Genomic DNA, 288,358 nt, shown 5'->3' with positions numbered 1-288,358 from the left:
ATTACGCATGAGAGTTAGATTTATATTTTAAATAATAATAAAAATAATATTTCTGTCCACTTCACAGTGAGTACTACACTAAAAAACAGGTTTTATCTGATGCAGATTTCTAACTTTTAACAATGTAGATGATAATGCTTTAATTTATTTTCCACCTAGACTTAAAAAGCAGCACACTTCAAACTTCAAGGAAAACCTTGTATTCCCTTGAAGTGCAGGTTATCGAAGTACTTCATAGCTCTAAGAGTAGCCTTCTGGCATTAACAACCTAAAATGCAAATGATATCCACTGCCTATTGGTTCATTATGTTTTTTTAATTGCTTATGGCTACATGATTTCTTTTTATAGATGTCTGTTTTGGAAAGCATAAAAACCCCACTCTCTTATCCAGACCCTTTACACCTAAGACAGGAAGTCCCCTTCTTCGATATCATCTGCTCAATAAAATAAAACAAACTGCTGTTCTTCCATAATATATATGGAATATCCATGTGAATGCATGACATTGTAGGCCTCTAAGTTTTGTGAAACCATTTGTGAGAACTCAAGAAACGTGGAAGACTAATTAATTTGAGACAGCAGTTGTATGTAATGCTTTCATAGACTTTAATGTTCTGTAATCCTTCAGGAATAGGCTAGGTTCAGTTCAAAGGAATGTTTATCATACCTATCTAAATGTCTTGAGATTAGACTAAACTGTAAATAACATAAAGTGAGCTTTCTTACTAGGCGTCTATTAATTTCTCTTTTGATCACTCGGAAACAATTCAAGCGCAATCAGAGTCTGAGCCAAAACTTGGAAATGTGGAGCTATAACATTTACACAATGTTTTGATAATGACCACTGAATTTCAGAAAGTTCTGACAAAAGCTGAGGTTTGATTCGTTTTAGCTCTTCAGCTTTACTGAACTGACTGAATCAAAAGAAGTGCTGTAGGTATGTAAATTTTCTCCCCAGTTTTAGGACCGCTAAGAATGTAACACCTAGTCCATGTTACAGGAGCTCAAATATTCTGTCCTACCATTACTGTCGATCCCCATCTCTTTCTAACCCAGGAGGAGGAAGAGACACAATGAAGTACCTACTCCCCCATGAGTGTTTCCAATAGAAAATGTAAGATATATTTTGAAAAGTAAGAAGATGTAAATGAGAGCAGCAATGACTTAATCCTGAAAATGCTGTGGAATGATCTCTGTAGGAGATGAAATATTGCTACAATAAAACCAGATATTTTAAAAATTACTGTACTTATTCATAAGTTATTATAACTATGCTGTAAGTAATAATGATTAAATTAATTGCTCTTTTTGCGTAACCAGGAGTTAGCCTCTTAAGAAGCCTTATCCTGTTTTTCCAGAAATGTCCTTGAAAAGTATATACTCACTGCAGACACAAACATTTACATGTTGCAACTCGTGGTACAGATAAAAAAAAAATTCCATAAAAACATATTGCGTATGTATTGACAAGTTGGATAAGAATGTAAAGACCAATCCAGGAACATGTATTTACTACTTTTGGCACAGAATAAGCCCAACATTACACCTGCCCTAGCTAGGTGAAAGATTGTCTAGATACAAAAAGGCAGTACAAACACTAACAATGAAGCTTTCATGTGAGGAATTGGAGAACTATGTGGCAGGAGAGTTGGGCAGATCGAAACCTCTGCCCAAATGAGCTCTCCAAGGACAGAGCATCAAAGCTAGTTAAACACTAGGAGAGAGAGAGGGTGGGAAATCTACCATTGCGGGTTTTATTAGCAGGTTAGACAAACATAAATCTTGAATGTCATTGGCGCAGCTGATTTATCTTATTCCAAAGCAACCTCTACATACCTTCTCGAAATCTATTTTCGCTCCTTCCCACCCTGCCCATTTTTGTTCTAATGTCCACTGCATTTTTTTTTCTTGGTCAAATTTGCCTCTATATGTCATCTTCAGCCATTGGAACTCAGGGCAATAACTTTATTGATTCCTTTCAAGAGGGAAAAAGAATCAAGAAGAAACCTGGACACATTCAATGCAGAGGCAAAGGTCTTATTCTCCAGTGGCAGAACCCTGTATAAAACAGCTTTCTTTTCACAAACCAGGTGACAAAAACCTGTCCCCCTCTACCCTTGCCTGACAGTCTCTGCAGTGCTGAGTCTTGATGCAAGCATCAACACACCTCTTGGGCTTATGTGTCAGCTACCTAATTTCATAAACCTGAAGAACTCAGCTGGCCTATCTGCTCTTCATAGCTAGTAGAAGGAGTTAGGACCCTCCAGAGGGTGAGTAGACCTTGGCTAGGCCAGCTGCCTCCTAGAAGTGCTCTACCCACCAATTTCAGGCTGACTGTGGGAACCTCAGCTGGATAGGTTCATTCACTTCATGTAAATCTAGACTTATGTGCCTACTAAAATAATTTAATTTCCTCAGAGAATGGGATTGCAAAACTAAAGAGCTCTTGGAGTTAACCTTTAACTTGAACTGCTAATCCAGTGTTTTGTACTCTGAGGAGAGGTGAGTTCCTAGTGTTCCCGTAAGAAGAAGAGAAGGTACTTTGGCTCGGTCAGGATGCAGGATGTTGGCCCTGAGAGGCACTTCAGATGCGAGCTCTGGAAGAGACTGTTCTGTTGCTGTCTTTGGGCAATTCCCACTTCGACTAGTCCTGCAGTGCTCTCTATCCTGCAAAACTATCCACGAGGAGAAACAAGGAATAAAAGCAGTACATTTATATACAGAGAATAGCTCTTTACCTGCTAGAAGTAATGTTTACACTGGCAGCTTTGTAAGCCTGGTGGTGGGGAGCAAAAGAAAGACCTGGCTCTGACTGACTGTGGGAAGGGAGAGAGAGGAAGCAAAGGAAGAAAAGGAACAGCCTTATCCCATCAGGAAGAATGGTGAGAAGGACGAGAAAGAATTTTCCCTGTATCGTTTCACAAGTCAGAACACTGCTGAGAAAGCGTCTGTTTGGTTTAGTACTCTGAATGTCGTTTGCGTCCTGGAATCTTTGGCAATAATTTGATGTACAAGATATTTACACTTGTATTTACTGCGTATGAAAAAACAAAGTACAGCATTTATTTTGTGAAATTAGGAAAATGACAAATGACTGAGACCCAAACAGCCATACAGCTTATAACATTTTCGGCAAATATATATGTGTACTTGTGTAATTTTCTAATATTGTACTGCCTAAATCAGAGTAACTGTCATAGCTAACTCATATTTAACTAAAGAATCCCTACTTTCCTGCATAATAAATAAACAACTTTTTTTTTCACTTTGCATTTTCAACAAAGTTTTAATGAAAAAGTAGTGATGTTTTATCTTCCTTTTTCTTCCACAGCATCTATGAATTACTAGGATATGTTTCAGTTAGTGTATCGTTATGATGAACTTCCACGGGTATTTCTGAAAAATCACTGTTTTGAAGAAATCTTAGTTCATATTTAGAAAATAAGTCTTAGTAAAATAAAGCTGGCATAAATATATCAACTTACAGACCCACTAACCAGATTCAGAACAAGGCAAAAAGGTACCTACTAACAAATCAGTCTCCAAACCAGAGAATAATTTGAATAAAAGTTATAATATTTCATGGAGAGGGCAGGACTGAAATAAACAAATTGATAATAAATTTTGACCCTGAGTTTTGGGTTTTTTTTTTTAAAAAAAATAAAGAAGTGAAGGATTTTTGCATTATTAAATTTTTTATCAATTAGACTAAAAAAAGCAGCACAACATCAATCTAAGTTAGAACTGAAACAATCTTGCTACAGAGTAATGGAAAAATTAACCAGCAGAATCTATGTTTTATCTCAGTACTGTGTGTTTCCCAATGTCAGTTAAAAAATAGTACTGAAATTCGACCCAAGTTCAAGTCAGAATGCAGGTGAGGAAATCAAGAGTGCCTTCAGTTGTGTGTGTGAAATGTTTAATGTTCAATATGACATTAGCCAGATTAAAAACCACGAATTTTGGTACATCTGGATAGTACAGAAAGAGGAACAGTAACAGCTGCAAAAATTTAAAATGTATTATCTACAGTAACTTTTTGTCTTCGATTTCTAAACTTTCTCCCTTTGCCCTTGACCTTTCCTTCCTGTGCATATTGGATAAACAAAACCCAAAATTTGTACTGCAGAACTCTCAGTGAATCATATTTATAAGTCACTTATCTTAAAGGAATACAAATTCATACACCAAAAGTATACCATTTACCAGAAGAGTAATTTTCTTCCAGAAATGTAAGGACTACATTATGCCAAGTATTCAGAGCTAACACAACAGCTTTAATGCAAAGTTATTTTCTAATTTCATTGTCCTCATACAATGTTTTAAAGTCACCCTGGTTTCTTGGAGAAAAGTCATCCATTTTCTTTGGGAAGAACTGGATTTTTTTTTTTTAATTGAAAACAAAATTAATTACGAAAAATGATCAGATTATGAAATCAAGGTTCAGTTTTCACAGAGCACTGATAAGTGTAAGTTTTCAGATAATCTTACTAAGGAAGGCCTTTCTAGTGTCTTCTAAATATTTAATAATGCCTACACTTTAGTACCAAGATACCATGGTAATTTTTCATAAATTGACAAGACTGTTTATTTGTATATAGTTGCCAAATGCCTGACACGTCTACACTTCATCAATCTGTTGACAGGGAATCAACGAATGCATGGAGTGACAAGCACTGCCTTCCAAAATGCCATATTCAGCATTTATCTACTTGATTCCATAAAACAAGAAGACACCTGTCTCCTGTTGGAACACAAAAATTGGTACATCAATATTTTACCTATCTAGAAATAGTTGTCAAATTAGCAAAGTAATGGTTGCATCCATGTTCTAACGGAAGTAGCAATTTTGAAAAAAAAATTGTTTGTACAATATTATATTTCTGAACTAAACTGTATATTCCTCTTCACATAAAATATGCTATGTGTTATTTCCTGCAACAGCTGTAATTTGAATTTAAAATTTACCAAGATAATATGCAGAATATTTTCCTCTATTTAATACAAAAACAAGCCACAATGTTTATGGATGGACAGTTCTGTTGCACATGACAGTATATGTTCATTTGAGGAGAAGGAGATGGAGGGTGAAACAGAAAAAGCCTGTACAAATATTAAAATAATATTTTATGGGGCTCACTGTCTGTGGCTTACAACTAGGCTTAGTTGCTAGAAAAATAAATGCAGTGAAATTAAATTTCTGTTTCCAGTTTCTATTAAATATATTTCCATAAAAATCCCAAACAAACAAAAACCAAAACAAAACAACAAACACAAAACACACACAAAAAACCACCACCGCCCCCCCAAAAAAAAAACTCCAAAAAACCAAAATCCCAGAGCAACTAAATAAATAACCTCAGTGAAAACATTTAAACATGTCAAGTGACAGGTGAAATATTTCAATCTCAAACTCTAAACCTCCTCATTAGCTTGTATTTTTTTTACCTTTTTATTTTTTCCACTGTACCAAACCGCAAAATAACATTTAATGAGGGATTTCTTTTAGCAATCTACTTTTGCTTGACCTTAGTGGACCTGGACAAGTTTAATTCTAAATACACTCTTCAGTGCCTTGCTGAATAGCAAAGGAGACAAACACATACTTAGATAACTAATTTGGGTGTCTAGCTATGTATATAATACACCTAATTGAATAGCTGTTCAACTGAATAGCTGTATTATACATCCATTTATGTAAATAAGGTATAGGTCATTAAGCAGTTTTAAAAATTCAGTGGCCTAGAGAAGTACTGAAAACTATAATCTGGGATCAGATACCTTTCAGCTTGCTAAGATCCAAGCTATATTACTGGACAAAGGCCAAGAGGAAAGACAGAAGCAAAACAAGATAAGAAATCTAAAACAGAATACTAGCAATAGCTTTAGGAGAAACAATAAGACAGGGATTCAAAATCTCACTTGTAAATGAGACAAGGCAGTGATAGAATGGAGGCAAATTCTCTTCTAAGGTGTGTCTTTGCTATGGGAGGTAGCTGGTCACAAAAAGAACAGCCTTGGGAGGTTTGTCATTACAGGGCAAACCAGGAGGACAGAAATAATGAAGAATCAGTTATAATTTCCATTACAAAACAGAACAATTCTTTGATGAGATCATACCATACTGGGATAGGAGGAAAAACTACAGCTTACTGACAAAGAAATAATAAGAAATACTGAGCAATGCAAAAAGACAAATTCAGATATTACTGCATTTTGACATTCTAGATGAGGATAACCACAATTAGAGGATGTGCAGAGACAGCTGCAGGAAAGTATTTCTACTGCATTTCCTTCCAGTCCATTCTGAAAGATTAAGGAGTGCCTAAGATATTAATTCCCTTTGACATAAATGGGTGATGACAATAGACTGCAATGTGTGGGGGTGATGCTTGCCATATGTTTTTTGGCATCACTGAAGTAGCTATTTTTGAACCTGGATATAACAAATTTTGCAGTAGGACATGTGGGATAGAAATGAGCTAGAGTTAGAGCAGAAGTTTTCCCTCTTGGTCTAAATGAACTGTTTACAGGATGTTTTGAAATATGAACTGGTTACCCGATCAAAGTAGGAGCAAGTCAGTGTCTGTTTTGCTGGAATTTTACGTACCTTTCATCAAGAGAGAAGAAAATCGAAAGAGTAGATTCTCTTTTGAACATTTGTATCAGAATTGGCATCAGATTATAGCCATCAGTTTAGTTTTCCAGCATTTATAAAGGTACCTGATGACCACTTCTGCCACCAGATGCCTCAGAATAGGGGTGTTTTCCTAAGTGCAAAAGCCCTATATGGTGAGCTAATGCAAACATTATCTGGAAACCTGGTCTCTAATGGTGACCGGTGACAGGAGTGAGCATAAGGAAATTCAGAGTAGCAATTGATAAAATGATTTCGGGACAAATTCTTTCTATCCTTATTACAGTTCACCTATACTTTGACAGAAGCAAATTAAGATCTTTAAAATTTTCTTCTGCCTGAAAACTGCTGATGTTTCTGTTGGTCATTTGAACAGCTAGTCCTTTATTCTCACTCACCTAAGTCTATGGCATCTGCGTCAACAAGTTAATTATGCCATGTGTCATCACTTTTTAACTTAATTCATTGTCCCATTCTACTAGAAAGGTAGACTGTAATTCCCTGTTTTCTCTATTCAATTGACTTACAGCAATTTGCACACATCTACTGAGTCCCCTTCTATTTGATCTCTCTAAAGAACCTCAGCCTTTTTAGTCTCTCATTACCCCACTTCTAAGTATTTTTATTTCTCTGAATCTGGAAACTGTTGTCTATTGCTGTGTTGTTGTGGTGTGGTTTTTGTTGGTGTTGTTTTGGTATGTGCGTCGTGTTGTTATTGTTCTTTGGTTATGTTGGTTTTTGTTTTTGTTTTCCTAATCAATCAGAACTGTCCAATTTTGAGTGGAGATGAGTAACTGACTGAATATTATTATAACAATTTACTGTGGTTTTATCCCGTTTTTTTTTTAACTGCTGCTGTACCACGATGTTTTCATTAAGCTATGCTAACATAATTTACATTTTTTTTATTTGAATCATTCATGTTTACTTAGAAATATCATGTACATGCTGTCTTTTTCAGTGAATTTTCATCAACACTGGATTTCTTTAGCTCTCCAGGGACCATTAATTAAGTCACCCTGAACTTATCCTAGGAAAGGAGTTCAAATGTATTTTTAAGGACAACAAGAAAAAAAGTTTGGATTCTACTCTGTATAAAGACATGGGGCTACATTTTTTTATAAAACTTTGGTGTAATGCTTTTCAGAGGTTAGTGATAAACTCTTTGAAAGAATGCAGGTGAGTCACTATCTAAGCTTTTAAAGACTTCAAGAGCACATACAAAAATACCCCAAGAAAAAAGACTTGACCACAATATTTAGCATTGTTCAGGAATACAATAAATTATGCAGCAACCTACTCTGCCAACAGGATAAGCTTAAAAAGCTACACAAAGGACATACAAATAATATCTGTAATGCAATCTGTAGTTCTAAGATAAGTTCTAAGACTGAAAGCAAGGGAAAAACAAGTGCATTACTACAAACCTCTGTTTTCAGCTCCCACTACTTATAAGATTATAATGGATTTGACTGCCTTTGGTATTAGTAATTTCTCCAATGAATCTGTGGGCGGAACAAAAATGTGGAAATGAAAACTGAAAGGGTATTGTATGTTCAAAATATCCACCTCCACTCACTCACGCACAGTAGATTTGATTCAAGCTGTCATCTTTCCATGCCTCAGTTTCCCCTTTGTAAAATGGTTCAAGGCAGGATATGCTCTTTTACCACTATTAAACTTCTTCTTCCACCTTAGTTCCTTGGTGTTTCCACATTAATTTCCTCTTCTGAAGAAGCAAGGAGACAAATCATTATTAAAACTGCTTATGAGCAAGATGACTCAATTCCCTTGCAATGGCTGCGCTGGCAGGTGCGACCGTCCCGGGGCTGTGCACGTACTGGGACACAAGTCCCCCAGCAGCCAGCCTCAGCAGTGGGGTAAAGGTCCGTCTTCCTTCATTGGTCACCCAGGATCTTACCCCTTGATGCCTACACAACTTCATAGACAACCACAATTACATACCAAAACTCCCCAAGTGTTCAAATATGAATTAATGTTAAATGAGTAAGAGAAGATCCTGGTGACATAGATGGAGTGTAAGCTTCCTTTCCCATAACCTTAACCTCCCAAACACTTAAACAGTTTAAATTGTAACTCATAAAACAACAGGCAGAAAATGTATGATGAGTGCATAAATTTTATTTTATGCTGCTGGCATAGGGAAAACGTAGTTTGTCATATCAGAGGAGGGTATAAAGTTTTCTGTTCACACAATTAGACTTCTCCCTTCAGTCTGAACTACTCAGTTTTAAGTGGTTATTTTACTCTACTTTTTCAAATACCATTATAGCACCTACCAGCAAGTGCTTGGAGCAAAACTCTGCTAAGATTTCTAACCATCTTAAATACCATCCTGTAATTAATTGGTATCCATTTTCCTGGCATAAATTCAGCAGTAGAAAAGAATGAAAAAATCTTGCATTGCAGGAACACGTAGCACACAAGAATGTCACTGGCAGTGCCTACTCAGGTTCCCAGTCTCGTTAAAATGCATGTTAGAACTTCTGTGGATGAGTGGTAAATCTCAAATCTAACTCAATTTGACTTAAATTCTATGAGGTCAGCATACAAGATTTGGCAAGTTTAAGCTGCTGGAGTGCTACATTTAAGGAGACCACTGATTCCACACAAAGAAAGAATCATTGAGATATGACTGGGATCAAGTAACATCTTCCAGTAATTATGAAAAATTCCTTAAGAAATGCTCACGCTAGTAGTTATACTTTACAGGCAAATCATGACAGTTTGGAACATGAGAGGTAGTAAAATCATTTGAACAGCCATGATCAAAAACGAGTAAAATAAGTCTACACAAATCTGTCAGCATTATTTGGACTACCGACATTGTGAATGCAAAATGTCATCCTGTTAATTTCTGTACTTTCTGTATTGGATTATTGTTTACAAGTATAACCTTACTTCAGAATATTAGGATTTTCCTGTTTTCCTTTTACAAGAAAACTGTGCTATAATCCTCTAGAGGTATAGCAGTTGATCGATATTTAAATCATGCATTTGACTCATTTTTTTTCAGACAAAATAAAAATAATTTCAAACTGAAGAAGTTGCTGCCCAGAGCTGAGGAAAAGGTGGTGAGTGCAGGGGAAGAGCAGCTTGGGAGCCCATCGGATTTATTATGGCATGTTAGAGAGGAACCAAAGGTGAGAAAAGGGGGTTAAGGTGATCTGAGGAGGACTAGGCAAAATGAGGGGCAAGGGGGCAAAAGGGGCCATGGGCAGGTAAGTAGTTGGCTGGTGGGTTTGCCTGTCAGCTGTGCCCTGTGCCCAGCCAGCGGGCGCAGCGGGACGAATACAGCATAAATGATTGGTAACTTCCACTCCATTTTGATAACGTGAGCTTGTAGAACATGAAAGAAAAAAAAAAAAAGGAGAATTAAAAGGACTTAAAATTAATTGTATGAGTAGAATGTAGTTAGCTGGCTTGAGTTCCTGGAAATATTACAGACACCTTGTCTGTGGGCACTGGTGGGCTACTGGCAAACCTACTTCCTTAGGCTTCTTTATACAGGTGGATGTCCAAAGGACATCCATTTCAGAAGCTAATGAATGGGATACAATGATGTGGAAGTTATTTTCTCTTCAACAAACATGATTAAGTAACCAAACAAAAAAATATGACTTTGAAAAGGAAAAATGAGAAACAGAAAACACTTAGATAGACTCTTGAAGTGTAAAGCAGTTTTTCATCCCTGTATTCTGGGAAAGATACTATAGATGAAGAAGATGAAGATATGAGACCTGTACTCCCAGGATGTGACATGGCTATTGAAGTGTTTGATCTCCCTGGAAATGATGACATGTTCTCCCCCAGTGATGTGGAGAACAGCAAGCTTGCTCACAAATTTAGAGGTAAGTTACAGATGAGAAAATATTCCTGAAATATCTAACTGAAATTAGATTTCTAATCCTCTAATTGCGCAGTGCTTATTTTCTCTCTTGAACACTAGAGTTGATTTCTATCTGCTTGCATACTCAGTATTGTTGAATGACTCAAAATGCTCTGCCTATAAGAAGCAGAACTGTTCTTCAGAGTTGTTTTAACATCAGCTTTCGGGTGATTGCTGGATTGATGGAGACATGTATCTTTTACTTTCTCAGCACAAAAGCTATCAAGCCCAAACAGCAAATACTGGATTTCAGTGAAAAGGGACATGTGGAGCTCTTCCTATACCCTTACACAGCAACTCATCAGTGTACAGCACTGTCATATGTTTGGCCATTTGTATAGAGCTATATTATATATATGCTATATTGAGGAAGCAAGCACATTTCAAACTGTTTTTTTACCAAACCTATGTGGTCGTAGAGTCTGTGTGGCACCCACTGACACTGAGGCTTGAATCAGTGATCTTTCTTACGATCATTGAATTCATGTAACTTTAGCTATCAAACATTCAGGCTGGACATGAGGAAAAAAAAAATTTACAATGAGGGTGGTAAAACACAGGAACAGGTTGCCCAGAGAGGTGGTAGATGCCCCATCCCTGGACTCATTCAAGGCCAGGCTGGATAGGACTCTGAGCAACCTGATCTAGTTGAAGATGTCCCTGCTCATTGCAGATGGGTTGGACTAGATGACCTTTGGAGGTGTCTTCCAACACAAACTGTTCTATGATTCTATATATGGAAAAAGACCTTCACAAGTTTATGTTTGAGATGTCTTGCATGCAGTTTTAGAGGGCAAAGAGATGAATGGAAGAAGTAATCGAATCACACAAAAAAGACTTAGTTCATGCAGAGGTGCCAGGAAGAGGTGCCAGGAAGAAAGTATCAGAACAAGTTCCCAGTGCATGGAAAAATGAAATGAGAATCTCTGGTGAGAGAAAGGGTGTGACATCTGTCCTGAGCTACTTGGCTGCAATCTGCATGTACGGTTTGAAATCAAAATTAGCACTCTGTGGCCTGGACCAAACAGTTACTGAGCATTCAAACTGTTAAATTTCAGCAGTGCCTCAGTGCTACCCTGCAGTTTTGTCTACTATAAAATTCCTTAGAGACTGAGACACATAGAAATAACTAAAAGTAGAAATATAACAAAAAAAAATAGTGAAGAGTATCATTTTGCTTTCAAGATACTTGGACTGAACAAAAAGTCTGTTTGTTTGCTTGTTTGTATGCTTATTTATGTATATCTCTAAAACTGTTGCAGTACGTTAAACTATATCCTCAAGTTATTCTTGATGTAACAGCCTATGACCACAGCAGTTTAAGATAATCAACTCCATTTCCCCTTTGAATAATTTCTTCTTCCTAACACATGTACATACATACTACAATGTTCAAATGCTGGGGAAAAAAAAAAAAAAAAGGAATGAGTCAGATATTAAGTGCTCCAGATGATATGTGATAATTAAGCCCATAATTATAAGATCTTCATATTTTATCTCACTTTGTCACATGTAGACTTTGCCAATGGTTTCTAGAGCCTGTGAGGCTTCGCTGGTCTCAAATGGACTAGTATGGGCACAGGATGAAGGCAGCCTCTTGGATACTAAGACAACCAGAACTTTAAAGACAAACCAGCACCCTAAAACTAGACATGGAAACTCACAAACTCAGGACAGGGAGAAGTTGCTGAATGTCCTTCCTTCAGCTACCAAAAAAGCACAATATCTTACAAAAACTTCCATTTCTGGATGGACATGGCATATACCCTCCACCTCACTCCTAAGTAAATACATTGCTAACAGAGTACTAACATTGAAGTCCTTTGAAGAAGCTATCTAAAACCTACCCTGTATGCCAGTCTTCAAATCGAGAATGTTACAAATAGTCAAATATTATAAATGACTAGAGTTGTTACAGAGGTACTGTCATTACCACCAGGCCAATAAAAACAAGGCAGTGTTGTGCTAGGGCAGTGGAACATTATAGATGCACATGAACACATCAAAAGCATGGTCAGAACAAGAAAGGCCTCTGAAACATTGTTCCACCACCACATCTGGCTGCCAGCAAACAGGTTTCATTTCTGAGTGGCTTAATAATACGATTTATCTGGCAGCCTTTCAGAACTGTTGCTGCATTTACCTTTTTTTCTTGTAAGGCAGGATTAGTATAATACACATACAGGTAAGTTGCCACATGAACACACAGTATTTGTTAAGACTTCATCCAGATTTCTGGGAAAAGAAAGACAGTATTACTTAAACAGCAATGTGGATGAACACCTGGAATAATTATAAAGGGCATAATAAACAGCATGGTAGTAGTGCACAAATATTACCTGTGCCTCTGTCTGTTATGAATCAGGAAGGAAAAGAGATGGAAGGAAAGAATGTAAAATAAGAAACAAAGGAAGGAAAAGAAGAAAAAAAATAAGGCCGTGTGCTAACTAGGAAAATGTGACATGAGATCATGATGCAGAAACAACATTTTCAGATGTTAACAATGATTGCATCAAGGAGTAGGTGGTATATAAGAGGGGAAATAACCCTCATTATGGTACAAGCAGTGCACACACAAGTGCACACACAAGATCTGTTTCAAAATTTTAGCACTGAAAAACTGCACTGCAGCAGTGACTGCAACTTGCCCTGCAGAAACAAGAAGTATGCAAACCCTCAAGATTCAGCAGAACTATGCTCAACAGAAAAAAAATACGAAATGAGAAAGCTGGTGAAAGACAAAGCTGGAGAGGAGACCAAAATGACTTGGGTTCTTACAGGTGCTGACTGAGAAAAAAAAAAAAATCATTTTGGAGAGACAGAGCAAATTTATACCACCAATCAAGAATGACTTGAGAAAGGTTGAGAGAAAGCTGGCAAAACTAAATAGCATGAATAAGGAAAGTTACTAGAAGAAAGAAGTAATGCTTTGAAAAGCTGAAGTTATGTCCAAATACATTAAACCCAAACCAAAACAGATCATAAGCATGAGATGACTGCCCAAACAGAATACAGGGAAAAAAAAAAAAAGGAGCAAGAAATCATTCCTTACACGTATCTGGAACATCAAGCCTGTCAAAAGTCTGAGACCAATGGATGATGAAGATACAGAAAGACCACTCAGAGAAGCTATGGCCCTATTGGGCAGGCAATATGAGTTCTTATCATCTGCCTGAACTGCAGAAGAGGCAGGAGATGTTCCCCTGCTGGAGCCCTTCTGCAAGGCACGAACAAAAGGGATCTCCCTGAACAGTAACAAGGCAACATGTCCAGATGGCAGTCAGTTTCAATCTGTAGAAGAACTCAAGGATGAAACTGCTAAATTATTAACTCTGATGCACAGCATCTTAAAACCAGCTTTGTGCCTGAAGACATTTGTTTTGGACATGAGACACCTATTTTCAGGGTAGATCTTTGGATCTGCAGGCTTCTACATCTGGTGCCTGTCATCAGATGAATCATGACAAACTATAACAAAGCATAGAATTAGTGGACACATCAGCAAATATGATTTTTGGAATTTCAGCACAGCTCTTGCACATGGTAAGTAAACCAGAGTTTTCCAAAGGCATTCACAAGCAAGCAGATAAGCTTTAGCTGAAACCATGTACATGATTTTCTGAAATACTTGTGACAGGATCTCTTGCCAAAGGCTTTTAAAGAACCTAAGGACCAATTAAATCAGAGGTAAAGACTGTGTTTTGAGAAATGACTGATTTAAACACAGGAAAGAGAATGGGACTAAGTGGTCTGCTCACTTACTGGAAGGAGTTCCAGAGTGGACTCACAAGCTAAACACTGAGCATGCCTCTCAAACAAGATCTGGAAGAATCAGAGAGGAGCGAGGAAGTGTGGAATAGTGTCCATGAGCACAAGGACTTAACTAGAGTTCTTCTGCTTGGAAAAGAGGCAAATGGGATGAGATCTAGTGAAGGTCTAAATGGCACAATAGTCATAATGTCATTATGAGTATGGCCACAATAGTCATAATGTCATTAAGTGGCTGCATTTTCCAGTGTTTCATACTGGGTATCAAATGAGCACTATGGGGTATCCAATGAAGCTAGTAAATGGCAAGCTGAAACCAGAAAAAGGAGGCAGCTCCTCACACCATGTTTACACATGGAAGTTCCTGCCACAGGACATCGGGAAAGCTGCATAACATCAGGGGAAAACCAGACAATTAATAGGTAAGAAGACCCCTTGGCTCACTTAGCTACGCCCTAGCTGAAAAGTGTTGGAGGATGGGAAGGTCCCCAAGTCCTGTGCCTGTCGTGTTCTTGGACAGTCTTTCCTCAGTGGCTGCTGCTGCAGGCTGGTTACTGGACTAAACAAACTCTATGTCTGACCCAGAACAGCTGTTCTGCTCAGATCTTCTTATTTGGAGGTTCGTAGAGGTACTAAACTCCTTCTACCAATGCTGACAGCCATTCTCACAGATCCTTCTGATGCCCTCAGGTGCCAAAAGAATATGGTCACAAAATGTACCTCTGATAATGGTAAGCCATTGACCCAAGTGCATCTGATATTTTCTCCAGCATATGTATGCATTGTACATGCAATCAATATTATTATAAACCAATGTTACCAAGTTTTTAAACTACCAAAACCAAATCTGGAATTTTCAGTAGTGCTTTTGTATCTCTGACAAGAAACTCAGGGCTTTTCTGTGCCCTGTTTTCTTCCCATTAGCATACTCTTCACATCTAGTTCCTTCTTCCTTCTCCTAAGAAGGAACCACTTCTCAAAGCCTGAAGTGCAAGGGCTCCATCTGCCACCTGTTTTGCTCATACTGGCATTTTGGCCTCCCTCGGAATGAACAAGGCCAACCTGGTCACTCCCTCGGAGGATGCAGAATTGTGGGACAGGTTAAATGTCTGAGTGTTGCACTGCAACAAAGAAAAAAGGAACTGACATCAAGTACGCTGTGGCCCTCACAGATGTAGCCAATACATATCTAGGTGTGTATATAGGAAGCTGTTTGATTTAAAATAGCTAAGCATCATAATACAATCCTATCACCACCAACTGTACCAGGATTATGGGATTTCAAAAGCTGCTTTCCTCCTCTTTCCTGTCCTTACTTATTTATCTAGGAAACTAACAAAAATAAACATTTCCAAATCTAAATTGCTTCCAAACACTTTCCCATATGAAATTCTATGCAGGTGTTGATCATGCAGTGTTTATGTCTGCTTATGCAAAATGTACAGTGGAGTTCTTTGCACATCGTCCGCTGTTATAGTGCTGTTTGCTTTCAATTCTAAACCAAAATCCTTTATTCTGTCTTGTTCTCTATCATCTACTGTTTCTTTGCTCCCTGACAAAAGCAAACATCACCACAGTTTAATCTTTTATTTTCCAGTTCAGTCACAATTTTTTTGCAACTAAATAAGGTAAAATTGTTTTAGCAACTGCTGTCCAACTCTCCTGCTATTCTGTGACCTACTAGCTATATAAATCTTATATACCTTATATACCTATACCTATATACCTATAAAGACAATAAAAATACCTGGCAAAAAAGTTGGTGGATCCCTTTCTAATTTCTTACTGTGGAAACAGAAGGATTTTACTTGTGTCTGAGTTTGGTTTTTTTTTTTTCACAGCCTCAGAGCTAACCTCCCCTGCTTTAATGGATTATCCAGACTCTATGCTCCACCAAAAGAAGGGGAGTAGAACAATTGCATTTTTTAAATTAGGGAACCATGTATACTTTCAGAGAAAGAATACAGCTTAAGAGAATAGGGTCAAAGACTTACAACATAGCACACAGAATGACATCAGATCTATTATATGAGGAGAAAATTATTTTTACAGCACACTCGAGAGAGATCTGGAGGCTGTAAGGTGATAACAGCGCTCTAACGACCACCAACTTCTGCTCTCCTCAATTATTCCTCCTCCAGGGTACCCGTGGGCAAACACTCCTGTGCATCCCCGGTATTTACTGGTCCGCGCGTATCCGTGGGCACAGATCACATCTTTGCATCCAAGCCGAACCCTTTCACCCCCGGACAACGCCAAGGAGCAGCTAAGTGGCGTACAGCAAAGATCAAGATGAGGCAGCTCAAAGAGGAACTGGGGGTTTTGCAGAGTTGTGAGCGAGCGATGGGCCGGCGGGCTGGACGCAGCCGGCACCGGCGGACCCCGGCGTCCTCAGGGCTGCCCGGCCCTCGGAGCCCTGCGGCCGCCTCGCCTCCGTCCTGCAGAACGTCCCACGCCCACGAAGCTCTCTGGGCAACGGCCGGGGGTGATAAGGAGAGCTTGCAGCCGCCTCGCCCGCCATGCGGCCGGCGTGGGGATGACGGCGGGACGGCAGCGCAGAGGGCGCTCAACCGCCCCCTCAGCCCGCGGAACCGGGCGCGGCCCGCGCATCCCCTGCGGCTGGCGCTCTTCTCGCGAGATGTGGCGGCGGCGGCCGGCGGGCTGACAACAGGCTTGAGCACGCCGGCGAGCGCCGGGGCGCCGCGACCCCCCGCCCCGGGCCACGCGCTGCGCGTCCCCCCACACACCTCCCGGGCCGCCGCAGGGCGGATGCGGCGGCGGCCATAGTTGGGGCCGGGAGGAGCCGCCGGCGCCCGCCCCGCGAGCGCCGCCGGCGGGCCGGGGAGCCGCTCCCGCCGCCGCAGCCGGGAGCGGGCGGAGCCTGGGGAGCAGGCGGCGCCGGCGGCCCCCCGCATCTTGCCTCCGCCCGGGCGGTGAAACGAGCGGGCGCGGCGAGGCGGCGCTGGCCGGTTCGCCTCCAAGTTCCTGCCACCGCCGAGCGGGGATCAGGTGGCGCGGCCGGCGCGGGGGGAGGCGGGGAGGCGAAGGGCACCGAGGGCCGTTTTTTTGGCGGCCCCGCGCCGCTCCCTTCTGCCGCAGCCCCGGTGCACTCTGCAGGCGCAGCCGCTCTTCCCCGCGTGGCGCTGTCAGAGCGGCGGGCGGCGCCTCCGCGTAGCGGGCGCGCTCGGGAGCGGGACAGGAAGGCGGCGGCGGGTCCGGCTGCGCTGAGGGGCGCGCGGCGGCGGCGGGGGGCGGGCGCGGGGGGGCGGGGGCGCACCGGCGGCATCATCACCTGGCGCTGCGGCGCGGGGGGGGCGGCGGGGCGGGGCGCGCGCGGCGCCTGGCGTTGTTTGCGGCGCGTTGCAGCCCCGGGCGCTGGTTGGCGGTTTAAAGCAGCGGAGCCGCCGCCGCCGCGAGGGGCGTTCAGAGCAGTCGTTGCCGCCGCCGCGGGCAGTGATCGGCCGGCGAGGGACAGGCATGGAGGGCAAGCAGCAGCTGCCGCCACCCGGGCCCGCCGCGGGCGAGGAGCGGCGGGCGGAGGAGGGCAAGGATGCGGCGGGCGGCGGTGCGCTGGGCAAACCGCTGGGTCCCACGCCGAGCCAGAGCCGCTTCCAGGTGGACTTGGTGGCTGAGGGCGCCGGCCGCTCGGCCGAGGAGCCCCGCAAGGGGAGCGGGGAAGGCGGCGTGGCGGGGAAGGGCAGCGAGGAAGCCAAGGGAAGGTTTCGGGTGAACTTCGTGGACCCGTCGGCCGGCGACGACAGCCCTGGCGAGCCGGGGGGCGGCAGCTCGGAGGGCGGCAATGTCAGCTTCCAGAACGGCGGCGACACGGTGCTGAGCGAGGGCAGCCTCCACTCCGGCGGGCACCACCACTACTACTACGACACCCACACCAACACCTACTACCTGCGCACCTTCGGCCACAACACCATGGACGCCGTGCCCCGCATTGATCACTACCGCCAGACGGCCGCCGACCTGGGCGAGAAGCTCATCAGGCCCAGCCTGGCCGAGCTGCACGATGAGCTGGACAAGGTGAGCGGCCGCCGCGCACCCATCCCCCGCCTCACGCCCGTTCCTGGGCCGCCTCCGCGCCGGGCGGGGAGCGGCCCCAGACCCCGCTTGCGCCCCCGCCGGGGCCGCTCTCGGGGCATGCGGCCGCTCGGTCCCTGTCGGCGATGGGGGGAGGAAAGAGCTAAAAGCTCGCTGAGCCTGGAGGAGGCGCACACAGTGCGAAGGTATCGGGTCGGCTGCGTCTTTTTCTTTTCTTTTTTTTTTTTTTTTCGTGACGCAGTGGCGTTTTTGCCCCGTATGATTCTGGGACCTGGTCCCTATGATGTTAGGTAGATACAGCTGTAGGTCAGCGGGGCAAATGTTTTCTCCATAACCTGGAGAGGCTGTGTTATAGACACAGCCGTTTTCCAGTGCTGCTTCGTATTGCCTTCAACTGAGAGGTAACTCGGTGTCTGCGAGAGGTTTTAGTCTGGGAAGGCAAATGAAAATATTTGGAAGAGATGCTAAAAATACCCAATAAAGAGGGATGTGCTCGCTTTCAGTAGTGACAGGCGGTTTGTCTCCCAACCAGCTGAACACACATGCTGCTCTGCGCGCACACAGTGCCGTGCCAGACCGCCTTCTGGCGCGGTGCTGGAGGCTGCACAGATACCGCCGAAGCTGCTTCTCCTTCAGCCGCCTTTTCAGAGGTGCTGAGTATCCCTGCGCCTGAAGGCGTCGTGGTCAAGGCTTCACAATTTTTGAAGCTGTGCATTTCAAGTTTTCTTTGGATTTTGGACTAGTCAGTGTGTTACTAGAGACTAGTTACCGTGAAACCTTATTTTGCATTGTAGGCTCTCTATATTAAAAGGTGAGCTTTACTGAACCTGGAATTATTTTAATGTGTTTTTCCAGATCATGATTAAACTATCATGACTAAACTAAAGCCAGATCAAACTATTGCAATGCTGCTTTCTTGCAGTCTGAAAATTGCCTCTCAGTATTTGGCTATACTCTTAAGAAGTCTCTGTTCTAGTGGGTTTTTCTGCTGGGTTTAGGGAAATAAAGGAAAATGTGGGCCCCATCCTAATGAAGTGAAGAATATTCTGTTTCCAGAACTTTTTCCATCCCACTTTTCACTTCTTACAGATGGAGTTTCATGAGAAGATTTATGTTCTTTTGAGACTGTCTTGTTTCACACGATTGTTAGGCAGCTCAACGTGTCTGCACTGGGGGCATGTGGTCATTCTTTAAGTGTGTTTTTTGAAACTGACTTCATCTCTTCTCATAGAAACTATTGTTTGGTGTGCTTTAGAGATACTTCCTTGCAACATCGAAGATTAGATACCATAATAATTATTAACAGTATCAGCAAACTACTCTTGCCTTTCAGGTGCCTTCCTGATGGAGTTAAATGATGTTCTGTAGTCTATGTTAGTATGGAATGGAAGTAGGCAGTTACTCTCTTAAGCGTGCAGTTAGGTACACTATAAATAAACCACATAATATATGTGAAAACACACTGATTTCTGCTACCCCCCACTCCCCATTTTCTGACTTTTGGTCTGTGATGGGATGACCAGGTTGGTAGATACTCTGTTCTGTAAGCAGAACATAACTTGAATTTCTAAGCTTTGCTGATAGATTTTCAGTTTGTTAATCTTGCAGCAGTCAAGAAAGCTCTTTATGACACCATTAAGACATTTCAGTGTGGAATCTAACTTACTCTGGAACTGTTGTTTCTAAAAGTGTAATTTCTTCATATTTCATTACAAAGCATGGAAAGCAATTTTCTTGGTAGGTTATAGTATAGAGAAGCTTTAGACGACCTAATTACAGGATTGGTGTTTCATTGTGAGTGTTAATTAATTCAAATTATTAATTTCTCAAATGTAATGAATTTTTTTCTGCAGTGTGGATAGGTGTCTATGTGAAGAAGATTTTTTTTTTTTAATGTGATGGCCTGTCTGCTGACCCCCCTCCACCCAATAGAGGATGGAATGTGCAACTTCAGTTATTTTTCATATTATACTAAAGTATTAATTTTTAAAAACTGTCATAATATAAACTTCAGAAGTTAGGTTGAAGTTCTACATTGTAACTCAGCTGTTCTGTCACAGGATGTTTAGCTTCCAAAGCAATTATTAATGTATTAGCAAGCATTTAGGCTTGTATAAAGAAGGGAAGCAATTATTTTTGCTTCAGACTTAGCAAAACAGTTTGCAAGATAAAGTTGAGAACACAAAAGATTTTAATAAGGGTGTGTCATGCATACTAATAGCAACGGATACTTACAATTTTTCAAATCTCTGTGGTACAAAATATACCACGTCTACTATTATGTACTTGATTTCTAGCCCCAGAGCGCTGATGACTTTTAAATCATGGTGGTGCTGTACTTTTACATGAAAGATCTTCACAAAGCTATTGTGCTTTTTTTGGTTTGTTTCAGTGGATTTATTGTATCCGTTCCCAAAGTGACTTCACTTTCTGCTGACTAGTAGTAATGGTCTCTAGTATTGAATAATACTATGCATTAAGGAACATATTTCACTGACTTTTGAGAATTTGGAAAATTAAGCTAGCTCTTTAGCTGTGTTTTTTTGTGGTGGTTGTTGTTGTTATTTGTTTGGTGTTTGTTTGTTTGTTTTTAATTTTATTTTTAAACTTGTAGAGCATATATGTCAAAGACTTAGTAGGGCAGCTGGTATGAACATCCTAGTACCATTACATAAGATTTGCACTACATAAAGACCAATTGTTAGGCCACTGCTTCTTGACTGAGTACATCAGGGTTCGCAGTTATTTTTTAAGACTGATGCAAAAATGTGTTCACCAGCAACGTGGTTCACTGCTTTGAATGTAGCAATTTCATATTGCAGTTAAAGTTTATGCAATTCTTTTTTCCTTTTAAAAGGTAAATAAATAATTATGAGGTAGTGTTACAGTATTGTTGACGCTAGTTTCAATTATAGAACAGGTTGGGTTTTTTTGTCCTTAGTTTTGTTTACAAGCTTCATATGTCTAACTCTTCTACTGTTCCTATTATTGCAGAAAGGCACTGTTGGAGTTGAATGCACATATATGTACAGAAGAGATACTTTTGACAAGGATTTATCTTGCTGTGCTGGTAGGGTAGGTGTCTTACCACCTCAGGTTTCATGTGGTTGTTCCAACAGTGGTTTTCCTAGTAGAAAAGAAAGGGATTGTTCTTGAAACTGGTTTTAGAAATGCAGCTGTGTGATGCTGTGGTACTCTGAAGTAGATGAATTGTGTAATTCTGATCTGGTTCTATCATACTATATTTCAAGGGAAGGGTCTTGTCTTCATATGTCATTGGCTGCAGGTAACCGAAGTGATCAATCGGTTGCTTACCCCATTCATGTGCATTAACCTTACCTTACTTTAGAGACATGATACAGAGACTTTGATGCTGTTACAGTTGCTTACCTCATAGATAAGGTGATGCTTTTCAGGCGCATTAGTCTCGAGGAGTAAGGTTAGAGAATAGTTATTAGCAAAGAAGTGAGAGGGAAACAGCATAACATGATGCATAGATTTTTGTTGCAGCGGCAGTGGTGTCCCCTGCCCTCTTGAGGGGATCTACATTCAGACAGTAGTAAGATTTAAAGTGTCCTCACTTCTAGTATTTTATTTTTCTTACAGGAATATCTGTTTTGTATAGGTCAGCCGCATAGGTATGTAAAGGTATAGCCTGTAGAAGACATTCTGTCTGCCTTTGTCTTTCTCAATGTGAAAATTACCATGCCATAATGTCATAGAACTTATGGTTCTGGAAGGTGAATACTTCTAAATAATTCAGATTTTGGACTACTATGCATTAATCTATTTTTTTTTTTTTTTTCCTATATAGCATTGCCTTAATTGGGGAGCTTATTATTTTGGAAGAATAAGCTTCACAGTACGTGAATGATTCTGATTTGGTATGTCTTGCGTGTGGTCATTTACAACTGTAGTTAGTAATGATATGTGAATCAGGCCCCCTACTGGTAGCTTTGTTGTGTTGTTATTCAATACTGAGAGTACTAGTTTGTTCCTTTGAAAGGGTGATTTCAGACAAACATCTTTACACCACCCCCATGCTCAAATTAAAAACAAAACCAAAAAAATTCCAAAAATATTTAAAAACACAAGTGTGCTTTTCTTTCTTCTGCACAGAAAACCATACACCTGTCCTCTCATACACCTGTCCTCTGAATCTGGAGGCAGAAGTCAGAAAGATGACATTATGGATAGTATTGATGGAGAGAATTGAGGTTTTTTGTTTCCTTTTATTCAAGTTGGATGACTATATAATTTTTTTAAACTATCTTCCTGGCTTTGGTATGTATTGTTTTAATATTGCAGTTTTTCCTCTTACGTGGTAGCTTAAAAAGTTTACCTTAAGCACAGTGAAAGGCTGCTTATGGCGCTGCTTTTTAACGAAGAAAGTATTCTCTCTTGAAAATGTTAAACAATGGCTGCACTTCTAACATTTGTCTTTTTTGTTTTTCAGTTCTCATTTTGTACCTGCTTAGCCTGTAAAGAAAATGGAGCTTAGCTAAAGATGCATAAAAGGCTAAAAGATTATTTTTGATGATTCTAGACAATCAGGTTAGGTGATCATGTTATGTAAAGTCTATCTTCAAGAACTGCTTCCTGCCTTATCCTGCTACCAGAAGACTGAGAACCTCTTGCCGATAGTTTTTGTCATACCTTGCTGAATCTTGTTTGCAATCAGTAGGTCTCTTAGTTCTTGAGTCAGTGTGGTTTAATTCAGATAGCTTATTTTCCTTCTTGTTCTCCTTTATGTTTGTAAGCAGAATTTGAATTTTCATTCTGAACAGCATTGCACTAAAAAAACACAAGTGAAACTCTTTTAGTCTTGGTCCTTGTGCTCTTGGACTTCCTAGGAACCTTTAACTTGTAACTGCTGTTGTTCATCACTTTTGCAAAGCAGTGAGTTCAATGCACCTGTACTCAGATGAGGCTTTACTAGCATCATGCAAAGTGGCGTTCTTATGCTCTTTCAACCTGCATGGAGGATCCTCACTTTGCTTATCAAAACGTCATAGAATGGTTTGGGTTGGAAGGTACTTTAAAGATCATCAAGTTCTAGCCTCCTGCTGTGGGCAGGGACACCTTCCGCTAGACCAGGTTGCTCAAAGCCCCATCCAGCTTGGCCTTGAACGCTTCCAGTGATGGGGCAGCCACTGTTTCTCTGGGCAACCTGTTCTGGTGCCTCACCACCTTCATAGTAAAAAATTTCTTCCATATATCTAATCTCAATCTACCTTCTTTCAGTTTAAAGCCACTACCCCTTGTCCTAACCCTACATGCCCTTGTAGATTCCCTCTAGGTACTGGAAGGCTGCTATAAGGTCTTCCCAGAGCCATCTCTTCTGCAGGCTGAACAGCCACAACTCTCTCAGCCTGTCTTCATAGGAGAGGTGTTCCAGCCCTCTGATGTTCCTGGCCCTTCTCTGGACTGTCTTCAACAAGTTTTATGTTGGTGGCCCAGAGCAGGATGCAGTACTCCAGATGAGGTCTCACCAGAGTGGAGTAGAGGGGCAGCATCACCTCCCTTGACCTGCTGGCCACACTCTTTATGGTGCAGCCCAAGATACAGTTGGCTTTCTGGGCTGTGAGGGCACATTGCACATGTTAAGCTTTTTAAGAACCAAAACCCCCAAGTCCTTTTCCTCAGGGCTGCTCTCAATCCATTCTCCTCCCAGCCTGTATTTGTGCTTGAGATTGCGCTGAGCCATGTGTAGGACCTTGCTCTTGGCCTTGTTGAACTTAATCAGGTTCACAGGGGTACATCTCTTGAGCCTGTCAAGATCCCTCTGGATGGCATCCCTTCCCTCCAGTGTGTCAGCCACACCATCCTGATACCCCACTTAATTATTGTTATCTTCATCAAGGGAAAATAAATTAATGTACTGCTATGTTTGCAGCAGTAAATATTAGTCCTTCAGAGTTTGTATTTTGTGAGGACCACATGTACTTTATAATTTTACGTTGCTTGATGCTTGAATCTCTCTTACGTGGTCTTTGCTATAAGTCTTTAGTACAAACCACCTGTGGAATAGTGAAAACCTTTAATTGTCTTCAGCAAATTGCTAATATGGTTCTAACTGTAATCCTCTGGGAAATTATAATGCCTTTTCTTCTGACATGAGCACTCAAGGGGTTCACAGTGCATTGCAGTGGTCTCCAACAGGTGTACAAGACAGTTCATTGTGAGCATGGGATGAAAATAGGGTTTTTTGTAATGTTAATAAAGTACACAAAAGATATCCAGAAGCTGAATCTTTATCTCATCCTTTAATTTTTATTTTGTACTATACACAATATTAGTATGGTAGTACACGTATATAATTTATAAGTACATATATATATACTAGGGATGCATGCTCAAATTTTTTTTTTTTTACTGATACAAGTGTGCAGTCAAAAGACTGTGGAGACCACTGGTGTAATGGATCAGGGAGCTGATTCAGCACATCCAGTGCAAGATTTGGTAGTTGAGGGTGTGTTCGCTTTCTGTAAAACATACAAGTTCCCAGCTTCAAGTCAAAAATACAAATATTACCACAAGAGAGAGCACAGAAGTTTACCTCTTCCAGCAGGCCACACTTGTACTATCAAATGATACACTATGAACAGCACTCAGTTATTTCCAACCTCTTTGCAGGAAGGAAAAAAAAAACAAACAAAACAAAAAAAACCCCACAACACAATGAAAGAAGGAGGGAGTGAGTGCCTTTTCAGAGGGGTTTATTTTTTTTAATAAACAAATTTTAGTTGACATTGTCAATATCAATGGCTAATTCAAGGCCAGAACCTGAAAGAGTAGCAATAACTTCTCTCTAGCTCAGCAGCTTTCCTTTAAGCATAAGCTATTGCAGAGCTGGTTAAAGAGGAAGGTGCTGCAGAATTCATTTTCATCTTCAGATTAACTTTTTCCCTTTTGGTACTGGATTTGGTTAGACCTCAGATAATCTTCAGTCTTGAAGAACATTCTTGGAGAGGAGGTTGACAAGATCAATATCTCAGAATAATTCAAACCAGTGTACTATATCCTATGTTACATCCTTCAGAATTTTTCCAAAGGCCCCATATAATACTCATACATGAGCAATCACAAACCCTATTCCCTCCTCTTTTTGGTACAGGTAATAACAATCACAGTGTGGTCATTTTTTCACTACTAAGAATTTCTTTTAAATAGTTGACTTAGAATTGTTTGCCCTTCAGTAGCTATCCATAAGGTATCCAGTTCTTGCAGCTTGAGCACATGGAACGTCTTTGATTTACTTCTATACATCAGCATGCCGATTAGGCCTGATAAACTTAGTGAAATTTCTTTTTATGCATAAAAACTAAGATGCATTATCTATGCCCAATAAACTTAACTGACTTAAGGATACAGTGATTTAAAAAAAAAAAAAGTTAAAATTCCTAAAATCCAGTTGTGACAGGCAAGCATCTCCCTTTTATGTTTGTTTTGCTAGTGAACTTCTTCAAATTAACTGCTTCTGTTTCAGGTTACTTTTTTTTTTTTTTAATTCAAAGAAAATAGCAACATCTGTTTGAGCTATAAAGAAACTGTGATGCTAGGTTAATGTTTCAGCTTACTCTGAGGATTTACATGGTAGAGAAACTCATGAGGCTTTTCAGAGTATATTACTCTTGAGCTGTAGACAGTATGGCAACTTTGACTTAAATGTAGTGCTGTGCCAGTACAGTATAAGTGCTGGGCTGTATTTGTGTACCAACTCTGCTCAGTTCTGGCTCAGACTGTGCCAGTAGCTGCATCAAAAGGAGTGTGGCCAACAAGTTGAGGCAGGTGATTCTGCCCCTCTACTCTGCTCTGGTGAGACCCCACCTGGAGTCATGTGTCCAGCTCTGGAGCCCTCAGTACAGGAAAGACATGGACTTGTTGGAGAGGGGCCAGAGGAGGCCACCAAGATGATCAGGGAGCTGGAACAGCTCTCCTGTGAGGATAGGCTGAGAAAGTTGGGGTTGTTCAGCCTGGAGAAGAGAAGGCTCTGGAGAGACCTTATTGCAGCCTTTCAGTACTTAAAAGGTGGGGCCAGACTTTTAAGCAGGGGCTGTTGTGGTAAGACTATGTGTAATGGTTTTAAACTAAAGGAGGGGAGATTCAGGTTAGGCACAAGGAAGAAGTGTTTTATGACGAGGGTGGTGAAACACTGGCACAGGTTGCCCAGAGAGGTGGTAGATGCCCCATCCCAGGAGACATTCCAGGCCAGGCTGGGCAGGGTTCTGAGCAACCTGATCTAGCTGAAGATGTTCCTGCTCATTGCAGGGGGCTTAGACTAGATAGCCTTTGGAGGTCCCTTCCAACCCAAACTAATGTATGAGTGTATCATCTGGTACTTCATGGCACGATGTTAAAAGACAGTAGGGTAAATGTAATTTTTAATGAACTTACTGCACTTAGAACTAGATTTCTAATTAGGCAGGGAAGATTTATTAAGGTTACTGGTGCATAGTGTGGTACACTTGCTCCCTATCCCTCACCTCTTGAGTCAAAAGTGCATCATACTGTTTTGCAGAAATTGATGAAAACTGAAAGGTTTTAAAAGCAAGAATTCTTCATACTCCATGACCAAAAAAGGTTAATTTGGAAGCAAACTGGAGGATCTGTTGTGTTGAAAACAAGTTCTTGAGCAAGACTGAAAGGGATTATTTTTTGCACTTATAGAACATTGTATTTCTCAGATTGTATTTGAATATACAAAACTGCTTTGTGAAAGGCTTGTTAACAGGATTTAATTATCCTCTTATACAATCTAATGCTGCATCTGCTTAATTTTGGAAAACAAGAAAATTATATGAAACACTTAAAAGGTCTTTAACCATTATAGATGTATCAGAGTTCTGTTTTTCGGATAATCAGGTGAACACTACCTGTGTTTAGAGCCTGGATCCATTTTTCTGAGAAGTGTGATTTCTCATTTCATGCCAATGTATATCAAAATGAATGATGATCAATGCACAGTAATGAATAATTACTTTGATAATCATTCAGAGTATGGTGGTTCTTCTGGAAAGGATCAAATATACTGGTGCAATAGGGAAACTAGTAGCTTGGTTATGGAGAGGCCAGGAAATGAGTGATCCATCAAAACCAGAACTGAGGTGTATCCTTTGGGGTGTGAGATAGAGTACATGTATTTCTTCCTCCTAAGCTGGATGGATTGGTTGTCCATATACTTGTGTGGGATGTCATGCCTCCTTTTCTAGGACTAGATGTTAATGGTGCAACTTCCTGTTAACTAGAACAAGTGTAGAGACTGGCAAGTGAAGGTGTGGGGTGGGTTGTTTTTTTTTGTGGTATTTTGTTTTTGTTTTGTTTTTATGGTGACAGACGATTTTGACTGTTCCTCGACAGGAAGGTCTGACTTTACCTACAGTATTTCTGGGAGTGTGGAACATAAGCATTGTGGGTCTACCATGAGGTAGCCACACTGCACAGCTGCTTAACAGTGGTCTTTTCTCAGTTGTTTCTAATTCTCATGATCAACAACTTGCACAGAGTATTCATGTCATCCTGTTCTTACAGGGGGATGTATGAATCAGAACGTGAAGACATAGTGAGTTTTCTTTATCTTGATACTTTTGCAAAATGCTCTTGTTCTTTAAGTAATGTTTTTAGGATGGAGAAAAAAAATACTACTTATATCCTACTACAGATAGGATAGCACTCCTGCATACCTGCAGATGGCAACAAAACTTTGCTGCTATGTCATGTGTAAAAACTACTTGAAAGGATTCCATCTGATCAGACCATGCTGGCTGCAGGCTTTAAAATCTCTGCCTTTGCATGGCTACCTAGATTTCAGTGCTTTCCTCTGGACCTTTTCTTCTATAAATATGGCTAATTCTTCTCTGTTAGGAATGCAAATGTTTTAATTTGAATTTCCTATGCTGATGTTATGACAACTAGATCAAGTGGTGCTGACAGTTACTGTTTCCAGAGGCACTGATCAGTAATTTACCTTGAGAGACTTCATGTGGTGCTTACGAAAGCATTGAAGCATTTTCTTTGCTTATAAAGGGCTGAAAATTCAAAACACCTGATGATGGAGTAGAGAAAGCAGATAGAGGAAGGATGCGATCACCCTTGGAATGTTTTGCAGTAGTCTAATGCCTGGATTACTTAAGTGACGTGACAAGTTAGTGGCTGTGGAGTACTGCTATGACAGTAACTTCATCCATCAATTTTCACCAATTAAAGTACTTTTAAGTGTGGGCAGTTTTACTGTACTTCATTCTGAATTGATTCCAGACCTTTTCCTTCAAGCAAAAGTCTACCACATTGTAATTTGTATCCATCCCAAATTAGGAGGGGAGGATCGTAATCATCTCCTTAAAGAGAAAAGTCCATATCCTTCATGTGGTTAGTAGGCTTAGAGCTCAGTCAAGAAAATTGTATGCCATGTAAAATGTGGTGAGCTTTATAAACAAGGCTTCTGTCTATCCTTTGTAGGCATACTACCTTGCAAGAACAATAGTTTACTCTTAAGCTGGAATAAATTGTCTGAGTAAATTTCTTGATGAGTAGTATTGCTAGCATGATTAATACATCATACTGCTTGTAAGAGTTGAGAGGAAGAATGGATGATTCTCTATCCCTTTAAAATAATTAATGTGTAAATGATTTCTAAAATCAGAATAAGTATATATACATACATACACTTACAGAGAAAATTGCTTAATGTTTCTTTGTTAAAAGCAGTATTGAATTGCAAGACACTGAAATATAAGCTGATGGCAGAGACATGTAGCTAGCTAATTCCTCAGTTGACATGTTAATTGTAACTATAAATTTCTGGTGTTTAAAATTGCTCTGCTGTAATCAAAGTACAACAGACTTTAATTTGAGTTTAAGATAACATTAACATTCTGAGTTTGATGCAATCTCCTTTAAAATCTCTGAAAGTAAATACCAGAAGCATTCGCTGCTATGTTTTAAATTTGTTGTTATAGAGAAGGTAGCCAAAGCATTTAAGTTTTGGTCTCTTGGATGCAAATTTGAAAATTATTTCTTTTAATTCGGCCAATGATTGAAGCTGTTAATGTTTGATTCCAAGAAATCCTGAGTTTTAAGAGTACTTTATCTCTGTTGCTGTAGGTGACTGCTGTGTGACATGTAATGAATTAGTAGGCTTTTTTAGGTAATGACTGTAAAGATACTTGAACCACAGTATAGTATTAGTATTTTACATGTGTTTCAAACAAGGATTGGAAATGATAAATTCTATTAGCAAATGGCAGTACAGTACTTAATATTACTACCGAATTTTCCAAACTGCCATCAACGGCTAGCCATTGCACAATTAATGGCAATATTCCTCCAAAATGTGTGATTTTTTTTTTTTTTTTTTTTTTTTTAGTTTGTTTTTTAAATAAAATTATAAGAAGGCTTTTAGGCTGTCTGAGATGTCTTGAACATATCTTTTGCCATGTTTTGTTTTGCATGTGCTTTCTGACTCTTTTTTCCCACTGGTAGCAATACAAATCACCCAGACTTCCCATCTAAGTCCTGAAAAACCTGAACACCTGAATCTCTTTTGCTAATTTGACGAGTTTATTTGTAACAGATCAATTATCAGAAATTTGTAAACTCTTCTAGGTGTCTGTGGCAACATTTAAGTAAAAGGGTAACTGTGTTCTCTTGGATTGTCACCCTGTTTTAAATGCAAAGGATTCAGACTATTATGTCTCTTACTAAGATGTAGATTAGTGATGCAGTTAACATGTTGAAGGTAATAACCTTCTTTTAGAAATTTTTACTTTCACTGCTCTTTTATCAGGTTGAGGGCTATTAGGAAGCATTAATCAAGAGCTGGGCACACTAGTTCTTGCTTTCCACACTAACTCATGATGACCCTGTCATTGTCCTTGTCCCAACAGAAGAGTTGTGAGGAAGAAATTTAACTGCATGCAATATTTAATGTTCAGTTGTGCTACAATTTCTGTTTTGTTTTTTAATTTACTCTTTATGGAATTATTTTACTGAGTTTATAGTCTTTCCTATTCAACTGTTACTGTGTAACAAGGTGACGATTTTCTGAAAGTATTTAGAGTAGGCTAGAAATAGAGTTTTTCCAAAAGCGGGGAGAGATGCAGACAGCGTATGTTTTTTTCCCTTATTAATTTGCTTGCATAGGCATTAAGTTTCAGTTGTGTTAATTTCCATTTCCTAGGTCTAACAAGATTCTTCTGCATGGTTTGATAGGTCTGAATAGCAAGTTACCTTTCTTAAGAAGTAACTGTTCCAGGCAGGTTTGGATATTGGTATTTACTCTATAGTTCTGGGGTTTTGATGGGAGGGAGGCTTAGGTAAATGAAAGCAATGAGGATATCTAACAAAGCTTTAGGGTTAGCAGTTTGGAAACAGACCAGTATAGAAAAGAAAATAGCTGTTTGTCAACAATAGTATTGCTAGTGTTGCTAGTTTACAAAATATACTGTACCTGCTAGTACTAGCTGTTCCTTAAGAAAGTGTTACATGGAGTAAGATGTTTTAAAAGTAATTACTTACAATACTTGCTCCCTTTTATATCTGTTTATTTCTCTTACAGAAAGCACTCAAACTGTCAGACCTGGCAGAGATGGTTTTTAAACTTAGTATTAAAAACTCACTGTGATTTGTTGTTAGTCTGCAGAGCAAAGTTAACAACAGTACCTCAGCCATTTTGAAAAAAAATGATTACAAACACCAGCTGAAGTCAAAGACTGGTGAGAAGTTATTTTTCTTCTTGCATATTTAGGTACTGAAATACTTTATCAAGCAACTTGAATGTCTGACTGAGAATAAAGTGTTAATCACAGGACTTTCTTTTGTCCCTGGATCATCCTATTGTTAGTCACCACTGGAAAGAGTCTAGTCCCATACTTTTGACGTTGACCCTTGAGATATTTATAAACATTGAGATCCCCTCTCAGCCTATTCTTCTTCAGGCTGAACAGACACAGCTCTCTGTGACTCCTCATAAGAAAGATGCTTCAGACCCCTGATAATCTTTGTAGCCCACCACTGAACTCCCTCTAGTAATTCCTTGTCCTTCTTAAACTGGGGAGCCCAGAACTGGACGCAGTACTCCAGATGAAGCCTCACCAGGGCAGAGTAGAGAAGAAGGATAACCTCCCTTGGCCTGCTGGTCGCATAGGAAGCATGTTAAATGATGGGAGCACCATGTGCTCAGTATCAGAATATGTAAGTTCGAAGTAGTTTGAAATGTAAGCAGCTGTTCTCTTGATTAAATGTAGTGGGGTGCCATTTTTATATTTCCTTGCAGATACTGGAGCTTGAAAAGATGAGTCACTTTTCTTTAACATTTTGATAGTATTGATTATTTAAACCAGCTTCAGTACTGTATCCTACTAAGACAAGAAAAAGCTACTCTTGTGAAGCTTTTCTGAGGAATTCACAGGAGGAGAGGCCCATAGTATATGGCATGTGCTAAATCTGTAACTGGTCGAACTTTAAAGATGGAAAAAGAGCAGTTAAATGTTCTAGTCTCAGGTGCTTCTTTGGCCTCCTCTCTTTGCACATGATAAATGGTAATAGGAAGGATTAGCTAAAGAAGTTAGTTACTGCCTGGGACATGCCAAATCAGGCAGATTGCAAAGAAAGTGGTCTGCCTCAAGAAGAGTAGGGTACTCTTAGATACAAGCTTGCTTGTTGTCCTGTCCTTTACTTGGGTCTTCCATGTTGTGATACTTGAAAAAAAACCAAAAAAACAAAAAAACGAGTTAATGTGCGTTTATTCTGGTACCACCTCATATAGTTCAACATAGTCTAAGTATGGTGCCTTTAACATGGGATCTAGGTAAGTTCATCACAAATAAATGTGTTGCACGACATTAACCACTATGAAGAACTCTCAGTAAAACTAAGCAGCAATTTTTACTGATGAGAACCTTTTCCATGCACCAATGTATTTCAAACTATGTGCAAAATATCTCGGATGTCTTCTGGCTAACAAATTTTTCTCATTACTAATCCGCTTCTAATAAATGTGGAGGCTATTCACAATTGGCACAAATAACTTATTGTTATGATCCAGTACTGGAGATGAAATAGTATATTATCTGTACTTTTCAGTACACTGTGATACAACAATGTAAATTTCTGTGTAGGAATACAATTTAACTGTTTGTTGGCTAAACTCCTATCAGTATATGGTAGATTTGTCAACATGTAAAAGTGCAAGTGAGCACTATAACTCTGTTCTTTGTACCAATTAGATAAAAGATGTTATTTGCATTAAAAAGTTGTGTTAATAATAGTATTTCTGATCTGAAATGCTAAAACCTTATCTTTTATTTCCCCTTTTGTTACACCCCCTCCAAATCCACAGTGTGTTAGTGATTTTTACTGTTTATGAAGATCTTACCTTACATGTATTGCTGTTCTAAAATAGTACTAGAGCATTTTTTTTCCATTTAGTATGTTACTTGAGTAGAAGCATTGTTTCCTCATGAGCACAAGCATGAAAAATACTATGCCTGCTTTATTTACAGCTGAGGCCACAGTGGTGCTTTATTAATCTTGCATTAAAGGACTGAACTTGGAGCCTTGTGTAGTGGAATTCTTTTGTGCCCACACTCTGTAATATCTGTTCTCACTGGTGTTTTATTGGGCACCCACTAGCACTGATAACCAGCTGTAACCTTTCAGTTATTACATTTTGCATGTGCTTCAAAATATTTTCCTAAGAAATATTGCATAGTGTGGAGAGACAAGACATACAGAACAAAACTTTCTTGTGTTCATAGTGTGCATATCTTGGAGCTGATTTGGTAACTGATAACTCAAAATACCAATTGTGAGCCATTATCTCTTTCCCAGAATAAAACAGGCTGAATTATGGGGTTGTTTGAGCACTGTAGTAAAATAAATGTGTAGCTATGACATGATGGTTGAGGTTGGTGGTGAGCTCTGGAGGCCAACTTGTTCGTGTGTGCAGATTTTACCAGTACCTGGCCAGTCATGGTCATATGCGGAAGTATGTGTGTATATATCTATATATCTATATCTATATATATATATAGATATAGATATAGATATAAAATATATAATCTCCACCTTCTCTTAAAACCTAAATGTGCAGTAAACAAACTTGTAGCTTATTTAGAAAAAGTGTTGTGACTTGGTATTACAGCATTAACTACTTCAGTCACATACAATATTTCAATATTTTAGGACATGCAGATGTAGGCTTCTTGTAGCCCTTCCTCGATCCTCCCTGACCAGTATTTTCAAATAACAATTTTGTTGTTTCTTATTAGAGGCATGACATGCCTTTTTGCAATACCAGATGTTATCAAATGTTGGCAGCTTTCTAGGCCAAAACATAAACCTGCTTAGATAATAGAAATGGGACTCCCTTTATGCAATGCTTTAAATTGAGGTTGTTGCAGATATATATAATGTGATGTGGGGTTGTTTTAATGAGAAACAGGAATGGATTTTATATGAAGGAATAATGATATACAGTTACACTGTTGCATGCTTGATCAGAGGCTTTGTTATCATGGTTGTGAACGTGTTTATTAACCTGTCCTTTGTTTTAATGTATCTCTCTTTCTTTTTTCCTCCACGCTTCAGAAGGTGGGTAGGGGGAGAACTGGGGATAAACTTCTAGTAAGTGCTGCTGGAAACAGCAGTATCCAATGAGAGAGACATTAATATGTCACCTGAAAGTGTTTTGAGGTTTCTTCCTGCATATCTAGGAAAGTCATTTGAAGTAGTCAAGGGTACCAAGCAGGATGTAAGCTCTTTCTTTTCTGTCGTGATCTTCAGGTGTGTCCAAGTTGGGCAAGAAGCCGGATGTGTGATTCTATGATTCTGTGACAGGGCCTGCCATCACCTCAGTTCTGATTTAGGGAGGTCAGCTAGGCTCAGCAAATGAGTGGCATGTAGCTGTATGTATGAAATGAAAGCTAGTTAATTATTCTCTTTTTTTGACATAGAGATGCTACAGTTAATTCCACATAAAATCTTAAATGTAGCAGCATCATAATTCTCTTTTTTTGTTCTTGCTGTTTTTCTTGTCATTCTAAATGGATCACACATCACTACTGTTTGATTTGGTTTGAGTGTGTGATTACAAATAATCAGCAATTCAACAGATTCATCTGGTCAAAGGTGGTACAAATTCCCCAAGAAGTTACAGCCATTAAGTTCTTGTCTATCCAGAAGAGCTGCAGTTCAGCAAACCATGTAATTCCTAGTTAGGTTTATTGTTGTCCTCTGTCTGTATCATGTGTAACATACATTACGTATCTATGCAGACATACGTATAAGAATATGTACATATATATCTGTACTTTTTAGTCCCTTCTGGAGACAATAGAATGTACTATTTAAGATACCTGTTTGTTAAAGGTAAATGTGCAAACTGATTGTGCTGCTGCCTTGAGGTGGAAAGCTTATGCCATACAGGATCTCCAGATGTGTTGCAGATACACCATTTTTATGATCATTTCATAATGCAGAGTCAGTGAGATAAATACTGACATGAGTCTGTGCTAATGACCTTTGGTTAAGGTTGACTTTTTTTTTTTTTTCCCTGTTTGTTCTGTTTGCTTACTACTGATTGTAAGGGGATATGGATAATACCCTTAATAAGTGACAGTTCTAAAAATATTTTCTCTGGACTCTGTGTTGGTGGTATATTTGGTTTTAATGTATCAGAAGGAGGAGGAATTTAATAAAGTATCTCACATTTAACTTTCATAGTGTGTCCCTACAACACAAAACATACTTTTTGAAGGAATAATTTTGGTCCAATCTGTTTTGTGTCTTATTTAAAAAATGGGTGTTTTGGCCTTTGCCTCATTGGGATTGAACCTCTAATTGCTTAACTGTTTTCTAAGCCCTCTGGGATGCAGGCTGCTTCACAAATACTGCTTGAGCTGGTTTGTTGAATAGTGTTCTCTGAATGGTATTCAGGCTCTTTCTAGTATATTCATGCTTTATACTTGTTGCCTTGGATAACATACTTTGTTAGGAGTGTTTTCTGCAGATTTCTTACAGCAACTGTAGGAGATATTTAAGTTGAGTTTAAACATTTAAGTGTTTGGCTGTCTTGGCAAAACAAAACTGCCTCTTGAAAAGCAAGCATGCAACAAGTATGTGTATTATACACATACATTTTTAATATATATCAGACAATTAAGGTCTTCGCATTGTAAGGCTGAGAGTTGAATTGTAAGGAAAAGCCACAAGTTGGTCTTTGTCCATGGGACTGATGTTTTCTGCATCTGTCATCCTTCCCTTTTAAACAGGGAAAAGTGTTTGAGAAGACTTCTCTTGCCTCCTGCTTGAAATGCCTCTCTCCCACCCTCCATTCTAGAAGTATCACTTTACAATCAATAGTGGAATAGTTTGCAGGGAAGTGAATTATTTATGTCCTGAAAAACTGGTCAAATGACAGCTAAGTCTGAAGTACATGAAATGGTATAGAAGAGACCAGTACCTTGTGGTAGAACTTTCAGATTAAGAAGTAAAACTTTTTGTGCTGTGGAAGTTGCTGCATTTGAAATCTTGTAACTTTTTTTCTAAAAGACCAGGTATTTGTTTCTTAGGCCTGCAGAGCTGATTCTTAAAAATATTTCTCTTGACTGCTAACTGTTTGCTCTAATTGAAGCAGAATACCTAAATTGTCTGTGTAAGTTTGTTTTTTATTCCTTGAAATCTGTGAGACGTGCCTCATGCAAGGAACATAAAAGACAAGCTAAAACTTTTGCTGTCATTCTTTAATTTTTCAGTTTGTGCAAGTAGTCAGGGTGTTTTTTGCAATGCGAGTATCAAATGCTCTCCCTGTTAATGACATAAAAGATAAACTTTTCTTTTTGTTTTTTTTCCTAGGAGCCTTTTGAAGATGGATATGCAAATGGTGAGGAAGGCACACCAGCTGGGGAAGCAGCAGCCACTTATACTCCTGACAGCAAAGGGGTGGTTAAGTTTGGCTGGATAAAAGGTGTATTGGTAAGTTTAGTGTATTGTACTTCAGTTTCTTGCAGATATGATCCTTCTAATAACCTTTTATGAGAGGGGCTGTGATAACACTGTATAAGTAAAAGATTCTGTGTATGATAGATGTGAAAAATGCCATAATTTTAGGAAGGGTTGCTGTTACTGGTACTGAATTTTAAGTAAATACTTCAGGACTTCAGCTTTTGAAGGGATCATGGCTTCTTAGCACAGGTTTTGCAGTTTTGAAGTTGCATAATTTCCAAGAAATAAAAAGATAACATAAGTATTCATATGTAGTAGAGAAACTATGTATGAATCTCCAGTGACAAATACAAATACGAATGGGGAGAATACACTCAATGTGTGTTTACTTTGGATCTGTAAAGTTTAGGGCTGAAGCGTTAGACATCTGATTTTTATTTACTTATTTTTAGAGAAACAAAAAATACTGTGGTGATGAGAGTATCTACCAGTATATGGTAAAACTTGACCAGGATTAAGTATTTAAGTCTTGACGAACCTTTGACCAAAAAAAAAAAAATCTTCTCCTAAGCTATGAAATTCTTAACACTAAATACAGTATGGTCATGATGGAAAAAACTTGAGTCTGTTCCTGTTTTGAGTAGTGAAAAATTAAGGGTCACGTGAGGGATTTCATTACTAGAATGTATTAACTTATTTTTAATATTTTCACAAAGAGAAACCATGATTAATACATACTTAAAAGCTATAAGAGTTTATACTGGTGACTGCAAATGCAACAGTCGATTAAAACATGCTGAACTTGAACATTAGGAATACCTAACTTCAGTTCAGCGAGCTTCCACTGTATATTAGCAACTACCTGACAAGTCCTGAAGTAGCCATATTCTAGGAGATTGAGAGTACCTGTGGTACCTATCAAACAGGTATTGTGGATTTCTGTTATTTAGCCCAACAGAGAACAGTTTTTTCATTTTAAAGCAGGTATGAAGCCGACTTAGAATTATTGCTTACAGAAGTTGTCCAATACAGAATTTGAGTTTGGAGAAATTCCAAGCATTAAGGAGTCAGAGAGTAAATGTAGCTGACCATTTTCTTCCAAAGTCTATTGAAAAGTTTCAAGGAAGATGATCTCCTTTTCAGTTTTTTCAAAGTTGCAATTAATATTTACTAGTAGGCATAAGCCACGTGGGTGATTTACATTTTGCAAAAGACTTTAAATCTCTGAAAACTTTTTACTTTTGTGGTTTGGAGAGGTCCTTGTCTCCCTTCTAATCCTAATAACCAGCTAAGCTTCCTGTAGGACTGATATCACACGTTTTAGGTAAGAGAGTGACCTAGGACTTGCTATTAGTCTTCTGTCTAAATTCTGTACATTGCAGACTCTATTTTAGTGAGGATAAGAGTTTAAAAAACAGGATAAAAAAAAATGAATACCCCACATCCTATTAGTGTTCAGGTATGTTGTAAGATACGAAATTTCTTGTACTGGGAAGTTGTGGGGGTTATTTTTTAAAAAAAGAATAAATTATTTAATTGAGTATTGCTTTAGTGCATTTTTGGGGGGAGATTTGTGGGAGATCTGAACTGGGGTTTTAGACCTCACAATCTTATACTTAGTCATGTATTCTATAGCATGAATTTTGGATCCTGAAAGCTGGGATCTAAATTATTTTTATTGTTTGGTCAAGACATACTGCAAGCATCAGATATTGAAGTACTGTAACTTAATCTATGTTCAAGGTGGTAACTTTTTAATCATCTTCAGGTTCCTTTTATTTTTTTTTAATCAAACCTAAACTTGTCTAATTAAAAAAAAATCTGATACTGTGAAATAATTTGAAAGTTGGTGGGGGAAGACTGCAAGATAATTTCAACATTAAAAACTAAAATGAAGAATTAGTGGAAATGACAGCTGATATAAGACCTAACCTATGTAAAATTTCTGTTTTAGGTACGATGTATGTTAAATATTTGGGGGGTGATGCTCTTCATCAGACTATCATGGATTGTAGGACAAGCTGGGATAGGTATGTGTAAAAATGCTATATTTTTATTTCAGCAACTTTAAAATCTGATCCAAAAGAGGTGTTGGTGCTGAGCTTACACTTCAAAGAGGAGCAGAAAATGACCTTAATATTGGCAGTTGTTAAGGTGATTTACCTTTATCAAAACTTCAAGCAGTATGAAGTTGCTTAAACTGTCTCATTTAGCTATCAGGTATGCAAGTTAAAATTGTCATTTGCAAGTCTTTAGTGAATTGTAGAGAGAAACATTTGATCTGTGGTTATTATAATCTACTTATAGACTATGTAGTATATGAACAATTTTCTTCAAAGACTTCTTCTGGTGTTGGACTGCAGAAAACATCTCATCTGTAAAACATGAGTGTTTCCTTGAAACTCCAGGATACAGCTTTTACCTTGCTGATTAAAGAGAACATTTATCCAGTTCTGTTTGTATCCTGGAAACTTCTCTGTACTAAAAGGGAGTGAAGAAGCCTTTTGCTTGAATGTGCAGGACCACAAACAGTAAATTTGTGTTATATTTGCAAGACTAATTCTTTAAACCAAGTTAAGTTGAAGATTTCTAAGTTTTAATACTGCTGTACTTAGACCTTTTTTCTCCTTTTTCCAAAAGGTCTGTCTGTGTTGGTGATTGGAATGGCCACTGTTGTGACAAGCATTACGGGACTGTCTACTTCAGCAATAGCCACAAATGGCTTTGTAAGAGGAGGTAAATCTACTTTCATAAAACTTTTAAGTCTTTCATCACTCTGAAATGCACACCTTGAGGATGGAACTTCTAATTTATTTTTCATACTTTCAGCATCAGGGAAAAAGCAACATGGATTAAATGTATGGAAGAGTTAGTTTTCTGAGGAGCAGAGTCTTCCTTATGTACTGTATTTGATTAAGCAGTTGTGTAATTAAGTAAAAGTCAGTAATTAGCCTACTAACTTGATTTTACTAATGGCTTTTCCTTTGTGGAAAAACATTATCTATTCTTAATTTTTGGAATACAGATATTTCAAGAAACATGTATCCAGGAATGAATAGGGTATTAATATTATTCTGCATTTACACTGTTGGTCAAGAGTGTGCATTTGTGCTTGTATGTATTCATATCCTGAAATAAAACTTACTAAATACATCCTATGAAAGAATAAGCTATATGTATACATGAGAGCATATGAAAAGATCTGCTGTTGTTCTATCATGATTTTTCTACACATTAAAGAAATTCTCCAAACTCTTATCTCTAGCTTTCTTAAGAGTGATGGTTTTCATTCTCTTTCATGGTTTGCATGCTTTTGTCAGCAATTCTTACAAAATAGTTTTTGAGTGGTTGAAGCCTTTGACGTGCTCAAGCTGCTTCACAACAAGACTGCTACTACTAGAAAATGTGGTGGAATTAAAATAAAAGCTTATAAAATTATCTTAAGAATGAAGAGGAAAAACCTTGTTATCACAAAGTAAACAGACCCAACAGGAAGGGTCATCTAGGAAGCTTAGCATTATGCCAAGCATAGTTTCTAAATAAATGCCCTTTCTTTTTTCAGGCTGCATTATACATACTGGATTTTTCTGTTGTTATGAGAGCCATTTTTTTTAGGGTCACTGTTGCAAAATAATACTTCATTAGAAAATTTGAAGTGCTAAATGGGAAGAACCGTAAAATCAGTTGTTCCTCTGAAAACCTTACAGTAATATTTTTCTTATGTTAACATTCTTGTTTGCAAAGCTGGGTACCTACATAACTTTAGTACAAGAACTGTAATGCAGTGAAGTTAAGGATTTCCTGTTGCAAATTTGTAGTGTACACTCAATTGCTTTAGGCTGGAGCTGTAGGATATTTTTGCTTCTGAAGAGCTTAGCCTTAAATTTGGGGAATGTGCCTTTGCTACACTTTTAAAATATTTTATTCTTTATTGCTGTAGATACTCAGTGTTTCATTTGTCACATGTGGAACCTGAGATAGTGTATTCCTCGATCTCAGAAATACAAAGAAAAATACAGGGTGTTTCAAAAAATAGGACCCAATTTCAAACTGAAATTACTTTGAAATTGAGCCTGTCTTCTTGAAGCACACTGTGAAGTGGCTCTGTGATTGTTTGAGTCCCATTGGAGGGCAGAAAATTCCCTTAACAACAGAGCTTTAAGGAACAGGTTGCTGAGGTTTGGAACCTGGATTGAATTTACTACAGTCTGCTTTGGCAGTTTCTGGAGTTATAGCTAATGAAAATGTGTCGTAGTAGAACTAAGCTTAAATGCTTTGAATTTGAAATAAAAACCCCAGTACTACTATTGCTTCTGGCTTATAATTTGTTTTTTAACCATAGAGCTGGATGCATAGCTGAATAGTCTAATGTGTTGCATGAGTCAGGCAATTATTTTCAACTAGTATGTTTTCATAAAAACTTGAAATGTGTCACTCAAATATCAGTGTGCTTGTTCCTTAAATATTGAGTTTTGGGTTATTTTCTAATACAACAGAGAAGATGGAAAAATAAATTGCATCTTGTTCATGTAAACTTTAAATTGCTGATGACTGTTTATTTTTAGGGTCTTTCATGTAGTGATTTTTTGTCTTTTTGTGTTGCAGGAGGAGCATATTACTTAATTTCCAGAAGCCTAGGGCCGGAGTTTGGTGGTGCTATAGGTCTGATTTTTGCATTTGCCAATGCTGTTGCAGTAGCAATGTATGTTGTTGGCTTTGCAGAGACAGTTGTGGAGCTGCTCAAGGTACATGGATGATAGGGGTCATACTCATTACATTTTCCTTTATGCATATTGGAGCTGTCATCTAATCACAGAATGTTTTGGGTTGGAAAAGAACTTTAAATGTCATCTAGTCCACCCTCTGTGCAATGAGAAGGGACATCTTCAACTAGATCAGGTTTTGCAAAGCCCTGTCTAATGTGACTTTGAATGTTTCCAGAGGTGGGGCATCTGCCACTTCTTTGGACAACCTGTTGCAGTATTTCACCACCCTCATAATAAAAATTTTCCTCCTTATATCTTGCCTGAATCTACACCCTTTCAGTTTAAAACCATTACCCCTTATCCTATCACTACACACTGTAGTGTAAAAAGTCTGTCCCTATCTTTCTTAGAAGCTCCCTTTACATACTGAAAGGCTGCAATAAGGTGTCCCTGGAGCCTTCTCTTGTCCAGGCTGTGAACAACCCCAACTCCCTCAGACTGTTCTCACAGCAGAGGTGTTCCAGCCCTTTGATTATCTTGGTGGGCTCCCCTGGACCCTCTCCAGCAGGTCCATGTCTTTCCTGTACTGAGGGCTCCAGAGCTGGACACAAGACTCCAGGTGGGGTCTCACCAGAGGGGAACAGAGGGGCAGAATCACATGCCTTAACCTGCTGGCCACACTCCTTTTGCTACATTTGGTCTTCCAGGCTGCAAGTGCACATTGTCAGGTCACATCCAGCTTTTCATCCACCAGTATTGCCAAGTCCTTCTCAGCAAGGCTGCTCTCAATGCCTTCATCCCCCAGACTGTAGTGGTGATATCAGGGGTTGCCCTGACCAGTTCAAAGACATGGAATGCATGATTTGAAACTGGGCAAAAAACAAAGTACATGTGTCCTTACAGGGAATTTAAAATTAGTAAATCTGTGGTATAGAGGTTAACTCTACTAATAAATTACAGTCAGTAAAATGCTGTAGGGAAGATAAGTGCTTGATAAAGTGTATGATTGTATTTTTTTGTTTGTTTTGTTAGGAAAATGGAACGTTGATGATTGATGAAATGAATGATATCAGAATCATAGGGGCTATCACAGTGGTTATATTACTGGGTATTTCTGTTGCTGGAATGGAATGGGAAGCCAAAGTAAGGAACCATTACCTTTGTTTTTATTATCTACTTCATAATTTTGATTCCTTTTTCTACCTCAGCTGTTTCATTTATTTTTAATATATTTACTGTACTCTGTATTGCATGCATGGTATGTTAGAAGTCAGTCAGTGGGCAGTTTTTGCAGTAGCTCTCTGTCTAGCTCTAGGATCTGCAGGTCTGGACAGCATTTCAGACCTTAGGCCGCTGTGCTCTGCTGGGAGCTTAAGCATCGATGAGAACCTAAAAAGCAGCATAGTTTACTCTTAATGGCACTGTTAAGTTCATTAATGATATTAGCCCCTTCCTGGCAATTACAGCATAACAAGAAAAGGTTAGCATGACAGTTTTCCCTCACTGGGAACTTCGAATGAGCTCTGTGCATGGAAAATGGAGGCCTAGAGCCAAAGCAAATCTGAAGTTCTGTACTTTTTGCTTACTCAAGTATTCTTACCTTCCCTTCTGCTCTCTTCTGGTTTTGTTTACACTTGGAAACAGCCGGACATGTGAGGCAGACACTTGGCACAGCACGGCAGAGGGTTGTGAACGTTGGTGGTGATGAATGTGCAGGAGGCGGCACCTGCTTTCCTCATCTTCTTGTGGCTGTGCAGGCTTAGATCATAGAATAGAACAGAATCATAGAATCATTTCAGTTGGAAGGGGCACTGAGGATCATAGAGTCCAACCGTAAGCTAACTCTAGCACTAAACCATGGCCCTAAGAATGTTGTCTAGATGCCTTTTAAACAGCTCCAGGGATGGTGACTCCACCACTTCCCTGGGCACCCTGTTCTAATGCCTGACAACCTTTTCAGTGAAGAAATTTTTCCTAATATCCAATCTAAACCTTCCCTGGTGCAACTTGTGGCCATTTCCTCTTGTCCTATCACTTGCTACTTCGGAGAAGAGACCAACACCCTCCGTGCTACAACCTCCTTTCAGGTAGTTGTAGACAGTGATAAGGTCTCCCCTCAGCCTCCTTTTCTCAAGACTAAACAGCTCTGGTTCCCTCAGCCACTCCTCATCAGACTGGTGCTTCAGACCCACCACCAGCTTCATCGCCCTCCTCTACACTCTCTCTAGTACTTCAATGTCCAATGAGGGGCCCAAAACTGAACACAGGATTCAAGCTGGGACCTCACCAGTGCCGAGTACAGTGGCACGATCACTTCTCTAGTCCTGCTGGCCACACTATTCCTGGTACAAGCCAGGATGCTGTTGGCCTTTTTGGCCACCTGGGCACACTGCTGGATCATGTTCAGCTGGCTGTCCATCAACACTCCCAGATCCCTCTCTGCCAGGCAGCTTTCCAGCCACTCTTCCCTGGGCCTGTAGTGCTGCCTGGAGTTGTTGTGACCCAAGTGCAGGACCTGGCACTTGGCCTTGTTGAACCTCGTACACTGTGATTGTGGAAACAAACATGTACGGATCCTAATATACCTTAATTCAGACATTGCCTTATTAGTTTTCTGCTCTGCATTACTAGGTAGTGTCACTTGCTCACTGTTTTCTGCATGTAGTGGGCATCCACAGTGTGATCAAAAATAGAGAAGAGGCTTCCTTGGTCTCCTTTCACATCTGATACTTGGTTCACAATAATTCCTGTGTTTTGCAGTGAGAGGCAACTTGAAGAGTGTCTTCCCATAATTGTTATAAGTTTCTTATGCTCCTACATCAAAATTATGACGGTATTCATAACTGAAATGAGAGAGGATTTTTTTCTCATTGTTGCTTCCAGCCTTAGAGAGATAGGTATCATAGAAAAAGTGAAGTGCAATACTTGGACCTATCAGAAAAAGCATCTGAAGAAATTGACTTAGGCATGTATTTTTAAATCGAACAGGCATGTTTCTGTAAAAATTGTTGACCTTTCTCAGTAGTCCTTCACTGTCTTTAACTTCAGTTTGTAATATCTTAATGCACCTGACATCAAACAGTACTGTTCTCCTTAATCTCAACAGTTTACTTTTTCTTTTGAATGAATTAGTTGTTATTAACCCTCTGGCTACTGTCACTTGAAGTCACAAAAAATAACTTGTTTTTGCTTGGTACCATGAACAATTCTATAACATTAGCTTGCATAGAAATATCCCTGTTGTTTAATATTTCTATGTCAAACCTGACCTATGGTATCACTGTAGTGTCATCTTTATTAGGGAACAGTCAGCTTTCAAAAATCCTGTGCTCAATGCAAAAAACAAGGCTTGTTGGCTTTGTTTCTGAATCATGGAACGAGGCAAGTAGGAGTGATGATAAGCAGCTGAACCTCTCAAACAAGCACTTTATGTGGGTTAATATACAACTTAGCCTAGCAAAACACTAGTACTTACCTCTTGATTAAAGTATCTATGATGTTCTTGTATGCCTTCTTCATGACTTGGAGAATGTCTTGAAAAATGGGATGAGAGGAATCTATAATAATGCCTTTTAAGTAGATCTAGAAGCTAAGAAGGACCTGGATCCTAGGAAAGCCTGCTTAAAAATATCTTTTCAGAGTTTGTGATCTCTTACCATTCAGCTCCTCATGTTGAAGTCTTAAAAGCCCATTCTTTCTTTGATACTTTTGAATATAAGGAAGATATTCAGAAAGTGCTCTTAGGTTCAGGGAGAAGCCTAGGTTTGTTATGGGATAAATCCAGTTGTGGCAATTGCTCTGTGGCAACTTGATGTTGAATTCTCTAGGCTTATTGAAGATTCTTGAGGACCCAGCTGCACTGCCTACACCTCTCACCTATTTACAAGGCTTGGCAAAGGAGACATCTAGCTAGAGTGCACAAACTGGTTTCTTCAGGTGGTCTACTGACTCTGCTCTTGGCTCTTACCCTTCATTTATTGCTTTGCCATCCTGTTTTCTTGTGAGACTGTCTGAACTGAAAACTTTTTGTGATTATCAGCAATGCCACTGTGCTATTGTGTATTAAGTTCTGATCCTAGGGCTGGAAAAAGAAGTTAAACTACAGATAGCTTCTCCTAAGACACTGGCATATGCCTTTAAAAGGAATCAAATAACGCAGAAGATAATAGGCCAGTGTGGTTGCTTACTTCAATGTAAAATCTGAACATCTCTTCAATGCCTGGATTTATCTGTACTCACACTTTAGAGGCATTGGTTGGTTAAAAGTGCTTCTTATTCCAAGTGTAAGGTTTATAATGGTTTTATTGAACAGTGGCGAAGAATTTGTTTTAATGAAAATGTCTCAACAAAACTAGAAAGTAACACGTAATTGTGGTAGTCTGCAGTTTGATTTCATAAATAAAGGTTTGAGAACATGAGAATGTAACAAATTAATCTAGTCCATTGCATAAAATAGCAAATAAAAGCTGTTTGATTTGTGAGTTAATAAAACTCTTAGTAAAATAAATATTGCATGCTAAAGTATAAGGCAAATTATTATGAATGTGGTTAATAAGGCAATACTCCTAGGATTTGTGTATGTTTAGCTCTTTTTCTTGTGAATTTTCTCAAGTCTGCTCAAATCCATTCCTTCTGAAAGGCTTATAGTGAAAATAATTTGAAGTATTTTTTCTTTAGAAGTATAACTTTGAGGGGTACAGTAATAACAAATTCTCTTTTGAACAGGCATTAAACTTACAAATTAGTCCTAGTTTATTAAAAAATCCTGGTATGTGTTGCTTGCCTTAATTATTTGTGGAAAACAAACTGAGGAGACTAAGCTGAACTTAGAGTCAAGTAAATATTTGCATTTTAGAACACCACCTTGGAGCTTGAAACTGTGGAAAGGAACAAGTTCTTCTGTCTGACTGCAATCATTGTGTGTTTCAGGCACAGATAGTCTTACTGGTGATCCTCATACTTGCTATTGGAGACTTTGTCATAGGAACATTTATTCCTTTGGACAACAAGAAGCCTAAGGGTTTCTTTGGCTATAAAGGTATGTTGGAACAGCTAGTATTGTAAACAATATCTTTGCAAAGAGGGCACATGCTGTCATAGTTAAGTTAAACTTCTAAAATAGGTTATAGTCCTATTTAACTATAAAGATTCATTTTCCTTATTCTTTTTGACTTCTGCAGTTTTGTTTCTTAGAGTTATGGGGCCAGAACTTGGTCTTGCATACTTAATATCAATTATATTACATTTTTTAAAAGTTGCATGATACTGTAAGTACTTTTTCTATTTTTTAAAGGCCATCTAAGTTTACTCTGAATTTTATTTGAGTCAAAGTGATGAATTAGGACTTATATGTTCCACCCTTAATTTTAAGGTCATACAGCTGTGACTTTCAGCTTTTTCATGGAGCTAATGCTGGCTGGAATGAGCTAATACTGTATGAATATTGACAGACTTAAATCTTTTTCTACAGCTGAAATATTTACAGAGAATTTTGGACCAGATTTCCGAGACGGAGAAACTTTCTTTTCTGTATTTGCTATTTTCTTCCCTGCTGCAACTGGCATACTTGCTGGTGCAAATATCTCAGGTGATCTTGCGGTGAGTAGTGAACGTACAAATATTGTTCACAAACACTGAGTGTACATTTATCTCTGTCATCACTGTCTGCTGACATTTTTCTTTCAGGATCCTCAGTCAGCCATACCTAAAGGAACACTGTTGGCCATCTTAATTACTACATTGGTTTACGTAGGAATTGCAGTATCTGTAGGTAAATAGATAATATTTTTAATTTTATCCTTTTACATTCATTCTGAGGGTGTATTTTGGTATGGTTTATGCAATTAATTATGTGAAGTCATTATGTAATTGACTTTCATGCATGGGAAAGTAATAGCCAGACATTTCTAATTATTGTTGGAGGTTCAATTTTCATCTGATTTTTATAGTTTCCTGAAAGGAGTGCTATTTTTCTAAGAGTAGTGATTGTTTGAGACTAAGGAGGACAAAAGACTAAATACGGATGCTCGTTTATTGCAGTTATTTATTTTAAAATGTTTACAATTTAGTGGTGAAATAATCCCTGGATTAGTAAAGTGTGTTTTCAGAAAATACTCACTGAACAAACACCCATATTGGTTTGAAGATGGATGATAGTCAGCTACTTATCTGAAGGGAATTGTGAGGGGATCAAACAGCTCTTTGGTGAGGATGCATGAACAGTCTTTCCCTGCTAGAGAGAGGAGAGTTCATATTACCTTAACCTGGGTAGCTCACCTTCAGAAGTGTTGTTGTGTTCAGAAGCATTGTCTGTAATTTATTTTCAGGTGGAAAGAGAAACAATCATAGACTTATCTTAGTCTTGTATAACCTCTGTTTCTGGGCTTTCCCACCCTGCAGTGATTTGAAATTATCTGTAGAAATTGCCTTGGGGCTTGATGCTCTACTGCTGTTTCACTCTAGAGCAGCAATGGTCAACCAGGTTTTTCCCACCCGTAAAACAATTCTATTCTAGTAAACTTAAGATTGTAATCATATCTGACATATATCTTGCTTGTGATGGAAAATGTTTTTATTTCAGTCACATAAATTAGTTTCTGGCAGCAGTAATCAGTTTTCTTATGTGAGAGACCTTGCCTTATCTTAGCTGTAATGCCTTTTGCATGAAATTCTCTTATTTATAAGGGTGCCATTGAGCTTACCACTAATGGTACTTCCATTCCAAGTATACCAGTCTTGCTAGTCTGCCTCTGTTGGCTAACATTGTACTGTAACTCTGCCAAATAGTTGCTCTGTAGTGGTTGTGCTTTATGCAGCATAATGACCTTCACTTATTTTCTAATTAGATGGACCACATAGACCTTTGTTACCAAATATGAATACTTGAACAAACATGAGAGCAAAATTCTCATTAATACTCATTTGTTAATGGAATACTTTTATCATCTTTCAACATTAAAAACATCATTTTTCATATTACAAAAGGAATAGTTTGCAGAACCAACAGAACATGAAATTGGTTGATGCATCAGAAATGTCTTACCTTAGTTGCCTCCTATAAATTACACTTAGAATTCTGCTAGTTAGAAAAGGGCAGTGCTATTGCAGAAGTCAGAGATTATGATATGAGTGAAATCTAGCTTTTTTTTTTTTTTTTTTTTTTTTTGAGGCATTGGATCACGAATCAGACAAATACAAATATTTTTATTCCTTTCCCCACACGCAGTTTCCCACTGGAAGCTTCCAGAGTGGTGACAAGCAAGTCATTAAAACTGTGGAATGGCTAGTAAATGTCACTGAGTCACAGAATCATAGAATGTGCTGAGCTGGAATGGACCCATAAGGATCATCCAGTCCAACTCCTGTCCCTGCGTATGACAACTCCACAGTGTGTCTGAGGGCTTGTCCAGTCTGTTGTTGAACACTGCTGGGGCCATGACACCTCCCTGGGAGCCTGTTCCAGTGCTCCAACACCCCAACACCCTCTGGGTGAAGAACATTTTCCTTTTTTTTTTTCCCCCTCATGTCTGAAGGGGAAGATGATGTTCTCAATTTAGCCCAGTATTTGCATGCTCTGTAGTAAGAAAGAAGGTAAAGAAAGTGAATAGAAGAGGCTTAGAAGAGCAAAATTGCTAGTTCTAGTGCTAGACCTAGGCAGCCCTGTTTCAAAAAGGTAACAGCTGTAAGGAAAAAGTATGAAGTTTCATATTTTAGCAAGGGACTAATGCAGACTAGTGCAAGGGAAGCTCTAATGAAAACTTCAAACATCTGTGTAGGGTTATGACATGCTTTCTCTACATAGGGAAGTTAATCAATGTAGCCTCTCGTTAGCACTGGAGAAGTAAAGCGCTCTCATCTGCGGTCTGAAGGACTCAGGGTAGTATCTCTGGGATTCTTGCTGGTTGCATGGAGTTAGGAGATAGCAAGACTTACTCATAAATGCCTATGCAAAGGTGAAATCCTGTTTTTACAGGAAAAGAAGATCTAGATGTTCATAGTGAAGGTGTTGCCTCAGTCTCACAAATAAATACAATGTTTCTGAAGGAAGGTTAAATGAAATGTCTGGACTCATATCTAAGTATCTTCTGCTGAGAATGGAGCTTGTCCAGCTGACTTCTGTTTTGTGTTCTTACATATTAAGGCTCACATTAAATTTGCTCATAGTGCCATTGTCCCTTTCTTTTGTGCTTTGACTCCATGTGTGAAAGACCTGCCAGATAGTTGGATATGAACCCTGAAAAAGAGAATGAGGAAGAGGAGGGCTCTGATAGTGCACTCTAGCTATTTAATGTTTTGCTCAACTTAATGAGTCTGTGACTGCAATCTATTAGCAACAAAATGTTATATACACATAGTTCAACGAGTAAGTATTGTGTCACATCTATTATATACTGCTTGAATGGCTGGGGCAAATACTTGTGTAGTGGAAGATAAGAAACTTTTTATCATACAGAGGTTTTAATCCCATTTAAAACAGAAGAACAACAACAAAAACTCCAGCCTCTCTGCATACCCACAAGAAAAGCACAAGACAGGTGATCAACATAGGAAACTCCTACTGAAGTTTAACCAATAAGGCCTAATAAGTAACTGAAAAATAAATTTGAAAAGTGGAAGGATTAAGTAATATTCACCTACCAGGACCAGGTGTTATTGAAGACTGTTAATCAAGTTGTGATGGCTCAGAGGCAATCTAAATATGACATAGATATTTAGGAATTCATTTTCCCAATGAAAGAGAGACAAATTACGTAGGGAATAGGGATTGTTATTGAAGAAACTTAAGCTTGCGCACACCTGTGTCTTCCTTCTTATTTTGCAAGTAAGTAATTTACATCCTCAGTAGTTGCAGAATTCTGTTCCCAGGACCTCCTTGTCATTCAAGTTCCTAAAAGACCAAATTAAGGAAATTCTGTTGGCTGCTGCTCTGTAGTCTTCCCTCTTCTCTTCCCCATTCCTTATTTAATACCTGTTACTGGAAATATTTGCTGGTGTCTGAAAAATTAGACTACTTCACCTATTAAACCATAGAATGTTAAATAATACTTAGTCTGCTCTGGTTTGTTTCATCCTTTGAGACAAAAGATGTTGAGGTAGAAGACTTGTGGGCTTTACAGTACTTCTAAGTTTTTCTTAGTATTTAAGGGCTGAAATGCTGTGTCTTAAGAGTTTTCTTGACCAGTGAAACTGCAAGTAATCATAGATGAATACAGAAGTTTAGGTGATAAACTTAATTATAAGATGTGGTAGGAATGGGACTGTGTGGCTATGTTTTTTACCAAAAAGTCAACATACCACAGTTAAGTAGGAGGTGGCTTGTTCAGGCATTTGAAAATAGCTTGCAACAGGCTTTTGTGACAAATTACTTAATTTATTTTAATGTCTGAGCTATATTGACTGGAAAATAAGTGCAACACTGTGCTTACCTGTCTATGTACATCTGTATGTAGCACTACAAAAATGCATCTGTTTAAGATAATGAACAAAAAAAACCCTATAAAATCAAGTGATGGTGCTTCTGTTAAAGAGCTGTGCAGAAACTCATGATTCAGAGAAATAATATGTTGACCTAAAATTGTGCAGTTAAACTTTTGCAAATCTATTGACATTGTTTTCCTCTGTGCTAAAATTTTCCTTTTCGTATTAGACTTAGATTTCTTAAACTGAAGATCGTCTCAGGCAAGAGAACAATTAATTTGCTTGTTTCTATTTGTTCTTCATAGGGAAGATGGGCTTCATACTGAAATGTGTTAAAAAAGTAAATGCTATATTTTGACATTACTCTGTGAGAATATGCTTACATAGAAAGGGAATTGATCTTGACACGTATCTTTAAGTTCAGGTTCAATCTGTTAATGCTTTTTTTTTTTTTGTGGTTGTGTTCACTTTAGGTTCCTGTGTTGTTCGAGATGCCACAGGAAATGTTAATAACACCATTGTCACTGAGCTGACAAATTGCACTACTGCAGCTTGCAACCTAAACTATGATTTCTCATCCTGTCAGACAGGGTGTCAGTATGGGTTGATGAACAATTTCCAGGTATAAAACTTCCTTCTCAATCTATTTGTTTGGTTTGTGTTTATTCTTCTTTGAATTGCATATTGAGAAAAATCATAGAATAAAAATGCCTTTTTCCATAAATAAAAGGTTTATCTGGAATAGTGAAATGGTACACTCTAGCTAGTGTGAAGAACAACAACATAACTATGTTAAAAACTTTTGAGTGTTTATACACAGGCGGTATAAATATGTAATCTTCTGACTAAACTGCATAGCTTAGGTGTTGGGACTGCAACTTTAGATAACTGAATGTCATCATTCAGTGATGTAGATAGAAGTACTCATTGTTCAATAGTGATGCACAGTAATCATAGGTAGCCTCTGTCAATAACTTGTTACTTAATTTTAAATTTTCTTACAATATATGCTGACTTTCTAAGAATGTTTTTCGTATTTGTCACAGTATCCTCTTTAATGGTAGGAATGTTTTGAATTATCATAAAACCTGATGTTAATGTATTTAAAAATCCTATAGAATTAATGGAGTAATTCATAATATTCAACTTACACTTCACAGATAACAGAGATGTCCATGAACTATTGGTAAGGGTTTGAAAGAAACACAGGAAAACTACATATTTCCTAGTGACTTAAACTTACTTTGTGGCAGTCCATCTTTGCCCTAAGTTTTTCTAATAGGTATATGAAAAGTTGGCTAGAGATCAATCTGAAATCCACTAATGAAAAAGCTGTGTAACTTATGGGTTTTAATCAGAAGTACATGTGGTACATGTACTCCTTCCATGTACTGCTTCCATGTCAGGCTGACAGCTTTACCTGCAAAGCTGGGTGAAAAACCTATTTTCTACATGATGAAATAATGTTGCAGTGTAGAGCATTCTATTAGAGTAAAATACATTTTTATAGTGGAATAATTTGAGTATCTGTGTGGTGTTACTAAATTCTGGTTTAGAAAAAGTCTGTATTTAGAAACACTTCAGAATTGGTCTAGTGGGAATAATTTTTCTGCATTTGATGACATTGCTTATTTGTTTAAGATCAAAAGAAGCCAGATGGACAGCTGAGAATAAGTGTAGAACTGGTTTCCTCTGCTTGTATCTTTTTAAGTCATAACTTTATGAAGGTTGCTTACCATAAATGTTGCTTATGCTTCTAATAAGTTAGTCATTAATGTTCTAGTTTCTTACTATTTGTTCTAAAGAGTGCTTCTGTCTCACAAATTCTTGTTTCTCTCTGTAGAAAAAATAGTGTGTTCCAAATAGGAAAAGTTGCTTTCAAGGCCACAGGCTGCACAGAGAATGCAGGGCCCCTTGCACCCCCCTTTTTGTTGAGGTTTTGAAAACTTTGTCATGGATACTGCACAGCATCTCTGGGCAACCTGCTGCTGTGCTTAGCCATCCTCTCTGTGGAGTTTTGTTTTTCTAATCCCCAGTTGGACTTTGCTGTTTGTTTTTTTTTTTCTCTCATCCTCACAGCTGTTGTTGTGCGTCTCTGAGAAGAATCTGTTTCTCAGGAGATGTCAGAAGGAAATAATTTCAATAAGATACTGCCTACCTATAGATAAACTGTTGTCCATTTTCTAATTGAACTACCCTCAACTTAATAGCTCTGGATGGTAGCTGTAAGGAGAGATTTTTTTTTTTTTATGCAAGTCACAGTGTGTGTTAAGGGTGGCTCTAAGCTTGTGTACCTCTAAAGTTTTTCATACAAATCCAACTTATTTCTGTAGGTTAAATAACTGAGAGCAAACATTTTAAAAACATAAATTAATGCCTAGGTGAGTGAAGATTGCATGCTTACAGCTGTAAGACAAATACAACAGATTCTGGGCTTGAAAGTGCCAGCTTACTCATGTGCACAGCCTGATGACTTTATCACTTCGATACACTTTGTGCTGTATTCAGTTCTGGCAGAGAATTGATTTCAAGTTAATATGTGGCAGCTCAAGTTTTAAATGTGTTTGGGCAGCAAAGGGATGACTTGTAGTATGATTTACTTGTGGAAAGCTTAGATGGTACTAAGAAACTTAATATGAGAACAGTTGGTGAGACAGGCTTACTCAGACTTGCATAGAAGAACTATCTTTAGTTTCTGTTATAGTCAATGCAAATTAATTAGAGGTCTTCATAGGCTTCAGACATTTCTCTGTTCAGTGCCACTCACATTTCTGTGTCCAGGCTGTAACCTGGTTGAAGAGTAACTTCAGAAACTTGTTTGGGGCTTTGTAGCCTTGGCCTGGAACTTCCCCAGAATAAGTTATAGCTTTGGATAATTTAAATGCAGAATTTGGTCAACTTTGGATGGAAGTTGGAAGTAGCATGAAACTCCATTCCAGAAACAGTATAAAAGTTCTGCTAAAACATTCCTCCTACAAAGGAAGACATGTGGAAAATACTTGAAAAAATGTAGAGGAAGGGCATCTATATTCATAATAAAAATCTAAAGAGGCTGCTGCTTGTTTCCACGTCACATTTTTTTTCTGCTCCACAATGGTTGGACCAAAGAACTGAAACTGAAGTCAAGATACAATATTTCATTATCCCAAATGTTTGAAATTTAATAAACTGTCTAAACAATAAATGCCAAGCAAACATAATGAATCCCTTATCAGCAGTAACTATGTATCTGTCTCACCACACCAGTTATAACAGGGCCATTCTTACTTACATGTCTGTGCTTCCACTTCTATGGGTTCTTTCAAGGGTGAAAATTTCAGTGCTATAGCAACTGCATATGAGTTCTTCTTGGTTTTGTGGTCATAAGGTTTGGATTATGGTATATATGAGGGAGGGAGGGGAGAGAGAGGTGTTTAACACTGTGACATACTGGTTTTACTGGAACTGGTTGCCATTTTGTTCCTCTAGCTTAGAAGAAGCTTCTTAATATCTCTTAAATTAGTAAACTAAGTTGTAACTTACTAACTTTTAAAATGGACAAACTTCATCTGCATACATTTACTCAGATTTCTCTTAAATTTATAAACCAGATGTAGTATTAAAACATAAATAGTGTAAATAAATGGAGGCAATGAACAAAACCTAGAAAGAGTATGTAAAATCTGAGTACAGTGTAGAAACTAGCCTGCAAGACATTTAGGCAAGTGTAGTGAAATGAAGACCTCAAAATAACAGTATCTTAAATTGGATGGGAAGAAAAGTGATGGAGACACAGATTATGTCCATAGGAAGTCCTTCCAAGGAAGATTGATTAAGCCATCCTTGCAGGGAAGGAAATTTTCATACTTCTTCTACAAAGATTATTCTGTGCTTGTTCATTATGTTGCTATAGCAAAAGTTTCTTTCTAAATTATTTGTCAGTAAAGCATTGACACTCTAAACTTCTCTTCTACTATTATAGTGTAGGGTTATTACAAACTGCAATTTACAACTGCAACTTTTTCTGTTGATTATAGAACTAACTTAAACCTGGGTATGTGTCATTAGTTTTATTCATCTATGAATAAAGGCCTGTCCTACATTTTTTGTTGTGAACTACAAATATGCTTCAGGGAATTCCTTCATTTGCTATCCTGCTTGGCAGCCACTTCACTCTCATCTTACGCACCTGCAATTATTTAATTTATCTTTTTAGGCTAGGCATGCCTTGAACTGACCAATGAAACCTGACATAGTGTAGAGACTTGGTTGACAGTTTAAGTGACCCAGCAGTTTTTTGTCAGTCTGATCTGTAGAAAAACACTACATTTTATCAGTAGTTTAGCCTTAGGAATATTAATAAAAGTTAATCGGTCACCTGTATATGGTTTCCAAGAGCATGTCCTGCTTCGTAAGATTGTTTTAGACGGCTAGATTTTACAACTTCAGGTGACAGTAACTTAAAATCTGGACACTTGTGTGTGATTTCTTTTGCATTCAGTTCCTTTCCTGATACTCTAAGCAAGTTTCCGGGATGAAGAGGCAAGTAATCACTGCAAATGATGCAGAACCTCATTCTGACACATTGTGTTTGAAAGACACTATGCCGAGTTTGGTCAGTTTACTAAAAACGTAAGCTTTTACAAGATGGTATTAAATTCTTAAATGTTTGCTGTCTTCAGGCAGTTTAGGGTTTTGGTTTGTAAAGAGAAGTATTATATTAAACCACGATTTTTTGTTAAATACGTGGTTCTGTATCTAACTTCACTTGACACATGCAAAGCTGGATGCAGCTGTGTTACGGAAGTAATGAGTGAAATGGCAGAAGAGGGTCTTTAGGCAGTATGACAACTAGACAGAAACTGCTTTGCTTCTGATTTGGAATTATTTTGTTTTTAATGTCTTATCAACACTGTTCTCTTACACTTAACTTACTAAGTATTTATTTTGTTAGTCATCCAGTCTACCAAGTATAGTATTCCTGCATATAGGATTTTACTCACTGGGGTTACAAAGATGTCATAAAATATGATCCTGAGGAGACAGGAAGCAAGTTTTTCTTGTTTCCCATTCAAAACCACAAGGACAAGTTTAATTTAGAGTGCTGAAGATACTGAGAAAGACGGTCACCTTTCTGAAGATGTTCACTAATTTCAGTTGTTTTGTCACTTGGGCTTCCTGAGACCATGTTATTCACTGGTAGGCTAGTCAAAATATGTAACAAATTACAATGTATTTTGATTCCATTACTTACTTTTAATCATCTTATGAGCCCCTGGAGACTTCAGACGTTGATTGCTTTCACCTGAGAATTACATGGTTGGGACTGTATGTTGTGTGGGGAGCCACCTTCTCTTGTTCTAAAATTAGGGTCTATTTATATTCCTTGATTTGTCTCTAGTTCATTCATTGATATGAATGCATGACATTCTAACAGCTTTTAAGTGGAGGATACATAATATTTTGTTTTTCTCTTTGTGTAGTTAATCTTGCCATCCACTTGTATAGTATACTTTTTCATAGTCTTTAAAAAAGCGTGTATATTTTGCTTCCAGGTGATGAGCATGGTATCAGGATTTGCACCACTGATTACTGCGGGTATTTTTTCAGCCACCCTGTCTTCTGCACTAGCATCTCTTGTGAGTGCACCTAAGATCTTTCAGGTAAGTTTAGAAGCAAAGCCATAATCTTTTAAATAATAATTTCAATTAACTTTTGAATAAGAGTTTTTGGAAGGGTACTGTGACGTCTTGCTGTCATTATTCCTACCAGCTGACATCAGTAGGTTGATCTAGTGTTTACCTGTTGCGTGGAATGGGAAATCAGTGTGTTATTGTTGCTAAATATAGCTAGACTAGAATTTGTTCCAGATGTCATGTGTTTCTGTTTAGTGTAGAGTTTAGTTGTGGTGTAATTAACGTTACAGGAATCTACAAACTCCTTTAGATGTTTCTCGTAAGTACCAGTGGAGCACATACAAAGATAACAGATTAGTTCATTTCTCAAAGTAATCACAGAAGGAGACAGCATGGAATAGAACCTGTAGCTGTGGAATCTTTATCTTCAGAGAATACATTATCGAAATAATTGTGTACTAGCTCTTACGTAAATCATTTACATTTATTTTGTTGGTGTTCCTGAATGTATTTGCTTTATGTTCTTTTTAACCATTTGATCTCATTCTTTGCCTTGCAGTTTCTCTTTGATTGGGTAAAACTTTAATGTCCTCCAATGACCTTCTTTCCCGAAAGTTCAGTAAAGAGTCAAATGTAGAAGGGATTTTGTTGCAAAATAGAAGCACAAGTATTGATGCAGAGCACTGATGTGTACATTGGGCAAACTTTGCACTTTCTGAGAAACATTGTCTTTAAAGAAAGACTCTTTGTAAGACACCAGTAAAGAAGATTAGTCAATTACTTGCAGAAGAGCTAAGCTTGTTCTCATGGATAGAAATTAGTGAAGGATAGAATATTGGAAATGCCAAATGTCAAGATAGAAAGACAATTGAAAATATAAGTTGTACATAGTGGCTATAAACTTCTTTCAGGAAGATAATATGCAGTGGAAGACAGCATTAGTAACCATTAGTAAGGATACTTTTCTAGCAAAATGCATGCTGACTCTTGAATTTTATTTTTCTTAGGCTTTGTGCAAGGACAACATTTATCCAGGATTTCAGATGTTTGCTAAAGGCTATGGGAAGAACAATGAGCCACTGAGAGGATATCTTCTAACGTTTTTAATTGCTCTTGGATTCATACTAATTGGTTAGTTTGAAATTATAATAAATCTCAATATCATTTTGTCCTTTATAAAGCATTCTATTCCATATTGCAAACTGATGAGAGTGTTCTAGAGGTCTAATGCACAACACTTAATTCTAAGCCAGCATTCTAAATCTATGTATTCTGAGGTTTATGTTCTCCCGTCTTCTTGGTATAACTCTGTCTAAAACTACAATAAATTTGAATTTAACTGTAGCAATACTGTGCTTTTCTTAATAACCACAGATGTGTCTTTAGATACTATCAATCAATTAAAAAAAATCATTTGCTTGACACAGGTGTTAGAAATATGAAAATTTATTTCAGATTTTTAATAATGAGAAACAGCTTAAGTAAATGACAAACTTTCATGAATAATACTTTTTAAAGTGTGTTTTTCTGTTAAGTTACAAAGAGTAGAGATGCGTGCTGATGCTACTGTTGCTAAAGGTGAAGATAGTCTAGCTAGTATTACGTGTGTTCTCTGTAGATGGCATACTAATTGTGCTGTGTCCATCCATGAGTCCTGTACCAGTGCTTTTGAACTCCATTGCCCAGTTTGCTCTTTCATCATTGCCCCAAGTCTGCCTAAGGCATAGGTATGCCCATGATGTCCCTACCTCAGCATGCTGAGTGGAAGCTTGATTACAAGCAGAACCCTGCAGACCAGCACGGCAAATTCTTTTTTTTTTTTTTGTTTGGATGATGGCACACATATACATGTTTTGTACTGTGCTGCCTCAAAGAAAAGGGAAGATCAGGTTTTTCCGTCTCTTTCAGTAAAAACGTGTACTTGTCACTTTTGTAATACTATTGGTCTGTAATAAAGCACTGTACTATTGATACAACTTTTCACTTAAAATGCAGATAGTCGAACATATTTGTCACATTCCTCACACTAACTTTGTCTGATGTTGCCATTTACCATAGTCAATTGTCTCTAAGCTTATTAGTGTCTTGTGCTTTGCTGTTTGAGAATTGAGCTAGAGGTGTACTACAGGTGTATTAATGCTCTGCTGTTTCTGACATTCTTCAGAACCCAGAGTATTGGTGCACTGTTTGATTAAGGCATGCTGGAAAAGAAATTTTCTCTGTGACTTATTTTGAGAAAGTATGAAGTGCTTCAAACATGGCAGTCCTGGAGCACTTGATAGTGTGGAAAAAATATTTACATTTTTGAAACTGAAACTTACACTTCCCGACTATTAGAAGATAACTTGGTACATAAGAGACAAGATAATAGCTCTGTTTGTTGGACAGAAAGTACAAACTGATTCTCCTTAGAGTACATCAGAAAAAAAAAAGTTGTTTGTAGCAGAATTGTTACTCTGTAATCTTCAAAGCCATTGGGTGATATCTTTCATAGCAGCGTGCATTGTTTTTGTATTTACAGCTGAACTGAATGTCATTGCTCCAATTATTTCGAACTTCTTCTTGGCCTCATATGCCTTGATTAACTTCTCTGTATTCCATGCTTCTCTTGCAAAATCTCCAGGTAGGAACTACATTTTGAGGGTGAGAGTTTAGCCTGCAATTTCCTTACACATAAGTACAGTTTTAAAGATAGTAATATAAAGGAATGTTTAGCTTAATTTAATTACTAAATATCTATTTGACTGTCATGGTGTATCTGAATTACAAGTGTAGTATGGTGTGTACTTCTGAAATTTTTTGCTGAGGGAACACAAGATAATTCAGTGTTTTTTCAGAAACCCTAGAAGAAAACTTTCTTGCTAATTCAGTGTCTGGTGTTCAAGAACTACGCTTTTGTCTTCTTTAGATTTCTCTGTTAATGTTTCCTCTTCCAGTCCAGAAGAAACTGGAATTGCAGTGGTATTGATATATATTTATAGACTTTGGTGTGGGGAGCTAGTTAGATTATAGGAATATGCCAAAACTGAGTACTTGCAGAACAGATGTGTGTCATACCCAGCCCACTATGCATTTGCTCTTAAAAGTTTCTCAAGTTACTGGACTGGGAAGACATCATTGATTTGTCAGAGAGTGCATAACACTGTTTAGACAACAATTCTATATCTAACGCGCTTGTTAATCTTGGGTGTGTTAGCGGGGGTGTGCAAATGTATTTTTGCTTTTTTGGATAAATGTGTGACAAATAAGGATGTGAAACAGTGATAGTCCACTATTTTGACATACTCAAGTTCTGCTTGGATGTATCTGTCCTTTTTGTTTTCATGTGGTGAAAATTTCTGGCCATGTGAAAGCACTAAAAATACACAACGAGAAACATTTAGTAGAATGTGAGAGATGGAGTCACAAGCTGATAATTCGTGTTAGGCTAGCCTGAAAGCAAAAATCAATTGTCAGACAAGCTATTGTCAAAGGTTCCTGTAGTCTGATTCAATAGACATCGTGGCACACGCATCTTAAAACTTTCCTTTTGAGATCTGTGTTTAGACAGCAAAATTAGACACATTTACATATCTATGTAAGAAAGATGCAAATTTATTTGACAGGTGTTGAAAAATTGAAAGCATAAATGTGCCACAGTCTGTTTTGCACAATACTGAAACTGTCACAAATTTACATTAAAAGTGATGTAGAACACTAGGGAAGGAAAAGAGGACTATCACCTTCCTTCTCTTGGAGTAGTGATTAAACTTATTTCCATCCTCTTTTCTATTCTCCAAATTATATTTTGGCTAGGTTGGCGCCCTGCTTTCAAATACTACAACATGTGGATTTCTCTTGTTGGAGCTATTCTGTGCTGCATTGTGATGTTTGTCATTAATTGGTGGGCAGCACTTCTGACGTATGTCATAGTGCTTGGACTGTACATTTATGTCACGTACAAGAAACCAGGTATGTATAGCAGCTTCTGACTGCAGGGGGCGGAAATGGAATGTGCAAGAAAGGAAAAAAGTTAGGGCCTTTAGAAGAAAAAAATAAATTATTTAGGTTTGGCTGACTAGTTCAGCCTTCTGTTGGAGATGACACTTTCCTTTGCTGTGACATAAAGTAACTAAGCATGGCATTTTTTCCTGAACTGTTATTTTTTTGACTCTAAAGTTGCCACAGTCTTCAAAGAGTTGAGGAAAAAAACAAACCTGTAATTCTTTCTTCCTGTAATTGTAACATATCAAACTTCGCTTTGCTAAAACTGCTACAGAAATGTTATCTTTAAACAGAATTCCTGTTCAGTTGTGTGGGTTTGACTAGTGCTGTATAGAATGTATAAGATATAGCTTGAATCTTATGTGTTTTCAATTGATATTCAACATTCATTTTGTGATCATGTAGTTTAACAGTGAACAGCTTTAAAATACTGGAACTTCAAATCTTCCAACAGATGTGAACTGGGGATCCTCAACACAAGCTTTGACATACTTGAATGCACTACAGCATTCTATACGGCTCTCAGGAGTGGAAGATCATGTGAAAAACTTCAGGTAATGGTTAATATTAAAAACATAGGAAATGACTTCTCTGTATTCCATAGGATACTGTCACAATGTTTGTTATGATGGTTTCCAGTAAATGCCAGTTCATCTCCTGTGGATTGTGACAGCTTTGAATTTTACCACCACGGACATCCTCTGAACATTAGCATTTTATTTCTGATTACGAGTGCACTTTAGAAGCAAGTCTATGGATTATGTCTGCTTACTATTAGACACCTCATGGTTTGCATTATGAACTGTGAATTGTTTTCTTCTTTGAAACTGAATTGGAAGATATGCTGCAAACTGCTGATAGGCATTCAGTCCATGTGCTTGGGTTAAAACTGATCTAACTTAAAATCCCCAAGATGTGTATACTGTGAATGTTGCCCTCAACACTAGGTATTTGACATTAGACATATTTTCTCATTGCACTTCAGTTCAGTAATGGGAAAGAGGCTACATGATTGTTTTTCACACACTGAAGAGGAGAACTGATCTGTTGTCTGCCAACATGGCTACCCAGGAAGGTCCTACTCCAGAAGGCAGTTTTCTATCCTATGGTATTTATGCCACTTTTCTGGGATAAGCTGTCATAGAAGAAAGATACTTCAGAAAATTTTAACAAAAAGTACTGCATTAAACTAATTCCTCCAAATAAATAGAATGTGGTGTTATATAATCCCCAGCTCAACTGACTTGCCATAGATCTGGCTGCAAAGTTAGTTAACTCTTATGTTACATCAGATTTTTCAGGGCCTTATCCAGTCAAGTTTTGAGTATTTCCAAGGATGGAGGTTCTGTTGACCTGTCTCTTTTTAAACAGAGCAGTTACTTCGTACATAGTGCCTGTGCCCAGTATAGTGTCAACACTTAATCAAGTGTTGTAGCTGCAGCTCTGAGGGTACTATTCTGTTATGCTCAGCCTATTCGCAAGAGAATCTAGCTACTAAAATCTTCCATTGTGTATGAAGGGTGACTTTGAATACTTAGTGCAGCATTTAATAAGGAATGAGTTCGGGGGAGATTTTTGATACAAGTGCCATTCTCTGAGGTTAAGTTTTTCAGAGAAGAGATCTATGGTATTTCCTGTTAGTTAGGAAAATACTCCAGTTCTAATCCTTAGCCTCTCTTGGAAGTGACTAAATTTTCTTTAAGAACTACAGGATGCTTCCATTGTCTGTTGCATACATCCAGACAGTTGAAATTAGATATGTCAGCCAATCATGATAGAGGTATGAGCACCACCTCAAAGAATATGACAGTACAACTAAATTGCAGATGTATTAATATGAATATCAATGAGTTTTCCACTTCCAAACTTGAAAAGGTTGGCTGCTACAGGTATAAAACACAAAACTTGAATTAAAATTATGAAGCAATTCTTCCTTCTGAAGCCCTAGGTCCTAAAATGACATGAAAATCTCTGAGTTATTCATGAACATTTTATTACGTATTACATCAAGCTGCATTGTTAACATGAATTCTGTTAACAGGATTCTGTTAACAGGAAGTCTGCTTTCAGAAACTGGTGCTTAGGTGTCAAGAGCAGCAATTTTCAAACTTTCCCTAATGCAAATCTAAAGGCTGGCATTAAATGATTAGCAATACCAAACTGTGATTAGTGTTGCAACCTTACTTCTGTCTGCTGAGATTCTGTTTTGGGTTACAAACTCCAATGTAGAAACAGACTTTATAGGAAAATTCTTACCTAGTGCAACTTTCTGCTTGTGCGGATATAGTGAATGAATGCTTTGCTGATCAGTATGTATTTAGGATTGCATGGGAAATACTTGAGCTCTTTTGTTTGGGAAGCTAGTATATAGCTTTTTGAGTTTTAAACTTCTTGTTACCCTAAGGAGATCCAGATCTTAATGTTAAGCCAGTTTTAAGCACAGTGGCTTTAGGAGAACTGGTTTTGGCCTGATACTGGTTTCTAACCTATGGCAAAAAGTGTTTTGAGTTCTAGAGCTATATTCTAAATCAGAGAGCAGCTCAGTATTTATTTATTTATAATAGAGAACAGAGGTGCCAAACTCATTTTCACTGGTGTCCACATCAGCCTCACGATTGCCTTCAAAGGACTGAATGTACTTTTACGACTGTATAAATGTAGGAGTAGTTAATGTAATTTTAGGACTGGATAAATGTAGGAGTAGTCCCATTTATACAGTCCTAAAATTACATTTGTCCTTTTGAAGGCAACCACGAGACTGATGTGGCCACTGGTGAAAATGAGTTTGACACTTCTGTTATAGCTATAAAGTTCAAGGCCAAGAGCAAGTTCCTGCACATGGGCTGGGACAATTCCAAGTACAATTACAGGCCGGGAGGAGAATGGTTTGAGAGGAGCCCTGAGGAGAAGGACTTTGGGGCATTGGTTGATGAGAAGCTCAACATGACTTGTCGGTGTGCACTTGCAGCCCAGAAAGCCAACTGTATCCTGGGCTGCATCAAAAGAAGTGTGACCAGCAAGCTGAGAGAGTTGATGCTGCCACTCTGCTCTAGTGAGACCCCACCTGGAGTTCTGTGCCCAGCCCTGAGGGCTCCACAATATCGGCATGGGCATGGATCTCTTTGAGCAAGTCCAGAGGAGAGCCACCAAGATGATCAGAGGGCTGGAGGACTTCTGTGAAGAAAGGCTGGGGAAGAGAAGACTCTGGGGAGACCTTATAGCAGGCTTGCAGTACCTAAAGGGGACTTATGAGAATGCTGAGAAGGGAGTTCCTGCAAGGACATGCATGTAATGATAGGAAAAGGAGTAATGACTTGTAACTGAAAGAGGGTAGATTTAGATTAGATATAAGGAAAAAATTCCTTACCATGGGGCTGGTGAGACACTGGAACAGGCTGCCCCCACCTGTGTGCCTTTCAGATTTACTGGGATTTCAAAGTCTGGAACCATTTAATCATAGGTCTGCTGACAGTTGTGGAAAAACAGATCTTGATTTAATATAGACTTGTAAAAGTAAATGAGGTTACTACCTCTCCAGTGATTATGTTCTTATGGCAAATATTCAGAAGAAACTTCTTTCTGTTAATAAAAAACCCCACAACTCCAGATGAAATTAATTCCAACCTTTTTTTTCCTCATCTATTCACAATTCTAGACCTCAGTGCTTAATTATGACAGGTGCTCCAAATGCACGTCCAGCTCTACTTCACCTTGTCCATGCTTTCACCAAGAATGTGGGTTTGATGATCTGCGGCCATGTACATATGGTAGGTGTATTCTGTCTTTACTTTAAAGTAAGGTTTCTTCTTGAGGGTGTTTTAACCTATTTGCCTTTTTTGGGGGGGTTCTTGTTTTTATGTTGTTGGTTTGTGGGTGTTTTTGGTGTGTAGGGTTGTGTTTGTTTGGTTTGTTGGTTTTTCTTGTGTTTTGTTTTATTATTTTTTAATGAAAACATCATTAGACATTGAGAAGTGCAAAAAGGTTTACTGGTAGGATCCACTCGTGTGGCCATCACTGTTCAAGTTAGGTATACTGTAGGGGAAACTTTGCAAAATTAGTACCTCTGATCATTTGATGCCTAAATGCTGAGGAAGCTTTGTAGGAGTGAAGTGAACATTGGATTACAGCCTGGGGGTGTCTCTCTCCTTGTGTCATACAATCTCATGTACTCTTTCATTCTTTAGGCAGAGCAGTTAAGTCAAAGTGATGTGTATACAGCTAAATTTCCTTTCAGTGTAACTGTTTCAGGAAGATTGATTCCTGTGTTGATTTCTTACAAAGTCTGGACTAAAATAAAACTTCTCAAGTAGGAAATTCAGTATCAGTTTAGCCAATACTTAAAAATGGCTGTTAACATTTCTAGTAGTTTTTTTCTTCCTTCAGTTATCAGATTCATTTCATTGGCCAGTGAAACAGTAAGATAAACAGGCATTTCCCTTTTCTGTACTCTTTCTGCCCATCCCCTGGTATTTTGGAGTTGGGGTCTGTACCAAAGCTTCAGTTAGCTACAGAGACACTGTTGTATCTCTGATAAACACTGGAAATTGTATTTTAGCATACTGAGATTGCATAGTTTAGCCTCATGATTTAAGGCCAAAATTCTTCTGTCACATCACTAAGAACATTTAAACAAGTAAATGCAAAGATTGATTACTTTTAAACATCATAGATCATAGAATGATCTGAGTTGAAAATATGTTTAGATTTACCACACTTAGTAAATATGACTTGCTTCTAATCTAACGTAGTGGTAAGAGCAAATTGAGTTAACATTTCAGTAAGCGCAAAGGACAGAAACTGTGTAATACTAGAGAGGTAAGGTACCACATATGGAATTACTGCCTTTCAAAAGTAGGGCTGAACTGAAAAGAATAATGTAGTGTAATACTTATTGTAGGAAAGCAGTTATGATGAGATTTTCTGGGAGTGTATCCTATCTCTATTTAAAATTGCCTTCCTACAAGAAAGATGACACGACACTATTATTCACTGACCATTTAGTCAGGGACTGTATAGTTTTGCAAACCCTAATTTTACCTTGTCCTGTATTCTGAATTTTGATGTCTGGGAGGAGCACAATGATATGTCCTGATGGAAGTAATAAAAAGAAACTGTTAAAGAGGAGATGACTTTGACTGCAACATAAAACTGCAGAAGTGACACTACTGTGACAAAGTTTTTCTGATGAGGATTGTGTATGCACAGAGGCAAGCATGTACAGCTTGAAACAAATATTCCCTTAAAGCCTGATATGAAGTCATGCTATATCTGTGTGTTTCATGAAAAAGCCATTTCCTCTTAAAACTACTTTATGCTTTGGAGGACAAGTTTTTGCCACTTGCTGGGGAAGTGGGTTACGCTCTGCAGGAACAAGATTGCTAAAGCTTGAGCAACACTCTTTGTAAAAATTATAATCTAGTCTTCTCTTTGCTGCTGATATCACCTGGAATTTTGTTGTTTTGAGTTTTTTAGTAGTATGGAAGCATGTTTTGAGGATCTTCAAGTTCAAATTGGATTCCAGCAGTGAAATCAAGAAAGTTGGGGGGGGGTATGGGCTGTGCAGGCTTTGTTACTGCTCAAAATTCATATTCTCTCTGCTCTTTTAATTTCCTTACTTTGAAAGGGTCCTCGGAGGCAAGCAATGAAGGAGCTGTCGACTGATCTGGCTAAGTATCAACGATGGCTAATCAAAAACAAGATGAAGGCTTTCTATGCACCAGTGCATGCGGAGGACTTGAGGGATGGAGGGCAGTACTTAATGCAGGTAAACTTTTCTTTTTTTTATGAAAGTGATGATGAAGAACATCAAACTTGGAAGACTTTATACTTTGAAGTGTTTTCATTTGGCAAAGTTACATCAAAACTTTGAAAAATACTTTGTTTTCTGCTTAGAGAAAATAACAGAGCCTTTAGTTGTTTCAGTAACGTGTTTTTTAAAAAAAATATTTTTTGTTCTTCTTAGGCTGCTGGTCTGGGTAGAATGAGACCTAACACCCTTGTTGTTGGATTTAAGAAAAACTGGAGACAAGGTGACATGAGAGATGTTGAAACCTATATCAACTTATTCCAGTAAGTAGAAAACGTGCAGGTGTAGCTCTTATGTTCCATTTCAGTACCTTTGGTAGTAAGGCAAGAAGATCTTAGTTGCATCTCTTTCGGGTAGACTCAGACTTTACATATTGCTGATCCAGCAATCTTCCATGCCTTGTTTTTTTCTGATATGGAAATTAATAAGAAAATCTCTATAAACAGGTTACATTTTTATATATAGTAACTCTTTCTGCTTCTGGAAAGAGTTGTCACAGTGGTCTGAGGTTTGAGAGTTATTGTCTTTAGAGATGGAATTAGTGTCTTAGGTGCCAGTTTGCTGAATTCTTTAAAGCATAGTTTCTATAGAAAGCAGGGATTTTCGTGCACTTTTTCTGTATGGATTAAGTATAGGAGAGAACAGATCAACTCTTACGCTGAAGTTCTATCTTCACTAAACCTTACTTCCATACAGAAGAAATATTTTACTTGCTACTATGCAGCACTGACACCTAAAGTAATACAGTAGTCAGAAAGGAGACGGGGAAGGAAATGCCAATGTAATTTTACAGTACTGAAAGGCAAACCAGTTCTGATACAAAAATTGAGTAGAATTACTTGAGCTACAAACACTTAAGAAAACCAAAACTGGCTTCTTGCATTTCTATAGAAGGTTTTTTGTTTTCCTTATGTACTGTGTAATCCACTTCACTTGTGCTTTACACTTCTCATTTACTGTGCATTTAAAAGAGATGATAGGGGATTACAGGTAGAGATTAGAAAAGGAAAAAGATTATACTCTCCCAGCTGCTTAAGAGAAAAGCAGGAGCACCCAATGTAGTGAAAAATAAGGAAACATGTTGGTTAGTTCTTGTTTTTTCTTTTTTTTTTTCTTGTTTTACTTTGGAATGGCTCGTGCTGGAAGATCTGTGAAGGCCAACAAGTTATGTGGTTCTCCACATACCAAAAGAAACCTCAGGAAGTAATAACTGTAGGTCAAGCTTGTTTCTGGAAAAATCTCTGGAAAATTGAAAATTTCTGAAGCACACAATAGAAACACATCTAATCTGTACAAATTTAACAAATTAATTAATGAATTTAAAATGTTCACTAATGGACAAAATATTTTCTTCTGAAATCAACCTCAATTTTTCTTGGATTTATTATAGAATATTTTGATACTTTGCACATTTCTAATCAAGTCTTACTGCTTCTAAAGAGAAGAGTTTAATAAGTGAAATCTTGAGAAATTTTTGTTTAGGGAAATTACATGGGAGGGAGTTCTCTGATTTATGGTTGCTTGTTATAAGGTGTTTATATCTAATACAGTGATCAATGGCTAATGCAGACTGTATGACATGGTTAAGTTCATGTTTTTCTGTCTTATATCTTGGGGAGGGGGCTACTGCATTTTTACTCATCCATTTTATTTAGGCTTTTTTCTTGTTTTTACAATAATGAAGTTTTTCCTCTGTTTTTTAAAGAAGTGAATACCTTCCACATTATATACAATAGAATTAGTCACATTATGGCTAACTTATAGCTAATTTGATTCTAATTTACAACTTCATAGGTGATTTTAATACCCAAATTTTTCGAAAGATGTCAGAAATGTTAGTTCTCAGATCAAGGGTATCTACACAAAATAAATCCCTGTATCGATGCGGAAGATAAAAATTCAGATTTCTCAGTATGTCTTATCTGTGCAGAACTTGACTGACATGTTCATTTTGCTTTTCTTTTTCACTATTTACATAGGGGAGAGAGGGAGGAGAAGGAATAAATATGTTTTCTATGTGTTACTCTTCAATATGTGGTTGTCAGTTCACTGATGCAGTTGATAGTTTTGATTTGAAACTGAAATTGTAACACAAATTTATTTGGAAGTTTAAATGGCAGTGTTTAGTCACTGAAATTTGTTTGAAGAGGCTGGGTGAAGTAGGTCCTTTGGGAAATAAAGTGGTTTTTTTGTTTGTTTTGGTTTTGTTTTGTTGCTTTTGTTTAGTGATGCCTTTGATGTTCAGTATGGTGTAGTTGTCATCCGTCTAAAGGAGGGTCTGGACATTTCTCACCTTCAGGGCCAAGGTAAGATACATTTTGTTTTAGCTGATGAATAGCTGTTGAAATTCCCTTTTAATACCACTTTCTGAAAATATTAGATAAAGATAAGTTATTAAAAAAAACACAACAAAACTCAAACCATGTCTCGTAGAATAACATCACTGTAATTAATAAGTCTGAAATGTCAAGTAAGAATACCGCATGCTCAGCAACAGAACCTGGTTTTCTGTGTGTTTCAACTTTCTTTATTCATAGGGTGCACATAGTTGCTTCCCAAGGATTTACTGTTTTACTGAAACAAATTGAAGAGGCTGCCAAATTGGTATAAAGTATTTGGGACCATGTATAGAAATCTTGAAAATAACAACAAATGTTGCATGATCCAAAAATGCTGTGGGTCTGGTGTGGGTTGCCAACCCCTACAGACACTAGTTTAGAGACTTCAGCAGTAGCCCATCTCAGGCTTGGAAAGGTTTTCTATTTTCAATGTAGAAGACTTACTTATGCTTTGTAGGTAGTGGTGTTAAGCCAAATTGTATAATTTTAGTTAGATTTCAAGTAGAATAATGAAGGAAGCCTGTGAACTTTGACAGCAGCTGTCAACTGAATTGGTATTTCATTTGTTTGTAGCTTACTCTATCAAGGTCGATATAATGAGGAAGAATGCTGCAAGGGGGTCATCTTCCTGAAAGAGAGGAGGGTTGTTCCTTCACTGCAAACATAGGAATGTCTTAGGATTTGGAGAGAGGCAGAGAACCTGTCCCTGTGTGCAGGAGGGCACAGGTGTATAAGAAATGGCAAGGAGTGAACCTGCACGGTGAACAACACTGCCGAGAAGATGAGGAAATATAACAGTATCCACTGTTTTGCAGCCTCAAAGGAGTTTGCAGGCTCTGCCACAGCATCAGACATCCATAGCCTGCAGGATACTGTGGCCTCTGGTATTTTAATATGTTAAACTGGGCCTGCTTGGCCTTTACAAGAAAATACTCTGAAGATTGCTGAGAGGACGTCAGGCCAGGTTGCTAATGAAGGGCTTTGCATTTCCAGGCATCTTGTGCATCCTGTCCATCTCAGAGTGGAGAGAAACAGCCTCTTGGGAAGGGAGAGGGACCCCTGTGGGAAATTTTCAGCCAGACAGAAAGTCCAGTACATTAATAGGTTGCCCAAGAGAGGTGTTAGATGCCCCAACCCTGGAGATATTGAAGGCCAGGCTGGATGGGGCTCTGAGCAACCTGATCTAGTTGAAGATGTTCCTGCTCATTGCAGGGGGCTTGGACTAGTAGACCTTTGAAGGTCTCTTCCAACCCAAACTATTCTGTGATTCTGTGTGAGTTTGCTTTAACTCGGACAGTTACGAAATAGCATCACTGAAACCAAACCTGGAAAAAACCTCAGCTGTGAGACAGACTTGGTCTGGGCCTTGTGTAAGGCTCATCTTCCTCTTGGAGTCAGAGTGGAAATGGAATGTGGAAATGGGTTTTTTTCTTTTCCCTCCTGGTTGTACTTCCTCGGTATTAGCTCACTCTGTTTTATTTTTAGCCTGTGCTAATGCAATCAACATCCTTCTTTGCTGTAGTATAACAGCTGCAAAAGAGTGTAACCAACTGCGAGTGATCTTTGTGTAGTCACATATCTCTCTTGGTACCATTTGAAACAACTGAGTGGCTTATAATGTTTCTTTACTTTCTCAAAGAAGAGTTACTGTCATCCCAAGAAAAATCTCCATGTGCCAAGGATATCATAGTGAAAGTGGATTATAGCAAGAAAGCTGAGACAGACACTTGCATAGCTTTTGGTCCATCATCCGGTGAAAGAACCCCCACTCTACATAAAGGTAACTTGCTAGTTAGTGGTGAAATTTGAGTTCTTACTCTCTCTCATTTTCTCTTCAGTTCCTTTCTCCCCTCACCAAGAAGTTATTTATGGAATTTTTGGGTCTGTAGAACAGAAGCATGTCATGCTTTCCTAGCCCTTGATGTCAAATCACTTGAGTACTTTGGTTTAGGGCTGACCAGTATGTAAAATAATCTTTCCTGTCTAGTTGCCTAAATAAACCAGGTGGTAGGAAATGACCTACAGTGGATTTTTCTTTTTTAATGAGTTTGATGTGCATTAAAAATTGCTTGTCAATCGTGACGCATATCAAAATACTTACTAAGTGTGATTTGCAGGCTGCTAAATTTATGGAGGTATTTTAACTTGAGACTAGAATATTATGTGCATGTTAACAGACACACATAATTCAGGATACTCTGACATAACAATAATCTTTCTAAAGTAAAAGCTTGGAGTGACTTAATATTTAAGTGAGCAGTGTGATAAATTTTTTTTGAACTACAAATAAATCTCAGGGTCTTGTAGACTGCATTTGTGTGCTGCTTTTCTTTGTATGAAAATCCATTCCATTCTACATCTTTATTTTCTATTTTTTTAATATACATTAGTAGTGTTTTCATTAACATCATAAAGGATATTAACCTTTTTATTTTGTATCTTTAATAATCTTCCAGAGGAGGACGAGGATGGAAAGACTCCAACACAACCACTGTTGAAAAAAGGCAGGCATTTTCCACCTTTTTGTGTTAAGTCATTATTTTGCATTGTTAATTTCAGTTTTCCTTTTGTACTCCTTTCTACACATATGAGAGAGAGAAAAATACCAACCATGCAATGTTAATTTATTTCTTCATATCTGCTTTGGAATGTGTTTCATCTTTAGGGATTAGCCTATGGAAAAATGGCAACATCGTGGAAATTCTCAGAACAAGTTGCTAGTGAGAAAAGATTGTGCATATGTCTAAGATATGAATGTTGGAATTTTTTTCTTTTATTCTTAAGTAACATTGGAAATGTGTTCAGGAGCTTGCTTAATTCTTTGTCTCAGGTATTTGTCTGGGTCCTTACTTGATCTTGGGTGTAAGAGAAATACTATCTAATGGTATAGTGGGAGTGCACCATCAGCTTATTCAGTAGATCTTCTAAAGCCATAGTTGTTGCTCTGTTATTTGAAACTGTTCAATAGCGTGCAAATGAAGGCATCATATAGTCACTCAGTGAGATTAACATCTGAAAGTGGTCATTCAAATAAACAGCGTTTTGACAGATTAATTGAGCAGTTTTCCCTTTCTGGTTTATTTCAGACTTTTTTGAGTTAAGCAAATGTTTTTACCTTGACTAAGATTCATGTAACTTTTTAAATACTTTTTCAATAATTTCAACCGCTAGAAGCTGTTATGTTTTAATAATGGAAATGAGATTGCATCTTGAAGCACAAGATGGCAGTTTGGAAGAAGTCCCAGTATGCAGTGAAGTGGTGTATTAACATAAATCAGTCACAGATGTACTTTAAATTTAAAAATGTCTCGTAGAATAAGGACTGAGATGAATATCAAACTCTTGGCTCTTGTTCAAACTGAGTTTTTAATTAAGGGTAAAAGGGTGATTTTTTTCTGTAGTTTTAAAAATATATATATATTTACCTGTATTAATTTGCTTGAAAATGACATTGTTCTCTTGTTCTCAGCAAATCAAATAACTTCGCTATGCAAAATAGTCCACACTGTGTTTCAGAGCCTTACATGTGCAAAACGGTACTTGTTGCAAAGAATAAAATTCTAGTACACAGAAGTAGCTTTTCTTTTTACCACATACTTAAAAATGGATTTAAGAAGAAAAGTGCTTAGGAAATGGTATTTACTTGTAAATTAGTATCTACATGTTTTTAGGGAAGTTTTGTCATATGCAAGTGGTAAGCAGTACAAGACCTAATGCTCTAAATTATGTATGCAAGTTTAGTTAAATTGTACAGGCAAATGACTGTATAAAGATCTTACAGATCCTGTATTTCATAAATGTCTGCTAAATGACTTTGAAATTTAAATCTTTAACTTCTGAAGTTATAAGTTCACAGACTCCCTAAATACAGCTCAGTTTATCCAATCAAAATTTGGAGTTGGGGTGAGGGAGAAGAAACAACTTTTAAATAAAATTGTGTATATCACAAAATACTTAGAAGCTGAATTTGATGAATTTCAGGGTGATTAACGAAAACACTTAAAAGTCAAGTTTCATTATACTTTTTTCCAGATTCAAAGAGTCCATCTTCTCCTTTAAACTTGGCTGACCAAAGACTTCTTGATGCTAGTACTCAGTTTCAGAAGAAACAAGGCAAAAGCAATATTGATGTCTGGTGGCTCTTTGATGATGGAGGTAATGTGCTTTATACATTAAAGCAAATATTGAAAATAAAATTATTGAAGTGATTTTGAATTAATGAGTGTTTTTCAGTCAGCTCATATATAGATTTTGTACTATTTACCACAATGCTCTATTTTCTGAATCATTCCCAAATTCTGGTCAAAATGCAGGTTTGACACTGTTAATTCCTTATCTTCTAACAACCAAGAAGAAGTGGAAAGACTGTAAGATCAGAGTGTTTATTGGTGGAAAAATAAACAGAATTGATCATGACAGAAGAGCGTAAGTTGACCTACAAAAATTTAATTGAAAATGCTAATAGAGCATGATACACAGCAGATGACTTTCTCTTCCTAGTAGCCTTCTTTCAATTGTTCTTTGGTTGGGGTGTAATTCTATTTCTTTCTCAAAATTTACATTTTCTCCAGATTGTTTTGGATGAGATACCTCAAGTTAAATTAACTTTTCTGCATCATTGTCTCAGATAAACATTTTCATTGTCAAGTATTTTCTGAGGCCGTCTTTAAGGCACAGCTCTTCTCTTCATTTTATTATTTGAAAAAGGGGGGAAGAGGTGATGTTGTGGCTGGGTTTGTGGGTTTGTTTTTCTTTGTTTGTGGCTTTTATTCCTTGTTTGCTTGGTATGTTTGGTTTTTGTTTGTTTGCAAAGCATGCCGTTGATTTATAGCTGTATGCCAGGTCAGGTTTTTTTCCCCTATTAGATTTAAGTGTGTGTTTTGTTTGCTTGTTTGTTTCCTTAAAGTAGTGTTTTTATTACCCAGCACCTGTTTACCCTGTGAGATAACTAAAAACTCTGATAATGCATAAAGCCTTGTTTTTCTGATACAGGATGGCTACTTTGCTCAGCAAATTTCGAATAGACTTCTCAGACATTATGGTTCTTGGGGATATTAATACTAAGCCAAAGAAAGAAAAGTAAGTCTCAAAAAAACCCCATCTTGTTTGTTAGTTGAATTATTGATCCCTTCCGTGGATTTAGAATACTTCACTCTCCCCTACATAGCAGTTTTGGTAGAGTAGTTCCTGTGACATCCCTAATTGTTTGCTGACTTATAATGTCAGTGTATACAAATAGCTGATGTGATGTTCTAACTTCAATTGTCAGTGAAAAATACTCAGTTCACTTCATTTTTACATAGTAATAAAACTTACTTTCTGGTAACTATGGCAGTTATTGCTGACATATAGACTCATACGTGTTTTAATCTAGCTTTTCATTTAATCGTTCCAGTATCGCAGCTTTTGAAGAAATGATAGAGCCGTTCCGACTTCATGAAGATGATAAAGAACAAGAAGTTGCAGATAAAATGAAGGAGGATGAACCGTGGAGGATAACAGATAATGAACTTGAGCTTTACAAGACAAAGGTTCTCTGTTCTTTAGAGTGTTATTTTAAATGTTGACCTTCTTATCCTAATTCTTATTGCTGCTGCATATGTGGATGTGATATAAATGAGTAAATTCTTGTTATTCTCTGTTTTACATGGCTGTTTTCATGAAAAATTGATGGAAAGCAGCATCCAACACCATTTAGATGGTTTACCAAAAAATAAAAATTTCTCCATTTCTGTATGTGAGCTCCTAAATTACTTTCCTACAGTATTTCTGCAGTTAATATAGAAAAATATAGACCAGCAGCTGCTGCTGAGGTATCTTAACTGCATATTACCAAGGGGCTAGGGGAGAAGGTTTTATGAAGTACAGTTCCTTTGTAGTTGTTGAACTGCTTGATGCCTTACTGTTCTTCATGTCTACAAATGTCACCAAAACTCAGTTCAGTGAGATAACTGAAGTAATTTATTCTTTTGTCTGCTGATAACTTACTTATTTCTGCAGGCACTAGCCCACAGGCCAACTAGATTTCAGCTCATCTGAGAACAACAGGACTGTACAAAATGGTTAACTCAATCTGTTTGCTATAAAGTTAGTTGACATAAAAAAGAGAACTGAAAATAACTAAGCAAGCTATATCATATGTGAGGACAAGATAGGGTAGTAAAAAAAAGGAGGCCCATTATGGAGATAGCCTTACCAAGTAAAGATGGGACTTCACTTCTGTATGGCCTGCTCACTGTGAGCTTATAGAATATGGTTAAAAGAACCTTGAAGAGACCATAGGAGGCTCTTGCTTCCAGGAGGGTGGTGTTATTACTAGAGGAACTATCTTAAATTTAGCTTTCATAGTAGTTGGCTTATTTGCACATTTTAAGCTTACTGCTTCCTTCACTCCTAGGCTTAAAACCATGGGTATTTCAGAAAAGTGAACAAGTTGCCAAGCTGAGGTGGAAGTACATGTTTTCTATAAATTACTTAACCAATCAATCATAACTGGTTTTCATTTTTCTTGAATTTTTGTAGTTGGTTATAAAAGATCTTCTTAACATGTTTCAATTTAATTACAGACTTATCGCCAGATTAGGCTGAATGAGTTGCTGAAAGAACATTCGAGTACAGCTAACATAATTGTCATGTAAGTAAATGATTTGTACTCTTATCCTAATTAACATAGAACTGTAATTTGAAATACAAATATATCCAAATGCAGGCTAGAGAAAAGCGTGTGCCTTGGCATTAAAGTATAAAAATACTGAGAGGTTTCAATGCAGAAAGTATTTATTAGAAGTATGAAGCTACTATACCTATTAATGGCCTGTATAGCTTCATGCTTCCACACTTTAGGAGATTACTTCCACATTTGTAGCATGGCCCAGGATTATCACATTCCTTCCACTCTCACATGCCAACTATTCGCCTCCCTTTCAGGTCCTTTCTTTCACTTCTTTTTGTAGGAAATCTCTCTATATCAAGTTAGAACATCATTGTACTGATGGATTTCCATTGAATTACTTTTGGTGTAAACAAGCAGAATGCAGATCATAGGTTTTTTTGCTGTGTTTTTCTTCAGGAGCCTGCTTCCAAGCTTCATGAAGTAGTACTGTAAGTGTAGTTTGAGTAGGGCAAGTAGAGTTACGGTAGTTTTTTTTCAAAAGAAAAGTGTATGGCATGTTTTGGAAGGATTGTGAGAAGGAATATTAGACTGCACCATTGGCATCATAAGAAAAAACTGTATTTTAAAATCTCAGAGAGCCTTTCAAGAAACTGTCTTCAATTGAGGAGAATTCTCCGTTAAGCTACCTGGATACGAAATGGTGATCAGAGGCCAAAAGTGAGGGGTAAACAGACGTAAAGGCCTGTATTTCTTAAGATATAAGCTTATTAACTGAATTGTGATAGGGCAGGGGAGGAGAAGGGAACAAAAGAAAAAACGACCAAGCAAAAAGGAAATTTTACTTAATATCTACCTCTTTGCAGAGTCATATTTTCATATTTCTATGACATAACTTGTGTTCCATAAGGTTTTTCTAATCGTTAAATGCTTTTTTTTTTGCTTGTGCATTGTAGGAGTTTGCCAGTTGCACGAAAAGGTGCGGTTTCTAGTGCACTGTACATGGCCTGGTTAGAAGCTCTTTCTAAAGATCTGCCACCAATTCTCCTTGTTCGTGGGAATCATCAGAGTGTTCTTACCTTCTATTCCTAAGATTACTGCACATGGGACAGCTATGATGAAATTGTACTTCAGTGCCCAGGGGAGAGTGACTGACATAGTCTGTAGTTTATTAACATCACGAAGGCAAAAAGTGACTATCTTTTCACTATTTCACTGACTTCAAAGCACACAAGGAAAGTCGCTGTATTTCTAAAGTTGTGACATGTTCAGTTTTATCCTATATTTTCTGTAATTTAGTCTTGCTTAATGGGGGAGGATTCCTTGTTAGACTGATGAACAAGACAAGCTTGTTTTTTTTTTTTGCTATTTGAATAGCAGCAATAAAATGTTTTATTTTTGATCAATGAAAGGATTATAGATTTATAGAAGCCTTTTAGCCTTGAGGTGCCTTCTGAAATTAACCAAATCTCATCCATACATCCTATTTTGTAAATTTATATAGAATGTCAAAATCTGCCTTCAACTAAGAGTTTAGATCAGATTTCCTTTACTTTCTAGTCTCTTCCACATTACAATAAAAATGAATGCTGCTTTTCAGTCTTCCATTGAGCTATTAGTTCTTAGTACTGTATGTTTTCTATTGTCAAGAAAGTTTTTGGTTTTTTAATATTGTATCTGTTAGATTTAAAGGTGAGAAGTGGGGCAGGTCAGTTGAACTAAAGCAAATTCCTGATGTCATTGTCAAGACTTTGTGCTACTAGATTTTGTAACAGTTAAAACTAATTCTACTAGCAGAGAAAATATTTTTCTCAAATTTGACAATGTATGTTACTTTGGCACTAGTCTGATATACACAACTAACATAAGCTATGTTGGTAAAGAATCCTGGTCAATCTTTGCTCTCAAGCTCTAGTACGAAACCAGAATTTATCCTACTGGCTGGGGCTTTTAATCTTACCATAAATTAGAAGAAAAGACGACCTGTCCTATTTCTTGGCCTATTACTTTTTGGTGTCACTTTCAACTTACTTTGAAACAAAACTCAACTTAAGGCTTGAATGGGGATAATATAAGCAATGTGATACTATCTAACAGAAAACAGTAAACACTATGTGGAATCTTGCTATCCGATATGAAATGTAAAAGCTACAGTTCTCTCACATTTTTCAACAATTGGTTAAAAGGACCACTAGTTACTAGGGGAGATGTTTTTAGGTCAATTCATTCAATTGTCAGAAAATATAGTTAGTCTTATAATACTCAGGTTTGATCGTCTGGTAATTTAGATCTATTCCATACATCCTACTTTATACATTTTCTATGTTCAATAAAGAAACTGCCAATCGTCTGTGCCCATTCATTGTATAGTTTGAAAACTTCATAATTTAGTCTACTATAAACACCTACACAGAAATTTCACTTGAGCCTTTGTATAAAGGTTAGTAATGTGAACTGGTTTTTAAATTCCTAATATATTTTGGATAGAAAGGATTGCCTAAAAACATTTCACAAGCTTTTGATATTAGCATTGGACAAGCTATTAAATTACCAGTGGTTGAGTGACTTTCATTTAAGGATGCACAGCAAAGGTGTATTTTTATGCTAAGTACAAGATAAAATTGAAGTGTAACTATTCCTTTTGAAGAACAAAACATAATCATTGTGTGGCAAAGTAGAGCTTCAAATTGTTGTGATTAAAATAAAAAATACTCAGTGCAGTATACACTGTTGTCAAGTTCTGGTTAAACTGCAAAAATTTTTTTTTCCTGTTTCTGTCAATTGGATTTGAGACATTTTTTTAATTGAAATTATTCAAGAAGGAAAAACAAACATGCATGTTTTGCTGCTGAGTGTGAGATAACAGATTCCAGCATGAACCCAGCTTGTTGTGATAAACATTATAAGACAAGACATTTTGCAGTAGAAGTGCTGTTTCCTTCCAGGTGAGGGGTGGGGATCGAACTTACCAATGTATCTATTACAGGTTTTACAGTGCTTTGTAGGGAATGAGGATGCCACATTGTGAATATGGAATCGTTGCTATGTTTCTTCTTGTTTTATGGGTCACATTCTTTTGAACAGATGGACAGTAAGGCATGGATTTAGTGCTGCTATCTTTAAATAAATAAATAAATAGAAAATGTGCACAGGTACACTTACTTAAAAGGTGTTTTGCCCATTCAGGAAACCATTGCTTGTGATCAGTAACACAGAAACCAAATGAAGTGTGTGTATACATGCATATATGTGTATAAAATTATATAAAATATATCTAAATATGCATATGGGGATAGTTAAGGTAATGTCTGTGAGATAACATAGGATGCTTTTCACGTGCACTCTCAGAAGTCCACTAACACTAGGCATGAGATCAAGTTTAAAGATAATTTGCTACACTAAAATTTCAACAGTTAATTATTTGCAACAGATGCCAGTTAGTGGCAGTCACTCCAACTTCTGCTTTGATTTTGACACCAAATTTAATGTTCCAATCATTATTAATTACTTGAAAAATGAAATCACTTACACATGGCAATTCATACCTTCTGTAGATTAGGTTTCTTTGTATAGGTTTAGAAAGACAGTAGTATCTGGAGAAAATCAATTATTTATTTGTTCACTTTTATTTAGGTTTCCTTTTACATACATTCTTTTTATATGCTTTTTCTGACATTACATATTTAAAAACAACTGAAAATAATTTAAAGATTTGAGCGTCAGTGGGTAATGGCCCACTTGGTTTGAAGATGTAAGATTTGATACTGTACTGTAACTGTCACACAAATGCTTTTCTAATGTTTTAATGTAATTATTGCAGTTAATACTTTGTACCTGGGGGATGTCACTGCAATAAAAGGAAGTGAATTCAATACAACTGTTCTGTCTGACAAAGCCTTTTTTATTGGTGGGAGATAGGGAATAATGTTCGTAGTTAAATAGATTAATGCTGAAAATAACATTTGGTATGTGAATATATTTAATGGATGCACCTGATAATTCTGCAATAAAAGTAAATTGCCTGGGACCGTGAGTAGAGCTTAAAGCCATTCAGGTGTCTCATATAAGGAGACAAGTATTTTGTTCTCAGGAGGAATGTTTGCTGATACTGGGTTAGGAACAGTGGTGGTTGCAGAAGAAAAATAAACCTTGTTTCACTCACTAAGATTTTCCATGACTCACCAGACGATGCGGACCAATCTGCAATACTTGGTGTGTTAAAGCTGGAATGTTAGTATCTGAAAATTTTATCCTATTACATATGCAAATTATTTTGCTTCTGAATACAGTGAAGGATTGTCTAACACCTCTTTCTCCCTCAAAATAATGGTAGTCCACTGAGATATGAGGGAGTAGACTGGGAAAATACTTTAACTCCTAGTTGCAAAGCCACTTCTAAGCAAGAGACATTTGGCATTAATTCTACTAATGTACATTCAGCTAGAAACTAGTTGAAAGCTCTTGAGGCCATAATGAGGAGTGGCACCTTATTTTCTCACATGACATGATACCACAGAACTTTAAACTTGTAAATTTTGGTGTTACCTGGTGTGGCTGGTTGACAGAATTTTTGATACTTAAACTAGTAGTTTGAATTTAGAGTTTATATCCTTAACTTACTAAACACCTGGTGATTAAGTTTTTCCGTGCATTTAAATGTAGGCCTTGAGTGTGAGGTTTGGAGCCCAGTGGAAAGGGAACACTCATTAAAAGCGCACCACCAACTTTTATGGCATTGGCTTTAACCTGTTTCAGTATGTAATGGCATAGAGGAGGAGGAATGTAGCAGTTACTCTAGATCCTCTGATTTGCTGGAGATGTGGTTGATCTAAATAATGAAACAGTACCATGAGCTGAATTCACAGATAAATGGCTTCACATATGCTTTCAAAGCTAAAAAATGAAAATTGGATCAAGGTTGATCTCGTCACTTGGCTACACAATCAGTGAAGGTTCACACTGCATAGTAACCTGTTTTGTTTTGAAACAGGAAAGCAGGACTCCTTTCACCTGGGCAAATGTTCAGTGGTCTAGTTACACTTTTCATACGACTTCTGTGTGATCTTGCCTCTGTAACTAAAACCTAGTTTATGTTCAGCTGGAGTGGGTGCTGGGCTTTAGGACCGTGAGACCGTGGAGGCATTGAATGGTGTTCTGCTTCACTACCGCTGCCTTGCTTCCCTTTGGTGCAGAGTGGAAAATTCTGGGCACTTACCAGTTCATCATCAAATCTTTCTTGCTGTTGTGCCACTTGACAGCAGGGTGTGGAACAGCTTTGCAGGGTTAAGACTCTGGATTAGGTTGATGGAGGCTGCATTTAAGAAAGGGGCAAACAAGCAGGTAGAAATCATCAGTCCACTAACTTTTCAAATGGAAGAGTAAATGTTGAAAGACTAGCATGCACCTCCCAACAGAAGCAGGGAAGACATTCTTCTTGAAACATGGCACCTCATATGCCCCGAGGTCCGTCTCGCGATGGCAAAGGAAGCGTACACTAGACTTTGAGTCATATACATCAAATTTGCTGACAGGGCGCACAATGAAACCAGGCTGAAAGTGAAGTCCCTGCCGACTGGACGCTCCTGTTCTCATTGTCCCAAGGCATAGAATTGAGAGCAGAAAAGGGAACCTGAGCACAGTTTGTTCACTGCTCTTTCCCTTGATCTGCTCGCTCTCTCCCCTCTGGAAGGGGTTGGCTTTGTAGCTCCCTCCAAGAGCTTTACACCCTCCAAGCTTTACACCCTGCCTGCTGCCAGCTGGTCTTCCTGCCCACACTGCTGGGGCAGCCCCAGAGGCGCTGAGGGGCCATCGCTGCAGCCCACCCCGACGGGGTTACCAGTATGTCACAGTAACGGGGAGTGGGAAAATGGAGTCGTCCAGGGCTGAAAGCGTCAGACAGGGCTGGTGGGGTGAAGGCTGCAGTGGGGCCCTGGCTGTGAGGATCGTCATGTACCCTCCCTCCGCGAACAGCAGCCCTTGCTGGCTTACTGTAAGCCTGTCCTTTTGTAAAGTGCTCTGATGTTTACTCGTGTGTGGTGTGTGCTGGAAACATATTTTTATTGTGCTTCCGTGAAATCTTGGAAAATACATGGTAGTAGCACCTGGGCATGAGAGAGAGAAGGGACGCACAACTCTGTTCCCAGCTCGTAGGGATCTGGGGGAAACTGATCCTGATGAGCCGTAGCCAAAACTGATTCTAGTGTGAGGTTCTGGGTCTGTGAATCTTGTGTTCACAGTCCCTCAGTTCCTGTCCACAGAAATAATTACAAAATCCTGATAATAAAACATGAATTTTAGTGAAAGAAATTGGAAATATTTCATCTGCACGGTTTTCTAGAAATTCAAACTACAACAGCAACGCCAGGTGTCACTGTTGTCTTTCAGTATTCCGGGTAATGCCCAAAACTGCGTTGCCAGATACACTCTTCTTGCACCGTTCCTTCTGTTTCAGGGCTAAATGACTAATGCTTTAAACTTAACACACATCAGAATAATACTGTTCTTTTGCATTATTTTTTTTCATAATTTTAACCGTGAATTTGAGAAAAATTTAATATTCATTCCCCCCTCTCTGTGCAAACAGTATTCTTGTTTTGTTCTAAAGGGTGCAGGAATCTCCATGCAGATCCAGCCTGTTGAGTTCAAACTGCTTTTTTACCACTAAGGAACCATCATTTCATAAAGCACTGGGTGATAACTCACTTTTCTCAATGGCTATTTCCCGCTGCATTAGCCTTAGGGAACAGAAGGATAAATACTGCAGGCAGAGAGAGAAGAAACATTACAAACCAAAACAAACTGGTGTGTCCCATCTATTTTCAGAGTGATCCATAATATTTTTGCTTCATAGGTAACAAAGTAAACATCTACCACCATCTCCAAGTACAGAAGTAGAAGCAAGGTGATAAAAGCTTTTGTCCTCCCAAAATATCCAGGTACTGGCTATTTAAAATATTGGAGGAAACTAAATAGTGTTGCATCTTATTAAGCCTGAGTATATCACTATGTTGAAATGTTTCACAACTGATAAGTAAATCTTGGAACATCTCTCTGCAATTAAATTTGTCTCTGCAAAACAGATGGTAAAATGGAATCACAAGCAAAGGATTTCCACAGGCTCTGGCTGAAAATTAGAGTACTGGGATTAGCCTTGAAACATCCTCACTCCCAGCCCTGGATGGTCATTCATTCTTTCAGACCAAGCTGCCTGGCTGACCGATTTAAACATAGTGTTGCAAATTACAGGAACTCTTTAACAATTCCTTTGTACTACTGTTACTGATTACATAGATTAACTTTTAGAAGAGTATTTTAAAAAATTATACGTGAAGCAGGGGATGGGATTCATGTACCAAAGAATATGACAGATAATCCGATGTTAGCCTATGTGTTTTGTAAATATTTTGGCTGATTTAATGAAAATCTGACAAGCAGTGGGGATAAAAAAAAAAAAAATCAAAACATATGTAAAGTGCAAAAATTGTTGCTTGTCCAAACATTGTTGCTTGTAGTAAAACACAATAGTTTAAGCACTAGTAACCTAGAAATCACAGATGTCAAAGCGCAGTGCCTGCCAAGAGGAGTTTGTACCTCAAATCAAAAGATATTTTATGGAGACAACCAACAACAACCGTTCACAGTATTAGCATATGAAGTCAAGGCTAACCACAGAATACTCTGGGCTTCCACATGGGATTTTGGCTAACCTCATATAGAATTTCCTTTTATTTTTGATTGTACAGTCGAGTGTTGTTAATTTTAAGAGGTTTTATTCTCATTAAAATCTTTCTGTATTGTTCAACTAGCAATAGTAGTATTTCAGACAAGGTAGGATTTATTGGGAAAACTCAGACTTTGACAAGTACATGCTAAACCTTTGTAAGTACTCTTTATCCATAATATTTTTATTTTAATCTCATTGCAGGGTTTGTGGGTTGCTGCTTTATTTTTTCTTGACTTGTTTGTAAGCACCTAGAAAAATAAGGCTTGATTCTCAGCAGGGACCTGGGAGTAACCATGTTGCAAATAAGTCCTACCAAAACAAACAAACAAACAAAACCCAAAACAAAACCCAAAACAAACAAACAAACAAACAAAAAAACATTACTTGTTAAGTCTGAGAACTAAGCATCCACTCTAACCAGAGAATAGATTCTACTTTATCCATCCTGTACCATTGGCCAACCCTGAAACTCTTAGGTGATTCTAGAAAGCTCATTCTGTCCCAGGCACAAAACATTCCAGTATTAATTTATTATTTGGATTCCGTCTTTGCAAATATATCTGTGTGCCATCACTCCAAATGCATCATAATCAGGATGTTTTCTCTTTCCCAGGTTTAGGCAAGGTTAGTAATAAAAAGTGTCTTTTCTTACTGTAGCATTGACTGTAGGTAGTAAGCCTCTACATAATGTAAAGGGCAGTAGGTTCTGAGTTTGTTGTCTTGTGCTTGTTGTGACAGTAATTAACCATATTCTATGGCAACTTTTATGACAGTAAGTGACTTGGTGGTAGATTTGGAATTCAGATCAAATCCTGATTTCTAGGTTTTGCTGTGAATACTAAGAATATCCCCTCTTCCTTTTAATGGGAAACACTTCTAAATTAGTTGTTGTAATTGCTTCTAATTTTAAAACATTCCTGTGTTGTGCAATAATTTATTGTTACTGGTAAAGAAGAATTAAATACATAACACAGGTTTTTCCTTCACTCTATAAACATAAGGTAAGATTGAAGCTATCTACTTCCCAAATGCCATGTAGTTTCACTACAATATATGTATGTATCTTTGAAATTAGTCTGCGGTACATGGTGATTGAAGGAATGACAAGGTTCTTCCTAAGACTTAAGATTTTCACAGTGGCTGTAGTAATAGTGGGGCTGCCCATGTTATGTTGTTCGACAGATTTTGTGTTTTTCGTCCTCCAGATGAGGAGACATTTGTGGATAGGTTACAATTTCTTTATCTTAACTTTAAAAATTATTAGAGAACTTATTTTCCCCTCCCACCCACCCTCCTGGTCCTGCTTTAGTAAGAGAGCTGTAATCTTAAAAAAACCAGCAAGAACAGACAATGCATGTACCATTTCTTAAGAGCTGTTTGTAAAAAAAAGCTGCAAGTTCTTTTCCAGGATTAAGTAACACACAGAAGGTTTTTGGATATCTGGCTCTGTTTTTGAGGAGTTTTCATACTTGTACAATAAATAGTTTTGGGAGAGACCTGTGGAGGTTGTCTAGCCCAGTCTTCTTATCAGTGCAGCTCCAGATATATCGGATTGCACAGGGCCTTGTCACGTTGAGTTTTTAATATCTCCAAGCCTCTCTGGGCATCTAGTGTTCAAAGTATAAGTTTTTGTCATAAGGATGGTCAAATCAGACTTTCCCATGTTGCAACTTGTCTGTTGCCTTTCATATTTTTGTGCAAAAGAAATGAAAATGATCTCCCTACTGCCTTCTCTTCTTCAGCAGAAAATACTCTGTTTTCTGAATCTCCTCTTACATGTTGTGTGCTGCAGCCCAGTCACCAGTCATCTGTGTGACTATGCTAGACTTGCTTATTTTCTTAATATTTGACTGCAAGTGAATTGAAGCCCATTTCTTGGTTCTTCACATCTCTCACTGGTTTCAATTCCAACTGCGCTTTGGATTTCCAAACGTCATCCCTGTATACTTGCTCAGGGTACTGGTATCATCCACATCAGCTAATCCCTCCATCCACCTTCTGTGTACTTGGGTTTGATTGCGTGTGGCGGTTGTTTCATCTGTGCTGGCCTTCTGCTGTGCTTGCTCCACTTCCTGCACATCTGATTGGAAGGTTCTTGTGCATTTAAGAGGTTTTGGTTGAAGATCAGGTGACTTTTCTGGGTCTCTCTGCCCTGCAGAGCAGTTTCCTTTGGGAACCTGCTACACAGATCTTAAAAGAAGCCGAAGTCTGCTCTCCTGAAGTCTGAGGCTGTATTTCTACCTTTTGTCTTGCTTTCTTCTCTCAGGATTTTAAGCTCTGCTCTTTGTCATCTTCACTGCAGCCATGACTGATCTTGGCCTTCATATCCCCAGCCAATTCTTTCTTGTGAGAAAACAGATTCAGCAGAGAGTTTTTCCTAGGTGGCTTTTTAAGCAACTGCATCAAGAAGTTATCACCAAGACATTCAAGAAATCTCTCTAATTGCTTTCTGAGCTGTCTTGTGTCTCCAACAGACATTGCTGTGTTTAAAATACCCTATAAGTGCCAAAGCCTGTGATCAGGTGGCTTCTTCCAGTTGTGTATTTCAAGTATGTTCTGAGACATTTGCATATATGCCCTTAAGAGAACAAAAAGGAATACAAGGTCGCCTGCAAAGATTTTAGAGGCATCCCATGTCTGAACTTAGGAGTTGGGAGTTAAGAACATTTATATCATTCTGACAGTACAGTGGTTGTGAAATATGTCAAAGCCAGGTAGCAGAAGATGAATGCCTGTGAATGAAATCTTATGGTTCTGGGTTCTGTTTTGGAGAACATATTGTAAGTGTTGTAAGGGAATTTTAAGAGGGTGGAAATTTAAATGGAAACAATTACCTGGCACATTTTATTCACCTAAGGATGAAAGAAAAATAGAACATGGATTAGAGAGGTTAGTGGAGTGCACGATTTGGGTGTGAGAATCAAACTGGGAACTCAGAGGGTAAGAACACAAGGAATAGACTGAGATGATGTATGAACCATGGAGCAGAATTAGGGATAAACAGATGAGTCCCAAGAAGAGGAGGAAGCTCACATGTTGTCACCTGTTTTTTTCTCGCTCTTCTGGAAAGAAGATCTTGTGCAGAAAGGTAAGTTGACATAAAAATACATTGGAGAAGTGTTATAGGATACCTGGAAGTTCAGATTAACATTTTTAATTATTTTTCTCATTATTTCCATTTTCTATGAGAGCTGGTGTATAGAATGTACAAATACTGTCTGTGCATGCAATTTTTTTTTTAAAGTACAATGTACTATGGAAGTGCTTAAAGCATTTTGCTATTTTTTTCTCACTGTTTTTAATCTTTTTTTTTCTTCACAATTAACCACTTAGTTACAGAATACTTACTATTCCTTGCATCATTGAAAACTTTGGGTTTTGACAGCTTATGTAGACTCCTTCCTCTTGGTTTTTAACGAATCTTACATTTTGTCTCAGTCAGTTTAGATTATTTGTCCTTGGTTGCTTTCATAACCAGCTTTCATCCTTGTGTGCCTGTTTGATGTAGCCTGCGTTCTACACCTGAATGTGTAGTTCTCTGACACGCTACTACAGTAGGATGTGACGGAGTCTTTGCGTATTTATGAGTACTGGTGACGGGTGTACTGCTTTTGGAGATGAGACTTCTGAATATTATGGAGAAAAATATAGGAGAAGCCATGACACTAGAAAAATAGAGAAGATTTATATAAAGGAATTGGTGGCTGAAAGTGAAAAATTAAAATCAGAGTGGCTAACATGGCAGCGACAGGAAACAAAAGCAAAACTAAGCAGCTTTTCTAAGCAGCTTTTCTAAGCAGCTGATGGTTATTTCACAAAAGGTATTAGCCGATGCTGTTAATCTGAAGAGAGATAAAGGACTGAGGGAGTTAAGAGTGATTCTTTATCCTGTCTAGAAAACTTATCTATTATATTCATTTTAGAAAGTATTGTCTGAGCAATAGAGAAGGTAAATCTGGCACTATGACTGTAACATTTTTCATGGTCTGTGGATAAAAAAGTATGACCCAGTTTTCTGTGGATGTTGGTCTTGCAACTTCAGAAACATTAAAAAAACCCCTGCTTTCCACAAAGATTGGGTTTGTTGTTGTTTTGTGTGTTTGTTTGTGGTGAGGTTGGTTTCTTCCCTTTTGTTTTGTTTTTAAATTAACCATAACAAGTTATATACATTTTTGAGGCCCATTTCATGTTCTTGTTTAGTGGCTTCTTGTCTCAGAAACAGCAGTGTATTGGTAGGGTTTAAAGTAACTCTATGGGAACAAGTGCTTTTCAATTATTTGCTTTACTGGTGCTTAGAACAAGCATTGGTTACTGTCATTTGTTTTTCTTAGCTATTTCTTCTAGACTGTGCTTTCCTTAAGAACACATGTCCTAATGAAGGTTAACTTAGTTTTACTTTCACTGAAAGAAGCTGGGGAACATATAGGAGTAGAGAGGGCATTAAATACAAACTGAAATACACAAGAGCCAGTTCAGTCTGTTTAAAAAAAAAAGAAAAAAGTTGGATCATGTGTTACCTAGCTTGGTTTCTTTTAAATTGACCTGTGTCTAAGTGCATTGTTAATATATAAATTAGCTTATTTTTCTTCATAAATAACAGACAATTGATTAAATAATATACATTTGGAAGTAACAGAGGGGAGGAAGCACATAGACTTCCACACGAGCCTTACGCACTCATTTTGAAGCACTATTACAGCTGTGTAACGGGGCTGAGTACAGGATTTTACTTGGGAAGTGTTCACAGGACCTTTATTTATGGTGGTAGCAATGGTGCCATTATGACCTGTTCTCATCAACACTTGTATAAAGATAAAAAGGCAATAAAAGTTTATCCCAGGAGTGATGCATATAAACTGGTAGATTCTGAAGTAATACCTTTTTAAGCCTCCCCTCCAGAGTCAGCATGACTACATCAGTTTATGTAAGCATAGATGATATAAACCCTAAGTATTATTTTCATTGTGAAGAAAACATTTAAGAGACAGGGATATGTGTGGAAATTATGGAGGGAACCAACACAAGAGGCATGCCATAAAGAGTGGTTTGTACAGAAAAAATTAATGAATTAATGTCGGGCAATTCAGCTTACAAGGCTGATGACATTAATGTTCTTAAGTTTATAGCAGAAACAATTAGCTGAAACACCTGGTATGGTGGGAGATGTGACTGTCTACTAAAATGCAAGTTCCAAGGGAAGGAGGTTTGTTTTGTTTTATTTATAACTTCCTCTTTCTTCCACTCTTTGTTGGGATCCTCATAAAAAGTTTTTAGTCTCGGTAGGAAATGTGGGACATAGGGTATATTATTTTGTTCAGTTAACATTGCATAATGAGTAGAAATATAATTACAGTGTAAGGTGTTCAAATTATAGTGTTTAAAGTTATTATTTGCTATCCTGTAGGTTCACCTTTACATGAGCTGTTAAGCATTCTTTCTTTGGGTTGAAGACACTAAGCCCTAAACTGAAGCAGGACATATGGTGCTTGTCATATTGCAAGTTCTATGGAAACTGAGACTTTGCCTCACCTGTGTTCCTGCATGTTTTCTGAATAAATGGAAAATTTGTGCCTCTTGTAGTCTTATTGAAAAATGAGAAAAGGTTAACTGAAATTGAAAATTTAGCTGCAGATCCTATGAATATGTGCTTTTTTTCATAAAAATGTCAGGATGATGCTATTAGTGGAACTGGAGTTTTTCTGCAGATTTACTAGTTTATTTGCTATCATAGTTTGACTGTCCAGGTGGAAAAAAAAAAAGTCTTCCTTGAAAGAAGTGATCTTAATATGTGAAGTGACCTAGTCTATTGTAGTCTATTGGAGGCCTTATCTGAAATTGAGAAAGGGATTTGAGAAGACATTCTAGGGGAAAATAAAGACCAGAACAAACTCTTGAATTAATATATTAGGCTCTTAAGCTGTGTATTTGAATCAATGCCATGAAAATAAGGCATCCACCAACACTGTGCCAAAAAATAGCAGTCTTTTTACAGTATAATGGCCTTCAAAAATGTGACACATAAATTGTCGTTAGTGTTTGAATAGATTTTGAGTAATTTAGATGGAAAAAGAAAGGAGTTTTGTGGCTTCTAGATGGTATGGAACTGTAGACTTTGTTCCAGTATTAAAGCTGAAGATTGTGGTTGCCCATAAAAATAGGACCTGGAAATGAGTGCAGCTTGGATGTTGAGGATGTAAGAGGAGGCTAGGATTATGCATTAGGCAGTGCTGAGTCACTAAGACTGAGAAGGAGACTGGTGTGGGCAACTTAATCTTAGTTTTGAGAGTTTAAGCATATAATATGAGGGTTATATGATATTAAAAGCTAGATTGGAAGAAGTAGGAACTAGTGGGTTTTGCCACAGTTAATCTCAAAATTCCAAAGTCTCATCACTTCATCCTGGGTTAATTGTGCATACACCTGGGTAAAAATATGGGCACAAAATGGTGATATTAGCTTCTTGGCTCATTATAGCATACCAAATGTGTTATATTTGTATTAAACAATTCCTCATTGATGTTAAACTTTAATGTTTGCAGATCACTCAGGCCATAACTCATTTGGACCAGTCAATGTTGTGTGGGAGCAGTATGCTCAAATGCTTTCATTCTTTCCGGTCTCAGATGCTTGAAATTGCCTTTATTTCTGATTTGTAAGAAATTTTGCCCTTCAAAAATGTTATGTGAGTGGGAGAGAACAGTGCAATTACCTTTTAAGCTTGGGAGTGAACTACTTGGCAGGCTTTCTGTTGAATTAGTAACTTTTAAATCAATTATTTCTTGCTTACTTTCAGTCTTCTGCTAGTCTTCTGTGACCACCCATGCTGATATAAAGTTGCCATTCTTGGAGTGAGCTTCACAAGTCACATGAGGAACCACCTTTGTCATCAGTTTTGTGAGGCTGTGGCAGCAAAGAAGTTATCTCCTGTCTCTGCTATAACAATTTGGTGTCAAAAACATAAGCAGTTGCATTAGGGTTTTATTTTAGATATAAAATTATGTACTTCTGTCATTTCACGTTCTTCTCTCCTGCTTTAAGAAGCATAGATGTAGAGCTGTGAATCTTCATCCCCTCACAGTAAAGTTCATAAATCCAGTTTTGTTCTTGGATTTAAGGCATGTCTGGTTTGCAGCACTAGTTAGTTTAGGTGCTTAGGCTTCATTCGTAACACACGGCAAGAATTAAGAAACACACTTAGGGCAGTGAGATTTTTACTGTATTTAGTTTTGCAGTGCATTACCACTCCTGAACTCCTCAGTGGGTTTAGCCCAAAGGCAGGTTCTTCAGCTTTCAATCTGCAGACCACATTCATTACACCAAAGTTTAACTGGCAATTCCAAGTCAGTTTATTAAAGTCTCATATAAAAATAGTGCTTTCTAGAATGCTCACTGAAGAGCCTGGCATATGAAAAACTGTTACAGGCTCATCCTGTCAAAGAAGGAACATGAAATAATAGTGTCTGAATTGCTGTAGCATTACTACTGGTTAGATTAACAAGTGTGGCTATGAAGAAAGGAAATGATGTGCTCAGAAACAGTTACTAGATCCTTATACTCATCAATACCCAGCAATGTTCCATTGTCTATTGAATTGGAGCCACACTTCAGCAAGAAGGAAGAGCTCTAAAAAGCCTGCACACGTCTTAGATGCTTTGACACATACATGATGTTCAAACACTCTGGAGCATTTGAGGATAGAAAAGGAGGCATGCATTCTTTGATGAGCCTGGTAACATTGTGGGGTTATAGTAAATGGTGCTGAACTATGATACTGGCATGCTGGGAAAGAAGATGATTTGATCTAGAGCTGAGGGGCTGAGTCCTCGTGGTAAAGCTGGAAAGAACCAAAATATTTTCCTCAAAATGAAATTTTATGTTATCAGTTATTCATACATATAGATTTTTAAAATTTTTATTATGAGGAAGTATCACAGACGTGCTAGGATAGCTAGAGTGCACTGGTGAAGTCCCTATTGCCGAGTCCTAGTTTAGATGCTGTCTTTACCATTGATATTATATTGAGACTTCTCACTGTGATTTTTCAGTGCTCCTGGGTTTAGGTTGGACATTACGAAAAGGTTCTTCACCCAGAGGGTGGTGGAGCACTGAAACAGGCTCCCTAGGAATGTGTCATGGCCCCAAGCCTGACAGTGTTCAAGAAGAAACAGATGGTGTGCATTTTCTGCTTGTCCTACTCAGGGACAGGAATTGACTCAATGATCCTTCTGGGTTCCTTCCAACTCAGGACATTCTATGGTTCTATGATTTACTCACTACAATCATGCTTCAAGTTGCCAAGAGATTTATACTGCAGTCTTTCTTAAACAGCAAGACAATTTTCATTTTATTGTTAGCAACAAATTTCAGGATTTGGTACCTTTCTGGAACACTAGTCTTTCTGTGCATATGTAGTCAGCTTTCTCATTAAATGTTTAGATACTAAAAGGTTAGAATCTATTAAAAAGTAGAGTTTGGAGAAATGAGTATACAAATATATACGATAGGGTGGGTGGAAGGGAAGTGCATCCATTTCGGATTTCTTGATTGGGCTTTTTTTTCTTTTTATTTTTTTTTGTTTTTAACCTAAGATATTTTTTCATCTGGATATGAAGCTAAGGGTGATTTCTTTCTGGGTATTGTGAGTAACTGTCTTGTGCATTTTAAGATGACAGAGGATAATACTGACTTTCTAGTGAAGAGATATGGTATTATTTTTACTTCATACATACTTCTTGATTAGTTAATGCAGGTATTGTCTGATCATAGTTTCTTATTTAGAAAAAAGGCTTTAAATCTATTAAGTGTGCATACCATGTAGAAATAATTTCTGTCTACCAATAAAAATCTCCAGAACTTGTAGCCTCAGAGGAGTCATTAGTTAAAGTGTTGCTACTATTTTTTCACCTTTTTTGAGAGTTGGCAATGAAAGATTATGCTCCACTGGGTTCAGTCTGTTGGCGTTTCTTGTGGTAAGTAAGTGTTTCCTGGAAAGTTCTCATTTTGGAGAAAGAGTAGCCTTCTTGGAAACTAGCTGTTAGAACTGTTAAGTCAGTGCCATACTGGGTTTATTTATAAGAACTCCAGAGACCATTTTATTTCTGTAGATGTCAGTCATTTTACCCAGAAGGAGCTTTGAATTGTAATGAAACTTGCCTGGCCATATCTGAAGGTAATGTCAAAGTAGTCTGGTTCCAGGCAATTTCATACTGTTTCATATTGTTTAAACTGATGTACTATTAAATGTCAGATAAATCTGAATATGTTTGGAGGCTTCAGGGAATACCCAAGGCAAGTAACTCCCATGAAACAAATCAGTAATTATGAAAAGAGTCGTAATGCCATAACTCCTGATTGTTTTCTTTCTTGAGTGAAATCTAAGTGTATGATTCCTTTAAAAATTTGTATTTCTTTTATTACTTTATGAATACTTCAGGGAAGAGGAGAGAAACAGCAGGGTGGCAGAAGTATGTTGCCATGGATCTTTGAAAGCCGGAGGAAGATAAATTTTATACTGAAAAAAGTTCTCAAATGCTAGGTAAACTCATTGCTACTGCACCCAGGAATTAGAACTTCAGACCTGCAACTTGGCTTTTAATGCAATTCACCTATGAAATGCCACTCCTCCAGAAAAACAGGAGTAGAGCATGTAGGGCTAATTCAGCTGGTGCAGACTGTCAGAGTCTTATTTTCAGAAACTAAAGAGTATATCTGAAACAAGCATTTTGCATCGTGATTCAGTGCTTAAGCCAATATCTCCGATTTCCCTTTTTCTAGCTATTATCATTTTGACAAAAACATACAGTCATTATCGGCTGTTACTTAAAAACAAGCATCAGTTTAAGTTAACAATATAAAAAAGTGTAGCTTATGTGATGAGGTCTTTGCAGAAACCTTGCATACTTTAAGAAAAAACATTTTTTGCACTGTTGGGTTTGACTGTGTACCTAATGAAGGGCATTCAAGGTAGGGAACACTAGCAAGCAAGACTGCATTCATTGATGGTCTTGCCAGATTTTTACCATTTAGATAGGATGGAGGTTTTACACTCCTACTCTTAAATGTATGGGGATTTTTTTTTTTTAGAGCTGAATTATCAGACTTAAATTGTGATGGTCCTTCAGCCTTCATTACACAGATAAGCAAAAGCAAGGCAGGCCCACATGAACCTAACATATGACAGATTTTGAGAACTGAGACAGACGTTTAACTTTTTGACAGGATAATTCCTGTGTTTCAGCTCTGTCATGATAGAGAAACTAAATCAGCAAATGGTGTATAACCTCAAACATGAGTTAAGAGTTTGGGCCATACCAGCTCCTTTTTCTGCTCTGAAATCCTTCAGATTTAAAATTAGATGCTTATTTTGTGTAAATAACACAGACATTTCAAAGAAAAAAAAGTAACCCAAAATAAGCTTTATTGCAAGAAAAGTGTTGTCTTACTGATACAGAGCTTCAAACCAAACTTTTTTTTTTTTCTTACAAACATGTGATTAAAAATGTACAGTTTCTTTTTCTTTTCAAGATCCCCAAACTCAAAAAAAAGAAAAGAAAAATCACTGAGTATAACTTGATATAATCTTTGGTCAGCACTGATATGCAACTGAAACAATCCTGGAGTGAGCATGTGCTTTGACTATTTTCACATATGAGATTCTGTTACGTGACTACTTACAGGTACCAGCTGTCCAAAAAAAGCACCATTGAGACATACACTTAACACATAATGGTAAGACATAAAAAAAAAAAAAAAAAGACTAAAATAAACTAAATGTCAACTCATCATACAAACATCTTTCTTACAAAATAAGATATGATATAATGAGGCTTACGGTGTATAACTACAGTATTAATGAAACTTCTAACAAATGGATTTCAAATACACATTTTCCTTGTCTGCGCTGCAGAATTAGTTTGCACATATGGCAGTCCTGATGCAGCTCTCAGTTTTTAGCAAATGCACCATTAATTCAAGCCAGCACCAAACAGTATGACACATCACACATTCTCTTCAGAGAAAGACATCTTCTTCAGCTGCCTACAGTAATGCAAGTTTATAGAGCACCATTTCTGAGAATGAGGTGTGGTTTCATGTGTGGTTCCTTGAGATTATTGGAAAGAAGTACAGTACAGTTTGGTTCTGCAATTCTAATGGTACTAAAAGCAGTCAAGGTATTTTGCTACAGTGGTTGTGCCTCTTCTTCCATTATTTGATGTGGCTGATTCAGAATACAATTCTATTGAGCTGCTGTGAAATACGATCTCTGCAGAGATTGATATTGTAATTCTTGTCCTTTAAGACACTTTTTTTTTTTTTTTTTACTTTTTTTTGAATACTCAAAGTTTTGCAAGAGCACTTTAGAATATCCAAAAGATCAGAAGATGTACTGTGGTCCTCTTTCAGCTCTGATACTTTAAAAAAATTACTTATATACTCTTTGGATGACTGGCCCAAACACAAAACAAAACATCTTTGAATTTTTTTTTTTTTTTAAATGAAGAAAGTACCTCTGAAGTGTTATAGCTCAAATTTATAAATCTAAAGAAAAACAAGCAAGTTTCCCTTTTTGTTTACATAATTCGTTATTTTCTCCATATATTACTGCATTAAAAATAAATAAATGTCTATATTTTTTTTTAATTAGGAACTATAGCAAAATACCCAAAGTGTTACAGACTGCTAACAGGAAAAAAACCAGCTCATATTTTTGTGCCATTTAGTGCCATATGATGACTTCTAGAACTTTAGCTTTTTAATATACTTTTAATTGAGGTTATATAAAAGATACAGTAACCATGATCACCACTGTAATCTAAGTTTTGATCATGGCAAAGTTTAAGGTACCCTCCTGCAAGGGTGGTCCTGCAGTCTTGGCAGGATGGAAGGAAAGAGGTCTTCTCCTCTCCCTTCCTCCCCCAAAAGTCAGTGGCTTCCAAAGCCTTTGGAAAGAAGATATGCTCAGGTGGATAGACAGGTGAAGAGAAGCAACTCTGGATTCAGTCTGAGAGACGGTTAGTAGAGGTCTATCCATAGCCTCATTCTGAGAGCTTCCCCGAGCTCTCCTAGGAGATAGTTGTCCTCACTGCTGTCTTCCAGCTTCTTTAGCTCCTTTTTCTTATATAGAGGAACGCTGGTGATTTCTAGTGTGTGAGATCCAGGCACTGACTTTTCCTTAACTGTGTGCAAATAACTCAGTCCATCCCTCTGATGGATTTGAAAGATGCCATCATCGTTGCCATGTGAGATGATGTAGCGCACGTGGTTGGTTAGGGGCTCAATGGCTGGCATGAGTTCTAGGATGTGCTCCTTGTTGTCAAGTCTGGAGACGTTGACTCTCATCTTCAGAGGACTATCCATGTCTAGACTTTCCAGGCTAATCTGCTTGATCTGAAGTAGAGAAGGAAAGATTATTTATAGCAGGAGAGAAACAGATATTCACTTGCACTGAGAGAAGAATAATATATGATTATTTCTGCATTCGTCAAAATCTAGCTGTAAATCTTAAGGCTTCTCATACAGGCTTAACAGAGTAATTAAAGTTACAGCATGAGGTCTACAGAGGGGTCTCAGATTTCAGATCCTTGTCAGAATCCGTTTAACTTCATGCTTGCAAAAAAGTCTGTGTAAAGAAGAGGCCTATGTTTACTACTGCGGCAAAGACTGTATGTGAGGCACAGTCTTGTTCTTATGACCAACTTGAGTGAGGAACATTAGAGAAACACATATCACAACACTGTATGGGAATTTGCTGAAACTCCTAGTAAAACTGTTTTAATGAATCCAGGCTTCTAAAAACAAGCAGGCTCAGTATTTGGTGATAAGGAAGTACAGTGATTATAAAGAAAACTGAAGTAAGGAGAGAACTGCTGTATTGTTATCCTTCTACAGAAGGGGCTATTATGTCATGTTGTCCAATTACATCCTATTTGCACCACTGAAAGGAGTCTGGAAAAAAGTCCCAGCATTGTTTTTCTGACAAATCAGTGATGTGTTGTCTTTTAATGTCAACTTCTGTGTAGTTATGGTGCAGGTGTGAATCTGTCCGGAGTTGTTAGCTGTGAACACACTTGAGGGTGGGTGGGGGCAAGAATGAGTGCATTCCCAGGAAAATCATCTAACAAGCAACAGCTTTTGAAAGTGCTTCTAGAAAAATATGTAGATTTCTTTAGGAAACCTGATACTAAGTGTACACCTAGCCTACATTTTAAGGTCCTTTCATGCTTGTAAAGATAGCAAAGGATTTCTCTCTCTAAGGGAATTCCAATCACATGTGAGTACATATGTGTACTAATATGTAATGTAATTGAAAACACATAGTGAAAACAAGGAAAATTTGTGGACAGGAGCAAGTATTGTTGTGTATTAAATCCCGCACCCCATGGATGTCATTATAAATGAGATTATTTCTTTTTTTCACGTAGTTTTATGGATGTGAAACCTTTCACTTTTATGGCTCAGGTAGTTCCAGTATGAGAAACTGTAAAGGTTAATGCTATAAAGAAATCATAATTACAAGATATAACAATTATGAACGAGGTATGAAATTAACTATGTAATAGAAAAAAGTGCTTCTTTAAAGCATCCATGTATTTCTGTGGTGAGTGACCACAGAATTCAAACTGTCTCACCATACCCTCATAGGCAAGCTCAGGAAGTGCAGACTGGATGAATGCACAGTGAGACGGATCATGAACTGGCTGGCTGGCAGAGCTCAGAGGGTTGTGATTGATGGTGCAGATCTGTTTGGAGGCCTGTAGTTAGTGGGGTTCCCCAGGGCTCAGTACTAGATCCAGTCCTGTTCAACCTATTCATCAATGATGTGGATGAAGACTGAGTGCACCCTCAGCAAGTTTGCTGATGATACCAAACTGGGAGGAAAGGCCGATACACCAGAATGTGCTGCTATTCAGCAAGACCTGGGCAGGCTGGAGGACTGGGCAGAGAAGAACCTGATGAAGTTCAACAAGGGCCAGTGTAGGGTCCTGCACCAGTACAGTTAGGGAATGACCTGCTGGAAAGCAGCATTGCAGAGAATGACCTGGGAGTTCTGGTCAACAACAGGTTTACCATGAGTCAGCAACGTGCCTTTTTGGTTAATGGTATCCTGGGGTGCATTAGGAAAAGTGTGACCAGCAGGTTGAGGGAAGTTATCCTCCCCCTCTGCCCTGGTGAGGCTGCACCTGGAGTACTGTGTCCAGTTCTGGGCTCCTCAGTTTAAGAAGGACAAGGAATCACTGGAGAGAGTCGAGCAGAGGGCTACAAAGATTATTAGGAGGCTGGAGCATCTTTCTTATGAGAAAACACTGAAAGAGCTTAGTCTGTTCAGTTTCGAGAAGGCTGAGAGGGGATTTCATCAGTGTTTATAAATCCAGGATGGATGTCAAGAAGATGAGACCAGATTCCTTTCAGTGGAGTCCTATAAGTGAGAGGGGCGTATTTGCAAGGGGGGGTGCACAGAACAGGTGACTAAAATTGACCAACTAAGTATTTCATCCCATATATGTCATAAACTCTATAAAAGTGGAAGATCACAAGGGTCTCACTCTCTTCGAGCCTGCCTGTCGTGCCTGTGATCCAAGGTCTAGTTCTAGGCCCTGCATCCCTGAATCCAGTTCTGGTTTACTGCAGGATCCAGCCCAGGAGTTCCAGATACCTGCCCTGCAGCTGTCAGAGCAACGCCAGCTACACCAAACTGCACTACCGCCAGAAATTCAAGATTGCTTTTATATATTTTGTATTATTTTCTCTATTTATTGGTAGCATTAGTAAAGCATTTTTAACTTTTCCAACTTGCAAGTCTCTCTCCCTTTTCCTCCTATTACCTTTCCTTAGTGGGGAGAGCAGGAGGTTAACAGGAGCATCTGCCATGGTTTAGTGTCACCCAGCAGTAAATGGTGACATGCCCAACAATAGGATGAGGGGCAATTGGTACAGACTGAAGCAAAGGAGGTTTCATCTGAATATGAGGCTGCCAGAGCACTGGAACAGGCTATCCAGAGAGGTTGTGGAGTCTCCTTCTCTGAAGACATTGAAGGCCTGCCTGGACACATTCCTGTGTGATCTCCTCTGGGTGAACCTGCTTTAGCAGGTGGGTTGGACTAGATGATCTCCAGAGGTCCCTTCCAACCCCTACCATTTTCTGATTCTGTGATTCTATGAACAGGTCCTATAGGCAGCAATGATGTGAAGTCAAACAGGATGTTTGTGGGGAGTACGGATGTGTATGAAAAAAGGGATCTAAAAGGTGTAAATAGTAGGCCTGTCTTTTCATGAGTTTCTCATAACTTGTTTTTAAAAGCCCACAAAATGCAGTTAAAAAAACTTAAGTGTGAATTGTAATTCTCTAGTACCCTCAGCAATTCTGCAAATATTGGACTTAAGTGTATCAGGTGGGTCATGGACAAGAGTCCCCCCCATGTTGTCAGCTACTATGGAATAGACACTTAGAATAAAACGATCTGCAAGATCTATTAGCTGTCCCAGACCATAAAATGCTGTCCAGTCTCCTCATGACAGCAGGACAGATTGCAGGCATGACCAGTTTCCCAACTTTCTGTAGTCATAAGAAAGTTATTTCACTGAATATATTTTGAGAAAGTAGACCATGCCTTGCACTACAAAGGATTCTTAACAAGCTTTAAGACTTCACATGTTCATAGTCGTTGATGTCTTTCTGATTGTCACATCATTTCTGCCAATAGGACCCAAGTGCGAAAAACACTGAGGCAGGGGAAAAAATATTTTTGCCATTGAATGTGGCCTGTTAAAAAGTTTCCTCCCTTTACTGACAATGTGGGGTCTGGTATCTCTGAAAATACTTCAAAATACATTATAGTGCTATCCTGGTACGTACAGTGTCATTAACACTTCTCTTCCTTCTGTTGTCCTTTTTGGAATAGCCATTGATTTTGCACTCGTAACATGCTTCAGGGGACAAAGCATTCTCTTCATCAGCATCTCCATCCAGTGGTAGGTACTGCCCTTTGTTAAATCCCATCCCTGAGACACAGTGGCTGTTGAATAAAAACATCTGTTTTAGTTACTTTTTGTGGTTTTATGAAGTGTCCTGTTAAATGGAAATTGAGTGTATGTAATCTGTAACATGGTGTCTTTGTCCCCTTCCTTTCCTTTCCTCAGTAGGAGGTCTTCGAATTAATTTTCTTCACGGTAGTATGGCATACTGAATGAAATACCACTGTTGGCTGAAGGCCTGTAGGCTCTTCTAATTTTAATTTACAAGTTTTACAAAGACACAAACAAAACCAGCCTGCCATGAACTTTGGAACTAAACAATTTAGCCATTGTCATGTATCAGAAAAATGTTATTTTGTGTTTAATGTTCTGGGTTGATCAGTGTGTCTTAAAACCTTTAATTATGTCTGTACAGATGGTACCTATCCTAATACAGTAACAGTCCTCATTAAGCAGGTTTGTGAAGTAGTTCTTCTGCTGATACTGGGTGAGAAAGCAGAACTAATTGCTTAACATCACTTATATACTGGATTTAAAATGAGTGTCATGCTGCATGTACAGACATGTCTTCTTTTCCAGCTTGTGGATATTTTGTGCTAAGGGAGCATAAAGGATGACTTAGTAGCTTGTCCTTCGTTTGCACTTCCGCTCTTCACTCTGGCTATGGTGTTGCATTTTATGGCTTTCTGAATGCGTCTTGGTTGAATGACTGTGGAGATACTCACCCTTGTCCAACTCGGTAATAGCCAGGTGGACAGCCACAAAGATAACCTCCTTCAGTGTTGGAGCAACCATAATTGCAGGGGTTCTTGGTGGAAGAACACTCATTCACGTCATGGCATGCACTGGAGAACTGGTCATAAGAAAATCCAGATGGGCAGGCACACTTGTAACTTCCAAGTGTGTTGTAGCAAGAAGCAGAGCCACATGTGTTAGGATTGGAGCATTCATTTTCATCTAGTATGTAAACAAAAATATATTGATATCTTCTAATCTGATAGACACGTGACAAGCATGATGTAGCTAACAAATCAGAATATCTGCAAGTCCCACAGCTCTGCTAAATCCTTAATCTCATTACCCATAGAGACTTGGTCTCTAAAGAAAAAGTACATTGACAAAGGTCCCAAACACATATAGCTGGGCTGTAGAGGTATTTTAGGATACTGTTACTGTTCACCTTATATTGACTGAATGCTCCCCCATCCTTCAAAGTATGGCTGGTGTTTTGCTTATGGGTTATCTTTCTCCTGGCAGAGTACCCTCCTACCATATAAGGTCCACAGAGGAGAAATAAGCTGGAACTCCAGTCATACTGCCACCACAATAGTTCTCCTGGCCACCTAGCAATGGGGAGAAGTTAGCACATACTTGTGGTGGAAACCTGCAGACTCTGCAGGGGGAAATCCAATCTAAATAGCCAACCAAAATGGAAGATGTATTGTCTTTGCCTTGTGGATGCTGAAATAAGGTACAGAGAAGATGACTCCTCTAGTTAGTGTGACTGATTTGCTCCAGGCTATATTGTGAAAAATGAATTAAAAAAATAGCTTGTTGTATGGAGGATCATGCTTTTGATAGTTGGCATGTGTTGTCTGTTTTATTTCTCTTACCAAGGTACTGTTTTCCTGTAGGTGTTTTCCTTTCCAGTACCATTAGAACATGCTTTACCATTCTTGCCTGCAGTTACTAGGAGACATATAATTTTGAGGACTATCTATAATATTCAGAGAATGTAGCTGGTTTGGAGGTTTGTAAGAGTTGTTTGTTGTGTATTTCTGCCAGTTTCACTCCAGTTCTTTGCTTTCTTTGCTGTAGAGCACTATTAAGTAAGGAGCGATGATGGTGGTTGGGACTTCTCAAAAACTGCTGGTGTGCTACTTAATGTAAAATGGGTGCAATAAACTAATTCATATGTCTAGGATCAGGACAGTAAGATCAGCCTATAAGAAATGTGTGGCAATGCTCACAGCCATTCTCTAATTACAACACCATTGACAGAAAACCATGAAAGCAAACCTGAAAAGGTAAATATGTTGCTATGATGCCTTGTGAACAGTACAGAATGGGGTTCTTTGGGTGTGTCTTGCATTTTATTAAAAGAAAAATTCCCACATTGAGCCAAATCTACAATAAAACTGGTGAGTTGATATTTTTTGATATTTTTTCTTCCCGTTTACTATGGATACTATTCTGTAGTGTTCTCAAATTGCTAACGATGGTGATTCTTAAACTTTCTTTTTTTTTTTTCCTCCAGCAGTGGTATTTACATTGATAGTTTTGGGAATTCAATAAACATCTTTCTACCTTTCTAAGAAGAAGGTTTTCCCAAGGAGAAGGGAGTCAGAATTTAGGCCTTACTAGGAAAACTCATTGTTACACCATTAATTTATGTTGGGAGTATTAAGTATTAATGAAGGAGGGTGTGAGAGTTAAAAAAACTTCATGTTTGCATACCCTCTGACCTGCCCATTCTTGTCCTCGCCTTGCAGTTGTCACTATAAACACTATGACATTTTTGTTGTTTAAGTATATTTTGTGCTGTTTGTTTCCTTACCAACACATTGATTCCACTGGTAATGCTGAATATATCCTTGTGGGCATCCACATCTGTATCCACCTAGGATGTTTTGACAGCCATGCTGGCACCTATGGTTTCCATCACATTCATCCACATCTTTGCAATCAGGAGAGAAGCGGAACATGAAAGACTTCACAATTATACACATTGCAAATACATTACTCACTTTGATCATTATTATTGAAACACCAGTATTTCTGACAGAGGTCTACTGCTGTAAGATGGAAGCACCATTCAGGTTGGTCTTTTGGAAAGCCTGAAAGTAAATTAATGTAGTGTTGTTTCTGTCTAACAATAACCTGATTTTGATTTGAACATTTGAGTCTTTACTCAAATTTGGAGAAAAAAACACTATTCCTGGTAATCCCACATGATACTGCTTTGGTGTCATGTTTAGAATCTGAATGTTTTTTAATTTCAGTTTTCAAAACAACTATCTAGGACTAAACTTTCAGTTTCCTGGAACATACTGAAGCATTTGAACATGAGGAAAAAATACTGAATTTGGATGTAAGTGCTTACCTTTGCAAGTAAAAAGAAAAAGCTACCTAAAAAGTCTCTGAGTTATGTGTAAATAAAGGAGAAAGACACACAAAAAACCAAAATGTAAAACCTCAGTCATCTGAAATTGTGTCTGCTGTAAGAAATAAGTAGATGGAAAGCAGCCTAATGTGTCAAGTACAGTATGCAATTCTAGTAGAAAATAAAAAAAAACATGCATGCTATCACAGGTCCTAAGTTACACTCTAGTTGTCCACACTTTGAAACAAATTTAATGGAATTGTGATGTCCCAAAGCCTGAGGTGCAGAAAACCATCACACCCAGAACTGAAAGCTGTCATTTTATTGGTGATGGCATATACGGCTGTTCTTATGTGCCAGTTGTGTATAATTTAGTGATTTGGTTCATACGTGCTGGATAAAGTACACAATAAGGATGTATCTACTTTATGAGAACAAAGCAATCTGACAGGAGATAATGCTTTCTACAAGCTCTGGCTGCATGTATTCTACACTTTTACACTAGAAATAGGCTTTAAATATCAATTCCTGTTTTAAATGCTGTATCAAGGCAGCTGACATTTTGAGATGTCATAGATTTGTGGATATATAACTCTGCATTTCTAATTTTCAGCAGCCAGATAGCCTAGTATTGCTTTTTAGTTTCTTATTTGCTAAATATCTAAGGCCTACTGAAAAGTCTGCAGCTCTCAAATAGGGATTTCCTGACTGGGGCTCACTTTTGGGCCAAAAGAGAGAGATAAAGCTTAACAATACAATTTGTATTTAACTGTGGTGAATTATTTTTCTGAATGTGTATCTCTATGATAGCAGATTTAAAGTACAGAATTTAAAATCTAATCTTAGATACCTTCAGGTGGATGATTACAATTAGGTGAAACAAAAATTGTAGAGAGATTCTGTTTAGACTGTATGAAAATCAAAAAGAAAAAGCAACTAGAGTTTTAGATGCATAAATCCATGTGAAGTTGAAATGGCAGCCTAGAAACAGTCAGTCAAGAGTTCAGCTAAAAAGTCACTTTTTTATCCTAGTTTGTGTAAAAATCACTCAGGCAGTATGTTATTCCATACAATTATGCTTAAAATTACTCAAATACATTCCTATTTCTGTTTAGTATTTACTTTTACCTTAGCTGGTGTTCTGTTTTATGTCTTTGACATCACAGGATTCACTAGACACAGAAGTAAGGATTTGCACCATAAAAAAATTTGAGCTTTGCTAATTACCTTCACAGTTTAACCCAGTAGAATCCAGAGAAAAACCCCTTTGACATTCACAGGTGAAACTTCCAGGGGTATTTTGGCAAATTCCTTTTGATCCACAAAGCGATGGCTGAGAACCACATTCATTGTTATCTTAAAAAAGCAGAGGAGAGAGAACGTGGTTGGTATATCTTGTGGCAGGATTTTAGCCCATGTTCATGTAACACTTTTTAAGAGATTGAAATCCACAGAGGTGCAACAGTTTATTTTGAAAATGTAGCTTTTCATATTTAAATGTCAAGTGACCTGATGACTCATGCAGAACTATGAGTAATTAATAAATTGGAAGTGCAAGTTGTAATTCAGTTATGGGTGAAAAACCCAGGTATGTAATTGCTGACAGTGGCAAAATGCTGCATTTCTGTACTAGCTGAACTAAAATAGTTTCAAGTAGCAAGATTCATATATAAGCTTAGGGTCTAAAGACATCTGTATCTATTAAAAAGGCAGTCTGTTTTTGTTTAACTACGTTTTAAATCAGATTTCAATACTTTACCCCTTTGTCTCCATGTGGTTATACTTCGAATATAATAACGTATTAAATACGTACAACTGTTTACTAAGCAAGAAAATACAAATGGTGGATAGACTGATTTTTTTTTTTTAGCTACAATTGTTGCTTTTCAAAATCTTTTTTCTAGACTGCTGACATTATTGCTCTGTATTACTACTGTTTATACAGATTAAAAAAAAAAAAAAAAAAAAAAAGACTTGAGAATGCTGTTCTTCAAGAAAAACTGATGCAAGAAACCCAGTGTTTTCCTTACCAATACAAGCTGTGTGATGTTGTGTAAAACCAGGTGGACATTTGCATGTGAAGCCTCCAAGTGTGTTGACACAAAGAAACTGACAATTGTGTTGTTTAGTTTGACATTCATCAAGATCTGAAAGTAAGAGAGGTTGTTGTCTTAAGAAGAGTCAACAAAAAAGAGGTGCATTTAGTCTAACTTGATAAAAATATACACTTCAAAACTATTTCCTTTGAAGTTAAGGTACAACAAAATTAAAAGTTACTGTGTATAACTTTTTACCTTTACATGTCCTTCCATCTTCTTGAAGGATGTAGCCCCGAGGACATGAGCACTGATAGCTTCCTTCGGAGTTCTTGCAGATAAAGTTGCATGGTTTAGGAGACTGGGTGCACTCGTCAAGATCTAAACAGAGAAGAGTATCTGTTTTACTGATTTTTTTTTTGTCTTTGAAGGGTGTTTTCTAAACAGCACTATTAAGGGAAAAAAATGTTTGTATAAAAAGTCCCCCATTTACAGTTGTTCAGAGTTCCTACTTTCTTGATGGATGTGTTGCTGTAGAGTTTCTAGGAGGTTACCATTACAATGACAAACTCAGTGCCTTGAAAGAGTAATATATAGTGGCATTAATATTTTCATCCGAGGACTAAGTATTTCTTTTTGGACATACTATGATACACTTATATACAGCTGAAACATATTTTGGTGCTTGTTCTGCTGCAGGAATATTGCCAGTACAGCTTGTTTCTCAGTTTACCCAAATGAAATACAAAAATAGAAGTGTGTATTAAATAAAAAGATAGAAAAATGATATGAAAAGATAAAGAGAAAAAACTGCTTTGATACAAAGCTTTACACAGGTTGATATGTTGTTAGGTACCAAATAAAAATGTAACTGAGGATTAAGATCCTGAATCTTACCGATACAAGATGTACCGCTTATCTCAGTGGTGTAGCCAACTTTACAAAAGCATCGGAAGGAGCCCATAGTGTTAATACACTGTCCATTTCTACACAGATTTGGCATGACCTTACATTCATCAATATCTGTACAGAAAATATTAAATATGTCATATTTCAGTTTTAAATTTGGTATTTTTATTCTATTCCATTTTTGCGCAGTTTCTTGTCATCATGCTTCTGATGGAAACTTTACCCTTTCCTTCTCTTTAAAAACAGAATCTGCATTCCAAGTAAAAAATCCTTCAAACTTTTACTACTATTATTAATGATAATTATAATAATAATATAAAAACCTTCCTGCTATTTCATTGGGTAATCAGGTTGCAGTTTTGCTAACAAAACAGAAATCCCATAGAAGTTAATTTTTTTATGACCAGTGAAAGGATGTCAAAAATTTTTCACCATTATTTAAAAGAAAAGTTAGCTTCTGCTACTTGTGTGGAAATATTAATAGTAATGGCAAAGCATTAAGTGAGACCATTGTTAGAACAATTGTTACTATGCAATTTTTCAGCATACAAAACCTTTCAAAAAATGTCTAGGTTTCAGTTACCGGTTGGTACTTCCTGTTTTAGATCCCAGCCTCAAAATTCTGCACAGCTGCAAGTATTCTGGTGAAGTGACTGTTTAAAGATGTTTTTAATTTCTGGTCTCTCAGCAACATTTGAAAAATCAAACTCTTATTTCGCAGGAAATTCTTCAAAGGAACTTCAAAGACAGTTTTCCCCTTTTCTGCCTCTTTTCATCCCTGAAAATACCTCTTCCATCTGTAGTATAGCCTGGTCCATGTGGACACAGTTTCTTATACTGGGTGGTTCCAGGCAGCGGACAGAGCTCACACTGGTTACCCCAGCCCCGGCCTCCATCACAGCAGCATTCAGATTTAGTGACGAGGTTCCGGCTGCTTGAAGCCATCTGACACATTGTCTGTAAAACTTCGGCAAAGCAAAACCCTTGGCGATTATCTGTTAGGAAGAAGTAGGGAGATCAAGAAAGAGCAGGAGATAAGCATCTGATCTGGCTCTCTGTCAACACCTGCAAGGACTAGAAGATCATTAAGACACTAGTCTGTGAAGTCTATTTTGATTTAGCTCCTCATATTTCTTGTGTCTTCTGATAATATGCTACCATTCCCAGTGTATTCCAAATATTCCTGAGTTCAGTACTTGCATGAGCTGGATAGGAATTTACCTCTAGGAACAATGTGCCCTTGGGCATATCTGGTGAGCTTGCCTAATAGTAAAACAGGCTGCAGGCCAAACTGATTTTCCACTTAAGCTGCCTATGTTTGGCTAGCATTTGAACAATTTACTTGGAGTGGGGTTACAAGTTTGTTTTGTTTGTTTGTTTTACTAGGCAAAATAGCATATTAGTCATCTGTAATTATCCTGATGTGGTTTAAATGACAAAATTGTTACTACTTGAAAGTGTACATTTTCAATAGCACTCCTAGTTTTTGTTGGGGGGAAAAATTAGATGGACTTACTGTTGATCCGTTTCTTTCTAATGCTATTTCACTTAACCTTTGAACCTTTGTTTTAATTCCTGACAATTATGAAAGAGGAACAAAACCTCACCATCATTAAACCTCTACAAGCTTCTTTCGAACAGGCAGCTGAGGAGAGCAGAGATCCCACCTTCCAGTGCTAGTGGGAACTTTGAATTTCACAGAAATTATTTCTTCTAAATACGCTATGTCACCTGTTTTGTTTGTATGTCACCTGTTAGTTAATTAAAATGGAGACACTGTCAAGTATGGTCTGACAGATGCTTATGTTTTTGAATGAAAGATTTTATTTTTTTTCTCTTAAAGTTACAACCCTTCATATCCCTCAGAATGTGCATATGTATCAACACCCAGCTGACCTTCTCTTTTACAAGTATGAGGAGTAGAATCTGTAGATTTTTTACATGCATTAAGTAAAATGTGAACTTTAGCTTTAGGCAAAATGTACTTCAGGTGCCTGATAACTTAATAGTTTACATGAAATAAAGCTGTAAAGCTGTCCTCACTTAAAGTGCCTGTTGTGTGATCTGGCAGGTTTGCTGTAGCAATTTGCAAGACTCAGCAGATTTCTGTTCTCCTACATAAGTACATTGTGCAAGTCTTTATGGACACTGTGACTTGAAGAACATATCATGCTTTGTCTCTAGTTTGAGAGATGGAATAAATGTTAATGTTAACAGAATACAAATGTTTGCACAATATATTTAAAATAATATAATCTAACACTTCTTTTGTGCTTTAATTCTGAAGAAATATTTTGTTTCTGCCAGGCTCATTTTTGTTGTAATTTTTGACCCAGAAAACCCTAAAGGAAAAACAGTAATGAACAAACTAACCCAAAGCATAGTTTTTGGAAAATAATAAGAAAATCGTATATTAAATATAAAAAAAATAATATTGACCTCCAAGCAGAGTATTTCCTTGGCATTAATGACTGTCTGGAGTTAACAGACTGTGGCATCTTCTTCCCATCTGGTCTTAATCTTTAGGAAATACCCTACACTTCCAACATTATGGCTTTGTTATGAAGTCAGCACACTATTGATGGCAATTTGCAGAGAACTGGTTTTATAGTACTTAACATAAGATAACATAAAAGTTTTTTTTATGCAAGAATATTAATAAATACTCATACCATTTCAGTATTGTAAAACACTTTGAAGCATCTACACTTGAATTTTTATAATGAAAAAGCAAGGTTTTGCATTTGTTTGATTTCTAAAAAAGGGAACAATAATTTTATAATGTAAATTACAAGTATGAACTTATTGAAAAGGAAATTCAGGTTGATGAACATAAAACCCTCCATCAGCACTTAATGTGCAGGCCTGCCTCAAAACTTTTTAATATATCTTGCAATTTTTTTGTGAAATCCTAGTATTTTGTATCCATAATTACCGTCTGAACTAAAGGCACAGAAAATTCAGAAGGCTACTTGCAGTATCAGTGTGCTTATGATCATGTTCTGAATATGTAAACACTTAATTTTGCTCTGCATCCCAGTTTTTGATCTATCTAAGGTAACTAAATTCTGCTGCTTCTTTAAAAAAAAATGTCTGGATAGTGTTGCTCAGCACCCCATTTACGTCCTTTGGTATTTAGACACTCCTAGGTGAGGGCCTTAATTGCTAGGCTTAGTTGACATTTTCAAGATGCTCCTCATTCCTATCATTATTTAATATCATATCATTCTTTAACTAATAAGGATTGTTATTTAAGTTCTGTAGCTATGACAGCTGTTAGGTACTCAGAAGCCAAATTTACACTCCGCAGCCTTATACTTTAATGTAAGATAAAGTGTATACAAGAGAAGTATTTACCAAGACACTCAATGCCTGATGGACTTGATAGGAATCCTTCATTACATTCACATCGGTAGCTCCCAATAACATTCATGCAACGACCATTTTCACAGATCCCTGGCTTGGTATGGCATTCATTTTCATCTTTACAAAAAGAAAAAATTAATTAAATGAAAATATATAAATAAATATAAAATTAAATACATTGTTACAAGAAAATATTTCAGCCTTATAGAATACATGCATTGTTCTGCATAATTTTTGCAAAATATTTGCAAGAATTGGAATATCAACAACAGACTAAGCCTGGAAAAGACTTTCCTAATAACACTATCTTATTCCATTCCTTACGCACTACATCTTAAGATGAAAACTTTAATGTTTATGTATTCTTTGCAGCCTGTAACAAGAAAACACTTGCAGCAGAGAAACTTCTAATACTTACTCTTACCTGGCAGGTAGCATTTAAACAAAACTGGAATACATGCAAGATCTGAGTAACAAATTTTCACTTCATAATTAATAAGACTCTCTGAACGCATTTGATCTTTTCTGCAATCAGTCACATTTTAGTTCACACGTAATTTCCCTGAAACAGTTCACAATTTTAGTGTATTTTGTTCCATAGCTAATTGCAAAGATACTCTAAGCAATTATACATCTTCATAGATTCTTAAAGTAAAAACTCAGAAAAGCCTCAGGTGATTTAAAGGCAGCATGACATGACAAAAAAGGCAGAGTTCTTTTTAATAAAGATTATTTCCCCTGAAAAAAAAACAAAACATAAAGATCTGTCAAGGAGAGTCACTGACTTGCTGAAGGAGCACTGTTAGCACTGTTTTAAAATATTTTCCTTTAAAGGATTCACGGAGATGAATTTTGTTTTCTCTTTGTGTCAATGACAGCCTCAGCTAACTCTGCCCACAGATTAAAAAAAAAAAATGAAGGCCATTCCGAATTTATGTACCAGAAGAAAGTATGCTAGATATGTAGCTATCATTTCCACCTCAAGTCATGGACAAAATGATGGAGGAAATCTGTTTGTTTCCTTACAGGATAGAGAATTATTTTGAAACAAGGCAGTTTCCACATCTTTTGCTCTTCATGACTTTTTTAATGCTGTTTCAGAATCTTTAGCTTTAATTCCTTAAGGAACTGTCATACTATTTCTAAACAGTATTAATGCTAAAGGAAATATGGAATATAGGAATGCTAAAGGAAATGTAATTTTTTATTTATAATAATTTTGCTTCCTACTCATCAAATGAGGTCTCTTTTGTTCGGTCACTTTAATTTTTAAATCTAACAAGTGTCTGAAAAACTTCCTGATTTTGTTGTATAAAAGAAGAAACAAAACCAGTTTTTCTTTTGAAACATGTATTAGTTATTTAGAACTATTTTCAGATAAGGCTCAAGCCTTGAAACGAAAAAGAAAGTTTAAGATGCTGGGAATTATTAGCTATCCTAAGTATCCTTTATGAATTACTATTTCCTAGTTTACTGTATACATATGCAGATAATATTTCATTTGCTTGCTTGTTTGTATTTCAGTAATGTCTTCTTGCACTTCTAAGCTTTACCTGTGCAGCCTTCTCCGTCAGGTCTTCGGGTCATTCCAGGAGGACAAATGCACATGAAGGTACCAATCAAATTTTTGCACATCATGCCTCTTGATTCACAGTCATGGAGACCTTCAGCACACTCATCTAGGTCTGGAAAGAAGACATATTTTCTATTTGAACTTCCTTCCAGTAGCTTCAGTTACTGAATATCACTGGCACTTTCTCAAGAAAAAGGACATACAGAATTCCCTAACTCCAAGCACTGAAGAAAAATATGAGACCTATGCTTAATTACAATTGTCTTAATCTTTGTGAGCTGTATCATCTTGTCACGTTAAAGATGAAGTTCATCACTGTGACTTTCTTGGCTTCACAATCCCCTTCAAGAGTGTTCTGGTTTTGGCTGGGATAGTTAATTTTCTTCATAGTAGCCAGTATGGGGCTATGTTTTGAATTTGTGCTGAAAGCAGAGTTGATAATACAGGAATGTTTGAGTTACTGCTGAGCAGTGCTTACACAGAGCCAAGGACTTTTCTGCTCCTCACCCCACACCACCAGCAAGGAGGCTGGGGTGCACAGGAAGCTGGGAGGGGACACAGCTGAGACAGCTGATCCCAAATGACCAAAGCGATATTCCAAACCATGAGATGTTGTGCTCAGCATTATAAAGCTCGGGGAAGATAGAAAGGGAGGATATTTGGAGTTATGATGTTTGTCTTCCCAAGTAATCGTTACACAAGAGGGAGCCCGGCTTTCCTGGAGATGGTTGAATACCTGCCTGCCCATGGGGAGTAGAGAATCAATTCCTTGTTTTGCTTTGCTTTTGTGTGCAGCTTTTGCTTTACTTATTAAACTGTCTTTATCTCAACCCACGAATGTTCTTAACTTTTACCCTTCCAATGCTCTGTCCCTTCCCACCAGGAAAGAATAAGTGAGAGGCTGTGCGGTGCTTACTTGCTGCCTGGGGTTAAACCACTACAAAGAGGTGCACTTGATAAAAAAACCCACTAGATATTGGTCTGACATGAGTTTTGAAAGAGTAAATAATCATCCACTGTGGTGTTTGCTACATTCCACTGAGAGGATGAATGCAAGGTACATAGAAATATTTGGATTATGCTTTGGCCAGTACAGTGTGATGGAAGTTGCGGTTAAGTTCATAAATCAGTCATTACCTTTGCACATCTTTTGGTCTTCTCTTAGTTCATAGCCAACTGGACATGTGCATTCATAAAAACCGTAAGTGTTGATACAACGAAAAGCACACAGCAAGGGATTCTGAGCACACTCATTTATATCTGAACAGAAAGGAAAAAAATAGTTATTCTCCACTAAGTTTTAAAACAATCACCTAGGAAGTTTTCTTATACTTGTGCTTCTCTTGTCAGCTAAAAAGTATCAGATATGTAATAATTCAAACTAGAAACTTCTGGATGTTTGGTTTTGAGTAGCTGGAGAAAACTGAACAAAGCTCTGCTTAGAAAACAATTGCATAATAACTATGGAACTACCTGAGCTTAGTATGACAAGTTGTGACAGGCCTATTTCAGATTTCTATTCTATTCTATGATAATTTTTAAATGTATTTTTGTGTTTGTGTGTGTGATGAGAGATGTCAGCTTTTCTTCCAACTCTACAAAAAAGTGAATTCTTGCTTCAGAAAGCAAACTAATTATGATTCATAAAATACAAAACTTGTGAGTAAGAAGTACCCTGATCAGCATTCAATGAGAGCAGAACAGTTGTACACAAATCCTACACTATGAAAAATAAGAGGTACTTAATGAAACTAACAGAGGAAACAGATGAAAGAAAATAATTCTCTAAGCAGTGAAAGCAGTGACACTCTGGATCTTAGTGCCACAAGAGGCTGTGGAGGCAGATGGTATCAGCGATGCAAGACTGCACTGGACAGATTCTTGGGCAACAGAACCATTAGTGGATATTAAACCCACTCTGCAGAGATGCATCCCCCAGTTTACATTCCTCCTTACTTCCCCAACAAGCAGCTAAATAATGTGACATACTGCAATATGCAGTTGGAAAATCCTGTGGTAAGCTAAAAATACCACTTAAATAATTTCAGAACTTACTTTTTAATGACATATTTCAAGCAGAAACCCTTTTTTTCCTCCTAGTTATTATAGCAACAAAGGCCTGGTTTAATAAAATAGTTTGAATACTGAAGACAGGACAAAAACTAAAGAAAAAAAAAAAAAAGAGTACAAGTTACCTTCACAGTTCATCATTGGGCCTGGTTCAAATCCTTCCTGACAGTTGCACTCAAAACTGCCAATCACATTAGTGCACGTACCATTTCCACATGGGTTACCAATTGCACATTCATCTGTATCTGTATATAATGAATAAATGCATAGTGAAGAGAACTGTGACACATTTAAAATTGTGTTTTAAATTCGAGTGTTACAACTCTCATAATTCATGATATATGGACACACCGATGCAATGTACTCCAGTGTAATCTAAGTTGTATCCCATGGGGCACTCGCAGCGGAACGATCCATCAGTATTGATGCAGTGACCATTTGAGCAAATCCCTGGACTTTCAAGGCATTCATTGACATCTAAAAACCAAGAAGATATTAGCAACCACTTGGTTAATTTCTGTATCAAGTCTTAAAAAAGCATTTTCAAAAAACTATGCACCCTATTCTGTTTATCTCTAGCCATGTGATTTCAAAAGTAATCTTTTAACTACCATTTCATAATAGTTCACATTTATTAAAGGTCAGCTTCTTGGAACCTTGGGGCTGTGGTGAGTAAGTGATCACATTCTAAAATATCCAAATCTAGTTTTATGTGTAAAGAGATTTTTTTTTTAGATTATCTGGAAAAGGAATACATACCTTCACGTGTATCATCAATTCCAGGAATAGTTCCATGACCATATGGACACAGGTCCTGAAAGGCAACTGTAGAGGTATGTTTTAAAAAAAAGAAAAATGAGTGAGAGAGACAACCCTGACAGGCTTCCCCTTTCTGTGCTTGAAGAAAACCAAGAACTGAAGACAGTTGATTACATCAGGAATTCTTGGCACTGTCCCATTTTGCTCTTCTCTTTTGCCTAAAGCAGGCTAGATCTAAAGATGGAGACTACTAGTTCATTTCTCTACAAAGAAAAAGAAATAACTCAGTATACTCAGTATTTCCTTTTTTTTTTTTCCCTGTGTTTTTTTCTATTTAATTTTGTTCCTTTTGTTGACCTGAAAATCATTCTAGAAAGGGCTGTAAGAGAGAATGCCAAAAAGATCTCTCCTTCTAATCATCAAAAAGGTAGAACACAAATGTGCTCTTCCTTTTCTCCCACCTAAAAAGGCTTTATTTTAAATCTTGATGTGTACCTTCTTCTTCCTTTGGACAGAGCTCACAAGGGTCACCCCATCCTTCTCCTGGCATTTTACTGCAGCAACACTTTGCCTTTGTGGTGTTGAAAGCCTTTGGCACTGAGCATTTCCCATTCTCAAAGTTAGTGAAACAGAAGCTCTGTCGAGTATCTAAAAAAGAAAATACAGTTATGTGGAGCTATCACCTTGCACCTCCTACCTGGTTGAATGATGACTGTCTAGCTCTGAAAGGAGTAATGTTAGGCCTTTATTTTTCATACTATTTTGAAAGTACTTTCTACTCCTCATAAACACATAGATGGGACCTGCAGAGGATACTTTTTACTCATTCTACAGAGTATTTGTTATCTATTAGAATAAGTTATTACATTCCTTAATCATTAACTTACCAAAACATCTCCGTCCATTATCAGACAGCACAAAACCTGTAGGACAGATGCACTGGAAACCTCCTGCAGTGTTTGTGCAAGAGCCAAAGAGACAGATGTTGGGATCCTCATTACACTCATTAATATCTGTAAATTAAAGGAGAAAAGCTTCACCATAACTCCATTGGCTGTGTATTTCTCAGTTAAGAAAGATTGTTTATTTATTTAACTTCAGCAGGAGGTGCCTCTCGAAGAAAGCACTCAAGACGTAAAGCAGCCTGAAGATTCCACTAACTCTTTCAAATTAGAGCATTTCACTGGCATGTTTCCCTCTTCAAATACCATTCTCTGTTATTTGTAATATTTATAGTATAAAGTTTAAATAAATGCTTTCAGAATGAAGCAGAACACATATTTCTGATAAGTATTTTTGTGTAAACATAAAACATCCAAAGATTAATTTAAAAAAAAAAACATCTGTATGTTGGAGGTTCTTTATAATTAAAGGTGGGCTTTTTTCATGTTGATTGACAGATTTTTGAACAAAACTAGAATCACAGAACGTCCTGAGTTGGAAGGGACCCACAAGGATCACCGAGTCCAACTCCTGTCCCTGCACAGGACAACCCCACAGTTCACACCATGTGTCTGAGGGCTTGTCCAGTCTCTTCTTGAACACTGTCAGGCTTGGAGCTGTGACACCTCCCTGGGGAGCCTGTTCCAGTGCTTCAGCCTCTGGGTGAAGAACCTCTTCCTAATGTTCAACCTAAACCTCCCCTGGCACATCTTCCTGACATTCCCTTGGGTTCTGTCATTGGTCACCAGAGAGAAGACATCAGCACCTTCCCCTCCTCCTCCCCTTGTGAGGAAACTGTAGCTGCCATGAGGTCTCCTCTCTGTCTCCTCTTCTCCAGGCTGAACAAACCAAGTGACTTTAGCTGCTCCTCATATGGCTTCTCCTCTAAAACCTTCACCAACTTTGTAGCCCTTTTCTGGACACTCTCCAGTAGTTTTATATCCTTTTTATCCTGTGTTGCCCAGAACTGCACACAGTGCTCCAGGTGAGGCTGCACCAGTGCAGAGCAGAGCGGGACAATCAGCTCCCTTGCCCGGCTGGCAATGCTGTGCTGGATGCACCCCAGGACATGGGTGGCCCTCTTGGCTGCCAGGGCACTGTTGGCTCATGTTCAACTTGCCACAGCCAGTGATATTCCTGGAAAACTAAAAGCCTTCATTTTAAATCCATGATTTTACAACTGTAGGTGGTTTGAATTCATATAAAACATAACTGCTAGTATGGAAACAGCAGTTGCCAAAAGAAACAATGAAGTTGGCAGGCAAACTGAATGTGGTGGCATGATGCATGATACAAAAGGATGAGAGAACTCTGGGGCTTAGAAAACACATCCTATTGTTCAAGACAAAAATTCAGAAAGGTTTCTGTGATCCAGTTCCTGCACCCATACAGATTAGCTGGCTATAGGCCAAGTCTTTATGTCCTTGCCAGAGTTTTTGTCAGTTCATACAAGGACAAGCTGCTCGTTTATTATTGGGAGTTATTTGGATGAATGAGTGTCTGGCGTTTCATACCACCTAACTTCAGCCATTTAAGCTGAAAATCAGTTTTCTTAATGTAGTCACAGGGGAAGAGACCAGTGCTTACTCTGTCCTCTGACCATCCAGAAACCTAAGATATCTAGGTTAGCTACCTAAAACAAGTTGTGTGCACCTTCCTTGCCAGGTGCCTCAAACAGTCAATTTAAATGCCCAATAAATTCACAGTAGTCCTGTGCTTTGCTCTGTTGGAAAAGGGAGTTGTAACTTGGATTTATTTCTCATTCTCTGTCACACCAGTTTTTAATTTATTGTGGGACATTCGGCTCCTGAATGATATTCAAGGGTTTAAATGAGAATTCTATGAACAATCAAGAACATGCAAAATGATGAAAGGTCTGCTGTACTCTCTTCATTCTTGCGTGAATCTCAGCACTTGAGGGACATTATACAAAACACAAAATCAGAAAATAGTTGCTAGAAGAAACTAATTTAAGCAATTGTTCCCATAAGCTCCATAATTTTATCAAGATTTTTATACTTCATAGCCCTCTGAAACCAGAAGCTTAGTTCATGCACTGATTGCCAGTAATTACCTTTCTGTAAACATCAAATAAATCCAGTACACAGATTGGTTTGTTTTATGAATGATATTTAAGAAAAAAAAAAAAGTGAATGAAAGATAAAATACCATTTTTTGAAAAGTAAATATTTTTCTATTTGCATTAATGAAGAAGTTAATGTGCAAAATATCATTCAATACAGTACAAAATATATTGCCTTCCATTTTTAAAACCTCTTCTGAAGATTTTTTCTACTTATTTATTCTCTGTCACTATGATTTTAAGTCAGGCGACATTCACAAATATTATGGTATACAGCTAAATTCTACCAAATTAGAACTGGATACTTTCACTAATTTTTAGAGTGTTCAGAAGCAACAATTACAACTTGCCTTACCAATACAACTTTCACTTTTTACTTCATATCCTGGTGGACAGATGCATCTGAATGATCCTTCCAAATTTTGACAGGTACCAGGAGAGCATGAACCAGGTAGTGCCACACACTCATTAGTATCTTTGGAGAGTAAATGGAATCAAGAAAGGTTTAGAATCATGTAATTCTTATGGTAACAAAACAGGGTTATACATCAAAAAGTCTGTAGGTCTCTTTTCTAATTTTCTAAAGCATTTAAATGCTTAAAGGTCAACAATTATTCTAAAATCCAGTTACTTCTACTGTGTTTTCATTAAAATCACTGTCTTTTTTTTTTTTTTTTTTCTTTCATATTTAGATACTCAGACTGTGGTGCTTCCCTAGAGATGGGAGGTAATAGTTTGACTATTTCAGGTCACCAGTACTTTAACATGTCCTTGTGGGATCATTCATACCAATGCAATTCTTGCCATCTGGAGTAAGTTCGTATCCTTCGTTACACAAACATTTGAAGGAACCAATTTCATTGAAACACCGTCCATTTCTGCACACTTGACCAAAAAAGGAACTGCACTCATCAATATCTGAAAAAAAACAAAACAAATCAAAACAAAATAAAACTCCAGAAGCAAGTACTGAGTCCCAGCATAGTATATACTGTACGTTATAAACACACCCAAGTTGCAATATATATTTCTGTGGAAAAGGCAAATCTTGCAGCAACAAGAGAACAGATGACAGCTAGTGGAAAGTAACACTCCATTAAGGTATATGTTCTATATAAACAACACTTTTTTTAATAGGGTATTATAATTTTCAAACTTGCAGCATTACCTCAGCTACTGCATCTGGAGACATTAAATTACTGCCAAGTGACTATATGATACTAACTCCAGACACAGAAAAGAATATGTTACATGGAGTGTTCTGGATTTTATGTGGATTTATTTGTGCTTGAGTTTCCTCCTAAAACCTACTTGCCTTTTCCCAATTTTGGAATATGTAATTTGCTTTCTGTAGAATGATTTTCTCCTTTGTAAGAGTTCTGAAAATGAGGGTTGGAAATGCTTATTAGTTTGTAGAGTTACTTTGATAATGCAGACATAAAGGAGAACTGCATAAGAAAAAATGCTAATGAGAAAGTTTCAGAATAAATGAAAAGGAGATCAGAGAAGCATCATGGTGTAAGCACAACTTATACTTCTCTGCTTTAAAACACTTGAATTTAAATGATGAAGACTAACATCAGTTTTACAGGAGAGTTAATATTCTTCTTCAGAAGTACTAAGTACCAGCCCCTGAAAAAGAGGCACCTTCTGCTTCAGCCTGTACAGCCATGCTTGTGTTACTAGTTTATTCCATAACACATTTCTTCCATGTTACAGTTCTACAAGCAGAAATGCCTCCAAGGTATTAAACTGGCATGGCTAAATTGCCTTTGATTAACTGGGATTGCTTGGAATAAAGCCTCAAGACTCTTCAAGCTGTGGATAGGAGTGCTACCAAAAGGCCAAGTCTCTGATTCAGCCTGGGCTCCTTGGCCTCCCTAAAGGCAGCACCAACGGCAGAGGCGCAGGATGCTCCTGGCAGAAGATTGGCAGCTTTATTGCCAAAGGAAAGAACTTCCTTGGCAAATAGTGCCAATCTTTGGCAGAAGACTTTTCATACCTGAACAACTTTTTAATTTTATCTCTCCTGGAGAAGGTGAGGATTTAAAATACTTAAGTCAGATGTTTTAGTTTTTTCTTGAACTCAAAAGGAAAAAGTAGACTTTGTTCTGTCTTCCTTCTGTAGCAGGAAGGAATGCAAAGTCTTTCTCTCTTTCGGCTTATGTTCTGCACAAGTGAGAGGATCTCCAAAGGATTATGAGCCTGTTCTTCAGCCCAACAAGATTTTAGTTGCTTTATCACATATATCCAGGAATTTAAATTGTCCAAAACCATCAGATATTCCCATGCCCTGTGCTTTAGGAAACCGGAAATAGCAATGCCAGTATAAACCCTATATAAGCAGAGTTTGTCTTAGGAGAGCAGATCTGTTAGATTAGTTGTACTGGCTTTCTTCCTGCTGATCTGCTTCCTCTTTCACCTTGTGGACAAGTGTCAAGTAATACAGTGAAATAAATAAAAGTTTTTAAATTAATGAGGCAACATTGTTGACATATTTGCTTACTGTGAGTGGTCCCTATGGACTTTGCCAGTAGTCAAGGATGTGTGCTGTAACTACCCGACAAATCTAATGGAGGTGAGGGATGCATTAAAACATCGGTGAACTGAAAGGTTGCCCCAGCAGTCCAGAGATGGAGGGTTTACATTATTTCAAGGTGGCCAATAAAAAGTATTTTTAATTAGTTTAAAAAATTATAGTAATGATTAACCTCTAGGGCTGTTAACAGTATCAGTTACTGCAATCAATTAACTTTCTTAACAACCTGACCTGTCTTCTGTTTGAGTTTTAATTATATACCATCCTCCTTGGCACAACAAGCCAGCAGCAATGAAAATAAAGTTTGGATTACATCACCTACCCACACAATCATTATTATGAGTTAATTCAAACCCTGGATAACACAGGCAGTTATATGATCCAACTGTGTTTTTACAAGTTCCATTTCCACATGGATGGCGTTCACATTCATCAACATCTGCAAAGAGAAACAAAACTGTATCTGGGTACTGATTTTCCCAGGTATGTGTTAATGTGTAATCTGTGCACAATGACAATATTCTAAACCTCAGCCTCCCATATGTCACATTTTCTGTTTACACTACTGATTTTTACAGCTTCTGGGTAAACATAGGAGAAGGTTATATGACACATATTTGACATAAATTTTAAAAGAAAAGATACTGTTGCATGCAAAGATAAAAGTGCATGTGCAGTATCTCAAAGCATTCTCTCTTTTTGTTTCCTTACTAACATTATTAAATTTCTGAATGTACACTAGTGATCAGAACTTAGTACAAAGGATTGAGCATCACCGCTCTGGAACTGCCTCAAATTTTATGTACATATTTTACTCCTAAGCTCATGAAAACCTGTTGAAAATGCATTATAAAGGAGTTTCGTGTCATTGTTTACAAGTCAATTTACCTATGTAAATATACCATTTCAGTCCTACATCTGGAACTATAAAGATTGTTCACAAACCCTTGGGAATATCTATTTCTAAAAGGCACTAAAATTAAATATTTCCTGGTGTGCATTTCAGTAATTTCTGGAGTTTCATGTGGATCTGGAATGTAGTTAGATCTTGTTCTCCTAGTTCTTGTGGACTTTCTGAAACATTTATTTACAGAAGGTAAACATTTGCCATGCAGATAATTTCCATAACCTGTCATTGTCTAAGTTTGTATTTCATGCTACAAAATATTTAAAATTAGTTTTATAATTACTGAATTTACTGTTTTGAGTAACCACACTCTCAAAATTTTGCATTGTTAACAGAAGTCACTTTCCCAAATATCCTTCTCAGATTGTTTGACAAATGTGATTTAGTCCAAATATGAGAAGAATCAAGGCATATATGAATATGTAATACAATGTGAATAGGTTTTAAATGTCTTTTTAAGGTTGGAATTGGAACACACTGAACTTCTCTATAGCTTAGGACTGACATCTAGATGATAATTATTTCAAAATTCAAAATACTTTTTTTTTTTATATATATTTTTCTCAAAGAGAACTGCATTCACATATGCGTCACCTTTTCTTTTTAAAGCCCTGTAGAACTGATTATGAAACACTAATAGAACTGGAAAAACACTCCTATTTTGCAATCTTCTTATTTCTTATATCATCTCTATCATGTCATCATTTGAATACAAAATGAGTATAGATCTGTCACATTAAAGGTAGTATTCTGGTTTTTAAATGAAACACGAACACAGTAACTTTCTAAATAATTGAAAAATCTGTCTTTTTTTAATGGCCAAACTCTATCACTTTGTGATATCTCATATAAACTTCTCTGTCAAACAAGCCACTATGAAGTATTTGTGTGAAAATTGTGCTAATATATTCTTCCGTAGCATGGAGCTATCTGTGAGAATACTGTGATCTTTTTTCCCCTCAAACTAATGTATCCACTCCAAGGGCAACTTCACATACTTTATTCACAAAAATCTAAAACCACATGAATTAGTCTTTAATGTCACTATAATCTCCTGAAGAATTTAGACTCATCTCCTCCCAAAAACACCAAACAAACCATATACAAAATTTTCCATACCCATGCACATCGTCTGGTCTTGGGATGCCTTAAAACCATTGTGACATACACACTGGTAACTTCCTTGCATGTCCACACATAAGCCATGACTGCAAACATTAGGAATTTCCAGACATTCATTGCGATCTATAACAAAAATATAAAACAGATGGTACACATTATTGACTTTTATTATTCATTCATTTCACACAAACATGTTTTTACAATCTGTTACTGTTATTAAAACCAGACTCAAAATTATCCATAACTAAACCTGAATCATAACAAAACTTCACTTTACAGGAATGTCTTGCCTATACACCTCGAGGTCAAAACTACTGTCAGGATTTGGTTGATACATCAAGAATGCTCTTTAAAATTTTATCCTGTCTTTTCTTCCCTTCTACAGAGAACTCGGGCTATAAAGTAAAAACTGTTACATGAAACAGCAGAATATACAAAGTAACAGAAAATAAAGGATGCTGTTACCCTTTGGGAGAATCGCGCACATACCATTGATTAGGTACAAACAGATTCAAACAGACAAGAAACATCAACCAATTTCTTACCAACACAGGCGCCATTGGGTGAAAGTTTAAAACCAGCAGCACATTCACAGCGGTAACTACCAGGGCTGTTGATACAGTCTGCATTTCTCTGACAGAGATTGTCTCCATTGCTGCACTCGTCAATATCTAAAACATCAAGAATCATGGTTCAAGCAACAGAAACCACAAGACAGTCACTTCTGCCTAGAATTTTAGCTATATTGTCCATCTCATGCAAGACAAATCTTTTGTTCTCAATAAAGTATGAATATGCTGACCTCCAGCCTCCTGTGCCATAAATGCAAGTTAAAAGCAAAATCAATACTATTTCATCCATAACACACTTTTTGGATGAAGGAGGATCCTACAAATCCAACTCACTACACATTGAAGTGGTTTTGCAATTTCAAATGCCAGCCTGAAGAAATTAGTTTTTGTATTTAAAAAAATGTTCCTTCTTGCCTTTGAACTGAAATAAAAAGTATCACAGTTTGTTAGCTTTCTAAGGCGCACATCAGCACAGGACCCTTGAATGCCAATGAAAAAACTCCTGTTGACTTTAGGACACACACCATTTCACTATTAGCTTCTATGAATATCTCTTAACTATAGAACTGTACAACAACAGACACAAGACGGCAAAAAATCAAGGTAACTCTTCTCTGAGAAGTTTTAAGAGCAAGAATTCAAGTTCTTTCCCAAAATAAAATAAAATTAGATAAAAGCATTTCATTTACTTCCAGTTTAGGAGTCAGTGAATTGCTTGACACAAAACTACTACAAATTTTATTACATTGCATGTGCATATGTACTAAAGATAAATACATATAAATACATCACAAACTGATTTATAGACTTGAGCCCTACAAAAAAGATCAGAGTCTGTCTCTTAGATTTTGAAAAACATGTGAGTTTGATGTTCCCTTTCCCTTTAAGATAAGCATGCTTACAGGAGCTAAGTAGAAAATAATGTCATTTCAAATCACCTTCACAGACCAAGAGCAGGTCATTGTAGCTGAATCCAGTAGGGCATTCACAGCGGAAGCTGCCAATCTGATTGATGCAAACGCCATTTGCACAGATTCCTGGGATTTCCTTACATTCATCAATGTCTGAAAGTGAGATGAGTCAGTCAAAGTACAGTACTTCATGGCTTTAGCTATGGCTTAGATTCTCAGTTTCACTGTGTTTAATGCTGAGAAGATCGTTTTATTCTACAAAAATAATATACAGGACATAAACTTTAACACATGCCTGTTATGAAAGAAAATGAACTACGTGAACTTCAGGAAGTGATCAAAACAGAACAATACTCAATATTAGACAAAACGCAGAACTGTTACATATGTGCAGATAAGTTCTGCAACATTTTTGAAGCCAAAAGATTTCATCTTACCAATTAAAACTCAAAACCATGAAAGGTGAGCAAAACATCATAACAAAATGTTGAAATAAAAAAAATGTAAATCAGAAACATTTTACACAAAAACTAGTGTCACATTTTATGTCACAATTGTAGCTCCACAATTAAATTAGAATTTTATTATATGAGATGTTCATTTTGGTACCGTTATACAGCTGCAACAACCTCACACAAAAGAACTTTTTGTTCAAATAATTTTAGTGAAACTTACCAACAGCTTTTCCAGTATGAATGTCAAAAGTGAAGCCAGGAATATTGCCACATAAGTTCTTGAATTCAGCTACACCAAAACAGAGAACAATGCATTTTTAGTGAATATTTCTAGATCTCCCAATAATTACTTGTAGTCTTCTCAGCATTTCAAAAGCTAATACAAGCCAAATCTACTCAGAAAAACCATCGCCCCCTGTACCAATTGTATTGGAAATTCAGAATGCAAATAAATGAATGTAAATCGAAACACCAATTCATACTTCACCTTTTCTCAAATCTTTGCTGACTTTCACATGTGAGTAGATATCTGGTTTGAGAAAGCAGCACTTCAGTTCTTGTTTTAAACAGAACCCCTCAGCCTACCTTTTAAGGTTTCTTCCTGCTTTCTAGACATCTGTAAAGAGAAACTGCAGCAACAGTTTCAGATAGGAGAAATAAATGTAACTTAGCAGTATCTAGCGCTCTTTGGTGATACGATCTCTGTTCTTTTCTGCAGAGATTGCTGCAGCTTAATTCCACTAAACTGTAGAGCAGAATTCGCACTCTGTTTAAAAAAACCAACAAACAAACAAACAAACTCCAAAAAAGAGTTTTGTTTTAGAATGATCATTTTATATCCTCTTTTCTGGAGAATATTGAGGATCAGAACTGTACAGTAAAAAGTACAAAACCAACAAACCCATGGTTTGCCAGGCAAGGTGCATGAAGATAAGTGCATTTGAAACATATAGAGGAAAACTGCTAGCATGGAATCTATTAATTCTTGCAGGATGTAAGAAAAAACTACTTACTTTAAAAGAGTATTTCTTGTGAAGCATCTATGCTGGCATGAGATTTTACTAGTAAAATACTGCCTTGTATTACACATTTACAGTACACTGATAAATTTTGATCTATGCAGGAATATGAAAAATGACAGGCCTACAACTATAACTATGTCAAATTTGCAAAATACTGACTGTCAGTAGAACTGTGTACTGAAAACACACTTGTTTGAAGAGAGGAAAATACTTCCAATGTGAACACACCACCACTTTGAACGAACAATTTGCTTTAACTGTGTGTTCGCAAACAACAACCATGCAGCTGTTATTCAGCATCTTTTTAGATCAAATCAGCACTCAAATTTTCCAGAAAAGCAGTAATTATCTTTCAATAATAAGTTTCCTAACTGATATTAAGGAAAAATTTCTGAGATCCTCAGGATGATTGAGTCCAATCATAACCTAATTCTAGCAGTAAGCCATGGCCCTAAGAACCTTCTTTAAACACCTTTTAAACACTGCCAGGGATGGTGACTCCACCACTTCCCTGGCAGCCTGTTCCAATGCCTGACAATCATTTGATTGAAGAAATTTTCCTAATACCCAATCTAAACCTTCCCTGGTGCAACTTGAGGCCATTTCCCATTGCCCTATCACTTGCTACTTGGGAAAAGAGACCAACACTCTCCACGCTACAACCTCCTTTCAGGTAGTTGTAGACAGCGATAATGTCTCCCCTCAGCCTCCTTTTCTACAGGCTAAACATCCCCAGTTCCCTTGGCTGCTCCTCATCGGACTTGTGCTCCAGGCCTCTTACCAGCTTCATTGCCCTTCTCTACACTCTCTAGTTAATCTCAATGTCCTTCTTAAGATGAGAGGCCAAAAACTGAACACAGGATTCAAGATGGGGCCTCACCAGTGCCGAGTACAGTGGCACAATCACTTCTCTAGTCCTGCTGGCCACATTAATGCTCATACAAGCCAGGATGCTGTTGGCCTTTTTGGCCACACTGCTGGGTCATGTTCAGCTGGCTGTCAATCGACAGCCCCAGATCCCTTTCTGGCAGGCAGCCTTCCAGCCACTCTTCCCCAAGCCTGGGGTTGTTGTGTCCCAACTGCAGGACCCAGCACTTGGCCTTGTTAAACCTCATCCAATTGGCCTTGGCCCAATGATCCAGCTGGTCCAGATTCCTCTGTATGGCCTTCCTACCCTCTAGCAGATCAACACTCCCATCCAATTTGGTGTCATCTGCAAACTTACTGAGGGGTGTACTCAATCCCCTCATCCAGAGCATGGATAAAGATTAAACAGAACTGGCCTCCATACTGAGCCCTGAGGAACAACACTCGCGACTGTCTGCCAACTGGCTTTGGCTCCATTCACCACAACTCTTTGGGCCCAGCCTTCAAGCCAGTTCTTTATCCATCGAAGAGTACACTCATCCTGTGGCCATGAGTTGACAGCTTCTCCAAGATATTGCTGTGGGATACAGTGTCAAAGGCTTTACTGAAATCTAAGTATACAACATGCATGGCTTTTCCCTCATCTACTAGGTGGCTCACCTTGTTGTAGAAGGAGATCAGGTTGATCAGGCAGGACCTGCCTTTCATAAACTCATGCTGACTGGGCCTGATCATACAGTTGTCATGTATGTGCTGTGTGATGTTATTCAAGATCATCTGCTCCCTGACCTTCCCTGCCACCAAGGTTAGACTGACAGGTCTGTAGTTCCCTGGATCCTCCTTCCAGTCCATCTTGTAGATGGATGTCACGCTAGACAACTTCCAGTCAACTGGGATCTCCCTAGTTAGCCATGATTGCTGATAGATAATGGAAAGTGACTTAGTGACTACCTTCACTCACTAGCTCCCTTAGCACCCGTGGGTGTATCCCATCTGGCCCCACAGACTCGTGGGTATCCAAGTGGTGTAGTAGGTCACTAACCATTTCCCCTTGGATTATTGGAGCTTCATTCTGCTCCCTGTGTTCTGGCTCAGGGGGCTGGGTACCTGGAGCACAACTGTTCTGACTATTAAAGACTCAGGCAAAGAAGGCATTTAGTGTCTCAGCCTTTCCCTCATCCTCTGTTACTATATTTCCCTCTGCATCCATCAGAGCATGAAGATTCTCCTTACCCTTCCTCTTATTGCTAACATATTTATAAAAACATTTCTTGTTGCCTTTCACAGTGGTGGCCAGGCTCAGCTCTAGTTGGGCTTTGGCCCTTCTAATTTTCTCCCTGCATAACCTCACAGAATTCTTGTATTCCTATTGAGTAGCCGGCCCCTCCTTCCAGAGGTTATACATTCTCTTTTTATTCTTAAGTTCCAGCTGCAGCTCTCTACTTGGACAGGCCAGCCTTCTTCCCCACCGGCTCCCCTTTCAGCACATGGGGACAGCCTGCTCTTGTGCCTCTAAGATTACCTTCTCAAAGAGAGATCAGCCTTCCTGGACTCTTTTGTCCGTCAGGGCTCCTTCACAAGGGATTCCACCAACCAGCCTTCTGAACAGGTCGAAGTCTGCCCTTTGGAAGTCCAAAGTAGCAGCTCTACTGACCACCCTTCTAACTTCTTCAAGGATGGTAAACTCAATCATTTCATGATCACTATACCCAAGGCGACCTCCAACCAACATGTGGCCAATGAGCCTTTCTCTGTTTACAAACAACAGATCCAGTCAGACTTCTTCCCTGGTAGGCTCACTAACCAGCTGTGTTAGGAAGCTGTCTTCTGTGCACATGAAGTAGATAATTTGTACATTCAGGGCATTAAGCCAAGGTAGAATATCCTTCTAAAGAACATAGATAAAATTTACAAAAACATCCTGCTGACATAAAATTCAAAGGGGTTCTTGAAGTGTAATATCTGGAGACTTCCATGAGTGCTTGGTCCCCTGTCCATGCTGCTCAGGACCTATAGGAAGCCTACTATCTATGCAATGAGAGGAAGTATATGGAGCTACCTTTAATGCATTTCTAAACCTGAAATGCAAACAAACCTCTTCTAGCATCAGAAAAAGAGAAAGAAGAACCTTCTGATTTTCTCTAAGTAATGATCTTTAATCTAGAGCGGTGATAGTTGATTTCTCTACTAGTTGTAGTTTGAGTTTCTTGATCATCTACATTTTAATGGCAGCTCTTCAGTAGCTTATGTTTTTGTAAAGTTTAACCACTAAGTTTACAACCTGAATAATTCTTGTCCCTCTCACACCAAACAGTCTTATTTATTAAAACTTAGGCAGATGTGGTTGATTATTGCTCCAAATGAGATTCGACAAAATATTTTTCTCACATTCAAACATTCTTTGTTATTTCCTCTGTAAGTCAAGTATGATCCAGTATACCTGAACTTCAGCATTTTCTTCTTTCTTCTGTCATGTTCTTTAATGACTGCTTAAAACTTACTGAGGTTATTCTTTCAGTACAGGATACTGGACCATAGAGGTCCCTGCCACAGTGTTTTACGAACCAGAAATTTTCTGCTCTGTTATATTAACGTGTAAGATTTGAGGGTTAGAAAACAGTTCTCTTCTGTCAGGAGCATTGTGAATTCTACTGTGCTCTCAGTAAACTGGTGAAACACACACACTAGATAAAAAGAGGACCTTATGTTCAGTACCCTGTTTCCATGGGCAATGATAACCTACTCCTGTGACAACACCTAACACACCAGATCTGCAAGGATGAAGAAGAGGCACTGAGGATTGCAGGCCTTCTTTCATCTGTGTTATGCAACCTCCACATTCCATGTATTCCATTTAATAAAGTTTTTCCATATTTTTTTCAGTTTGTACTGTGTAGAAGAAGAGGCACGGGTTGTATGACAATACATTTATACGCAGTGCCAAATTATCCATACACAAACAAGCCAGAGATTTACTTTCTGAAAGCCTTTGTATCAATGACTTAAAAATATTGCAAAACCCCATATTCTTATGACTATGTTATTTTTTTAGGAAAATATTATATATCACACAACAGGAAAAAAACTCTCTGAGGTCAAGTACTTCTGAAGTGATCAAACTATGAAAGAGTTCTGTAAGTACTTGGTTAACTCTTAGCAGTGAAGCAGCTTTTTACACTTCTTTGGGTGACAAAAAAATAAGCAAACAAGAATGAGTTTCTTCTGATCAAAGTCTGCATGGTAGTGGCTATGATCTCTATAATATGTAAAAAGAAGCAATACAGTCTTTATTACCTAAAGTCATAAAAGAGAGATTGATTGTTAAACATAAATATATAAAAAGGAAGAAAGACCTCTGTTCACAATGGAAAAAAAAAGCAAACGCATTGGCATGTGAAGTTCATTTAGAGGAAAAACATAATTCTCATTGGAGCAGAATAATGCTCTTAATGAGCTACTAGGCTCAGTCTAGCAAACTGGTTAAGGTCAGTGTATCATAACCTCTGGCTGTGATGTGTAACTCCCACTCAGATCTCAGAACAATTGATTATACCAAATAAGTGCAGCTATTCAACCATTTACACTTGGAATTTGTGTTTGATCCCTCACTCAATTGCTTTTCAGGGTGAAAAAGGTTCAATCATGTCTCCAAACACAGTAAAGGCACTTAGAAGAGCTAACAAGGCAATATAGAAATATTCCAAGAAATATTTTAACCCCATAATTGCTTGCAGACTAAGTGGAGTTGTCTTAATAAATATTTAAAAGCTGTAGAAGTTTTTGAGAACTTCAGTCTTACCAGTTTGAAAGGAGAATTCTTTCTTCCATTCAAGAACAATAATTGCATGAACCCCTGCTAGTACTTTGCTGTATTTTTCTCATCATTTTGTCATCATGATGACAATTTTATTGCACTGAGATAAATCACTATGGGAAAAATTTTTATGAGCTCTCAGTGATAGCAAACATGTATTTCCCCTCTCATGATTATTTCCATTTCCCATTCCTGACTACTAGGAACCCTTCTTCATTCTACTTCCTCCTGATTAAGAAATAAAAGGAAGAGACTTTTTATTTTCAGTCCCATTTTCCCCCTCTTTACTGCCTGTGAGGGAATGTCCCTACATTATCTGCTCTTTCCTTTATATCACCAGGATAAACCACTTGGAATGAAAGTAATACATTCTTCACACTGACATCACAAATGATGCAGCACCAGAGGTACAGGTTTAGTGGCAGTAAACTTGGGATAAATTCAATTAAACAATAAAATGCGTTTGTACTAAACAGGCATCTGAGTTTTTTAGCTTTATCTAGGTACCTTTGCTTTTTTTCACAAGTGTAAGACTCTTTTAATGAAAGCCACGTGTTACTGTCAAGTTTCCAAGTTGGTGATTCTCCCAGCAATGATTTTTCTGAGTTCAGCTTTCAAGGGTATTTTGTTCCAGGCAAGGAACTCAATAAAGACTAATCGAAAAAGAACTGTACCTAATTATTCTCACCTCCCTTTAGAGAAGGGATTTTTTTATTCCTTTTTATAACACCCTGCTTATTGAGCTTTTGCATGCTCATCACCTTCAATAGAGGAAATATAAAAGCAAGTGAGAGGATCACACTCAGATGTGAGACACAAGTGAAAAATCTAGAAAGGCAATATGCTCGGCAATGGAACCAAATTTTTTATTCTGACTGATTAGGACTATCAGGATAAATGTACGCCCAGCTATGCAGTAACTAAATTGCACTATCCTAAATTAATTATCCTGGAAGACAGATGATGTAGCAGGTCTATCTTGACATCCAGTATCTTCAGTCCCAGTGTTACTGTCCAACGACTGCTTTTCCAGAAACCTCAAAGTGACAGCTTTATAGATGGGAGTTCTGTAACGATGCATTCAGAAAACTTACTTATGCCTACTGTGCCACACTGCTGGGTCTTACCTACACAAACACAGATCTTTGACATAAATCTAGATAACTGAAAGTAATTCTACATCCATACAAGACCTCTGAAAGTTTGGTATTTGTTAGAAAGAAGGAAAAAATAAAATAACCACAGTATACTCATTTTATTGAGCCACATGACCAAAAAAAAGGTCTAAATAATTAGATCTACCTACAGATACTGGTCTTACAAATATTCTTTTAGCCACTGGGTTGACTTACTCCTGGTGCTGATAGGAAGGTCAGTCTGTGTTTTCCAGGCCTTTTTACTCATCTCAGTGACACCTGACAGGGGTCTGTTCTCTTGCCCTTGCCTTCAGGGGTAGCTGGGAGAGAAAGTATGCATGTTCTTCCTGATTTTTTTTTTCATCTATGGGGAATGATTGGTGCCTTCAAATTATTCAAGCTATATCTTTCCATTCAATATGAAGTGATACTTCTTACACTCAAAAATATGGAAGAAATACCTATCCTTGCTTAGCACACCAAGACTTAATCCAGCCAGTGGCAGGTAGGCAGGATATTGTCACTTTGCTTTGGGAGTACAGCAAAGCTTTTCTGGGGGCTATGTAACTTTAGGTCAAAGGAGTAGCTGAGCAAAGAAAGTAACAAAATGGGATGGTTATAGTAGGCTTTACCTGTTCCTGGAGTTGGACATGGTTCACAAGGTTTGTTCCAGGCTTTCCCAACATTGTATGTGCAGCAACACATCCTTTTAGTCACATTGAAGGGCAGTTCGTTCTCACAGGAGGTTCCATTATAGCTTCTGTAGCAAAAGCTTTTCCTCATGTCTAGACGTGAGAAAAGAATCAAATTACAAAGTAACCAACAAATTAACTTAAGTAAATATTGGCCCCCTACCAACCTAGACAGTAGTTCATTAGCTCTGGCATCTGTATGCAACCCAATCATATGCATGGATGCATTTTAAAATAATTTAAGAACTGAAGTAATCTAGTCTCTTTTTTTTTAGACCTACCTGAAATTTGACATACTTTCAGTTTTCATTCAAAGACATAAAGGGGAAAAAGAAAAATTCCCAAGAAATCAGAAAGACACTATAGATGCTCATCAGATCCATCTCTATAGTAAACCCCACCATTTGGACATTATTAGTGAAAATAATAAAAAAAGATTTCTAAGTTCTCTTAAGGAATAAGAGCACTTGAACACTGCACGTGACTCATTGGGATTTCTTTCCTAGCTACATGACATAATTGTCTGGGAGGTAAAGTTAGGAAAAAGCAATACAAGGTTTTAGAACTGGCATGTCTAAAAGGAAATTTTAAGCAGAGTGTCTGGCCCTGAAACAGTCTGGTGTTCAGGCAGTTCTAGTAAAGATGACATTTTGCATACCCATGCAGTTATGTCCTCCATTCACTTGCATATATTCAAGTGGGCAAATGCAGGTGTAGTTCCCCAGTGTATTGTAGCAGGTGCCAGGACCACAGACACCAGGATGTGCAACACACTCGTCAATATCTAGAGACCAAGCAAAAACACTACAATTAACAGGAGAAAAGAGGACCAGGTCCTAGCAAATGCTTCTGAGAAATACGACCTTAATAAACTATGCTACGATAACAAAAAATGTTTCACTTAAAGGCCAGCTTGGAAAGCACAGCTCCGATTTGGGTTAAGTAGCTAGTGTAAAAGCTGCTGAAAAGTATTATTAATAGAATATTGCAATCTCTATTAAAGTCCAGCCAGTGAAGTACAAAAGAACACCCTAAATAAATTCACAGTTGTTGAATTTACCACTGAAGCTGGAGCACCTCCTGCCTTACCAGCTCCACAAAAGACATTCACACTCTCTTCTCAGAGGAATGTTACTGTCCCTTTTCAGTTCTGTTCATGTGTTTACTACTCCACTGAGGAAAGACCTTTTAAGTACTCTGTTTAGAAACAGGCAAAGTGAATAATCACAGTCTTGCTGCTCTAACTTTGGATCTTCTTATTTGTGGTATTTGGGATGTAAGACATTTTTGCCCATTCAATTTTAATTTCAAACTAATTTTAATTTCAAACTCATTTTGGTCAGTTTGTTTCTTTTTTTAATTATTATTATTATTTTTTTTTTTTTTAATTTTTTTAACAAATCTTAGCAAAGCCTCAGGATTCACTGCTACTCTGAAATATTGTGAAAAGAACACCTTTACTCACTTAAAATACATGGAGCCTAGTGAAGTTGGTGGGAGATATAAGGTGATGAATTAAGAAGCCAGAAATCATGAATAATCCTTAGTTTACTGAAAACACATAGCTGAGATCTATCATGTAGAAATAAACAGTAGTATATTCAAGTGTTGCATTTCAGGTTTTACATCGGTCATATCACTGATGCCAAAGATAATGATTTTTAGAGAAGACTTTAGGGAAAGGTATGAGTACCATATACGCTTATGGATTTAAGGCTAAAATTGAGGGTTTAAAAAATAATTGCACTGTGACAGAGAAGGGGGTTTCAAAGGGACGTAACCTTCACAAATTCTTGTCTCTTCACTGAGGTAGTAGCCTTTCGGGCATTCACACTGGAAACTGCCAAAAGTATTGATGCAATTCCCACCTTGGCAGAGACCTGGCAGTTCCTGACATTCATCAATGTCTGAAGACAGAGAGGAAAAAAAAAAATAACCATATTTTTATTCCAAAATGAAAAGAAACAAGAGATTTTAAGTACTCTCCTGAAATTTTACAACCTAGTAGCTTTTAACTGTCAAGTGGATTTTTATTTTTTTTTTTTTTTTGCTTCTAAATTGCACTGCATGAAAACATGGATGAGATGCTCATTCTCTTCCATTTAAATACCTCTTCAGGAGCAAGTTCCAGCTTGCTGAACCCATGGAGTTCAACTTCCATTAATATTTACAGGAATTTGGCACCTAATTCCTCATTCCTGCACACACATTGGAACCAAAATTTCTTTGCCCAATGAGTATTTCCTGAAACTTATACCTTCTACTGATAAGCTACAATTTTCATAAATTACTTATCCTTCAGGGGCCGATTTCAAAAGCCAATTCAAGTATGGAGGCACACAAAAGGTATGCCTCATCTTATTTTCCTACTGAAATATTGTTGGACTTCTTCAATATTCATTTACAGTATGCCTTTTCATCACATTGTTTTCAAATTCATATTACCATTAAATGCAATGATTTCTGCAAAATATAGTTACTGTATACATCTGTCTGAAGATGACACTTTTTTTATTAGCAGCCATCACAGTCATTTACAATAAACTCACCTTCTAAAATAATAGTGATGGGATTTGGTCTGAAGCCTTCTCCTCCTGGACAGAGAGTATTATATTCCGCTACAGTGAAGTATAACAAGAGAGAGCATATCAGTCATATGAAGAATAAAATGCTAACAATAAAAACATAAAATTTCATTTGTATTTTTAATGAGCCTTCTTCCCTACACTCATCAGTTTTCTGCTCTTCTTGACCTATTCATGGTACATAAAGCAAGTGCATTAGATTACTAGAAAATGAAGGTAAGAGTTCTGCTTAAAACATCATCAAAACTTCAGATATTTTTAAGGAAGGCACAATGTTGTTTCCTCCATACTGTGCTTCTATAAAGGCACACATTTTGCCTTTTGACTAGTTCTTTAATATGAAATATCAGTATATCCTTGATAAAGATAGGTATTAAAACTGGAGTTCATACTATTAGGAGACTTCAAAGAACAGCATGCTTGACCTTTCTGTTGCATCAGTCATTCAAAGGACTTCAACACTCTAAAAAAATGGATAACTATCATTGGATAGAAAGTACTTCAGACTGAACCAGAAATAGTTACCCAACAGTTACCAAAACTCTCAATAGAGAACTACCGCAGCTCTACATTTAAAGGCATGATTTGAATTCTAAGCATTATTAATTTATTTATTTCCCTACCAACATGGAGCTGTTGAGTAAAAATTCCTAGTAGATGCCTACAAACCACTCCATTCTTAAGATACATAAGAATGTGACACTGTAAGAATAGGAAGCAGTTTGTCACAGAAGACTAAAGGTCAGGTCTTCTAATACTTGGGTCTGCACCTCTGCATCACCCCTCTGATAGCAGTAGGGAGATTTTATTTGATAACTATGCCAGAACACTGCCTCATGTAGAAAATAGATTGCTTAAATAATAAATGTATAGCAGTAAGGTAAAACATTTCAAATACTTTTTCCTTCCCTTGTTAGAATCTTCTGTAATAAGAGGGTGGGTGGAGATCAAGAGAACATTTCCTTACTGCTGTTTACAGGGGGACACGTCTCACAGGGGTTCCCCCAAGCCTTTCCCAAAGAGCAGCAGCATGAGGAACGACTGACTCCGACCCCAATTTCAGTGTTGCAGGATAGGCTCCCATCCCCTCGTGGTCCATACTTCAGGTAGCAATTGCCAACACGGTTATCTACATACAAAACACATATGACTATGGCTGCAGACAATGATCCGGACAAAGAAACAGCAGGCATTCACTTTAACATTTTGTATCAAGAAGCAGGAATTCAGATAACATTGTGCTTTTGAAGCCATCAACAGGCTGAAAACACTCAAGTACACTGACAGTTACTGATGTTGAGAGAGACAGCAGAGAAAATGGGTAGCTAAGTACCTAAAGACAAGTTTAAAATGTTTGCACGTCTTTTGAAGTCACACCATACTCTAATAGCACATATACTTTTCCCAGTCTTTCACTCCAGAAAATATCAGAGAGCTTTCTGCTGTTTACTGTTACTATTTCTTCTCAATATTCTGACTGTGATTAGGCTATGACTCTTGTGGAATTAGAATTTACATATTTTTCTATGGAATCAGAGAATAAAGTCATCTCACTGGAAGAATTCTTCCATTGGCAACAAAATTCTCAAAAAGAAATTAATATTGAAACAAATAATCTACGTTTGAGGAAAATTAGTTTATTAGTTCACACAAAGTGTAACTTCATGATTGGGGCAACTGCTGGGATCAGTATAACGAGCAAGGAATCTAAGAGAAGTAAAGCTATGTGTTTCCTTACTCTTGTACATATTGTCTCCTCGCTCTTTATAAATGGAAAGTAACCAGCAGTGAGGTACAAATATAAGGACTTATATATTTCTTATTACAGACAAATAGTAAAGAGTAGTGTTGCTATTCTAAAGAATTAACTTGCTATCAAAGACTGCCTGTAAAGAGGCACAGAAACCCATTCAAAAATTTTTAATAAATTCATTGTATAAAGGCCACAACACCTTTTTGCATTTTCACTATTTCTGTTAATGATATGACTAAGAAACTTATAAATGAATTTTTGAGTTATTTCCCAAATGTATATTTTACCAAGAAATATGTTTTAAATTTACTGTTTGCAGCAAGTGCCAGATGCTATAGACTTTGTCATTTACATGGAGTAAAATGAGCACAGTAAGATAAATGTGGGTAGTTCATAGATTCAGAATTTCCAGAGGTTAAGAAATGTCTTGATATGACATGGGTTTTTAAGTTATCCTGAGGTTTGGGACATATCTATAAAAGAAACTTGAAGCCAATTTTCTGATTTGTTAGGAAATACTTTTTCTCAAGACCCTTTAGTTAGTTAAATATGTATAATATAAAACTGCAACTTCGTATTCATTTGAAGTCAGAATATTTTTTTAAAGATTCTTAACATCAATCAAGACAAAACCTTCAGGCTGTCCAAAGGATTTAAATTTATTTAAATTTAAGCATTAATAGACAAGTTTGTATTAATCTTTTTGTACAGACCAAACATACGTTAGCAGATCTTGTGAAAAAGGAGGTTATTCTTTGGCCCTACATATTTTACAACAAATTTCAGTATCCTACCATAAATGCACATTGTGGTAAAGCTAAAATACTCAGTTAAGAATTAAGTGGTAAAGGCATATGTGTTCTGTACCTCTGAGTTACTGATGGAAAGAAAAACAACTTCAGGCAGGATATCTTTATCTCCTTAGAGGCAAGATTTCCATTCGTGATAGTACAAGACATCTGTCTTTTTAAGAGAAGCCAGGAAGAGATTTGGCTCCATTCTTTTTGGTAGAAGTGAAAAACAATGACCATTTTGGAAGATGGATTCAGCCCAAGACCTCAGGCCAATCAAGAACAATAGGAAATGACAGACCTTGGAATGAAGGCAGATCCTGGAATTCTCTAGCAGAGTATCAATACTGAGTCCACCAAGAGTTTTAAGTTTCAGTTTACTCCCCACACGAACCATCTTGACACAGCCTCACGTTCCTCTTTGCCAACGATATTTCTGTTTCTTCTTAAAGGAACTAGAATTTAAATTCCTCTGCCTTTTTTTTTTTTACTCCTCAAGCGTGCAAGAAAGAGTGCTATTAAAGAGAACCAGAAGCTGCTGTTCTTTGACAAAAAGTTTCTGGAATATTTCTCAGCAAAACTTGTGCATTCCATAAGCAAGAAACTTTCCTTTCTCTTGGTGAGGTCTACTAGCCTCTGTGAGTTTTTTCTTCCAGATGAGTACAAGCCTAGATTGCAAACTAGGTAATATTTTAGCATGTGCCAGTGACACAAATGCCACTGCAAGTGAAGATGTAATTTGAATTTGCAGTTCTGAGACTATGAGATCACAAGGAAACCGAACTTCAGTTCTTCCCTATTTGGACTCCGTAATCAGTAAAGCAGACATACACAAAACATCCCAAATCTAGAACCAGAACTAGTATAGCTGCATTGGAATTGCAACTCTCTCTGTTTTCACTTCCCATGTAGAATAATTTAAGCCTCTGAAAATACTACAAAGGAGAACTGTTGGTGAAAGAAAAAAAGTTTAAAACCTAACAATGTCTATAAGAATATAAAACACATTAATTAAAGTTTTTTGTTGCATGTGGTGACCCATCTCTTCAAGGGCTTCTGAAAAAATGGGCACTAAAGTATCATTTCATTCATGGATTAGGGCTTTATTTCTATTAGCTTACTCTGTTGATATTTCATGAGAAGCAGAGGCTTTGCTTGCCCCTGTCAAAAACAAAAGTCTAATGTTCACTGGGTGTTTTTTGCACTGTCATAGAATCAAAGTGTAGAGAGATGGAAAATGTAGATCCGAGGCTTGCAGCTCCTCCCACAGACAGATAAATGGATTCCAGTTCTGCCACTATTTGAAATTGAACTTGAAAAAAAAAAAAACACAACACAGAATCAAAAAAGCTCATGTTTGCTCAGGGGGTTAAGTCTTGGGAATCTCTCTTTTGTACGATCAGTCCTTCTGAAACTGAAAATGCTTCTTACACACGGGAAAGGAAAAGAGTCTTTGTACCAGAGAGAGTGACAGCCCTAGCAGTATTTCCTCAGGACATAAGGAAGGGTCAAATTACTTTTCTACCATTCTCTTACTCAACACTTTTTCTTCAGAGAAGAAGAGCTTGTTCTCTCATTTGGGACTCTAGAGTTGTTAGATTTTCCCTTGAGTAGGCTCCCTTTCACTGTGGAAGGTTCCCTGAGAAAATATGGGATATCTGCCAAAAATGTCATTGGGACAACTGGTCCCAAGGTTGAGTGCCAACTCAAACTCCTACTTTTCAGTGAAACACAAGTCAGCTAGCGACAGGACAATTCGTTCACATAAGGTTCTTCAGAGATCACTTAAATTCTTCGGTCATAATTCAGTGCTTGCAGGGCTGGTCAAATATAGTATCTGTTTGTAGGAAAGAATGAGGATTTCAGCAGTTATATGCTGCAGAAGTGGAGCCAAAAAGGCAGGATTTCATAGTTTCAACTGATTCTTCAGATAAAGCCAAGCTGAAAGCTTAAGTCAGACTGCAGAAGAAAAATGTTAAGGCAGGAACTGTCAGAAGAGTCTATGGGAAACAGAAACACAGGTTTCCAATTCAATGGGAATAGATTATATAAAGTTACTCTATTTTTAAAAATCTCAGTTTAAAGTTTTAGAATAAATTTATCAAGACTGTGGACATCTAAGAGTTTCAAACAGGACTTGTTTCAAGCATCCAGATAAGCAACGGAGAATATTCATAGGCAGAAAACGGAGAAACATGGAAAAGATGAGCAATAAAAATTTATTCTGAAGGAAATCTGCTTTTCTTTAAAAATTATTTGCTTAGAATATATTTATTTGCCACCACACCGTAGTATTACTGCACACATTTAGAAAATGCATAGAGTTCTAACTACTAATTCAGGAGAACTGGAGTGTAACCAAGGTAATATAATAAAAAGGCTGTTTTCCAAATAAAAAGTTAGGAGGCTTTCCCAGGATCACACACAAATACTTATGGTTGAACCTTAGTCTCTCTCTCAACTTCCCTCTTCCCCTAAACTTCCCTAGGCTGCTAGTATATACACTAATCACATGACAGTCCTACTATCATATAGCAAGGGGGAAATAGAATGAAAATTCACTTGAAGTCTGTGTAACTCAGAGAAAACTATAAAAATTACAGTGAAACATTTTGCTTTTTATTTTGTCTCCAGCCAAATGAGTACCACAACCAGTTTTAATTCCAGTTTAAACTTAAGCTAAACACATAGATCAGTGCCAAGAGAAACTGAGGATTAAAAAAATCATTTTTTTAAAGAGAATTGTTGACTGTCAGGAGAATTGAAATGCAGATAATGCACATCTTGACAAAATTTAAAGATATGTATTTTAAACAAAATATAAACACCATTGATCAGTTAAAATAATTAACTTCATCTCTAGAAAACTATATAACAAGATATGCAGCATATGGAAGTAAAACTTTTCTATCTTACTACCCTTATTTGCATCAAAACAGTCACCTTGGCTGTGATTTCTAAATAGTTTAAGTAGCTTTCACTTACCCACACAACCCACTCCAGTAGGATTCAGCTGGAAGTCTGGAGGACAATTACACTCATACCTTCCAGGAGTATTTACACAAAGGCCATTAACACAATTAATGGGATCGGCACATTCATCAATATCTAAAATAGGAAGGTTACATTTGTAAATCCACTCACCAGACAGAAAATAAGAACAGTTTTACTTTTTAAAAGACAAAATAGTCAAGAAAATTTCAAATGCAGGTGAATTTTAGCTGGAATTGAACAAAAGAACTTCTAATAATTCATCAACCATTTAGGAATAACCTTTGTACAGCTGTATATTTAAAAAGCCATTCTTTTTGTTCCATTCTTAAACTAAGTCCAAAGCATGCAATCCTACACACTGCTTGTTTAGTGGAGAAAAATGCACTTTTTGTAAGAGAATACAATGCCTGTTGAACTCATCTTTAAATTAACTTGGTGTAATTAAAAAAAACCCCTAAGTCTTGACATATTTCTGAACAGAAGAGATATACCTGTACAGTTTCCCCCAGTTCGATCTAGTTCATAGCCATCATCACAGATACAATGAAACATTCCTGGCAGATCATTACAGGTACCAAATACACATATGTTCTGGAAGGAGCATTCATCGATATCTGAAGGAATATATTAAGGACAGAAAAATACACATCATTACCATATTAATATTGCAATAGTGTGTTGTACTACTAAAAGCAAATGAAGCCATGTGTAAAAAAATATTTTAAAGACCAGCACTGAGTAATCACTTTTAGTTTTGTGTAGAAGCCATAGCTAGGGATTTGTGACACATTCTCCATTAAGCCATGTGTTAGTTATTCCTCTTTTACATAGTGTGAAGTAAAAATAGTAAAACTGACTTCTCAGAAATCAAAATGAAAGCTAAGTCAAAAAGTCAGTAAGTTTCTTTCAAAATGTACATTAAACAGAATGAAGCGTAACACTGTACAAAGGTGTCACTCATTTCCTAGCTCATAGTTTGCAACATTTCTTAGTAATGGTAAGATTTTCAAAATACCATTCTCAGGGAAAAAAATATACTAAAAAGAAAGAGAAGGAGAAGGCATCAACAGTTACTTACATCTCCTTGGAGAAAGAATATAGGGAAAAAGAATACAGGGCATAAGAATTTATTTTCTCTATCCCATGTTAAACCAATTATACAATAACTACATATAGATGAGCTAAAATACATGTGAAGGACTGCCTGTGTGCTCATGTAAATTGAAGATGAAAAAAAGCTGAAAGACATGGACAGAGAATTAGATGACTTTGTCAACTACAGTGCTAGAAAACAAGTTAAATATTAACAATACAGAGTGAAAAGTTACAGTTTTAGACACAAGCTACGAAGGACTTCTGAGTTTAAGGTAAGTAAGATAAGAGGGAAAAAAATCTGTGCATACATTGTCTGATAGCAAGACTTCTAAGTTGCCAAAGTAAAGCAGCTGCGCCAAGGGCTAATCCACCTCTAGAATGTACTAGCGAGCTATTTTTAGCGGAGACAGGAAAGCAGAAAGCATTCATACCATCTCACAATACACAGCTAAACCTTCATTTGACATTCTGTGTACTGTGCTCTCATTAAGAGTGATGAACTAAAAATGGATGAGGTGTAAAAAATTAAAATCGTTAATTAAATGTCTACTTTGAATTTGGCTTACTTGCCTCCTTACAGGAACTTATATGAAGGGGTAACTTTTGAGGGGGAAATAGAGATAAATTTTTAAGGGAAAATGAAATTTAATATAAATGCTTAATATCTGACAGTCCTCAGTAAATTTAAAGTGAAAATTAGAGGCCTTAGAACCTCAGAATACAGCTATGGAATGACCTCCAAATCACGTCACAAATATAACTTGTGTTCAGATAAAGCTTAATAAAAAGACTGTATCATTGAGATGCTAATGGACTGACATCTCAAGGTGTTTCTGAAGGAACTGGATGAATTAATAATATCACAATTATTGTACTAAATCCAGGCTTTGGATTTTGTCCCTTGATGGCAGAAATCATCTAAGATTCACCTTATCAAAGGACAAACTAATTTACCAACTTTTTTTTTTTAAAAAAACAAACATACATCAAACATTCAGCACCCAGATCTTTTAGTTCTCCAACAGTACAATTTAATCTATGGAATGCTTTCAGATCTTTCTTGGAATCATAATAATATACCAATACACCAAATATTTTTCCCAAATTCTTCCATTTATTTTTTCAGAGCCTCACTGTGGACCAATTGAAAAGCCAAATGTTGGTGATCTGCTGTCACAAGATTCAGAATCATATTGTTTTTCAAAACTCTGATTGGCTGATACGTATTTTTGGATTTTTATTAGAACACTGGCCTGACTCTAATATGAATAACTAACTGAGCTGCTCTGAGTTCAGTAAAGATGATTGACACTAGCTGGTAATTGCTAACAAATCTGACCAAAACAGTCATAGAGCTAATTTTTCAGAAACATGTGCACTTTTTTTACAGCTAGAAGTCTGACTCATATATGTGCACCTCAATGTTTGAACATATCAAGTTATGGACTGAATTTTAGAGATGATATTTTGGAATCTGTCTTATCAAGAATTTTAACTTCCTAAGATCTTATGAGGCTTCTACCATTAAATATGAAATAAATTTAAAAGTTTTGAAGCACCAGCTAAAAATACTTCATCTAATAGACGGTTCTCTTACATGAAAAAAACAAAACAAAACAAAAGATGAAAGAACACAACAGGCAACAGGGACTGAATTGGACTAGAAAGACAGTAATTCCTTTTGCCATCCAGATGATCTGGTACAATATTAAGAGTGAAAGGGTGATGATAAAAAAATCTTCAGTATGCATTTTAAGAAGTGTTACAAACTTGTCAAATATATCAGTGATTTGCCTACTTCAATTTTCCTGAGAACATTTATTTTAAAGTGAAATCACAATGCAGTTTGTGTCTCCTATGTAAGTACACTAAATAAACGAGTGATGAAGACAGGATTTTCCACACACTATTCACTGGTGACAAAAAGAGGAGAAATAATAATAATTTTAAAAACCCCAAAATTACTGAGCCAAACCTCTCCTCTGAGGTTTTTGGAGCAAGGCCAGGAAAATGATGAAAGCTACCTTCAACATAAGTCACACTGCAAAAAAATCCTCACTTGAAGAAATTACTTATATGTGAAGCTTATGCTGAATATTCTGTTTCTGGGTTGAGGTCATTCCAGCATTTGTTGTTTGTTTCATAGCAGCCAATCCAAACTCAGAAAATGAACCTGAAGTAGCAGTGGCTTACCTTGGCATGACCTGCTGTCCGAGGCGGGAGTGAATCCCATCTCACACTCACAGCGATAGGCACCAGGGACATTCAAACACTGTCCATTTTCACACAGATTAACATTTTCTGCACACTCATCAACATCTGTGGGAGACAGAAAATGTCTTTAAAACTGTATGTTTCACTAGCAAAATACAAATAATATTAACCCGACGTTCAAAATAATAGTGTTGTTGAGTACTGTTGATATAAAACAAAATACATCTGAAGATGAAGTAATTTGAAAGAATGCAGAAAAGCAAACATTGTGTCACTTCCAAAAATTGTTCCTTTTGCCATGCCATGACTCCTTACTCCTTGCTTTTCATTAACAGATTTCATTTTTTTAAATAATGCAAGATTTTCAGATTCAGTAGTACTCAGCTTTGACAAATAAGTTGAATGCTTTGCTTGCCAATTCAAAGCTTCGTCTCCTAGTACATGTTGCTGTGTTACTTTGACATAAAATACATTCAAAAGGCACATCTTCTTAAGCGGATCATACATAGAAAATTATTTTCATATGCATTTTAGAAAATATACTTTGAGGATTATGAACATTGTAACTACAATTGGCACACTACTGAGGATTCTTCTAGTATGTCCCAAAAGGAAGGGGTTTTGTTTGTTTGTTTGTTTTTCTTTAAGAGCTATAAAAGAGCAGAATGACAAAGGAAGGCAATCACCACTGCAGTCATCCTAAGGACTCCTAATTTTGCCAGGTATACTTATGATTATTAAAAATATATATATATATATACTTTTTTCATTTTGTTAGTCATTCCCTAGTATCCCACCTGTTTTTTAAAAAACACAAGATCTGAAAAGTAGTATGTTAATAATAGGGATGAAAGTTCTTGTTCATTAACCACAATCTTGAAACAAATAAACAATAATACTTGAAGATCCTTATTTGGAAATCAATAAACTTACAATATTAATCAGAAGACTATCTAGTTAAGGTGTAAATTTATTTTGATTTCAAATTAGCCAGTTAGCTAATGTTGAATGTATTCACATTATCTTCTAGGTATTTTACTAGCATTAGGATGCATTCCTTCAAACCTTCAAATTTGCTGATCACATACAGGACTTGTTCAAAGTCAAGAGCAGAGATATTGTTGCATCTCTACTCTGCAAGTGACAAAAAAGACAGTAACTTAATGCTTGGCCATTACGTTTAACAAAAAATCTTTACACTTTATATGATCTTTTACACAGTTTATTTTGAATCACTTGATGTGTGCTAAACGATGTTAATTCTTAACAGTAAGCATTTACCAACATATTTAAATGCAGAGAACATGGGTAATATTTTTCAACTGCAATCTGTTTTTCTTTTTTAAAAACTCCCTTGTTAATCATTTGCTGTTCAACTAACATAGTGAGGGGAAAACAGATGATGCCTTCCCTGCTCGAGACAGACCTGGCCTACATGCCAGGAACCCTAACCCTGGGTTTTGTCCTTGACGGGAGAGCCTGCTGCTGCAAGCAGCACACGCACATACCAAAAAAAATGGTTCGAAGGAGCAGAGAAGGAGGAAGAAAAAGACAGGAACTTCACCTCACAAACATGCCCAGCAGGTCCAACTTGGCACACAAATCAAAAGAACAATCAGCAGATGGGAAGAATCCTGATCTTAAAAGACACTTTTACATTTATTACATTGCGGTTCAGGCTTAGATCTATTTTGCAAAGCTTCCGTACAACAGGAACAATCAGTGACAAGTTGTCTTTCACAGAAACTTCTTACCAGAACAAGTAAATCCATCCCCACTGAATCCCTCTGCACAGGCGCAGCGGTATGATCCTGGGGTGTTCACACACTGGGCATTCACGCTGCACTGGTGGGTCCCATTGGAGCATTCATCAAGATCTGCACATCAGGGGCAAAAGAGTGCAAGCAGTAACAGAGTAGCTAGTGTACCTGGCCTACAATTCGCTATCAAGATAACAAATGCAGCTACAAAGATGATTATGTTTCCATAAATACACAAAATTGTCATTAGAATATACAAGCATAATCTATAGTGATTTCATTTAAATATTTTTTTCCTTTAAATTAAAATGCATAGGATTTGGTAAAATGTTTCCAAGCAACACATGGAATTCAGCTAACTTGTTACTTGAATGCTGATACCGTGCTAAAGAACTTGAACTCAAAATGAGTTAAAAAAACCAATAAACCAAAGAAATACAGTGAGGTGAAAATCTGCTGTACATGTAACAAGAATCTGACAAAAATGTAACCCCATGAGAGTTAATGCAGGCTCACTTATTTATTTGCATGTCAATTCAGATGAAAAAGGGAAAAAGGAAGAGGAAGATAATTTACTTCACCTCAAGGTAATGTTTGTTGGGGTTGGCCATACTGGGTCCATGACACATGAGTCACACTAGCTGGTGCTATGGCGTGCCTGACAGTCCCTTCTCACCTTTCTGCAGAGTGGAAGAACACTCTATACTCAGGCAATATTCAAACTATGAAGATGCTTCTGGAAAATATTTTTGAAGTTTTCTCCTTCAAATGGTACTTTCTATTTTCTTTGTAGAATCTCACGTATTTTTAATTAAATGACAATAATAAAGACTAGGGTATGTCTCAGGTATGGCTTAACAAGCTTAGAAAATTTGGACTGCAGTAAAATCTCATAATATGGTACTTTTTATTTCACATATTAAACTAATAAAGCCTAATTCTTAAACGAAGCTCCTCTTCCATAGATCCCAAAATGTTCTGAAAAAAAGGTAAATACTACAATTTTTTACACACCAAACTAAAAAATAAAAGCAAGGGGACATGATGCTACTCTAGCGTTCCAACAAAAGTAGAATCAAGTTTCCTGTGCCTCAAGTCAAATCTTTTTTATATTAGGGCCTATTAACAAGATATACTACAGGACATTTCCTAATAATGTTATTAAGTAACAGAAATAATATCTTACTGGCAGGAAATAACAAAATATATTCCATTTTATTTTTGACCTTTTTTAAAAAATTTTGCACATTCTAGTAGTTATATGTAAACTTTGTCAAATACATAGTTAATTCAGTAAGATGTTACACAGAAAAGATTCTGAGATAAAACATTTTTTTTTTCTCAGAAGACCAAACGCCTGAAACATAAGACCCGCTTGTACTCATCTATCCACAGAGTGCAGCAGATAGAAGAATAACACTGTTTCTAAAGAAGTAACCACACATTCACGTTACATGATTAAAAAAAAAAAACCAAAAAAACATATATATCTAAAAAGGAGGGAAGCTTTATTTTCTGGATACTTACCAATACATTTAATGCCATTTCCAACCCATCCTTCTCTGCAACTACATTTAAAAATTCCTGGTACATTGACACACAAAGCATTCATGTCACAGTTGTGAGCACCAATTTCGCACTCATCCACATCTACAAGCACAAAAAAGGTATTAGTATTTACATTTGGAGCAGCGGAATATTACAAATTATGCTCCTTTTACATGTTGCTTATTTCCACTGTGCAGGTTTGCAGTCCTTTAAAAAGCCTAACTCAAGACTACAGAATAATTCAAGCAAGTTACTTCGTATTACACATTATTAAAAAATAGTGACAATTGTATTTTCATTTTGTTCTTTGTATACATGACAAAATTAGTCTGCTTTACTATAACTCCTTTTCATTTTGAAATTAATGCCGTTTTCCAGACACATTAAATATGCTCATCTTTATATTTCTAAAAATGGGATAAGACTTTTGGGCGCATAGGCTCACTTCAGTTACAAAAATGATTAGTCCAAGATTTTAATAAATGTAGAACAAATTCTTAATTCTAATTTATAGGAGAAAGTCTGCCAGCTTCCTCAAAAGAATAATTTTGGATGAACTTAGCTTCCTGAAAACAATGGATCCAGTTTGCAGAAGACAAGGTACTGCTTAACTATCATGGGAACTCACAGAGTTTCAATATGACCGACCATAATTCTTTAAAATCTGTTAGCATGGGTTGAATGATGGCATATACTTGCCCTTTTACATCGCCACTATTTTTAATACATTTCTTTTACTTTTTTCTTTTGTCCTGTTTATATCACAGAGACATTTCCTGAAACTTTAGTTGACTGAAGAGTTCATACTTTAAGTATATATGACAAATGAATACTCATAAAACACTTCTAATACAAATGTGGCTGTGGCCACCCAAGCTATATTTCATATCACAGATATTTCCCCAATCTATACTGCTAAAAGCTTTGCTTTTAAAATTACAGTTATGTGAGGGACATCTCATATAATATTGATACTGTTGAAGGAACATACCTTTTCAAACTCTGTATATGTGCTGATAAAAATAAAATACTTAATTTTATATTTACTATTATGCATAGATTACAATCTCTCACTTGTTTGTGAACACTCAGGCATTTATTGTACCTGAAAGTCAAGCAAGATATGTGCACACCATGATATATATGCTGGAAATTTGCTTTACCTGTGCATCCAGTGGTTCCTTTCTTGACTGAATATCCTAGCTGACAGTGACAAATGAAGGAACCTTTAGTGTTTTCACACTCCCCAAACATACAGATGTTGGAATTCAAATCACATTCATTCACATCTGTAAGTACACATAAAATCATTATTAGTGGAACACTACTGTCATTTCACAGCATACTTTGTGTTTTTGAAATACTTTCATTCAGGTGAAAATATCAGAAGCATGGTGCGCTTCTATGGCACGTCACATTTATTGATCTTCACCATAATATAACATATATTATAACCATAACGGCTTTTTCATTCTGTATTCTTTTAATTTCCTAGAAACAAGGATGAATGTGTAGTCCAAATACGGTGTTTTCTAATTTGTTTAGAATGCTAATTATTGGACTATTAAGTCAACTACTTCTTACAATAATAATTTTAAATTATTTTTTAAAAGCATGTTCTTGATCATAATATAGCTGTAATTTTCTTCCAAAGAAGAATTTTTACAATAAATGTACTTTTCCTGTACTGATAGTAAATACGGGTTTCAACTTGCACATTTTGATCACTATTTAAAATTGAATAATGTTATACAGAAATGTGTGTCGATACCTTTGAATCGCATTTGTCAAAATTATAAAAAATAATAAAGTAAACACCGTCAGTTTTTTTAATAGGAATTCAACTTAGTGAAGACAACAAATCTGATGAAACAATGCAACTGATATAACAACCTAGAATTGGGCACCTGCCACGTGGGTAACTGAAGAATTTCCTATGAGTGTTCTGAGTCGTGCTACAGTGGGGCCATATGGCCGTAGAGCTTTTAAAACGTTTTGTCCAATATTTCCATTTGTCCTTTGGCATGACATTAGCTAAAAATACTATACTATGACATTTAAGAAAGTCACTGTACTGGGGACGAAAAAGGCATTTCTGGTATTTGTAGTTGTCCTTTTGAGTGAAGCAAGACATCATGTACTGCAAAGCAGAGGTCCAAATCACATATAAATTAGTAGAGTATCGAGATATAATTAATATTAGCTTCCCTTAAACCGCAGCATAAGCATGCTAGAACAGTGTAACTAGCAATAGCAGGTAAGTATTGCATAATACTCTGATGGCATAGCCAGACACGGTTTTGCGTAAGGATGTGAGCAAGGAGACTGCCAAATGAACAAAGAAAGATGGATGTAGCTGCATGCAGGGCACATCAAAATCATACAAGTTGCCAGACAAAGGAAAATATAAGCACAAGGAATTGTAGACAGCCGGGAAACCTCATAGGTAGCAGGAGAATGACTAGCAAGACAAGAAAACAAGGTAAGCCCTACAAGGCATAGAAGGGAGTCTGCTTTTTTTGAGAGGAGTACTAAAACAAAGAAGACAGACACACTTCAATTCTGTCTTTTCTTCTATACCCACCTGGTCACTCTGACCTTCATGACTAAGCAGCACCAAGGCCTGGAAGGCAGTCAACACAAACTACCCATAACAGCTCTGTGGTATTGCATATAAATCAGAATGTGGTTGTTAAAAACTAACAGTTTTGTATGTGCAGTGATAATGACCAATATCGTGTAAGAACTGACGATTGGCAAATGTGTTGTTATTAAATGAACTTCGTAAAATTCAGTTCTGTATTTTAAAACAGGGCTGATTTCATCAGTCTACTAAATACTGCCATTACAGCAACCTTTATTTCCTCAGTATATCCAATTGTCACAGTACCAGGCAAAGGAAAGCTGCCATGCTTTAAGTCTTCTCAGTTGCAGTAGCCGCAGACTTCCCTCCCTATTTCTGCCTGCTCAGACACACCTGGAACATAAGAATTGACCTGCTTCTTTCAAAATCTCTGTAGAAAAGCCTGAACTATGAAGCATATCAAACAGGGAATGCTTAACACCACAAGGAAACCTCAAACTCTTCTTAGTAGCTCATGGCTATGAGTAGCTCTGGCACAGCCTTCCATTTATGTTTCAGAGAAAGCCTATAGCTCATTGCCACCTTTTTAGTACAGAACTACATCTATCACTCTGCTATGCCATTAGAAAATGGGCAGCTAGGAAATAAAGTTTATTACTTATCCCAAGAGTGTGTGTGTGTGTGCATGGTGGGGTGAATTCCTTGCTGAGAAGAAGCAAAGTCCCACTGCTTATGAATAAACTTAAAGATATTTCAAGAGAGAAAGAAAAATCAAAATGTCTATCAAGACTGAGGTTAAGAAGGAATGAAAGAAGAAATCAGTAACCATTGTCCTAATGGTGTTGTTGAAAGCCAGTTTTGGAGAGGATAAAGAGCAGAGACATTACAAGAATGCCCTTGAGAACTGCTTCCAAAAGTTACAGGAATCTCTGGCACATACAAAGGTACAAGGCTACCACAAAGGTAACATTCAAGGAGAATTCAGGGTGCAAGTGGGAGGATGACACTTACAGAAAGAGCAAACGATAAGTCATGACCAGGAAAGCTTTCCTGCAACCATATAAAAAATAAAATAGTCACAAGGAAAAACAGGGGAGGACATCAGATGTGCTCTTGTGCCATACTCCCTTCCTAGGCAGCTCGACAACATGACTGCTCAGCACTTGCTGCCTTGATGCACACTGAAGTTTCAAGAAAGAGGAAAGTTTGCTGCTGATGTCTCTCTGTTCTTTGTAGTTTCACTGACCATTGCATATATGATGAGAACTTTCCATTAGGAAAAAACCTCTCCTAAAGAATAATGTAGTTTGCACCTGAACTGCATTTTAGATTCTTATACTGCATGATAAATCTTCAATATATGCTTTCAATTGTAATTCAATGCTTTAACATTAGTCCAGAATTTTTGTCATTAGAGAGCTAATTAGTTTATAATTAAAAATCTGATTAAAAACTTCTAGTTAAAACATAGTCATCTTGTGAGCTATACCCCTGTCAACTTTTCTACTGTATTCAAATAGCTCCAATTTTACATTAGTTAAATGGCAAAGATAATCTAATTTCACATACTATCAAACAAATACAAAATACTGCAAATACTTCTGCTCATAAAAGATCAAGTACTTTGTTGAAAGTAGTGTTAGGTCCAGTAAGAACTGTAGTTACCCCAAAGTCTTTTTGGCAAACTGGATAATGTTAGCAAGGAAAGCAATTACCTACATGGTAGAAATTCACTCTTTCTCACTGTAGGTTTCTACATTAATATCAGATACTGTTTTCCTAAAGAAGAACATTTATGAGCAGTTATGTATAAAATTAAAAACAGTATTCTGATTTTACAGCTACTAACATTGTTAATACCAAAAAAACCCTGAAATTATTAGTTCTAAACTTTCAAGTTCATTGCATAAACATGGAATATGTGTGCAAAACTGAAAACAGGAACCTGGAGTAACATTAAAAGTGAGGGTGAAAAGAAAATTTTAAATGTAACTCTAACTATGGAAGAAAGGAAAAAAAAAAACAGTTCAGGACAACTATGCTCAGCAATACATATGACCAGTTTCTCCATAGTGAGTATGTCTGTGAGTGTGCATTTGTGCAAAGTGAAGGTTGGTTTGACAGACGCTCACAAAATATAAAATGATGTTACTAGTGTAGCCCAAATCACCTTGAAATATGGAACATAAGAAACTTCATATTTAATGTAAAATGTATGAACTTCATATGAATATCAAGATACACTAAACAGGTTAAGTTAATTTGAGGAGATAATGTCATTTTAATTTCCTTTATAAATACTCATATCTTTCTGTAGTTGAGGGTATAAACTAAAACATTTACAAGAGACAAGAAAATGTTGGGGCCCTCAAGTAATCTCTTCTCAACGAAAATGGTTTAGCAGAATCATATAATTACAATTAAATCACTCCTATTTTTGGAACAATGTGATTTGTTTCATCCTTACGGACTTTTCTAAAATTTTTCTACCCTTCTTGACATGCACATTGATAGGCAAGAAAGATTACAGAATCACAGAATGTTAGGGGTTGGAATGGACCTTGAAAGATCATCTAGTCCAATCCCCCCCTACAATTATTTTTTTTTTAATAATATAAATACTTTCAAGACCCACTTTCAAGGATTCATCAGAACTTCCTAAAACATTAGCTGAAGAATATTTAGACTTCTGTTAAATTTTGTGCATACAGCTACTCACCAATACAAGTCTTCATGTCCATAGAAGCCATAAACCCATCATAACAGAGACAGCGATATTCCCCTGGAATATTGGTACATTGCCCACCATCACAGATATCTGGATTGTTTTCACATTCATCAATATCTAGGGGAAAAAAAAAAAAACACAAAAAAAACAAACCAACCAAACAACAGATAGTAGTTCTGACACTCTCCTATGGTTTGGCTGAAAGAATACCATGCTCATATTGGCTGAAATGTACAATGGAGGAACTTTTAAGATATTAAAACCTACCTGCACATGTCCTGACATCTGGCATCAGAGCATAGCCGTCACTGCAGCTACATTCATAGCTGCCTTCTGAGTTAGTGCAGTGGGTGTCACATCCTCCATTCATTATCATACATTCATCAATATCTGGGGAAGCAACAATAGTACTAGTAAGTCTACTTTAATAAGGAAAATCCATCTTCTCTTGCCATTTTACTTAGCAGATGAAACAGTTTAGCAGTGACACAATTCTGAATTTTTATTCTCATTCTACTGTCTCTGATTTACATTTTCTTCAGCTTTCTCTCTTTCAACTTTATTGTCATTTGTGGGAGCAAGTGGCTACTTTTACTTGTTGCTTTTGTTAACATGTATTAACAGTGGATGTAAAAAAGGTGCAAAATACAGCATGTGGAAAGGAAAGAAAGAAAAGCCCCAAGAAACTTAGCTTTCATTAAAGCTTGAAAGGTAGCACAAATTTATATTTTTGCAAAAAAAAATAAAAATACAAATAAAAAAACTCTTAATATCTCTGTTCTCCTTACCAATGTGATGACACCTACATAATTCGATACTACATATATTATGTATACATATTATATACATATATTCAGTGAAGGATTTAAGAGATATATAGAATTAGGAGGAAAAATTAAAGAGAAGCTATCAGTGTGTGGGTCCACAATAGCTCAGGATATGTCTAATCACAGATGAGAAGATGGCCCTGCTCAGTTTCAAAAGGAAAAGATGAGATTAAATAAAAAGAAAGATAGATGAAACAATATACAATGGAGCATAAATACACAGGTGAATGTGTGCAACACTTGCCTATGCAGCCTTGTCTGTCACGAGTGGCCTGGTACCCAGAGTTGCAGGAACACTGGTATGTTCCAATCATATTCATACACTTGCCATTTCTGCAGAGATTGTCACTTAAGGAGCACTCATTTACATCTGGAAAAGAATAATTCTTATAAATTACTTCTTATTCAGAATGCAGCCTCATTAAGCAAAACTGCTTGAATGTCAGAGAAAAAGGGTGAGAGGTAGATTTTTAAATTAGTGGCTTTTGAGCTTTCTCCATTTCTTTCTTGTTCCTAGCACGTTCCAGTCCAGGGTATGGAGCTCTAAATAGTATGTTTAAGCCAGTGCCCAAAGGTTTACCTTTGTTTCTGGTCTGTGAGCACTACCTGCAGTAGTATAAAGCAAGTCTTGAAGCAATTATCAATTAAAGAGAGAGTCAAAGAGATAATATGCATTATGTTCTCTGCATTTTGTTTAGCATTTTGATTAATTATGTGCAAAAAGCAGAGCTGCATTTCAGCAAGAGACAATGCTTTTTTGTGACTGTAGTAACAAAGTTCCCTATGTGCTGGTATATATTTTTCTTGAGAGCTGCCAACATGAGTGGTACAGTCCTCTGAGTTGCTAAATAATTGATAGGAGGCCTCATAAAATACTCTTCTTTAAAGTCAACAGCATTAAGGACATCGAAGATTTTACAGGATCTGTTTTAAGGTTTTAATTTGAAAGTAGGCTTATAAAGAAGGAACATGAATTTGTAGAAGATATTCCTGAGACCCTATCCTTGCCATAGACAAGAAGTTTCGACAGCACAAATGAAAACTCTTATTAAAAAGCTGAAGACCAGTACTCTGACATGAAACTCACCTATGCATGCCTCACGTGATGGTGACAGCTCATGTCCCAAAGGACAGTCACACTGAAAACTCCCCTCAGTGTTCACACACGTGCCACCTCTACACAGCAGAGGGTTGCGTTCACATTCATCAATGTCTGTGAAGACACAATGATAAACAAATACAAAATCATTACTCAGGAGCAACAAAAAGAAAAGCAATTATCGGTGTCTGTATGTGCTGAAATCTCAAGGTCAGAAATAAAAGGACTGTTTTATTGAAGCAGTACTGCTCCTTTCCTCATACTGCATAATGGTGAATTAAAAACTATGCATTATGAACTCTAAAAATTAGTATCTTTCTCTTCGAGAAAACTAGAGATTCATCATTCAAAATTAAGTATTCTAGGAAAAGACAGCAACTGTTTGGATGGTTGCCATTTAGAACAATGTATTAATGTGATGAATTTTTTTTAAAAGTGCTTCTTAACGAAATTTTTGTCTATGGATGCTGTTAATGGGGCTGTATGTGTAAACTTTTACCTAAATGGCTATTCAGTTTGATAAATCCTGCATATGTCATTGTTTGGCTGAGAAATAAGCTCGCTGCAGCTTATAATGACAAACAATATTTGACTCCCAAACCTGATAAAAACAGCTAACACTGTAGATGCAGATGAAGAGAAATATGATCAAATTGTGTTCAAGGTGCAGGATGTACTTACACTTTGGGACTGCTGAGAAACATTATGGCTACCTATCTTTGAAACTAGAGACTTTTATTCAGATAGGCAGACTAGTGTTATCTTACCTCAGCCTGGGAGTTTAGCCAAGATATCACTGGGTTTTTCAGGTTATTCACATGAGGGGAGAAACTACCCAATGACAGAATTTAGCATCTCTTTGCTACACTCCTGCTTGGATAGTGCTTGCAGCTCAAAAATGTTTTTGTTGAACATGATGCTCTCCCACCTCTGCAAAAGGTGCTGAATAAGTAACGTCTCTTCTTGTCTCCTCTCTGCTATTTACCTGATATCTTGATACACTGTTTCTGTTTTATAGATATCATATCTCCACCATACGGTACTGATTCTCTGCATTTGTACTCTGTCTTTCCTGAAGGCTATTCAGCTCAGACAGTTTCGTGTCTTTGTCATGTCCACCTGTGATTCAGGCAATGATTGTTTGCCGACTTTTTGAGTCTAAAAGCATCACAATTGGCAGGAAATCAAGTAAAGGTGACAGGACGTTTGCATGGCAGGGACGTAGGACCACTTATTTGAGTTCAGTTATTAATACAAGCACAAAAGCTCCTGGCAAAACTCAGACACAAAAAGGAAACATAAAATAAGCCAAAGAAGGAAGAGGTGATGCAGGAGAAATACAGAGGCACTGAGTCTGCAGAGGTGGGGTTAGGAAAGCCAAAGCCACCAGGAGCTGACCTTGGCAAGGGATGTGAAGGGTATAAAAGCAGCAGCAAAAAGATGAGGGGAAAGGGTGGAAGGGAACTGCTGACAAAGGATTTGGAAAAGACTCATGAGTGCTGAGAGGGAGCTGGCCAATGTCATTTTGAAGCCACTCTTGACAACCTGTGAAAGGCCATGGAAATTAGGCAAGAAACTTTAGGGTGAGAGGAGAGAAAATGTCTCCAAGAAGGGCAAGGAGGAGGACCCATTTAGCTTCATCAAGATGAAAATCTAAGACTTTTCACTTTCATTATATATTTTGTGATATATTTCGTGAAGTACTGCATGATACTAACTCAAGAGTTTTTACAGTGGCTAGTAACTTTTAGTGTCTCCATATCTATTCTTACAACTTTAAAAAGATTAAAGAGATGTGATGATTTTTTTTTTTTTTTATGAAATGCTCTCAGAATTTCTGTAGTACCAGAAGAATTGAGGAAATATTAATCACACTACTTTTGAAACTCCAGCCTTCTATTCCTAACTTTACCAAATGTTTGGATACCTCATTAGACATTGTTAAATTATGTAAATGAATATTTGCTGCCATTCTAAAATGTCTATACAGAAATGTGTAAAAGTGATTAGCAAAAAGGACTAGCAAAGCTATATGCACAGTTCAGTTATTTGTCCTATAAACTGTATGTCTTGTTCAAGAAGTCAGAATAATTACACATATGAAATATTCAGTGGAGCAAATCTAGTATAGTACAGAGTACAGAGAACAGGTCAGGCTTTCTGCAGACAACGGACACACGCAAGGTCACCCTGGCAACACTTACCCATACAGTTCTTCATCATCATAAATCCACTTTCATAACCATCAAAGCACTCACACTCAAAGCTTCCAGGAGTGTTGACACAAGTGCCACTTCCACATAAGTCTGGGGAGATCCGGCACTCATCGATGTCTATTTCATAGTAATGGAGAGATAGAAAAATCAAACGGAGTTCAAGGTTATCCTGCTTTTCACAGAAGTGAACACTTAGCCATTATAAATTAACTCTACAGAAATAATTCACAGTATATCAATCAACAGAGAAAAATGAAATTAATTTAATATTTAAAGGAATTATGATTATGTGAAACAATTTCTGAAAGATTCATAATGCAATGCCTTCAGAGCTCTGAACTAAACATTACACTCTTTAACAAGCAGGCTTTCATTAAGTGTAATTTAAGGTTAGTTTTCTAAGTAAATTACTAGCTGTAGCAAATTCTAAGTTGTTATTATTACAGAGGTACTAATTGACTCCATGACTACAGTGTCATTGTTATTAAATTGCTTATTATCAAGACATTAAACCACTAATAGCAATATGAATTTGCATTTACCCTTTCCATTAGACTTCTCTATTCCTTACTGCACTGCCTATCCATTGTTTTTGGGGTGAACAAGGGTTCCATGCCTTAGTTTCACATTCTCCACTATAAGCTCTACCTTCAGCTTAATTCACTACTGTCATTAATTTCTACATATTAAAAAATCATTAAGCCTTTACTGGGAGTAAAAATAACAGAATATTTGAAACAATGAAGACATTAGTCCAGGATAGGGAATAGGATTGGTTCTGTCATCCAAGAAGCCCAGGGAGCAAGGAATCAGAGAAGAGCATTAACATGTGGATAGTAAGTTGGTGAGCTGGACAGTAAGTTGGTGAGTTGGGCAGTAGATTCACTTGTGTAAGTGATTGGGAAAAACTAGACAAGTATTGGTTTAACTAAAGAAACCACTAAAGATTTGCAACAGTTCTTTTTTCACAACATGCAGAAGTCTCTTTTGCCTCTGTGTCACCCCCCATGGCCAGGTTTTTGTCTGGTGAAGATATTTCCATCACACACAGATGTGTGGAGTTGTTGGATGGTAATCCACCTGTTGGGCCTGGGATGTTATCTGGCCTTCTGAAGGCTTCATAAAACATTTTGCTAATTTAAAACAAAACAAACCAAAATCTTCTGTTTAATAAAACCTGGCTCTCTACAGCTGCTCAGTGGAACATTTTTGTCAGAACAAACTTCCAATGGAAAACAGAACCAAAAAAAGCTTTGGGAGGGAGAAGTTTTCCAAATTATTCTTGTTAGTTTAGAAATAAAGTTTATTAAATGCATTTCTTATCAATGCAATCACTATAAAAACAAGGAAATCACCAGTTAGGGCAACATTAACATCCAGACCCACCTCAGTTAACATGCCTTACCACCCACACTTCATATTACGCTGACTCACTCATAGACGCCTGTGTGGTATAACAAAACCTCCTTCATTTTCAGCACAGAGCCACCCACAATGCAGGCATCCAGGTTCTCATAACAAGAAAACTATCAAGCTTATCTTCTGTTTCAGTTTTTCCAGGCAGTAAACAATAAAATATTAAACTTTTAAATTAAATGCACTTCTTGAGTTAATGTTGCACCGATGACAGAATTGCAGAGGTGCCTCTGAGTGTGCTTGGCTTTCAAATCTAAATGAAAATTAATCTGCAGTGGAGTTTCTAAGTTTGTTTGATATCACAATGACCAGAGAGTAAGCAATATAATATAAATTAATCTGTCTGTTTAAACACTGAACTTGTCTCTGCTGATGATTCTTATTGATTTTTCAGTTTATACTGATTGACCTGAGAATATTTAACATCAATTAAAAAATTCCTAATGTACATGTAGAAGAAGAATGTTATATTTATTAAAAAATCACTTTCTGAAAGGGAATCTCAAGACACCTGGTCACTCTGTGTAAAGATAAAGCTCTTAGAAACTGAAGGAATTGAATTACATTAAGTTACATTAAGATCACAAAGATATGCAACAAGTACAAGTTCCTTCAAAATGCCCTGAGGACATGGTGGACTCCCCATCACTGGATGTTTTCAAGATGGACAGGCAGCTAGATAATCTTATTTAGGCTCCCTGACACACAAAAGGTTGGTGAAGATGATATTTTGAGGTCCCTTTCAATATCAACCAACCTGTGATTCTAGGAAGAACTGGAGAAAATGCAAGACTTACCTGTACAGTTTCTTTCCTCCATATCTAAAGTAAACCCATTGTTACATCTACATTTGAAACTTCCAATTGTGTTTCTGCATTTACCATTCATGCACATACCAGGGAACACTTTACATTCATTGATATCTATGAAATAAAACAAAAGAGCATTCTTAAGCACAAATGTGTCTATAAATATAATCAGAGTTTCCTGCTTCTTCTTACCAGTTGTATTGGGTGTAAAAGGCAGGGTCTGAGGTATGGCCTCCTCCTACGCAGGTTAGGAGAAAGGAAAAATGAAACAAAGGAGGCAAACAGCAGGGGACATTGTTGGAAACATGACTGGAGATGCACTCTTGGAGGATAGAACTCCACATCCAAGAAAGAACCCCTGAGGGATTGCCGCCCCTAGAGGAACTATGCCAGCACAGAGAAAGTCCAGAGAAACCACAGCCTGTAGAAGACCCATACGCCATAGCAGGGACAGCCCTGAGGGACTGCAGCTGTGGGTGATCCATGGCAGGGCAGGGACATGCCTGAAGGTGTGTTGCCTATAGGTGGCCCAAGCAGGGGCAGGAACACCTGAGAGACAGTGGCCCATGCATGCTGGGGCAGAGACACCTCTGAGGGATTGTGACCCATAGGCAACCCTTGCCAGGGCAGGGAGATCCCTGAGGGACCATGATGTGTGGGTGTTTCCTCCCAGGACTAAGCACAAATGACCCACACTGGGACTGGGATATCCTGAAGGAGCATGGGCTGTGGACAACCCATGCTGAGCAGGAACACACCTGAGGGCCTCTGTCATGGAGCCCATGTCATGGCATAGCAAATGATCAGAAGGAAGGAGTAGTGAAATAAAAGACTAAGCAATGAGTGGTGACAAAGAGAAACCATTGCAGTGTCCCGAAGGCCCTGTGCTGCCAGCTGTCTCATCCATGGGACTGGGGCAGCCAGACACCAGGAAAGGTGGAGGAGAGATACTGGGCTGCATCCATGCCTGGCGGTAGGAGAGAAAAGATGTTTCCCTACCTGTTGATTTCTTTATGCTTTCTTTGCTTCTTAGTGTCCAAATCAGTAACTAAAAGTTCACATCAATCAGCAATGAACCAAATTCAGTGAAATTCCCCGAGCTGAGACTCTTCTGCCCATGATGCCAAAATGTGTATTGTCCTCTATTTTGCTTTCTAATACAAGGAACATTAATGCTGTTCCTGTGCCAGCTTGTAAAAGATGTAACTTTCACGTGGTTGATTGTTAGGGGTTTTTTTGTTTGTTTGTTTGGTTTGGTTTTGCTTTTGTTTTAAGTTCAGATTGCTAGAGTGATATCTGGAGCTCAGTTTAGAAAAGGTTAATTCATCTTTTGTTAAATATCAAATGAAATGTTTATCCTCTTCTAAATATATTTTGCTGTTGAAGTTTCTTGCATAGGACAAGAAAGGTTTTTCATATTTCAGCCTCTCTCATATGTATACCCCCAGCAGCACTTACAAACTTGAATGAGCTTTTCTTATATTCTGTCGTATAATTTGCTGGTTGAATGTCCCAACCTGAGAATCATCTTTTATGAAACAAAATTTTATCTCCTATGTACTCATGTGAGTGGGAGAAAAGTGCGGTCCACATACAAAACCAGAAACAAGCAGGAAAACCTTAAAAAATCTTGGAGTGGATGAGATATTTACTAGTATTAAATAACTAAGATTTTATTATTTCTAATGAATTGAATTTTAATAAAAACAAGCAATTATATTATTATTATTATTAAATTCCTTAATTTGTTTTAGTATATCACCACAGAATGTTCAGAGCTTTGCCTGAGAATAGTAACTCCTGAACATCAGACCTTATTTATATTTATGGGGAAGCCAAGGTCCAATCTGCTAAAGTTTTCTCAAGCAACTCAATATATTTCAAGATAAATGCTTCAGAATACATTAAAAAAACCCCAAAACAAAACAAAACCAAAACCCATACCTAAAGCATTTCTGGATCACCTAAGCTTCTGCACAGAGAAATTTACAGTTTTTATTCTCTGATCTCAATCAGCTAAAACATCTCAGATCTAGTTTCTTAACATTTTCCAGCCTCTTCAGTTTTATTTTTGCCCTACAGGAGTTGAAGGTAGTAAAAACTGAACAAAAGGCTTTTATTTACTTTATTGCTGCAGCTCCTTGTTATCATTGCCCTTGTAATTTTAATGCAATATTGGACACACTTCCCTTCTAATAACTTAATAATTCTGCAAGCCAGAGATAGAACCCATTCTTCTTCAGTATTTCTTTCAGAGAACCCTGGCCAAATTTTAGTAATATTTTACATTTACATCTCAACTCTTTGACCTCATGGAACATCATCAGACCCTAAGTTCACACTTTGAAAAGCATTGCCTTAATAAAGGTACACATTTTATGTTGTTCTTGTTATTGAGAGTTCCCCTTCCCTTCAGTTCTTTTATGACCATTTCCTCTTTCTCCTTACCAAATTTAAACTTTGCAGCTTTTTCTTTTAGGCTCCTGTAACTCTCTTGAGAACCAAGCAAACAGAGAGTTTCCCACCTGCAAGGTCAGCTCTTTTGGACAAAAGTCTTTATCGTATCTCTCAACTCAAGTATGTGGCAAACACAGCAACAAATCCTGGCATTTTCTTAGAATATTCACATACCTATATTTTAATTTTAGGCACAAGAATGAACCCTTACCTTTATAAAATGGCCTGCCAGTTAGAATATCTCCCTTGTTGGAAAAGCCAGGACCTCTGGGGCACAGAGCCTTGTATTCCTTGGTGCCAGGCTTAGGACACTCCTCGCAGTCGGAGCCCCAGGCAGCCCCCACCGCACAGCAGCAGGCATCCATACGGAACTTGCCAGGCACAGACTGAATGCACTCATCTTCATCCCACTTCAGGTAGCATGGCTCCATGCGAATATCTGCTCATTTTATAACGACAAACAGGCATTTTACCCTTTGCGAAAGCTTTTTGTTTTTCAGAAGCATATATTTCTAAGGCATGAGTACATGTGAGGCTCCGTTTCTGGGAGACAGATTTCTGTGCAAGACTCTACACTTCTGCACAATGTTCGACCATTTGAAGTTGCTAATATTACATTATAATTATGTTTCTGGATCTCTGTTGCACCACATAAAAGTACAAACACTTCATTTATTGTCTTGCGATATGAAGATGTACCACTACTCTAATATGAAAGTGCTTTTTTAGGTTCCTATGTGTATTTGATAGGACGGAGACATGTATTTCTTTACTGTATCAGGTATTCTAATTTACAAATTGACATGCATTCATGGCAAAAAAAACAACAACAACAAAAAAAAACAAATCCCAAACCAAACCTAATCCTACCTATGTTTATATTATTATATTAATTTATTAATAGAAGGAATATAGAAAAAAATGTTCATCATTGTTAGGCTTACTTTAACACCAGTTAGCAGGAGAAAACAATACAGCTTCCAGAAAAATTAGTTGTGCTTATATTCAAAGAAAGCAAGCAAGCAGGTCAAGCAAATGATATGTCAACCAAGTGTGCAGGCAAAATCTGTGCTTGCATACCCAGCTGTCAGGAAAAGTACCACACACTGGTCTGTACACAGAAAAAATCAGCTTTGCCAGTTCCAATATACAGTAACAAATAACAACAATAACCCATTTGAAACTGTCAGTACATTACACACTTTTCATCTATTTGTATTTTTGTAAAGAAAAATAGTTTAAAATTTTTAGAAAAAAAATTAGTGTTTGTTAAAATATAAAATTGGTATAAATATCGGTTGTTAAGTCTCTATATGCTAATTTCCACAACACAGGAAAATTTTTATGCCCAAATTCTAAGAATCTATCAAACAATACTAATAATCAGAGATGGACAGTATAAATTACAGTAGTGTTAGAGAAGATATGTTTGATACTATACAGAAATTTCTTGGTAACTTAATACTCTCCAGGAAACAAGAGTTATTTTCATTGTGTAAAGGAAGAATACAAGGACATACTGCATCTGACAAAACAAGTTCTGGACATCTTCTAGAGCCTTCTGACATGATTGAAATGGACTAGAGGTCAAGCTCTATTTTCAGGATAAATATTCATGTTTCATGTGATATACTGGACTGGAAGTTAGGCTTTAGCATGCCCGACAGGACTCTTAAATGCTTTGTGCAAAGAGCTTTGGAGAAGATGCAAGATTTAAAAATAACACAGATAAACTGCTGAACTGTTTTCCATACAAGTCCTTCAAAGTTGTGCAGACTTACAATATAAAGTTACCCTATGCACATCTGAAGTTAAACAAGCATAAGAACTGGAAATGGTTCAAATAATTGTCATGGTTTCCTGTAAACTATTCCACATTTATTCAATTTCCAGAAATTCAGCAAACATACTGCTAATAGGTATTTCTTTGGAATAAAATCACTATAGCGGGTCCTTCAGGAAAAAAAAAAAAACATATTTCAGACATATATGTTATGTGTAGCACAGGAGAAGGCTCATACCTTGTAATGTAAAATGATGCTTTTTCATTAAAATAAGAAAAGGGAACACAGCTTTGAGAGTAAAGGAATCGTGAATGTTGCTTGAAAATGTCTCCTTTGTTTCAAATTTTCATTACATCTATCAACCATAATTAAATCCACACCTGTCCTTATAAAATTTCTCATTGAGAAATAATACAGGATTGGTGGCCACGGACAGTGACTGCACCAGAAATAGTAAGTTTGGAGAAGTTGGGGCGGAGTGGAATATTAAGTAAAGCCTAACAAGGAAAACTGCGTATGATATGCACAAACTTAACGGATATGTGCATCTGGGCAGACTTGATTTTGAACTAGTGTGGCTTTTTTTTGTTTTTGTTTGGGTATTTTTTGTTTGTTTTGGTTTTGACTTTTTTTTTCCTGAGACATTTATACCAATTGTACACATCTGCTTCATTTCAAAATCCTGCTTATTTTAAAAAATAAGAATAGCATTCACATTAAAAGACCCCACAATCTGGTAACTGTATCAGTGATTGGTGAGGCATAGTGCAATTAAAGCAAAAATGTTTGCTTAAATTTGATTCTGCTTGAGGAACGAGAACACGCTTCAAACAACAACAAAAAGTTAGAGTAGGAGAATCCTTGACATGAAGCAAGGGCTGAATTTTTTGTTGTTGTTGTTCTGCTGCTCTGTTTTCTTTAAATAAATCAATGCTCTCAGTAATCATATTTTTACAGTCTTTAGAACTGTTAAGAAAAATTAATATGGGTTCCAGAATCTGTTCTAAACATGCAGGACCCTGAATTTATCTTTTTTCATCTCTGATCATTGATTTGTGAAGATGCAGATTAATTAACTTGCTACAAGATACTGGTGTTTTCTTGAACTCACAGAGAGGTTCAGCACTTTTGATACTTGAAGTTTTTCCTAGAGAAATGTACGCTTTCACAGACATCATGTTTTGTCAGTAGAATCTGTATAACAAAGATCAGGTCCTCTTTTTATCTATGCTCACTTTGATTAGTCTCAGACAGACCAATCTGCACCAGCGTATTTGTGGTACAAGGCAGTATCCAAGTTGCACAAGGTGGTGAGATAGCAGTAGGGCACAGCAGCATTCACGTCGCATTACAGCTGTGGGCTGAGCAGCTGGCTACTCATCAACACGTTCTAGCAAGTCAGACATTTCTATCCATGAGCAGGAGGCAGAGCAATGGCAGCACTCTAGCAAAACCTGCTGATTGCATTGTGGGCGAACCAAATACTAACACAAACATTCGTATTTCCCCAAGGAATTAATAGCTCTGCCCTGAGGCAGGCACAGGCATTTGATATCTAAGCAGCCATAAACTAAAACACAGCCTTAATAAACTGCCTTTGAATGAATTCAGAAACAAACCAAACATTCTTTCACATGCCTTTGAGAATAACTTTGGACAACTGATGGATACAGCTAAAAAGCTGGTGGAATCGAGCACACTCTTACCTAAACACACTCGCCCTGTTCCATCGAGTGTCAGCCCTTCCGGGCACTCGCAGTGGAATGAGCCTCTGCTGTTAACGCACCGCCCATTGGGACAAACCCCCGGGAAAACCTCACACTCATTTACATCTGTTGGGAAAACAAGAAGCTGAGTTATATTGCAACTGGAAGAAGACAGCTACAGCTTTATTGAGAATTTAAGCTACATGAAAGAAAGCAAGAGGCTTTCATCCATACTGTATTAGGGTCTGAACAGTGCTCTGAACAAGTGCCTGGCCTAGTCTCAAGGGACTCTTGCAAGATCTTCAAGTCATAGGGCACGAAGATGCCACATTCTCTTCTCTAAGACAAGATGATGGATGTGGCTGAGAAAAGCAAAATCTAAAGAGATCAAAGGTATTTTGAAGGAGCAATTCCATTTTGTTTGTATTATTTTGATATTCTCCAACAAACAGTGAAACATACCTTTTCCCAACAGTCAGTAACCGTTTGTGAAGGCATTCATCTCAGATTAACATGATTATGTATGACATAAACAACAACGTAATAAATCCCCTTTTATCTCATTTTGAAAGAAAAAAAAATGACATCAACAACTTCACCTTCACAGGTTATACCCTTCACTCTGGCAAATCCTCTTGAGCAAGCTGGGTCTGGAATCAAGCCAGAAAGATATATCACTGCTTTAGTATGACAGAAACACAGGAGTAAATAATTTAAAAATGAATGTATCTTCAGAATTCTCAAATAATTTGAAGGTACAGGGTAGTGAGTGCTCTAGCCTCAATCAAGAAAAGTACTGAGTCATATGTATTACTTAAAACAAGTGAATAGCTGAGGAAATTAAACAATTACTTTCCCATGTGCATTCCTTAGTGGAGATGAGAATCCTCAGCATCTCATTCTATCAGTCTCTGCACTCAGATGCAGCTGAAAGGTAAATTGCCTGTAAATTTGCCTGAAGATTTAAAACTTTAGTGATGCCAGTTATCACTAATGGCTTTTTTTCCCACTGCAGCTTAATAAAGGATCTGAGTAATAACATTATTTTAGGATATGCATGTAAAATGTAGTGTGATTTAGTGATATGAAAGATTGCTGAAATTTAATTAGTCAGAGAATATAAAATTAAATGGCAAAATGTACCCAGTCTGAGATAATTAGATCTCTAGATTACTGGGGTTTTATTAGTTTTACCAGTCTAACCTGACAGTGCTGCTTCCTGGAGTGCAAAGTAATATCTTGGCTTGATGCTGCGCTGCACAGTTAAGAGCTCAGTTGGATATTGTTTGCAACATGGTTGTTAGATGTGATACACGTGCCTAAAGTTACTGTTCCAATTAGAAATGAAAGGCTATAACATCCTGACACCGGTTCAGCTGCAAGTGGCATTATTCAAACCTTATGGGGAGAATGCATCACAGTATTTCTCCACAAACTAGAGCACACAGTGAACATTCCCGCTTCCAACTTCTAGACCTAACCTGTAATCTAATAGTAGTACTATTCTGCAATAAATAATTGTACATAATCTATGTATTTGAAAACAGATGAAAGAATTGTTAACAGCCCACAACATAAAAAGCCCTCAAGACTTTTACCAGATATTTCACTTTATTATTGTAAGTCTTTACTTCCCTACACCAATGCACAGTCCCTATGGAGATGAAACACATGTCATTAATAAAAGATTTATTCACATGTTATTTCCTAGTAACTTCAAAGCTATTAGAATGATCTCTGATGGTGGAGATTACAAATGATGCTAAATAAGAGAATTTTATTTTACTTTTTTTTTTGTGTGTCTGTGTGTGTTGTTTGTTTACTTGTTTTCTATACAGAAAATGATGAGAATCTATCTAGTGTTATTTCCTCTCTTCTTCCAAAAATGCAGGATATGAGGGCATACCTAATTCACACCGCTCACATGGGCTGCCCCAAGCTGCTCCTAAGGTAGCACAGCATTCAGATTTCAGTGTAGCACCATTGATGTTGACTTCACAGCGACTGTCTTGGATGTTAAGCCAGCAAGTCCCCTTCAGGCTATCTGCAGCGGAATAAAAAACGATACAGAATTGTCACAGCAAAACGAGTTGGCATACCATGTCCATGGCACCAGTAGACAGAGCACCAAGGGAGTGCAGACTTTGATCAGTGCAGTTTTCCATCAGTTATTTTGTACGTATTTTAGACTAGCAGTGGCAGAAAGAAATAGCACTATTACTACAAGGAACCAATAAAGCACACTGCTTGAGCCATTTTATAGCCCAGGTCTCACAGGTCTCAATGCTACCCAAGATCCTTCAGAAACTACAGTGTATTTATTTATTTGTTTATTCTGATAACTGATCAGTTTAAAATACAGAAGTTACAACAAAAGCAGGGATCATAACCTGTGACTCTCCCTTCCAACTGTCTACCTGAGCCACTGGTTTATGAAATCCAGGTGCTCTTGCCTCTCTCTCACTCAGGTAACCTTCAAGGAAAAAAAAAAAAACAACAAAAAAACCAACAACTTAAATATGTGGGGAATAGGGGTGTGCTATATTATTTTAGGGGTCTGAACATGCCTGTTAGGTTATAGTCGACTCTCTGTTCCTGAGGGCTCAGCTCCAGCACACCCACCTCGTGAAATCACAAACTAGATTGCCAGGCTGGGAAAGCAGACCAGCTCAGGGAAAATCCACTCCAGTAAGTGCCCAGGCACACCAGGCAGCACCTCCTGACTGACAGGCACTGAGCAGGGGGCAGATTTTCAGCCACAAGTGTTGTCTCTGCTGCCAGAAATCCTCTGGAATTCTTTTTTAGGTACTCAAATCTTCCATTCTTAAAACATGGTTTCAGTACCCAAGCCACTTATTAAAATGTTAGATCTTAAATCAGTTACATACTTTAGAAGTTGCACCTACAGCACCTCTGCTCTGTACCTTCACAATGTTACACTCAAATGGTACAGAATTTCTTGAAGCAGACAACAACCTTTGTGATCAGATAGCAAAAGCAGTCTGTAAAGATTTAACCCAGACTGGGACGTCAGCCTGGGTAAAGTTTAAATGCATGTGCATACACAGAGTTCAAAGCAAAGTAAGTGGCCCAGATAAATTTAATGAGATGACTAATGAAAGAGGAATAGGATTTGGTTTTAAGATTTATGTATAAGTACAAAAACCCAGACTATGTATAGGGTGCTGTTGATCAGTGTTACTAATACATCATGTTTAGGAACAATGTGCTTAAGATAGAATCATTTCAGCTTACTTTTTTCAAACAACTTCAACTTTTCAACAAAATTTTTGTGTTAGAAAATTATGTAGACTACAGAGACCATAACCCTTCTTTGGCTGAAGTAACTGGAAAAAAATTTGCCCAGGAATGTGACAGGAGCTGGCTCTAGAAACTCAGCAAGGTGCTTCAGTGTAAAACAGTTGTATTATTTAGGTTACTGTTGGTCTAAAACATGTAGGGCAGAACACTTAAGCAAGTGCACAAACTAACAAGGCATGTAGAAGCATGGAAAATGCATCTTTTCCACACCCTGATCAGCCTTAAACCAACATTCAAGACTTGGATTAACATAACAAGACTGAAGATGAAACCTCGACAGTCATTAGCTGGGTTGGCTCTTAACCAGTCATCAGATGGGCAAGTCCTTGTTCATCATATGTCCCAAATTCAGGGATCAACCTTGGGAGAAGGAATATAGGTTCTTCAGCTGCTCTTTTACACAACATCCAGCTTGTTGCCCATATTTTGATGATTCTGCTTTATGTTTTCAAAATGTAAATACTTCCATTGCTTTATTCACTAGAAGCTTCTTGAGCTCAATATTATTTATTTTTAGTAGCCAACTTTACAGGATGGAAAAAACAAACTAGTATCTCAAAAATCACTTAAACTACACAGATCAGCTGGTGACTTCTCTCACATCAGCTGCATCTATATTACCCCGCCAAAGTCTGCTTGTCTTATCTTTTTCAGTCCATGAGTTGATTTCCTTTATTTTACATAATCTCTCTTGTCCAGAAAAAAAAAATCTACTATGGACAGTAACTGTGACTTTTGCTTTGGTTAAAAAGCTATTATCCAGCATCAAAGCATTCTTTCTGGTTTTTGCATCTCTTTGATTCTGACTTGAAGAAGAATATATGCATTCTACAGGCAGATGGCAGCCTACTGATTATGCAATGTATGAATTCCACAAATCTTGACTAAAACATGAATAAAAAGCATATATTAAGTGCATATTTCAAAAAGCACAAATGGCAGTATCCCTACTATATGTGCAATTCCCAAAATGGCAACGCAACACTTGTATAACTGACAGATTATTTCAAAAACAATTTCACATTTTTCCTCTAAGGCTGCAGACTCAATACTGCAAACGCCGTCAGTGTGCAAGCAAAATAAATGCAATATACATCAGCATTTTTTGCTGAATGCTTTTATTGTAACTGCTGAACTAACAATCCTCATTTGCTGGAGGTTTGATCTTAAATTTGAGTGCAAATCTTGTGACTTGAATTTGAGCAAGTCATTTTTTCTCTAACTAGAAAGGTTCAAAGAAGGAGGCAAATGGTTCATGCCTGTACTCAACCTCTACAGATAATATGGATACAAATGGCTAAAGCCACCTGGTTCTCCAGCCTTGAGGATGAGCAGACTGAGCAAAAGAACCAGAGGAAGTGACAAACTGAAGTCTTCTGTCCACAAACTGTCTAAAGAAGGCCATATAATCTCTCCATATAAAAGCAGTCTGATATGTCCACAAGATGGTAAAAATCAGCAATAACACCAACAAACACATTGGAGAAATAAATTGTAAAACCAAATTAACAGTGATGTTATGTTAACCCCTTCTTATTCTAATATTGTTGTTATGTGCCTTTATTTTAAAATTTTGTGCCATTTTTAAGTTCGATAACTTTAATCATCATCGAGAGAAAGAGAGAGAGAAAAAAGAAAAAGCAAGAAAGAGAGAGAGAGAGAGAAGGAGAGAGAGAAAGAAGGAGAGAAAGAAAAAAACCTCTAAAATGTAAGACTGATTGTGATTCTGATACGAGAGCAAATCTGAAATTAAAGAAAAACTAGAGAAGGGTCATAATCTGTCATTACTGTACTTTGATCATTCTTATAAGAATGCAACACATGCCTGAAGTACAGCATTTATTTTAGCCATACATTTATGTTTTGTCATATGCTTTTCGTATCTGATGCTACAGGAAAGCTTTACAGGAACAATCTGCTAAAAAAGTAAGGCAAATACATTCAATCTAAAAGTCTTTCACTGCAGTGGTAATGGGGAAAAAAACCCTTGCTTTACTGTGGAGATGTAAAATGACTTACGCACGACAAGAGCATTTGCAAGATTTTCACACAGTAAAGTACCTGTAACTTCCAACCCCTTACTCACTTTTCAATAATCCAGTCTGCCCTCCTCTCTTCACTACCAATTCCAAAGGAAATTTTGCCAAGGTATAAAATCATACAACTGGGCTCTATCAGTATAAATCTGTATGCCTGGCATTAGCTATACTTCTGATCCTTCTTTCTTAACATATTCTCCCCTGTGGTACAGAAAACTCTTCCTGAGATAACTGTGGTCAACAACAACAAAAAAAATAAATTATTAGGCTTCCAGTATATAGATGGCTCCTATTCTTCACTTTTTATCTGATTGTTCAGGTATTTTTTTCTTTACATTTTATGTTACTTATCATTAATATTCAGGCCAAATGGAACATCTCGTGTGAAACATTCCAATGGAAATAATTTGCAAAGTAAATCCAGAACATTGTTACAATTAGGCCCCTAGTGAATTTGTAGCACCTTTGGATGTGGAAATACAAGGAGAATAAAGACAAGCAGTAGAAAAAACGTAAGTTAGTCTAGTCAAGAAATACCAAGATATTAGCACAATGCAAAAAAAGAACAAAGCAAATACAAAATTTTACTGGCTAGTGATGCTACAAGGAAATCTAAGAGAAGACCTAGGCACAAAAGTAACATTCACTTCAAAAACATATTGGGGCATATATGGGCTCAATTGTTAAACGGGAACTTGTGTCTTTGCATTCAATTTCCTATCTAAGAAAATCTTGGCAAGGCAAGAAAGTTGAACCAAGGACACCAGACAAATCCATCTTAAAATAAAAGAAACATTTAAAATTAGCACCATGCAGTTACGACACTCAAATCCAATTTATCCCACATATCCTACAATGACTTCAATTATGTTACACATATAAGATGAAACAATGGCAGCTTGTGATCACCTGAGAAGTACACGTCTCCAATCCTTTGAGCTTTATTGGAAAGGCAAGAAAAAAACATCAATGAATGGTTTCCAAAGATAATACCAACAACATCTTGCAGACAACTGTTGCTGCTAGTTCTAGTAAAATCTGCGCAGTGCTTTGCTGTTTTTTCAATGCAACAGATTCCTCAGAGGGTGCTAAGATTATTTATTTATGTAAATATATATTTTGTGTATGTATATATGTAAAACCAGGACAATACTCATGTGTTTGCTCCAGAGGCAGTGATCTGGAAAAACTCAGATCTCTCTTACCTTTACCAGCTTCCTGCAAAAGAGGTAAAGTAAGAAATTGTGCTATAATGAAAAAGTCATTAATGTCTTCTTATAGCTAGGGAAGTCAGTCTTCACAATCCATGAAGGGTGTTCTGAACTGATGAGATGTGCTTTCCTATCATTATTTGAGTTCATGTTCCTCCAGATTTACTTGCTTTCTTGTCCCAGATTTAAAAGTGGCCAAAGAACCGAGTGACAATTTCAGCTTCGGAGTTTTTCAACTACCAGGCTAATCACCTTCAGCTTTACTCAGAATCTCATTCTTCCAACGGACAAGATAATTCCTATTAAGACACTCTTTCCCACCAATTGATACCTGCATTTCACCACTTTTGCCATCATTTGGACATCCTCATGAATTATGCTTCTCTCAGTTTTTTCCTGCTTCCATGGAAATAATTAAATGAGTATGTGATTCTTTAGTCTTACTTACAGAACCAGACATATTGTCTGTTATCATGGGGAAATTATCTAAATGAATTCTTTTCTTGCTTTATTAATCAATATGATCAATGTTTTCCAAGTTATTAAGAAAAGGGAAAATAACGTAAGGAAACACTCACCAATACATATCAGTCCTGTAGAGTCCAACTTGCTGCCAGGTGAACATTCACAATTGAAAGATCCAAGATTGTTCCTACAGGCACCATTGACACATGGGCTGCTTTCACATTCATTTATATCTACAATCCAGAAACAAAAGACACTGTTAGAACTACAATCTGCTTCTAGAAAATATTACACAGTATAAATTCCACTGTGGACCATTATTCACCAAGACTGCCTGCTATATTAGTACCCCCCCTGCTCCTCTCAGCATAATATTCAAAAGATATAGGGAAAGGCAGGTAGTATGTATGTGCGTATGTATAGGAGAGCATATTGTGAAAGTGTTAATTAAATGGCTCTTTTTTACAAAGATAGAAATTTCCAACAATTAGGACTATAAAGTTTTCCAGCATCAATTATAACTGTCCTGTAAGAAAATAAAACGCTTTTTTCGTAGAATGCAATGCCTTCCCATCCACAACATGCAGTGCACTAATAAAAGCCTTATTGTTTCTGTCATTCATGGCTCCATGTAGGCTTTGGAAGAATTCATAAAACCCTGTCAGAAGCAAAATATCACAAAGCTGGCTGTGATTCTCTAGTTCTGGAATGCATTCAAGAAGTAGGAGTCAAAGTTGGAACACTGTAAATCGTACTTCCGTCTAGCCCCTAACTCCTTCTATTTATTACCCTTGTGAATTTTTCAAGCCTGTTCACATGTAAGAATAGGACCTCTGAAAACAGTACTATTTGCTGGTTATTTTCTTTTAAAGTGAAATTGATTTTAAGGTTAAAACAATAATGGCAAATTCGTTCAAAGAACATTTGCAGATGCATATCCACCATTTCTTCCTCAACTCAACCAATTTAACTTTTTGATTTGGGTCCTGAACCAAGCCATACATTCTAATCCAACTTGGTAGTTCCTTTGGTAGCCCAGAAATAAAACTGGTTAGTGCTTGCTTATATTTTCTAGTAGTGCTTGAGGAATAATGTCATATCTATAAACTAAAACAGTGTGAATTAAATTAATTATAAATTAATGCAGGATCTAGTTAAAACAAATTGGTTCTTTACACAACAGGCAGAGAAACTGGGAACCCTTGCCCTGTGATGCTGAAAGTCTGCACTAATCAATGTTGGTCTGGAAAAGTTCATGGAAGATAAATTCACTAAGGTCTGTATAAGGCAAAGATCCTACTTCTGGTGTCAGAGGTCCCTGGACCACAGCTGTTGGAGACTGAAAAAGTATCTTTGGAAAGCAATGTTGTATACTTGCTCTGCTGCGGGTCAGAATGATCTTTGATCAGTATCTGCATTTATGTCTTTGCTTTTATGCAGATATGATTCTCTGTCCAGTCAGCTGCAAGTGCTCTACCCTGCTTTTAGCTAAGATGCAACTTCAGAGAAGTTTCTGTGAGGGACCAGGCATAATCTGTGCCACAGAATCTTCAAGACTTTTGGACACGAAAAATAGTCTTTACTGAGCAAAATCAGGCTTCCAACTTGACCACACCTTAGCACATTTTCAGAGTAAAGAAGCACTATCCTGACACAAATGCTACTCAAGAAATTTCAAGCTGCAAGAGCAGAAAGGACCATCAGCTTTTTAAAGAAAAAAAGGTCACAAGGTTTGCATGTTTCTAAATATACAAATTAACATTTTATTGGAAATGAACAAAAAGCTTTGTCTGAATTTTTTAAAGGCAAAATAAAAATCTAGTCTGTCTCAGACACCCAATGAAAAAGATTACAGGTGAAGTGCTTGAAGATTGCTGCAGCTATTTATAGCTGAAAACAAGGGATTTTCATGTCAAGTGTCCCACAGTTTTAACAGCTGGCAGCCCAATCCCACACACGTTCACACATCCACAACCAATGTGCAGGACAAGACACTGTAATAAGGAGATGCCATATTCAGAATATTAAAAAAAATGCATTAAACTTAAAATACAACACATTTATAGAGGCAATATCATCTTGTAATTCCTGTATTTAGTTCTCATTGTTAGCAAGTTAGGTTTAGAATTTATTTTCTTCTAGGAAAACACATCTTGTATTTCAGGTTTTCAGAGTTAACAAGAAACCCAAACCTATCAAAAACTGGTTGAGGGCTACACTTGGACAGTGTCCCCAAAGCTACAACCAAAGATAAGTGAGTAAGTGGAAACTGAGGGGCTAAGATATCTAGAGGTCAACACCTCATGACGACTGAAGCAGCTCTCTTGACTTCATGGGCCATGTTATCCATTCTCTGCCCAAAGACAGTGAAAGAGGAGAAAAAAACTCAAACTGAACGCACGAGAGAGCAAAAACAGGGAAGAACAGAAAGACGATACATCATTGTCAGAGCTGACCACTTTCTATACTGCGAGAACTGCCTGCCAATTTCAAGCCAAAGTCAGATGATCTAGTCTAAATCTTCACTCAAATTTGCATCAAACCTTATTTGGCAAAACAGCTGACTCAATCTGCCAGGTTGCTGCTGTCCACAGGGGACATTTCTCTTCATCCTTCCTCCTCCTTCCTCTCCCAATCTCAGTTTCTACCATTATCAAGCACCAGTGACAGCCCCTCACTGATCTCACAGACAAATAGTCACTTTCTGTCTTCTGAGATGAGAACAGCAGAAGCTGGTCGACAAGACTGTGGGTGAGGGAAGATGTATCACAGAACCAGACTCTTCCACATTTCTCTTTACCCTAGTGCATGGTAAGGCATACTCATCCCATTTCTCTCTACAGAGCAGAAAGAGGGAGAGCAGCTTTCACTGAGGATGGGGTATCCATATCTGGAGGCATTAACTTCTGGTCATCTATAAATCAACCATGTGACTATGCCCTAGGCCTCTAACCCTGAAAAAAACAGTTTGTTACTTTCTGCTTTTGACAGGATTCAACACTATGCTAGGAAAAAAAGAAACAAACAAACAAAAGAAACAAAACCCAAATCAAATTATTTTGGGCATCAACAAGTTTGTAATATTGCATTGGCTTCTTTTCCAAAACTACCATTCAGGAAAAAAAAAAAAAAGGATGAATGCATTTCAGCATTAGTGCTCTGCTGAAACAGTGAAAAAAGTATCATATGCACAATTTAAACAAACACCAAAAATTGTTTCCATGCACCTTACAAGGTAATTTTAACAAGAATGAGAAAGAAATCAAATTGATTTTAATACTGTTTTATATTTTAAAATGAAAGCCAATGTGTTTGAAAATATTAATCAGGGTTTTTTTAAAAAACAATTTCTTAAGTGAGTGTAAGTTGTAAATATCAGAGAAACAAAAATTGAAACAGTCCACTGTACATTCCTGGAAATGAACTTCAAAGCACATCTGGTTTATGTTTAGCTAGTTATGTCACTGGAAATACAATTTAAAACCACAGAATTTGTTGTAAAAATATCAGCTTTCACAGCCTCTGGAGCTTTGAACAATGCCCCGACTCCCGACAACAAATCGAAAAAAATTTCAGTTGAGCTATAAATGGGAAGAGTGAAGAGTTTTCTTGTTTCTTCACAGTTACTAATGAGAGTCATATTAATTACAAATATATGTGTGAGTAATAAGCATCGGAGCATTTTCAAAGCACAACACAGAGCTTCTAGCCATGGAAGTTTTTTACAGCTAGTGAACTTCTAACTCCAAACCGAATTACGTAGTGCTTCTTTGAAAGCAGAATGTGGACAGACAGAGAAATTTATTTCTCTACTGCCAACCCACTCAACATTAGAAAAAATGTAATACATTTAATAGGTTCTATGCACAGTTTTATGCCAAACCTCTCCTGATAAATTTAAGTATCATCTAAATATGAGATTCAAGATGACAAATCCTTCTTGATCTATGTATACAAGTTAATGTTGACAATAATATTGAAAGGAATTGAAAATCCTTCAATATTCTGCTGTACAGACAACAAAAATTTTAGGGTGATAACAATAAACTATGCTCAGAAACAAAATAATCTTACAAATCTGAAGTTTCAGTTATCAGTTGTTTTTTGTTCTTGTTTTTTTCTAAATGAGAAAACAGCATTTTTTTCCTTCCATTAACAAAAAGCTTTATTATTTCAAATATTACTGTGGCATTCACGCCCAATCACAAGCTCATTGTTCAAAGTTCAGCAGACATACAGAAATATGAAATACAGCCAAGAGAAGCACAGCCAGATTTATTCTATGAAGGTGGCCATGTCATAGAATCATAGAATGGTTTGGGTTGGACAGGACCTTAATGATCAACTGCCATGGGCAGGGACACTTTCTGCTAGACCAAGTTGCCCAAAGCCCCATCCAACCTGGCCTTGAACACTTCCAAGGATGGGGCATCCACAACTTTTTTGGGCAACCTGTTCTAGTGCCTCAGTGCCGTCATGGTGAAGAATTTCCTCTAATCTCAGTCTACTCTCTTTCAGTTTAAAGCCATTACCCCTTGTCCTATCTCTTCATGTCCTTGTAGGTTCCCTGTAGGTACTGGCAAGCTGCTATAAGGTCTCCCTGGAGCCTTCTCTTCTCCACGCTGAACAACGCCAACTCTCTTTGCTTGTATTCACATGAGAGGTGATCCAACCCTCCTCAAGTCATCCTCAGAGTCCTTCTCTGAACTCGCCTCAACATGTTCATGTCCTTATGTTAGCAGCTCCAGAGCTGGATGAAATACTCCAGGTGGGGTCTTATGAGAGCAGAGTAGAGGAGCAGCATTGCCTCCCTCAACCTGCTGGTCGCACTTCTTTTGATGCAGCCCGGGATACAGCTGGCTCTCTGAGCTTTGAGTGCACATCGCTTGGTCATATTGAGTTTCTCATCAACAAACACCCCCTTTTCAATCACAAGCTAAACCTGATACCACCATGAAAGGGAGATAAGACAGGGACAGATCTATTCTTTTTTAGGATCTTTTTGAATATCAAGTAATACTCCTTCATTAGTCTTTGCAGGAGTCACAATACAAATACTGCAAATACGTACAGAAGCGTGTTCTTTTATGTATATCTAAAAAGAAATGTTAAAAAAATAAAACAACAGTAAATGCATTAATTAAAATCTCACCAAACCCACCACACAGAAACCCAAGCAGCCTTACTTAATAAGCCTGAATGATCACCTCAGTAATTATTCTTTCACAAGAAAATAGATTTTAATTTATGTAATAACTAGCTTAAATAAGGTGTGTGTGCATTTTCTACCTCATGCTCAGGCTGGCTTGAGTCGTGAAATATCTCAGTTCCTGTATTACTGGATGACTGTCAGACACTCTAACATGTTAGTTTGAGTAAATCATACTGGTTCTTTATTAATATTTTTAGAATTCATTCATAAATTGGTAATTTGGGGAATGCATCTAATTCCCTTAGACAAAACCTAAAAGTAGTGACATTACTTAGAAAAACGCACTAAGGTGCAATTAGGAGGGGACATGCCTGCCATTTGGATTTCTGCAAGTATCTTTTCTTCATATACTTTCCTGTGAACCCTATTTTATCTTAACTGTAACTTTTTTTTTTTTTTTAATACTATGGTTTGCAGTCAGTATCAGCTGGCAATGCTATCTAAAGAAATCACCCTCTTCTCAATGAACTATTAATTCAAATGAACAATTAAATTCATTTCCATTCTAGGACAATAGTCCCTCATTCTCTTCTCCACTTACAGCCTCCTCACAAACAAAACGAGATAAGATTTGGTTCACTATATCATGATCCCCAAATTTCTTCTAGCACAAGAGAAAACACTGCATTGATGATAAAAATGTCCAGAAGACAGGAAAGATCACTTTTTTCCCCAAGGCTGTGGTGGCTCAATGAGACCATGAAACCAAATTTTTGTTGTTGTCAAATCCTAATTTCAAGCCTTTATATTAATATTACTCTTATTATTATAATTAAAACAAATTTACATTTTATATTTGAAAAGCTATATAAATTTTATTTCAATAATTTTGGCTAGGTTGTTTGAATTCTGGCATCTCATTCGTCTACCATTTGGTCAGTCTTATGCTTTGAAGTTGATGGCTTTGTCATCCTAGTAATGAACTCCTATTCTGTTTTTTCTATCTAGAAGAATCCTTAAGACACGTGCAAACTAGGACACACTGCAAGCCTTTTTCACAGCTAGAAATCTTTGAGTGCATGGAAACTTAACATATAACCAGACCCTGAATAATAAATTTCACCTGTGCATTGTGTATAAATACTAGGCACTGAGACAACTTCCTAGAGAGAGCACTATAAATCCATGAGCGCATGATGTAAGAAAAGCCCTAATCTGAACAAGTGCTACTGATTTGTAACATACAGGGACAGAAAGAATTTTAACTTTTAAAAGTGACCTCTGAAACACACATGTACTAAAATATAAAGGAACATAATTTCTTTTGAACAGTAAGGGTGAAGAGGTGAATGAGTTGATACTGCCAGAATTTAAAACATTTCGTGAGATGTTTTGAATGCAAACACATGTTAACTTTCCAAACAGTTGGACACATTCAAACCACTATTGCCTCCTCCCCATGTTGCTTGGTTCCCCTTCTCTGCTGAAAACGGGCAAAGAGCACAGGAGTGCTCCTCACCTGTTTCGGTGCAAAGACAGCCCATCCAGCATGTGCTGCGGAGGAGACGGTTTCAGTTAACCTGACTGATCTTAAACAGCAAGAATGGTTTACAGAGTGCTTCCACTTTCCTTGCTATGTGTTTGTTTAGCTGTGTGGCAGCAACTTCTGTCTGATCAGTAATAACAAGCAGCTGAGGAAAATAATGTCTTCCACTGCTTCAGACAAATCTGGATGAAAACATTTGTTCACATAATAGTTATTCCATAGCAAAGAAATACAGCTTCCCCATCGCTCACTCAAATGCAAGAATATTTACTATGAAAACTTTCTAATGATAACAAATATTGAGATTTACAGATCATGGAACCAAATAGAAAATAAAGCAAAGACCAGTGAAATTCTACTACACTAAATATTAATTAAAAATTGAGGCAAAAGCTAACGCTTCTATTTTGACTTTTTCATACAGCCTTAATTTTTTTATAATTAAAACTTCTCATTGGTTTCAGCTGTGTAACATTTTCATTGCCTTAATATCTGTGTTCATTAGTAATATAAGAAAGCAATTTTGATTATACTGTAAAAATAATGGACAATTTTAGTACCACCAGGCAGTAATATCCAGATCCTGGAATTCAGGCATCACATAAAGCATCGCAAATACCAAAATTTGATCTAGAATTAACTATTGCCAGAGGCTGAATGGAGAAAATAAAGCAGAGACTCTGTGATCAAAGCAGATACATTTACCTAAATGACAGACTAGGTGTCCCTGCTACATGACCAGAAGCAAGAATATATTCATGTTTATTCCAGCTTAAATATGTTTTATCTAAGGAAATGAAAACATTTTCATATAAAAATGAACTGATTAATTCGAAAGAAATTCAATGGCAGGACCCAACACTAAAAATTACTACAGAGAAATTTCAGAGGATTTACACAATATCTTAGTTCTGTCTTTTCCTCTGATATTCGTCACCACTCTGAATCTCTTGTTATCATTTAGCTTTAACATTAGTTAATAAGCAATAAAATTCACACAACTTGCAGATTTTTCACCTTCACATGTGTCTGTCTCAGCGCTGAATACATAACCCTTTGGACAAGTGCAGGTGTAGCTTCCAGGGGTGTTTCGACAGAGACCATTATCACATAGCAGCCCGTTCACTGAACATTCATCAATGTCTGCAAAAAGATGAAGTAGGACATATCAATGAATGCAAATGCCAAGAGATGTCTTCACCTCAACAAGAAGCCCATGTTGCTTCCTGGAGCAATAATTATGTTGCTGGATATGCAGTTTTCTACAACAGTGACTGAGCAACGAAAAATGCCAATTCTTTTCAGATTCTCTTTACCAAAAAATCTAGTCCGCTTCTAATTTTTTTTCATTAGCAGCCTCTAAAAATAGTTCATGGTTAGTTCTAAAATTATAATTACATTTTCCTAGAAAGTCCTTGGGATATCTGTCAGTTGTGTGACTATGTCACCATGACAACTTCATGAAAGTCTATTTGCTTTGAAACCAGCATTTTTTTAAAACAATCAAATAATGGTGTTAGATTACCATTCTAGCCCCGTTTTATAGGCAAACATTGATTTTGTTATCCATGAAGTGAATGTAAGTGTCAAAATCAAAATTGTACAGTGAATGTGTGGCAGACATCTCAAGAGTACACATGTATCTCCCCTTCAGAGGTATATTGTAGTAAAAAAACCCCTATCATTAAGACCAGGTTATCAAGCACCCTGCATAGGGAAGCCACATAAATTAACATCACTCTCTGAACTTCTCTTACGCTAAGTGCAAATAATGCTAATATAAAGCAATCAGTCTTCCTCATTGACCTACTGTTTATTTTTTAATAGGAAAAAAATATATTTTAACCTACTTTCCTTTAATGCCCACCACATGGCACAAATACTTAAGTTTATAAAAGAATATTCACACGATAAGCCATGATAGACCTGGCACTGTCTTCTTTTTCAGGGTGCCTCCTATATTTTGAGTACTTGATTTCTCAAACTTAACCTTGCAATTGAAATCTTGAATCAACTAGATTTTTTTAGAGAGTTTATGTTCAAAAATAAAAAAGAAAAACAAGAATGCAATATAATTACAATCTGGAAGCTTTTGGTTTCTCAAACACATTAGATTTTGCGAGCTATGCTTATAAATTCCTTTAGGATTCGGACAATAAAGTCTAAATTTCCACAGATGATGAATCTGATCTTTAAGTTTGGCAGCTGTAAAGAAACTCCTCTAAATTAACTTGTCCTTAATCTAGCTTCATCTGATTTTAACCAAGTAAAGGAGGATGGATTTGGAATTTGACATTTTCAATGGCAACAGACTTTAATTTTGAGCTTGTTGTCGTATGATCCCTTAACCCAACTAGCAGTATTATGAACATATTATTTCCTTAGGGTCTCACAGAATAACTTCAGATTTGGACTGTAACTTATTGTGATATGCACTGTAGAAACAGAGAACGATATAGTTCATTCTCTTGAAACACTTAAAACTGACAAAAAATACTGTCTGTCTGATGACCATTTTTATTTCCTGGCAGCTCAAAATCTTTAATAAAAGGATTTCAACTCTTTATTTGTGAGTTCATTATTTTTTTTTTGTGCAAAGGTTCTACTAGCTAAAAATAAATGCATCTTCACAGTCAGTATGCTGTATTTTTATTTAAATAATTAAAGAGACATGTACTTATACTAGCACTTACATAATCCCAAGTGTAACTAGATAAATATAATCCCTTGCCATAAAATCCATTTGGAAAACGAATATTATGCGAAGTATTTAAAAAAAAACACCAACAGTTTTTGGCAGCAGTGGCTTTCCTGCCAAAAGGTCATACAGGACAGTAACTAGCTGCAAAATTCCTTAAGTCAAGTAGATGAAAAGAAACACTTTTATTACTTTATGTTTGCTTTGCATCACTAGGTAGGAATGTTTAGTATTGAAATAATACCACAGTTATATAGTATAGGTTTTTCCCTACCAAAAATGGTGGTGTTTTGTTGACCACAAATACCAGTGATAGGTCAGTATCAACTTTCAAGTGTAGAGAGAAATAATTATCCAAAATAAACACATCAGATGGCAGGATGATACTTAAGACTTTCTAATGGCTTCAGATAGATTTTCATTAGCTTTTAATATAACCAAACTTCAGTTTTCTGTTTAGAATTACAGGACTATAACAGGACTATAAGCAGTATTACTGTACAATGTACCTGTGGCATAATACACTCTTTTTGGGTGTAAGAATTCTTAAAAGAAAAAAAAAATACTGAGTTTCATGTATGACTATGGATAATAAAATAAATTACACAGAGAGGGAAATGTATAACATATGTATCTTCTGCTGGGTATACTTAAACACTTGCAGAAATCTAGATACTGTAACAACAGTCTCCTATAAACTCAAAGTGAACCACAAAGACAAACAGAAGTTTCTGAAGTGAATAATTCCTGTATACTGGTGGCTTGAAATTCTGAAGATTAAAAGAAGAGCTGTTGCACTTGAGCTCACTGTTCAGACATGATTTGTGAAATCCTAAGAGTGGGTTGTTGCTTCTCATGAGCTGAAGCTTTCAGAAATTAGACAACTAAGTGTGGAGCAATACAAATTGCCGGATTTGTGTAACTTAGGGACATAACAAATAGTGAAGAAATTGTGTACATATACCACCAGTTATCACCCATTATGACAATGATAGCAATCTGTTACATTTCATCATGCAAAATTGTTACCTTTAGCTCTTGATAAATTATCATCCAGCCTTGAAAGAAACCCATTTTAGGTGGTCTTTACAAATGTATGACATTAAAATGTAACGAAAACTGATACATGCTTTTGAGAAAATTAATTCCTAATCTGCAAGGATATGTCCTGCTTACACTTCCCAAACAGTAGTAGCCCCCACCAAATAACAGAAAAATACACCTGTAAGAATATTAGTTATGCAGTGACTGAGGAAAGCAGTTTCGTTAAAGAATTTTTGGATTTTTATTGTAGCTTTATGAAGCAGATGTCTTGCAAACTAAATTAGGCCAAATTAGCATCAATATAGTGATGAATTATTCAAATTATTCAAAAGCAATAAAAAAAATTGAGCAACTTACCCACACAATTTCTTCCAGAAGGACTAGGCTCATAGCCACTGTTACAGTTACAACGATAGCTGCCACGTAAGTTTTCACAAATTCCATTAGAGCAAATATCAGGATCCAATGCACACTCATTAATATCTGTATTAACACAACACAGAAGATAACCAGATATTGAAAGATATGAAAAACCTGATTATGTGATAGATGTGGATAATATCTCGACTTACTGGATGTTGAGGCTGTCATTCAGACCAAGGGTACAGCAACGGTGCAGCCAGAAGGCTAAAATAAGTGATTATTTCCATCTATTTGACACTAGTGAGGCCAAATCTGGAATACTATGCCCAGTTTTGGGCCATTTCATGATGTTCACATGGGCCCACTGCTCAAGACTGTCAAGGACCCTCTGGATGGTATTTCTTGACTCTAGCAAAATCAACCATACCAGTCAGCTTGGTGTCATATGCAAACTTGCTGAGGGTGCTCTCAATCCCACTACCTTGTCATTTATGAAGACATTAAACAGTATTGGTCCCAGTATAGACTGCTGAGGGACATTTAGTCCTTGGCTGTAACTCTTTTCACGTGATCATCCAGCCAATTCATTACCTGTATAACAGTCCATCCATCAAACCCATCTATCTCTAATTTAGTGGAGAGAAAATAATGTTGTGGGGGACGGTATCAAAGGCCTTACAGAAGTCAGGGTAGATTATATTAGTAGTTCTACCCTTGTCCACTGGTTCAGTAACTCCATTGTAGAAGGCCACCAGACTAATCAGGCACAATTTGTCTGTGGTGAAGCCACATATGTTGTCATAAATCACCTTTGTCTTTCATGTTTTGACATAACTTCCAGGAGGATCTGCTCCTTGATCTTACTAATCTCACTCTTTCCTTGATCTCACTGATGTGAGACTGACTGGTCTGTAATTACCAGGGTCCTTCTTTTTACCCTTTTTTAAAAAAAATGGGTGAGATATTCCCTTTTCTGCACTCACTGGGGACTTCACCTGACTGCCATTCTTCAAATATGATACAGGATAAAGTGGCTTAGCAGCTAATCTGTCAGTTCCCTCAGGACCCTGGGATGCATCTTGTCATGTCCCATGATCTTGTTTATGTTCAGATTCATCAGGTGGTCTTGAGCCTGATCTTCTCCTATGATGGGAGGGACTTTCTTTGCCCATCCTTGATGCCCAGAGACTTGAGAGAGATGAGAAGAATGATTACCAGTGAAAACTCTGGCAAAAAATTGTTAGTATCTCAGCCTTCTCAATGTTCATTGTCACTATTTCTCCTATGTTATTTATGGTGTTTTTTTGTGTCTGCGCACATTTTATTACATTCTTTCTTTTCTGCCTCAGGTACCTGTAGAAGCCTGTTGTATTCTTTACATTTCTTATCAAACTCAACTCCAGCTTTGGCCTGGCTTTCCTGATTTCATCCTTAAACATCTGTAGAGCATCCCTGTTTTCTTTCCATGATACATGTCCCTGGTTCCATTGCCTTTGCATTTCCGTCTTACACTTTAGTTTGACCAGGAAGTGCTTACTCAGCCTTGCTGGTCTCCTGACTTCCTTGCCTGATTTCTTACATGTGGGAATAGAGAGCTCCTGCAATCTATGGAAAATGACCTTAAAGAGCTGCCAGCTCTCTTCTGTTACTTTATCCCTGAGGGCAGTTTCCCAGGGGTCCCATCCACTAATTTCTTAAACAACTGAAAGTTTGCTCTCCTAACATTCAGAGTCCTGTCTTCACTCTTTACCTGGCCCACATCGCTCACAATCATGAGTTCCACCAGGGCATGATCATTGCAGTCCAGGCTGCCATCAGTCTTGACCTCATTAATAAGTTCATCTGTGTGGTAAGCAACAGGTCCAGTAACACTTATCCTCTGGTCAGGCTATCACATGGTTTAAGAAATGATCCTCAGTGCTTTTGAAGAGTCTCCTGGACTACATACAGCTTGCTGTGTGTCTTTTCCAGCAGATGTCAGGATGATTGAAGTCCTCTAGCAGGATGAGTGCCTGACATATGAGAAAAGGTTGAGGGAACTAGACTTGTTTAGCCAGCAGGGGGGAAGATGAGAGGGACATCTAATAGCAGTCCTCTGATCTTAATAGATAGCTGCAGAGAAGATGGAGCCAGACTCTTCTTTGATGTACACAATGACAGGGCAATAGGCAACAGTTACAAATTATAATGCAACAGGGGAAATTTCAACTGAACACCAGTAAAACAATTATTCCCCCTAAGAGTGGTTAAGTACTAAAGCAAGCTGCTCAGAGACGCTATGGGAACTCCATCCTTGGAGATTTTCCAAACTGCACCGGGTAAGGCCTTGAGAAACTGATTCAACTTTGAAGATACCCGTGCTGTGAGCAGAAGGTTAGGGTGGATGACCTCCAGATATCCTTTCCAACCTAAATCAATAGGGAACTATGTGTTTGTAAGAATACCTTGATGCAAAATATCTAGCCTGTACACTCAGTGCCTGTGGTTTAAAGATCTAGGTAAGAAGCTATAAATTATTAGGAAACACAAATACTTTTCCTAATACAGAACTAATGCATAGGTCAATACCACAACAGCCATAGAAATCCTGGCACTTGTTGGAAATTCAAAATTTTTCTCGGATCAACAGAATAGCATGATGAATGAGATATATTCCCTGAATTTACAGTCCCATATAGAATTTCTGCTGTAGTTGGAAAGTTCCAAAATATTCATATTAACTGTAAGAACAGGAACAGGCTAGTTTTAATATTTTTTTTTGTCTCTGAGGAAAAGAAGTTTTTTCAATATTAAGTTATTTCTTCCCATACGGTAAACCCATTACTTTAAACAGTTCCCTTTCCAAACCCTGGAAAAAACAGTGAGGGTGCTGGCCTAGCTCTGACTTCATAAAAAGCTTGTTTTGTACTAGTACTGCTCAACTTTTAATATAGGACATTTCCTCTTCAATCATAGCGCAGTTTAGATCATGATGTACATATACTCAGATATGCATTCGGAAAAGTCATGCTATCCCTGGGTTAAACTCAAAGCTACGAGACATCTGAAAATTTCATGAGAAAATATGAATTGGCATAATATTTCAGCCTTACGCTGTCTTTTGAACAATACGTTTTCTGTAGTTTACTAAAGTTGTTCATATCTTGAAACAAGCCACACAATTTCATGACTCTATCTCTCCTTATCAAATGAATTATTTCAGAAGGTCCACCCCTTCCTGTCACTTTTTATATTGAACCAGATCACAAAATCTCTGTCCTCACCTATGTCAAGAATTCTGTTACATGAAGACATAAAGGTTTTTCACTTGTTAATCACAAGCTGAATGAGAGGAGTAGTGATGTGGTGATGGACTGCAGTCTAATTAACAAGCTCTGTATCAGCTAAAAGTCAAATAAAATCTCTGTGACAAGAGTTTCACTGGTAAAATGTATTGACTCTCACTCTTGATAAGGAGAATGCATGAGGAACACAGTAGAATTTTTATTGGGGATTGAATGTGGGATCAGTGTTCCTCTTCCTTAGGAAACAGAATTAGCAAACAAAGTCCCTTAGTATGAGCAGTGATAGGAGTAGCAGCAAGGAAATTTTCTGCAAGGTCACTGCACAAGATGTACAGACAGTGCTAGGGTTTTGTCTAGAGCTCTAAAGAATGAGGGACTTTATTTGAGACACGAACCCCCAAGAGATTAGTCTTTATCATGCAGTTGGTAGAGACCCCAGTTGGTTTTATGTTTTTAGTGACTAACTGTATGTTTTCCATATATCCAAAATAACATATAAACTCCCTGCCAGAATACATGGAAATTCTCACGGTAGGATGCTTGTTGGTAAAACAACATTATGGTGCACTGTCATTATTTCTCCAAGAGATTTAGATGTCCTTCAAATGGACCTTGTATAATTCACTGAAAAGAAAACTGAGAGAATTTACAAACTCTATGGATTACAAATTACTTGTAAGCTTGGCAACATGTTAAGAAATGAGCTTATAGAGAAGAAAAAACTATACATATACACTTGCAGTATTAAACAGAAACTGAATTTATTTTATTATAGTACTATTTTTAAAAGTTATGTAGGCTGTTACTAAGTATAACAATCAGAGGGCCTCATTTTGTTCGAGCTGAATGGAATAGGAGCTTTAATGCTGACAAGGATAAAAGCTATACAAATTAAATGACTGGAAATGTTAAATGTACAGTATCTGCTTTAATTTGGCTGCAACTTTATTAACACATCAGGGAACTATCTCGCAAAATATCATAATACTACATTCCACCATTTCTCTTTCAACCTGCTCTACTTGGCAGCTGCAGCATCCATCACCCCTACTTCAGACCTGGCTCAGTTATTATTTATAAAATCCCTCTCTCTGCAAAATCCAGCACTGTAGAGAATTAATTCTTGTGTTTTCTACTTTGACAATGAAAATACTAAAATCAACATCTTAATATTGAGGCAAAAAACTCAGTAAATTAATGAAAAATATAAATCTCAGTATATATATTTTTAACCATGAATCATATGCATTAAATAAAACGTGTAACATACCTCGTCCATCCACAGTAATACCAATTCCACTGCTACACAGGCCATGGAATTCAGCTACTCAATTGAAGCAAGTTGTTGGAGAAAAACGAAAATGTTATTTCTAGTGTTTCATCTTTGTTAATCCTAAACCAAATCCACCTGATCTTTTTTCAAAATAATTTTTCAAAAATGTAACTAAAAAAATGGCACTGTTCACATCAAATAACTATTTATAGATAATAAAATATGTCAAGTAACATTCTACCCTGAACTTTCACATATAGACAAAACCAAAATCTGCTAGCAAGAATTAAAAAGTCAAGCGATTTCATTACAGTCTTGACAGTACTGTCTCAAGTTACTACTTTCAACCATAATGCCAGTTTTACTTCACTTCTATCTCAGAAAATGATACTGAATGGAAATACTTTCTAAGATACATCATCTCAGTTCTATATTTAAGAGATTATTTTTTTTTCGATCCCCAGGTTTATTTGGAGAACTGATTCTTATAAAATGAAAAACAGATTTCTAAGATTAACATGAGTTGCTCTGTTAAACTGGACTGATTTGACTAGGAAATCTACAGATTCATCAGAGAACTCTGCTTATTCTCTTTGAAAGTATTATTTCGTATAGTCAACACTTAATTCAGGGACCCATCTTGAATTTTGTCCTTCATCTTGAATTTTGTCACAGTCTGGCCAATTCTGGAACTAGGTTCAGTTCGAATGTTACAATGCATAAAAACACAAGCACTCACCATAAAATACCAGACAGTTTTTCTTTAAAGAAGAAACTATTTCCAGAACAAGTGTACAATTCCAATAAGTACTCTATTCACTTCTCTTTAAGGCATGGAATAAATAAACAACCTGATCTGAACAAGATTTTTTAACGTCTGTACGTTCACTTTAGTATGCAAAGAAACACAAAATTTTACCTGAGTTTTTAGCAGGGCAGGGGTGACACGGCTCTCCAAAACCATAGTCAGGACTGGCACAGCAACATTCAGACTTTGTTACAGCACCAGGGAAAGGACGAACACATGCTCCTTTTTTGATGCCTCCATAGCATGTGCTACGCATATGAGTATCTAAGAAAGCACAAGCAAAGAAATAATTTATTTCCTCAGGCTGAGAATGAAATGTATGTATACTATCTCAATGAGGGTTAAAAAAAAAATAAAAATTTCAACAAAATTGTTACATTGGCTACATCTGCTCTACTCTGCCACAGCAATCCTGATGACATCAAGGCCAATTCTCAAAACTATTTGCTCCTGTTTTGGCTTTTGTTATTGTTTCAGGATTTTTGGTCATTCCAGGGTGAGATGCCTTCTGCATATTTGCTTATAGGATAATTTTGGGGATCTTCTAACAAGCATGTGAGTGGACAGTCCAACTAAACACGTGGTTGAGATCTGCAGGATCCAGATGGAGTAAATAGCCTTTAGTTTTAACTCCTATACTTCTACTAACACTCATCTGAGCTGTGGAAATACTCTCTGTTTCACACGTCCTTATGGATGAGACCAGAACATGGCTTTAATTTATGTTCCTTGTCATCTTCCAGTAAAGTTACCATACATACAGGCACATGAGCCTGAGTGCATTCAGAAAGTAAGCAGGTTCCAGACAGTTACCTATTTAACAGATGACCGTAAAACAGCAAAGAAAAGTTGCATGAAAAAAATCTTACAGTGGATGTTGAATATCCTGTCTGTGCCAATTGGAATAAGAACTTGCAATTCCTTATGTGTTCTGCCTGCTCTTTGAGTGTTGTAAGCTGGCTTCTATAAAACAGGACATAAATGTTTTATGTTGCTTTTGGTACCCTATGGAACAGACAGTTCTGGAGCACAGTTAAATATGGCCCAGATTTCAGGGCCTATTCCTTGCCAAGAGTCTAGGTGAAGCCAGTACAATTTGCTTGCACTTCACAGCAGGAAAAGATTATTACGCTTGACAAGAATTCTTCCACAAGAAATGTCTGCTCATGTAGTCTGCAAAATAATTAGTTGCATCACATCCTTTCCCTCCACATCTAACAAGTCCAGATGCCACTCTGCCACAGTCTGGCATGAATAAGGGGCCTTCGATAACTGCCCTGTCATGGAAGGGAAGGCTTCCCCATAGCTATGTATCTGGGAGAGAAAGGAAAAGCTATTCTAGGGAAGCAAATGGCACCAAGGAAAACTGCAGGGGGAGAAAAGATTGGAAAGTGCTACTAATTTTAGAACACTAGAGAATTTACTTTATGCCCAGAATCAGACTTTAGCATTCGTTCTGCTGTAACTGTGTAGCTGTTTATGAGAAACTCTGCTGGCATTTCTAAACTCTTAAATAGCAGGTCAAATAATGGTATAACAGGGACTTTGAGGTATGGTTCTGCAAAATAACCAGGGTAAAATAAAACTTAGCTAATTTGTCCTGGATGCCTATAGCTTTTGGCAGAGATGTGACCTGCAACCTGAATTATAATTAAAAGTGTCTCAGCAGAAAACAAGAAACTTTACTTAAAGCCATAGTCATAACTCAGCGTAAGTTCTGAGGTGATGCACAAACACACACACAGAGCCAGCAGAGGTAACCAAGCACAGATCTGCAGTTAGTAGTACAGCCAAACCTGATAAGCCTGCAGATAGAAGTTTGGCTCTGTGTATTTAGCCAACTGTTCCTTTTCCAAGCATTTGTTCCCCATTGCTGTATTTTTGTTTCCCAGCTTGTGATTTTGTGATTGACTTTGCCACACTTATTAGTACTAAATAAAAAAGAAATTTATTCTTTGAATAGCCTTACCAGAATCAATGTCATGATTCAAAAGGAAAATACAGCTCAAGGTAAGAGTGAGAGAATCAGACTGTAGGCTCTTGGACTTTATAGTTTTGCTAACTGCCTAGCACACTTGTAGGAGTACTGTTAAAAGGAAGACCTATGTAACTTACTAACTTTCAGACAAACACTCTTCTAGCAGCCAGAATGTCTGAAAAGGATTATTTAGCTCATGTAGTGCATGGGACAGAATAGCCAGACAGAGAATTCCTGTAGTTAACACAGCATGTATATGTATATATAATTACATATACGTATACACACACATAAAATTCTGAACAGCAAATTGGCTTGCAAATTCTATTCTAAAGGTCATGTACAAGAACATTTTTGTTACACAATATTTGAAATTTCCTATGTTACTTTATGCCTGGAATAATTACATCACCTTTTTAAAACTGATTTTCTAAATAAATGATCATTCTGCCTAACAATTTTTGCCATATTAAGGATATTTCCTGTTGAAAACTTAAGCATTTATACTAAACATTAAAGTTATGTGACATGTAAAGCTGAATATTTTCAAAGAAAAAATAGTGTTCACAGCTGATGGCCAACTTGGGAAGCATGTAGCTGCTAGAACTGTGGTAGCATTAGGTAAATGAAAGGACAGAAAATTGAGCACTGCATTGATTCTTTGCAGCTGTATCACTGACAGGGCTAAAGACGAGGCCAACTTGGACCACAAAAAAGGTACTGAACAGTTTGTACTCAAATCTAGTTTTGCTGCTGTGCTACTAAACAGTGAAATTCCTATATTAAAAACAGTGTACCCAGCCTTTCCTCATTGTTTTATCTTTTAATCTCTTTTCTCCAAATGTTTATTAAACTTGGCTACTGCATAGGACAGAACAAACCTTGCTTATGTCAGTTCATTCTTCAGTGTGTAAGCAGTTTTCCTTACCAAAAAAAAAAAAAAAAAAAAAACCCTCACTTATTTAGAACAACAAATATTTGGGTTCCAACTAAAAGACTGAGGAAGTAAGTGTTTTAGCTTTCTATTAGCCTATTTTTAAAGCCATCCTGAGTTTTTATTGTGCACTTTTTAAACTGAAGTCTTAACAGAAAAGGCCAGCTTGCACAGGCAGTTGATAGGAATGATTGCACTAGATTTTATTTTAAAGAATTATGAATTTCTGCACAACTTGAAATTTTATTTTAAATGACTTGACAATAGCAATGCAAGGGTGTAGTATCTCACATCCCTTTATGTGCAAGGTAACCTCTAAATACTGTGATGAAGTCTGTGTTTCCTTTATCTGGACACATGCAGATAAGACATAGGTAGAATCCATCATAAAGAACAGTCATAGCACTGATTAATATATGTGACTATTACAGAGCAAAGCCGATGCTTTCCTCTCTGTCTTTACTGCTTTATGAACTTGTCAAACGTCTACAAGCTGGCCTCATCTTTTCACTCCAAGAGGCCTCATCACAGGCACATTTGCCTGGTGAAGCTTAATGCCACACCTAGCCACTAACTGAGCCTTGGGTCACCAATGTGTTGGATGACAGAAACATTCGTAAGCTAGGAGAGAAGGAAACTTAGGGGATACAGAACTGATGTTCTGATATGTGGAAGAAGGGAAAATGGTATCTCCTGTGGGTTAAAGTGGTTTAAGGAACTTTGTAGTATTGAAATCCCTAGTACATGTAGTTCCATCACTCTCAGAAATTTCTAAAAAATGCATATTCCTCTCCCTGCTCTTCATCAGTGCCCAGTACAAAACAAGTGACTTAATATCTCTTGTCCTTCACCCTTTTTTATTCTTCATCAGATTGAAAATGCTCTATTATTCTCCAGGCAACTTTCTGAAGCTACACTAGAGTTTCTGGTGGAGCTGGGTAAAGAATCTCTTAACTGTCAAACAATAACATTTGAGGGGATAAGAGGCTGCAGTTCAGATTATATGACAAAAAGATTATTCATCAGCAGACTAGAAAGGATATGGCTCAAAAGGAAAAAGATGTCAGGAAGAGTAAATACCATAAGTTTGATTTATAGGAATAACACGTAAACAAGAGTTGGAGCCACTCCAATTCCACAGCAGATTTTAAGCTTCTTGTCTTTTAACACTAAGTTTATGGGAGAGCATAATGCAAGGTTTTCTAATAATACTAATAATGATTTTCAAATTCACAGAAACAAGTCTATCTATTTGTTACTATTTCTCCTGCTAGAGCTTTTTCTTTTCAACATTATACTACAGGATGAATAAAATGTTTTCAGATTAGAGAAAGAGATTAAAAGGGGTGTGCAAAAATATCAGTGTCACAACTGAGTTATGTACTTGTTTTAGTGATTTGGAGTGGATCACGCACAACTGAATATAAACTGAATATACATCTACATATAGTGCACATACGTGAACACAAACACATAGCAGAATGGAAGAAGAATACTCCAGATTATCCTATAACAGATCCTCTATGGTAAGATGTCAACATTATCTAGAAGGATGTCATTTGATGCATTTCTTTAATTTGAAAACCTGATAATTCCACTTGCTTTTTAATGAAAACAAAATCTCACTTACCTACACACACACGACCATCAACCCCAACAGCCAAACCAGATGGACACTCACACCGAAAGGATCCTTCAGTATTTATGCAGTGACCATTCATGCAAATTCCTGATGTCTGACATTCATCAATATCTACCAGGAGGCAACACAATTCATCAATCTATTTGCTGCTTTTAAGCAAGATTACAATTAATATTTATAAAACATTACTAAAAGTCTTTATGATAGCAGATGAATCATCAACATGTTCTTGAGAGTTTCTAATAAAACTCTGATATTGGAATTGCACTAAATAATCAAACTTCCCCAAACCAGAAAAAATGTAGCATTAGAGGAAGTTCAGATTCTACATGAAGCAAAATTAATGATACATTTCCTCTTTGTCCATCCTATGATACTATAACTTTGCTTCAAAGTGTGGTTAAGGAAGTACTAATCACAGAATATTCGTATGATGGTAAATATGAATTTCAAAGAACTTTTCAGAGGTCATCAATTCCTATCTAAGTCAACAGCCCAGGAGCATGTACATCAAGAAAATCACAATTATTAGAAATGGCTCAACTTCAAATCAGAAAAGTAACAGTTTAGATCATTTTTCACTTACTAGAAATGACTCAAGTTCCAGCATATTTCTACTGGCACCAACAGGTATCTTCCATTAGTTTACTTAAACTGATGGTAAATCAGACTCTCTTCTTAAAATGTTTAATATGAGTTTTCAACAACCTCAGTTTAAAAAGTTTGTAATGCCATGTGGGAAATACGATGTCTTAAGCGTTATGCACTCTGAATTACCTGAATAATGATGTGGCAAACACAGTTGTGTGTGTTCACCAATATAAAATCTTTTAAACTTCACATATTGTTACACACTTCACTATTTCATGAAGGGCCTGCACACTTCACTGCACCTACCATGCTCAAAGACTTATCAAAAGCTAATTTATCATCTGTTGTAGCTTTCACAATACTATTAAATACCTCGGTTATTTCTTTCTGCAAGTTAAAGACCTATTTCTATTCTAGTTATCCTAAGAAATCTACTGTAACGAGTTAGTAAGGTATTAGAGTATGATATTAAATCCATGTGACAAGATTGCCATTCTTGCATGAATGAATGGACAGGAAAAGCCATTTTCAACCAAGACTGTCTTACTGCATTACCCCTCAGTTCTACATACCAGTACAGTAACGCCCATTTGGAGCCAGAATAAATCCCGGTTTGCAGATGCATTTAAAACTCCCATCCTCATTTATGCACATCCCATTTAAACACATGTTTGTAGTGGTGCACTCGTCGTGGTCTGCAAAACATCGCAAAGAAAACTGCTTATAGTTCCTTATCTTCCAAAAGATGACATAGTAAAAATAAACAATCAGGACTGATGTGACATATGCCTTCATTGAAGATTAAATTCTACTCAGAACTCTGATTAAGTGTCTGAAGATTATTCATTCTACATATAAAGCAGCATTTTTTTTTCCCTATTGTGATCAGTTATTTTGCATGTTTCAGGAGACTGTGTATGGAAGAAGGTGAATCTTTCTTTTTTACATGAAAGGATAAAAAGCTTCAGTTGCCTGACAGACTAAGAGCTTGTTGTTTATCTAGGAAGACTTTTTGATGTAGTACAGCCCAAATTAAAAACAGTTATTTCTTCAGCAGCACTGATATATGGAACACTTCCTATGAAGCTTTACGGAAAAATGTTATTCCTGGCACTGAGTTACCTGAGACTCTTGAGGAAATATGTGGCTTCAAAATGAAAAATTACCTCAAGTTTTCTTTGAAATCATGCAGTTCTGTAGAATAACTATTGGAATGCAGGGGCTATAAGTTCACCTCAGGTTGTAGCTTATTTTAAAAAATGCAATCCTTAATGACCCTTAATTGTAGCATGAAGTACAATTTCTAGAATCATGGAGCTAATGCCTACCCCATTACTTAGAAGGGTTCTTACCCACACAATTTTTTCCATCTGTAGTTAGTTCAAACCCAGCATTGCAAATACACTGAAAACTTCCATCTGTGTTTACACACCGGCCATTTTTACAGAGAACACCATTCTGGATGCACTCATCTATGTCTAAGACAAAAAAAAAAAAAAATAAATCACACAATCAGATAATTACTCCAAGATAAAAACATATATAGTGACAATTGTTGCTTTGATAAATTCTGACATGTTAGTTAAATATTAGGTAGAAAAAATTTCCAAAGACAGATAGGAATTTACTGTCATTGCATCAGAGACAGGCAAAACATTATTTTACAGATTTGCACAATGAATTCTACATTTTGTGATGCTCAGCAATTACTTTATGAATATATCAAAATCTTCTCACACATTCATCTGAACACATACATAAGCATACATCTGTTGTACTAACAGTCTATTTCCTGATTTTATTGTAGAACTCCTGGCTGTGGACTTCCCTGGCCAAGTGACAGATATTCCAGAATAATGAATAAACATTAAAAGACAATAGATCAAATGGAATGGTAGTCCAGAACTAGAGCTTCAATTAGTATAACAACTGTTAGGATTTATTGAAATAGCATTGCTCACTATTTTTTTAATTCAACATGATCTGACATAAGGGTTCAGAACATATACAATGTCAGTAGATGTGAAGCAAATTTTCTTACCGATGCAAGCTTGCTTGGTAGGAGTTCTCTGGAAACCTGCATGGCACTTGCAGTAATAGGAACCAGGTGTGTTAACACAGTCACCATTAGAGCATGGGTTTGATGTGCATTCATCAACATCTGTTGGCAGCACAGAGAAGCATTAGTAACTTCACTATGTATACAATTTTTTTATCAAGCCTAGAAGACTGTAAGTGTAAACAATGGTAATTAACAGTCAAATGCTAAATACTAGAACTTGTTCTTGGAGCAAAATCATTACTTTCCTAAGAACACAAAGCTATTTTTAGTCCAACGAGGCAGACATTTTTAAGAAGTGAAATATGACTACTCATTTATACACATCTTGAAAGACAGAAGTAAAAATAGGTGTGAGGATTTTGCGACATGGGATCTGAGAGTTGCCTATTGAAAGCAAACACCACGTTATTCAACATAATTTTATTTAACAGAATGACCATTCATTCTTCTTCAGAATAAAACTAAAAGCAATCAAATCTGCATTTTAAAATCAGAGCAAATCATAGCATCCAAAAACCTTGCAGTATTTTACAGGTTTATTGTAGAAATGTGAGAGGTGCCACACAGCAGCAGGAGGGATTCTTAATGAGACCACAGTCTGTGCACCACATCTCAATTATTTATGCCCCATTTCATCCTCAACCCCAGTGTTTGCATTTGAGTAATGCCAGACTTAATCTAGCCCTTCTCTATAGTGTCCCTTACTCTTCTTTCTGAAGGTTTTTTGGTATTTGTAACCAAACCACCTTAAATCTCAGGTAACTACATAGAAATAACTCCCAGTTGACACAAGGCTCTGAAAAGTTTAACTCCGTTCAAGCACCTTTCTCAGACTTGGTCCCCAGTGGTTAACAATGAGTCAGCTGTGTCTTTGGCCGAAGACAGCTATTCCCAGCTCTGAAATAACACTGACTGTTCCTCTCCATTATGCTCCTCTAAACCCGCCCAGGATCCTTGCCCTCTGTGATCCAGGGAGCAGAGCAAGTGCATCCCACTGGTCTGGCAGACAGGACTGCTTGCTGAGCCTCTCCTGCAGCTACCAGGGGATAAACTGATCATCTAGATTCACAGGTTACAAACTGAATCAATCTCTTGATTAAATCCTGTTTTCTTCATCAATCACCTTTGCTAACTTGACTTTCTCACCTTTAGCTATGCCCTCCACTTACAGGTTTGAAATTACCCATCTCTTCATTTAGGTAGGTTTGAACACCACAAAGCCAATGCTGATTTGTGAGGGGTTTGTTGTATCTGGGTGCAAGCTGCCATAGGAAGCTGGGGCTAAGTAAAGCCATTGCTGATCAGTTGTTAGTCATGATGATTTGCCCATGCATTTTGCAGTGTATGCTACCAGAAATACCAGGAAAAAAACAGGGTAATTTTGTTGATTGTTTGTGTTTACTCTTTACCAGGTCTAGTTCTAAAACTTCATTCATTACATCTTGGAACTAATGGGATGCAATGAGAAACTAAATATATAAGCAGATGTATATGTTAAATAAATATATACATCTAGAAAGTGTTGTAACATGAATGACTTGATTCTAAAAATGGCAAAAGGTTACTTTTTTTTTTATTTAGCCATAAACAAGACCATAATTTTCACAGAATTTACTGTGTTAACATATACATATCTAAAACCAATAGCATCTATGTACATATCAAAGAGATCGGGGTTTATCCAAATCACTGATTTAATGGGCTGGTTTACATCACTCCTCTTGCCTAGATACAATCAGATCGTTAATATGGATAAACTGTTAAATGAATAAAGGCAAAGCAAATGGAAAAATGAAATACCTCCCCTCATGAATATTTAGCTCATTCATATTTGCATAGCAGCTCATAACACCACTCCAGTAAAACTACAAGAATGAAGCAAAGTAAAGAAAAAATAAATTCAGAGCATTGAGTGTAGTGAAGAAAACAGTAACTGTATCCTTATACTGCAGTAGACTTCTATGTAATTATAGTAGTTTCCTGCTCTCATGCTTCTCTATGGTGCCTAGCTGTTGGGATGCTCCTTGTTAGAAGTGCTAGATAGGGTATTTTTTCCTCAGTGCACTGCTGATATGGGGGCTAAGGAGGATTGGAAATAATTCCTCCAGAAAAAACTCAGCTACCTACAAAATGTCAAACTCTAAATCACATTTTCACATGAATGTTTTGTCAAATGTCTTAATTCAGATGACTTTACTGTATACTAATCTTACTTTATTATAGGGGAGGACAGGGGGAACTTATAAATAATAGATATGGCACTCGTCTGTTTTTTTTTATTTTCTTACAGGCAATGATATTTACGACTTTATTACAGGATTCAACTTGCTTCATCTGTTTAAATAAAAACCAAACATGTTCATGCTAGGAATGGATATCACTGTAAATTAATCTATAAATTGTACAGCAGGAATACAATGTTCCTCTATGAAATAGTTTACTTAAGCTTACAAAATCCTTCCAAAGCCATATGCTTCAGTTGATTTCCATATAAAATATGCATCTTAAGATGCTCTTATTTTTATTAGCTCCTGATAAAAGAGGGAGATGGTAAATATATGTTAATATAAAGGAGTTGTGGGCTTTGTGTTTGCATTGCAAGTATGCATATTACAGCACTATAAACAGGGAACATCTGAGACAGAGATATTTAACCCATTTATTCTATCTCCCAGTATACTACTCTTCGGTGTTCAATATTTCTCTATCGCTACTTGCATCACACTTATCTCCACTTTTCAGTATTCCGTCCATAACACTTGTCAGAATTTCAGTAGACACAGTATGGAACTTCCAAAACCCCATTAAGAATTACTGTGATGACTTTGAAGATACATCACAAAATTTAAAATACGAAGATTGGTATTCACAAAACAACTAAAACTGAACACTGCACAGCTACAGACTTACTCCTGCTTTCAAAATCTCCACAGTTTTATCAAGAGGTTTTATAAACAGAACAAAATAAGGAAAGGTAATATTACAGTCGTCTGTCATTTTTGGTAAAATGACTGGCCATTCAGGGTCAGATCACTTATAACACACTTACGGCCACTGACTCATCAGGCATGTTCCGTCCTGAGTTCAGCATCATACAAGTTTAGGTCAGAGGGCAGTACGTAAGGCCATTATTTTCTTATTTGTCAGCATAATTTTCAAATAAGACGGCTCTTTAACTCTATTAAAAAAAAAATGAAGTCTAACTTTTTTTATAATACAATTTGAAAGTAACAGCAAGCCAAAGCTGTGTTATCTAAGAAAAGTATTCATAAAGTAAAATCTTCTGAATCCAAGAAGCTACTCAAAAGGCAAACCACTGAAGAGTTAAAATAATTAGTAATGACTGATTTGTTTCACACAGAAAAAAGCCAGTCAAAATGGCACTTTAATTTACTGGAAGCCATCACTGGGTATTTTTGCCTCACTTTCAATGTAGGATATTACTGTAGTTGGCACACAATCTTCTGCTTTTGTTAAGGCAGCTGAAATTTTTCTTTTGATCTCAGTGCATGCAAAGTTTCCTCAGTTTTCAGACTACTGTTTCATGCTGAGGTGTGCATTACAAAGTTCCTTAAGTGAATATACCTTTTTTTTTCTGGGCACATAACTGCTCATTAGAGAATTAAGGTAAACTTCCCCCCCCCCATGCACCTCTCAATCTATTCTCACAGTTTTCAGGCACTTTAACCTCAAACTGAAAATCAAAAAACTTCATTATTACCACAAGCCTGGAGTGAAAGGTGAACAGCAAGGCTGGTGGCCTCCAGGGTGACCTCACAGAAAAGAAATGGACAGAATGCCAGCCAGTTGTTAAGGACACGTTATATCTTTCTGTCAATCAATTCCAGCACTCAGACATGTAAATCGAATGGACCTTTTAAACTACAGGTGATTGTCCTACTTCATTTTTTTCATGCATTATTTCTTCAATGAAAATTGAAAATAAAAAAGTTCAAATTAAATCCATATAGTTTTGCTTGCTGTAACCTAAGTATTAATAGCTCATACATAGCTCAGCTATGTGCTCTTTCAGTATATTTCTTCATGCAGAATAATTCTTCATAAGCATAAGCAAGCATTTATCATAATCATGCTCTATCACAATGTTATCACTGCTTTTTTAATGATTCTTACACAGCATGGTTGCCTCAAAAAGTACAGTTTAGAAAGACCTTTCACTGTTTTCAACTGCTAGCTTTGTAACTACCATATATTCAGATTTTTATCATTACTCACCTTTATTTCTTAATTTGAACTTAAAAAGCAAAAAGAATTAAAAAATAATAAATAAAAGAAACATCTATGTGCTTAAGATGATATTTTCAACTTGTCCACCAAGTTACAAAGAGTATGAATATAAACTCTGAACTAGATTTCATCAAGAAACATTAGTTCAATACACCAACTTTCAGGTGCTGCTCAGCATGTTTCAAGACTTCCTCAAAAGTCAAGGTCCACCATGGTTAAAAATATTATTGATTTCAGTGACGTAAAATCTAGTGCTGGGACTGAAAGCGTCAGGGCTCTCCATACACTATAAAGAAAGAATAGCCAAGCAAGACAGATTTATAGTAAAACTACCACTCGCCATTAGAATGCACTTATAGCTCTGAGGACCAAGGATGCAGCATGAGACTAAGATGCCTGAATCGCCCAGACATGGATTAAAGGTACAGAAAACTCTCACCCAAACAAAAAAAGCTGAAAAAGTAGGCCTTGCTGAATCACAGAGGGCAAGTTGGAAGAAGAACGGTAACGCTCCCTGTGTACACAAATGTGCAAAGCTAAAGGTACTGAACTGCTTTCCTTATATACTATGGATAAGACAAGAAGACAAGAAACAGTGAGATTTTTTCTTTTTCTTTTTTTTTTTTTTTTTTTTTTTTTGCAAAATAGTATTTACATTGGATTAGACATTCTGAAAACTTTCTGGAAGTTCGACTGCTGGAGCATGAATCTGCCCAAGGAAGTGATGGAATCTCCATCAACTGACATTTCTTAAGAAGAGGGTGTACAAGACAGTGGTCAGGAATGATGTAGCTATAACTGGCCTCTCTCGTGCATGAGAATGACCTAGCTAAGTGGACTCTCTGACTTTTAGCCATATGAGAAAGGAAAACAGAGAGGTTAAAAACAGTAAAAAACAGGGATATTACAGGAAAAGTACTATTCAACAATTGTCAAATTTCACTTTTCCCAAAGGCATAGTGCCAAGACAGGCAGGTATTAACACTCAGTTTGTAATTCAGTGGGAGGTGGAAGAATTTGCAACAGAGACACGCAGTTTCCCCAGCTCACCTTCTGGCTGATACCCACTCTGCTGCACGTAGGTCAAAATCTGTCTTTACTACTTTCACTTGTGTAAGATAAACTGCACAGTCTTGGATTAGAAGATTTTTTAAAGAATTCACGTAGCTGCCATTTTCTGTGTTCCTTTTTTTTTTTCCTATATTTTCCTCTAATTCACAGGCATGCTAGAAATTTATTCTAAAAGCAGTTACAGTGAGAAAAATCTATTGCTAGTAAGCTCTTGTGTAAATATTTTTCATTCACAGATCTCAAATCTCTTTATAAAGAATCACTAAGGAAATGTTCAATCAGAAATATAACCAGATCTTTCTGTTTAGGATCCCATATGTTTAGTAAGTTGTGTCCTGCATACAGGATTCTCCACACAACTACCCCAGAAGAACACCGAAATTTTGTATTTTCACTGAAATACTTAATGAGCCTTTGACATTGAAATAGTGAATTCCACAGTGACTGAATAAAAGTGCAGAATCCCAAATTGAGCTAGTTATAAAAAGTTAGCATTCAATATTTTCAAATTGACTGAAATATAACCAGAAGTTAATAAATGCATTCTTTAAATGACTTGATAACCTTAAAACTGTCATTCATCCTTACAAGTAGATTAAACACAAATTCTACCCATTGTTATTTTGAACATAATTCACCACTACCTCCTGTAGTAAAAACATAGCTATATGAACATAAAAAAGAGAATGTGGAATAGAACTTACTTTACTGAATGTGAATTAAAAAATGTACAATACTCATCAATACAGAAATAGTCAATATCAGTAAGTAATATCATGGTCTTTGCACTCTCACAAGAGCAATATCAAGAAAATTAATATGTATATGAGGGCAAAAGAATACAGTTTTTTAAAAAAATCTGATTTAAAGCAGAAAAATATTAGCATTTTAGAAGTGAATAATGGATTTTAGAAATGTGTGCTTACCAATACAATCCCCATTTGTGTCCTGCTTATATCCCATGTTGCACTCACATCGGTAACTAGAAAGGACCGGTATACAACGCCCATTTAAACAAAGGTTGGGATGGTGCTTACAGATGTCTATTGTCCGATTGAGAATTGCTAATAAAAAAACAGAACACAAGACATACTCGTATTTTCAAACTCTGTTTTCAAATAGAAGTAAATACAAAGATTATGCTTCACTTCAGAAAGTATGTTATCAGGTGCATAAATATATCCATCAAGCCAAGTATTTTTTCCAAGCACTATCTATTGACACAACAGTAAACTAACAAAAACAAGTAGCTCTCAGAAACAAAACATAAGACAGTCTTAATTATGATTTACCCTTTATCTGTATAGCCTGATGAGTTTGCCAGTGACTTTATTAATAACCCACAATTCAAGTGAAAGATGAAGCAGTCTGTTCCTATGTGTTTACTATTTTCAGTGTACTTGTCTTAATAATACCTCCTGCATTTTATTAACTTCATCGTTCTGATGCTAGAGATGTGCTTACACATGTTACAAGCAACTTTACATATACAAGAGTTCCCTCTGAATATTACTCATCTCAGGCTTTAATTCAAGGCAGTGCTCCTGCAGAATAGGCAAGTTTTACATTTGGAAGAACAAGAAAAGAGAACAGTTTATTCTAAAATCTAGTGGCTTTTTGAAAACATTTAGAAATTTGGACTTTTATTAGTGTTGACCAAGGCAGATCAGCAGGCACAGCATGGGCTTAAGGACTTTATAACTGAAGTGAAAAAAATCTCTAAATCTGAACTCTTGTTAGAAAAAAGGGTCCTGAACTTCTTAATGTATCAACTGAGGTCTCTTAAATGTGCTTGATAAAAAGGCATTTTTATGTGTTAAGAACACCATGTCATTTCCAGACTAAAGGCTACGCAGAAAAAAAAGGAGAAATCAAAAAAAAGGAATAAAAAAAAGAGAGAAGTCACAACAGCGCAAGTACTTACTTAGCCCTGTAATTACTGGGCCATTTCCAGTGGGACTTTGACTACCTGTCCCTAGCTCTGCTCCACCTACACCTGGGGAGAAACCATTGCTTCCAGGGAAGGGAATGAATCCTGCTCCTCCTGCGCCGTAGCCATGGCCATTGCCACTGGGAAGGAACCCATTTCCTCCTGTCCCGCCACCTCTGGAACCACCTCCAGCACGAGCAGCATCCACACAAAGTCTGCGGTGTTCATCTGTCAAACAGGAACACACAAGAAGCAGAAAGTAAATCAACTCTTCAGAGTCAGCTTATAAGGAAGATACAGATCTTTGTATGCTACAAAAAACAGAACACCAGCTCCTCGTTTCTTTGATGTTATGTGTTCCCTCTCCCACTCCTAATCTCAAGCAAATCCCATGATTGTGACAGGTGTTATTTAAGGAAGGACACTAAGAATAATAAAAAGAAATACTGTAATGTACAACTATTTTTTGAAACATTTTTGTTGATGTGTTTCCAGCAGCACTGTAACTCCCTGGTCACTCAAGGATCTTGATACAGATAAACTGAAAATACATTTCACTACAGATGGGAACCATTGTTCTGTGACCAGAGTTAAAGGAATAAATGAAATACTGATGCATTTCTAGTTCAAAGTAACCCCAAATTTAATGCAACAAGAGAGCAGCTGTTCCTTTAAATCGAAATGAACTATGGACCCTCAGAGTCATTTCCTCTTTGAGACTGACCACAAATTCTTTCCCATCTCCCAAGAACTATTTCCAAAGTCAACAAAAGGATGTTAAAAAAACTAGTCCCAAACAGTCATGGACCAGAAAAAATGGTTCACAGATGGTAACATCAGTATTAAAAGCATAAGAATGAATAATAATGTAATTCCTGACTTTCTTCAAAGCAGTTTAAAATACATTCCAGTGACCTCCATCCCAACTAGAAAGGACAGCAAGAAGTGGAAACAAACCAACCAGTCAACAAGCCACTCACCAGATCCTCTGACAGGACACATCTCTGGAACAGACCCAATGGCCCAGCACTGGCCAGACTCACAGCAGCACTGCCTTTTTGTGAACCTACCGGGAAGCTCTTGTGCACAGTGGCCACTCACTATGCTGGAGAAACATGTACTTGTCCTCTGATCTGGGAATTAATTTAAGAAGAAAATAAAAAATAATAACGCAATCTCTCAAAATTACTTTCCCTTATTAAATTCATGCAAGGACCAAATTATTGAAAAAGTTGTATTAAAAACAAAACAAAACCATCACCACAACAAACAAAAATAACAAAACAAACACTCCTAACCACACCCAATAATAATCTGAGGTGATCAGCACCAGTGCATTTTACAGTTATAGTGACACTAGTCTTGCATTAACCCAACACGTGATCTTAAAGTCTGCTGAAGCTAACAGGAAATATGGATGATACAAAACATACAAAGCAATACAAATAGAAACTAGACAGAATTATATAAAAAGCCTAGTATGGCAAAAATTGAGACATTTCACATAACAACAGCAACATCAGTAAATTAATTTAATGGATTTTTCCTTGGTGTAGATGTATCTTGACAAAAGAAATGCTATCCAGTCTGCTCTGCTCTGCTCAGTAGACTGAATGCACAACAGTAATTTTAGTAGTGCCATGTGAAAACTACTCTACATAGATATGTCAGTGTTCATTATATTCTAGTTCCTTCAAGAAACCACCCTGTATCTTTTATTGTCACACTCCTGCATGCTGACTAGGAGAAACGAACTAGGAATTTGGAAAGACATGGCACTAATTACAATAAACAAGCACATCCTGCTATTTTGGCTAAAAGCAAATATTTATCTTAAACGGGGAAAAACAATTTGTATTAATGAGGATTACATTTTTCACTTTTCTCTTAGGTAAATGAAAAATTATACTTCTAGAGTATACAAATTATATTCCAATACCATAAAGATTTGAGAGCACAAGAACTTTCAGACACATGCTCACTTAAGCGAAGGAGATTCTGTGACTTAGGGCCTGTCTTGGCGGATTAGGGCATTTGGTTTGTGTGTAATTGCTTTTGGGAGCTGACTTTTGAGACCAGATTGCAAAACGTGCTAAAACCCATGGAAATTTTGATCATAATAGAAATCATGGGTTCTCATTATTCCTGCAGCCAGCCACAACATACTTGAAGTCAGGCATTTCTCATATGAACCTGGATAACAAAAGCTGGCTACATTGTGCAAAAAGTTATCCATGTGAAATCACTTTTAAATCTTGTATTGTTACTGGTTTACCTAATTTATGTGTAATTCAGAAATCCCTTCAGGATTCGCATCCCTTTACGAACATGAGAACAAAGTGCTTTGAGTTGTGGGAAATAGAAGAATCACATGAGATCTAAAAAATAAACTATTATTATAAATTGTTAATTATTTTTACACATGATATGCAGTGTTTTAGTTAATTAGAATAGTTTATAACATCTATTTGACATATGCAGCTGTATACGAGAAATCACCTCATGTGAAAACAAGTATACATGTTTTTTTGTAATATAGAAACAGGTTTAAAATAAATTTTCCCATAAAAGTGGCAATCTACTGAAATATAATATTTGGAGTTTTTTTAATTATCTGTTCCAATCAAATTAGTGGCACCTCAGCATACACTACTTAATGCCTTCTGAGTTTATATATGTTTTTTTATTGATCTCTAAAAGTTAAATTAACCTATGTCAGATAGAACTTGAAACGCAAAATAAGGATAAATGTTTGCTCCTTTAGAACCAAAGTGAGCTTAGCTTTTGGTTTCATCAGATGCAGCTTAGAGAACAAATATAATTAACATTTTCTGTGTTTGCTTAACAACAGAGAAACAGTAACTGCTTTTATCCTAAGAAGATTCATATCTCAGGCATGAGTTCTCAGGCTACAATACCGCTCACATAGAGGTATCTACTGTCTACATAAAGAGGGTTGCAGTGGCAATCATCATCAGAGGAGGGTGTTATGAACTTTAAGCAGCTGGATCAGAGATACTAGTGAGTTAACATATAGTGAGCTCCTGGGGCAGGTGAGAATCAGTGCTAGATGGCTGGAGCAGAAGGTCTTATGCTGCTGTGTAAAAATTGCCTTAATAACCTTGAGAGCTCTAGAAGCCTACAAGAGTGGAATACCAACCAATACAGCGCAAGCCATCCGTGGATATCACATAACCCCGTGGGCAGATGCAGAAATAACTTCCCACAGTGTTAGAGCATTCACCGCCTTCACAGATTCCTGGGATGATGCTGCATTCATCAATATCTATCCAAAAAGGAAAGGACATAGGATAACTAGCAGAGCACTTGAACACATCGTATAAAAAAAGAAGGAGGGGTTTCCTGAAATTGTCATTCAACTTAAATTGAGTAACATATTGCTAGTGTTTGCATACTGCAAATAATTTTGTTTGCCATCTAATGGAAGCTTTCCTTATACATTCAAGCAGTGCACCACTTCAAGTTCACTGATTATATGAGAGCAGTCTTGGATTTCCTCTAAATAACACATACTGAGGACCATCTCAAGGAAGCACACAACAGCTACAATGCAATACCAGAATACACCTTCTGCTTCTGAGCTGAAGGAAGGAGGATGGTACAGCAGCCAAGTGTGACAGCTCTGGGCTTCTGTAACTACACAAATATCGCTCATCAGATCTGACTGCTTTCTGGCCTTCTTATTAGAAGTAAGCAAGAATTTTGGCCAGGCTCTTCAAATGTGACCAAATGTTGCATTTTTCTTATTTTTCAGGTATTTTTAATCTATCAAAATGTTTCTGCTAACTAAAAGCAGTGGTCTCACCTGGACACTGAAAAAAAATGTATGTAAATACATATAATGTGAGAAGTTATCAAACTGACGAATGAACTTTTGTATGTAACAAGGGGCTGCTAGGGCATTTGGCACCAGAACTGAGAGCACCATGTGTTGTCCCAGAACAAACTGGAAGCAAAATCAGGTGCTGAGGCAATGAGAAGCAACAGGAGAAAGCAGGCTGACTGTATTGTTACAGCTGTGAAGCACAGCAGAGTGAACTGGAATGGAAGAACCACAAGCAGGAAAAATAATATGACAGTAAAGACTATGTCATGACCATTTATACAAATGACCCGTTTTAAGTAGCCACTTCATTCTACAACTGTGATAATCTGTAGACATATACATACTTGTAGGTTCATTTTAGTCACCTAATTTTGCTTTTAATTGACTTCTGTGCACTAGCTTTTCAAGTGGCTTTCAGTGAATGTGAACTGTGGCCCTCATTTAACACAGGAAGCATTCTGGGAAAACATTTTCTAACTAGCTCGAGCTGTGTTTTCCAGTTGGAATGGTGTGATACCACAGTTTTTGCACTGTTTGATTCCAAAGGTACAAGACTATGCCTTAGCCTGTTTGTAAAAATCTGTGTGCAGTATTAACTGAAAGTAGCTTTCATATGGTGAAACAAAAATCAGAACGGTCAGACTGTTGAACCCAGACTGTCTCATGTCAATCAATGCAGAAGAAGCATAGGAAAGAGTGTGTGATTGAAATTATCTCGTGATTACAATGTGAAGGTCTTCACATCCCTTCTAAGAAAGCCTTTGACCCCAAAGACCATTCCTTGCACTTTTACACAGACCTATCATTTCCTTGGACCTGTCACTCTAGAAATTCCCTTGAGACAAATAACTACTTGAGAAATGAACTTCAGTCGGTGTTATTTCTCATGAAGCTTTTATGTGATGAGTACTTTGCTCTCTCCTTTGCTACATTCTCCACACCGAAAACTCAAACAAAAGAAGGGATACCAAAAAGATCTGGCGTGCACAGGGACTATATCAAAAAGGTAACTCCCCACTGTGGTAAGGCCCACATGTGAAGAACTCCCTTTAGATATTAATCTAGAGAGGACATTTAAGTACTGAAAGGAAAATTAAGTTTTGCCACAGGGCCACTAAGAATGTAAAAACTGGTTTTTTTTAAAGTGAAGATAAGAAAAAACCACTCCTCCACCAGCAGGTCATTTGTAGTGAAGTTATAGAAAATAAAATTTGTCTTACAAGTAACATGGTTTCAAACATCCTAACTAGTCCACACATATAAGCATCCTGTTGCCTTTGTCGGGTTTTTTCGGTTTTGTTTTGTTTTTTCTCTTCAAAGCAGAATCAGAGGAGGTGACAATTTGGGGCTTTTTAAAGAAGGTTATTTAAACATTTCAGAGGATACAAAAAATTAAATTTTATATTACAATATTTATGAAATTATGACAACTGTTCCCCACATTTTTTGACATCTCCTCAGGTATGTACGAAAAGAAAGCATTATTTATGCTGAAACAAAACTCTTCTAAGAAATAATGCTTTCACTTAAGACTTCATAGTTACCCACTGCAGAGACTCCAGAATTCTAAATGATGGTATAAATCAAAACCAAATAATTCCCTAGAAGCTCTGAAATCTTGCCTTAATTTACTGTATTAAAGACAATACATAGAATGTGGTGAACTGCTAACCATCTGATTTAACCCAATGAAATGAAAACATATGTGTAAATTAAAACAGAACCGGAACTGGCTGCATGCTTTGATTAGATTTTTTATACAGTACAGGTCTTTCACTACCCATAAGCCTTTTAAGCATGAATATTGTCTTCTGTATCCACACACAGTCTGAAACATCATGACAGAAAGGCAAGAAAATTGGATGAAATTAGGACTCTGTAGGAAGAGCTTTTTCTGGAAAGTGACACCTTCCTGTTGCTAGAGTCACTGGAAGGTTACGCAAGAAAACTCCCTTATTTTACTGTTCCTTGATGCATATCTTAAATCTCAAAGAAATAATACACAACCCTTTTTGCATCACTACCATAGTGGTTCAGAGCAACCCAAACTTTGGTAAAGATAACACCAGCATGGTGATCATGATTTACCAGCATGGAAATACTGTGTGAAGATATAAATGCTATACACACAAACAGCATGACACAAAGCTGGTAGCACCTGCCACTAGTGATATGTGAACAAGTTAAATTCAAGAATCCATGTGCTAGGAACAAATTACATACCATTTTCAAAACACCTGTTTCATTCAGTCACTCTCTTAGAGAGTGGGTCTTAAATCTTGTAAATTTTTTAATTGCTTTTGTTCTATTTTTTTTTTTTTTTTTTTTTTTAATACCTGAAGTCCAACTGCAGCTAATATACAGAAGGGGAAAAAAGTACACAAGTAAAATGAATCAATAAAAATCAGACTACTAAAACCCGCAGACACTTGAAAACTGAAACCCTTTGTTTCCACCCTGTCTAGCACAGGTACCTGCTACTTTAAAGGCAGTAATCTTAATTACAAGAACATAATACCTGATCTTTTACCAAAGGAAAACAAATTACAAACTGCTAGGTCATACAGGCTCAAAGCTCATTAAGGTAAACAGCAGGTGGAGTTTGTAGTGCTGGCAAGTGAAAGACAAAGATGTAGTTAGCCACTTCTGCAAAGCCGCAAGCTTAGACTATTATTCTCACCTGGCTACATGCACCTGAGTTTAACACTGTAGGGGCTCTCGTCCAAAAATGACACAGAGCTCAGAAGGGAGGAAGTAACTTCCCTAAAATCTGGGCAGTGACCAGAATGGAAGACTCCACAGTCTTCTCCATGTGGAGAAAAAAAGATATTTTTTTTTTCACCAATTAACACAGAGGGCCCTTGTGAAAGAATAATTCTCTTACTTACTGGAACAGTTCCAAGTCAGTGGATTTTTTGTTCCAGTAGTTTTTGAGCTAAATCTCTGTCTCTCCTTCCCAGTCCCTGGTTCTTGCATGGGCAATTCTTTCAGCAAGATCTCTGTTACCTCTGACTGGAAATTCTGAGACTTTACTTCAGGAAGAGCTATTTTTAGGATGGCTGATTGAAAAAGTTACTCAATTTCCTCCCTTCCTACTCCAAAATACATAAATTAATAGTCTTAGTGTAAATGCTCCAAAGATATTAAGAGAAGATGCTGTCTTAAGGGTGAAAAGAATTGGTGGCATTAATGGCTGTGGTTCCAATGTTGCATACAAGATGAGAAAGCGAGTCTCAATGTGAAAACCAGTCTTAAATGTGTGGCATAAACTTTGCAGGTGTGAGTATTAATAGCTGAGCTTCTGCCAAAAAAACCCAGCCTGGCTACCTGTCATCCAGAATTCATGACTTTTACTACTACACTAAGCAGAATTTTATGAATAACTGAATTAAAAGTACCAGAAAAGGGGATCTCAACTGCTGAGTTCTGAAAAAAGGTTCCTCCAAATTAGTTTTAGTCTAAAGTAATACCTGGTAATATCAAATCTGAATAACACACAGTGTAATGAAATGTCATGTTAAAGCAGGAAAATCAGAAATAGAATTGTCTCTTCTGAAAGGTTCTTTGCATTTCAGTGCCACATTTTTTTTAAAAAAAAAGGAGTTAGCCTGTGTCATGTGTTTCTAGGCCTTTGATGGCAATAGCACAGCAACACATATTTTTGGAAGAACATCAGATGCATCCTATCTCCTAGAGTATTTTGGTGGTAAAGGGTGTCATAACTAAATACATTTAGTCAAGGAGAGTGATATATTTACAATTTTAGAAGAGTAAGTAGAACACATTTATTAGGTTCTCGTAGTACTAATAAGTAGTACTCCACTTTGTATGTAAACCAGCAGGCACAACTGAAAGCTTATTCCTTCTCTCATTTTATCTATATACAATCCCTATCTGAACAACCTATGGATTTAAGTTACATCAATTCTGCAAGATAACATCCTAAAAATGAACATAATTTAATTCCTAAAAAGACAATGAAAATGCAATATATTGTAGATCAAAACTATTAGGCCAAAAAAAGAGAAGGGCTTGGGGTTTTCTTTTGTTTAGTTAAGAAATCATACCAGTGCTTCAGATATTTAGAATTTGGTACAACCCCTGTACTGGTCTTTTCCAAATTTTTTTTCAGGTCTCTGATAAAAAATCCTAACCCACAAACTAGATTTGGATGTTTCAGGGCAAAGGATAAAGCCTCTGAACACTGGATCCTTGCCTGGTTACAAGGTCCAACTTCAACTTTGTCATCTGTAGCCAGCAAGTAACATTTGATCTGGTTTTCCATACTTAAAGAAGGGAAAGGAACAGCATACTCCATTTAAAAACTTCATTAAAAAAACACTATTTCTATTAAACCATTTCTCTGAACACAGGTTCTAACTCATAGGAGACTGATTACTTAAATCCTTCCCAGTGGCCCAAATCCATACATAAGCGATGTAACTTTCCTCAAATGATCAATCCCTTGTCCCACTAACTGAAAGTGTAATTCTTTGGAGGTCTGGCTATAGTTTTATATGAACTCTCAAAGCCTTTGTTAAAAAACAAAACAAAATAAAACAAAACAGTCTGAATAAAACTATGGCTTGGCTTTCATTCTCTGCTCCATTCCTGGAACAATATAAGAATGGTATTATGCTGGTATAATTTGGCATTACCACGTTGGCTGTGAAGCATGGAGAAATAGACAAATACTAGCTTCATGATATATTTTTTTTTTTTCTCAAAATAGCTGGTACAAACTGGGCACTGCAGTTTGTTTTTCACATTATTCCCTTTGTGGAGTTATATGACAGGGGAAGCTGTGACCAGGAACTAATTAGTACCTAGCTTCTGCCACAGACCAAAGTGGCAAGGGCTTAGATGAAACAAAGTCATAGCATATGACCTGCTCTGCAGCAGGCTGCCAACAAAGCAGGAAATGAAAATCCATTGGTTACTGAACTATAAAATAACAGTAAATAGTTCAGACTGCAGACAATGTTTCACTTCTATTATGCACAGTTCCATAAGCACCAAAGATTTTAAAGCAAATACGTGTTAAAAATACTTTCACTTTTTCCTGTTGATACTGTCAGGGAGAACTATTGAACACAACTTTTAACAATTAATGCAGAGCTTTAGATAGGTTAAAGCATTAGAATGCAAAGAATGCTCACAGATGCATTTGGTGTATATGCAGCCTTTTTGACAAAGGCTGAACAGCATCTTGGTCCACAGGAGTCAGACAGAAAAAAATTTAATGCAAAATATGAACAGCAAAGTAGAAACAGGCTATGCTATGAAGAAAAAACAAAAAACATAGTAGAATGATGTTATGTCTGCTCAGATCATACACGGCAACTATTGAGAACCTTTTGTTTCATTACTAAAGTGCTCTAATGCCTTACTTAACCACTTTTTAGGTGTGTTCTCTGAAAACATGACTTACCATCACATTTTTGAGTTGCCTCATTCTGTTTGTGACCAGCAGGACACCTGCACTCATACGAACCTACTGTATTAATGCAGTTTCCTCCTTGGCAGACTCCAGGGATAGCCTGGCATTCATCAACATCTACAAAGACAAAAAGGAAGGATTACTTGACAAAAGACACCAAATTTCATCATGGCTCTTGCTAATAGACAAAGAGCTCTGGAATTATTCTCAAAAATAACAACAGCAAACCTCAATATATTGCTCCACTTCAGAACAAATTTAAGATACGGCAATAACAGCAGTGACAGGACTCAGACCTTCATGTGTATTGTATTCAGCTCCATATTAGCTCAAAACATATTACACGTATTAAATAATTAAAGCTATGTAAGTCATAGAACCACAGAATCATAGAAACATTGCAGTTGGTAGAGACCCCCTCAGGATCATCAAGTCCAACCGTAACCTAACTCCAGCACTAAACGATGTCCCTAAGAACCTCATCTAAACACCTTTTAAACAACTCTAGGGATGGTAACTCCACCACTTCCCTGGGCAGCCTGTTCCAATGCCTGACAACCCTTTCCATGAAGAATTTTTTCCTAATATCCAATCTAAACCTTCCCTGGTGCAACTTGAGGCCATTTCCTCTTGTCCTATCACCTGCTACCTGGAAGAAGAAACCAACACCCTCCATGCTATAACCTTCTTTCAGGTAATTGTAGACAGCAATAAGGTCTCCCCTCAGTCTCCTTTTCTCCAGGCTAAACAGCCCCAGTTCCCTCAGCCACTCCTCATCAGATTTGTGCTCCAGACCCATCACCAGCTTCATCATCCTCCTCTGCACTTTCTCTAGTGCTTCAATATCCTTCTTATGATGACATGCCCAAAACTGAACACAGGATTCAAGATGGGGCCTCAGCAGTGCCAAGTACAGTGGCACGATCACTTCTCTAGTCCTGCTAGCCACATCATTCCTGATAGAAGCCAGGATGCTGTAAGTCAAGAAGTGTACTTAAGTCAAATCTATACAACTTACTGTTGGTATTCTAAGCACTCAGATTGTACCTTATATTCCATTACAAAATACAGATTCTTATTTTGAAAGGATCACTACCTGTATGTATGGACTACCTTACTGTACAACTTAACTAGATATGATAATTCTTGCAGGATATTCTTTCTTGACAGAAGTAAAACTTCAAGTCAATAGAAAACAGATGCTATTCAGCCAGTATGCATTGTATGGCAAATGATCCACATAACTTTATTTACTGAGGTAATAAGTAGGACTAGAATTTCATTGATTTATTTAGGCTAGCCTGTCAATGTTAAATAAATGCTCTTAGAAAATGCAGTGTTGTTTTTGCTTTACATCTTACTTTCGGTAACATCCTGTTGTATTTAATTATGTGCTATTTCCAGTTCAAATTGTGTCAGGTTTTTTTGCTCCCCACTCTTGTTTGTTTATACAGAAAGCATCCTGCATTTCTGTAGGTTTTTATACAAAACCATCATGACTCAATGTGTAATTGCAAATGGGCAGTTAAAGTAAGACCAACGATCACAGAGGCCTCTATGAAATAACCAATGCTAAAGAAGATTGAAATTCTTTGTACACAAGGAAAGGAAGAATAGGCTCTAGATTAGTGCATGACATATGACATGTGGGTATTTAGCTTATCAGTAGCTTGTTTTAAAAGTTAATTTAATCTACAGCTATCAGAGAGTTCAGAATTAAGCAACCATACTACTTTCTTCACAGCAAAATTTCACATGTATCCAAATGTTCATAGAGGAGAAAAGGTTTGGAAGCTTTGTTCCAAAATTTGCAGAAGCTCTTCTGTAAGATTTCAGGTAAAACTTCTTGTCAAACAGTTTGCCCTTTCACAGAAGAGGCAAAAATCAACTGATTTTGTAAGTTCTCCACACTGGGAAACAGAAATATATTGTCCTTTACAGGTTGTAGAAAAGAAAGCGACATGGCTTCCAAAGAGTTTCTCCTATGCAGAGGCCAATTTCATATCGTTTTTTTATCTTGGATTACAATTAAGTATAGAATTCAATTATATGTAGAGTTAAAGCAATCCCTATTAAAAAATCCACAATAACAACAACAACACAAACAAAAAACCACCAAAATACCCACAAAATCCCCATAATTTTATTTCACTCCTTTCTCCATTATGGTAAAAATACATGCTTAAGATGATTATATATTTAAAGCATTTAGGATTTTTTTTTTATTCTTTTTTTTCCCCCCACAGGTTTTTCATTAGTGCCAAATAAACAAAGAATTTTAACTGTTATCCTATTTTCCATTTTTAGTCAGTTCTCCTGTTAGCTTGCATGCATTATTCAACGAAGCAGCTGGTAAACTTTAAGATGCAGAAGAAAATATCTCTTTCCTCTTCATGTTCATGTTCATTTTCTTTCTCTCTACTTTTTCCCTTCTACAACCAGCTCCATGCTACTATGAATGTAGAGAACAGCAAGATACAGATGGGGTAGGACAAACATACTAATAGTTGAATTCTACTTTTCAGGAGGATGTTCGTTATCTTGAAGCCCTTACAAGACACTGAAATTCCACCTGAGTTTGTGGGTTATAGAACTTAGTTTTGGTTACTCTTGGTGTTTGTACTATAGATGAAACCTATGATACATGCTTTGCCCATGCACACATTTTTTCATTTAAGCAGTATAACTGCTTTATTAAAAAAAAAAAAAAAGAAAAAAGAAAAAAAGAAAAAAAGAAAAAAAGAATTAACTACTGGACTTGGGTTTAAGTATATTTGCTGGAGAAATTTACATCTAGTTCCTGAATCTGTGCTGATTTAGTCAGTGCAGTCTGATGTCCAAATGCAACAGTTCGATCGTAAATGGATCAAGGTCTTTATTGGAGTCATAAACTTTCTGGAATCATTTTTCTTCTAAATAACCAGTACTTGGTGCAATCTAGTTTACTTAGAAAGCAAGATTTTCTACTCTGAAGTATTTTTAGCAATTTGGACATGATTTAGCAACATCTAGACAGAAGATGGGATCCATCATTTATTCATACCCAGTCCACCCAGTAGCTCCCTTCCGAGGAAAACTAATACAGTGTTTGTTTTTTGACCCCTGGGCCTCAAAATGCCTTTATCACATGCAGTATGCCTGTGCCTTGTGTCACTTATTAATGCTTATTTAAATTAAGCCAACTGTGTCAGCAGATCAGCGGTTAAAAATAACCATTGCACATCTTTCGCAGTTTTGTAAGTCAAAGATGTCAAGTAATAAAAAATTAATGGCAGTAGCAGCAGGAAACTAATACTTTCCAGAAAGAGAGAAGGTAACATTGAAGCCTTGACGTTAACACAATTTAAAGGCCTATTGAGTCCCTTAATTTCTTTCAATTCCAGTCCTGTGGTTTTAAAAGGACAAATAAACATCAAGCTCTGATGAAGTCTGAAAAGCTGATCTCAATTATGAAACAAAGTGTAGTACTTGTCCAGTGAAGAAAACAGAAATATTATCACTATGAAAGGTGAGATCCTGGAAATCTTTGAATCACATGCACTTGCTTTTCTGTGCTAATATCAGTCTTAATCTGTGGGTGCTTATATGCTAACTATCCTAAGTCTTATTTAAATGTAATGATAATAAGTATATTCAACTTCAGTGTTAGCTTAAAAACATACATACACACTATAAGTCTGATGCTTTTTTGGTCAGTATCACATTTTGAGGAAAACCTAAGTTTTTTTTTCAATATATCATTAGTGTTTTCAAACTGAGAAAAGTCAGAAAGGACAAAAGTATTTTCTTGAAAGGGCATATACTATTAGAGGCTTCCTAAACACAATTTTAAGATATAAGAACATTTTTTCCTGAAAATACAACAAATCTGAAATTAAGCATATTTTTATCTACTTTTTTACAACTTTGACAGTCATGCTAAGCTACACGGGAGTTTCAGCATTATTAATTATCGATTCATTCACACTTTCAAACCCCAACCACATTAACACAAAACCATAAACAGAACATTAGATGAGTAACTCTTTAGATACAGTTCTGTATACAGAGTTTCAATAGGCTACACATTAGGTAGAATGTTCATAGGCTTGATAATATCTCGCACGTGAAAAAAGGTTCTCTTTTGCAGTTTTCTCTGCAAAATGCCTGTGGGGTTTGCACAGCTAACTTTAAACACGTACCTTTGAAAACACAGTCAGATTCAGCTTCCTGTCTGATGAGTGGGCTGTTTCTCAAAAAACTCTGAAGAACCGAAAAGCTCAGGAAAAATAAATCCTCTCAGGTTTTAGAAACAAATTTTGGATAGCGCATGTTTTATTTACAATGGTAGCAATAAGAATTACCCAAATACAAAGTTACTCTTGATTTCTACCTACAACATGTATGGGGAGTTTATTTGCAAGGGATGTGCCATGTGGGAACTAAAAAGTAAACTGGTCATCAGTATAGAGGAAAATGTTGGTTCTTCCTCTGCATCCTAGATAACAGAAATACTACAAACACATAATAAAAAATACTGAGCTTATTTTTTTTTTTTCTTTCTGTTCTAATATTTATTTTCATGGCAGCAGAATGGGATGACACTGTTAATATGGTCAGTAAACCAGACAAATTAATCCCAAACACTAGATTATCTATAAACTATCATCTATCACTCTTCGTTGTGAATTTGAACCTTCACCTATCTTCTCTCTTTTATTCAGTACATGTCAGTGCCCCTAATATTAACTACAATATATTCCTTCTATAGAACAGATTTTGGGGGTACTACCTCCTATCAGGGCTGTATATACTTAATGTCAACAAAGGTAGCAGGAAAAAGAACCTTCTTATTTTCAGCAGCAATTCAGCCAGGACTATTTTTCTCTCCTTAGTGCAAAAAATTGACTATCTGAAGGGAAAGAGCTGAGAAATGGACTGTTGTGGAACGTAGGCAGGAACTGAGGAAATGTCCACTACAGAATTTCTGCCATTATGCTATCCCTAAGGCCATGTAGCAATGGTAATAAAGTTCTTTCAAGTGGAGCATTTAAGTTCTTGCCTGAATTCGTGGGAAGAGTGATGTCTGAACAGCTACAATTCCTGTTTTAAGCAATAACTGAATAGAAACTGCTGGAGGTTAAAAAAGAAAAAAAAAAGTTTGATTTTGCTTCTTTAATTTTTAAAAAGCTTTTCACGGTAATGATGAAACAATACTACCATAATGCTCTATACAAGCACATTACTCTGAGAACATAATCAATCCTTAAAACATGCTAAAGAGCCATTTAACACACACTAAGATTGCAACGTGTACTTCCTGTGAAGAGCATGAGCAACTTCATATTTGGTAGTTAAATCTTGTCACACTCTGACATCTAGCACATACTGAAATTATGACCTATTTTCCAATAGTAGAGCTGGCAAATCCCAATAATTTTGACTTGTTCATATCAGCTCCTGGACTAGGTTATCTCCTGATATAAGCATTCACTTGACAAAAATGTTAGGCATTCAAACTATGGACTGCGTGGGTCTGGTCTAATTGATATGTGACAAAGACAGTATTACTGAATAACAAGGGGCTTTGTGTTCCTTTAATAAGAGTCTCTGTAAATCTCATGTCCCCAGCAGAAAGAAAAGCATTAGTCCAATATCTGTATTTGTTTCTCAAAGACTCAGAGAAAATATTTAATACCAGTCTCATCTGACCTTTCTACTTCACGAAATGAAGCTTCCTCTGAGAGGAGTTATCACACCTGCACAACTGTTTCCGGAATTGCTAATGCTCTTATATTATTAAATTTCTGTAACGTCTGCCCAGAGCTCAGTCTTGACCCCTTTATTCTCTTCCTTACAGTTTACTTCTGTACAGTCATATACTATCATTACTGCAGCTTCTGTCTATGTACAACTCACAGATCTACCACTCTTTACTCCTTTATTTGGATTAAGCTCTCCATTCACTTTTCTCTGCCAGGTTGAGTTTGGCACAGAACTTTTAAGAGTTTATTACATTTCGTTGCAGTACCGCAGTGTAGTATTAAGTACCTCAGTCCCAATTTGTCTGTTCCTTGGCTCCCTCCTGGAGTTTCTACTTTAACCAACTGCTGAAGGTTTCTTCTGAGCGCCTATGAACAATGCTGCTGTATAGCTTTTTTTCTAATTTTTTCTAGCTAGCTGTAGCAAAATACTACAACCTGTTTCAACAGACAATGTACGCTAACATGGAGTTCAGAAAGTTAAACAGTTTCTCCACACTGTCAACTACTACATCCAGTTCCTTCCTATAGCAGCGTGGTCTGGTAATTCAGAACAGAGTAGACAACATGTTATCAACCTGCAAACACCATAGAACTTTGATCAGGAGGAATCACCAGTACTCAGGGCTTAAAACTGATTGTTTTGACTGTTGGAAGTAAAGGCAGTGACTCTGTGGAACATGTAAATTCTTTGTCTCTCCTTTTCCACACAGAAAATCTAACTTTCCCTCATCTGTTTGTGCCTCACATGATAATTCCTGTTAACATAAATAAAATCAGATCTTCACATATAGTAATAATACACTAAAACAACAGCAAAAATGATGGCTGTTTAAACTTCCTTTGTTCATCTATCACACAAAACAGACTACCACATTGTTTCTGTGCTTCCCAGGGGAAATATGTAATGATGTTAACTGCATAAGTTTAAAATATTTGCCACACAGCATAAGCTGGCAGAAAAAAAATCCACCATATTATGGGCATGGGTGCTAAAGAGCTCTACTGATTGCTCACATAATTTAAATGAAGCCCCAGAAGCTATGCCAGGATTGGTTTGGCAGAGAAGTTTTTAAAAGTCGTTATATCTGGCCAACATCTTTGTCATACAAAGGAGTTTGACTTGGAGATTGTAACCAACACGCATGCCTTCAGTACGCAGTTTCTGTTTATGACATTGTTACTAATAGAATGTCTAAAACACTCTAATCACTTCAAGATGAACAGTAAAACATAAGCTGTTATACACGGAGGCCTATTTCTGACATATAAATAGATGTACTATTAAATATTTCTCGTTAGTGCAATATGGATGCTTTAAGCAGTGTAAGAATAAAAAAAAAAAAAAAAAGGAAAGCGAATATTTGAAGTTAAGAAAAATGAAGGGATTTATTGTCGCCTAAAACTAACTTAGTTATTTTAAAGAAAAGAGATGCCTTTGCTAAGATAATGCTGTGAGGAGTTCCACAGAAGTGAATTCGAGCTAACAGCTTCAGTTGTAGTTTCAGGTCAACCACATCACTATGTGAATAAAAACTAAGGAAGAAAAAAAAAAATTATCAAAAAAAGGTCCATTTTCTGTCTGTATTGCCACTCTGATGACAGCTGAGAGCTCACCTGTATAGCTTTATGCACTGACATATCAGAACTCACAGAATCATAGAATAATTTGGCTTGGAAGACACCTCCAAAGGCCATCTAGTCCAGCCCCTCTACTGGCCACCAGTGCCAGTACATCCTTCATGTTGGTCAACGCACAATTGCAAGCCACCAACAATATGACACTATCATACAAGCCCGACTGGTGCTAGATGTCCTCTTGCTCAAACAAGGTGGAGTGTGTGCACTCATCAACACAATAACAGTCTGTTGTACCTTGGACTCTGAATCTTATTCCTTCAAGAGGCAGATAGCAGTGTAGGGTCTGACCACAGCAACTACTTGGTTTCCACTGCATCTTGGGAGGTTCTAAAACAGCACATCCTGCAACCTGACCATGTGTGCCAGCCTCTACCAGAAAAGTAGTCCATTATCCTTCAGGAGTTCTAGTATCCTCTGTTATTGCAGTCTTTATGCATTTTTTTCTAAAACTTAGCAAAGCAGCTACAGCAGAACTGATACCTACCTTTCAGGATAAGTGGATTGCAACAATCACAAAATGGTGGAGCAGAAAGTTCTTTAACATCATGGAAAGAGACATTGGATAAGGCAAGAAGGCTTTCCCATTTCTCAAACATTTTATTATTCTAAACATATAACACTGAAGTCCTTCATTATTCATGCATTCTTCTAGCCCTGTACAAATAATCCAAACAGAGCATCCAGAAGGTTCACTATGTACTTTATCTAAATGATGGGATTAAAAAAAAAAAAAAAAAAAGGTCTGTATCTCAACCACTTCAGAAAGAAAACAACTCTGCAGCAAGAAATAATGAATTTTTCAGTAGTATGAATGAAATATATATTAATTAAGGGCTACAGCAACATAAACCAGTTGCTTGACTGGTGCTCTACTGCAGTATCTGATGACTGTGCTCAACAGACATTTTGACCTTTTCATGCTCCATATTTATGGGTTGTGGAGTGACATTCATTTTTTCCAGGCACTTGAGTATTGTTCTACATGTACACAGCTAAAATCTGGAAGCAGCAACTTATATCTGAATTTTATCAAAAGTAAGACACAGAACACACACAAGGAAAACGGCGATTTTTGTCTTAAGTCAAAGCAAGGTTTTCAAGATGCATATCAGCAACACCACAGTCATGAACTTTTTAAACCAGAAGGCTTACCTTGACAAGCTCCAGTGCGAATATTAGGGATAAAGCCACGACGGCATGGCTGAGGCTGAGCAGGGCACATTTCACATGGGTGACCCCATGCACGCCCAATGGTTGCACAACAGAGGGTTTTTGTGCAAACAATTCCAGTTAGCTGTCCCTGACACATCTGGTTGTTAACTTGTGTGAAACAAGGGCCTGTTCTGTAATCTGGAAAAAAAAAAAAAAAGAAAGATCACTGTATTTTACAAGATAGTATACTCCTGACTATAGAAGGAATAAATTTTGAACCCAATGAATACCTATATGAAGAAAACTCCAAGAGGACCTTGAAATTCAAGTTATATTGCTTCTTACAGAAGGAGCATGACACTTTCCAGTGCAGGTAATGATTTTCACAAGGTTATCTTATCTTTCAATTTCTTTCTTTCTGATAGATGCAAGTAATGAAAGGCAGCTGGGCCTCAAACTGATCTGTACATTGACAATGTAACCAGTAAAATCCATAACAAGTGAAGGAATTTTACAAGCAAACAAGCAAGAAAAGAATCAAAAGAGCAGATCAGATTAAGCAAACAAGGACTGGGAATTGGCTTCCTTGTTCCTAAGCTACATCACGGTGATTCATGGGAGGGAACTACAGACCACAGCAGCCACACATTTGTTCACTCCACATTGATCAAGGTCCATGCCAGCAGCCGTCACAGAATCAACATTCCTGCTGGAATGCTTAGGGCAAAATAGTGTTACCTACTGAAGACTAATTGGATTTTCAGAGGAATAACATGAGATAACACAACCTATTCAAGCTATATTGAGTACATGGAATGTAGCACACAAACTATTTGAAAATATATTCTTAGTCAAATTCCTGTAATTAGTTAACTCATTAAGGTTCAATCTGTATAAAGAAAAAGATTTTTTGACCTTATGAGGCAACACAAACTGGGAACAAGAATTAACTGAAATTCTGTAGGAACGAATGAGAAACAGATGGTTGCTCTAAGCCAGACTTCATATCCTTATGGAAACTTTAAGAGGAGGAAAAAAAAAAGACAGAAAATGCAAAGCTTCCACTCAGACCCAGTCGCATGAAACAAGGCAGAACAGTGGGGTTACAGCTGTTCTCTGCTATCCTGTCCTATTCTTTTTTTCCTGCTGAAAACGTACTCTAAAACTGCTATGTGGGTCACACACTGCCTTCTACACACTTTCATTGGTCTCACAACCAAGCTTACAAATAGGACAATTGATGTCGCCTAGAATTTGATACTTTCACCCTGAAGAATAAAAATAAGAGCTCTGACGTGCTTGGAAAGGGAGAAAATGGTCTTCCCAGTGATACCTCATATTAAGCTTTCTTTGCACTAAGACACAAAGCTCTTAAAAGCTGGCTCAAACGGAAACAAATGTTCTGCTCTCTATCTTTCATACAGTTGATACGGTTCATTCAGGTATGACTGTGGGAAGATGTCTGCACGTTACTTATATGCATTGGTAGTTCATTTCAATTGGGCTGTTCACTTTAAATAAAATTAAGCAAGTATGTACGTATCCATAACAAAAATACCTAACAATAAAAAGAGATTAAAAGATCTTAAATACTTGGTAAGGACTGTGGATTTTGATATTTCTTGATTTTCATTAGAAAACAATCTTCAGATTCCCCTGTGTCTATCACTCCACAAAGACAGTACTTTTATTACATAAATTATAAAAAATAAAATCCTGTCCATTCAAAAAAAGGTTTCAGTGATCTTTCAACATCTTGGAAAACAAGCAGCTTTACAACAGTCTCAATTTAATTGCATCCAAGGCCCTTACCGAATTAGAGAGGGCTTAGTTTTTAATATAAAATACAGATCATGATGACATAATAGCAGAAGAAAGTGATCTCATCAAGCTATGGCTTCACATGAGAATGACAAATAGTTGAAATACAAACTCCAACCATCAAAGACTCACTGTAACGCACTGTAATCTTGTCTGGATCTCATCTAAGGGGTAAGAGTAAGGAAAAGACTCCATCATAGGTTATAACTGTATACTTCTTTCATGTTTTACTCTGGTGTCAACTCTAGTAATGAAAAGTTCATTTTGGGCGGTGGGTTTGAAAGAAGGATTGGAGAGTATAACTAGTCTACAGGGAGCATTGGTGCAAAAGAATATGAATGAGTTAGATATTATACAAGGAGTGACACCAATACACCCATTGCTTAATATATCCTATTAAATAAGAAACATATGCCTGGAAATATATATATCTATGTGCCTACCCACTCAGGTTCTACAATCAAGCAACTTCTATCAGTGTAAGTCTGCAACAGGGCATAAAAATACCTGACTACTGTAAGTTAGACAGTAGAAGAACAAACAAACTGCTATTCAACTTTCAGGTAGATTTAGCAAATTAAAAAAAAAAAAAAAAGAAAAAAAAGAAAAAAAGAAGAATTCAACCCAAAATGCTAACATCCTGGATGATATTTCAGAATAATGACATTAAAGCAACAGATCCTGAGCTCCTAACAGAATGTGTGGTTGGTATAACCTCGTGCTACAGAAGCAGAAACCCACTGGAAATAACATACTGGACTTCTAAATTCAACTATACTACAGCATTTTTGTTGTTTCATAGAGGTGTCACAAGTATCGCAGTTCTTGGGATATTTTTCATTAATTCCTTTTTAAAAATTATTAATTTAAAATTTATACGTCTATTATAATTTTACCAGTAATTTTAAAAAGGCTATTTGAAACAGAGCCTGCCACACAAATTAGAAACAAAAGAATTCTGATATTGAGTATGGTCCAATATCCATCTATTTTGTTTTTCTTCCTGTACCTCTGGCCAAAACCAGATGATTCAGACGAAGGTGCAAAAAACCTGCTGTAAGTAGATAATCTGTCTGGCACGTTAGGTTTCCTCCTGGTGTCTAACACATAGTAGCTTAAGACCTGAAACATAACATTTAACATCCCAACTACCATTGTCATTCAGGACACAACATTAAAATGTTTTGGTACACATATAAGGATTCAATTTCTATCTGAATTTTGTCAGTCTTAGCTGCCGCAGTTTCATACTATGTTAATTAACTACTCCTGCCTGTGAAAATTTTACCTCTTCTCGGGTAACTAGAAAAAGTGAGACATAAAGAAAGCTAAAAAGGCATCTAGGCATGTTGAGATGGCCAGTGGAAGTTATCTGGAAGAATACAAAAACCTGAACAGTACTATCCATGGTACAGTGGCAATCTCCCAGATCTGCCTAAAGCTCCAGAAGGGTAAAAGAACATAGACTGCAGTACTGAAGCAGAATATTATCACAGATCCTGTATTTCATGTCTGTGAGTGCTAGAGCAATTAGCAGGAACTGTCAAGTCTCTTCCATCATTTTTATTTAAACCAAAATCCATAGAATCATAACTAAATAAGGAAGCAAGGTGTCTGGAAGTAAATATTTTTACCTCTACACTATTTGGAATATTGATATCTCTGTTACCAAAAAATAAAATACTGAGATATGCCCTCCCACTCTTGTCAATTAAAGAACAAAACTTAACTCTTGATAAATGTCTTTCACCTCCTTACAAAGCAAATTTGCTTTTCATACAGACATTTTACAGAACCTCATAAGTATGATTTAGCAAATATTAATGAAGGGAAGAAAAAATAAGCCATTTCAACTTCTACCACCTCACTTGCAGGCTCAAGTACAGTAAACAGATTATTACTATTACTATTATTATTATTATTATTATTAATTATACCTCAAAAATCCATCTCATACCTAAGCATTATTAGCTAAACAACCTAATACACAGGACCTGAATCCTGGAAAGTAATATCTGCTGTTACCAGGAACTTTATTCCTTTCCAAAAGAAAAACTAGCACAGTGAATGAAAGTCCAAGAGACCGGACTTCATGTCAGGGAACATTCAGAGTGGAGAGATTAAGTCTATATTGGCAAAGATCTGAAGTTAAATTCATCTTCCTAGAATCACAGAATGTTAGGGATTGGTAGGGACCTCAAGAGATCATCTAGTCCAATCCCCCTGCCGGAGCAGGAACAACTAGATGAGGCTACACAGGAATGTGTCCAGGCAGGTTTTGAATGTCTCCAGTGTAGGAGACTCCACAATCTTCCAGGGCAGCCTGTTCCAGGCTCTGTCACTCTCACCATGAAGAAGTTTCTTCTCATATTTAAGTGGAACCTCCTGTGTTCCAGTTTGCACCCATTACCCCTTGTCTTCCCATTGGTTGTCACCGAGAAGAGCCTGGCTCCATCCTCATGACACTCACCCTTTGTATATTTATAAACATTAATGAGATCACCCCTCAGTCTCCTCTTCTCCAAGCTAAAGAGACCCAGCTCCCTCAGCCTTTCCTCATAAGGGAGATGCTCCACTCCCTTAGTCATCTTTGTGGCCCCGCACTGGACTCTCTCCAGCAGAAGATGGTCCAACAGGAAACATGCTGGAGAAGCAATTGTCTTTATTACACCTTTGGTAGGATTTTGTGGCAAATTTCCCCATAATTACCACTAACAATAAGAGGTGTCCAAAAACCTGAAACTGATTTTAGCTGGTTGCTGCAGCATCTGCTCCTTGATTACTGATGAGATTTTAAAAAGAAACTGTATTTGAATTTTCCCCTTTGCAATGTGAAATCTAAATGTTTTGATAATTAAAAGTGTAACTGAGCTCTTCTTGCAATGGGGAATCCCAGAATGTGCAACTCCTACCATTATATCAGCAGGACTGGAAGAGTAAGGTATATACCATTCTCCAATTGATTCTGCGTAAATGACAGCATTGCCCAGGCCTTGCATTTCCAAAAAAATAGCAGAACAGGGCTTTTCTTGATTAACTTTTCATTAGGGTATGAAAGGGTTGGTAATATGCATAGTTGTACTTGAGTTCAGACCACAAATCCAAAATGAATGCATATGCAAATACTATTCTTCATGTTCAACTCCAACATCTGCAGATCATAAGTCACAGTATGCAAAAAAAAATATTTAAACATTACAAAAGTACATGTTTGTTTTATTAAATATTATCTAAAATTGTTTTTCCTTCAATAATTTTAATCATTCTAGTATGGAAAATTGTTCTTTTTGCAGTAATGCTTAGTTGCCAGCACTGAGAGTTCATTGTAAGGGAGGTTTCAAAGATAACAAGAAGTTAGATGAATTGTACTGATTCGGGTTTGATATAAATAAAAAGCATTTTTTTCAAAGGTGACATCCAACAAGTTATGGAAAAAAAGATTGTTGGTTGAAAATGAGAGCTAGTCTATTGGAAAATGAAAGAGACTTGGCAAAGATATTAATTTCTCTTGGAAAAAAATAGTCTATGGGCAGTACAGCTATTTAGACTAAGATGTTCACATAAACCAAAGCCTGAATAGTCAAGTCTGCACCTCCTTCCTCAATTTTTTTTTTTTTTTAATGTAAATTCATGTGCCAAGTCCTTAATGAAATATTTAAAGTAATAAGTTAATTATTAACGTAAATAACAAAGTCTCAAACATTTTAAATTGTGGATAAATCAAAGTTGAGACATATCCCCAGAAGGTTCTTTAGCCCTCTGAAGCAATGATTTTTATAACACTTATTTTGATACGTAATAGTGGAGAACAGTTTAGTTGAAAATATTTTGAACACTTATGTTAAATATATCATGAAGTTTTGAACATTTTTATACAGCTGACAGCTTTTGTTTACAGGTTGAATTTTTACTACTGTTCTACAGGTCCCACATGACCATTTCTGACCAGCTCCTGCAAAGCAATACTTTCCATCACACAAAATCCTACAATTGATTAGGCAACTTAATATATACATAGCAATTAAAAAGGGAGTGGAGGGCAGCTCTAAATTAAAGAAAAAAAAAAAAAGCGTGTTCAATGTAGCAGTCTATGTGGGCTTTGTAGCTTTTAGCAAAATTCCAGTTTCCACCAGTACTGCTGTCATGTCCATTCTAGGTACATTCTCATTTTCCTCTTTCTGAAACAGTGAAAGCAGCTCTTTTCCAAAAGCAACATTCCAAGTTCTGCACATCCATTTTAATATAATTGAGATTATGTCAGTTTTAAGCAGATGAAGTATTAATATAGCATTATCTGCAGATCTTAAAACTCTCTTGTTATTACCATTATTAAAAATAATTCATTCTTACACACCTATGCACATGGGAAAGTATGGCAAAGTACCCGATAATCAACAGATACCTGAAATAAAATGCAATTTTCTGTAATCAGTGTGAACATTGAAGACAATGTTTCTAATATTTTAAGATACAAAATATCCTATAAATATACACACAAAAAGAGCAGGGAAAATTAGAAACACAGATATTTGCTGCTTTTGTCATTTATGGAATTTGGTAGTTCTTACAATCTTGTTGGAAAAAATGGTTGCCATGTGCAACTGCAGTATCATACTGCTACAAAATTTCAAGTGTAGAATGAAAGCTGGGAAATAAATATAGCTGAACTTTGGTTCCAGCAAGGTCTCCAATTTTGATTCATTTGGAGCTTCTTGTAAATCTATGTATTTCCTTATATTTCTACAAGCTCTACTACTATATAAAGCTTACATCTGAGTTTGAAAATTGGACTCTAACAAAATACCTCTACGAGCAAATACCTGAAACACCACAAAATATTAATTGACAGTTACTATAGGAAGTTACAGGCTGAATTACCCCTGTGCAAAGTGTACATAGAGATAAGAAATCACAAAAAAAAATTTTGCAAGATTCAGCAGTTCTTTCTTACTACTCTAACATTAGCTTACTACATCTCTACCTTGTTGAAATGTCTGCTAAATTCAAAGCAGTGAAGTAACTCCATATCATGCTGACTACTGCTCTCTCCTTTGAGTCAGAGGAATTCCCAGCACCCTGGCATTCTGTTCCACAACTAGGCTCCTTCAGAACTACAACACAACAAATAATAACCATACCCAAAGCCTCAAACATCAAAACTTTAATGGAAGTGAAGCCAGAGATTTTCCTTTCCATTATACAGTCAAGGGTAAGACCTAAGTCCACCAAATACCAGAAGACCAGAGTAAAGCCAAGGCCACTTAAATCCTTACCAGGAGAGCATGCTGCACCACGAAAAAAGCTTCATAAGTGGAACAGCGGTGTGCAGAAATATTTTCTGTTACAGCTTGACAGTTCGATGTTTGATTTACAATGACAGAAGGGATTCTCATTATCTGTGTTGAAACTTGGTACCCTTCACAAAACCTTGTATTCCAGTTTCATTGACAAGACAACATTTGCTCATATGATGAAAATAAAAAGATATTACTCATTAAAATTTGGCCTCTGGAAAAAACAAACAAATACACATTATGCTCTTCAATTCCTTCATATCCCAACAATTAATAAGTCAATATCTTGCTATATGCCTGCAAAGAAAATGTGCTACTTTCCTGAACCATAAAATGAAAATTTCAGTTATATTTTGATTCCCCATCCCAGGAAATCATTGCTATTCAGTTTAATTTCAAAGGAACAGAATCCCTTGTCAGCAAAGAGGGAATTTAAACATTCAGGTCTACAGATATGAAAAACTTTTAAGAGTATCAGTCTAGAGAGTACAGTGTAGACTCCCTCATCCTACTCCCACCCCTCTACTTTGGAGTTCAGTGTCATTACTCATGCCAGCAACCAATCCCACTAATCAAAGTGAGGCATGTGACACTGGTTACGAGTAGCCACATGGAGAGGGTTTGCAGAACAGGTCCACAGCAAATACGTAATAATCTTCAGAAACTCTGACCTCATCATGGTATAGAAACATAATTCAGGTAGCTGAGTGTGAAAGAGCAGTTAGGACAACTTCAAGGTGCAAATGTACAGTTTTTTATAGCTGCAAGACTTAGAAGTAGCTAAACGTAACTTAAACTTTCATGCTGGGTGGAAAAGTGGTCTAATTTTTTTTTTTTTTTTTTTTTTTCCAACCATCTGCCAATCTGCATACTACTTGGTGAGGTCAAAAATAAGAAGGCAGACATAAAAGGAGATTATATTTACATGTTAGCCCCATCTGGCCACAGCTCAGAGCCAGAAAAGTCAGGCACCATAAGGCACCATGGAGCCTCTGTGGAAGGAGGTAACAGTGAATGACAGAAGCCATGAAGTCTCTCTCATTAACTGTGTTCTTCTTAGTAGCCATTTTAGGAAGGCCTTCAAAATGCATGCATACTCTCAGAAGGAAGGGAGGGGGGAAATATTTTGAAACCAAATTTCCTGCGTAATTTAAGAAGAACACGCAAAAAGCCTCAGCAGATCAGAAACCCTATTAAAAACACAGACAAGCAGCTGATTTTCATGTTGTTAATTGTTAAAGAAAAAAAAAAACCACAAACCCAAACAAACAAAAGAAGAACAAAACCAAAAACCCCACAAAACCAAAAAACAAACAAAAACCCCCTGTTTCACACATTGCTCTTAAAAAAAATAAAATTTAAAAATCACATTTAGCTTAAAAGAAACATCAACCCCGATGATTATCCAGACTATCCTGATACTTTGTTTCAGTTGATAATAAACTAAAAAGCAAGCCAAGTACCATGTGATTGATGGTTTTGACCAGAAAAGTATCTTGTAAGTATTTGTACTATTATAGCTTTTTCAGTTTAGATACATAGTTTTACCTAAACTGTATGCAGAAGGGTAGGCATTTTTTCAGATAAAGCTGAAATAGTTGAGGAAAAATGGAAAAGTAATTTGGAACGGTGTCCCTTTATCACACCTGAAAAGACCCAGGCTCTATCTGTTTTGTTGAACTATGTAAACCAGTCTAGTGAGGGGTATCTTTCCCTCCATCCCTTCCTTCAGAAAGCATCTCCATAAGTGCGTTTAATTGGTGTCTGCATGTCACTGTGTTTTCAGATGTTACTAGCAAGCAGCGTAGAAGCAAAAGCATATCACATCCATTCACAGGTTTTTCCTTTCCCCCTTGGGAGGCCTTAGTTAACCTGACCGAAGTGAAAATAAATCTTTCCACTAGATTTCAATAAAGCTGCATTTGCTAGAACTTTCTGGCTTAGCCTTCTTCTACTTCTTTCATAGGCAGTTCCCACCCCTTCCTCTGCTAATCCTTCTCCTAATCCATTCTATGTATTTACACTTAAAGAAGAAAAAAAATAAATACAGGAAAAGTGTGAGGAGAGGCAGAATGAAAAGCATTACACAGCCGTATTTTTTAAAGTACCCACAAAATTATAACAATCTATTAAATCATCAAAAATATTGCTTGTTATGGTGTTACATTTTAGAAATAGGCACGCATCACAAGTAACTGCTTTTGGTTCAGTTCACTGTAATTTTGAAGCTCATATGTTTGATTTACTCAATAAGCAGAGTAACTTCAAGCAGATGGTTGGCAATAGAGACAGATAGGAATTGTAAAAACATAACACTATGAAACAACAGATTTACACTTTTATAGTGTAATAGAATTAATTAAAAGGAAAATACTAAAAGACTACTACCCCAGATGAAAACTAGTCTACTTCTTCAAAAGCTACTGTCTCCGAAAATGAAAAAAAAAAAAAAAGTAACTTTACTCAAAGTTTTTGCTTAACTAACGTGAAGATCTGTAGTTTAAATACCTTTTATATTGTTTTATATTGTAAAATACTCATCTAATTATAAAAGTTTCCATCAGCTAGGACAAGCTAATACAAATGAAGTGAAATGATCCTCTAGGCAGAAAAGAACAAAGAACTTCAGTTATTCCTAGTGCAACACTCAAACTGTGTTTTAGGTGCCTTGTCAAGAGGAGATAAAAAGATTGGTTTACTCTGGCTCATAATGCTGGCCAATTTGGGAGCAACCTGGTGCCTCACAGAGTTAAACCAGCATTAATCATCTTCCCTATACTGGTTTATGAGTGAAAATTATTTCTCCAGCAAGGGCTAGAAATCACAGACATTACTTACACTTCTTCCACCTCGATCAAACACCTTTACTATGGGCAAGATGTAGGGTTATTCAAGAGCAATATCAGTCACTTCACAGTAATAAAACAGTAATTGCGGTGTGCTGTGAAAATTCTTCCTCTGGCAGGATCTTGATGGTGTTGGGGAGCCTTAAAGCTCTGCAGTGGTACAAAGTGGCACAGCTAAGTCTGCATTTACAATAAGCAAGTTAAAGGGTCTGAAAAAGGGACTGAAAAGAGAACCATTAATTTGTGTTCTACCAAATCTCAGTAACAATGAAAATTGTATGCAATTACATTGAAATTAAATGTTTTTCAGTAAAGAATTTTGCATTATGTGCCTTAACTCTAACATGGAGAGGAAAAATCTTTTCACATACTTGCCTAAATTGTCACATTTGCACAGAGCAGTCAAATAACAAAAGGAATTCTTTACCTAATGAATGCAAGATTAGCTTCTAAGTTATACCATCTGAGACTTAACTTTGTTGACACTGATCTCCAACCCTCAATTGGCCGGAGTTTAAAAACTAAAAAAAAAAAATTTCTCAAGAAAGAAAACATCTTACAGTTTCAAATGATACAACTTATATACTGGAAAATGTCTCTTCCATTGTTACATTTTATTATTTTCAGATGTTTTTGGTTTATCTGGGAGGCCTTGCTTAAACTCTCCATTTGCGGTAGATACTGCAGACCAAGCTTGCATTCTACAAATATTCAGAAGCAATTAAACACTAAGTGTAAGGCAGGTACATGATGTCTCTGGTAGTACAATGTCTAGAAGTCACATTACACCACAATTCATCTACTAAAATAGTTGAAATGAGGTCAAAAATTAACAAGGATTCTCCCTCTATGTTTTTCCTGCCATTTATGCTATAAGGTATAAAGGCTGAAAAGATCTGAAAATACTCTCTACATCAAGCATATAAACCAGGTTTTTAGATGCAAAGGGGAGACACAGCTCAGGGTCTTCAAGCAGATGAAGAGCAAAATTTTAGCTCACACATGAAGGTCACTCACTGTCAGTCCTAACAAGAAAACCGCAGATTCAGAGTAATGCAGAGTAAGGCACTGAGGAATGATATACCCACTCTGGAAACACACACCTGCACTGAAAGTATAGGGGGAATAACAAAAACAGCCTGCTGTGTCTCACCCAGACATGGGAGGATAATTAGGGAAGAAGAACAGAGCAGAAAAGAAAAAGTAGGGTACAGGGATGGATATCACAACAGTAGGGAGATGCATCCTTTTAGGCACAACAGGGAATTGTAAGCCAGAGGTTTATAGAAACTGACAATAGAAATATTCCTGCGTAAGAAAAAGCTTAATCTGACAGTTTTATGGTGTGAGGAGGTCTGGACATCAGTTACAAACGTACTTTTCCTTGATGTACTGAAAGCACAATGAACTGCAGGTATTTTGTGAGCCTTTTAGTTATATTAGTGCCTGAGTTCCAAGAAGTACCCAGAGCTCCTAAAAAAGTCAATAAGAGAAATATTGTTCATGACCTTTGAAAAATTAGGACACTTAATCACTTCTTGCAGGCAAAGAATCAGTATAATGCAAGAGAGTTGTAAAAAAGCTTTTCTTGGTAGACAATGTTAGCTACTGTAATGCTGTACTAACATTAAAATAGTATTATACATCTGCCTCCCAAGAGGAAAAAAAAAAAATCAACCAGATAAGAGACTGGTCATCAGACTGCAAAATTCTCTGTCCTTCCTCAGTCCTGATTAAGAATAGCTGCCCATGTTTATTAAGACATTAACAGGAATGAGGAAATCTTTTCTCATCATTCAGCTTTTTAGGACATATAATGTATGCCATATCCTACTTTAAAAATCAGCTCAAAGTTCACAAAAAATACAAAGCTGTGCACATATGGGAAAAGTCTGCATTGCATGTTGAGTTGCATAGGCAAAATACAATCCTTTGGAAATGTTCTCTTAAATCTGAAGATGAAAAAGTGTTCACAGTAGTGATCCATCCAATAACCTGCCACACAAGTAGTCAATAGTTTCATTTTTGAAAATAAATTTCACACCACAATGGCAAAACACACAAAGACAGTAAAAAATAGCAAGATTGTCACAGTACCACAAAGCCACATGCTGAGGTGAGTGTCCTTAATGGGGCACACAGAGCAGATGAAGATTTAGAGAAGAGCAGGCATATCTGTGCCACTACTCTTCCAGGAATATTTCCTTTATAAGGATTATTATTATTATTAGCTTTTTTTTTTTTTTACTTGATATTTAAGATCAGTAAAACCTGATCTTTGTGATATCCCTCCTGCTTTTTCTGAAATTTATCCATAGTTCTTGTTGCACGGTTTTTAACAGCTCAGTGAGTTTAGCAGCTTATCAAGATTTCCAGCCAATACATTACCACAGCTTTTTCAGTTACACGTGGTGTTATAGTGTGTATAGCTCCACTACTGTGAACTGACAATGTGTTGAAACTTCGCTATATACTGATCTTAAGCACAAATGTCTTCATTTTCCACGGGGCTCATCAAAACGTTTTTTGTCAATCCCTATCTAATACAAATTTTACCATTTACCCATGTTGCTTTTATTCTATTCAGTTTCATTTCTGACTGTTTTTCTTCCACTGTTTCCAGCACCTCTTTTCTTCACAAGGAATATTTTGACTCCTGTTTGTTATTTCCACTGACTGTTCCTTTGCTGCTCTTTTGGACTTTTCATGCTTTGAACATTTAGCATGCCACTGGCTATTGGTTGGTTAATTAAAGGTATCAAATAACTAATGAAAAATCTTCTCTATAAAAAGCCATCTAAAAAATGGTCAGCAATAGGCTTCTACAAACCAGTGTTCCTAAGGAGGTATTTGCCTGAAAACGTCATCAATTACTTCTATCTTTACCAGACCACGAAAAGTCATTAACTATAGTAGAAACATACATAACTTTGATCCAATAACACTTCATCTCAATATCAGTTACAATTAAATCACATTTTATTGTCATCAACTTAGTTAATACTAATAAATTTAACTATTTTAGATTTCTGCTAGCACTTTGTGTTGTTTTATGGAAAGATAGATATTTGTCATCTGTGTCTATCGTTTACAGAATTTCAATTTCTTAAGTAAGAAACCTGAGCAAATAACATCCTTCCTTCCTTGCATTTAGAACAACCAGAAAAAACAGACCACTAGCACCTTCATTGGCTCTTTTGAAGGAACTATAGAGCAAATTAGCCTGAGCACACAACTGCTAAAGGAGGAAAAAATAGTGACCTCCCAAAGGACTCATAGCAAATCTCTTAGAATACATTCCTTTTCATAATTTTGATGAAAAATTTGTCAGTTACATGCTTCGTGCAACACTTTCTTTCAGCCATGTTCTTGCTTCTTCACCAATACAGTGCAGTTAATTCCTGTTTTTCACATTATGATGATGATTTCTGTGACTATACAAATTAACTAAATATTTTCAAATAATTTTAATCTCAGTATGCAACCACACACTTATTTGTTCTTGCTATGCTATTCAGCTGGTTATATGTTATTATTCCTGTTCTGCAGGTTGGATGACTCAAACATTTTTCAGACAGGAAAAAGACAGAGGAAATGCAACTTTCTAGGTTAAAAAATTACATTCTTTAAACAGCAGGAATAATTTGCAAACACACAAACCATGTCACAGCAGCCAGAATGATTGTATGAGAACAACATTAAGTTAAATCTGTTGTTACTATAAAGAAAATATGCATTTGTTTCTATTGAAACAACTCTATTGAATTATTCATACATTTCCTATATTGATATAAGGCCACATTTGCATTATGGCCACACATAAAAATGGTGACAAACATTCACTCAGGGCAAAGAGCATCACACCATTCTGGTATGCCAAAAGAACAAGAGGGCTCATGATGCTTCAGGGTAGTTATTTATCAAAATTTGAAGTCATAATAGACAGGTCATAGACCAGTCAACTATTTAATTATGTAAGTTGAGCAATGTACAATAAATGCTCTACAGATCGTTTGGACGTTGTTATGAAAATGTCCTGCGTATGGCAAAACCCAGAAGGGCCTCTAGGCACTCTGGAAGTTAGAGGAAAGAGAACAGGTCCAGTATGACCTCATATGGCCTTGAAAACTTGTAAAAATATGTAAAATGCCATTATTTCACCATTGTCAGAACAGCAGCTGACACTGTTTTCCCACTGTTTCCTCACCTGTTTGTAGAAAAGAACACAGATGAACTGCCATGTGGTAACAACTGGAATAAAAAGCGTACACAAATACACACCCCATTCAATAATTCATTTTGCATATAGAAGTATGACAAATCACGCACACAACAGTATTGCATTTGTTGTCATGACACAAGTTGAAACTGTGAATCCAGCATGAACAATCCAGGACATCGATGCTTAACACAGTGGAATCACACAAAACTGTGGTACAGAACTTCAGTGAGATCCATCTGTCACGGTTTATCCCCAGCCAGCAAGTAAGAAGCACGATAGCTGCTCACTCTCTCCCCCTCTAGCCCCTTAAGCAAGGGAAAGAATCAAAAGGGAAGGGAGAAACCCATGGGTTGAGATAAAAAGAGTTTAATAGGACAACAAAAAAACTAACAATATACTACTACTAATAATTATATATATAAAATAAAATAAGTGATACTCAGTGCAATCCTTGACAACTCCAGACATGCCAGTCAGTCTGGAAAGGAAAGCACCCTGGTCTCGAATAGCAAATCTCAGCAGGAGAACAAAAAGGCAGAAAGTCCCAAAGGCCAACTGCAAAATGGCAAAAGGCTGAACTAATACCAAATTGCCAACAGAATGGAATTCCTAAACTGAGCTGACCAGACAGAAAACTCAAATAAAACACAAATAATGAGCCAGAAAAGCCGACTCAGATTATATATGGAGCATAATACTAAGTGGTAGGAAATATTCCATTGATCAATCTCTATGTCAGTCAAAGTGCTGTCTTGTTTGTGGCGCCATCCTACCAATTTGCACCTGTAGCTGGATGGTCAAAAGTCCTTGGTCTCCCTGAGAACTGCCAAGATATCAGTAAGTTCTTATATTCTTCTCATACCAACTCAAACCACAACTAGTTACTGAAGGAAATACACATTAACTCCAACCCAGGGAAAAGCAATGTTATCTGACTATTCTTAAAGTAAATCCCAAACAGAAGATCATGCTAGGTACTGAAAAGTTTCTAACCACAGGAGGAAAATTAACTCCATTCCAGGTAAACCAGTTCACTGTCCTATAGTGACTGCTTTATAGTTTATTTTCATTTTGCTGCACCAATAATTACATTTTTAATATTACTAATTTGAGTTTCAAAAATTAATGTTAATTTTAATTAAAACTGAATTCTGGAAAATTCTTATCCATTCCTTTGTTTTCTTAAATGAAAGGTCCACTAACAATCTATATTGTCTGAGAAACATTCTGGGAAGTGTACTGCATCTGGCTGGGATGGAGTTAATTTTCTTCACAGCAGCTGGTGGGAGTGCTGTGTTTCAGATTTGTGACTAAACCAGAATATACTGGTGTTATGACCATGTCTGAGGAGTGCTCGCACAGTGTCAAGGTTTTGTTTCTGCATCCCTTTCCTACTCTGCTCTCCCCAGTGAGTAGGCTGGGAGTGGACCCAAGCTGAATCAGAGGGATATTCCATACCATATGACTGCATGCTCAGCCAAAAAGCAAAACAAAAAAACAGCCTAGGGGAGAGAAGGAAAGGGGAAGGTTTGTAGCTATGGCATTTGTCTTTCCAACTGTTACACATGCTAAGACCCTGCTTCCCAGAAAAAGGCTCTGCAGCTACCCGCTGATGATAAGTAGTCAATAAATTCCTTGTTTTGCTTTGCTTGTGTGCACCACTGTGCTTTACTGACCAAACTTCCTCTTTACATTGACCCAAGAATATTCAGCTTTTGTCCTTCAGTTTCTTTGCCCCATCCCACTGGAGGGGAGTGAGCAACCACCTGTGTGGAGACTTACCTGCCAGCCATGGTCAACCCACCACAGGAGCTGACTGGCTCCTTTTAATCTCTCATATACACCAAGACTGCAGTCTGAGGCACTGGATCATCAGAGTGACAGCCTCTGTCCCATTCCCATATTTGCAAAAATTGCTTTTTTGTGGATGTTGTCAGCATGCAGTCTAATGACTAAGGGTGTGAAACAAAAATACTTTTTGATTCAGTCAGCAAAGACTTGAAAATCTTCATAAAGCTTGAAGTGGAAAACCATGAAAATCTTGTTCTTGCATTTTCATGCTGTACTCTAAAGACAGTTAAAACTTTCCATTTAAAGACTTATTTTTGAAAGTTGATATTAATAACAAAACATGTCATATAGAAGAACTGGAGGAAGAGGAACATTCACAAGAAGATTATTTGTTTCTATACAAAGAATCCATGACTGCGGATTAAAAACCAGAAGACTAACATAAGCCAATGAAGTAGATTAAGTCAGAGGGTAAAAGGAAGACCTAGGCCCCACAGAGTCAGAGCATGACTTTAGTTCAAGGTTTACAGAAATTCAAGTATCTTCACATTAAAAAAAAAAAAAAAGGCAAGAAACTGGAGAATTCCCACGGTTTCCATTTCTAAACCCATCCCCACACTAATTTAAATTAAAAAAAAAAATTCAGAGTCAAGAAGCATCCTGTAAGCCTCCTTTTTTCAACAGCTAAGTTTTTAACTGATGTAGGAATACTGATACGTATAGCATTGTGGAAGCACCAAATTGGATTTTGAGAAAGAAAATCAAACCCTATGTGACTAGTGTAGTTTCTTAATGAATCAACACAGAATCACAGAATGTTAGGGATTGGAAGGGACCTCAAAAGATCATCTAGTCCAATATCCCTGCCGGAGCAGGAACACCTAGATGAACTTACACAGGAAGGTGTCCAGGCAGGTCTTGAATGCCTCCAGAGTAGGAGACTCCACAACCCCCGTGGGCAGCCTGTTCCAGTGCTCTGTCACCCTTACTGAGAAGAAGTTTCTTCTCAAATTTAAGTGGAACCTCTTGTGTTCCAGTTTGTACACATCTATTAGGTGGAAGCAGACACAGTCTAGAGAGATACCCAAAGGACCTCAAGCACAGGCTTTTCAAGAAAACAAGGCACAAAGCAAGAAGGAAGTTCCTTACATGGCTAAGAAACAAGAAGGATGAAAAGGGGAGTGTGTGACTAGTTTTCACACTGGAAGGAATGCTGGGACCTGCACTGATCCAGTAATCCTAAGTGATCTGGGGAGTGAGGAAAGGCATAAAGTAACTTACAAGTATATGCTACATATCATTAGTGTTCTAGCATAAAGTGACTTCGTTTGCTCTGCCCATTGCTAGATAGTTCTATAAAACTGTCTATGCCAGTGCAACCAGAGGAAAAGTGGGCAAGAGGGAGGCAAATACTAGTCATCACATCCTCAAGTCCCCAAAAAACGGAAAAGAGGGAAGAAAGAGAAACTAACTGGGATTATACTACTTTCCTAGTCATTATTACCAAGGGCACGTACAGAGTTATCCATGTTGGCTTTAAATTGCAAAATGTTATATCTTTTGCACAGATAGGAGAAAGAAATTTTCATCTACCGGCTGATGACAAATAAATACATACTCCGTAGACATCTTGTGGGGTTTTCAATGCTTAGATAGTATTTCTCAGCTTGTGAAAGTTGAGGCAAGGAAAGTCTGAAAACTTTGTTACTAGAGATAACAATGGATGGCAAAACCAGGTCATGTATTGCCAGAATCCTCTAATCCTACTAGCTATTGGTATCTAAGAGCACGAAAGTAGCTTTCTGAATTTGCTCTTCAGAACTAGTGTAATCCATCAAAGACTGATATATGCAAATATCTACAGGTCTGAACCTGTAGAAGAAAAAAGGAGTTATCTGGACAAAGACTGCACTTAACTGTATGTATTACAAAAGTCTCCAAAAGAAATGGGAAGTGTGGTTTCTTATATTAAACAGAAGCCTTTTTAAAAGATAATACCACCACTGTGGCATTTTGCTTATAATCAACTTTACACTACATGTAGAAAAAAACTGACAGAAATGTTTTTAACAGAATAGTTAGAAAATAATGTAGATAACAATGGTGAAAATTGAAAATTTTAGGAAGAATCACATTTTGCAGAGCTTTAAACTACCACTAACTTATTTTGAGTTACATTGATTAAACTAAATTTATTTCAGGTAAATTAGTCTTCGAGTTGATGACGTAACTCTTGTGTTTACCCCAGTGGTGATGAACACCCTGTGTGAACCGGACCATGTAGCTACAGTGTGTCACAGTGAACTAATTTTTTTTTTTTAATTCAAGAAGCCCAGAATGACTTCTTTACAAACTTTCAGGAAATATCTAAAGACCATATGCTCCACTTCCCAGTGGCTAAAAGCAGACTGAAAATGAATTAAACTAGTGTTTAGCAGGCAAGCATTCCATTTACAGCGTACTGAAAAAAAGACACCAGGACACATGGCCCCATGGCAAGAAGAAAAGAAGACTGCTGGTTGATATTTAACAGCAGCATTCAGTAATTATTTTTTATTTACTCCTATTGTTTTCCTTTCTTCCTGCCTTCTCCTAAAATGCCTGCACTTGCATTTATACTCACCCCTAGAACGTACAAAATTCAATAGTCTTACACCACATTAATATAACAGGCAGGATGAGCCCCTAGTTAAAACCTCAGCCTGAAACTCAGGATATTGGGTTGATTGCTAAGCCTGCTGGAGCTTCCCTGCTCAGCCTTCAACAAGTAACAACCTGAGGTGCCTCAGCATGTCTTGGGGGCAGGGAAGAGAGTAATAATACTTCCTTTGTCCGATTAGCTCTTGAGCGTGGGGACCCACTTACTCGTACACATTCTATTCCACATAAAGAACCTCTTTTTTAGTTCAGGCTAACAGTAGCAACTATAAAGCAAAAACCAGCAAAATTAAAAAGTTACATTCCCACAACTCGTACAAAAAGAGAAGACATCAATGATCAAAAGAACATTTTGCTGTTAAGTATCTGAATAAAGTTTACAATCATTGGGGAACAGCTAAAACAAACCAAGAAACTTGAGGAAAAAATACAGGTCCTTTTATAAAAGCTCATGCACAGCTGGCAGACAGAAAACCTTTTGAACACAACCTGTCACAGTCTTCATGGCAAGTTCTGCAGTTTACGAGATTACAGGGGTAAGACCAAATACACAGGATCTGAATACAACCCCAAAAAGTTATCACTTCTTCTTCTCATGACACTACTGCCATCAACAGATACAGAAAAGTTGTGTAATGTTAAAAGATCTTTTGAATACCTGTCAGAAGAAATTCCCTCCTTGATTCATTTACACATAATCACTGTCACTTAAGCACACACAAGCATCTTAAGCAGCACTACAGACTAAATGTGAACTGTAAATTTTCTTCTTAATAAAAATCTATTTGATAAGTATAGAGTCCTATCTAAAATTGTCAGTTTCCTACATAAGTTGAATTTTGTTCAAATGTATAATCCCCAAATATTGTTGTAACTTTTTAAATGTCAATCAGTTTCTTCTGTACAGCTCCTCTTTGGTTCTGTTTTCTTTGTTCATTCCTTTTTAGCCTCAGTCACTACACACCATTAACACTTTTGCTGAGAATCTTGTTTAATTCCTCCTGCCCCTTCCTCCGTGCTGTTAATTAGCTTCTTCATCCTCTTCCCAGCTTGAAGAATACCTAATTTCTTTTTCTTTTTTCCTTATTTTCTCTTTTGTTGTTGTGTTTTGGCTTGGTTTTGTTTCGTTTTTCAGTTTTTCTTCTATTGTCCTTAGACACAGGATCATCCCTGATTATCTTCCTATAAGGAAGAAGGGTCAGATGAAGGTAACTGATCTCAAATGTTAGTATGCTCTCCTATCCCACAAAATGAACCCTTTATTTCAGTTGCATCCTCTGCCTCAGACCTTTTTCACTATCCTCTGGAATATCCTGTTCTCCAATTCAAGGGACATTTGACTTAATCTGTTGCTGTCCCTCATATGACTCTTCAATTACATGGGCCAAGTTCTTGTATGCACCGCAGAATTGGCCTATGAATTGCTGCCTTGCACAGAGGAGGGTTTCTACTGAGTTTCTACCTGACTACATCTATACAGTTTTCCCTATTAACCCAGCAAGAACCTACAGGGTGGCAGCTGCCCTGATCACTGTTTTACTGTATCTGTCATGAGGTACAGGCTCTCAAGTCCTCTGATAGACAGATATTCCAAAATTCAGACAGTCAGAGAAAGCGGCCCAATACTTGTACTGCGAGTATCAGGTGCAACAAACACACTGGGCTAAGACACATTAACAGCAATATTCCTGAGAACAGCTCCAAAGCTCTCCACTTTCAGAAGTTCTCATGTTATATTGAACTACTACATTTCTTCATTTTTCCTCTTTTTTCATCTGCCCAAGTTCAATAGCTTTATCTAAAATCCTTTCCTGTCTTCAAAAGGATATTCTTCCCAAGCTGTGCATTTCTACTCAGTACATACCCTTTTCCTTCTCATTATAAGCTACTTACATACAGAGTAAGAAGGCACTGTTCTTTCTCCTTCTACATGGAATGAAGGCAAACTAAGATCAGTGATAGAACTCTCCTTTCAATCTGCTTCTTCCTCCCTTTAACCCAGGATAAAGAAGTAAAAAAACAACACTGCTTTTCCACAACATCATCCCTCTACAGATCATCAATTAAAAAATAAAATTAAAAAATGCACAGGCCATAAGCACTCATACAAAAATTATTTGCTCAGACAGTCTCAAGAAACCAAAGGAACTGGTCATGAAAGAAAAGCTGCTCTTATATGTTTATCTGAGAATGAGGACTTAATCTCCCTCTTTTATTCTTTCAATTATTTTCACTGGGAAAAATTCAACAGCAAAATTTAAAATTCTATTTTCTTTTCAAAAAATAGCAAAAAAACACACAACAGAACAGACAAAATCAAAAGTTTGAATCTTATGTGTTTACAAATCAAAGACAAGAAGCTGAAGAAAAGAGCAGACATTGACAGTAAATATGAAAGCTCATTGTAAATATCAGAAAGAGGAAAGTACGAGGTCTCAAACAGGTTCTGCTTTCTTGTTAATCCAGCAGCAAGTCTCAAGTTAAATACTGTAATCATGCCAGTCATTAGTTACTGCTCAGCCTCCTGTCTCCAGCCCGGAAATTAGTCCGCTCGGGGCCCAGATAGCTGAACAAGCAGTCACGTTTTATCATATAACTGAGGCTGGAAGGCCAGTCTGAAGGAAAGATACATGTGTTCTATATTAGGAAGAAAATACTTAAAATAATTTACAGAAAAATAGAACGCATGAATTTAAAGTACAGTGATGTAAAAACTCAACAACAAAATCTGCTATAACCCTGATGTGATTTGCAAAGGAAGTTCACATAACTTTAAACTATAAAATTTGAGTTAAAGAGCTATGAATTGTTGCTAAACTCAGTTTAAACTACAGAGGCTTATCTTACTGTAAAGTATTATGGGCAACTACTGCAACCAACAGATGAAGAAATCATAACCTTTTGCATTTTGTTGGAAATCATAAATTTCTTATTAGGTTAAAAGCATATATTACAAATTACTATTGAACAGAATAGGCATTAATGTATTTTTTTTTTTACAGCTTCTTCATGTACTCCCGCTCATATAAAGCATAAAAAAACCAAAATCACATTTACAGTTACTGTATTAGAGACTTTCTACATTCATTAACAAGATATATTGCAGGCGTCATCTTACTTCAGCTGAATAATAGTACAATAAATTAGTAACAACTTCTTGTTTTGAATATGAGAAAGTCTAGGAATCAAGGAAAGATACTATGGGAAATGTTACTTAGCCAGTCCACTGTTGTAAAAGCATGTTATATTATATTAGATATGCAAATTATATATGCAACTATATACACATCATATATATATTATATTTTTGTGACAATGACAGAAGCAGATTTAGCTTCCTACATCCAATTTCAAGTAAGGTAATTTAAACTCTTAATTATAATTCCATTTCCAAATAGCCACCCAATATAGCTTAAATCTTGTACAACAATAGCATTCTACACATAGAACTGAAAGGCTAAGATTTTAAAGGACAGCAAAGAAATATAGATGCCAAAATAGTGGTGCTTTATTCGTTTACGTGGCTTGAATTCTGCAGCTTAAAGTTTCACAATTAATTGTAAGAAAGCAAACTTCAATGCTCTCATCACCACAAAAGCTAAGTTACAATACCCATATGTACTAGAACCTTTTAAACAAGTCAATCTATTTCAAATATAAGCACTGTTATTAAAAACCATGAGCCATCATCACAGCTGGAGTCTGTCGTATGTATTAACATGATTTTACAGTCCTGAATTTGAGTCAGAGAACAGAAGCAAATCTTAAGCAGGAATAGTTGTCTCTATCTGAGAGAAAAAAGTCAAGTTTACCAAGTTGTCTGGCAATAACAACAAAAAATATTGATATCTGAATGCAATCAATTAAAAAAAGAAAGAAGAAATAAATTTACAATATTGCAGTTCTATCACGTTAAAGTTCAGCTGTAGTTATCATCCACCTTGGATACACAGCTCAGATAGTTGAATTTGGACAAACAGAAGTTCCATATGAACTAAGGCTCAAACTGTAAAGCAATCTGACATTGTCCAATCCCTTGAAACTCCATCCTAAACTGACAGACTTGGTAGTCTCTTAGCTAGAAGGCAGGTGTACATTCTACAAAGACATAGTTCTGACAATAGCTGTAAATATTAATAGAGTTTTTAAGATACAAATGCTTCCTTTTTCCCCACTAACCAAAATATAGAAGATTTGAGTCCTCGTGCTTGGCTCATAAGAAGCAAGTACAGAGAATGGGCTAGATGTAACATGTGACAGTAAAAACCTGAACAAACAGCAATGAACTGAAGTCTGTAAGTCTGGTTTTCTGAATCAAAGCGACAAGCAATTAGAGACAAATTAAAAAATTTATCCTATATGTTTCACTGTTGCTTGTGATATCTAGCGGGTATACAAAACCAGCCTGGAATAGCAATTAGAAACTCCTCCTTTTTCAGTGTTTCGTTTAGTTATTTCCTTCATCTACATGGAAATTATTTCCATTTGACAGTCAACAAATGTAAAAAAAAAAATGGTGCAAGAAGATCTTGTCACAATTTATATACAACTTTGAGCACTTCAGAGCTGAATTTCAAACAGAGAACTCCACAAGATTCCCTTCAGAAGCTGTTTCTAAACACAAGAATGACAAGGTGTTTACGGGCAGCCAGCATGGGTTTACCAAGGACAAATTTCTTCACTGCTTTCAACCCGGAGGTCACTAGTGCAGAGGACAAGGAGTGGGCAGTGGATGCTGCTTGTGTTGAGCAAGGTTTTTGAGGCAGGCTCACATAGAGACTATGCTCAGTGAGATACGGGCTGAATAAGGGAACAATAGGTTAGGTGAGCGGAAAACAGGCTGGACTGCTGGCTCAAAGAGTTGTGATCAGCAAAGTCCAGCGAGAGGCCAGGAAACCAGTGCAGTCTCTCAGGGATGTGTACTGGCATGTACAACAGTTCAATGTCTTCGTTAACAACCTGTGTGATGGCACAAGAGTGCACTTTCAGCAAGATTGCAGATAACACCAAATCTGAGCCATCAGTCAATACACTGGGGGGCAGGACTACCACTCAGAGTGGTCCAGACCACTTAGAAAAAATGAGTGGACAGTTATCTCCCAAAGTTAAACAAAAGCAAAGGAAGTCTCCCCACATGTGGGATGGAATAACCTGATAGAACAACACAGGCTGGAGGCTAAATGCCTGTGAAGCAGCTCTGAGAAAAGGATTATGGGTGGCTGTCACTGTTTATTGCAGGGCAACAATAAACTGTTGCAGATGCTCTCTGTTAACTCTGTACCCTCCCTGCTAAGGAAAGGGAATGAAAGAGACTTACAAGTTGGAAACTTAAAATATTTTACTTATAATACTAATGATGAGAGAAAGATAATAATGCAAACTATAAAAAAAAAAGAACTGGATTCAGGGATGCACAGCCTAGAAGCAGGCCTAGGATTGCAGGCAGAACTGGCAGAGTACTCTTCAAACGCCCGCCATGTGAGACCCTCGTGATCTCCCAGTTTTATATGGTGTACGACATGGAAGGTATGGAATACTTAGTTAGCTAATTTTGGTCATCTGTTCTGTCCACTCCTCTCCGCGAGTATACCCCTCTCGCTTATGTGACGTACAAAATTTACCAGTGACCTTGGCTGCCATAGCAATAAGGATATACCTGGGCCTTTTCTGCATACCATTCCTACCATTATCAGCTCTGGAGCAAACAATATCCAAAAAACACGCAGCCAACTTCAGAAAAATACAGATACTTAAAATAACTTAGCTGAAATGAAAATTCACTAAAAGAAAATTGGTCTTGTTTTAAACAAAACCAGAACAGGGTCATTCCTAGTAGACAACAACTTGAACATGAAGCAGCAGTGTACCCTTGCAGCAGAGATGACCAGCTGCATGGGCTCTATCAGGATGAGTGTCGCATCCAATCCAGGGAAGGGGTCCTCCACCTCCATTTGGCACTTGTAAGACTGCACAGAGTACTGTGTCCAGTTTTGGACTCTAAATACAAGAAAGCAATGGGTATATTGAAGAAAGTCCAAGGGAGGGACACCAGATTTTTCAGGGACTAGAGAATTTGGTCAGTGTGGAGAGGCTGAGGGACCTGAATTCATCCAGCCTTAAGAAGAGAAGGTTTCAAGGGGACTTACTGCTGTCAGTAACTACCTGTTCAAAGGATACAGAGAAATTGAAGCCAGACTCTTCCTGGAGGCTCACAGCAATCAGCCAAGAGGCAACAAATACAAGATAGAATATGCAAAATTGGTATTAGTTTATTTTTACCATGAGGTTCAAACACTGGAACAGGTTTTCCAGAGATGATGTGCAATCTCCATCCTTGAATGTGTTCTGGACCTGGAACATGGATCTGAGCAGGCTGATCTGATTAGACCTGCTTTAAGCAGCTATTGATCTAGATGGTCTGTAGAAGTTCTTTCTGACTTAAATTACTCTATGAATCTAAGAAGTCTACTTCTGCCCTGAGTGGTTGTCTTGCCCACTCCTAACGCAAATTAAGAGTGTGACTTTTTATTTTCTATTAATGTAAATGATTCCATCCCCCTTTTTAATATTGACAACCTTCTAAATATTTTAAACGAGAAACTGGTGTTTAGTATTTCCCACTATGGTTGCTCAGTTCTTCAGTACTCTTTTTGATGAGAACATGCATTCACAAACATGCCAACTTGGAAAAAGACAAAGAATAATATTTCTGCTAAGCTCTTCAGCATCATCTTTGATAATTCTTGAAAACTTCCTGTTGAAGGATGTACGTTATTGTTTTGGTAAGCAATCCTCACTATATCTGTTCCACAAAAATCCATTCTAAATAGGCAATAGTTTGCATTACATTTGACAGTCTGATATAGACTGAATACATTCTACAATTATATCTATTGTTGAGCAGTTCTACATCACTATATATCCACAGTCTTGCTTTTAAAATACAAGCAATGTTCCAATTTATTAAAAAGCAAGAAGTATACATTTCTGAGAGTGGAAGCAGGTTTATTCTAAATCATTACATATGGACTTAGTGCCTTGATTATTTGTGTGTTAATCACATACTGTAATGCTAAAAATGTTTCGTTCAGCATCATTAAAACTGACTTTGATAATACGTCTAAGTCTATAAAAGAATGCTGAGGGATTTCTCCAGAATTTAAAAATAAAATCCTAGTTCAGTCCCCAGTTCATTAAAGCACTATAAATTAAGCGATGTTTTAGATGGGTTTTTGAGTAAAAAGAGATTTAGGAACTGATCTCAGTATTACTGTAATTGGTTATTTTTTCACTCCATCTCTTTCTCCTACAGCATAGAACTAACCAGAGCAAGTTCCCAAGTTTCTCCTCTGAAAGAGGTGTTATACAGAAAAACAATCCTTCAGTTAGCAACATTAACAAAATTCTAACATCATCAGTAATTCTGTTGTAACGTTATCTCACACAGTTGAGAGCAAAAGACGCCTGATCTATTAACTATTATACAAATAAAATAAGCAGGCTAAATTAGCTCAAATCCCTACCAATTGTGACAGTTTTGTATTTGCCAACCTGAAATTTGGCTACCAGATTAAAAAAGATGACACTTTCTAAAATTACAAATAATTAGTGGTTTACTGGAAGCTTATTGGCTCAGCCAGAAAATGCACAGCATAAAACGTGCACATACATTCTTGCATATAACTGCTCATAATTTCCTTCATTATGTATTTCTTTTACCTCTTTCACACTGAGGGCCAGTAAATCCATAGACACATGCACAGCGATTAGGTCCAATACACCGTCCTCCATTTTGGCAGCCATTTTCACAGACAGCTTTAATTAACAAAACAACAACAACGAAGTTTTAAATGTTATAGCAATGATATTTCAAAGATTATCATATGCGGTATTTAATTTATTTTTTCCTCTCAGCTAAGTGTTTCTGGATCTGAAGATCAAACTGATGTCCTTCCTATCCATCATTACTAACAATAACAATCATTCAAGTCAAATTGCATTAGCCCCAAATTCCACTAGCACCTGTTTAATGCTAATTGCAAGCAGCTGTTTAATTAATCATATTCACCACAGACTTAGCAGATGGTTAACTTCAGTATATTTTTAAACAGCTTTGCAGCTCTAGTCACTACTCATAACATCTTACATCCATCACCAAAGTTAGCAGATAAAAATTCAACTGTTTTGAGGGTTTTTTGAGCATAGTAAGTTGCGCTATTCAGTCACAACAGCAACAAGCCTTTCAAGAAGGGAGGCCTGGGGAGTCTGAGAGACAGATAATTCAGCTCTCAGAGTTGATACTGCAGGCAGAAGTGATGTTTATGGCAAGGGAAAAGAACTACTGGTTTAACTCCTCTTTAAGTACCGTAAAAAACTGTGGTGCCTAAAAGATTCCAACAAGAGATAAAAGTATTTTTGTGGGTTATAAATCCACAGTATATATAGATGGAGAAGGTACTTTACAGTTGTGGGACCTCAGAGCACTCACTCATGCTATTTATCAATGGCATGATTGAAGAACAAAGCCTCCTGCCAAAGCACTGAAATCTCTTCAATTTGAAAGGAAGACAGTTCTTCGGCAAGGTTGAAAAATACCAGTAAAAGAGCGCTTTAATCAATGCTGTCTGTTTTCAGGCTCATTGCTTCCAGGACATACAGCCGTGTTCAGAATTAGCACACATTACTAATCAATGCATTTCACCTTAAAAGACAATCCCACTGTTTTCAAGTGCCTCTGAACAACAGTGAAGAGATTTCAGTCTAGAAGTCTCTAAGGTGCTTTCCTTTGAAGGTCTGCCCAGTTTGAAGGTGGCATTTGTAACATATTTGAGTACCAACTGAAAAAGACCCTCAGCAATCTAGAGAAGGTAAATTTGTTAAACTGGAAAAAAAAAATATACACATGCCTCCTATATCACAATGGGGAACATACACTGTTATGTGGAAATGTGATAAAGCCTTGCTTCTTACTAAGATCTATAAAACTGAATTACTTTTTACTGAGAATGCATGTTTTATGCATAAAATGTAGATGCTTCTCTGCACGTGTTACATTACTGAGTTAATGGTCAATAACACTTTAGTGAGGCAATTAAATTCAGTAGATTTAAGACAACTACATTTTACTAAAAAGAAATAAAGACGTATTTACATTTTCATACATTTATTTCATACTGTTTCTAGAAGACAAATACTTAATCTTACTTGAAATTTTAAGTATCTTAAACACTGAGATCAGTCTCCACAGTTTGTACAGATTTTCTGAATTGCTTTAGTGTTGCTGCTTGAAAATTTAATCCTCTATTCATTTATTCAGTGGAAATATGCCCTGCCTGAGAGCATTCAGGTGTTGACCCAATACTTCTTCAAAACGAGCAGAAAGGGGCCAGCAGCTCTTAAATCTGACTGTGATGAGGGTCACATTTTAGGATTACAATTATTAACTAAAATTTTAGATAATTGTTTTCACGTAGAAATTAAGCAAGAACAAGACTGTTCTCCAGGATTGCAAAAACTACTAAGACAAAAGGACACTATTTCCACATATTCCACACTATTAAATCTAACTGTTCTTTGCATAGCTGCCTTCTGTTTGTCTCTGGTTCCTTCACACAACCTCAATTTCTCAGCTCATTAGTAGCCAGCTGGCCTCAGAATACACTTTGAGTCTTTCTTCATCATTGTAGCCTTAAGTGATTTCTGTTGTTAGCTAAATTTGCATAGCCTGTAAACACTGCACTGTGATAAGTAGAGCTGTGCAAATAATTGACTTTCTAGCTTGCCTGCTAAACCAAAAAGGTATCCAAAAGCTTGAACAATATTTCATCTTTTTTTCGCAGTTAAGTAGAAAACAGACAAAAATGTTTTAACTTTGCAGTTAGGCTGTTCTTTTGAGATAGAGAAACTTTGTCAAAAAGAATGGAAAATTAGTGATCATCTGGTTATAAAAGGAGAATGGGATGTATAATGCCATTGCTCCTAAAGGATTTTCAAAACTACTTGGTGAATTCAACCCCCAATTTGAATTTTGGGGAACACAGATACACTTCATGCATGAACTGACTTTCAGCTACACACCATACCCCAAAACAGCATTAAATCTCTCACTGACATTTTATTATGTTTCAGCATACTGGCTTTCTTTTCATACTTACTTTCTACCTAAAGTGAGAAAGATAACTTGCAGGACTTAGGAGGTTTTAATTTTAGCTGCAACAAAGCAGTTACTCACGCTGCCCACAGTAAGTTCCCACGTAGCCCTTTTGGCACTGGCAGCGGTCATCTGCACACGTGCCGCCGTTCATGCACCTGATGCTGCACTGTTGTACTGCAGTGGAGAGACAGCAGTGTTAAGCAAAAATATCACATTGGGAAGCAAACATGGATAAAAATAAAGACACCAGAAACTAGACAGGAGCTTCGTACAATATATGCTATGTAATCAAGTGTACACTCAGGTGTTCTCGTAACCAAAGCCATCCAATCCGTAGCTATTAGTCAGCCTTCATTTTAAAAGCAGCCATTAAGAGCTTCTTTAGAGTTTTCCATGACTATATTTAAAAACTTATAAGTTTTAATTATCTTCAAGGTTGTATAATCTTCATTCTTAGAATAATGGACTCAATGAAAACATTAATACCACACACATTTGTATTTAAACTTGCTCATCTCTTTAAACACATTTTTTCTCCAATTTTCTCAGACAGAGTAAAAGTGCATACATGGTATATCAAACTTTTCAAAAACTAGAGACACACCAAAGTGTGTGTCTGCAGTAATGATAAGTTATTTTTAAAGGATTTACACAGTAGATATTTTTGAGTTGACACCAAAGATAATTACTTAAAATTAAATCTCTAAGAAAAACAAATATAGTAAGTCCTTACTAGATTTTGATCCACAAGTAGGTGATATTTGTCCACTTGCACAAGTACACATGTTAGGACGGGAACAAAATCCATCACCACAGCTATTTCTACAAATGGCTGAGGAAGAAAGCAATTAAAAAGACAGTGATTAACAGTAACCTTAGTCTTAAATGACACACACACACAAAAAAGTGAAACCTAAAAGGATGTTAACAGCTTCTTTTAAGAAGAAAACAAAACTACAACAAAATCCCACTCACTCGAATGCTTAGTTCATTAGAACAGTTAATATACATGTAAAAGTAATTTTAAGTTAAATAAAGCAAACAAAATTTTGGTATAATTGGTATCTCTGACAAATTTAAAGAAAAACAGAATTAAATATGGCATATTCAAACACTGGTCTGACCACTGAAACCAGATAACCAACTCTTTCCCTAATTAGAAATACCAGCCTACTACACAAGTTATGTAAAATTATTAAAATTATATGTTTTAGACCACAAGACCTGTAGAAAACTTCACCAAGAATCCAAGATTTGAATGAATATACATAATATAGATCAGAAATGCCAATTTATGGTATGGCTTCTCTCTTACAATTGCTATTTTAGAGCCTCTTTTTCTTCTAAGACTATACATCCTTTACACACAGCCATTTCATCGGAAGTCAATGTGCAAATGCTGGTCTTTGCAGATTTTGCATAGTTTCCCTTAATATAGTTTTCTGTACTCAAATATTTCCACATTGTCATTTAGAAACTAACAGGGAAGCCTGTCCACACCCTACCACGTGTCCACAATGTGCACACCATTGTGGTATCCCCTGATGGATCTAAGTTGCATCTTCCCTTCTCACTCACCAGCCAAGAGAGCTCCATTGCACAAAGGAATTACAGAATCAGAAAAGAGTTAAAGGCTAGATCCAGATTCTAAAGGAGATTCAAATGAATACATCTAAATAATCTGTTGGACTGGCAAATGCATCAAAAGGGTACCAGAAGCATTAAGAGCCAGTAGGGCACAGGAGGACCCCAAAAACATGTATCGTACAAGAGACTGCTTGTAAAGCAAAAAAACTAAATGAGAATCAGTTTCTTTGTAAATAACTCTGGAGCTTTGAGATAATCAAATTATCTGGAAGCATATCTCCACTGAAGGACTACAAAAGCAACAAATACTTCTGCTAGATAATCTGGGAAGAACACACTGACTACTTAAAAAAAAAAAAAAAAGTCTATATACTTTAAAAGGAAAGAAAAACAAAACAAAACAACAAACAAACAACAATAAAAAACACCTGGCCATATACATAAAAAAAGAAAGCAGAGACAAGACCTTTCCCAGAGTATTTGTGCTCCACTTCTGATTTAAAAAAACATGCAGAAATGAGACTCAGCTCCCACAAGGAAGCAAATTATTTTCTTGTCCCACTAGAGAAGTTCAAATACACCCCTCGGTAAATTTACATGCTCCCTTTTATCCCTTCTCCACCAAATCAGCTCTTTACTGATGCCGAACATGACCAAATCAGACCAGATTTTGTAAACCAACTTCCTCTTTGACATACTCCAATGAAGGCCACATTTTCTTTACAAGTGAGTAGTAGACAAAGCCACATTAGATGTCCACTTACACCACTTTTTGGGCATCAAAAAGATGCAACGTGCACCATCAACATTCATAATCAAATTCCTTTACAACTGTGCTCTAAATGCAAATGCATGACAGGTGAAAGAGTTTATGGAATTTCACCATTTAGTTGAAATTGCAGACACACCACTGACTGACAGGAAGTACTTCTTTTATTAGCAGACTCTTAAGTGAGAAACAGGACCCAGACTTAGAGCACTTTTAGAAACATGGGAACAGGACAAAAACAGGGAACAGCATTTTCCTTATATAGCTGTTTAGTTCATCTTTATACGATGTAGCTCAATCTCCTGATTAAGCCATTTAGATTTTAGACCTGATGTAGACCATTATTGTCTGTTAGGAAATAATTTTTTATCAACTGAAATCCCTATAGCTGAAAGCATATACTAAATATGCTCTCATCAGTACAGTTTATTTTACTTAAAGTAAACACAACCAGACTTTTTTTTTAGATAAAAGATCACTTCTAATCATAAACCTGTCACAAACCACCAACAACCATCATTACATTATCAACTAAAAACACCATTAAGGTTAGAATCCTTTCCTTTTAACCTACCATGGGCTCATTGATGTCTCTTCATGAAATAATACTTTAAAATCACCATTTAAAATCTGCACTGATTATAATCAACACATCTCCAATAAGAACTTTGCTAGCTTGCTGGTGATCCTGTGCAGGAGGCTTTGTCTAGCTACACATCTAGCCTGGGAGACCACCATGTCAACAAACATTCAGTGTGAGCATAGAAGACTCTGCTCTTAAACGTTCACCACAAATACAAGTATAACAGCCAGTCTTACAGACTGTCTGGCAAAATCACTCACCCTTCAAACATGTCAGAGAGCTGCAATCAAGTTTCAGTAAGCAAACAGGAGTTAAAAGAGGTCTTTTGTGCCGATAAATTAATAGTAAATCAAAGATTATTATGGATGTGAAGAGACTTGAGACCAAGGTGTTTAGGAGGCTCCGGAAGTCACAATTTAATTTATAAGGATTTTTGAAAGCATCTAAATCATTGTCTTTCACTGATTTAATCTGAGCTAGATACCCAGCTGAATTCAAAAAACCTATCAAGTAGGCAGGCTAATTCTATTTTAAAAACCCAAGTTTACATTTAAGTAAGCCAATATCATAAGAGATCATAAATGTGAACTGAAAACGTTGAGAAACCCCCTCTTATTCCACACTGACATTGATATCAGCATCTTCCTCTGAATGACAGTTAAATTTTGCTTGGAAACGCTTGGTCAACTTTAGATAAAAGTCAGTGATACATGGCACAGTTACAAGAAATCTTACCAAGGCAAATTTACTTACGTAAAACAAATAGATATGAGCAGGGTGAGAGTCTCAAATCATAAGGCAACAGCCCAAAAGTCACCTTTAAGTTTGGCAGATCTTGGCTTACCACCCATTCCTTCCCTTGTTTAGTCCTGGATGCTGTAGTTTGTTAGCTAAGTATTGCAAAGACTTTCACTGCTTACATAAAGGATATTATGTTCTTGAAACTCAGTCCTGAAGTTGGCTACACTTATTAGCATAAGAGATGGTGACAAGCTAGGATGTATGGAAGGGTGTCACATTAAAGAACTGTGCATCTAATACCAGCTTTTATCTATCAAACAGAATATACCTTAACTCATTTCCTTTCTAGATAGACAACATTCCCTAACCAGAATATTGAACAAATTTCCCTTTTTTAGCCTTTTTTTTTGTTTCTGCCAAGCCATGTCAACAGCCACATGTATCAGCACATTACATATTATGACCAGGCAATAACCTGAGTCTATATGCTTTATAGCTATTAAAACACAACTAAAAATGACAGAATAAGCACCCCAGATGTAAAAAAGTTTCCCATTTCATTGTAATTCCATGCCTAGCATGGAAGTTTCACAAAACTCCAGATCTGATTTGTATTATTATCAAGATAATTTGAGGGGGTTTTGTCTTCTAGTTTGGGGTTTTGTGTGTGTGTGCGGTTTGTGTGTGTGTGCTATGTTTGGTTGGGGTTTTTTGTTTGTTTTGTTTTGGGGGTCTATTGTTTTTCCTTCTCCTGTTACTCTAGTTGGTCATTTGTCTTATGGAAGTATTTTTCTTTTTTCCTCCCTTGTTGTGTTCTTTAAAAAAAAGAATAAAAAACTAAGTGGAGACATGCCTTTTATGAACACACGAAAGAAACTACAGCAATTTTTCAGTCTTTCAATTACAACAAATGTGGACTTGTAAATCCACCTTTTTTATTATTATTTTTAAAAATAAAGCAAAAGAGATTAATTCCCTTTTCTCCTACTGAATGGAACAGTAACTCACAGATGAATAATTATTTTTATTATTTCCTCTAGGGCCATAGAAACTTGAAGTCAGACACTTACGAACAATGCACTGGTTTCCTCCAGGGAGTGTTTTCCATCCAGGGCAACAATAAGAATGGAATCTAGAGCCACACACATTTGGCCTGTCACATAGACAAACAAATAAATACATATACAGAAGTATAAACCAGCATAAATAGAATCCAAAGTTTTATGTACACACAAGGAAAGAAACCAGTGGCATGAAACAAAGTGTATAGCAAAGATGTCAACGAAAAATCATTCCCAGAGAAACAAAATCTTCCTCCACTATAAGAAGTTCCAAGGAACTTTATTTTGTATAATTTCAGCTGGTTAGTATGAAGAGGAGAGACAGACAAGGCACCAACAGGACACATTCACCTCTGGTGGAACTACTGAGGATATGCAAGGGATGAGTTTGGCTCTGCATTCATATACAGTCTTAGAAGTCTTGCTATAAAAATTGACTTCATGTCGCCAACTGACACAAAACAGAAGGGGTGACTGGTCATAAAGATTAATAAACTGATTCAAATTACCAAGAACTCCCCAAAACACTAGAAATAATAATAAAAAAAATAAAAATTAAAAAAAACCCCCACACAGCCCAAACAAAACAACAAAACAAAAACCCACAAATTTTGCACACTTTCTCAGAAGCCAAAGAGAATATTTAAGTATCTTAACATGGTAACATGTTTGAATAAAAAGCCCAAAGTGGTACATCTGTTAGTTGTAACATAGCCCCACACAATGTCTGTTTTCAATATAATCTCAATAATTAAAAGACCATATTTTGTTCTCAGCTATGAAATACGGAGTTCAATTAACCACAACTACTTAGTCATATAAAGAGGCTGGAAGGTGAGATGTACCGAAAGCAAAAATGAAGGCCACAGGTTGGGGTTGAGGTGGGGGGCTGCTCACTGGGAAGCGGGCTGCGCGACGCGGGGTCCGCCCGCCGGGGCTGGGGACAGCAGGGAAGGGGGTTCATGCTGCGGAAGGTGGAGGCCCGAGAGCGGCGCGGCGCATCCCTACCCGCGGAGCACGTCCTGCTGTCCGCGCCTGCGGACCCGGCCGGCGGCGGCGGCGGCGCTGCCGGCCCCATCGTGCCGGTACGCGGCAACAGGGTGGATGCCGCCCGCTCCTCCCGGAGGACGGACCGGCGGCGGCGACTTTTGTTGCCCGGCTGCTCCCTGCGCCCAGAGCGCCAGGCAGCCCAGCCACAGGAAGCAGAGCTGGACCCAGAGCCACCGCCGTCTCCCCATCCTGCTGCTGTCGCGGTGGTAAACGGCGGACGCGGCGGCGGGCGGGGAGCCGGGAGAGGTGTGCCTGTCCCGCACAGCCGGCAGCGGGTACGGCGCCGCTCCTCGTGGGGGAAAGGCTTCAGCCGCGGAAACTCAGTCTTCTCTCCTCCCCAGCCTGCCCTGTCGCCGCAGCCGTCAGCGGGACGCGGGGATACCAAGAGTGAGGTCCACGTTGCATCCCCCTCTCCTCTCTCTCCAAAGAGAGGAGGGAAAAAGAAAAAAAAAAAGGCAAAAAACAAGAAAAGTTGTGTTGGTTGTAATTTTCTTCCCACCTCCGAAAAAGAAAATCTAACAGAATCACGCTGAATTTCCCTAGAAAAAAAAAAAAAAAAAAAAGAACTAGATGATCTTTAACAATAGCCTCGTCCAAAGAAGTGTGTAGACATGGACTGAAAGGAGAGCAAGAACCCTTGCCCAGCGCAAGGGGCGGTTTTACAGCTGGCGGCGATGCGAGGCCGGGCAGGAGGCGGGGCCGGGCAGGAGGCGGGGCCACAGCCTCCCGGCCGGTGCTGCTCCGGCCCCGATGAGGTGAGGCGAGCGGCTCCCCGGTGCTGGGCAAGGATGCGGGGTCGGGGTGCGGCTGGCGCTGCCGCCACTGTCACCACGGGGCTGGGAGGGGCGGACTCGAGCGGGCCGGGGGAAGTGGATCGCGCGTCCTTGCCGCTGCACATGGGGGCTGCGGCGGGGGCCGGGAAGAGGCAGCGTCGTGGGGGAGGAAAGCGAGTGGGCGGGCGGCTACTGGGGGGGCGGGCGCGGAGCACATGGAGCCTGGGCGGTGCAGGTAGCGTTTCTCCAAAAGGTAATTTTCCCTTTTCCTTCGGTGCCCCCTCCCAAACCTCTGGGAAGTCTACCACTTTTATGTACGCTGTCCCGCGGACTTGTAAGTAAAACTCCTCCATGGAAGAGTACTCGGGGTTCAAAGGAAAGGTCCAGGTAGAGCCGCAGGATGAGTCACGTCCCAGTGAAGGTTGGGATGGACCTCACTGGGCCTCGCAAGGGCTGGGAGCCGGCGCGGGGAGGAGGCGGGAGGAGGGCAGCTGCACCCACCCTGTGAGAGGCCGCGGGGCCCCGCTGGGGCCGGGCGCCGCAGTGCCGGGCAGAGGCGTCGGAAGCTCGTTCACAGTATCACAGTATGTTTGGGATTGGAAGGGACCTCAAAAGATCATCTAGTCCAATCCCCCTGCTGGAGCAGGAACGCATAGGTGAGGTTGCACAGGAACATGTCCAGGTGGGTCTTGAATGTCTCCAGAGAAGGAGACTCCACAACCTGGGCAGCCTGTTCCAGTGCTCTGTCACTCTTACTGAGAAGAAGTTTTTTCTCAAATTTAAGTGGAACCTCTTGTGTTCCAGCTTGATCCCATTGCCCTTTGTCCTATCATTGTTTGCCAACGAGAAGAGCCTGGCTCCATCCTCATGGCACTCACCCTTTATATATTTATAAACATGAATAAGATCACCCCTCAGTCTCCTCTTCTCCAAACTAAAGAGACCCAGCTCCCTCAGCCTTTCCTCATAAGGGAGATGCTCCACTCCCTTAATCATCTTGGTTGCCCTACGCTGGACCCTCTCCAGCAGTTCCCTGTCCTTCTTGAACTGAGGGGCCCAGAACCGGACACAATATTCCAGATGGGGTCTCACCAGGGCAGAGTAGAGGGGAAGGAGGACCTCTCTTGATCTACTAACCACCCCCCTTCTAATACACCCCAGGATGCCATTGGCCTTCCTGGCCACAAGGGCACAGTGCTGCCTCATGGTCATCCTGTTGTCCACCAGGATCCCCAGGTCCCTTTCCCCTACACTGCTCTCTAATATGTAATTTCCCAACCTATACTGGAACCTGGGGTTGTTCCTGCCCAGATGCAGGACTCTACACTTTTCCTTGTTAAATTTCATTAGGTTATTCCCCGCCCAACTCTCCAGCCTGTACAGGTCTCCCTGGATGGCAGCACAGCCTTCTGGCGTGTCAGCCACTCCTCCCAGCTTAGTGTCATCAGCAAACTTGCTGACAGTGCACTCTATTCCCTCATCCAAATCGTTGATGAATATATTGAATAATACTGGCCCCAGTACTGACCCCTGAGGTACTCCACTAGATACTGGCCTTCAACTAGACTCCGCACCATTGACTACCACTCTCTGGCTTCTCTCCTTAAGCCAGTTTGTAACCCACCTCACCACTCTATTGTCTAGACCACACCTCCTCAACTTAGCTGTGAGGATGCTGTGGGAGACTGTGTCAAAGGCTTTACTGAAGTCAAGGTAGACCACATCCACAGCTCTGCCATTATCCATCCACCTTGTTACATTCTCATAAAAGGCTATGAGGTTGGTCAAGCATGACTTACCCTTGGTAAAGCCATGCTGACTGCCCCTAATAACCTTCTTATCCTTGATATGCCTTGAGATAGCACCAAGGATAAGTTGTTCCATTACTTTCCCAGGGACAGAGGTGAGGCTCACCGGTCTATAGTTACCTGGGTCCTCCTTCTTGCCCTTTTTGAAGATTGGAGTGACATTTGCTTTCCTCCAATCCTCGAGCACCTCTCCCGTTTCCCAAGACTTGGCAAAGATGATGGAGAGCGGTCCAGCAATGACCTCAGCCAGCTCCCTCAGCACTCGCGGATGCATCCCATCTGGACCCATGGATTTATGGATGTCCAGTCTATTTAATTGCTCCTTAACCCAGTCCTTATCAACTAAAGCAAGCTCCTCCATTGACCTGGCTTCATCTGGGGTCTCAGGGGTACAGGGCTCCCCAGGACAGCCTCCGGCAGAGTAGACAGAGACAAAGAAGGCATTCAGTAATTCTGCCTTCTCTGTATCTTCCGCCACCAGGGCACCCACCCCATTCCTCAGTGGGCCTACATTGTCTCTGGTATTAGTTTTATCCGCTATGTATTTTAAAAAGTTCTTTTTGCTGTCCTTGACCCCTCTCGCCAGCTGTAATTCTAAGGAGGCCTTGGCTATCCTAGCTGCCTTCCTACATCCTCTAACAGCAGCCTTATATTCCTCCCAAGTGGCCAGCCCCTGCTTCCATGACCTGTAAACTCTCCTCTTCTGCTTGAACATACCCAACAGATCCCTATTCAACCACGCAGGCCTCCTGGCTCCCTTCCTTGACTTCCTACGTGTGGGGATGCTCTGATCCTGAGCGTGGAAGAAGCAATCTCTGAATGCAATCCAGCTCTCTTGGGCCCCTTTTCCTTCAAGCAGTCTTGCCCATGGGATTTCTCCCAGCAATTGCTTGAAAAGGCCAAAGTTAGCCCTGCTAAAGTCCAGGGTTGCAATTCTACTCGCTATTCTGTTCCTGCCACACAAGATGCTGAACTCCACCATCTCGTGGTCACTGCAACCCAGGCAGCCCTCAACCTTTACTGCTTCGACCAGACCCTCCTTGTTAGTGAGGATGAGATCCAGCAGTGCACCTCTCCTAGTCGGCTCCTCCAACATCTACATGAGGAAGTTATCATCAATGCACTGGAGGAACCTCCTGGACTGTGGCTGGCTGGCTGAATGGTCCTTCCAGCAAACATCAGGGAAGTTAAAATCACCCACAACAACCAGGGCCTGTGACTGCGAGGCCACTCTCAGCTGCCCATAGAAGGCCTCATCAACTTCCTCAGCCTGATCTGGTGGCCTGTAACAGACACTCACAACAGTGTCACCCCTGCCAGCCTGCCCCTTGATCCTGACCCATACACTCTCAACTCGCTCATCATCCACTCCTGGGCAGAATTTAGTACATTGTAGTTGCTCTCTCACATAGAGAGCAACTCCACCACCACGCCTGGCTGGCCTGTATTTTCTGAAAAGGACATAGCCATCCATGACCACATTCCAGTCATGTGAACTGTCCCACCATGTTTCTGTAATTGCCACCAGATCATAATCTCCCAACCGAATATAGGATTCTAACTCCTCCTGCTTATTCCCTGTCCCGCGTCAGTCCAGCCGTGTGCGTTGGCATTATTGTCAGCAAGTTGTCAAATTTCTTCAAACCACTTGGAAAACACCGAGAGCTAAGAGATTTTGGAGTATATTTGCGGTTTCTTTCACGACTGGTTTTCGCTAGTTCACACCTTAAGGTTTTACTTGTTTTGCCCTTGCCGTTTCTCTCTACATAAGCATCTTAAAACGAATGCTTGGCTAATTCCACACTTTTTTAAGGCCAAACCCATGCATTTACCTAGATGTGGTGGATAGTTAGCCATCAGTAAAAAGCAAACAAAAGCAACGAAGACATGCCCCCTGCTCAAAGTCCCAGAGTGCTCCCTGTGGGTTATTCTGATAGCAGGACACAATCTGGTTTTGTCATCCAAGATGGATCACTTTGATTACAGCTGTAGGGTTGAGCACCTCACCATGCATACCGTGGCAACCAGGAAATATTTTTTTATTTTTTAAAACGGAACAAAAAAACATATAGCAGCTTCTTTTAGATTCATGTGCATATTACATGTTACTTTTAATTCAGGAATGAGAAGCAGGAGCTATGTTTTGTTGCCAAGTCACTGCCTTACTTTGATGGTCCAGTGCCTCCATTTACACTCCATTTACAGATCAGGATTCTGACTGATCAGAAGTTAATTTTGTTTAAATTTGAAAGGTTGGTAAAAATAATTTTGGGTTAGAAAATCTGAATCTTGAAAGGTAAAACCTTGAGAAATTAAGATAATTATTTAATGAAGGAACTATTTAATGAAGACAACTAGGTAGAAAAATTCAAAAACCTTATGGGCATAGGTGAGGTTTGGAGTTTCTTCAAAACAGAAGCTGTTAAAGCTGTCATGTATGAGATAAGCCTAACAAAGCCAGGGAAAGAGAAAGATTCAGTGCCTGTTTGGTTGAATAACTATCTGAAGAAAAATGCAAAGAATAAGGAGGGAGTCTACAAAGAATAAAAAGGAAAGAACTGTTCTGAGATAAGCTTAGGGCCTTGGATATCAGGAATCACAGAGATAAAGAAGTAATTCCTAGAAGTTAAACAGAGCTACATCTTGAAAACGACAACACATTTCTAGCCCACTCCTGAGTCTAGAAATCAGGGGGGATGTAGGGTGGAAGTTACGGTTCAAAACAAAGATAGATATATATACTTCTTATTGTGCTTTGTTTTGTTTTGTTTTACTTTGAAACTGTGAAACTGTAGATATTGAGCAGAGGAACAAAAGCGACTGGTCAGCAGTTACCAGTGATTCATGATTTATAAGGCTCAGAGACCCTGCACTCAAGCCAGAAGAGGACTAGGTAGCACCTTTCTAGAATTTTAAAAGGAACTAGCACACAAGACTATAAAACCTTCGATAGCAAGGACTCTTAATTCTGATATGATTGTTGTCCATGTAAATATGCATACAGATTAAGTACTTACCAACAAAGCTATCTTCGTTAGAAAGGGAAGCATTAGTACTTCTCTATGAGTAAAAAACACTGATCAGACATCATCTAAAATAATTATTATGTTCTGATCATTCATGTTAGAAACAGATGTGTTAAAATTGGAATAGCTACACATAAGCCACTTGTATGATCAAGGGAAGAAAACCACTGCTAAAGTGTTTGGGTTCTTTAGCTCACACCACTTCTCATTAAAAAATAGTGAAGGAAAATATATAGTATAAGAAAAGTATAAAGTGATGATCATTCAAATTAGTACAATTAGAAGAATTTATTAAATAAGATGGGAATACAGTTCTGCATTAGAAAAAATAAAGCCTACAACTATAAGTACTTTTGGGATGAAACTAGATTTATCTAGGAAAGATGTTGTAGGGTGAGTCCCTCAACTTCTAAAAAGCATTTGAATTCAATGAACCCAGAGGCTCCCTCCTATGCTATTCCCTAGCTGTTATAAAATAGAATAGTTTATTTCACTGAGGATGCCGTGATATAGTGGCATTGTATGACTGATGCAGAAGGATGAATTATGTCTATTTTGCTCTAGCTGAACTTCAAGTCTGACCAATTCTGATAAAAATAGTTCAAAATGTTATATATAGTGGATGTTCAGGAAACATGTAAATGTACATTTACATACAGAAAATATTCCCGGAGAAAAACTTGTAATGCAGATAATTTTTGGATTCACACTTGTCCCATGTGGTTGACTTCTTTCCTTCCCAAAAAAGAGTGAGAGTTATTTTTAAGTAAAGGCATTTCTACTATTTTGGTATTTGGAAACAAAGTAAAAATGTGGGCTACCACTTTGCTAAAGCAGGATGCAGTTAAACTAGACTTTTTGGATGTAAATTGTTTATTTTAGTCCTGAAAATCATGTCTCTCAATGTCCACATTTGATCATCAGTTTTAACCGTTCTCAGCTATTCATTACCCCGAATCATTAAAAGCACCCAATAGTGGATGTCTAGATCAGTACAGGTATTAAAAGTGCAAATGACAAGAGAATCTCAGGATTAAAAAACCAAACAACTTTTTTTTTTTTTTTTTCCCTCTTCTTAATGCTGCTATGCAAACTACTGTCGTGTTGTTTTCCTTCCACAGCATCAAGGGGAGTTTAATCTATTGTAAACTGATCCTGTCCTATGGAAAATTTTCCCTTAAAGTTAATGAAAGAGACCACAGGATTGGGCTCGTCTGTTTGCCCAAGGCCGTAAGTTGAAAGTGTAAGTCACATAAATTAGAATTCATACCTAATATAAAAGAACATACCTGTTTCAAAGGGTTTTTCAGTAGGATAGTTTTGAGGTTTGTCGTTGTTGTTACCTTGTTTCATGGCTAAGACACTACTGTAAGAATGATACAGTTGCAGATGTGCGAACTTGTTTTTCCACACATTTCAGGACCACAGCCCTATCTTTTCATTATTAAGTGCCAGGCACCAGTTTTAGGACCTTAGCACACCGTGGTGTCCTGGTTTTGACTGGGACAAAGTTAATTTTCTTCCTAGTAGCTGCTGTAGTGCTGTGTTTTGTATTTAGTATGAGAAGAATGTTGATAATTCATTGATGTTTTGTTTGTTGCTAAGCCTTGTTTATACCAAGTCCAGGACATTTCAGCAAGGAGGCTGGAGCGACACAAGAGGCTGGGACCAAGCAGAGACAGGGTAGCTGAGCCCAACTGGCCAAAGGGATTTTCCATACTTTGTGACGCCACGCTCAGCATATAAACTAGGGAAAAGTTAGCTGGGGGATCACTGCCTGGGGACAGGCTGGGCATCAGTTCAACAAGTGATGTACAATTGCATTGTACATCACTTGTTTTATGTGTTCTATTTTTTTTTTTTCCTTTTTGTCTTATTAAGCTGTTTTCATCTTAATCCATGAGGTTTACCTTTTTTTTTTCTCCCAATTCTCTCCCCCATTCCACTGCAGATGTGGGAGAGGAGCAAGTGAATGACTGTGTGTGGTTTACAGCTTCCTGCTGGGTTAAACCACAACAGGTATGGTACGGTCACCAGCTGACATTTCTAAGCACATGGATATATACAGGTACAGGATGCAGTTTGCTGGTCCATCCACACAGTTATACTTGTAGCGAGGGAGGTATCTGAGTGTTTGGCCATACCAAATAAAACAGGAAGCATTCAGGTTTGGGACATCATGAGTAGTATCTCCTGATTCTTCTATGGAAGAAAAAGTGCTTGAATAATGCTTTAAAGATGGTCTGGTTTCATTCTAGATAAAATTTGTTCAAGTGACAAAAATTAGTTAGAAGTGACCAAAATAAACTAAAAATAATCCAGTCATTCAAGAATGTGTAAATATTTTGCTTTTTCTTTCTCCTTTTCTATTTACGTATCAAGTTCCACCTACACAGTATCACACAGTATCACAGTATGCTGACTTGTTCTATAAAAACAAGATACTTACTTGCTAAATATATGTATCTTTTCAGTATAATTCCAGTATACTTTATTTTGAAAAGAGGGCAAATGCTCTCACTTGACTTCTTACTGCTACCTTTTGATAAGCATTTTTTTAAATGTGGCAGGGCACACTGAGAAGTAGAAAATACTGGAAAATGTTAAATTGTAAAGTTATAAACATGTTGAATGGAATGCCTGTGAAGTGCAGTTTGATTTTTCCTCTTTCTGTTCCACTTTTAATAAAGCAAATTACAAAATACCTATTGATTCTGAAGAGACCCTGGCCTTCCGTGTACTAAAGCCTATAGAAAATGGGCGAAAGTGGAACTCAAGCTCCGTAAGAATGGAGGCATTTGAGTGAACTCCTGCCTGTATGCTGTTGATTTGTAAATACCACTCATTCCTGAAAAACTGTTTCCCTTCAACAAGTCTAACATGTCATCCTTTCTTTCTGACATCTTCCTGTGAATGTTTAGTTGTTGTGTTAAAATAAACATTGTAAAAATTGAGGTTTTGGACTTGTCCTCTTAAACTAGTCCTCCTCTTCCTCTGTGAAAAAGCCCTAAACCAACACAACTCTTGTAAACTTTTTGTTGCTCAGTTTTGTAACTTCTATATCATTCTTTACTACATCCTCTCTCTCCTCAGAAGTACATGTTCAAGATGTAATGTTGTCCTGGTTTTGTTAAAAACCAAGTTTCTCTTTTAGTGAATTTGCCTGCCAGCTAAAGCCTTCATATTAGCTGCATTTTCCTGGAGAACCAGACACATGTTTTGGTAAACCTAGCAATGGAATGCAAACTTATTGATAAGCATGGATGGACATCTCGCGAGAGGGGCAACAGAAACCAGTGACCAAGAAACTGACCAACTGTGTATAACATTCCATTCACGTGAACACTTCATATAAAAGTGGGAGATCGCGAGGATCTCATCCCTTTTTTTCCCTTTGCCTTTCCCTTTTCCATTCTGCTTATGGCAGACATTAGGAGAGGACCTTGCTAGTCATCCCTGCGAACTGAGGCCTAATGAGAGACTGAATCCAGCTCTGGCTGGCTGCAGAGTCCAATCCAGGACTTTGGGTGCCAGCTCTGCAGTTGCTGAGACTTTCAAGATTGGTTTCGTATATTTTGTATTATTTTCTCTGTTCTTATTAGTAGCATTAGTAAAACATTGTTAATTTTTCTAACTCTTCTCTCTGTCCTTTCCCTCCCGATAGCCTGTCCTGAGTGGGAAGGGGGGAGAGGGAGGGGCAAAAAGGGGGAAGTGGGGGGGGAGAGGAGGTTAACAATACATCTGCCAGGGTTTTATTGTCACTCCACAATCTAAACCCTCGACAAATGTCTACCTAGATAAAAAACTGATTTCATGGGTCTAATTTTGCATTTAACTCATTGCTGTCTCCTCCTTTCTGGCATTTGTTTGTATAAACCTGTTTGAGATTACAGCTGATAGAGATAACTCTAACTACAGAAGCTCACTCTCTCTGACTCTATTCAGCTGTTCTCTCTTCCCCACTGGATCTAGTGCATGCTCCCTAGCTTCACCTTTTCAGGGCCAAATCTTCATTTGATGTTTTTCTCTAATATCTTTACCAGAGAAATATTTTAAAAGTGTTTCTGGAAAAGACCTTGGAAAGTCATCTGGTAATCCTTTCTGCTGTAAATTAACAAAAAACCAAACAAACAAACAAACAAAACAAAGATTAAAAAAAAGCCACAAAAAACAACACAAGCCCCCAAACCAACCAAACAACTACAACCTGTATCGTAGAAACTGACCATTTAACCTGTGCCTCAAGTACAGGAATTCTGTAGGGCTGCAGGTGATCTGCTACAGATGCCATTGATCTACCCCTAAGGTTTCCCAAACATCCTATAGGAATACTGCTTTCTGCATTTTAAACACATCTTCCCAATTCACTTGTTATTTCCAGCATCTTCTTAAATGCTTCATGCTTGAAGAATATCTTTCTGTCCTTTTTTTTGTTCTTCTCTGACTAAACCAGTGTATGTCTTTTTTCAGGCTTTCCAGATCTTCAGTTGTTGTTTCAATTTGTTCTACAGAGTCAACATCCTTCTGTAGTGGGCTACTCTAAGCTCAAGACAGTTCTCTAGCTCAGATGTTGCCCAAGCTGATCAGAGAAGAGGGAGTAATTAATTGATTTTGCAGCCTAAAATCAATAATGTTTACAGACTACAGGGTGCTTTTATTTTTCAAAACAGTACTGATGTTATTACTCACTTCAGCTTATAGTATCCTATAAAACTCTAATCTTTTTCTGCAAGAGTGTTACCTAAACAGTGAAAACACAATTTATTGAGCTACATACTTTTTCTTTTTTTTTTTCATTACCATTTTCATTTTTATTTTTTCCATGTATCTAATTTATCAAACCATTTTAAATTCTAATCCTGTCTTTCACTCTAGTTGTGCTCCCTCCAGGTTGGCATTAATCTACAAATGGAATAAATTTTCAATCATCTGCTCTTTAAAAGAACATATTAAAAAATGATGTGTCCAAGCCTATCTGAAAATGACACATAGTACTTGCCTCCTCTTTGGCAATATGCTATTGATAACTGCTCCAGTATGTTTTCTTTAATCAATTATATATTCACAGAGTAATTTAATCTGGGCTGTGATTTCTTGCTTGTTTTGGAGAATGTCAGTTGAGACTGTTTTGAAACCATTACTAAAATGAGGTAGACAATATCTATTTGTTTTTGTTCTATCCATCTGTCCTGTTATCTGACCATATCTTCCTTGCTTTTGACTCACTTGATTGTTTTTGATGGTTTTGTTTTCACATGGAAGCTTGAATTATTTCTTTTCAGCATTATTTGAGGCCAGGAAATTAGATTAGTTGTTCTGTCTTCCTTTTTCCTATCTTTAAATATATGCACTGATTTGTTATATGCCTCTAATTTAGTAGAAAAACAAATAAAAACTAATAAGCAAAAAGAGAGAAAACAAATTCATTCCAACTCTAAATTGTAAATGAAAAAAATAAGTAAATAGTTCTGATCTCTTCCATGTCTGTGCTCATCTGTGAAATTTCAATGCATATAAAGAATATTACAACCATTTAAGAAGAAATTCCGATTCATATTTTTGACTAATTTATTTATAGTTTCTCTGCAGTCAGAACCTCAGATATTGTCCCTCAACATAAAGTCCCTTACGTTTACTACAGATAGAAAAATCATCCCACAGAATTGCAAGTTTATTATTTCTAAAATTCAAAATTACTTTAGCAGTGGTTTCAAAGTAGTGCTTTCACTGAAGATGAGAAAAATAAAAAGTATACAATAACTGAGGCTTGTTGAAAAGAAGAAATGAAACCATTAAGTGGAGCTTATAAAATAAAAACAGGAAATACATAAGACTTCAGACAACAATTAGAAAAAAAGCAAAAAAGCTACCACAATACCGTAACACAACATAAGAGTTCCATGCAATTAAACAAAAAAAAAACCCTTTCAGTGCTAAAAATCTTCAGCTACAGGAATATAACCTAGTTTTGAATGTCTGATTCTTTAGCTTTATGCTACTTCACCTTTATGATACACACAAAAATGTGAACACAGCAGAATATCTCAGCACATCCTTCCAGGACTGATTTGACTATTTTGTCTGTAAAACCTCACATTATTTGAAGGTTGTTTGTTTGTTTGTTTTGGTTTGTTTTTTATGTGGGTTTTTTGTTTGTTTGTTTTTGTTGTTTTGCTATTGGTTTGGGGTCTTTTTGTTGTGGTGGGTTTTTTTTAAGAATGGAAGAGGTAGATATACTCGTCTGTACTGATTTTCCTTTTAAGTGAGAATAAACAAAATGAAATGTTCCTAATTAAACATCTCAGATACCAGAAGTGGAATCCTACTTTAAGCTCCAAAATCTGTCATTAGAAGGAAGGAGTCAAGAGAGGATAAAAAATATATATATTAAGCACTCACACTATGTCTTCTTTTTTTGTTGTTGTTTGTTTTTTGTTAGTAGATGCAGAAAAGATTAACCAGATTTTATGTGCAAGAATTAGCAATGGAAGTGGGATCTATAGAATGACAGAATATCCTGGGTTGGAAGGGACCCACAAGGATCATCAAGTCCAACTCCTGTCCCTGCACAGGACGACCCCACAGTTCACACCATGTGTCTGGGGCGCATTGTCCAGTGTCTTCTTGAACACTGTCAGGCTTGGGGCCATGACACCTCCCTGGGGAGCCTGTTCCAGTGCTCCACCATCCTTTGGGGGAAGAACCTTTTCCCAATGTCCAAACTAAACCTCCCCTGGCACATCTTCCTGACATTCCCTCGGGTTCTGTCATTGGTCACCAGAGAGAAGAGATCAGCGCCTGCCCCTCCTCCTCCCCTTGTGAGGAAGCTGTAGCCACCATGAGGTCTCCCCTCAATCTCTTCTTCTCCAGGCTGAACAAACCAAGTGACTTTAGCTGCTCCTCATATGGCTTCCTCTCCAAACCCTTCACCAGCTTCATAGCCCTATTCTGGACACTCTCCAGTAGTTTTATAACCTTTTTATCCTGTGTTGCCTAGAACTGCACACAGTGCTCCAGGTGAGGCCGCACCAGTGCAGAGCAGTGCAGATGCACCCCAGGACACAGGTAGCCCTCTTACTGTATGTATGTCTTAAATGAAAGAGGAGGTTGAAGTCATCCTTTCACAGTGCTAAAACACCTCAGTGTCTATATTAAAATGAATCAGGTTAAATAAAATACAAAACACAACAGAGATTCTTGCATATTCTGTTTTGTCTATGAAAAAAAAACATGTAGATGCTGCACTACTTCACAGATTACGGGAAGATGTCTGTAGTTATAATTATTTTGATTTGTCTTTGCTGTCTACCCAGGGGAATGTGTAGGTGAAGCACATAAAAGGGCTTAGTTATTCAAGAGAAGTTTTGTCTGTCATTACGCTCTGGACTACATGGTTTTATTTATCTAAATACATTAGTAATTTTATAGATGTATGATTTAAAATAGTTGTTATTTATAGGTTCCTTTAAGCATTATTTTCTGACTCAGCTTCTCTTTAACAAAATCTTTAAAAATAGATGATTCAAGTATCCTTGATCTCACTGAGGTGACATATTCAAATACACATTCCTCTAGCTATTCACCTAAAAGTATGCATAAAATATATTATGCAGTATATGAACACCTCCACAGTTCATTCACTGAGACAAGTTTTCTTTGTTCAAAGCAGTGGTGTGGTTCTAGGAGTTGCTGCTACAAGCACGTAAGTGTTGCACCACAAATTAGGAATCTGAAAAACCAGAGATCATGTTTAATGTGATCTGTACTACATTTCAATGCTTCCACATGTCCACATGAAGATAAAGTTTTGACTAAAGATGACAAGGACAAACTGAGAGAGTATTTAAGAGTTGCAGCCAAGTGTCAGTTCACCTGAATTGCACCATTTATGTAAATGATGCAATTTTGTACTGACTGCTATTCTGGCTGCACCAATGCTTAAAGCCTATAGTCTCTCTCTTTTTTATTAAGTTTGACTTCATCTATGGAGTCAAAAAAGTAAAGCAATCTTGACAGCAGTGTTTGTTTGGTGTTCTTCCTATCCGATGGATGTGAATTAAGATTTTTTTTTGCATACTAGAAACAAGCTTTATTTTTATGAAATTAAAATAGGTTTATGGAATATAAATACGGGTAGACTTTGATTAATTTCTCTCTGTAAGACACATGCATGTGTTCTGTTGCTAAATTACTATTATGGCTGTTTCTTTATATGGACACATACCTATGAAATGCAAAGCTGGTAATTTTCACTCAACTACAAATTGAAATGCATGCCAAATATATGTATGGTTCAAATCAGCATGATCTTGATATATAAAACTCTGATCATTATTCAGGAGATTTTTAAAAAGGTCTATGCTCCAAACAAATGGAGAAATAAATGTCTATTATATGTTACATTATAAAACTCTAACATATAATATTATATAAAATATTTTTTATATATGTTGCCATTATGGAATGCTTAAAAAATCTGTGATGACGTGACATATACTAAGAGCAATTCAAACTTTGTATTAACTTACTTCAGCAGCATTATGCCAGCATATTGTAATTAGACCATGTTACATACAGCATGGCTTTTGTATAGACTAACGAAAGGAAAACAGAATAGGTCATACATCAGTGTAAATTCCATAAAAAAACTGGCAGTCAGCAGAAAAGTTTGTAATGTGGCTTTCCAATAAGAAGGATTTGTCTGAGTATACTGATGGTCTCAAATCCAGCTGTAGTGCCTGCAAATATCGGTTTGGTATATAGCCGGCTACACACAGTCTCTTAAATGGATATCTGAAGATGAAAGTGCTTAACAATACTATGAAACTGTCTGCTTTTATTTTTATTTTCTTAAAAATATAATTGTAGTCTTTTTAAATATTAGACCCTAAGGTACAATCAGTCCTGATATTTTTATTAAGTAAAACAAATCCAGACTCAAGATTATAGACTCTAGATTTGCAGTCACATGAATCTGAATGTATTGGGGAAAGAAGCCATGCTAATTCCATACAGATGTGCTGTTGCATTCCTGTAAATTTTCAGACTGAAAAGGAAATGCTAGTTACACCCCTTTCCCCTTCAGCCTACAGTAGAACATTTCACAGATTGCATATGTGTTTTTCATTCAGAGAAAAATAGTCATACATCTTTTTGACCAGATCCTCTGTTTTTAACTTGCCATTGACATTTTAAAATTGAAAACCTGTGCTTGCTAATTCAAGCATTGTGAAGGGGTCTTGATAGATAAAGATCTGTTGCTGAATTAGTCAGGCTCAAAGGAGTCTCAAGGCCGCTTCGAGAAGCTGAGAACAGAATCTGCTGTGAGAAAGAGGGGCGTTCCACAATCACCGGGGTCCTGGCGTGGCGTGAATCACCCAACGTATCATCAGTGAGACTCCAGCTCACGGACAGCCCACAATACTCATTTAGCGAATCCATGCTTGGAGCGTGGACGCGTGATTAGAATATAGTTGCATATATAAGGAGGCTTGTTTCTGTAAGAAATGGCTTTAGCGTGATTCACATTGAATCGACTTGTTTTGCTGAGTTCTTATCTCGTTCCAACAAAGCATCATATCTATGATAGATATATTTTTTAACAATATAGGAAACCTAACCTTTGGGCCTTGAATTTTTTTTCAACATGCATATACAAAAACATGAACAGCTTTCTTCTCTTAGATGTTCTACTTGCCTAGAAAGAAAACATGTTTGTATTTTTGGATATGTGCAAATACACAAATTTTTTTCAATATATGTAAAATGTAAATTTTTTTAGAAAGACTTAGTACCAACTTCCAAGTTACAGCTAAGAAAACTGAACAAAGGAAATGTGATAATACTTACCTTAGCCTAGAAAGTACAGAATAAGAGCAGAAGATAATAGAACACACAGAATAAGAGAAAGGACTTGTAAGACTACCATGACAGAGCTTTTCAGACCAGCAGTTAAAACCAAGAGATGTTCTCCACTGATTTCCATTGGCACAGAACTTAAAGAGATTTTCAATAGTGGAAAATATATGTAAATGCGACAGTAGAAAACATCCAATATCCATCTTCCCAGCCTGAGAAAATTTGTAGAAGCAGCTAGAGATGGAATGACTAGAGTAAAAGCAGAAGGGCAGAATATGCTGCCTTGGGTGAAGCCTTTATAAAATTTTCAGACTTAAGAGTCACCTTTGGACATCACAATCCAGTTTTAAAAGAAGACAGATTTCCAAGTGGTTTGTTTGTTCAAAACATCCTTCTGTGCTGCATACTGGATCTTGCCAGTGACAGCTATGCTTCAACAACTAGTACTGTGATTCCAGTTTGTAAACAGTGTAGCAAAACTTATCTTAAATCACTGCTCAAGAGACTCATGAAGGTCTCTTGCCAAACAGAAGTGGTCTTAACAAACAGTCAAACAAAATTAGTACTCGAACACACGAGGATAATTCAGGCCACTTAGAATGTGCTTGGGACCAGGATGGACACCAGCTCATGCAGCAGACAGTCTTTGTCATCATAGTCTAATTCACTGCTTTGTAAAATAACTTTTTGTTATGTTACAGCTCAGGTATTTTATTAAAACAATGCTGTCATGGAAGTGATTCTTGAACCTTCTTTTTAGCCAGGTAATGCCAAAGGCAGAAGGAACACAACCTCTGTGTAATATTCTTGAATTTCAACAACTTACAAAATGTCTTTTTTTTTTTTCTCCCCAATCTGTTGATTAATATCCAGTTACTGGAGTGTCATTCAAGATCATCCTAATTGTAAAACAATTCGGCTACTGTTTACAATTGTTACTGGGTTTTATGTTATTATAGTGACATATAAGGGATTTATTAATGGGTCAGGACTGTGTTCTGCAAGTTTGAGATGAACACATGAATTAAAGTTTCTTATTAGCAAAATATTACAATCAATACAAAAGAGGCAGGAATTATCTATGGGAGACTGCACAGAAGAAGTATTAGTAAGCTTGACAGGTGGATTCATTACGCATGTGACATAGCTATTTACTAAAAAACCAGAGATATGAGTGAGGCGGGGAAAGGATGTTTTACAGATATATGATTTATTTTTCCAAAGAGGAAATAGAGCAAGATGCAAAAACTTATCCCCTTGTTAAGCATGCTTGTCCATGAAGGTTTGTTCCGCAGGCCAGACAGCAGTCTCATGATCATAAGTAAGAGTGGCTGCAAGAGTCTTAGAAAGTAAGATCACAGAAGCTATATTTGATATAATAGAGACTGTGGAATCAGTGAAACACTCAGAGACACTTCCCTTTCTAGTAGCAATCCATATATGTACTGCATTTCAAAGCACTAGACAAGGAGTGGTCATCACTGACACGTGAGATGACAACCAGAACAAGACTTTTAGTCATACAGATGGAACATCATGTTCAAATGATGCAAATGGAAAATGATAGTGAGAGCATGGGCCTGAATGACAGGCAGAATGGCAATCCTACTACAAAAGGTTAGAGAAAAGAGGTGGGGAAAAATATGGAGCTAAGTTTTATTTTATCCTTGCATATCTTGTACTAACAGCCTGAATTCCAAGACAACAAATTAGAGAAACAGGCCCAGATTAATTTAGAGGACAAAGACTTTGATAAAATGAGGAGACTAGAACCATAAGGGAGACTATAGTTCAGTTCTTTGCAAAAGTAATATCTGTAGATAAAAAGGAAAGCATGGAAAAATAAGAAAGGCAGAAACAGAATTCTGAGGTTTTAAAACAAAGCTGGAGCACTGAAGAGTGTATTTTATCTCATCTCAGATATCTTAATTGCAGAAATTTTAAGATTTGTGTTCACCAATCATTTTGCAAGTCAGATTCAGATTTTTTTTTTTTTCAACAATCTTAAGAGTGTAAATGATGCCTGTTTCCTGTAGCCAACTCTCTTGACAGACAGCTAATTATTCTAAAGACCAGAACATTTGACACCTGCTCTATTTGCTATTTCAGCATATTCTCAACTGCATGAATGTAACATCAAATGCTTTTGTCCCATTTTGACAACACAATTAGGAAATTAACACTAGGAAAGAGAGCTTACAGTTCTTATTGAAAAGTTACTTTAGTCTGTAAATGAGCTTCAGTAATGGAAGATACATCAAGGGCAGTATGCAATACAAATTTCTATTGTAAATTTAGCTGTGTGGCTTCAAAGTTAGATGCCCAGTTTAAAACAGTCTTTTATGCCCTTTCCAGTACTGAGGAACCAATTCATGGCTCTAATCTTAGATACTTCTCAAAGGAAAGTATGCCTCTTGTCTCCCTCCCCCATCCATATGCTTTGCATCTTGTTACTGGCTAATTTGGAACACACACTTGAGAAAGAGCAGATTAGTCCTCTCCATACTTCATAAACAGTCATTTAGAAAAGCATCTCAGTAGATATATTGGAAGATAACAACAATAACAACAAAAAGTAGCTTCTCCCTCCCTTAATTTGCTTTCAAGATAACAATGATGCAGCCACATTTTTTAAATCCTATTAACAGGATTGCATCCATAGTCATCCTACCACAAACAATTGTCTTCCTATGCATGGAAGTATCAAGAAAATTGTAAAATATCACTTTATATACTTTTGCTGGCAAGAATCCTAAACTAAATTAAGGTTTATTTTTCATTAAATTAATAAAAGGGTGTAATTTTTTTGTGTGTGTATGTGTGTGTAACTGCAATGTAACATGTTCCTTTGGAAAATGTCACTAATTTAATTTCCAGATTTTCCTGGAATTTTAAAAATACACTACCAAGACCTTATGAATTCTCTTAAGTGTCATGTACCTAAAATAGGTAATTTGAAACTCCAGAGAATGCATTTTTTACTTCACCAAGAAGTAGCTAAATTGCTAATGTTAAAAAAATTAAACCCACCACACAAAAAAACCTGCCACCACGAACAAACAAATAAACAAAACCCAACGACAACAAAAACAAAACATACAAGAGTTTCAAACACAGTTTTGTTGAATCAAATTTACATTGGTACCAGAAAAAAAAGTTACAATGATCTACTGTCAGTAGTAGTATGGCACTTGTGATATTGACTGCAAGAGACTTTTTGAGAAAAAACTTCTTCTCAGTGAGGGTGACAGAGCACTGGAACAGGCTGCCCAGGGAGGTTGTGGAGTCTCCTTCTCTGGAGACATTCAAAACCCGCCTGGACATGTTCCTGTGTGACCTCACCTAGGCGTTCCTGCTCCAAAAGGGTGACTGGACTAGATGATCTTTTGAGGTCCCTTCCAATCCCAAACATACCATGATACTGTGATACTGTGATACTGTGGTAGAAGAGTGATTTAATGCAGAGTGCTGTCACTTTCAATTATCTGTTTTAAATAAAGAAAACAGCCAGAATTTGGACTTCCCAGTATTAAAAGTGGATGCATTTCCCATTAAATGTTAAATCAATTAAATCACCTTTAACACAAAAAATATTACATTTCTTTCTACACATTCTCATCAAAATTAAAATAACTGAAAAATTTAACTAGCCCCAAACCTCACTCTGTTAAACTATCATGAATCCAGGTAGCATAACTTACTTTCATTGCTTTCCTTTAGACTTTCCAACACTATCAATACACACAAGGATGTATTGGAGAAGGCAAAGTCCCTTTAGCTTGGCAAGACTTTCCTAAGGACTGCAGGGATGCTGCTGGTCAACTGCTAGATAAATAGAGAGCCGTATTCCAACTATGACTAAGACAAGACTGTCAGACTTCTGAGGGAATGTAAATCTATTCATATTCAGACCCTGTGTTTTTATATAATGCATCTTTCACTCTCTACTCATTCTTCTCATACTTGGTATATAGTAAACTGTTTGAGTAGTTGTATTCTTTTATCAAGTTGACATTTAAACCATTTTCCAAAAAATGCATTTAATTTCAGTCACTAGAACCATTCTGAATCTCTACCCTTTTTTTTTTTTTTTTTTTTTTTGGTAATTTTAAAATAATATCTTCATGAAAAAAATCTTCCTAATTAAGCACATCTAAAAAACAGCTACACCAGATTAAAGTGACTACGGCAAAGTAAATACATTAACTACAAAATACCTAAAGGATAAAGTAAATTGTCCAAAAAACATAAACATTAACTCATGGACAGTTTAAATAAGCCCATTATAACTTGCATAGTTACCTCAGAAAAGGGAAATTGCACTCTATATCCTGGAATATTTTCTGCCCCACATTTATAACATTGTTTGAGTTAATTAATTAAACTTTTAGCCTCATTCAACACTCTTTGTGCTTTTTAAAATGAAATTATGCAGTACTATACTACCAGGACTCCTCTCAGCTTTCCCTTTGCTAGGCTGCTTAAATTGCCACAATTTTGTATGCAGCGTCACACAGAAAGTTTATACTTACATGATTACCTCCAATAGCCTTTCTGATTTCTCCTCTCCCAAGCACAATTCTCATACTGCTATATGGTCTACATGCTTTGTATCTAAACATTATGCGGCATCTGACTACGTGAAATTCAGGCTCTGACCTGATTGGCTGTGAAAATATCAGTACCAGACTGTAGTAGATACTGGTCTTTTCAGGGCTTCATTAGAAAAAGTAAACTTCAGAGTAATATTCAGTAAAAAGTCCCATTAACACTGAATTATGAGATCCTTCAGTTGGCCAACTTCACACCATATAATATGCTTTATGGATACTACATTTTCTTATATCTAATCAGTATGACATAGTATGATATTAGATGCCATGTAGATGCTAAATTATTACACATGCAGTTACTTTTTTTTTTTTTTTTTTTATTCATTCTGCAAGATATAGTGCTTGACAAGGTGGTTTTTCCACATAAGTGTATCAATTAGAGTTAACTATATATAACATATATAGTTACATATAGCATATTACTATATTAAGTATTAATTGTATTCTTGAGAAAGTCTTCATTATTTGAAAACTGTATCATTTAATTGCCTACATTCAGTAAACTTTGAAGTTAAACTTCTAATCCATTGGACTGTATGATCTGATGACCTTTTAGAAGTATTGACTTAAGTTTTTTTTCCACACACCTGGACTTTCCCCACTCTTTCAGTGTAGCATAAATTATGAAGGCTAACCATGTTGAAGATTTCATGTACATCTTGTCTGAAACATCTAATTTGAAAAAATATTTTAGCAGATGGTGTATAGTACCTACCACTTCAGTTTTTGTTTGAGTGACCAATACCTCATCACTGCATAATTTTCACCCTTCAAGGACAGTCCTCCCATTTCTCATGTCTCTAACACTGCTAGGATTTTTCTAATTACTGATGAAGTCTAATTTTCCTCTTGTTAGCTCTAGCTTTTGCCAAAAATATTTTCTCTTAAATATCAAATTCATATTCCATATTGCCCATTTCATCTGTATTTCTCTCTATCAATATTATCTGTGTTTTACCATATTAACACACTAAAACAGCAGGTAGATGCTGAAAGCAACACTTTGAGGGACAAGATAGGTCTTTTGAAGGGTGTTGGAGGCAGAAGACTTATCCTGGCTTAGCAGCAGAATTTTACATAAACCTAGAATAAAATCTAGAGAGCAGCAAAAGCAAGACAAAACCCAAACCAATCCAGCAACAACACCTCCCCGTGTCAACAGCCCCCCAACCACGCCCAGCGTCCCTCAACCCACAGATAGCAGATTCCCAAGATTTCTAATACCTACTTCATCCCTCCCCCGTGTTTAGATTTTTCTTGTTAGTTTCCTTTAATGTGATTTCAAGGCTTGCCATTCCTCACCACAGCTGGGCTAACAATGAGGGAATAATTCTGTCATTTGCAAGGTTCTTTCTTACTGTTTACAGTTATAGAAGATAATTATCAAAGACTATCAGAATCATGCAAAAAATCATAATCTTACTGCTGTTTGATCTAATAAAACCTACAGAAGAAAATATGGTAGCCGACACTAACAAAACACCAAGCTTTGCCTATGGTGTTCCCATGTGTTATATATGTATAGGATGCATACGGTCTCCAAAAACTCTTAAAAATTTATTTTTGTAAATCAAGTGTAATTTGAGGGAGACATTCAAACAGCCGTGCAAAGGTCCTCCTCTTTCTATTTCTTATTGCATTTTCTTGGAGATATCCCGGAAGGTCCTACACACTTTGCATTCAACCTCAGTGGTAGGATTGAAGCAGCTGTTGACAATCTTGGCTGAAAATGGGGACGGGGGAATGAGGGTGAGCAGGGAGTTTCTTTCTTAGAGTGAAGCCTGCCATTGAATGTCCTTAGCTAAGCCTCATCACCTGGAAGAATTTATTTCCTGTCCAACGGTGATTTAGCAGATGTTTTCATGCTGGTGTAAATTGCTTGCACTGTATTTGCAGGCATTTTAAATAATTTAATGTTATTTTGCTTACTGCATTTCTGTATGTCAGTCTCACTTCTCTTGTGGTCTCTAAAACCTCTTCACAATAACATAATTTTCAGGAGTACTGCCACCTGTCTGCCTTCTTCTTCCTCAGCTTTTTAATTGGATAACACCCATCTGGACCTCAGTATTTATTGGTTGTGAGTCATTGCAGCTCATTTACCACTTCTGTTTTATTGACCTCAAAGTCATCTAAGGTAGTGAGCACACAGCCAGTTGAGATAAGATTTTTTTGCTGTATTCTGCTTCTGGTAACTGAATTCAGAAACTACTAATGTGTCCTAGATAAAGATAAACGTCTATGTAGATAAAACTTCTATAAGGAAGTATGTGTACACAGTGGTGAATCTCACATCTTTGGTTTTACTCAAGACAGTTAACTGTATGGGTGTGGGGAGGAGAGGGTCATTTTAGTAGTAGTTTTCAGTAGCAAAAGGTTACTTGTTTCATGAAATTAAACTTACATACATTTTTAATGTTCTTAATCTACTTAGGTGTAAAAACCACTGATAGTTTGACTTATCGCCTCCTTTAGAGAGACAGGCCTCTATTACCTTGGTATTTCTGTTCTCCATAATCCTGGAATATGTTTCTTTTGAGGGTCAGCCAGCTCAAGATTTGAAGAAATAGAGTTAAAATGCGAGAGACTGAATTTTTGTAAGTAGTTCAGAGCAACAACTAGGAATGCGGCATTATGGTGTCAGCTAGGATGGTGCTGAGCACCTTCATTTCCCATGCCAATGGTATCCTTCGCTGAGCTGTGCACTGAGGGGTGCAGTCTCATATCGTAGCTGGTCTAAAAATGTATGTGTTTAAGAATCAGCTGTGTCAACTGCACCACTCAAGCTGGCATCATCTGCAAATTTGCTGAGGGTGTGCTCAATCCCATTGTCTGTGTCATTGATGAAGGTACTAAACAGTACCGGTCTCAATATGGATCTCTGAGGGACACCACTTGTTGCCGGTGTCCATCCAGACATTGAGCCATTGACCACTACTCTGAGTTTCTTATCCACTGAACAGTTCACCCATCAAATCCATAACTCAAGAGCAGGATGTTGTGGGGGCTGTGTCAAAGGGTCGTCAGAAATGCAGACAGATGACATCTGTAGCCCTTCCTTTGTCCACTGGTGTAGTAACTCCATCATAGAAGTCCACTCTGTTGGTCAGGCAGGACTTACCCTTGGTGCAGCCATGCTGGCTGTCTCAAATCATGTCCCTGTTCTCTCTGTGTCTTAGCATAGCTTCTAGGAGGATCTGTTCCATGATCTTTCCAGCCACAGAGGTGAGGCTGACAGGTTGGTAGTTCCTGGGGTCCTCCTCTCTACCCTTTCTAAAAATGGGTGCAATGTTTCCCTTTTTCTAGTCCCCAGGACTTCACCTGACTGTCATGACTTCTCAAATGTCATGAAGGGTGGCTTGACAGCTACATTAGCCAGTTCCCTTGGGAGTCTGCGATGGATCTCACCAAGTCTCATAGACTTACGCATGGTCAGGTTCCTCAAGTGGTCATGAAGCTGATCTTCACTCGCAGTGGGAGAGACTTTGCTCCCCTAGTCAGTGTCTTGCAAGGTCTTCCACTTGAGAAGTGTGGATATATTATCATATAGTCACATCCTATTAATTTATGGTATCAAATAATTTTTAACTGTGATTGTAAAGGGTCAAGATGACAGATCTGGAGATTGCGGTTCTTCCTTAAGCCCTTGCAAAGGTAAAACTCAGCACAAATTACTGTATGCTAGCCAGCTCATATGATAGTCCTGTTCTAGGGAGTACAATTCTGATAGTAAGAAAGTACCTCTGTTCCCTTCAAAAAGCAGAGAATTAACAGTGGTAACAAATATTAACAAAGGGGGAAAAAATAGGTATCAGGTTATCTATTCCTTCTGTCAATGGAGAATTGCAACTTACTAAGTATTTTTTTATACTTACAGGAGTTTAGTTTTTGTGTCCAGATTTTTTGGTATTTCCACTAAGACTGCTGACATGAGTGTGTATTAATGTCAGTTTTCTGCAGGCTGTGAGCAGTGCAGTAGGACAGATGACAACATGGAAAAAGCATGATATCAAAGTCCCAGAAGGGAAGAATGTGTTAGGCACCACATGGCACAAATGCAATGGCTACATGTGGTGCAGGATAACTTGCCCCCTCACACGTACACACAGAGTTTTGACAAGGATGATATGACTGGCTTGGGTTTTCTGTGAGTTCTACAAATTGTAGTCAGAACTCACACTCTCTGCACTACAGAATCAACTTTAAATCCTGCTAAGAACGCATCCTGTGTGCTAAGTTCAGCCTACCAAGGTGTACAGCATTCAGTATGTCCTGGGAGAGAAGAGCTGGCACACAGTTATGGCAAGATGGGAAACGGGTACATTCAGTCTTTGTTTGAGAGAACATTACTAGAGTATTCTTCAGGGTTGTTGATAGCTTGCTCTTCCTGTAAGAAGCATCAGTATCTGCAAAGTGTAAACCCCTTAAAAGGCATTTTGTTTACACCAACCTCTAAGATGACAGTTGTCTCCAGCACAACTCATTATCCCCACTTAAGAAACAGGTAGCATGGCAAGTGACACATTCACTCCATTTTTATTGGGACTAAAAAGTATCTGCCAGTAGCACTATAGCGAGTGTGTTTCATCCTTCCTAATGATGTCAAACACTGCAACAGGCTTCCTAGAAAGGTGGTCGATACCTGACAGTGTTTCAGAAGCATTTGAATAATGCCCTTAGTAGTAGACTCTCCCTCTCTTCTCCCTTTTTTTCTCTCTCTTTCTCTCCTCTCCTCACCCTTTCACTTGCAAGTTTGAGGTTTGGAGTGTTGAACGAGGACTTGGTGCTGGTGCTGTGCTTGGGCAGTTGTTCTTGCAGCTCTCAGTGCACAACCCCAGAGCCACTGCAGGATTTTCCCCGGCCCTGCCAGGTTCAGGCAGCCGGGGCACCCAGGAGACAGCTCGCAGCAGCAGAGGTGAGCTGGGCAGGGACACCTCACCCCGGGGAGCTGGGAGAGTTTCCTTCTGGAGGAACCTGGGCATTTCTACCACCCCTTCCCAGGCCAGCCAGTGACAGTGGCCTCTCTTCTTTTTCCAGCACATCATCAGTTGATGCAGCACCGGTGCAAGGGAGCAGCTGCACATCCCTACCTCCCCTCAGCCCACCACAGCAAATGGACAGCATGGCCATGGAGCTGCAAGATCGCTGTCCCATCTACCTGGACAGCTGGGATGATGTTGCCTATGTGATGCCATGCCTCCACCAATTCTGCCTCATATTCATCCTGCAGTGGGTAGAGACTAAGCGCGAGTGCCCCCTCAGCAAGGGGAGAGTGCTCTCCATCACACAGTCACTGTGGGGAGATGAGGGCTTTGATGAGCCTGTCATCCCTCCACCTGCAGCATCACCAGTCATTGATGACGAGGCATAAGAAGATCCTGGCCATCCAGCTGAGCCTAGCCCAGCAGCAGCACAACCACAGCCTGTGGAGATGGTGCCCACTGCCTCCCAAGGACGGTTTCCCATGCCTGGCCCAGTCCTGAAGCATCCCTGAAGGAGACAACGTGGGTGACTAACCCAGCACCTCAGCAGCTGTCCTGCTTGGCGGTCCCAGCAGCCCTCCCTCTGCCCTGCTTCCCATCCCTGGGGAGCAGCAAGAGCCCCAGGAGGAGGCTGCGCCAGGTCCATCTTCTGCCAACCGAGGCAGGAAATGCTCCCCTGGGGAAGCCATGGCGAGTAGTGAGGAGGAGGGCTCTTCTCCACCTGCCAAGAGGCCACCCCACCAGCCCAGGCTGGCCCAGGCTCTGCCAAAACCAGGGCTTGGCCAGCAGCTGGGGCTTGTGCTGGCCAGCAGCTGGGGCTTGTGCTGGCCAGCAGCTGGGGCTTATGCTGGCCAGCAAGGGCTCCCAGACCTCTAGGCATGATTGTCAGACAGCGCAAGACAATAAAGTCCTGAAAACTGCAGAGTGCATCTGAGTGTTACTAGCAGTTTGGGTGGTGTTGCTGTCCCCACCTGTGCTGCTTCCTCCCCTTTTTCCTGGCTTTTCCTGGCCCACTGTTTCCTGAGTGGTCAAACACTGAACAGGCTTGCTAGAGGGCCAGCTGGGCCAATGCCCCAAGCCTGTCAGTGTTTCAGAGGCATTTATTTGGAAAATGCCTTTAATGACAGGTTTTAACTTCTGGTCAGCCCTGGACTGGTCAGGCAGTTGGATCAGAAAATCATTGGAAATTACTTCCAACTGAACTATTCTATTTTCTGTTGTGTTCTATTTATTTCTTTCCTCTACATGGCAATGCTGTGTGAGAAGAACTGGAAATACTGCACGAGCAGAGACTAGCCAGGTCTGCTATGACATAGCTGTGGTACTTGCTCTTGAGTAATAACCTTTAAAATCTTTTTATCCTGTCTACTAATATATCAAAGGTCCAAGAAGAAATGTGGAAGAATCAACACACGTTAAAAGGGTATTAGCAAATAATAGGAAGGTGTTCTGCAAGAAATAAAGTTTCTTTCCTGGGTTCAGTGTGGCTTCACACCACTCACGAATTAGGCCTTATGAGCTTCAGCAAGGGCACACCACTCGTATTAGACAGCTGGCAACATCATAATGCATTTGAATTCATAGTTACTAGTAAGAGAGACTGTCAGTTAAGGTGGATGATGGATGAATAAATCAAAGTTATTTGTAGATGACAGAAAATGAAAATAGACAGTTTCTAAGTGTTCTGTGTGAAATGAGTGTCAAAAATGTAAAGAACTTTTTTTTTTTCCTGCTGCCTATCACTGCTGAGTTTGGTTTAATGCATATTCCATGTATAAGCAAGCTGTCCCTAGACAGCATTTTGGTCAGCAACCTAATTCTGCCACTTATTTTCCAGAAATCCATTTGTTCCAGCTCCCTTTATGTTGTTTCATTTGTTTGGTTGGTTGTTGTTGTTGTTGGTTTTTAATGAGCTCAACATTTTAATTCCAACTGTAGTAAGAAACTCTTTTTGTCCCCTCTGGCAAGATATTTTTGCCCTGGGTTAGGCCTGACACATTTCTCTACTGAACAGGTGCCCATGTAGTAAATGTATGTTCTGGTTATCCAGTTGCTTCCTCATAGCTTTATGAAAGCCGACCTACGAGAAAGAGGTTCAAGACCATGCCTGAGACATCAGATGGGAAAGCTATGTAGCAAGGTAAAAGACAGAGTTATGCAATCAGGAACAGATTCATAGGCCATGAAATGAGTACAGTGGAGATATATAATTCATACGATACTGAAATGACCAGTCTTAGGAACTTGCCACTCACCTGTTTAGAAGAATGTCACCCACAGGAACTACTAAAATGCATGCCGTTAGCACTGTAGGTTACATTCCAAAGGGCCAGATTAAGGTACATCACACATATAAAGTTTACAAGCTTCTTTAACTGTCAGATACTGACTTCAGCATGCATTCGGGTATTTTTCATGAAACTCCTCTTACACTTGAAGAAGAAGAGCCTATGACAGATTCTGGGGAGGATTAGTTTGTTCATTTGTTGCAAATTGAAAACTCAGTTTCTGCCTTCTGACTGGAGGCAAAAACTCAGCTGGTAAAAGTGTTTTAAAAGCCAATAAGGGGCAAGATAACCATTTCTTACTCCCATCTGCAATAAAATTCATCTAGGTCTCAACTGCCAAAAAATAAGATACATAATATTTATTCCAACATCTCTGTGCTTTTATTGTAAATCAATATGACAATACCTCCCCTTTTTTTCCTTTAGTTTCAACAACAACAACAAAAAGCAAACAATAGAGGGACATACAAACCCTCACTTTTCCCTCATGGCTAAAAATTCTCAAAATCTGACATTATTAAAATAAATTAATGGATATATTGTGGAATGTAACTGTTGCTTTTGCTGACTGCACTGAAATCAGCATTTCAAATATTCCAGAGTCACTTTAATGGTGACTTTTTGTTTTTTTTCTTTAACCTAAATGGAAATAATTTAGGCAAAGTCTTGTAGTATAGTGTGTATTACTTCACGTACAGCTTGTTTGTTTTCATTTCCTTATTTTGGAGCATATTCTGTCCATCACTTCTGTAGCTAAAGATGGTGTGAGTGGAGAGAACACAATCTGTTTTTCTAGCCTTCCATGGGATAGGCGGAATTATTCACTTTAACTTAAACACAAGTTTATATATGATAATGTTGAACAGAAGTGGAGTGTTGGAGAAACTCAGAGAAACAATGTAGCTCTTGCTCTGAAACTAAAATGTGTTTCGGTCTCACTTTTCAACCAGAAAAACTGCATATATGACATTACCAGGCAGATATTAAGCCATTTCTCAGAAAGCAGAGCTCCATCGAGTGTTACTTGGGAAGACAGATGCTCTATCTCCAAACGTGCCCCCTCCATCCCTCCCTCTACCCCCAACTTTTTATTGCTGACCATGACGTCATATGGTGTGGAACATCCCTTTGGTCAGTTGGGGTCACCTGTCCTGGCCACATCCCCTCCCAGCTTCCTGTGCAGCCCCAGCCTACTCGCTGGTGGGGTGGTGTAAGAAGCAGAAAAGGCCTTGATGCTGTGGAAGTACTGCGTAGCAATAACTAAAACACTGGTCCTTATTAACATCGTTTTGGTTACAAATCCAAAACTTAACCCTATCTAAGCTACTGTGAAGGAAATTGAATCTTTCCCAGCCAAACCATTATGTGCAACCTTTGCCATATAAGAAGCATGTTGTCTGGAATTTAGGGACTAGTTATTGATGAATATTATTGTGGCCAACGGAAACAAAATAATTGGATTCACTGAAGTCTTCAGGTTCTTTACTCTCTAAAACTTTGCTTTTACGCATAGGTAAAAAAAATGGGGAAATCACTTACCTGTGTCCAACAGAGAAACCTGCATACACACACGTGTTCAGTGGGTTGGTCTGAACCTGTGAGGAGGAACTTCTGTTTGGCTAGTTTTCTTACTTTATTGTCCTACAGAAAATGTTATTGGTATTTACAGATTATACTAATATTTTCTTTTAATGCACCTTCAAATAGCTTGACAAAGGTTAAGATACCAAGTTATACTTAGCTGGGTATAATGCAATGATATTTCTAGAATGTTTTTATCCCTCTGTACTCATGAACAGGAAAGCTGACATTACCAAAGGCCTTGGCCGTAGCATATCATATGTGGGAGATGTTACGCCGCATTTACCCACAGAATTCTGAATGAAAAGGAAAGTAGACATTAAATGAGGGAATTACATCCCAATATTTCTAAACCAAGGCACGTGCAATCAATCAGATTGCTATTATTTTAACAGAGAGTCTCAATGTTTTCAATAGTAATAAAGCGTCTTCAGATAATTTTAAATATCCATCCATATTTTTAAAGGGAAAAAAACTGAATAAAAATACTGTTCCTGGGATGCATCTATACTTTGGAAGGACTGATCACACAAAACACGTCAATCCCTTAAAATCCTTACAATGTTCCTTACAATGTTTCTATTTAGCCTGAAAAAGAAAATCTTTTAAAGATTTACAATTTTATATGAGTATTGAAGATGTATGAAATTGCCATTGAAATTAACATTTCAGAGACGAAATTAAAATAGGAGAGCTACCTGAGGCCTTTATTTAAGATCCTAGAGTCCGTTAAATGAAGTGAATATCCATTATGGATAGAATAATCACAGGTAAATCTTTGGCTTCTTACAAGTCCGTGTGGCTTCTTTCAAATTCGATACTAGTTTTGGTTTGTACATACCAAGTGAAGGTCTAAAGTTTTTAAGAGACAATTTCTAATGTATTTCCTCCTTCTACCACCATAACTTCAGTAAATTATGGGCAACTGATATAAGAAAAAATAGCTAGTCTGGGTCTGTCCTGTCCACCGTTGGCGACAAGGACACGGTCCTCATCAGGCAATAATCAACTTTATCCTTACTCACTTCACTGTCAGTCCTTAGTTAGTCCTTATTCTAACTGTGAGACCCACCCTTTTACTTGCTCATGACTGGAATGAAAAATGTCTCATTGACATTTTTCCCTTTCCATTGGGCCAGGTGCTGGCATACAGACAGAAGCTAACCTATAATCATATGAACAGCCACAATGATTCCAACAGGACTGCTCTTGGAGTACACTAATAGTTAGCACGAAGAAAAGTGGCAAGAAATGAACCTTTCTGAATAGTAACAGCCGTTACTCTGTGACCTCAACTATGCATCCCCCTCCTGCCTGGTCTCCACCCAAATGTGTCTTTTAATGCCTATCTAAATCTTCAACATGGATGAGTGGACACAGCTTCTAGTTCTTCCCAGAAGAACGGTTGCTCCAAATCTAAAAGACGCTGGTTTTGGTTTCCCTGTTCTCCTACCAGGGCAGTGGTGTAACTGAGCTGAAAGAGAGTTTTCATAGCTTGTTGCAAGATTTTCACAATTAACCTTTTATCAACTAACCCTTCATTGCTGAAAGGAACGGTGTCTTAAAGTGGTGTCAGCAGTACACTGCCATCAGTTTTCCTGATTCCGATTTCTGCCAGACCACCAAAGTGTGCCAACAGCTACTAAATACAGCTGCTTGGTGATCTCAGAGTTGAAGTCTAGGCATGAAACTAATAAACATCTTTAAAGCAATTCTTTTAACATCATCCAAACCAACATAGTTTAGTTGTTTGCAAAACCCTTTAAGCCAAAACCTTACATTATGCAACTGTGCCCCAAACAGGTACTCCAGTAGTAGAGATATTCAAAGCCGATTATTTTCTTAAACTTAATCTCTAAGTGGTACCTAGATTTGTATGAGTATATGAGCCAACAAAGAAAAGCAAAACAATTATATTAATGAATCTTTCTGTAAAGTCTTTAATTCTGGCAAACAGAGTCACAGAATTTCTCAAGTGATTTCAACATGCCATAAAAATCAGGATCTCCTTAAGCATGAGGTGACTGGTGAATGTGGTGACCATCTCCTTAAGCAAAGAGTGATTTGAAGTCCGTTTTAGTCCTACTTCCTCCATGCAGGATCCTGAAATTCAAAATCTCATGGTGGCTGCAGTCAACACTGACCCAAACCATGACATCTCCAACCAGTTCTTCTTAATTTGCTAGGAAAAGGTACAGCAGCATGCCTCTCATTGGCTCCTCCACTGTCTGTGTCAAAAAGTTGTCACCAGTCATCTGCAGGAAACTCCTGCACTGTGCGTGCTTAGGTGTGTTGCCACCCAGCAGATGTCAGGGTGAATGAAGTCTCCCAAGAGAACCAGGGCATATGATTGTAAGACTGCTATCACCTGTCCATAGAAAGCCTCATTAATGTCCTCTTCCTGATCAGGTGGCCTGTAGTAAACACCCACAACTGTGTCCCCTGTCTTGGTTTTGTTAAAAACAACACAAGTTTCTCTTTTAGTTAATTTTCCTGTCAGCTAAAGTCTTCTTACTATCTGCACTTTTCTGAAAGCTAGATACATGTTTTGGTAGACATAGCAATGGAATTCAAGGTTGCTGATAAGGATGCACATCCCACGAGAGAGGTGAACTGAAACAGTTGACTAAAACTGACCAACTAAGTATTCCATCCCATTCACATGATACTTCATATAAAAGTGGGAGATCTTGAGGAACTTGTCCCTTTTTTTCCCTATGGCAGACATTAGGAGAGGACCTTGCGAGTTGTTCCTGCGAACTGAGGCCTAGTGACAGACTGAATCCAGTTCCAGTTTGCTGCAGAGTCCAGTCCAGGACTTCTGGGTGCAGGCTCTGCTGCTGCTGGAGCAGCGCTGATCTTTGCTTTCAAGATAGGTTTTGAATATTTTGTATTATTTTCTCTATTTTATTAGTAGCATTAGTAAAACATTTTTAATCTTTTCCAGCTCTCTCTCTTTTTTAGTCTTTCTTTGCCTTCCTATCACCTGCACTTAGTGAGGAGTGGAGGGGCTAAAAGGGGGGGTAGGGGGGAGAGGGGTTAACAAAGCATCTGCCATGGTTTAATGTCACCCTGCAATCAAATCTTGACATGTCCTTGTTAGCTTGTCACTTAATTTTTACACATAATGACTCAACTCTTTTGTCATCCCTCCCTAGGCAGAGTTCAAGACATTCAAGATGCTCTCTCACATAAAAAGCAACTCCGCCACCTTGCCTTGCTAGTCTGTCATTCCTAAAAAGTACGCAGCCTTCCATGACAACATTCCAGTGATGTGAGCTGTCCCACCACATCTCTGTAATATCAATAGGTGTCTAATTCTTCCTGTTTATTCCCCGTGCTACGTGCACTGGTGTAGACACTTCAGAGAGCATGCAGATTTCTCATGAGGGGTACAGAAAGATTCACTATAGCTGTGTGTACCCTTGAGTTGGTTGGCCTTCTGGTTCTCATTTTGGAAGGCAGCTAAGGAATATTTGTCACTACTCTGGTTGACCTGGCATGAACATCACCACTTTGGATCTTGGCCCTTAAGCTCATCAGTTTAGTCTACTTCACCTCATTCCTCTATGCTTGGTGTCTCATCACAAAGCATGTCACAGGTGAGCCTGCTTATATCCCCCATCCCTATTGTATCTAGTTTAAAGCCTGTCAATGAGCCCTGCTAATTTATGTGCAATGACCTTCTTCCCACTATGAGAAAGGTGAACTCCATCTGATGCCAGCAAACCTGGTACTGTGTAAGCCATCCCATTATAAAAGCCTCATTCATAATTGTGAAAGGCTATTTATTTAGTTGTCTCTTTTTTAGTATTTCCCTCTCTAACAGGTTGAATTTTAGGTTTACAAGTTCATTAAACTCTCTGGAAACAGCAGTATCCAGTTTGCTTTGGATCTACAACATACTAAGAAAATACCAAGCCTGACTGTTTCTCAAGGAGTCTTCATAGCATGTGCTAAAACTTCATTAAGCTTTGGCTTCCCCAGGGTGTCCAGCTGCACATTCTGATACAATAAAATAGTGACAATATTATATCACTATATATAGATTTTTTTTTTTTATTACAGCAAAATATATAACAGGATCTCTCACAAGAAATGAGTAACAAAACTTAATTTAGCCTTATAAAACTTAAAATTGCAAGTGTTCCTTCATTCTCAAGGGACACAGTAAAATTCCATACTGCTCTAGACATTCAGAAACTCTGAACCTCTAACTGCTTCAATTTGTAACTACTTTGCAATTTGCTTTTCACTCCAAGGGCACATTTACACTGTGTGTAGCAGAGTGCAGTATTGAGTCAAACAAATGCAAACTCATGTATTGAAAATGTGCGGTGATACACTTAAACTGCACCTCATTCTTGAACAGGCTGGAATCAGTGAAAAGCTATTATGGCTAAAAACATAATGTCAGGCCACAAAATCAGCTTAACCCCACCCCTCCAAGATTTCAAAGTATTCTTTACAGACTCAAAAAAAAAGTGGATTTCTAACTTTGGTGGTACTTACTTCCTATTTTGAAGAAATTTTCCTTTCCTTATCTTTTCTCCCCACCAAGTCTGGCACACACCATTTTTGACTCCATTAACTATCTTAAGAACTGTGATAAAAATAATGAGGGCATTGTTGGTAACTTTTTATCTATTATGCTGCTTCACTTGTGTCTCTTAAAAAAAAATTCTTGAAGCTATCTTTCTGCTTTGAAGCCAACAGACTACTATTGTCTGGTCATTTTTCATTCAGCTGCCTGGTATTATTATTTTTTCTATAGTAATGACTGAAACAGAAGTGTTCTTTCCCAACTCTATGCTGTAGTTTCCATTCCAAAGCCTGCCTTGGAGAGCAGAGCATCATTGTTCTGTAGATGTACCAGATGTTCTAATGCTACAGAGAGGCTGGAAACAGGGAATTTAAACAGACACACACTTTTAGAGCATTGCTGTGGGAATTCTGTTACTTCAGCATCATGGGAATACAGGCTGAGTTTGGATTAAGCTAGTTTAGGGTGGAGATCACCACATGGTCACAAAATCAATTTTGACCTATTATTCTAGAAGGAAAATTAGAATGAGCACAGTCATCTGTGCATTGGAGAAAGCATTGTAATGGCCAGAAAGAGGATCCTGTAGTCTTTCATGCTTGGCAGGTGACCAGCTAAAGTGTCTTCCAGTAGACTCCACAGTCTTCCAGTGCAAGGGTATTTGGAAAGAGGAAAACCAGCAGTGGTAACTGACAATCTGGTCAAAGTAGTGAACGTTTTATCTGTATTGAAACTGTGCAAAGGACCACAGAGAGTACAGACCCAGCCAACAACTCCAGACTTGGCCTCATCCAAAAACCATGACTATTTGGTACAAAGAGCAGAAATTAAATCTTCAACTTCAGTATTAAAATGCTAGTTTAATTTTTTTTTCTTTTTTTCTTTTTTTCTTTTTTTTTTTTTCTCTGAAAGCAAACAGTAATTTGGCAGAAGTAAATTAATAAAGATTTCATGGCACTTAGCCTGTCTTTGTGAGCAAGCTGATTCTGGTGTTCAAATGGCTCAAACAGTTCAGTGATAAAGGCTATCAGTTTGCATTTTAAAAGGTTTTACCATAGGACTACGATTTATTATTTTTAAATGTCTCTTCCTCACTCCCCAAAACACTTCTTTAAAATCTCCATTAGCTTATTTTGAGGAACAAAAGGGGTCCTCAACATTTTACTAGTTTTTTTAAGGGAATTGCTTGATTTAACAGAGTCTAGCTACAGAAATTATCTGAAAATTTTCATCAAATACATATGTCTATTGAGTATATTCAAAATTTAGGAAGGAGATGTGTATGTGCATATCCATACATATATTTTTAACACACAGTCAAAAAGACCAAAAGGCCTGTTTAATTATATATAAAGCTTAGCTTAGCTCAGCCTTAGCTCAACAGCCGTGACTGATTCCTTTTTGAAGTTCTGTGTGTGTTAATTTACTTTCCCACATTCTCCTGAAGTTAATACAAAACTGGAAAAGTAAAATACACATTGTAAAATTCCAAAAAAAAATGAAAGCATTGTGATTAAAACCAGCCCAAAAAAATCTAATATAAAATGAAATTGCCTGGTTGAGACAACCTATGGCAAATATATCAAACTGCACCACACAGCATTATCTGTTCATTCTAGTATTTCACAAGCAACAAATACCATCACTAATGGTTCTGGAAATCAATATTCTTTTCATTAAAATATTTTAGGATTGAATAAAGAAACCTGAAACTAATAAAGGAAGTAAAACTGGAATTGAAATTATTGAAATTTGTTACGTACACATAAACTAATAACATCAGGAATATTCAGTACTGTTCATTAAAAATGTAAAAAAAAAAAAAACAAAAACCATTCATTGTAATTTGCTTTCTTTTTACCAAGAAATTCATGGAATCAATTTTCAAAACATAAAGACAACAAAAATATGCAAGCCTAGGCTTTAATTCTCCATCAATATTGACGCTGAGTCTCACTTGCTTCATAGAAACTTTGTCTTACTGCAGAAATCTGAAGAAATACTGTATTTTTGATTACCATCACGAAGAAGAGCAGTGAATGAAACAGCATGAGAAAAGAGATGAGTTGTAGTAACACTAGCAGTAACTGAGTTTGGATACATATCTGTTTATTACTTTTGCACATAATTTGTTGTTGAATATTTAAGGTATGTGTATAACTGGTATGTTTACAAACTTCATATTATGTGCTGACATTTCAAACTAACTCTCAAATTTAGTTGCAAGCATAAAACCACTTTTGTGAAAGTTATAAGAATGTGATTTTGCACCCCACAATTGTCACTCGCTCTCAATCTACATTGTTTTCTAGGGCTGGGTTTGCTGACATTTTCTGTACACAACCTGCAGGTATTTTGCTTTTATAGACACATGGAAAATTCATTTATAAATCTCAATATGTGCAGAGGCTTATCTACAATGTCCTTGTTCAAGTTCATGTCCTACTCTACTTGATCTAGAACATAACTATTGAGAAATCCAACTATTTTCTTGAACAGAAAAATTTTCACTGGGAAAAATCTCCCATTCAATACTTTTGCCAGATCTTGTGATAATATATGAGAGTAATATATGATCTTAATAACAGCATAAAATCACCATGATTGTTAGTGTAAACTACAGAAACCAACTGTATTGACTAAGCATCTTAAAAGCTTGGTATTACACGAGAAAGCTCTTTGCATGGAGTTTCAAAATACTGTTATGATCCTAACAAAATCCTTCCAAACCTTACCTGTGTTTACTTTTGCAAAGACAGCCAAAAGTTGCCAGAGGTCTGCCAGAAGAAATAGTTCACAGTTCAACAATATTAATTCCAGAAGATCCTGAATTGTTCATTTCTTAAGAGAACACACTGTTTTGCACTTGTCTGATTATAGAAGTCAAAATATTAAAAGATTTCAATTAAAATAAAGAATAACATTTTTTGGGGGTGATGACTGATGGCAACAAGGGTATTATTTTGCTACAGCATTCCTAGAAGGCACCTCATATTAGTTAACAGAAATATAAATCTCACAAGCTGTCAGTATTAGTGGAGCACAATCCCACCTACATGGAGCATGCAGGTAGTAAATAAATCGCTCACATAAAAAATTAATAA

The 288,358-nt window shown here is 37.5% G+C and overlaps 2 protein-coding genes across 2 annotated transcripts; one reads left to right on the top strand and one right to left on the bottom strand.

Moving 5' to 3' along the window:
- Nucleotides 1-17,793: 17,793 nt before the first annotated feature.
- On the top strand, nt 17,794-78,614 carry SLC12A2 (solute carrier family 12 member 2; the record flags this gene model as incomplete). The annotated part of the gene is made up of 27 exons (XM_080362449.1): nt 17,794-18,348; nt 36,220-36,339; nt 38,264-38,339; nt 38,950-39,045; nt 40,915-41,054; nt 42,048-42,158; nt 45,945-46,053; nt 46,486-46,613; nt 46,701-46,785; nt 50,906-51,054; nt 55,967-56,074; nt 57,055-57,178; nt 58,569-58,670; nt 59,843-59,998; nt 60,486-60,585; nt 63,687-63,798; nt 65,655-65,795; nt 65,994-66,100; nt 68,064-68,143; nt 69,816-69,956; nt 70,633-70,680; nt 72,209-72,331; nt 72,490-72,601; nt 73,169-73,255; nt 73,572-73,707; nt 74,743-74,810; nt 75,743-78,614. 27 exons carry the CDS (start codon nt 17,794-17,796, stop codon nt 75,876-75,878), a joined length of 3,450 nt encoding a protein of 1,149 aa, XP_080218575.1. The 3' UTR covers nt 75,879-78,614.
- Nucleotides 78,615-94,521: 15,907 nt separating this feature from the next.
- On the bottom strand, nt 94,522-251,970 carry FBN2 (fibrillin 2; the record flags this gene model as incomplete). The annotated part of the gene is made up of 65 exons (XM_080362871.1): nt 94,522-94,896; nt 98,363-98,522; nt 99,207-99,438; nt 101,039-101,158; nt 102,812-102,940; nt 103,615-103,731; nt 103,879-104,001; nt 104,518-104,643; nt 105,318-105,524; nt 107,887-108,012; nt 109,449-109,580; nt 110,606-110,728; nt 111,664-111,783; nt 111,890-112,015; nt 112,298-112,363; nt 112,793-112,945; nt 113,185-113,310; nt 115,678-115,797; nt 116,112-116,240; nt 118,184-118,300; nt 119,888-120,013; nt 120,436-120,561; nt 121,401-121,526; nt 122,049-122,117; nt 129,300-129,452; nt 130,018-130,143; nt 131,141-131,266; nt 131,909-131,977; nt 132,912-133,073; nt 137,474-137,596; nt 137,974-138,096; nt 140,771-140,896; nt 142,546-142,668; nt 144,079-144,201; nt 145,263-145,388; nt 149,403-149,528; nt 149,679-149,801; nt 150,483-150,608; nt 151,326-151,451; nt 153,542-153,670; nt 155,767-155,892; nt 158,447-158,674; nt 161,726-161,851; nt 162,325-162,375; nt 163,632-163,769; nt 168,875-168,994; nt 176,477-176,602; nt 179,559-179,684; nt 184,119-184,172; nt 185,041-185,193; nt 189,472-189,594; nt 190,647-190,769; nt 191,427-191,552; nt 192,116-192,235; nt 198,382-198,519; nt 199,380-199,613; nt 200,366-200,518; nt 202,546-202,671; nt 208,664-208,789; nt 217,207-217,404; nt 243,558-243,653; nt 246,070-246,165; nt 246,725-246,823; nt 250,742-250,824; nt 251,741-251,970. The coding sequence occupies 65 exons, from the start codon at nt 251,968-251,970 to the stop codon at nt 94,522-94,524; spliced, it is 8,703 nt and encodes a 2,900-aa protein (XP_080218997.1).
- Nucleotides 251,971-288,358: the final 36,388 nt, after the last annotated feature.

Source organism: Nesoenas mayeri (assembly GCF_963082525.1).
Source record: "Nesoenas mayeri genome assembly, chromosome: Z".
In the NCBI taxonomy this organism is placed as follows: domain Eukaryota; kingdom Metazoa; phylum Chordata; class Aves; order Columbiformes; family Columbidae; genus Nesoenas; species Nesoenas mayeri.
This window is presented reverse-complemented; position numbering and strand designations above follow the sequence as displayed.